Source organism: Pelodiscus sinensis, chromosome 2 (assembly GCF_049634645.1).
Source record: "Pelodiscus sinensis isolate JC-2024 chromosome 2, ASM4963464v1, whole genome shotgun sequence".
In the NCBI taxonomy this organism is placed as follows: Eukaryota; Metazoa; Chordata; order Testudines; family Trionychidae; genus Pelodiscus; species Pelodiscus sinensis.
The window spans coordinates 66401387-66689744 of NC_134712.1; the positions used below are offsets into that span (position 1 = coordinate 66401387).

General features: G+C 41.3%; 1 protein-coding gene and 1 long non-coding RNA gene across 6 annotated transcripts; one reads left to right on the plus strand and one right to left on the minus strand.

Annotated features, from left to right (window-relative positions):
- Positions 1-62358: 62358 nt before the first annotated feature.
- Positions 62359-72090, minus strand: LOC142827072 (uncharacterized). The gene is made up of 3 exons (XR_012901460.1): positions 71954-72090; positions 64209-64453; positions 62359-62907 (listed from the first exon to the last, which is right to left on the minus strand). It is a non-coding gene; the product is annotated as an uncharacterized LOC142827072 (long non-coding RNA).
- A 119-nt stretch (positions 72091-72209) lies between these two features.
- On the plus strand, positions 72210-236499 carry RB1CC1 (RB1 inducible coiled-coil 1). 5 transcript variants are annotated; one of them, XM_075920708.1, is made up of 24 exons: positions 72210-72350; positions 87820-87939; positions 93107-93236; positions 100941-101067; positions 103618-103788; positions 146142-146344; positions 147540-147975; positions 149323-149493; positions 154639-154823; positions 157342-157528; positions 157618-157699; positions 160054-160115; positions 162635-162738; positions 165685-165811; positions 188690-190590; positions 200476-200635; positions 204193-204301; positions 204429-204669; positions 210824-210878; positions 212316-212363; positions 221599-221657; positions 229040-229176; positions 234758-234828; positions 235525-236499. In XM_075920708.1, the coding sequence occupies exons 3-24, from the start codon at positions 93166-93168 to the stop codon at positions 235600-235602; spliced, it is 4785 nt and encodes a 1594-aa protein (XP_075776823.1). In that variant the 5' UTR covers positions 72210-72350; positions 87820-87939; positions 93107-93165; the 3' UTR covers positions 235603-236499. The 5 variants fall into 5 exon arrangements, with proteins under 5 accessions (XP_075776823.1, XP_075776822.1, XP_075776824.1 ...); XM_075920707.1 differs by having other exon boundaries at positions 72213-72446; XM_075920709.1 differs by having other exon boundaries at positions 72213-72446; positions 229040-229167.
- The last annotated feature ends 51859 nt before the right edge of the window (positions 236500-288358 follow it).

Consider the following 288358-nt stretch of genomic DNA (forward strand, 5'->3'; position numbering starts at 1 on the left):
ACTTTGAAAGAGAAGGCTGTGATGCCTCATGCGAGTTGTAGTTCAACTGCCGCTCTTCTGTGAGCCATGGTTCCCAAACAGACTTAATTTCCAATAATGCGTTGCCTCCCCTCACAGAGAGAGGAGACAGTTATTGAACCAACAAAAGGTGATGCCATTTTAGATTTGGTATCGACCAAAGAGGACATCACAGAAGAACTGTTTGTAGGAGACAACCTTGTTTCAAGTATTCATGAGCTAATTAAGTTTTTTTTTTAAAGGATAAACCAAAAAAATTTCTACTAGGGTTCTTGATTTTGAAAGGGCAAACTTTTATAGAAATAAGGCAATTAATTAGGACAGTGAATTGAACTGAAGAATACAAGGATCTGAATGTGGAGGAGTCTTGGAATTAACTTCTGCAATGTTGATTGAAAGTATCTGAAGCCTGCATCCCAAGCAAGTGGAAACATTCATAGGGAAGGGATGCAGACCAAACTGAATAAGCAAGCATTTCAAACAGGTGATTAGGAGAAAAGTGGATTTTAGATGGAAAAGATTTAACAGTTATTGAGGAATCTACTGAACAGGGAAAATAATTTGTAGTACAAAATACATCCTCAAGAACCAAGTTGTTTCTTTTATGTTAATTCTTCATGTTCACACCTACTCATTGTTTTAGTCCTCATTGGGACAAAGATTGAGGATGTGGAATACACTATGCTAAGACTCCCAGATACATTCCTTTCAAAATGGGTTTGAGGCATTCAGATCAGAAAATGTATAGGACACTAGCATTTCTGCTGTCCATATCGTATCGGAATTCTGGATAGCTGGAGATCTTAAATACTCTCCATCTAGTATTATTCATAAGCATGCAAAAGCACTAGATAAATTAAATTTAAAAAATTTCAATTGTCATATTATATAAAGATTTTTATTCAGGGATTAACATATTCCTTTGAAAGCCGTAAGTGGGGCTTTCTGACATATCTGGAAATGAGAGAATAAATGTACACTTTGTAATTCTGGACAAAGCTTTTGCTTTGTTTCCTGCTGGCTCTCACAGATCTTTTCTTTGTTTTTATTTTTCAGAGAGAAATAATGGTTGCAATTTGATTCATTGTCAGTTCAAGTTAAAAATGATTGTTTGGGTGTTTTTCACTTTAAAAAAATAGACATCACATTAATATTCACTGTAATTTGTTTTTCATTTTCTGTCTGTGGTGCAGAAGAATAATGACATTAATTGCTCTATGGAGTGTGTTGTAATTCTAAAACTCAGCCAGTATATTAAACACCTTGTGAATAAATATTACTTAATGCAAAATAGTGACATTTCTGATATTAAGATAGCATTTTTAATTTATTGTATTTTTGAAAGTTAGAATAATAACCTGGTATGTAACGACCCAGATGCAATTAGGGAACAAAACAAAAGAGCAAATTGCAAATCAATAAAACTGAAAATTTAATAAGGTAACTTAAGTAAATAGAATAAGCAAAGTTTTAATATACCCCATAAGAGATTAATATACTTTAAGGAATACAGGTTATTTAATTGGAAGGGTCCTAGGTTTGTGTGATTAAAAAGGAGAAATAGTGAAAATTTGATAATTTTTATAATATTCTCAATTAATAATTACTTTTCCTAGGACATCCCATACCTAGGACAGGAACAACGGATTGAGGAAGGCTGTAGAAGCAAGTTGTACAGCAGTCAACATGAAGTGCAGTAGACAGACATTACACATATAAAAATAGTTTATTTGTCTCAAAGATATAGCTATATTGGGCCAAATCCTTAGAGCCAGCAGAGACTTAAGCTTGGCACAATACCAGTGGGCAACGGGGGCTTAAGGACAAGTAGAGGCTTGTTTAATCCTTAAGAGCAAGTTAAAGCAGCCTTAGGGTACAATTGGTTGTTATAGAACTGAAATGCTAGCACATGCATGCTTGAAAGTCCCAAAAGTAGAATAACACATCTAACACACTTGGCTATGTCTAGACTACGGGGAAGATTTGAAAGTGAAAGTCTAGATGCTTTTTTTGGCAGCCCCCCCTTTTTCAAAAAGCTGCGTAAACCTCATTTTTTGAGGAAAAGCTCCTTTTTGAAAAAGGGGGAGTTGACCAAAAAAACCCGCATCTTTCCTTTCCTACTTTCACTTTCAAAAGCTTCCCCGTAGTCTAGGTACTATTAATAATTTTCTCTAACCCTGAATTTTTTGACATCCCTTTTTAATTCTCAAAGCTGCTTCCTAGGTGCTAATACTTTTAAATATTTGTATCTTGCCTTCTCAGAGTCATTTTTCCTTGTTTGCACAGCCCTCCAAAAAGTCATGGGGAAGTTGTTAGATGGGGCTGCAAATCCCCAGAGGGAGCACACAAAGCAGAGGGACCTCAGTTTCACCTGACCTTTATGAGGTGGATGAGGTAGATGAGGCTTTCTTCGGACAACTGAGCGAAGCTTCCAGATCGCAGGCCCTAGTTCTCGTGGGGGACTTTAATCACCCTGACTTCTGCTGGGAAACCTATACGGCAGTACACAGGCAACCCAGGAAGTTTTTGGAGAATGTTGGGGATAACTTCTTGACACAGGTGCTGAAGGATCCGACCAGGATCACAAACAGGGAGGAACTAATAGGGGAAGTGGAGGTGGGTGACAACCTGGGAAGCAGTGATCATGAGATGGTAGATTTCAGGATCCTGGCCAAAGGAAGAAAAGAGAGTAGTAAAATACCACCTTGGACTTCAAAAAAGCAGATTTTGACTCTCTCCGAGATCTGATGGACAGAATCCCCTGGGATGTTAACATGAAGGGGAAAGGAGTCCAGGACAGCTGGCAGTATTTTAAAGAAGCTTTATTGAAGGCACAGAAAGAAACCATCCCTTTGCGTAGCAAGAGAGGCAAACATGGTAGGAGACTGGACTGGCTTACAGGGGAAATCCTTGGTGAACTTAAGCACAAAAAGGAAGCTTACAAAGAGTGGAAACTTGGACAAATGACCAGAAAGGAGTTTAAGGGTATAGCTCAAGAATGCCGGGGGGTTATCAGGAAGGTGAAAGCGCAAATGGAATTGCGACTGGCTAAGGATGTGAAGGATAACAAGAAAGGATTCTACAGGCATGTTAACAAGAAGAAGGTGATCAGAGAGGGTGTGTGGCCCCTAATGGATGAAGGAGGTAACCTAGTGACAGATGATGTGTGGAAAGCTGAAGTACTCAATGCTTTCTTTGCCTCTGTATTCACGGACAAGGTCGGCTCCTGGTCTTCTGCGCCAAGTGACGCAAGATGGGATGAAGATGGACAGCCCGTGGTGGGTAAAGAACAGGTTAGGAACTAAATCCATGGGTCCGGAATTAGTGCATCCGCGGGTACTGAAGGAGTTGGCAAATGTCATTGTGGAGCCTTTGGCTATTATCTTTGAAAAGTCGTGGAGATCGGGAGAAATCCCGGATGACTGGAAAAAGGCAAATGTAGTGCCCATCGTCAAAAAAGGGAAGAAGGATGATCCTGGGAACTACAGGCCGATCAGTCTTACCTCGGTTCCTGGAAAAATCATGGAAGGGATCCTTAAGGAATCCATATTGAGGCACTTGTATGAGAGGAAAGTGATTAGGAATAGTCAGCATGGATTCACAAAGGGCAAGTCGTGCCTGACCAATCTGATTAGCTTCTATGATGAGGTAACTGGCTCGGTGGCCATGGGGAAGTCAATGGATGTTATATACCTTGACTTTAGCAAGGCTTTTGATATGGTCTCCCACAATATTCTTGCCAGCAAGTTAAGGGATTGTGGATTGGATAAATGGACGGTAAGATGGATAGAAAGATGGCTAGAAGGACGGGCCCAGTGGGTAGTGATAAATGGCTCGATGTCAGGATGGCAGTCGGTTTCTAGTGGAGTGCCCCAAGGTTCAGTTCTAGGACCAGTTTTGTTCAATATCTTTATTAATGATCTGGATTAGGGGATGGATTGCACCCTCAGCAAGTTTGCGGATGACACTAAGCTGGGGGGAGAGGTAGATACGCTTAAGGGCAGAGATAGGGTACAGAATGACTTAGACAAATTGGAGGATTGGGCCACAAGAAATCTGATGAGGTTCAACAAGGACAAGTGTAGAGTCCTGCACTTGGGACGGAAGAATCCCAAGCATAGTTACAAGCTGGGGACCAACCGGTTAAGTAGTAGTTCTGCAGAAAAGGACCTGGGGGTTACAGTGGATGAGGAGCTAGATATGAGTCAACAGTGTGCCCTTGTAGCCAAGAAGGCTAATGGCATATTAGGTTGCATTAAGAGGAGCATTGCCAGCAGATCCAGAGATGTCATCATTCCCCTTTATTCGGCTTTGGTGAGGCCGCATCTGGAGTATTGTGTCCAGTTCTGGGCCCCCTACTACAAAAAGGATGTGGACGCATTGGAGAGGGTCCAGCGGAGGGCAACCAAAATGATTAGGGGGCTGGAGCATATGACTTATGAGGAGAGGCTGAGGGACTTGGGTCTGTTTAATCTGCAGAAGAGAAGAGTGAGGGGGGATTTGATAGCAGCCTTCAACTTCCTGAAGGGAGGTTCCAAAGAGGATGGAGAGAGGCTGTTCTCAGTAGTGACTGATGGCAGAACAAGGAGCAATGGTCTCAAGTTGTGGTGGGAGAGGTCCACGTTGGATATTAGGAAAAACTATTTCACTAGGAGGGTGGTAAAGCACTGGAATGGGTTACCTAGGGAAGTAGTGGAGTCTCCATCCCTAGAGGTGTTTAAGTCTTGGCTTGACAAAGCCCTGGCCGGGTTGATTTAGTTGGAATTGGTCCTGCCTAGAGCAGGGGGCTGGACTTGATGACCTTCTGAGGTCTCTTCCAGTTCTATGATTCTATGATTTATGCAGGCTGTGCAAGTGGGAAGATAGATATTGCTAGGACTTCTAATATGTGATGGCTTGGATATAAGGATATGTATATTATCTATTCAATAAGACTTGACATATTGTGCAAAATTAAATAGTGGAAGGGTGGGGGAAAGGAGGGAGAGAGAGAAAGAGAGAGAGTTCATCCACAAGTAATCATGACTCAAGTGTAACGAATCACACTTTGTCTAGTCCAAATGAATTTATCTTCATCAACAAAAAGCCTAATGTTAAAAACAAGTTATCATAAGTGACATTATCAAATTAATAACTCATTTGACTGTTGTGAATAAGAAGGGATCTTGGATAGTCCCAAATCTTGCCTCAAAAAGAGAATGATGTGTTGGCATTATCTAGCATTAAATAAATCTTAGCATACTTGAAATCATGTAGGACCAAAAAACTAAGTGTTTCATGATTCAGTCTGTTTTTATCTCTTTCCCCTAATTATTGGTTTACAAATTACAGCTTATTTAGGTGAGTTTCAAAGTCATGTAGAATTGATGTAAGATATGAAGTAAAATGCTTTGAGGAAACTGGATTTGCCAAAATTGAGTCACTTGAAGAAAAAGCCTTAAAAATCTTTTTTTTAAAAAGAAGGTTTTCATGGAACATATAATATTTTGTCCTGCTACCCACAGGAAATGATAGTTCAATTTTGTCATAAGCCCTTGAAGTATTGACAAATGATCGTATTTAAAGTAGCTAAGTAATTAAGTCCCTCAAGGTTACTAAAACATGAAAGTTTACATTTAAATAATGGGTTGTAAAAAACATATTCATAAAAAGCATCCTAGTGCTGAAGAATTAGAAAACTTTCATTTGGCATTGTACACCCACAGTAGGAGCTGATATGTGCTCAGCATGTCTGGAAATTAGATTGCTGGTTTGGAAGGCAGAATATTGTCTTGAGTGTCTATGCATAAGCACCCACTCAAATAAAAACCTCATCCAGAAGAAATAGTGGTATATTATATATTGTATAATCTGTGCAAAACTGCAGGGGTTGAGATTCTGCAGGGTATATAGATATATCTCTCTATATTTTTGAAAGCTTGACGACTCCTTTCTGCCTTACCTTATTTTCTTGATCTTCTCCGAGCACATCTAGACTGTTCCAGTATGAGTCCATCAGCTGCTTGAAATTCAGAAATTTTAAGCCACAGGTGGGCCGTCCTGAAGCCATTCTGTGTGGGCAAAGCATTCTGCAGCCTCAGGGTAAGTGATCAGAGAGAATGAGTTTATTTTTATGGTGGACTGGCTGGTCAGATGAGGTTCTTGAAATGGGAAAATCTCTTAACTGCTGAGAGGCTTGCCTAGCGCATATATGGATAAAGTAACAGGCAGGTGTTTCCAACCAATTACTTCAAGGTTATGGGATTGTATTATACATGAGAGGAATTATTTTTCTTTCTATAACACACAGACCTATTTGACTGTCTTATCTGAAGATCTGATCCTTATTGCCCACTGCATGCAGCCTGGCCACAGGTGCCATTTTTTTATTCTCCCTATCTAGTGCCCTTTAGTCCTTTCTAGCAGAAACCTCTCCAAAGAGGGTGGGAAATGGAGCAGAAGCAGATGGGCCATGATCATGCCCTCCCTCTTACACCTGACTAGCCATGCAGTCTGGCATAGAGCCCACTGCACCTTCTTAAGGAATGATACTGCGAGTGCTGGTCTCAGAACTGTGACATGCAATCCCTTCCACTGCTGAGCATAAGTCAAGGCAGTGCTATAGAACTCCTTCCAAACAACAGTTAGCAACTGCCAAAAGTGAACACTTAAGTTCTTTGTTTTTCTGTCACTCTAAAATGGGAATACTTTCCTTACATTACAGGAATAGTGAGATCTAAACTCACTTTAATGTTGAAAAGTCACTGAAATCTTAGGCACAGCAGCCTATAAAAAGTGCAACAAAATACTATTTCTGCACTATTTCATTGGAGTGGTGACATTGTTTTATGGTAGAACCTAAATACACCAAGTCACGGGGCCCATTGGACTAGGTGCTGTACAGATGCATAATGACTTTACAGTCTAAATGTACAAGACACACAAGTGGTGGCAGGGGAAATGGGAGGCACTGAGGTCAAATCACTTGTTGAACAGTTTTGCAGTCCCAGTTACAGAATGCGGTTCCCTCATGCATTCACACAATGAATCGTACTGCCTCGCCTTTGGCCTATTCTTTGAATGGCCGTGATTTGTAATTTGCACATAACCTTAGACTTGTTACCAGTGGTATATTTCTAATTGCTTTGTCCAGTCTATTTTAAATAGCTCAGATGATTAAACTTTCCTCTTGATGATCAGTTCCAAAGTCTTTTAGCTTTTGCTATTAAATAACTTGTTCTGATATTCAGTCTTAATTGCCTTTTGATTAATTTCATCCCATCACTCCCAGTTATACTCCCTTTTACCAACATAACCAATTTTCTCTATCCTCTGTATTAATAGACTTCATATAGCTGCATATAATCACAGTACCTTCTTTGTCAGTAATTTTCCAGACTATGCTTATTGGGCCAAGTTCATCCCTACTGTAACACAATTCAGTTCATTCCCCAACTGTAATTGAGTATAATGGAGTCAATCCAAAAATGAATTTCTTCAAACTCAGATGAATTACTTAAGAATAAGGCACTATGCACCATAACTAGAATCAATCTGTAATGCTGTTGATTTGGAATAGCTCACAAAATGAAATACTGAAAGCTCCACCATTTGAATCCTTTCACTAGGTAGGACAAGTGACTAGGAAATGTAATGTAGGGAATGATTCTGCAATGGTATTGTGGATGGTGCCATTTTGAGTTACACAGGCAAAATCCATATTTTTGAACAATCCTATTAAGCAGCTTGTACGTGTAGGTTTATTTATTTTGGTACAACGCTTGAAGACTTTGTGTTCTGAAATGTAGGTGAGGGGAGCTTAAAAAACATAATGTTGCGTGTGCAAAATAATTGAATCTTAATCATTCACATTTCAGGAAGGATGATAAACGGGGATGAGGAGATTTTCAGAAGGATATTTGAGAATGTAAGGACCTGTCCTAAAATTTGAAGGATGCGGTTTTGCTTTTCAACAAGCTTCTACACAAGTGGAAAATGCAGAAGTTTCAAGTATAAGAATGTGATTAGAAAACAATAACATAGGGAAGATCCAAGCAAAAAAGTGGAGAAGGAAACTAAGGCATGACCTCATTATGCTACTTTCAGGGTACACAGCAGGAGTGAACACTGCACTGGGATATATTCATAGGTATATTAGAACATGGAAGAAGCTAATGTAATATGGCCTCCTTTTAACAATCACAATGCTTACTGTGCTACAGTAGCTCCTAGGACATATCTACATTGCAGATGGGAGTGAGCACACCAGCATGGAAAGACAGAGCAGCATTAGCAAAGGTTTGGCTAGCATGCTAAAAATAGCAACATGAACTTTGTAGTTCAGGCTATAGCTTTGGCTTTAAACTTCTTCTCCAGCCAGAACATCCACATTTCTATTTTTAGCATGCTAGCTTGAGCCCAGCTAGTATGTGGAGAGACTTACCCAGGCCAGTATAGACACACACCCAGAGGCCCTGCTCAAGGTCCCATGGTTTTAGGTGCTGCGTGAACATATGTAAGACACTAGTCCCTCCTCTATTGAGCTCCAAGTCTACTATAACAGGGCTACACAACAGTTGCAAACAGCCAGGGAAAGGGCAATATGGAATGATTGGAAAATGAAATAACAGTAAAATGAACCCTTACCTCTAAAAAAGCTATGCAATTTGCGCTACACAGATTGAGTAGCTTATTTCAAACTAACGTGCTATTCCAAAATATCCCTTAACCCTCGTGGAAAGAGGCTTACAGGGACACTGGAATAGCATGCCAGTTACTTCAAAATCTATTTCGAAATAACAGGCTGCTTTAAAGATGCAAAATAGCTATTTCAGGATACTTCCAATATCCCAAAATAGGTCCACGGTGTAGATGTTGCCTTAGAGACTAACAGATTCATTAGGGCATTATTAGGAAGTTATTTATCAAGTGTCAGACACATGCTAAATTAAGTCAGGTGGATGTTGCTCAGTCACAGCAGTTGATGAGAAGATATGAATACCAAGAGAGGGGAAATTGCCTCTGTAGTGAAAACCAATTTAAATCCATATATAGTCCTAATTTGATTGTGTCAAATTTGCAAATGAATTGCAGTTCTGCTGTTTCCCTTTGTAATGTGGATTATAAGTTAAAACTTTAAAAGGATGGCTCCTTTATGTATAATAGACTTCAATCCTCAGTGACCACCAGCCAACCTCACTATATGTTATGGAGATAATACTTTGTCCCTGGCCACATATTGTACAGTGGGAAAATGTGACATAAAATAAGAAGGTGAATTGTTGCCATAATTACAGTAGCCAATTCCAATTATCTTAAATAAAATTACCTCAACATTGGCAGTATTCCCTGGAGTAAATATAAGGAATGAAACAAATGATGAAGTAACCTTGTTGAGGTACCTAAGGCAAAGATGACTTGGTTATTAATAATATACCATATACAAGCTAAGATGCTTGAGACCTGCACTTTGCACAGAGGCTGTAAAGCTCTTCTCAACAGGGCTGTGTCTACACTGGCCACTTATTCTGGAAAATCAGCCGCTTTTCTGGAATAACTTGCCAGCTGTCTACACAGGCCCCTTGAATTTCTGGAAAAGCACTGATGATCTACTGTAAGAAATCAGCCGCTTTTCCAGAAATACTATGCTGCTCCCGTTCGGGCAAAAGTCCTTTTTCCAGAAAACTGTTCCGGAAAAGGGCCAGTGTAGACAGCACAGTAGTGTTTTCCGCAAAAAAGCCCCAATTGCGAAAATGACGATCGGGGCTTTTTTGCAGAAAAGCACGTCTAGATTGGCCACGGACGCTTTTCCGGAAAAAGTGCTTTTCCGGAAAAGCATCCTGCCAATGTAGACGCACTTTTTCCGGAAATACTTATAACGGAAAACTGTTCCGTTTTAAGCATTTCCGGAAAAGGGGGCCAGTGTAGACGTAGCCCAGCTGTGTCCAAAATTCACCTCAGCAGAGAAGGTAATCCATAGGGACTGGAATTGCACAGGTACTGATTGCATGGAATGAGAAGCTTCTACAGCCATTGTTTCGTTTTTCCAAGAGTTTTTAAATTCAAACTGTGTTCTGTTTTGTTTGGATACCAAAAACAACATGATGCAGGCAGGAAAGGGAAATGTGACACACCTGGGCTACGTCTAGACTGCAAGCCTCTTTCAAAAGAGGCTTTTTCGAAAGATACTTTTGAAAAAGCCTCTTTCGAAAAAGAGCGTCTAGACTGCAAGCAGTACTTTCGAAAAAGCAAGCTGCTTTTTCAAAAGAGAGCACCCTGGCAGTCTGGATGCTCTCTTTCAAAAAAGCCCTGTTTGCATTCAAGAACACCTTTTTTCGAAAGAGCACTTTCAAAAAAAGGCATTCTTCCTCGTGAAATGAGGAGTAACGCCGTCGAAAGAAAAGCCGTGTTCTTTCAATTTAATTTCGAAAGAACGCGGCTGTAGTCTAGATGCAGGTGAAGTTTTTTCGAAAAAAAGCTACTTTTTAAAAAAAAAAACTGCAGTCTAGACACAGCCCTGTTGAAAAGGACTCCATTGTGGGTTACTGCCTAGCAACCCTCAACAGGAAAGTACTTCGCCAATGTGTTCAGCACTTAGGGGGGAAATGGGGTTCTGCCAAGGAGTGTTCCTTGCATTAGAAAGTGAGAAGAAAAAAGCCTTCTGAAAATGTGTCATTTTTGTTATACAATAATTAAAAAGTAAGGTTTTATTCATCCAAATAGGAACATACTTGGAAACGTGGTGCGTGTACTTCTGAAGGATGGTACAGACCATGGAGGACACATGGTTTTGAATCCTCTTGACTCCGTGTCTTTAATAAATTGGAGCAATATTCACATGACAGTTGGGGAGCATGGAAATGGCGGAAGCCTTTAAATAGTTCAGTGAGAAGAAGGCTTGGGTGGCTAGTGCAGTGAAAAGCATCAACTTTGTTCCCCTAGGGTAAGATCAATTGTTCACCATTGTGCGAGGCATCCTATAGTATCCGTATCTTTTGTAGCTTCAGGGGGTATCATGAGCTTTCATGGGTACAGCGAAAGTTCATGATACCATCTACATGTTTTGTTAGTCTATAAAATGCTACCAGACCATTTGCATGCAGTATCTTTTGTGTCACTCTTTTCTGGGTTGAGACTTTGCTTGACAAAACAGCTGAGAACCTTGTTATACTGCTTGTCTAAATATGTCAGCAGATTTCTCTAGGATGAAACGTTAGGTTTTGGAGTCTTAAGCTGTCCAATTGTTTTGTGAGACTATAAGAAAACATAGAGGCTGTGTCTACACTGGCCACTTATTCCGGAAAATCAGCCGCTTTTCTGGAATAACTTGCTAGCTGTCTACACTGGCCCCTTGAATTTCCGGAGGGTTACAGGAGCTGGAATAAAAAGTCCTCCAGCCTGACAGTATTTTGACACTATTTTGAAATAATTGCCTGCTTTGTGGATGCGGACTAAGTTATTTCAGAATAGCACTAGTTATTTCAAAATAGTGTTGCAGTATAAACATATCCTAAAAGTTAGGTTTAGTTGGCCAAAACTGGATATTTTGTAATGTCACTGGAAGCCTGTAAACAGAAAGAGGCAACTAAAAACAACACTGTAAAGAGCCCAAGGATGGGTTGAATTTGCCAGGTTGTACAGTGGCTGATGGGACCATGTGTTGGGCCTGTGTTTCTCCATCTGTAAGTGTTGTGGGTAAGAGTGAACACCAAAGACATTAGCATCATCTTCTGTTTTTGTTTTCCTCTTGTGTTTGTCTTTTTCATCACCTTAGAAATAGGATCAGACCTTATCAACAATCACTCCAGCCCATCTCAACTAACTTATTACACACAAAAGGACTGTTATTATCTTTAACAGCATCTAAGAGAATCTCAAACAAAGGGGCAAAATGCAGGACAATGTAGCACTTTAAAGACTAACAAGATGGTTTATTAGATGATGAGCTTTCGTGGGCCAGACCCACTTCCTCAGATCAAATAGTGGAAGAAAGTAGTCACAACCATATATACCAAAGGATACAATTAAAAAAATGAACAAATATGAAAAGGACAAATCACATTGCAGAACAGAAGGGGGATGCGGGGGGGTGGGAAGGGGGAGGAAGGAAGGTAAGTGTCTGTGAATTGCTGATATTAAAGGTAGGGAGAGTGGGATGTTTGTGAGTTAATGGTATTACAGGTGATAATTGGGGAAACTGTCTTGGTAATGGGTGAGAAAGTTCAAAGTCTTGTTAAGTCCTTGTTGGCAAGTGTCGAATTTTAACATAAATGACAGTTCAGAGGATTCCCTTTCAAGTGCAGATGTAAAAGGTCTTTGTAGCAGAATGCAGGTGGCTAAGTCATTTAGAGAGTGTCCTTTCTGGTTAAAGTGGCAAGAAACTGTTTTCTCTTTGTGATCTTGTCTGATATCTGTTTTGTGGGCATTAATCCTTTGGCGAAGTGTCTGAGATGTTTGTCCAATGTACATAGCAGACGGACACTTTCGGCACATGATAGCATAGATTATATTTCTGGATGCGCAGGAATATGTGTTCTTGATCTTATAACTCACTTGGTTAGGTCCAATAATGGTATCAGCAGAATGAATATGTGGACAAAGCTGGCAAACAAAGGGGAGGAGAGTGCCTTAGGGCAGTGTTAAAATAAACAAGCAGTGGTAAAATGAATGCCTTACTTAATATGTTATACTTTAACTATTATTCCTGCTTTTCTGTAACTCTAACAAAAGCTGAAAAATGGTGTGTTTGCCATGGTACTAAGCAGGCTGAGGTTTCTGTACACTAGCCCCCAAACCTTGTTGAATGCAGGACAGTGATTGGGTTATGATAAACAGCTTTAGCCCATATAGTCAATCAAAATTAATACAACAGATCCTAAAAGGCACAATCAAGATGCAACCGATTACAATTCTTCTGAGAGAAAAAAAAGATGATATGGCTTAATGAAAGATGTTTCAAAGATTTTGGGTTAAAAAGAAACAAGTATCCTCCCCCCCCCCAAAAAAAAAAAAATCCTGAGCCATAAAGAGAAAAGGAAGGAAGCAACTGAAAAGAATAGAAAGCTAGCTAAGAAAAAGACAAGCACTGTGGGGAGAAATAAGCAGACTGTTAAAGGTAAACAAAGGAATTAAACGAAATAACAAGAGCATTTAAGTCCATAGAAATAAGTTCTAGGGAGAATGGACTATAGACCTATAAGTAAGATACACTGAATTAAATGAAGGACTCAAATAGTTTAGGCAGATCACTTTTAAAAATTGTTCAATAACAACAATAACAAAAGACTGAGCTATTAGATCTTTATTATATCAGTCTCGCTCTCTGTTGATTAAAAAGCAAGTGTGGGAGTACTTGGAAAAACTAAATATGTTCTTGACAAGAACACCAGAAAATATAGACCCCAGGGCACTGGGAAACAAAATTGATGTGATATTATTTTTGAAAAGTCATTGACCATAAGGAAAACCAGATAATCCAGTTTTAGAATTTTAGGAACAGTTAGAAATACTTTGGAAATTTTTCAGCTTGTGCTCTCTTTCATCAAAAAACCAGGCTATCTCCTTGACACATCTCTCCTTCTGAGCCGCTGTACTTTCACTGGAGGAAGAAAAGAAAACATGAGGAAGTAGGACCACAAAATGAAATTCAGTTCTTGCTTCTTAATTACATATTGGAAATTTTCTGTTTTGTGAGCCCTTAAACTGTGCCTCCATCTTAATCTTCTTCCTTCTGCATAATTGAATATTCCCCATCATACTCTTGAGGGTCAGTGATGGATTATTTTTGTTCTCTGGCTGATGTTACATAAACATTCAGGAACAGATCATCCCCTCCCATGTGAAGAGGCACAATTCAGGGTGAACATCCAGGATGAGCCCCTTGCATAGATCTTCTAACATCATTACACAGAAAGCTGAGGTTTCATAGAATCATAGAATACTAGAACTGGAAGAGACCTCGAAAGGTCATCAAGTCCAATCCCCTGCTCCTTCCGCCCCCCCCCCCCCCCCCAAAATGGCAGAGACCATCTCCAAAATCTGGCTGATCTGGTGAATGGGCACAAAGGTCCTGCTTTGGCTTCTTAGCGTGGGGGAGAGGTTGGGAAGATTCCATCCGACTTCCCTGACAGCAACTTTCCTGACATCCTTTGGCAGTACCTGGCAGGAAATGCAATATAGCTTTGGACTGTTTTATCTTGCTTATCAATCTGTGTGGCCAGGAGGTGATATACAGGTCATAGGCTCATAGTAACAGTTTCTGCTAGTTTACTCAGCTTTCCATCTAATTCATGCAGACACTAGATCCCTGGAGAAGTTTTCACAGGGTCTGGAAGATGGGATATTAGTAATGACACTATCTAGGTATGACAGTAAGACAGTAATGAGGCTGATAAGCAACAGTGTTTAAAATATTATAGGTGCTCCTATGTAAAAACATTGATGTGTCTATGAACATTGATGTGTCCTCTTGCTATTGTGAGAGACCATATAACCCATATTGAGGTAGTGAAATGTTTATAATCTACCAGCATGTTTGACTTCAGTACAGGCTGTGGGAAGAATAAACAGGGAAGTGACACAGTGACCCCCAAAGAAGAACAGATAGGTAGGTACACACTTGAAAGACAACTGCAGTGTCAAAGCTGAATGGAGACTAGAATCCGCATCAGAGGTGCTGGGATAAGAAAGTGTACTGAGTACAGCTGTCCAGAAATGTATTAAAAATTCAATAAAAAAGGAACAAGTTTTTTCCAAAAAGGAATGTCAGCATTAGCAGGTATACAAAAGGAGCAGCACGTTATTGCACAGGTAAGTATCAACAGTCTTTCCTCTGTATTTGGGAACTATTGTACACTGTGAACAGCATGGCCAATAGCCACCCCAGGACAAGGAGGGGGCTGGCTCTGTGCCCTCAGAAGGGAGAGGACCAAGGGCAGTCAGTTCTTAGCACCCTCCAGCCTGAGGTGTGCCCCCCAATTGCCAGCGGAGCCACACCAAGTGGCACTCTAGTGGCAATTCAAAGGGGCCCAAGGCTCCAGCCGCTGTTGCTGCAGTAGCAGCGGTGGCATCTGGGAGCTCTGAGCCCTTTTGAATCTCTGGGACTGGGGAAATTGCCCCCATTTGCCCTTCTGTGTTGACTATGAAGGTAGGATATTGAGAGTATTAACCCTTAATCAGCAGAATCAAGTATCTGTATGGAGCCCTTCACTTTGGCAACTTAGTTTTGAAGAATAAATTTCTGTGATTCCAGCTGTGATGATTCCATAGGCCTGGGATTTGTTTAGCTTGAATCTGTCTGAATAGTATTTGGCTAGTCTTGAGGGGATGCTGAGCATTTCTAGCAGGTGGTTAAGATGATTACGTAGTCTCATTGCCCCTTTGAATTTGTTCCAAAATGTGTAAATTTTCTGGAAAAATGCAGATTTTAGTTTTTTAAAACACATAAAAATAAAATGGAGTATGTTCAACGACAAGTGTTAAATTGTATGTACGTTTGATCTGTTGGCTGATTTGAGCTATACAGGTAGTCCCCGAGTTACACGGATCCGACTTATGTCGGATCCGCAGTTACGAACGGGGATTTTCTTGCCCCGGAGGACTCGAGCGGCGGGACACCTGGTCCCGCCGCCCACCTCCTCCGGGGCAAGAAAAGCTGCTCCCCGTCTCCCTGGTCTGCTGCGGGAGCCAGCAGACCAGGGAGACGGGGAGCAAAGCGGCGGAGGACCCGGGGCCGGACCCGCGGCCGCTTCCAGGTCAGCTGGAAGCGCCGCGGGTCGGGCCGGGTCCTGCGCGGCTTTGCTCAGCGTTTCCCTGGTCTGCAGACCTGGTCTGATCTGGAAGCGGCCGCGGGTCCGGCCCCAGGTCCTGCGCCGCTTTGCTCAGCGTCTCCCTGGTCTGCAGACCAGGGAGATGCTGAGCAAAGCCGCGGAGGACCCGGGCCGGACCGCGGCGCTGATCTGGAAGCGCCGCGGTCCGGCCCGGGTCCTCCACCGCTTTACTCCCCGTCTCCCTGGTCTGCTGGGGGGGACGCAGCTAGTGCCCCCCCCAGCAGACCAGGGAGATGTGGAGCAAAGCCCGGGGCCTGTGGTAGAGCAGGTGGGGCGCTGCCGGTTGGTCCCGTAGCACCGCTCCTTGGCGCTACTGGACCAACCCAGCAGCACCCCAGCTGCTCAGCCCCAGGCGTCCTGATTCAGCCACTGCTGATCAGTTTGAGCAGTGGCTGAATCAGGACGCCTGGGGCAGAGCAGCTGGGGTGCTGCTGGGTTGGTCCAGTAGCGCCGAGGAGCGGCCGCGCTACTGGACCAACCCAGCAGCACCCGAGCTGCTCTACCCCAGGCGTTCCCAAGGTAGCCGTTGCTGAAACTGAGTAGCGGCTGATTCCAGGAAGCCCGAGGCAGAGTTGCTCTGCCCCAGGCTTTCTGGAATCAGCTGCTGATCAGTTTCAGCAGCAGCTGACTTGGGGACCCCTGGGGTTCTTAAGTTGAATCTGTATGTAAGTCAGAACTTGTGTCCAGATTCAGCAGCTGAATCTGGATGCCAGTTCCGACTTACATACAGATTCAACATAAGAACAAACCTACAGTCCCTATCTTGTACGTAACCCGGGGACTGCCTGTATAGTGTTTAGTATGGTTTTTATTAAAAAGAAAGTCCCAAACTGTCAAGATTTCCCTGGAGGTAATAACCTAAATGCACATAGCAGACAAATAGTGCATTGTTTCCATTTACCTTAAAGCATATACTGCCAGATAGGTTACATCTCACAAGAAGCTGAAATGAAGCTACTTATTCACCCAACCCAAACAAAGAACACATTCTGATAGTCACACGTATGTGTATTTCACTCACCATGAACAGAATAACCTGACAAAGGGGAGTGACACAAAATAACACATTTATTTTATGAGGTTGAACTCTCTTGAACTGAGCATTTTAATATGAGCTGATCAAATGCTGGGGAAAACATTAGTTGAACAAATAATTAAACAAATAGCAGTATGTGCTAAATATTTCACTGATTTATATTCAAACAGCCTCAATTATCTTGCCTTAAAATTTCATTTTGTAAATTAACTCTATTAAATTTAACACCTAGCTTTTACATGGTCTACTTCATCCATACATCTTAAAACATGTTATAATTAACTAGCAGGTGAGGCCCATCATTGACTGGGGAAAGTTATTTTGTGTATATTACACTTATAGGAAAGATCAAGAAATGAAATATATGTAATAGAATTTTGTATTAATGTGCTTGCAAAAGGAAAGTAAAAGAACAGTTTCAAATATGTAGGATTTCAACTTTAAACATTATTCATTTTATTGAATAATTACAATACGTAGTACATTTGAATCAGAAACTCATAAAGCTTCCATTACTCTTTCTGTAACTAATTTCAATTATTTCATGATTTGTAACGGTAAACATTTTCATTGAACTAAAATAACAGTTGAATAGGGGACCTGATTTTAATTTTGTTAGCAAATATTTTTTATGAACTCTAATCATACTAGTCGTGACTTTTTTCTGATGAAAAATGAACTTTCCTATGTTGGATAATATGATTGTTTTCAAACCATTACTATCTTAATTGATCCAGAAATATTATAAACTATTGTGGAATTTGGTACAGCCACACAGTTTATCTATATATTTTATTGCACAAGAGAGAAAATACTCATTAAATCTTATTTTATTCATCCTGAATAGTCATAGACAATTTATTTAACTGATTTATTGCATACAGGACTATGTACACTTCAAAGTTCCCAGTCTTGCACACTGAATAACTTTGCCTAATTCTTATAGGGTTTTCAGTTGAAAATAGAAAATAAACATCCAGAGAAAATAAATTCTGGTAGGCATACTATTTAGAAAATTCATGATTCTATATAGAAAATATTTTACATTATTATTGCCAAAGAAAAGTGATGAAAATCAATGGGATAGAAAGAATTGGCTTTTGTTTGCCCTCCCACACACAAATCAAGCCCCTTTGTATTTCAGTAGTTCACGTTCTGTCTAATCCAGGGGTGGGCAAGTTGCGGCCTAGAGGTCAGATCTCACAGATTGCATCTGGCAGCTTTCTATTTATATCCTGCTGCCCATGCCACTGAACTTCCAGGCAGTAGCTTAGGCAGCAGGTTCCTATTTAAATAGTTCCCAGTTGCAGTGTTACCCTGGGAGCAGGGAGCAATTTATATAGCGGCAGCAACCCATGCCCCTGCCAAGCAACACAGTAGCAGTGGGGCCAGGAGCCTTGAGCCCTTTGTTCTTACTTTACATCAGAGCCTCTGGCCCCAGACATCTCTGAAGGGAGTCTTGTCTCCATTCCTGCCCCTTCCACACCAGGCTCCACCGCTTCTGTGGGGGAGAAGAGGAGGAGAGAGATGGCCTATGACCAGGACCAAAATTCATTAACAGTCCCCCCCTCCCTGTAAAAATTATTGTCCACCCCTGGTCTAATCTATCTTCTTGATGCTTTAATACCTAATACATTATTAAGAGTATGACTTGTTAGCCAAATTAGCAATTTTCAGGACAATTATTTTCAGTTTTCAGAGTTGAGTAATTTGGTAGACTTGCAGACTGGCTTGACAGTTATCAAATGATATTTTGAAGAAATTTTTTTTCCAGGAAAGCATTAGCAAAATGATCTTTTCATTTAAGGATAAGCTCTCTCGTCAAATGTGTTCTATCCTGAGGCTGCAACCTCATGCTCTGGCTAAGCCTCTGATGGATGGATGCTGGGGCAGGATGATAGCAAATGGATTGCTTAATAATTGCCCTGTTCTGTTCATTTCCTTTGATGCATCTGGAGTTGGAAGACAGGATACTGGGCTCGACGGACCCAGTATGGACATTCTTATATTCATAATCACAGTGTAATTACATAAATATCACCATTCTGTCTTCAGTTCTCAATTGTATCCCAAGAGAGAATGTACATATAGCTTGTTTCTCCTCCACTCCTTTTCTATCCTACATAAAGAGTAGGCATATGCATGTGTCTCCATTTCTATACTATCATTCCAGCTGCCAAATATCTTTGAATAACTTTTGAAAATCATGCCATGATCCTCCAGACTGTTCCTATCTTAAGCCTCCCAGCATATATTAGCTGTAACATTTTCTGAATATGTATGAATGTATCCCATTAACCAGAAGGAGACTCTGGCTGACAGATGTCTTTCCATAAAGAAAGCAAGCAAGCCAGCCAGAAGCTTCTATTAACTCTTCTCATTATTTGTGATGCATTTAATATTATATTGGTATATGTTGCTCACATTAAAAAACAAGAAACAAAAAAGAAAAAAAGTTTAGATAGAAAACATTTGTAAAAGGGCATTGCAGCACTGATGAAGAATCCCATAATGGAAATGCTACATTTGTATCAGAGTATAACATACCAATGTTTGTTGTTCTTTCCCCTAGAGGTGTCTACTGCAACAGAGAAAGAAAACACTACATCTTTCTTATATTCTTTCATACTTTTCCCTTGAGTATGCCATTTGCTGATGTGATGCATATTTAGTTCTTCAGCTGTGGATAATATTGAAGATTATACTGTGAAACTGTATATCAATCTGATCTGCAGTTCTACTTAAGGTCTTTAAAAGTCTTAGAAGTTGTCTAGGTTTCATTGAAACTGTGGCAGGACTCCTCTTTGACTTCAAAAAGCACTGCACCACAACTAAATTCTGCTGGCTCCTCTGTGGCCTAGGATACACTCAGGATAGGAGGCAGGTGTGTGTCTTTGTTTTTTTGCAGAGAGATGGTGTGAAAAGAACAGAGCCTGAGAAAAGTCGAGTTGAATTCTAGAAATAGTCAAACTTGGGAAGGAAGTTTAGGCTGAGGTTTATGTTCTGTCCATTATATGGACTTATCAGGAAAGCAAAACCTAGGGAAGGAGTTGATTAAGACACTGATTCAGGTTTGGTGTGCTCTGTTGTGTGGTTAGAACTCTTCCTATTTAATATGTTCCTAGAGTCGGTCAGAATAAAAAATTTCTTTCCTAATGGAAATTCTGACATTTCAACATTTTCCTGTGTCCTAAAACAGAACTGACAGTTGACATTTTAAAAGAACAGAAATTCCAAAATATTTCAATGTGGAAATATTGAAATGACTTTATCAAAATATTTTGATAATGTTGAAAGTTTATCAGTTATAATATTTTTAAAAAATTAAAAGCTGGAATAAAATGAGAAAATCAAATCACAATACTCCATTTTGATTCAAACTGTTTCAAAAAAGATATCAAATTTCACCAAATCAATCACCATGGAACACTTTGATTTTGAGGATGCAGCATTTTTCAATAGAAAATTGTTTCCTAAATATTTTATGACCAGCTCTGTGTTTCTTATGTGGTCTATATTGTGTTTTCTGTATTTGCTTTGCCCACTCTTTGATTCTAGGATTCTGATTTTACTTAGCTTACAACAAGATGGGATGTCTCTCCCTCATGTTGTTTAATCTTCTTATTTGGCATATACAGGTGTACAACCCATAAAACAACAAAAAAGATTTCTGAAATAAGATATTCTTGTTGGAAGTCTGAAAATAATTTAAAAAACTGATGGTGTGTGTAACAAATAAAAGGAGAAGTTTTCTTTAAAATATAAAATGGTTGTTAAAATTGTACTAAGGCTGCTTTGGACTCTGGATATTTCAATTTTGCTGTATTTGGGTTTCTTCTCAGTATATATTTATTCAATCCCCCAAAATGAAAAGCTTCTTTTCTTGAACTGGACATATTTATATTGGCTATAAACTACATGTTTTACAAAGCCTTTGTTTCTTGTATGAGCTATCAGGCTTACTAGTGTGATACTTCTGAGAGGGGTCTGTGTATTGTGCTATCTTGAACCTGGCACATTACTGATTAATATAGAACAGTGAAGGTAAGCTGATTTCTCAGATGTCTTTTAATAGTAGTAGAGCTGATAAAATGGCCAAGATAGAAAAAAAACACCCCAAAACTTGGCTATTGTTTATTCTGAGTAATGCAAGTTGCTCTGCAATGTTTATTTCCAGCCTTTTTCAATGTCCACTAGAGTGTCAGGATTCACATTCTCTGATTATTATCTTACTTCAAATGTGGCATTTACACTAGCATTAGTCCATCCCAGGAATGTGTTAGTATTCCAGGAACTAGAATGTTCATTGTCTTTTGACTTTGCTTATACTGCATTAAAATAAAAAGTTATTTAAAAATGTTGATTCTATTAAATTGCACAACATCCAAAATAATTGCTTCCTTTTACATCTTGTTTGAGCCTGTGAGTAGCTTACTATGCACCAATGATTATGCTCGGCCAAGTAAAAAGTAAAACATTTAAAAAAAATCAATAACCTTCTCTTGCCAAAGGCATTCTGAGCAGAGGTAGAAAGCATTTCAAGTTGTCCAATTTCAGATAGCTCAATCCCATTTTAAATCTTGGAAGCAGCAGTTCACACCAAAGTAAAACAACTTGATTGACTACTAGGGATGGGTAAACCAACAGATATAAAATATTATGCTGGGGTGGGCACAGTCTTATTTAAGCTGGTGAGCATAACAGCTGCCTTTTATTCAAGATAAATGTAAGAGGCAATTAAGCTTCTTTTGAAGTAAGATGGCTGAAACAATGGAAGCCACTACCCAAAACACAGATCACATGCAAGGCTGGGCAGAAACTGAGCAATGCGAGCAGAGAGTTTTCACTCAGGGCTGAATGCATAGAGAGGCAAATTGCTGAGTGTGTGAGAGACAAAAGGCATAAAATCATCACAAAAGCATGTAGTCAGAACCCAGGTCAGCCAGGTCCTTTGGCACCATCTTTAACTCCTGTGCTAGGAACTGGTGCTGAGGACCAACAGACTTGTTGTTAAAAGCTCTAGGACCTTAGCAGCCACACCCTAGGCATGGGATTGGATAGCCAGGAAGCATTCTCATTGGTTACTTAGACACTAGAAAGACCTCAACAGGAAGCAGAAGTTGCCTGTGGCAATGGTCTTTGGCTCAAACTGCCTTGCCTGATTCTTCCTTACCTGAGTCTGCCTGCTGCTTTACTTGACTTTGCATTCCTGATCCTCTGGATTGGCACGTCTGGCTACTGCTCCTTCACATAAGTGCCCTGGACTGCTAGTGGTAAGGACTGAACACCTGCATAACACTTGACTATTGATCTGGGTTGCCCCTGAGCCCCCCTCAGCCACTGGGCATTACACAATGATAGCCAAAGAAGCAATTGTAACATGACCATGAGAGGGAGGGGGTAGACTGTTACCTGGAAAAAAGAGGCTTGGAATACTAAGCAAGGAAACCATCTCCTGTTTGATTCCTACTGTTTTCAGGGAAATACAAAGAATGTACACAAAGGGGACTCTATAGCCAAAAACCAAACCCTGGCCTTCAACTTCTCCTTGTGCATTAAACAACCTGCAAGACCTTGAATATTGGCTAACAGAAAGGATTAAAAATGGTAATATACAAGCTAATCTTTAAACTTGAATTCAAAACTTAAACCAAACTACAAACTAATTTTCTATTTAATCAGAAAGTCTGGATAGTTGTCTCACACGTGACTTTAATTATTTATGAGCATCTGCACTCTACATTTGATAATGAACAAGTCTCAGGAGGCTTTTCTGTAAAATATCTATCCTGAAAAGGAGCAGGAAGCACTGGAAATCTCATGAGACAGTACAGTCTTGCAACATTTTCAATCCACTTTAGAAAATCCCAATAATGTGGGTAGCCAGAACTTTGATTGTTTATCCAAACAAAATCTCTGACTCCCTTTGAAGTTCGTCCCCAGCTACAAAGTTAATAGATTTTTAAGGCCAGAAGGATCATGTAGTTGGACCTCCTGCATAACACAGGCCAAAGAATCTTGACTAGTAATCCTCCATCAAGTCCTATCTTTTGTGTGAGTTATAAGAACTTGTTTGTAGGAGATCTACAGGTTGGACCTCTGTAGTCCAGCATTCTTGAGTCTGAACCAGAGGATGCTGGACCATAGGAGGTCAATATTATCTAGCAGCATTACCAACACTTCTACTGCTTACTGGGCTCTTAGAAGACATTTGGGGTAAATTAAAGCTAAATGACACAGAACACTGAAAACCACAACTGGTAACTGTAAAAAAAAAAACTTCATAGGACCTTGGGAAACTTGGTCACACCCATAATAAGGCGACATCTGGCTAACTAAAATCATGCCAGACGATAGATGTTGCCAGACTAGAGAAGTTCAACTATAATAGTATTGATTTAAAGTTTGCAAGTATTGGAGAAGGCACCCTGGTTAAGTTGTTCCAGCAGTTTCTTCTCATTGTTAAATTCCAAGAACTGGATGTGATGCTGTTTTCTGCTAGATTAGGGAACTATCCTCCCAGCATGATCAAATTAGGAAGCTTGGGCCAGAGCAGAGGTTTGAAACCAGGTTCCCAGAGTTCGCGGCTAGTGTCCGCACTACTGGACCAGTCTTCCCCCTACAATTTGTTTTCCCACCACAAGAAAAAGTCAGTTCTCTAATCACTTCCCCTCACTTCCTTATCCTCCTCGGGACTGAGTGTAACAGATCCCACAGCAAATATTATTTTGCAACTCTCCTTTTCCCATGCTACTCCAGTAGGATGCAAAAGCCTATATATATAACTGGAAGATTTATCCAGTGTTGCCTGGGTCCTGCCTGCGGCGGGGTGTGTGTGTGTGTGTGATGCAGGCTTCCCACCGGTAGGAGGGAGGAGGTCTGTGATGGTGGAGCTAGTGGGACTTCCACCTCCCACCCCCAGTTTAGTATTGGGACTGAGGGCTGGGAGGTAGGGGATTCGGGTAGATGGGCCATTTACTTGCATCTGTAGCAGGCAAGATGGTGAGCCCCATCCCCATCTGGCCACTCCCTTGGTGGTGCAGCTGCCTGCGGTGTCACTCTGCAGTACAGTGGTACCCTAAGCTCAACCCCCTCCCTTACTATGTTATGGAAAACAATCTAATTCCAGGCATATCCCAACACAACCAAACCCTGACCTTGCTTTAAGTTAGGAGAAGAGGAAGCTGCATACCAAATTTGGTGGTCCTATCTCTTACCTTTTAGGAGGAGTTCTTGTACAAATGGATTTTCAGACAGACTCACAGACAGATGCACAAATCTCTAAAATACATATATAAATCAAGTATCTGTATCAGCTTTGTAGCTTCACATATTATTCAGCAGTTAAGTTACCTCTCTCTTTTGTTTCCTGTCCCAGGAAATGGAAGTGCATCTGCATGTTAAGGTCTGTATTTTGCGGCTCTTGCTCAGGCTAGGTAATACTTTACTATCCAGGTAGTACCTTTGATGTCAATGGGATGACTTTCATTGTAAATTTATAGTCCAAGTGAGGAATAGTGAGACCATCAAAGCAATACATTTTATACAGACTTTATGGGAACCAAACGTTGGTTTCTCTTTACCACAGTGAAGTTCTACAGACCTTTCAGTTTGGCTATTTATAATCTGTATGGCACGATGAATTGAATTACCTTACCCATGCCTTGAGCTCTAAAAGAGTCATCCATTTTAAAAATAAATGGGAACAAGAGACAACAATTACATGAAAAAATCCAATCTCCAAATATCCATTCTTATATGTGCTTAGTAACTAATGTATATTTATGTCCTGGATTTGTTTCAAAGAACCAGTAAGTTAAACTAATCAACTTACGTATTATGTGTACACCTAAACTCCTATATTATTCCTATGGATTTTAAAAGAAACACATGATGAAATCTCATGAAATTGTGCATTGGCTCTTCTCATTGGAAAAGTATTATAAATATCATAAGCATTAGATTTAAAATCAGCCCTTTTCTTACCACTAGTCACTCTTGTTGGAAGCCAATGCCTCTACCGCACTTCCAATAGCTGTATTTTCACAACATTGCACTTCTGGTAATTTCAGAAGGCCTTTGGGCCTGATTGTTTAATAAAAAAACTGTACAGTCCTTTGTCACATACCAGAAGAGAAAAAAAGCATTAAAGTAGCAATAACTGAATTTAGAGAAATACAAACCACTGAAAAATAAGAACTACAAAAAAGAAATGTGCAACCTACCTGTCTTCACAATTTTTTTTTTCAAAATTCTAGTATATGCTTTCCCCAGAAAACAGGAACTGCAGTTGATTGCAGTCATTTAATCTCCAAGTTCTCTGATGACAGAAAAGTGTAATTACAGTGAAGCAAAGCTTCCAACAAGTCAAATTTTCCTCAGTACATAATTTCTCTTTCCACCCCCACACAATTAAGCTGCATGCTACAAGGGCCTCTAATACTGACTGCTCCAACATATAGACAGTCTTACACCACTGAAGTTGGTTCTATATTTTACAAAGCTGCTCCAGTAAAGCTAAACTACCTAGAATGCTTTAATCAAAGCAGAGCAGTTTCTCAATAAATAGTGCTTTGCCATTCTTAGTTATGACACCAGTTTATTTGTGTGACTCAGGCAAGCAGCTGTTGCCTCTTAGCCTAGTGGCTTCTTATTTGTAACTTAAGAAAACAGATTTCCCTGCTTCTGAAAAAGTTCAGTGCCTCTCTGCACACTGCTAAATTATTTCTGCCAGTGATGACAAACTAATGCAAACAAACCCAGAGAGGAATTATTTTGCCTGTAGAAGTAACCAGACTGCACTAAAGCTCAGATCCTCAAAGAAATGTAGATGAGCCTTGGTGTTTTTAAAACATTTCTTGGTCAAAAATAGTTAAAGTAACTTAGAAGCCTCCTGGAAAAGCTCCATTATATGGGGCTCCAGGCCCCAAGATTTAGCAGCCAATTCTCTGATTTTCTTCATTGCCATCATTATGCTCTGAGGAGATAAAGGTACCAAATAGTGTGCAGAAATGCTCCAATGTAGAGGACTCCATGCCTAGCACAGACACAGTGGAGTATCTCTATACAATCCCCTCCCATGTCCATGTAACTTGCCTTGTGCTGTGACTAGGAAGGGATGCCCTTCCTGAGTGGGAAATTCCCTATGGGCTCTGCTCTGACCCTGTTACAGCAATGTGAACTCTACAACCCTTGTGCCTTGGAGATGAAGCAAAATGTGTGCTTGCAGTTTTATCTTTGGGAGAGTGTTTAATTGGATGATTACTTAAGGAAAAGTATATAGAAAGCAGGGATCACTATGGAGTTATAACTAACTTTTGTATGTCTTCTATTATGTATTTGTATGTAGTTTTCATATGTATTTTTGCTATGTTCAAGCCAGTTATACCCTTTAAAAAGCTTTGGATTTGATTCAGCAATTTTGATTCAAGTCAGTCCAGAGTTATTTCTTAATTTCTATGCCAGTCATTAATTTCAGTAAGTTGCAATAGCCCTCGGATAATTTTGTTTTTAGCTTTCTGCCTACATTACTGCCCACTCTACATGTGCATGCCATGTTCTTGCGCATCATTCTTAGACAATACAACAGAAATGTTGATTCCCTGCTGCTGTTAAGCTTGTGGCTGGAGATCTGGTAGCATCTTATTAACACTTGCTAATCTACAGTTCTCACAAAATCCACAGAACATGTGAAGCCTCTTGAGTACAAGCTCACCTGGGAACCTATGTACATGCGCAGGCAGCTAGCTCCATGCTGCTACACCTACACTGCTTTAATAGATAGCTCAATCAAAGCCAGTTTGGTTATGCTTTGTGCTGCAATCATAACTTCTGTTTGCAGTGTAGGCATACCTGGTTTTGTCCAGCTTCTCAAGTGGACATTTCATAGGAGATACTATAGTGAGCTTACAAATCCCTAAACATTATTACAAAATATACTACAGTACAATTATTATATTACCAAGAGTAAATAATTGAAAAATAAATTATACTTATCAAATGAATGAGCTAAGTATGATACAGTTTATCTTGGGATACATTAGCCTAGTTCTTTGGGAAAATTACATTTTATTTGCGTGCCCTCCGTTATTGTCAAGAGTAATGTGCTCTATTTCACAGATATAAGTGTGAGTTAAGTTCTATGAGCTTTGCTTTGTGGACTGATGTCCCAGCACATCCATGATTAAGCTAGTGTTGAAATATTGATGGGGAACACTTAGTGCTACAAATCCACACATTTCTAATCTAGCCTTGACACTTCTTTGCACCCATGACTTAATCATGTGGTTTAGCCAGTTTGTATTTGTAGCATCATCTGACCACACAGCAGTCAGAGTTTTCAGCCAAACAGACCATACATAAGAATCAAATTCACATGAGAAGTCAAGCAAGATATTGCTCATAGTTTACCTAAGGGCCTATTCCAAAACTCATTGAAATCAAAGTAAAGAAAATTGACTTCAGAGACCATAAGTTCAGGCTTTAAATCATTTACCAAATAGCTCTCAATGTCCTATGGTGCATTTATTTTGTCTTTCTGAAAGCTTTCATTGTACCTTTTGCTTTGTTTAAAATACATCTCTTCCCCATGCTTCCTCACAAGAAATCTCCAAAATTTGAAAGTGGAAGGAAGCGTGAGTAAAACTGATAATGAAATCACACAGTTCATGATTTTAAGGAATGGTAGAAGGGAGAACAGCACAATGAAAACAATGGAATTCAGAAAGGCAGATTTTAGTAAACTCAGAGAGCTGGTAGGTAAGGTCCCATGGGAAGCAAGACTAAGGAAAAACAACTGAAGAGAGTTGAGTATCAGAGGAGTAGCTGTGTTAGTCTGAATCTGCAAAAGTGATGAGGAGTCCTGTGGCACGTTATAGACTAACAGACTTATTGGAGCATAAGCTTTCGTGGGCAAAGACCCACTTCATCAGATGCATGTAGTGGAAATTCCAGACTTTAGTAAAGAATTTGACATGGTCTCGCATGACCTTTGTATCAATATACTAGGGAAATACAACCTAGATGGGGCTACTATAAGATCTGGAATTTCCACTACATGCATCTGACGAGGTGGATCTTTGCCCACAAAAGCTTATGCTCCAATAAATCTGTTAGTCTATAAGGTGCCACAGGACTCCTCGTCACTTTTGAATAGAGTTGGCAGTTTTTCAAAGGAACCTTATTAAGGGTCCAAAAGCAAACTATTCCACTGTGTAGGAAAGGTAGAAAGTATGGCAAGATCTTGGCTTAACCAGAAGATCTTACATGATCTAAAAATCAAAAAGAAGTCATATAAAAAGTAGAAAGAAGGTCAAATTACAAAGGATGAATAGAAGCAAATAAAGCAAGCGTGCAGGGGCAGAATTAAACAGGCAAAGGCTCAAAATGAACCCAATCTAGCTAGAGACATAAAGGGTAACAAGAAAACATTCTACAAACATATTAGAAGCTAGAAGACCAAGGACAGGGCTTGCCCATTGCTCAGTGAAGAAGGAGAAACAATAACAGGAAACTTGGAAATAGCAGAGGTGCTTAACGATTTCTTTGTTTCGGTTTTCACTAAGATTGATGATGACAGGATACCGAACATAGTGAATGCTAGTGGAAATAGGGTAGATTTAGAAGTTAAAATTAAAAAAAGAACAAGTTAAAAATTACTTAAAAAAATTAGATGTCTTCATGTCACCAAGGCCTGATGAAATGCATCCTAGAATACTCAAAGAGCTGATAGAGGAGATATCTGAGCCTTTAGCTATCATCTTTGAAATATGTTGGAAGTCAAGAGAGATTCTAGAAGACTGGAAAAGGGCAAAATATAGTGCTCATCTATAAAGAGGGAAATAAGAACAACCCAGGAAACTACAGCCCAGTCAGCTTGACTTCTGTGTCAGGGAAGATAATGGAGCAAATAATTAAGGAATTCATCTGCAAACACCTGGAAGATAATAAGGTGATAGGTAACAGCCAGCATGGATTTGTAAAGAACAAATCATGTCAAACCAATTTTTTTCATAGGATAACAAGTTTTGTGGATATGAGAGAAGTGGTAGATGTGGTATACCTAGACTTTAGTAAAGAATTTTATATGGTCTCGCATGACCTTTGTATCAATATACTAGGGAAATACAACCTAGATGGGGCTACTATAAGGGGATTGCATAACTGGCTGGATAACAGTTCTTAGAGATTAATTATTAATGGTTCACAGTCATGCTGAAAAGGCATAACAAGGGGGATTCTGCAGGGGTCTATTTTGTGACTGGCTCTGTCCAATATTATCATCAATGATTTAGATAATAGCATAGAGAATATGTTTATTAAGTTTTCAGATGATACCAAGCTGGGAGGGTTGCAAATGCTTTGGAGGATAGGGTCATAATTCAACATGAAAAATGGTCTCAGGTAAATAGGATGAAATTTAATAAGGACAAATGCAAAGTACTCCACTTAGGAAGAAACAATCAGTTTCACACATACAGAATGGGAAGCGACTGTCTAGGAAGGAGTACTGCAAAAAGGCTTCTAGTGTTTTTAGTAGACCTCAAGCAAAATATAAGTCAACAGTGTAACACTATTGCAAAAAAAGCAAGCATGATTCTTGAGTGCATTAACAGAAGTGTAGTGAGCAAGACACGAGAAGTCATTCTTCCGCTCTACTCTGTACTGATTAGACCTCAGTTGGAGTACTGTCGAGTTCTAGGCACCACATTTCAAGAAAGATGTGGAGAAATTGGAAAAGGTCCAGAGAAAAGCAACAAGAATTATTAAAGGCTTAGAGAACATGACCTATGAAGGACGACTGAAAGAACTGGGCTTGTTTAAAAAAGAGAAAACCGAGACAGGACATGATAGCTGTTTTCAATTATCTAGAAGGGTGTTGCAAGGAAGAGGGGGAAAATTGTTCCCCCTTGGCCTCTGGTGGTGGAACAAGAAGCAATGGGCTTAAATTGCAGCAAGGGAGGTTTAGGTTGCACATTAGAAAAAAAACCACTTCCTGTCAGAGTGGTTAAACACTGGAATAAATTGCCTAGGGAGGCTATGGAATCACTATCATTGGAGATATTTAAGAGCAGGTTGGATAGACATCTATTGGGAATGATCTAGATTATGCTTGGTCCTGCTGTGAGGGCAGGAGTATGTACTTGATGACCTCTTTGAAGTCCCTTCCAATTCTAGTGTTCTATAATTCTATGAAAAATTGCTGTAAAGTAGCAGATCCAAATAAGCTTGAGATTGTATTAACCATTCTCCGGAGGTATGTACATATATTACACCAAATAACTCAGCATTACACTCTTTGAAATTCTTAGAGATTTATGTAACAGTTTTTCTCTGTATCCCAGTAGCATGTTCTATAATCCAGGCAGTCCCCGGGTTACGTACAAGATAGGGACTGTAGGTTTGTTCTTAAGTTGAATGTGTATGTAAGTCGGAACTGGCGTCCAGATTCAGCCGCTGCTGAAACTGATCAGTTTCAACAGCGGCTGAATCTGGACGCCAGTTCCGACTGACATACAGATTCAACTTAAGAACCCCAGGCATCCCAAAGTCAGCTGCTGCTGAAACTGATCAGCAGCTGATTCCAGGAAGCCCCGGGGCAGGGGCTTCCTGTAGTCAGCCACTGGTCAGTTTCAGCAGCGGCTGACTTGGGGACGCCTGGGGCAGAGCAGCTGGGGTGCTGCTGGGTTGGTCCAGTAGCGCTGCCGCTCCTCGGCGCTACTGGACCAACCCAGCAGCACCCCAGCTGCTCTGCCCCAGGTGTCCTGATTCAGCCGTTGCTGAAACTGATCAGCAGCGGCTGAATCAGGACTCCTGGGGCAGAGCAGCTGGGGTGCTGCTGGGTTGGTCCAGTAGCGCCAAGGAGCGGTGCTGCGGGACCAACCGGCAGCACCCCACCTGCTCTACCACAGGCCCGGGGCTTTGCTCCACGTCTCCCTGGTCTGCTGTGGGGGGGGGGCGGCCACTAGCTGCGCCCCCTCCCCCGCCCAGCAGACCAGGGAGACCCCAGCAAAGCCGCCCAGGCGGCGGGACTCCCGCCGCCTGGGTGGCTTTGCTCCTGTCCCGCTGGTATGCTGGGGGGGGGGGGTCCAGCAAAGCCGCTGGACCCCCCCCCCCCCCAGCAGACCAGGGACACCCGAGCAAAGCTGCCACCTGGGCGGCTTTGGTCGTTTGCCCAGGAGCAAAGCAGCCCAGGCAGCGGGACCCTCGCCGCCTGGGCGGCTTTTCTCCTGTCCCCCTGGTCTGCTGGGGGGGTCCAGCAGCTTTGCTGGACCCCCCCCCAGCAGACCAGGGGGACAGGAGCAAAGCTGCCCAGGCGGTGGGAGTCCCGCTGCCTGGGCGGCTTTGCTCCGGGGCAAACGAGCAAAGCCGCCCAGGCGGAGGCTTTGCTCGGGTGTCCCTGGCCTGCTGGGGGGGTCCAGTGGCTTTGCTGGACCCCCCATCAGACCAGGGAGACCGGGAGAAGCTTTTCTCGCCCCGAAGGACACGGGTGGCGACCCGCCGCCCGTGAGCTCCGGGGCGAGAAAAGCCCCGTTCGTAAGTGCAGATCCGACATAAGTTGGATCCGCGTAAGTCGGGGACTGCCTGTACTCAATAACTAGTCTAAAAAGTACATGTCCAGGAAAGAAGCAGCCTATCTACTCTTTTATATAATATAGATCCCTTAATTAAAGAAGAAACTTCAAAAATAAATAGGAGCTGGTTATGGCTGTTTACTTCAGACTCACACTCTCCTTTGCCATTTACTGTAAATGAGTTTGTTGTGCTGATCTATATAAAATGATCATACAACTCGGACTAAAATTGGGGTTGGAGGAACCAAGGCACATTCTTAAAAAATAAACAATGTCAGTTTCTACCCTGTAGAATAGAAGCTATGGTTATATTTCCTCATTTTGTTGCCCACTGTTGCACAGATCAGTATGTACTGAAACTTAATTTAAAATATACACAAGACAATCATGGCAACAAAGGAAGATGTATGCACATCAGAAATGAAAGTGTGTATGTGCTGTCACATACAATGCAGTGTTCTTTAAAAGCAGATTCAGTACTGTAGTATCATAGATAATGCACTTCTTTACTGCTTGAAGAATGTAAAAGCAAAAAATGTTGTGGGTCTATCTTTTGATGGATTTATCTATTTGAGTAGATTATATGCCATACATAATAAATCAGCCATGCGGTATTGTACCTTATGCACCATTGTTTGCTAAATTACTGTCTTGTCTACTTCGCATTCATTTACTCAAATGAACACCTCATTTTTCAAATAAACCTGCTAATGTATTTCACATTTTTGTGGTAAACAACTCCCCCCTACACAATCATCTCTATAATCATTTGCCTAATGTTTTTCCAAAAGAAGGTACACCAAGTAATGTGCACATCTTTCTGATTTTGATTTATTTTTCCACTTCCTTCTTCTCCCCTCCATATTGTAAATATATAGCTAATTTTAATATGAGAAGAACATAGACTAGTGTAAAAGGTATTGGACCGGGTGTACAAGAGACCTGATTTTATCTCTGGCTCTTCCAGTGACTTCTCTGCCCCTCTTTCTCCTTCCACCTTATATCTGCCTTGTACACTTAGGCTACATCTACACTGCAGGGCTACGTCTACACTGGCATGATTTTCCGGAAATGCTTTTAACGGAAAAGGTTTTCTGTTAAAAGTATTTCCGGAAAAGCATCCTGCTTATCTAGACGCGCTTTTCCGGAAAAGCACTTTTTCTGGAAAAGCATCCGTGGCCAATCTACATGCGCTTTTCCACAAAAAAGCCCCGATCATCATTTTCGCGATCGGGGCTTTTTTGCGGAAAACAGTACTGTGCTGTCTACACTGGCCCTTTTCCAGAACAGTTTTCCGGAAAAAGTCTTTTGCCTGAACGGGAGCAGCATAGTTTTTCCGGAAAAGCACTGATGATTTTACATTAGATCGTCAGTGCTCTTCCGGAAATTCAAGCGGCTAGTGTAGACAGCTGGCAAGTTTTTCCAGAAAAGCGGCTGATTTTCCGGAATAACTTGCCAGTGTAGACACAGCCCAGGTGTTTTGAGGAAAAGCAAACGGAGAGCTCATTTGCATATCTTCTTCCAATGCTTTTTACGGAAGAGGTTTTTGCGATAAAAAGCCCTATGTAGACGGGGCCATTTGTTGGGGGGAAAAAAAAAAGCCTTTTGCACAAGATCCCTTATTCCTCAAAAAATGAGGTTTACAGGCTCTTGCGCAAAAGGTTTTTTTTTTTCCCCCTGACACATGGCCCCATCTACACAGGGCTTTTTATTGCAAAAAACCTCTTCCGCAAAAAGGATTGGAAGAAGATATGCAAATGAGTGTGAGGTATGCAAATGAGCATTCCATTTGCATTTCCTCTTCTGCAAAACACCCACAGTGTAGACATTCCCTTAGATTGTGAACAGGAAAGGGCCTGCCCCTTAAAACACATAAAAGAATGGGCCTCTCTCTCAGTTAGGGCTTGTTCTACTTCAGTAGAAATACTAGCAATATCGTACTTAGAACAGACAGTTTTGCAAGATGCTCCAGAGACTGGTTACACACTGTACTGGTGGGGTGGGGTGGGGAGTGTTGCTGTCCTGCAAACACTTGAACCAAATGTAGTGCATATCACCTGGAAGTTTTATTGATGGCTGTGATAGTGTACATGCCTCCCACTAAGTAGGCAGGGAAGGGGTTAACTGCCTAGAAGGAGACCCATATGGAGAGTCTTTATTTAGTCAGCCTGGTGAAATCAGAAAGAAGGGGCATATGGTAGACTTGGTGTGAGTAGTTACCAAAGGACCTCTTCCACAACCCTGGGCTGAAGCAAATGTTGTGGTTTGGCATTTTACTTTTGTTCTTGTTTTTTGCCTTTTGTTGCTCAGTCTATAATCTGAATTAAAGGGGATTAATCATGGCTGAACACAACAAGATCGCTAATACATGTTTCCAAGCTTTGGCTCTTAATTGTTGTAACTGTTTTGCTTGTCCTTTCAAATACAGTAAAGTGTATATTCTGATAATTTCAAAATATCACTGAATCAACCAGCTACCTACTGCTGTCTTGGCTACCTACGCACACTATCTAAGTTTTCCCTTACAATACAAAGCAGCAAGAGCACATGAAAGCGTTTTGTTACTGATTTATTATAAAACAAAGTGACATGGGGATTACATTATTAATCCCACTTTTCATTTTCATATTTAATTTAATAACAATCAATTAAAAATTCATTTGAAGTATCTGTAAAATGTCTGCCAGAAATCCAGAAAGTGTTTCAGAATTTAGATCTATCTTGGTGCATAAAACATGGTGCCTTGTGTAACCTCTCCAAAAAGCCTGAGCAAATTTCTTATGAACAGAGGCTCGTAAATTGGCAAACTGAACAGTTAACAACTTTGACACCATGACTGAAAAATACTTAAATGCCATCAGCTGTTTATGTAAAAAATCAAGGCACTCTCTGTTGTTGTCTTTAATTATATTAAGAACATAAGAAGGGCCATACTGGATCAGATCAAAGGTCTGTTTAGCCCAGTAGCCTGTCTTCCAGCAGTGGCCAATACCAGGTACCCCAGAGGGAATGAACAGAACTGGCAATTCTCAAGTGATCCATGTCCTCTTGCCCATTCCCAGCTCTGGCAAACAAAGGCTAAGGACACTATTCCTGATCATCCTGGCTAACAGCCATCGATGGACCAATGCTCCTTAAACCTACTAGATCTTTTTTTAACCCAATTAATAGTCTTGGCCTTCAAAATAACATGTCTTAGAGACTGAAATGTAAATTGCTGACATTCAACATCTGGTCTGCATTATTATTAACCAGCTGGCTAAAGGCCAACTGTGTCAATGAGAAAACTAAATAACTGATCATGAGTATCATACTTGTACATCTTTAAAAATCAGTCAATTCTAAGATATTGTTTCACCCATTTGACCCAAGTAGCTAGCCAGTGTTTCAGGTCTTGTAGGTTGTTACTATTTGGAGGAGAAACTGATGATTAAGTCAGATATTCATTTTATGCAATCCTATTTACAACGTTTGGATATCAAGTCCTGATTCTGTGAATACAGTTGGAATCAAACAGTGAGAAATGGAACTGTGAGTAAAGAAATTAAGCCTCTTTCTGGCTAGCATTTTACCCAAAAGCTTTTAGGGTTTGTTTATCTTTCTCTCTTCCCATTGCTACAATGTTTCTGTGGTTGTCTCTTGGATTTCCTTGCTGCCTTGTTTGTCTGCCTACTTGGGTGATGTTTCTGCCACTTCTCTCCCCAACTCCAGAGACACAACTGTAATCAAATCTCTTCGCTTTATTGTTATCAGACCTCTGAGTCAGCCCTTGGATTGGATGGCCCAGTCATTGCACAGGCCTGGGTGGTGGTTTACTTCTTTTTTTGATTGTCACTCATCAAAAGAGCATTTATCTGGTCAATCACTTACTCTGAATGGAACTGTTATTGCCCTCAACAGTTTCAACAAGTGGTGTGATTGCCCAATCCCCAGGATAGCACTATTTTCATAGTGAATAGCAGTTTAAATTATCATGGTGTATCTGTCAGGTCATTCAGCATATTTACAACGGAAGTGTTGGCAACCAGTTGAGGTCAGCTCTCTTCTAGTGGCCATATGGCTTGTAGGAGAGTTGATTTTCCTCTCCCCCATCCTCAAACCAGAAATGTTAATAGTCCTGCTGGCTTCAAATAGAGACGTCCCTATCTATATGCAAAACATGCAGCAGCCAGGAGCACCATGAAATCTGGGACACCAAATTGTTTGTGCTACCCTATGCAGCTACATGCTTCCTATGGACTCGGGCAGCACCTATCCCCACCCCTGCAATCTCAGTGCTGGGGCTCTAGCAGCCCCCCACTCTCAGGGGCTCCAGTGGACCCCCAGGCATGCCCCCTAGTTCAGCACCACTCCAGCAACCCCATCTTGTCCCCATCCCTCAGGTGCCCCCTCAGGGCTCAGCACCTAGCCCCTGCTCACCAAATGATGGTGAACGGGGCTGGAGAAGTCCGATGGAGTAGGGGGCAATTGTGTAATGAGTGGCTGGAGAGACATGGTGCTTTCCACTTAAAAGTGCTGCTTCTCTCCAGCTGGCTGCATGACCACATGCTGCTCCTTTGACCCACACTTCCCTCCCAGACTTACTCCAGTGTTGCTAACTCTTCCGAATCGGACACCTTTGCAGTAAATGGCATCTGGTCCATTAGATTAGATTAGATTAGATTAGATTAGATTGATGTAATCAGTTTGCCAAGAGTCTAATCACACAAACACCCTTACCCTGTTCCCCACCCCTAATTGCTTAATCCCCCCTGCTCTCTATCACTCACGCTCCTCCACCCTCACGCACTTTAACTGATTTGGGGGAGGGTGCTGGGGGGGTAGGAGGGGGTGCAAACTATGGGCTGGGGCATGGTGCTGAGGGGGTTGGAGTTGGCAAGGCTTAGAACAGAGGATTGAGGGTGCCGAAGTGGCTCTGGGATATGGGCTCTGGGAGGGAGTTTGTGTGCAGGAGGGTGCTTAGGGGTAGGGTAGGGCATAGAGGTGCAGGCAGGCGTGAAGGCTTTCACTGTGTACCTCAAGTGGCTCCCAGAAGCTGTAGCATGTCCCTCTAGCTCCTAGACTCAGGGGCAGCCAGACTGCTCTTTGCGCTACCCCTGCCTGACTGCCACTGTTCCCTGTCAATGGGAGCTGCAGAGTCAACCCTCAGGGCAGGGGCAGTGCAAAGAAGCCCCTTGGCTACTTCTATGCCTAAGAGACGGACATACTGGCTGCTTCCAGAGCTGCATGGCGATAGGGCAGGCAGGGAGCCTGACTTTGCCCTGATGCACAGCCAGCTGCACCTTTAGCAGCCTATTAAAATCTCCCAAATTGCTTTTGAAAGCAACCGTGAGATTGATTCTGATTCCAGGAGACTCCTAAGCAACCCTAGTATGTAGTGAGGACAAAAACAAGTCAAACACTGGGGAGTTTTATTCCTTTTGGGGGGAAAGTGGTAAATGACAACATCCAGTCACTCGCTGATAAGGTAATTGAGAACAGATGCTTATTAGTACTCTGCTGAAAGAGAATTAAATGCAGCCATCAGTTGTTAACGCATCATCTGAGCTATCATACTCAGAGGCCTCTTTTCTGTTTGGTGGTGATGATGCTCTTAGGCTACAGCAATTTATTAGACAAATTTATCACCCACAAGACAGAGTGCTGCTGTGATACTTGCCAAAAGCTCCGTTGGGATCCCTTCAGATTTACAATATCTCTCTCTTAATAATGTGTCATGATTCAAATCCTATGTTTAAAATTAGTCTGAATCTTTTTAGTATGGTGCCCCTTTCAACCTGACCTGGATTCTTTCCATCAGGAGGAAAAAATAATAAGTGTTTTTTTGTTGTTGTTGTTGTTGTTGTTGCTGAATTCCTTTTTAGTTACAAAGAATGTACTCCAAAGGCTAGATCCACTATGGGAGTTTAGGTACTTAAATCCAAAATATAGATTATCAATGAGATTCTTGGATGTCAGTTCACGTAGTAGGTGCCTAGTAAAGTCCCCTAACTTTCTCCTGGTGAACATGTAGACAGTCATTGAATCCTGCTGCTTGGCACCTAGCGCATATCTAAGACCTGGCAGGATTCACAAACTCAGTGTTCTTTCACTGGCAGGGCCTGATCCATTTAACATGTTCAGCAGTTACCTTACTGTCTACCAGACTGGGCTCTGCACAAAACAGAACTGGAGAAGAATGCAATGTGCTTCCTTCTCCCACTCCCGATAGCTCAGCGAGTTTTTGGAGAAACCCACATTTGAATATCAGCAGAGACAATGGGTAGTTTTCAAAAGTCCCTGTGTTCAGCACTTAGGAGCCTAAGGGCCAGCTCTACACTACTCATATACATCTGAATAACTAAGGGTATGTCTAAACTACAATGTCCAGGTTGTTTTTGAGACTCTGGATGGCATGGTGTTCAGCGCGGCTAAGATTGTGTGTCGCTTGTTGTCGTTTGCGAATAATGTCAGTCTGTGCGTTGTTGCGGAAGCTGTGTATATAGAAATCCAGATTGTAATTCCGACCGTCAGGGGGAGTCCATATAGAATTATTTTTCACCACTGAACATCAATCTGACCTACCAGATCCCCCCTATCAACACCAAAGGAAAAATTGTAATCAAACCAGCTGACAAAGGGGGTGCTGTGGTCATTATGAATAAGGCCGACTATAACCAGGAGGCAACCAGACAACTCTCGAACACCACATTTTACAAACCTCTCCGCTCTGATCCCACCTTGGAATACCAAAAGAAACTACACTGTCTCCTTAAAAGCCTCCCCACAGCTACTCGGGAACAAATCAACACAGAATCACCTTCTGACCCCCGACCAGGATTGTTCTATCTACTTCCCAAGATCCATAAACCTGGGCACCCCGGACGTCCCATCATCTCTGGTATTGGCACGCTCACTACTGGTCTATCCAGCTATGTAGACACTCTTCTCAAACCCTTCGTAACCAATACCCCCAGCTATCTCCGAGACACTACTGACTTCCTAAGGAAACTACAAAACATCGATAACCTCCCCAGTAATACCATCCTTGCCACCATGGATGTAGAAGCTCTATATACCAACATCCCACATGAAGACGGATTACAAGCAATTAGAAACACTATCCCAGAGGACAACACTGCCAACCTGATAGCAGACCTATGTAACTTTGTTCTCACCCACAATTATTTCCAGTTTGAGAACAACTTATACCTCCAGATCAGCGGCACAGCCATGGGTACACGCATGGCCCCACAGTATGCTAACATCTTTATGGCTGACCTAGAACAACGTTTCCTCAACTCCGGTCCCCTTTCACCCCTCCTCTACCTACGGTACATCGATGACATCTTTATGATCTGGACACATGGCCAAGAAACACTGGAGATATTCCACAGAGATTTCAACAACCTACACCCCACCATCAACCTCAGCCTGGACCATTCTACACGAGAGATCCACTTCCTGGACACCACCGTACAAATCAACAATGGAAAATTAGACACCACTCTCTACAGAAAACCCACCGACTCATACAGTTACCTACATGCTTCCAGCTCCCATCCAGAACACACCACACGATCCATCGTCTATAGCCAAGCCCTTCGATACAACCGCATCTGCTCTAATCCCACTGACAGAGACCAGAAGCTTCAGGATCTCTACCAAGCATTTATAAACCTCAACTACCCACCCAGAGAAATAAAAAAGCAAATTGAAAGAGCCAGACGAATACCTAGAAACCATCTACTTCAAGACAGACCCAAGAAAACCAACAATAGAACACCACTTGTCATCACCTACAACCCCCAACTTAAACCTGTCCAACACATTATCAATAAACTACAGCCTATATTAGAACAGGATACCATACTCAAAGAGGCTCTGGGAGACAGACCCATAGTCTCCTATAGACAACCACCTAACCTCAAAATGATTCTTACCAACCACCACAGGACATACCACACTAATACCAACCCTGGTACCTTCCCTTGCAACAAACCCCGTTGCCAGCTTTGTCCACATATTCATTCTGCTGATACCATTATTGGACCTAACAAAGTGAGTTATAAGATCAAGAACACATATTCCTGCGCATCCAGAAATATAATCTATGATATCATGTGCCGAAAGTGCTATGTACATTGGACAAACATCTCAGACACTTCGCCAAAGGATTAATGCCCACAAAACAGATATCAGACAAGATCACAAAGAGAAAACAGTTTCTTGCCATTTTAACCAGAAAGGACACTCTCTCAGGGTATGTCTACACTACCCCGCTAGTTCGAACTAGCGGGGTAATGTATGCATACCGCACTTGCTAATGAAGCCCGGGATTTGAATTTCCCGGGCTTCATTAGCATAAGCGGGGAGCCGCCATTTTTAAATCCCCGCTGCTTCGAACCCCGTGTAGCGCGGCTACACGGGGCTCGAACTAGGTAGTTCGGACTAGGGTGCCTATTCCGAACTACCGTTACTCCGTTTCACGAGGAGTAACGGTAGTTCGGAATAGGACCCTAGTCCGAACTACCTAGTTCGAGCCCCGTGTAGCCGCGCTACACGGGGTTCGAAGCAGCGGGGATTTAAAAATGGCGGCTCCCCGCTTATGCTAATGAAGCCCGGGAAATTCAAATCCCGGGCTTCATTAGCAAGTGCGGTATGCATACATTACCCTCCTAGTTCGAACTAGGAGGGTAGTGTAGACATACCCTCTATGACTTAACCACCTGCATTCTGCTTCAAAGACCTTTTACATCTGCACTTGAAAGGGAATCCTCTGAACTGTCATTCATGTTAAAATTCAACACTTTCCAAAAAGGACTCAACAAACATTTGAACTATCTCACCCATTACCAAGATAGTTTCCCCAATTATCACCTCTAATACCATTAACTCACAAACATCCCACTCTCCCTACCTCTAATATCATCAATTCACAGACACTTACCTTCCTTCCTCCCCCCCCCCCCCCGCATCCCCCTCCTGTTCTGCAATGTGATTTGTCCTTTTCATATTTGTTCATTTTTTTTAATTGTATCCTTTGGTATATATGGTTGTGACTACTTTCTTCCACTATTTGATCTGAGGAAGTGGGTCTGGCCCACGAAAGCTCATCATCTAATAAACCATCTTGTTAGTCTTTAAAGTGCTACTTTGTCCTGCATTTTGCTTCAGCTACCCCAGACTAACATGGCTACATCTCTATGGCAGTTTTTAGACCCTTTCTGCTATATATTTTTGAAAAGGGGAGGATCCCAATTAGTTCAGCATCTTTTTTTTATAGTGGCATTAATTATAACAGTCTCTGTGTTTCCTATTTAATTCTTTATGGATCTTGACATTTTGTTAGCTTTTTTATTTACTGCCACATATTGAGCAGATTTTTTTTATTAAGCTATTCACATTGACTCCCCAGAGCTTTTTCCTGAGGGTCTTGACTTAATTTACAATCAAGAAATGTGTATGAGTAGTTGAAATTTTTCTTCCTCTTGTTCATTACCTTGTGTTTGTTAATGTGCATGCATTAATAAGATACCACAACACCCGGAGGGAAATGACAGAGAGGGTCATTTTTACATTAACCTGTTACAAGAGCTAGTTTTGACATTTCCAAAATGTTTTCATTATACATTGGAACAAAAAAAAAAGAAGAAAGAAACTTCAGAAGCACTTTCCGGAGGAAATTTTGAAGTGTTCATTCTAAAACAAAAAAACCCTTAAACATACATTTAATTTTTTTCTAAAACAAAGCAGAAATGCTGTTGACTCCTGTGGACTCCCTGAGGAGTTTCCCAGACTCAAGGGAGTCCAGCACTAGGGAGCCAAGGAGCTTAGAAAACCTGGGAGTCCTCGCTGGAGCAAGCTGCTCTCGATGCATCTACACTGCAGTGAAACTGGATGTGTTGGCCTTGCACCTCCAGACTTATTCTTTCTAAGCTTGTGCTTGATATCCACACTGCATTGCCACTCAAGCCTCAGACCTAACCTGATGCAGTTGCACTGATTGCACTGTGCAGGCATGAACCAGATGTTGTTTCTAGAGATGTATCCCAAGATTCTTAGTAGCCGTACTAGATGTAGCTGCTCGAGGGCTTGGTTCATAGTGTACAGTGAGACAAATTATCAAAATTGCATTAGTTGACCAGAAGTGCTCCTAGCCTACCATTCATCCAGTCAAGCAACTTTTGAATCTGAGGTCTTCCTGAAACCAGAGTCATCAACATGGACCTAGCTCTGGTAGAAGAACTTTTCCTACTCAGTTTCCTTCCTATTTCGGGAATCAAGCACTAGTATTTAACATTTCAGATGCACTATTTTTTCTTTTGAAGATGCTTCTCCTGAGGAGAGAGGGGTGACAAAGATGTGAAAGCTCTTTATGCCTGTTACCCTAACTATATATTCTCCATGGCTATGTCTAGACTGGCATGATTTTCCACAAATGTTTTTAACAGAAAAGTTTTTCCGTTAAAAGCATTTGCGGAAAAGAGCGTCTAGATTGGCATGGACGCTTTTCCGCAAAAGCACTTTTTGCGGAAAAGCGTCCGTGCCAATCTAGACGCGGTTTTGCGCAAGAAAGCCCCTATCGCCGTTTTTGCCATTGGGGCTTTTTTGCACAAAACAGTTTTCAGCTGTCTACACTGGCCCTTTTGTGCAAAAGCATTTCCAGAAAAGGGCTTTTGCCCGAACGGGAGCACCATAGTATTTGCGGAAGAACACTGACAATCTTACATTAGATCGTCGGTGTTCTTGCACAAATTCAAGCGGCCAGTATAGACAGCTGGCAAGTTTTTCTGCAAAATCAACTGCTTTTGCGGAAAAACTTGCCAGTCTAGACGCAGCCCATATGTAGACTGAGTTTTTGGAACAGGTCTGTGAGCAAAGAAGCTTGGTGTTGTGATGAGGCCTTGGGATGACCAGCAATAACTCCAGAACTTTTGTATAAAAAAAGCAGTATTCTTGCCTCTAAGAACACATTCATGAAGGAGGCCATGCTGGTCCTGAAGTGAGTCACAATAGCCACCTGGAAGCTAGCTACTCCAGACTGCTGTTGTTCTTAATCCTGAAAGATGTCCTGACCAGAATGGAAGAGGCAGCCAATATTGCTACCTACTCCAGCTTCAGATAAAGCCTAAATATTCTTTTGGCTTGACTCAATTACAGTCACAATAGCAGCACAGCTACAGTATTGGTGCTCTGCTACTATAGCACCATAGTGTAGACAGTTGCCATAGTGACAGAAGGGATTTTTTCAATTTTGTAGTTAATCTCTTCCCTCCTCAAAAGGTATTAGCTGGGCTGACTAAAGAATTCTTACATTGAAATACCAGGCTTTAGAATGATTTAACTATAGCTCTCAGAAGTATGAACTTTTCAAATCCCTCATCTATGTAGCTAGCTATATGTAGATGTAGATTGCAGCAAAGAACAGAACTACAAGACACAGAGATGAACATACTTTTGTTGGAGAAAAGTCAACAAGGCTTTTATGAAGGGAAGTTATGCCTCACCAATCTATTAGCATTATTTGAGAGGGTAAAACAAAGGTGGGTAACAATGATCCAGTGTATTACCACTCATTCTCTAATCTCCCCTTTTTGGGGAAGACAATTTATAAACCTCTGCTTAACTGAAACCCATCTACTATCTCCAAGTTTGTTAATTCCTAAGCAGTCAAAGTTAAAACCAGAACATGATACAGAGTGTTAGTCTATATGGGCTTTGATCTCCTCAGAAAAATGGACGGAGATCAGACATCTGTCCTGACACACTTATTTCTGTTTGTGGCCTGCAGAACAATTGTTCACAAGCTACTGTTAAGTCAACTACAAAACCTGGCCTTGTAGCAAACTCATTTTAAAATGGCTACAATCATTCAGATCTGGCCAGAAAATAATTTCCATTTTGTTAACATGTTATATATAGGTTCATAGAAATGTCAGGCTGGAAGGAACCTCAAGAAATCATCTTGTCCAGGCCCCTTCACTGAGACAGGACCAAATGTACCAGACAGGTGTTTAAACCTTCCAGTAACTGAAATTCCACAGCTCCCCCTTAGAAATGTATAACACAGCTTAACTATCCTTGTAGTTCGAAAGATTTCCCCTAACATGTCTTTTGTTTCATTTCATGACAGAACAAAATGAAAACACTGCACATTTCTGATGAAAGAAAACACTTTATTTTGGTGTCCACCTGCCAGTTGGCCAAGGAGTCATGGAGCCTGGTAACAAGCCAAAAGTTTGGCAACCAGAAGCAAGCCTGTGTGGAAGCCTGGAAGTTAAATATCCTGTCTCTTCATCAGCCTTTCTTCAAAATAACAAACAGAGCGTCCATACTACCAAGCCTGTTATTTTGAAATAAGGGGCTAGTTATTTTGAAATAATAACTCCTGCTTTCCAAGAAGATTAATGCTTGTTTTGAAATAGTTATTTTGAAATAGTGGCAGTATAAACACACCCCTGCTGCTATTTAGAAATAACTACTCCCCAGAGTTATTCAAAGTGATTACTCCCCAGTGCTTCCTGGGGCTCTAAGTCGAGGTTGTGCATCCACATTAAGGAAGCCTGTGCCTGACTAATTTCGAGGCTTCACTGCAGTGTGGACATTCTATTTCGAAATAGGAGTTATTTCAAAATAATTTCCTAGTCTAGACATGCCCTAATATAGTCCCACAAAATGTTTCTGGTTCCATTGAATGATCATTTTCTAATGGAAAACTATTCCATTGCAAATTTTTCAATCCACGCTCCAAGCATTCTTTTCAAAGAGATCCCAAAAGACTGTGATTGACAACTGCCATCACCAAAAGCTGTCATTTGCATTGACTGGCAGGTAGATGGATTTTAAGGGCCTGGTGAATTTATGAGTCTTTGATTATACAAACAATCTCTTACAGATAATCCAAAGCCGCTGATTTTAAATCCACAAAATGAAGTTAAAAGACATACTAAAGGGAGAACATTAAAGGCAGCAACTCTCTGAAAACTAACATTATGGACATTACTTTGAAGAAATTCTGTTTATAGCCATTTGAATGTATTTAGTGCACCCTCCCCCCCCCCCCCCCCCCCCCAAAAAAAAAAAGCAAAACCAATTGCACTTTTTGGGAACTGTCATCCCTGCAAACAGTTTGGGATTTGAAAGTCAAGTTGTATTCTTTTGGTCCATTAATAATGAAGCATTATCCATTTAAAATCTGGCCTCAAACATACCTGTGAAAACTCCACTGTCTTCACTGGGTTGCAAAATTGCAGCTAATGGCAGAGTTAGGCCCAAAATTAGACTTTGTTAATTTAATTATATATCATGCTCTCTTTTGGGTAGCAATAGTACCTCTAAATTTCAAATAGAAGGAATACATTTGTTACCCTTAAACAACTCATACAACTCAAACTCTGAGTACAAACAAGATGTACATTTGTTGAGTAAAATGGTACTATTTTGTACAGTCATTTTTCCAGAATAGAACTTCCTTTTACGCTTGAAAGACCACTAAAGCAGGGGTAGAAAACCTAAGGGGGCCATATGCAGCCCCTGACTTTGCCTGGAGCAGCCCCCGAGGTTCAAGGCTCTCCTCCCCCTCCCCCCCCAGCATTGAGGAACCTATATTGGTGCTCTAGTCCTCCTCCACTATCCCACTGCAGGGCTGGAGCACACAAAATCTACTGGTCTGGGGCTGCATTTCCATAGGTTCTGGTGTGGGGAATGTTTTTCTGCTTCTCAGGCAGGGGTCATATCAGTGAGGGTTTGGTTTTGTTTGTTTGTTTGTGGGCTTGGGGTGTATGTGTTTTTTTGCAGCTCCTGACAGATTTTTCTGTGGATCAGCAGCCCCTGGCCCAAAAATGGTTCCCCACCTCTGCACTAAAGGAAACCAGAGTTCTCAATCTAGATAACTTATCTTAATATACCAGTGGAGGATTTGCTCCTGTATTTAGTTCAATGCTAACAGGTTTAGTCTTTATGTTCTTTATGCGTTTTTTCACATACTTACAATTGAATCTTAAAAACACACATTGAATAGTGCTGTTGAAATAAATAGAATTGTCTCTTGTATACAGTATTCTTCTGTAAGGCTCAGTTCAAATATTTAGGCCTCCTCTGGTGTTGGGGGAGACATTGGCAATGCAGCAGAATGCCTAGGCCACAGCACTACTGGAATGTCAATTATTATGCCTATTGCCAAGAGCATGCGTAAGGTCTTTGTAGCAGATTTACCATAACTAGGCAGGCTGAAAGAGAAGGGGAATGACAACAAGAACTAGGATTGCCAGGTGACTGATATTCAACCGGACTGTCCAGTTTTTGGGCCCTCTGTCCAGTAAAAAAATTCAGAAAATATCGGACATGTGCAATATCCGGTATGTTCTGGAAGCCTGGTGGGGGCAGAAGGACTGGCTGGGAGGCGGGGCGTGATCGGGCTGGGAGCCTCTGGTTGCATCTGATGTAGGAGTGATGCTCTGGGGAGGAGGAGAAGCCCTGTCCATGCTCCTGAGTACTGTTCAAGTGCATTGTGAAGCCATAGCCGGATTTAGCTCATGCTTTGCCGGGACTGTGCGTGGGACAGGCAGCGCCCTGGGATCTGCATGTGCCCGGGTCAGTCCTGCTCCCTGCTGGCCGATTCTCTCTCCCTCGCTCCTCCTAGCCCCTCCTGCCCAGCCCTGCTTCCTGCTGGCCAGTTTTCCTCCTCCTGATCTCCTCCGGCCAGCTCCGCTTCCCCCAACCCCCTCCCCCCTCCCATCCCTGCTTCCCGCTGGCCACCCGCCAATCTCCCCAAGCCATCCCTGCTGCCCCCGACCCCTCCCCCGGCCAGCCCTGCTCCCCTCCTAGACGGTCCTCTCCCTCCCTCCTCCCCCCCCCGAATCAAGTGTGTCCGGTATTTTTTCTGAAGCTACCTGATAACTCTAACAAGAACTAAGCATGATCCTGATCTGCAGCATCCTGTTTTACTTCTTTAAACTGCTGAGGTATGCAGTTTTGGAAAGACAGAAAGTCTATCTATATTTGACTTCTGGCATGCGTGTATTGGGGCCCTTCAGACCACAGGCTTTGCAAAACATATTCAGTATAGCTAATGGCTTGAAACTTTTTACTTGTTGAACTGCCTGCTCAGTGGTTATTGTTGATTGACAAGCTATGAGACAATTTGAGCATAAAACGGAGAGAAGTCTGAGGCCAGGTCTATACTACAGATAAGATTAAAACAGCTGCAGTTGATCTTTCTAGTGAAGACACACTAATTCAAACTGAGAGAGTGCTCCAGTCGATGCTGGTAGTCCTGCTTCTACGAGGGGTAAGGTAAGTCAAAGGGAGAGTGTGCTCCTTTCAACTTCCTGCACGGTATGAACGGCACCAAAATTTGAGTTAAGATACTTCGACTTAAGCTGCGCAATTAAGTAGCTGAATTACGTATCTTAATTCGAATATATCCCCTAGTGTAGACCAGAGGCGAGTGATTTGGATTGGACTTTTTGGACAGCTCTTGAAATCCCCAGTGAGAAGTGGATAGCTGGCCACTTTAACCTTGTGATTTGAGCAGTCAAGACCTCTCCAGACCATGGATAACTATTGTTTGGGGTACTTTAACCTTTCTGCATATTTGTGTGTGCTTGAGAGCTAATAAAATAGTAAGTTTGGATTTGATTTGTGCCAATCTTTAATCAGACAGATGTGCAGTGTCTCCCTTTGATTTGTTCCTGGGACCACCTCACAAAGAGCACAGTTACTCTGAGCTTTGGGCTGGCAGCATCTTGGGTAACTGGTATATACTATTTATGGAGGTATGTCAAGGGAATCTTCACTTACCCCATTCTTACCTTAGAAGATGTTGTTGTTCGAGTCTGAGAAACATTGCCCTACATAAATGATCTTTAATAAGCAAAGTATTTAAATACAGTGGCAAGCAAAATACTATGTATCCCTTTTCATTGTATATATTTTCTGTTCGGATACTGGAACATTCTGACATTTATGTTGTATTAGTCAGATTCATAAGAAATTGTTTCTTTCCAGCTGTTGGTGCTCAGAAGAAAAACAAACCAAAGGTAATTTGCTCGTGTTGCTAATTTTTGCAGTTTAGTCTATAGATACTTAAATATTTTGTTTGACTATTAGCAAGTTTAAACTTCACAAGCGTTTAGTAACATTATTAGTGTATTACAATGCAAAAAGCTTGAGACAAATTATCTATGGAAAATGTGAGAATTTCATAAAACATTAATGTACAGAGCTTACACTAAGACTTGACAAGAACATTACATTGAGCAGGTGAGAGTAATCAGATTAAAATGTCTGCCCTACCTGCCCTAAAACATAATACTTGCAAGGCTTTGTTTCTATTATATAATGTGAAGAAAATGAAAACTGTAATTCGGGGCTACTCAACTTTGGAACCCCTGGGGCCACAATGATTCTCACAGCACATGCCAATGGCCGTTGTTTAAGTGTAGTTGCATATATATATGCAAATAGCTTCTTTCACACTGACGGGCATGAATACAAAGCACTTCCCACAATGCCCCAGCGCTCCCGCACCACCTCCCTTGGGGCTAGGAACGCCAACACCCCTGTACCTGTCTGTTCCAGCCAGCCCATCTGCTTGAACTTTTAAATATTCACCCTGCCTGAGGCTATGTCTACACTACAGAGATTTTCTGCAAAAACTTAATGCGCGTCCATACTTCAAGCGCATTTTTGTGCAAAAAAATCAAAAGAGAAGAGGGGTTTTTGTGCAATAGGTATTCCTCTTTCTACAAGGAATAATTCTGTAGAAATTATTATGTGGACAGGGAACAGGGGTTTTGTGCACAAAAAGGCAATCAAAAAAAGCACAGTTGCCCTGATAGCCATTCTGTAAATAGCAATCAGAGTTTCCTTTTGAGAGAGTGTCTATGTAATCTGGATGCTCTCTTTTGCTTTTTCGATGCGCTTTTGCAGTGTGGACACGCTCTTCTGCAAAAACTTCTTGCACAAGAATTCTGCAGTCTTGACATAGCCTTGGAGATGCCTTGCCGTTGTGGAGCATGTTCCCAGTGGAGGCCATGTTCAAAGGATCCCACCCATGTTGAGCCCTGCGTAAATCCAAACCACACCGCGGGCTGCAAACAAATGGGCCATGGGCCACATGAGGCCCACAGACAGCGTGTTGAATTCATAGTCACTCTTTGAAACATGCCACCTGAGCCCTGGTCTACACTAGAGCTTTATTTCAGAATAACCCCCCTAAGGTTGAATTTATAAGTGGAGCATCCACACTACCATGCCCATTATTTTAAAATTTAAAATTCTAAAATTTTAAAAGAATGAGGAACTTATTTCAAAATCTGTACTCCTGCTTTTCCCGTGGGATAATGCTAATTTCAAAATAGTAATTTTGAAATAGTAATAGTGAGGACGTGCTGGTGCCACTATTTGGAAATAATTGGCCTCTGGATGCCTATTGCTGCCACGGAAGTGACTACTCTGGCCACACCTGGAGTCTCCACTTCTCTCCTTCTCTTGCAGTGCTTAAAAGTTCTGGCAGCAGGAGACAGGCTTCTTGCATGTGGTACAAGCTGGGGATCACCCTGCTAATCCTTGTCCTTGTCTTGCGGGAGCAACATGCAGGCAGTTTGGAAGTATTGTGCCATGAGGCACAGCACGAGGCCCATGATCCTAGCACTGCTTTCCAGCAGCTCTGGCCCCATGATTTGAGCGTTGTGGCATCCACAAAGGCAATCAGAGCACACTGCGACCACCGAGGGAAAAGCAGTGGAGGAGTGGCGTGTGAGACGCGGCTGTAGAGAGACCGTTTAAAAAAGTCATGAACAGTGGGTGTGCCCTCAGGGTCGCTATTTCTCCTATGTGCCAATTAGAAATGCTGTCTTCATGGACTGGTGTATGAGAGAGAGCAAGTTGCTGTAGACTCAAAAGAAGTCCCAGTCAAAGCCCTGAGAATTAGATTAATATCCTAGGCTGAACTAGGATATGTCACATGCAGGAAGAGATTCCCAATGCCTTTAAGGAATCTATGCATCAGAAGGTGAGCAAACAGTGAGTATCTATCTACTTGTCAGTGGAAAGCTGTTTTTTACCACAAGCTATACCTTAAGGGAGCTAAGCACGAGTTATGATCTCTTGAGAGCTATACAGTAGTGTTAAATCAGGGGGAGAAAGATGAGCTTGGGTCTTTGTGTTTAGAATACAGGTTGAACCTCTCAAGTCTGGCACTCTCTGGTCTGGCAACATCTGTGGTCTGGAATGATTTTCGTTAGCTGACATCACCTTATCATGGGTGGGGCCAAGTTTCCTGCAGTCCCATAAAGTTTGTTTGCAGCCACCAATCCTGGCTTTCAATGTTCTGTGCTGTTATTTAGCTCTAATTTATCCCTAAATGTCTTTTAAGAGCCCAGTAAGCAGATAAAATGTTGGTAATGTTGCTAGACCATATTGACCTCCCGTGGTCCGGCATATTCTCTGATTCAGCATCAGTCAGGTCCCAGGAGTGCTGGACTAGAGAGGTTCAACGTGTAGTAGTTAAAGATAAAATAGTCCAAAATTATTTATTCTCTGCTCAATCCTTCCCAAACTTACAATATATTCCAAGTTAAAAATTATGTTAAGGTGAATACTAAGAATTTTAAAATAAAACATTAAAGCGAAGTTGTAATGATCCTAAAATCAAGTGTGACAAACTCAAGAAATTCTGTATTAAGGTTGCACATAATAGAAATATTTTAAAGTAGCGAAATACCTAGTTAAGTCATACAACCTTATATTTGTCCTAAAGTGACATTGTGTCATAACAATATAATTATGACTAGAGAATTTTAGTTATATTTAATCATTATATTCAGATTAAATATATTTTTAAAGACACAGCAATTACTTTCATATCTTCCAAAGATTGTTTGGTGCAATCACTACTATGCATTCCCATTCCTTAGAATTATTTTAAGTGGCACAAATTCTATGGATCCAGGTTATATACATTTTACTAAATCTGTCTTAATCCTGCATGGAAATGTGCTGTTCTTAATTCTTCATTCTGACACTTTTATTTTGCATTATATCATATTATAATTAGAGCTGGTTGGAAATTTCCAATAAAATTTTTTTGCTGGAAAATGCTGACTTGCTGAATTCAAAATGTTTCATGTGAGCAGCTCTTGTTCAATGAATGTTGAGGGAATCTAAGCAAATCCATGGGAAATCTACCATCTCATTGGGCTGATGGGGAACCTGGTCTTCCAAGGTTTGCAGCCATGCTGGGACAGCCCAGCCATGCTGACTGCTAGACTTCCCAAGACACCTGACATCCAAGACCCACAGATCCAGGGTGTTCCAGCAGCTGCTGAATGAAAGGGACATTTTGTCATGTTCAGTCAAAAGCTACCAGGTTTTCAAGAAGCAGATTTGGTTTTAGAAACAGGTTTGGTTTTTTTTAAGGATTTTTGATTTATGGGAAATTTTGAAAAATGTGGATATGATCTGATTCAGAGCAAAAGCAAGTTTTGAAAACATACATTTTTCCATAATATGAAAATCCTGTGATTTGTCAGCTTTAATTAGAACAATATTTTTAACAGTCAGAATGTACTGTTTGTGAAAATGTTATATAATTATTTTATGAAATAACATTTCCACCTTCTGCCCAGTTCTGGCCAGAACTCTAGTTCCCCACATATCATATTTTTCCAAACCTCTAAATTCGTTCTCCCCACATTTGGAAAATTATCAATATACAGTGAAAAAAGGAGTGCTGCTTTGTACAGAACCTATTTATGAAGGGGGAAGAGCAAGAGAAAGAGCAAAAAAGAGAGAGCAAACATTTTCATGATCCATAACTGTAAAAGTAATTTGAAATGTAAAACCCATGACAAAGCACAGTGGGGACCATATAGAGGGATCTCTGGGCATCACTGTAATATAAATAAATGTGAAAAATGTATAAAGTCCTAACCATACAAAAAATGTCAGTTCTATATAGTAAATCAGGATTTTTTTTAATAAAAATGCTAGTATGATAAATTCACCCTAACTCAAAACATCAGGAAAACAAATAGAAGAACTGGTCTAGAGAGTATAAGTAACAGATTGAAGAAAAGGTGTGAAATATAGGTTCTGTAGAACCCTTATAGTGTATTCAGTCCTTACATGAACATTGCAGAACATTTTTATCTGCTTGACATTTTTTTCATTTTGACATTCCATATCTGAGACTTCTTTTTCTCTTAAGCCAAACACATACCCACAATAGATAAACAGATCCTAGAGTTTTTAGTTTTCATGAAAGGATACTGCAGTTTTCCTGAGTAGCCTCGGAACAAATATAAAACTGGAAAGGTATTTGAAGTTCAACATTCAAATTGTAGGTTTATATTGACCTCTAGTGTTGGCTTAAAAGAATTGTAATGCACAATTGATAAACCACAAAGACCAGTTATAAAATGGTAATATCTATAGCACACTTCCTAGCCATTTATTTGGCATATTTTAAAAGATGACACTGTCTAAGAAGGATGTATTTTTTAGGCATTTATAGAATAACAGACAGACACACAGTATGGGTATGTCTACACTACAATATAGTTCGAACTAGGGTGGTTACTGTAGTCAATCGAAGTTGCAAATGAAGCCCGGGATTTAAATATCCCGGGCTTCATTTGCATCTTGCCGGGCGCCGGCATTTTTAAATCCCCGGTAGTTCGGACTCCGTGCCCACGGCTACACGCGGCACGGAGTAGGTAGTTCGAATTAGGCTTTCTAATTCGAACTACCGTTATTCCTCGTGGAACGAGGTGTACCAGTAGTTCGAATTAGAAAGCCTAATTCGAACTACCTACTCCGTGCCGTGCGTAGCCGCGGGCACGGAGTCCGAACTACCGGGGATTTAAAAATGGCGGCGCCCGGCAAGACGCAAATGAAGCCCGGGATATTTAAATCCCGGGCTTCATTTGCAACTTCGATTGACTACATTAACCACCCTAGTTCGAACTAGGGTGGTAGTATAGACATACCCTATGTGATTTCTACTTTTAACTTTAGCAATACTAACTCTATTTCTTTAACTTTTAACTTTATTTCTTTAGTAGAAATAAATAGTGTTATCAAAACTCTTATATACAAAGTAGTTCGGATGATGTACCTGTCTGTTCTTGAGACAGGAACAAGGATTGTAGAAGAGTGTTCAAGGTTTCTCTAAGCCACCTTTGCCCTCTTCATATTCCTGGAGCTGCTGGGGAGCTTTTACACTCACAGCAGAAGTCATAGAACCATAGAGCTGGAAGAGACCTCAGAAGGTCATCAAGTCCAGCCCCCTGCTCTAGGCAGGACCAATCCCAACTAAATCAACCCGGCCAGGGTTTGTCAAACCGAGACTTAAACACCTCTAGGGATGGAGACTCCACTACTTCCCTAGATAACCCATTCCAGTGCTTAACTACACTCCTAGTGAAATAGTTTTTCCCAATATCCAACCTGGACCTCTCCCACCACAACTTGAGACCATTGCTCCTTGTTCTGCCATCCATCACTACTGAGAACAGCCTTTCTCCATCCTCTTTGGAACCTTCCTTCAGGAAGTTGAAGGCTGCTATCAAATCCCCCCTCACTCTTCGCTTCTGTAGACTAAACAGACCCAACTCCCTCAGCCTCTCCTCATAGGTCATATGCTTTAGCCCCCTAATCATTTTGGTTGCCCTCCTCTCCAATGCGTCCACATCCTTTTTGTAGTGGGGGGCCCAGAACTGGACACAATATTCCAGATGTGGCCTCACCAGAGCCAAATAAAGGGGAATAATGACATCTCTGGATCTGCTGGCAATGCTCCTCTTAATGCAACCTAATATGCCATTAGCCTTCCTGGCTACAAGGGAACACTATTGACTCGTATCCAGCTTCTCATCCACTGTGACCCCCAGGTCCTTTTCTGCAGAACTAATACTTAGCTGGTTGGTCTCCAGCCTGTAACAATGTTTGGGATTCTTCCATCCCAAGTGCAGGACTCTGTACTTGTCCTTGTTGAACCTCATCAGATATCTTGTGGCCCAATCCTCCAATTTGTCTAAGTAACTCTGGACCCTATCTCTGCACTCAAGTGTATCTACTTCTCCCCTTAGCTTAGTATCATTTGCAGACTTGCTGAGGATGCAATCCATCCCCTCATCAATAAAGATATTGAACAAAACCGGTCCTAGAACCGAACCTTGGGGCACTCCGCTAGAAACCAACCGCCATCCTGACATCGAGCCGTTGATCATTGCCTGCTGGGCCCGGCCTTCTAGCCATCTTTCTATCTATCTTACTGTCCATTTATCCAATCCACATTCCCTTAACTTGCTGGCAAGAATATTGTGGGAGACCGTATCAAAAGCCTTACTAAAGTCAAGGTATATCACATCCACTGACTTTCCCATGTCCACAGAGCCAGTTACCTCATCATAGAAGCTAATCAGATTGGTCAGGCATGACTTTCCCTTTGTGAATCCATGCTGACTATTCCTAATCACTTTCCTCTCTTCCAAGTGCCTCAAAATAGATTCCTTAAGGATCCCTTCCATGATTTTTCCAGGAACCAAGGTAAGACTGACAGGACTATAGTTCCCTGGATCATCCTTCTTCCCTTTTTTGAAGATGGGCACTACATTTGTCTTTTTCCATTCATCCGGGATTTCTCCCGACCTCCACAACTTTTCAAAGATAATGACTTTTCAAAACATTCTCTGGGCTGTTTTTTTATTATCCTCTGGATGTAACAGCCCACTATAGCCCATCTACCTAGCAAACTACAACAGTACTCTCTAGCCTACCGTCTATTGTGGAGGCTATTTCAGCAGTCTTTACAGCCCACAGTCTCTATGCCATTCATTAGTGACCTTATCAGTAATGATCTGAAGCAGTATTCAGGCCATGTATATGGATCCAGACAGAATACAGAGTACAGGTTGAACCTCTCTAGTCTGGCACCTTTGGGACCTGACCAGTATCTAACCAGAGAATTTGCCAGACTACAAGAGGTCAATATTGTCTAGCTGATTAACCAACACTTCCGCTGCTTACTGGGCTCCTAGAGGATATTTAGGGGTAAATTAGAGCTAAATAACAGCACAGAACTCTGACAGCCAGGACTGGTATCTGTAAACAAACATTACAGGACTGAGAGAAAGTTGGCCACACCCATGATAAGAAGATATCCAGATAATTACAATCATGTTAGACCACAGATATTGCTGGACCAGAGTGATGGACTAAAGAGATTCAACCTGTATTAGTATTGAATCCCTTTGCATCAGTGTGCATGGAGATTTTTGTTGCATGTTTGAGAATATATATTCTGGCAATAAACATTAAGGCTATGACTACAGTAGCACTTTTATTGCTCAAGGATATGAAAAAAGACACCCCTGGCTTATATAAGTTTTATAGACAGAATGCCAGTATGGACAGTGCTATGCGAGCAGGAGATAGTTACACACTAGGCGTGTAGAGAGAGGTTACCTAGCAGACTGTACAGGAGCAGTGCAGCTGTTTTGCTGTAAAGTCTCTAGAGTAGACATACTCTACGGGTACAGCTACATTGCAAGCTTATTTTGGAAAAAGCTATTCCAGAAGGTATCTTCCGGAATAGCTTATTTCAATATAGAAAATCCACACTACAGGAAAGCCTCAAAATTAGTTGGAGGCAGGCTCCCCTAATGTGGATGAGCTATCTCGTTTTAGAGCCCCAGGAGGCATTGGGGAGGAATAACTTGGAATGGCCCTGGTGAGGAGCTATTTTGGCATAGCAGCAGTAGAGCATCCACACACCCTCTTCTGAAAGAGCTTTTTCAGAAGAGGTATTATTCCTTGTGGAATGAGAGTTACAAACATTGGAAAAGGCCCTCCATTCTTTCGATTTCCTTTCAAAATAACGCAATTGCTGTGTGGACTCTAGTATTGTTTTTCCGGAATAACAGTTGCTATTCTGGAAAAATGGTGCAGTGTAGATGCACCTTAAATGAAGATTTAAGTTATATATACAATTCAAGTAAAAGTAAAGCTTTGTTGATACAGAAAAAATATAAATGTTGCATTATAGGACCATTGATTATTTTTTCTACATTAACAAAAGTCTACTTTTATAGGAACTACTATTATGGGAAATAAAATGGACATCTGCTCATAGAGTAATTTAAAACACTCATGCTAAAGTTTCAGCAGTTTTTGATATAATTGCAAAGTTATGTTTGTTCAAGGATATAAGTTGTCACAACTTGACACTTTAAACAGTCATGCATAAAGCTACAGTAATACTTTATTAAACTTCCTCTGAGGATCTCAAACTGCTTTATAAATATAACTGCACTAAGCCATACGATCATTCTGTAAGAGACCTTATCTATATTAATATTTCTTCTTTAAAATGTCATACCATTGCTACACCAGTTCAGCTCCATTGGCAGCAGCAATGGATTTAAGTGTATTTAAGATGCTGACAGCTACCAATATTATAATCACTATATGATCTCAGCCTGTTCTGATTTTGTTGATTAAAATGCCATATCATCATGACAAGGTAATTGAAATGCTGTCCACCTATTCTATTTTGTTTACATGCTAGCACTATTGCTGTTGCTCCCACTGATAGTTGAGCTGCTAGCAGCAACAGTGCAAAATTAAGGCTTTGTCTAAATGGTACTACCAAAATGTATTAAATAAGGGTGATTTGTAATGCACTTTAATATGTAGCATTCTAACTGACCTTGTTGGTAGATTCTGAAAGGCACCTAGTTGCATTAGCATAGTCCAATTTGAAACATACAGTAAACTATGTTAACATAGTTCAAAGGACTCAGTTAATATGAGCTACCTTTTAGAGAAGACTCTAATAGGGGCTATTTAGGGCACTTAAAACACAACACAGGAGTGTTTTACAAATCACATAAATCTAATATGGTTTGCTGGCATCATGTAGACATGGTCTTAGTTTCCAGTTCTCCTTATGGATAGTCCAATTTTGAACGGCCTATAGTACAGCTGGAAGCTTATAGTATGATTAGAAAGAATGACTCCTATGACAAGTGCAAAAGGCACAAGAAATACTAAGGAACAAGTCAGACTTGAAATTCAAGATCCTGTCTTGTAATTGTGGCCCCAAAAATATTTTTTAAATTAAAACCAGGTTGGTACTAAGCTGTAGTGAACTAGTGCATAGCGGCAGAAAAGGCAAAATTGTCCTTTGATGTTTAAAAATGGCTCATTTGGTTTCAGTTGGCTTTCATGTGTGCAGGACTTGTACTTTACATTAATTAACACTTATTTCCTGTTGGAGTCAGAAGTTTACTTAGAAGTTTACAATGTAACACTTATAACTTTATACCATGGGCTACAGATGTTATAAGTGAGATCAGGACATTCAGCACCCTACAAGCATTTCATCATGTCTAAACACATTCTTATCCAGTTAACATCTATTTTAACAATGCTAACACACTTGTTTCCAGCTATGCATTTTCATTGTTCAGAGAGGCCCATGGGTCTGCCAGAGTCACAAATATATCAATTGCCATTTTAATAACATTTTGTAAGAGAAAGTATGCAGTCTTTTAAAAACTATTTTAATCGAAAGGTACGGATGACATTTGAATACTTCCAGAAGCTGTGACCTCAGAGAGCAATAATTTGTGCAAATACCTACCTGTCTGACTAAACAGAACATGTCCTTATTTAATGCTCTGACCTCTGAGTCATGGAAAATGTCTCTACTATTGATGTGTATAATCTTTACACACAAGGAGTAGTAACAGGGATTAAGCTCCAACAATATAGCCTCCTAGTAGAAAATATGCTCTCTATTTTAATATAGGGCACATGAGCTTTATTTGGAAAAAATAATCAGGCTTCTTAGGACTGTAAGTACATGCTGAAACTCTGAAGGTCAGGGTTTTTTAGGACTTACTACCGCTTAAAAGTTTTATGTTATGTATATTCAACAAACAAAGTTTACTTTTTGTTAAACATTTTTCATTATTAATCTGATATCAATTTGTAGTTTCTTAATTAGGAAACAAATATAACATTGAGAAATATAAACAGACTTTTACTGTATTAATCTCAAGCCACAGCACAGAGATGTAGGCATATTCTCCGTGTCAGTTAGACATCATTTTCCCACTAGTAACAGGGAATCCATTGTCTGCGTTCAGATTTGTTTACTCCATGAGTGGAGGACTGACTGCCAGGCTGCACTGTCTTCGTGCAAGTAGTAGACTGATTTAAGCAACCATGACCACATTGTACGCAATTTGCACGCTACTGGTTTTCATAGCTGTTTTTGTCTTCCCTAGCAATTATTTGGAATGATAGGACTAGAAGGGACATTGAGAAATCACTCCTGGAAGGACAAAAATTATCTAGACCATCATTGACACATTTGTCTAATCTGCTTTTAAAAATCTCCAGAGATGGAGATTATGCAATTTCCTTAGGCACTTATTCCAGTGCCACCCGGACATTAGGAACTTTTTTCCTAATGTCGAACCTAAACTGCCCTGCTGCAATTTAAGCCGGTTGCTTTTTTTTCATACCCCAAAAGGTCAAGGAAAACAATTTTTCTCCCTTTCCTTGTTACCACCTTTTAAGGTACAGGCAGTCCCCGGGTTACGTACAAGATAGGGACTGTAGGTTTGTTCTTAAGTTGAATCTGTATGTAAGTCGGAACTGGCGTCCAGATTCAGCCGCTGCTGAAACTGACCGCCAGTTCTGACTTACATACAGATTCAACTTAAGAACCCCAAGCTTCCCCAAGTCAGCTGCTGCTGAAACTGATCAGCGCTGATTCCAGGAAGCCTGGGGCAGAGCAACTCTGCCTCGGGCTTCCTGTAGTCAGCGCTGGTCAGTTTCAGCAGCGGCTGACTTGGGGACGCCTGGGGCAGAGCAGCTGGGGTGCTGCTGGGTTGCTCCAGTAGCACCGCTCCTCGGCGCTACTGGACCAACCCAGCAGCACCCCAGCTGCTCTGCCCCAGGCATCCTGATTCAGCCACTGTTGAAACTGACCAGCAGCGGCTGAATCAGGACCTGGGGCAGAGCAGCTGGGGTGCTGCCGGGTTGGTCCAGTAGTGCCCAGAGCGGCGCTGCAGGACCAATCGGCAGCGCCCCAGATGCTCTGCTCCAGGGTCCAAAACAAAAGCCTGGTCTGCTGGGGGGGGGGCACACTAGCCGCGCCCCCCCCCCCCTTCAGCAGACCAAGGACACGGGGAGCAGAGCCGCAGCTGCAGCTGCAGCGGGGTGCTGCGCCTCTGAGGCTTTGCTCTGGCAAAGTCTCAGAGGCGCGGGACCCCCCCCGCGGCTGCGGCTTCAGTCCCGGTGCCTGTGGTCCGCTGGGGACGGTCCCCAGCAGACCACAGGCACCCGGACTGAAGCGGCAGCAGCGGCGGGGTCCCGCACTTCTGAGGCTTTGCTCTGGCAAAGCCTCAGAAGTGCGGGAACCCGCCCGGTGCCCCTGGTCTGCTGGAGACGGTCTCCAGCAGACCAGGGGCACCAGAGCAGCTTACGAACGGGGCTTTCTCGCCCCGGAGCTCGCAGGTAGCAATCCGCTACCTCGACCTCCGGGGCGAGAAAGCCCCGTTCGTAAGTGCGGATCCGACATAAGTCGGATCCGTGTAAGTCGGTGACTGCCTGTACTTGAAAACTGTTATCATGTCTCCTCTCAGTAGTCTCTTTTCCAGATTAAACAAACCCAATTTTCTCAATCTTCCTTCATAGGTCATGTTTTCTAGATTTTTCTAGATTCTTGCTCTTCTCTGTACTTTCTCCAATTTGTCCACATCTTTCCTGGAATGTGACATTCAGAACAGGAAACAGTAGTTTAATTGAGGTCTAATCAGCGCAGAATAGAGCAGAAGTTTTCTTGTGTCATGCTTACAACACTCCTGCTATTCCATTCTAGTAGTTTTTTTTTTTAACAACAGTGCTATACTTTTTGCTCATATTTAGCTTGTGCTAATGCAAACATATTTGGTCAGATTCATTGCAATTTTATATTAGTATAAATAATATCACAAAGTGTTCTACATATTCTATACAATATCACAGTCCTTATTTCCCTTTTTTAAAAGATGGCTACTATATTTGTGCTTTTCCAGTCCTCAGGAACAAGTTTTATCACAAAGAAGACAGGTATTAGATACCACTTGCCACTATCTTGGATGTATCTATATTGACTATATCAGTGGTGTGCAAAGTGAGGTCACGCTTCCCTGGGGAGGTGCAAGAAGTTCTCTGGAAGTGTGTGAAGAAACTCTGCAGGATCCTTCTGAATCCACTGCCATAATAGCAGATGTGACACTGCATGGAATTTGGGGGACACACTAGGTATTATGAATATAAATAATGTAGAATGGCAATGAGTTATGCCAGATATGCCGTATAAAATATCTTCAGAAATGCTATAATCTGCTAAATATGATAAACTCATGTATATGTATCACCTTTGCATTTGGGGTTATGGATATGTATAATATCTGTGTTACAAAACTTGTGCTATGCTTCTGTGCATTACCACATCCAGTTTGGTAATGTACTACCTAGCCTGCTTGAAGACCCATCAAGGACCATCAACTATTCAAATGACCCATTGAGGGAAGGCAAGGAATACACCTTATGACTCAGCAAGGCATGTAGGGGCATGCCTATGGACAGAGCTCTAAGGATTCCAGGACATGTGCTGGGTAGGTTTTATGTGGATAGATTTTATTTCAATTTTTATTTGGGATAAAAAAAGTAGATGTCACATGGCAAAAGGAATATAAAAGGCATCTGCATCTTCTCCATCTCATCATCATTCCTGTTTCTTACCTAACCTTTCTACAATGTACTCCAGAGGGACCTTCAAACCAACTAACTCACCAGTACTGCTAGGAACGTAAGGGATTTTGAAGACTTCATGGCTACGTCTACTCTGCACGCTTCTTGCACAAGAACTGTTTTGAGCAAGAGTTCTTGCACAAAAGTACTTGCGCAAGAGAACAGCCACACTGGTCACAGTGCATCATAAAAGCCATGCACAAAAACTTCAGCCCAGAACTACTTTTCAGAGGGCAAAAAGGCACCAGGACTTTCTGGAGGCGGGGGCTGGAGCTCCTTTGAGACGTGTGCTTAAAGGGATCTCCCTGGATAGCCGTTTCTCTCCTGCTGCATGCTTTGGGAACTCCTGTAGGGACTGACAGCCATTGCAGTTCTAGTTATGGTTGCCCTCATCCTCTTTGAACACCACAGCTTCTGTCCTAGTGCCTTTTGTGCCTTTGGTGCCTTTGGTATTCTCACTGCTGTGCCATGGAGCCAGGGATGGCCCTGTGCCTGCTCTGGCCCCACATGGCCATTTTGGAGTGCCTGCAGCTGCTGCTCCATGCTGCTGCGCTACTACTGCAGGAGCTTGTGACCAAGCTCGCTTTGGACTACCTCTCCATGGACGCGGTGGTGTCCCTGTGGCATCACCACCCGACCGTAGAGAGGTATTATTGGACACTGGACACCAGTACTGACTGGTGGGACCGGCTGGTCCTGGAGCAATGGAATGACCAGCAGTGGCTCTGGAACTTCAGAATGCGAAAGCAGACGTTACTGGAGCTGTGTGTCTGTCTCTCCCCTGCGCTCCGGAGACATACCACCCGGCTGTGGCCTGCCATTCTGGTCAACAAGAGGATCGCCATCGCCCTCTGGAAGCTGGCCTCCTCAGACAGCTACTGCTCAGGGGACACCAGTTTAGGGTGGGCAGGTCCACAGTTGGTGCTGTTGTGATTCAGATAAGTCCTGGGGGGGAGAGGGGGTGCTGCATTCCCTGCCCGGGGAAGGGAAGACTGCAGGATGGGGGGGTGGGGAGAGTGGGGGAAGACCCATCACCCAGGGGTTTGTGCCATCCCTCCCTCACACAGGCCTGCTGGTGGGAGGGGGGGGCTGTGGGGCAAGGGGACTCTTAGTGTGTTTGGGGACAGAGGGCATCACAGAGAGGCAGGCACCCCCCAAGGGCTCATGAACCTACCCTGCCTCATTCGGTGCGTTCTCTGTGTTTCTTTGTGCCCTACTGCAGGTTGTCCATACCATCAATGACATCCTGCTCCAGAGAGTCATCTGCCATCGGGACGTGGACGGAACAGTGTCTGGCTTCGCTGCTCTGGGGTTCCCCAACTGCGGGGGAGCCACAGATGCGACCCACATCCCCATCTGTGCCCTGGAACATCGAGCGGCCCATTTTATTAACCAGAAGGGGTAATTCTCCATCGTGCTGCAGGCCCTCGTGGACCACGATGGCTGCTTCACAGACATTTATGTGGAGTGGTCCGGCAGGGCACATGATGCCCATGTCCTTCGTAACTCCAGCCTGCATCACAGGATGGAGACAGGCACTTTCTTCCACCAGTGGGAATTTACAGTTGGGGACGTCCACATGCCTCTCTGTGTTGTGGGGGACGTGGCCTACCCCCTCATGCCCTGGTTAATGCGGCCCTACACAGGACGGATGGATCCCGGCTGGGCATGTTTCAATGACCACCTGAACTGGGCCTGCAACCAGGTCGAGTATGCCATTGGCCGGTTGAAGGCGCGCTTCTGTTGTCTGCTCACTTGTCTCGAGATGGGTAAGCAGAACATTCCTGAAGTTGTGGCCATGTGTTGTGTGCTCCATAACATCATGGAGCGGAAGGGGGAGGCCTTCCTCCCGGCATGGATGGCAGCCCAGGGCCGGGCATTTGAACAGCCAGCCCCACACAGCCGCCATCCACCAGGTGCACCATGATGGGGTGTGCATCTGGGAGGCCCTGAAGGACATGTTCTCCCAGGCCCCATAGTAGGGTCGCTTCTGTCTCCTATCTGCATCTCCCTCCAATCCACAACCCTTCCCTTCCCCGCCTCCCCTCACCTCCCAATAAACAAAACCATTATTTTCTTCAAAAACCAGAAAACGTTTATTTTTATTTACAATAGGGAAGACGGGTGGGCAGCGGGAGGGGCCTCTCAACTGGGAGGGGGAGGAGGAAGGGGCTCTCAACTGGGAGGGGGAGCTATGGCTGGGAGGGGCGGTTCCTGCCAGTGCCTCCGCGGGTGCAGAGGCCTCGCTGTCCTTCTGGCAGGACGGGGATGTGGGCAGAATGGGGTGCAGCAGGTGGTGTCATGGTAGCGGCTAGAGGGGCGGCTACAGGGGCAGTAGGAGGGGAGGCTAGAGGGGGCATGGGCATGGCAGGGAGGGCAGGAGGATACAGCAAGGTCATGCCATAGTGTACGGCATGAACGATGTGTGACGTCAGTGTGGTAATGACGTCACACATGCGGTCAAACCTCTGCAGAAACTGCTCTCGTGCTGCCTGCTGCTGCCACTCCAGGTCAGCCTCGATCTTTCGGCTGACTGCTGCCTCAATTCTTTCGACAACCTGTACGTGCCGCCGTAAGAGCTGACCCTGCTGCCTGGCCCGCTGGACTGGTGCCTGGGTAGTGGGTGGAGCTGCCGCCATAGGGCTAGAGCATCCCTCGCTCCTGGGTGGTCCTGCTGCAGAGAACAGAGAAAATGATGAGGCAGTCAGGCAGCCCTGCCCACTTGTCCCTGCACCCCATGCCCTCCCCCCTGAGCCCAGGTGACACCACACTACTGTGGCTTGGGCCTAATGGGTCCCCTGTGTGTATGGTTTCATACAGGACTCCCCTGGGGAGCAAAGTGATCCTCCATGGATTGTAACCCTTGGAAGACATCACTGTGAATGAAGACCCCTTGTCTGTGTCCTGGCCACTTGGCATGTGGTGTGTCAACCAATGGAACTCCTTGCCAGGGGAGGCTGTGAAGGCTTAGGACTAGAACAGAGTTTAAAGAGGAGCTAGATAAATTCATGGAGGTGAGGTCCATAACAGGCTAGTAGATAGGGGATAAGGAATAGTGTCCCTGGCCCGTTTGTGAAAGGCCAGAGATAGATGGCAGGACACAAATCACTTGATCACTGTCTTCAGTCCACCCCCTCTGGGGCACCTGGCACTGGCCCCTGTTGGCAGAGAGGATACTGGGCTAGATGGACCTTGGGTGTGACTCAGTCTGGCCATTCTTACATTCTTGTGTTCTTATGTGTGTCTGTATCGCATTGTGCACACTCCCTCCCCAAGGTAGAGCACATGGCTTCGACTGTTGTCAGGCTGTAGTTATGCTTGAGTACACATCCCCACATTGCATGGGAGCAAGTATGGCAGACGAGGTCTGGGTTCTCCGACCCCTGTCAATTGATGTCCTCGGAGATGGAGCCAGGGTGACTGGGAAGCGTACCGTCCTTGCAGCGAAACTCAAGCGGCCATAGGGCTAGGCCAACTGCTTCTCTGCTCCCCCTCTCGCTAGCCCTCACACAAGTAGCCCAGGGAAGTGCGTGGCCGCAGTGTGGGGCTTCCCTCGGGGGCAGCCTCTGGGCCAGAAGCAGCCGAGGAGCTCCATGGGGGCCATGCTCACAGGGCTGGCTTGCTGCGGTTTTCCCAGGAGCAGCTGCTGTGTTGCACGGGCAGGCTTGGCTGCATGCTGTCTGTGTGTGGCACCCTTTGGTAGGTGTGGGGTCTGGCCTGAGCTCTTGGAGCTTTGGCTGCTTCCAGCTGGCATCCCCCCTCCCGCCTAGGCAGGATGTATGCAAGCAGCAGGGTCCCAGGTGTGCCCTGGAGCTGCCTGCCACGTCCACATGCCACACAGTCAGGCTGCACGAGGTTGCACGTGCTGTGTACTGTTACACAACGTGCAGCTCGAACTGCCTGTATGATCTCCCTCCCCCTCCCCCCGGGCACCCGGCACCCTCCGCCCTTGTGAATGAGAAGCGCAACACTCACTGAAGGATCCTTCACCGGCCTCGGATGAAGCCCAGGAGATATCCTGGCTGCTCACCACTGGCTCCAGGTGGAGGGTGACGGTGCTGGTGTGGTCACCCTTGTCCTCCTCCGACCCGCATCCAGTGGGCAGGTCACCCTCCTGCTCTGGCTCTGCTGGCTTGGTGACTGGGGGACGGGGGCACAGGCTGGTGTCCACAGGCACTGAGGGTCCTTCCATTGGCGTCTCCCCCAGGATGGTGTGGAAGCTGTCATAGTGGGGGTAGGTGTCGGCTCCTGCCCCCTGGCTCTTAAAGGCCCAGACATAGCCCAGGCGCAGCTCCTTCACCTTAGCCCGCACCTGATCAAGGGTCTGGGCTGGATGTCCCTGCTGGGAGAGCGCCTGGGCCATGCGGCTAAAAATGTCCACATTCCAGTGACAGGTATGGGGGCTGTGGAGAACTTATTCCTCAGCCCACAAGTCAAGAAAGGCCTTGACCTCTGCCTCGGACCAGCAAGGGGCATGCTGCTTTGTGCCCCTCCAGGACTGCTGGGAGCCCTAGGTGGCTGCTGGGAGGAGGGTGCAGGCTCTCGGTGTCCCCCTGGAGCAGACATTTCTGTGGGGCTTGTGGGTGCAGCAGGGCAAAGCTGCATGGTGGAGCTGCAGGCTCTGCTCCCGTGCAGACTGCAGGCTGCGTGTGGCTTTAAGGAGGGGTCCGGCAACCAGGAAGTAAGGAGCTGTAAGTGCGGGTACGGAGCGTACAAGCGGCCACTTGGCTTTTTTACTGGGAGGCCAGTTCTTGCACAAAAACTCTTGGCTGCCTGTCTACACTGGCCTCTTGAGTTTCATCTTGATACGGAGCATCTGAGCTCTCGCACAAGAAGCCCTGTTTTCTGATGCTATACTGTAAATTTACTTGTGCAAGAATGCGTGTGCAGTGTAGCCAGCTGCCAAGTTTTTGCTCAAGAACAGCCATTCGTGCGCAAGAAGCGTGCAGTTTCGACACAGCCCATATGTATGTGATTGCTTTACCACTTAACACTGGTTCTTTCTTTTTTACATGATAATAAGCCTTTAGACACTAAAGGATTGACTGGCAGCATGGCATTTTGGATTATGTCTAAATCTATACTGATTTATTAATGTGGCTTCTCTTTGGGGTCAGAAAAACATGTTGCATATTGTGGGAGCAGAGTTTTTAAGATAACTTCTCACTGTACCTGACATAGGTGCTGACTGGCAGCTGGAGCGCTGGAATTCAATAAAGCAGGCTGATTTCTTTTTTGGCTTCTCAATAACCAGTATGGGGAATCAGAAGCACAGTTTGTGATTGGTTGGGGAGTCTAACTCCTAACATGGGTGAGTAAGTATTTGCTCTTCATTTTGCAAACTGCCCTGACCTTGGCATTTCCAGTGAGGTCTGCCCAAAAGCACACCTGCTCACAGCAGAATAAATATAGACTGGGTATTGCAGAATGAGACTGAAGCAGGATCAAGGACAATTCTAGGGAGACCAGTGGAGACTCTAGTCACCCCAAAATTTGCCACATATCACTTTAGCTACCCTTTCTAGCACAAAGGTCAAGCATTACACAGAAGTAAAAGTGGCATGATATGATATTGCCACCCTTACCACTGTGCTGCTGGTAGTGGCATTGTCTTCATAGATGGGCACCCAGGCAGCTGTTGCCACTCTCCAGGTTCCCAATTGAGGGCAGTGCTATTGCCACCATAGTGAAGAAGAGTGATTGTTATTGGTTCTATAGAGTTTTAATGACTATTATTATGTATTAGTATAAAGAAGTGGAAATGGAATGTTAAATATGTTACATATTATTTTGTTAATTGATGATGTTTTTGTATATAACATGATGCTGGTAAATGTTGTTAATATGGGATCTGGATATGTTGGTGTGAAATTCTGGCTCTGCCAAAATTTTAGCAAGGGGGTGTTAACCCCTTATCAAGCACAGGGAAAGGATGGGGCATGAAAATAACAGAGGGAGCATGCAGGAAGAGAGATGGGGAGAAGAGTACATAAGACAGCGGGATCACAGATGGGGGAAGAGGAGCATCACAGGAAGGGGATCAATAATGGGAAAAGGCAAGCATACATCAGAGAGGATCACAAATAGGGGGAGAATATAGAAGGGAGAGGAGCTACTGTTGAAAGAGGGAACCAAAAAAGGTGAATTCTCATGGGCACTCTAAGAAGAATGCTTTGCTGAGTAGAGTACTGGTTCAAGTTGAGAGGCAAAGTCACTTCCTGGATATCACTGGGCAGACTGGAAATGTTAAAGTGGGCAGAAGATAGAGGACAGTTATCCTCCCTGGAGAGAAAAGATCCATGATTAACACTGCTAGGTACCAAGAAAAATCAATGGCTATTGAGTGCTTGTAGAGCCTACACTTGGGACAAGACTACCTAATGGTTTCTTGCCAGCCAATGTACTGACTAATGACGTCAAAGGAAATATACCAGTGAGGCTTCTAAACTCAAGTATGAAAACGATGGAGCTGCATTCTCAAAACAGAACTGCAGCGGTACACCAACCTAAGGGAGTGGTCCCTCAGATGAAGGAAACATTTGAATAGAAAGGAAATAAGTTGTCAATGACAATGAGGGGGAAAGAAGAAAAATGTGGTCTACAGTGGGAAACACATGGCCCACTTTGAGAAACACTGCTCTAGAGCAAGAAAAATAGGAGGGCCCCTTCCACTGTATTGACTTACCTAGGCTTTCAATTACATCAGTAGTGGGCAATAACTGGCCTGTGAACTGAAAGCAGTTTGTCAGGATTAGTCCTTTGTGAGCTGTCTCCACAGGCACAACCACTTGATGCTCTCATTGACACGTATCACCGTTCTCGGCCAATGGGAGCTGTGGGAAGTGGTGTCCTAGTCTGTGCTGTTTCCCACAGCTCCCACTGGGCAACAATGGCAATCTGCAGCCAACAAGAGCTTCAAGAAGCCATACTTGCAGTGACCAGTTTCCCTCTAAGTTGCCCATGCTCACAGGTGATTAATTAGCCCCACGCTGTCAGAGACTTAGAGCTCTGTGCAGGATGATGACTGATTGGGTGGGGCTGATTAATCACCTGTGAAGCTGTACTGTCATGCAGTTTAGAGGGAATATTGGTGGTAGCGCAGGTAAATATAGTGCCAGCAGCCCATCCGGGGCTAACCCAGGTGCATCTCCTCAGTTTTACTGCCCACTTTGAATTAGAGCATTGGAGAACTAAAGGAGCTTTACCCACCATTTCAGAGGACTAAGCTAATAGGAATGTAAGCGACTAATTGACTATCTGATAAGCAAAAAGTTATTGGATAGTTGACACACTAGTCCAGGGGTGGCCAACCCATTACAGACGAAAAGCCAAAATAGTGGTAGATACAGCGCAAAAGACCAGAGGGGAAAAAAGTTATTGAGAAAAAAAAAAAGCCCCAACCGCTGCGTTTGGTTGAGCAAAAAAACAAAAATCCACGCTCTCCCTTTAAGAGCTGAGAGTGCGGGAGCCACAATTTTTCAAGCTGCAGGTTGGACACCCTTTCACTAGTTGACTGGTTGCTTCCCTCCCCCTGCCTTGCTGCCTCGATCAGAAAAAGGCAGCAAGGGGTGAGAAAGAGGACGGCATGCTGGGGGGAAATGCACAAGAGCACCTCTGGGGCTCTTGTACATTTCAAAGTGGAAGCACCGCATGGAGCCTGGGGCCAGCGAGGTACTCTCTGAGGGCAACTTCCCAGACTTCACATAGTGTTTCAATCTTTGAAATGCACAAGACCCCCTGCTGTACATTCAAAGGCAGAATGGTGCGCAGCCGGGTGGGCTCTTGCTACATTTCAAAGCAGAAGCGCCCTTATCGACTAATTGAATAGTCTATTGAAATTCCATCAACTATTTGATTAGTTGATTGATCTAATTTTAATACCCCTACATGCTAATGCCAGGTTCTGTTTGATTGCTATCCAAAACAGTGTGGAATGATACATGTTCACTTTCATTATCTGAATCAGATGCTACCAACAGAAAGCTGATTTTCTTTTTTGGTGGTTCAGGTTTATACTTTATGCACTGGAATGTTGCTCTTTTAAGACTTATAACAACATGTTTCATACCTCATCACAGTCGGATTTTGGAAGGCATTTCAGATTTTTAAATCTTGGGTCAATGTTTGCAGCTATTTTTAGAAATCTCATATTGATACTTTCTTGGCCTTTTGTCAAATCCTCAATGAAAGTATTCTTAAACAACATATGCTAGGTCACCATCCAAGAAGACTATAACATGAAATATATAGCAGAATGTGGGTAAAAACATGCATGGAGCAGGAGACATACAGTTCTCCCCACAAGGAGTTCGAGTCACAAATGTAATTAACTAAAGTTTTAGATTGTTTTATTTGTGTGGAGTTATGTAAACAAAATTCTACATTGTAAAGCTGCATTTTCATGATAAAGAGATTGCACTAGCGTACTTGTGTGAGGAGAATTGAAAAATATTATTTTTCCCTGTGGAAAAATTTTCCATAAAAATAATATAAAGTGATCACTGTACATTTTGTATTCTGTGTTGTAACTGAAATCAAGATATTTGAAAATGTAGGAAAAGATTTTAAGTATTTTTTATTTAAATTGGTGCTATAGTATTGTTCAACAATGTGATTCAAATGTGATTTACTGCAATTGAGTTTTTAAATTTAGTTAATTTGTTTTGAGTTAATTGCTTAAGCTAACTACTATTGACAGCCCTAAGTTTTATTTCACATTTTATAAGCAAATAGTTTTTCAATGATGTGTAACTTGGATATATGCAAGGAAAATAAGACTCCTGAAAGTCTGGAAAGGATTAGAGCCACTGATTTAGTCAATGGTAAAGTTAACATTAATATAGCATTACAAGCTTTTCCCATAGCTGTAGGTATCCTCTACCACTAATGGTTGATTCCTGTTTCACAAATATGCTAGTATAAATTAAATACCATTAAGCTTACTTTTAATACAAACAAATGTTACAAATTGGACTTTCAGACAGGATCTTAAATGTTTAATTAGATACTTCCATGTCAACCAGCAATGAACCACCACATTCTGAGCAAGATGAAGAAATGGCCAAAGAATAAAGATCAACCTACTTTGCTTTCAGTTCTTCATCGTGGACTTTTTACATAAGTATGTTTGTTCTATGCTTTCTTTAGAATCTTATGATGCTGTTATCACAAGTTCCCACATATACAATACATCCTTGATTAAATATTATCTACTACATTACAATTGTATCAATGCCTCTTTTTACCATCTTGACACACAACACTACTGGCAAGATAGGAATTTTCTAACTGAACTAGATTTTAATTTGTAAGAACAAAGACATTAATGCGATCTTCACTTTCATTTTTTGTAACCGTCAGCATTTGTTGTGGTTAAAGTTCTATATTGCCAAGAGAAAATCAGTGCTTACTATTTACTAAGAGCCAAATGCTACACTGTTTCCCTTGGTACAGATGAGAAGAATTCAGAGGAAATATGAAAAAAGTGGCAGGGAAGCAGTTACCATAGCATGTTTCCCCATGAGTGTGTGTTAGTAGTTTCCCATATGTGCTTTTGTGAGAGGGAAAGAATGATATGCTTTTCAAAACTGAAAAACTGGTATTTAACCATTTCTTGCAGAAGTACCATATAGCTAGAATATCTGAGTTTCCAAAATATACTCAAGTTTATGTATTCATCCAATATATTAAAAAATTAAGAGAACTAGTTAGTATTTACAGAGTTTTCTGGTACAACTGATTCAGGATCACTGAGCACAGGATAAAACACTGAGGAAGATATACATCCATAGTAGGTGCAAATTTAGAAAATGTGTAACTGAGAAAGTATTATATTACTGGCTTGCTGTCTGGCATTATGTGTTGATGTAATACAGCAAAGATTAGTATACTCACTGAAAAAAAGTGAAACACAGATATGACACTACAGAAGGCCCAAACCTTGCAAGTAGTTCTAGGTAGGTGTAGTCCAGTGAGCAAGTGAAGTCCTATTGACCTTATGTGTGGGATAGTTTACAGGATCAGGGCCAAAAGCATGTATATTAGTAAGTAAAAATATTAATTAGAAGCAGGAAATGAAAATGTGATGGGAGTGGAAAGATGACCTTTATAATTTGTTTTGTTTAGGTTGTTAAGCTTGACCCAATTATTGCTGATAGTCAATTCAAGGGTGAAGTTTTTTCATTAGCTAGATGTTAAGTGTACTGTAACTTACCTGATTTGGTATTCTACCAGTAGCCAATGTAATGCTGCCATAGCCTAAAATTGACTGTATTATATTTACAAATTAATTTATGAATCTGATCCCAAATCCAGAAGCTACTTGTATGGATACCTATCTATGTGGTAATACATACACCTGGACTGGCTTGAGAGTACCAGGAGGCATGCAGGCACTAATAACTGTGCTTTCCAGAAGCCATCACTGCTTCCTGCAGTGCCCTCTTACAAGCAGCTATTTAATAGTGGCAACCACTGCACTAGAAATAGCTCAACTGTGGAAAAGAAAGGAAGTCTTCAGACAAGTAGCAGTAACTAGCCAGCCATGAAACTCTTAAAGCTACTGTTCACCCAACCATGTTGTTCTTTAAGCCAGGCATAACCTAGTCTGTGGGAGAGGGTACAAAATCCATATATGATAACACAGTTAGGCTATGTCTACATTCACGGCTTCTTGCGCGAGTTATATGCAAATGAGGCTAAGCGTGGAATATTGCCGAGCCTCATTTGCATACCTAATGAGCCACCATTTTTTTCAGAAGAGGCTCTTGTGCAAGGAGCATCTACACTGCCCCTTCTTGCGCAAGAAAAACCCACTTGCGCAATGCCATTTACACCTATTACTTTGCAGGAAGAACAGCGATATTCCACGCTTAGCCTCATTTGCATATTACTCACACAAGAAGCTGCAAGTGTAGACATAGCCTTAATGAGGTAAAGAATAACTACAAGATACAGAAGAAAATGACTAGATATACAGGATGGAGGCTTTGGAAAAGAGTGCTAGCAAGGAAGCAGCCAAAGGTTGGGGAGAAGATGACACTATGCCCTAGTTACTATTGTATATTGATGCAGTACTGGGTTACTTCAGTAAAACAGTGTAGCTTTTATAAAGCAAAAGAAATATAGGAAGTGGAAAAAAGAGGCAGAGCAGCGCCACAGCAGAGAAGCAAAGGACGAAGAGTAAAACCTTGAATACAGAAGGATGGGCTCTTGTTGAGTTGGGAGGGTCTTGCTGAGGTGGGTCTAAGGCTGTATTGTGGATCTGGGGATGCAAATTCCCAGCTTCTGTAGTCTAGGTAGAGAAAGGCCAATGCTGAGAGGCAGGTTGGGTTAGCCGCCCTGACCACCTACCCACTAACATCAGGCAGATTACCTGCCGTGCCTGTGAGGCCACTAGCTGCTGTCTGTGCCAGCCTGGGACTGCTGTGATTTAAGCTTAAGCATCACACGCCCAGCTGCAGCCCTACCACCTAGCCCCAATCAGGCAAAGGCCAGCAGAAACGGGACTAGCGTCACGCTAGGCAAAGGACACTGAAGAAGTGTTCTGGGCTGCGTGGGCCTCAGACCAGACTCTCCTCTTCCCTGCACCTCGCTCACCTCCCAGCCGGCCCCTGGGCACGGGCCTTAATCCCAGTCCCAGCAGCCCCCCCTCCAGGGCCCAAACAGAAAGTTTCGGGCCCAGCGCACCCTTGTAAGACGCGCCCCGACCCCACACGAACCCCGATCTGCAGCCTGGCCGGGCCCGCGGGGACAGTGACTGTTGGGGGCCTGAGGCCTTGTCCCCCTCGCTGGGCCTCAGTCACGCAGCCAGCCTCTTGACCCCGCTCGCGCACCCGCCTGCCCCTGCGCGTGGCGCTCCGATGCTGTTCAGCTGCCTCCTTCCGCCTCCGCCCTGCCCCGCGCCCGCCTCCTCTCCATGGTTCCCCTCCCGGCTTTCCCTTACCCAGCGTGCACCGCGCCGGAAGAGAGTGACGACAATAACAAACAGCGGCAGCGGCTGCGCCAGGAGGACGGTGGCGGGGTTCAGAGTCCCCCAGCCCCGCCTGTTCCCACTCGGGTCCGGCGCCCTCAGGGAGCTCCCCCCACCCCCATCGAGGCAGAGGCCGCGTCTGTGGGGTGAGTCCGGAGCCCGCCGGCGGGTCTCAGCCGCAGTGAGGAGCCGCTGCCGCCGGGCACCGCAGGATGGTGCGCGGGGCCGCCTGGCCGCTGTGGGTGAGTGTCCCTCAGGGGAGGGGGACCGCGGAGCCCGCTTCCCACCGCTGCGGGTGGGCGAGCCAGGCAGGGGCGAGTGGGGGGAAGCTGGCGGGGCCCTGCCCAGGGGGGTCGCCCCTCCCAGCAGGCTGGTGGGGCGCGGGGTGAGTGGTTCACCGGGCAGCGCGGGCCCGTCCCAGCTGTGAGCTCGGCGGCCGGCTGGTCCCCGCGGGGCGCGATGGGGAAAGAGCGAGCGGGGAGGGAGGTGGGGTCCCTCTCCTGCGCCGGTGATCGGGGTCACTGTGAACAGGTTGCGAGGCGCTGCCCTCGGAGTGGCCACACAGTAGCGTCTCACTGGGGAGGGCTGGGATCGTCCTGCTGCTTGACAGCGGCTGTTTGTAAACAGCTCCAGGGAGCGGGTCTGGCAGGGCAGACGGGCGAGGGGGTGCCTTCGGTTCCCTTCCCACCACTGTCGGGAAGGGGATTCGCCCTGAAGTTACTACGAGGAATGACTCAGCCTGTCCACGCTTCTGTGCCAGCCTTTGACAACAGTCAAACCTTGTAAGAAGCATTAGGTCTGTAAGGGTGCTAGTGCGGATTTGTCTCCACCTTCAGTTTTGTTCCAATTTCTAGGAATCACAGGTTGTCTGGTGCTCTTTCACGTTGGGATTATTCTTGTCATTACTACTTAAGAATACTTTCAAAACGTGAAGCATAACACAGTCCCATGTTGAGTTTTCTTTTTACCTTGTCTAGAGTTCACCTGCTTTACTTTTTTGTAACTGCTTGTTGGGACTCGGAACAGATTTTACAGAGGGCACAGAATTTACTTGGTAGTGAGTAGCAGAGCACACTTAAAAAGGAGTAGTAGGTCATATGTATTCTTGTACAGTGATTATAGCACAGATTTATGATATTTCAAAATATGTTAACATCTTACATTTTGTAAGCCACATCTTCACATTAGACTTCCAAATAGCATCCCACTGTGAACTTCTTGCAGAAATATAGGATATTTATCCTATACATTGCTTTTTGCCAGGAAAGGCCCTCATAAGTGTTCACATTATTTAACACTAAACTTTACTAATCTAAGTAGTGGCCTCATACTATATGATCTGGATGGTACTTGGTCCTGCCATGAGGGGACTGGACTTGATGACCTCTCGAGGTCCCTTCCAGTTCTACTATTCTATGTTTCTAGTAAAAATTAAACATATACTTAAGTAATTGCATTATTAGTATAGACGGGACAGACTAATTTTTACATGAGTGATCTGTTCCTTTTGAATGTAGTACTGTTGTTTGTATATTGGAATTTCACATACTGAAGTCTGACCTGAAAGCAGCTATCAAACCAAGTACCTTATAAATCTCACCTTTCATAGGTAAAATGTAGTTAACTAATATGATTAAATTTTAATAACAGGTGACAATTTTTGAGAAACTTTTAATGGGAGAGTTGACCGAACTATGGATGTGTGACCCTCATGGAAGTTAATGCATTTACAACAAGGATAATTGACTTCTATATATTATTTGCAAGTCTGGTTGTCTGTAACTGGTTTAAAATTTTCCTTGAGTAGTATGTGTGCCTAACTATGCTATTTATGCAGCATGTAAGCATTTGTTTAAAAATCTGCTTACAATTTTTGTTGTTAATCTTCCAAATATGAATCGATTACAAACCGCAATGTTATTTTTATTCGTGTGTAGACAGACTGTGCTAGTGCATCTCCTACTTTTCATGTGACTTCTTGGGAGAAGTAGAGCAGCACCCAGAACTGCAGTTTTTAATAAAGGAGATGGAAGGCCTATAATAGACAGCTGAGAGGAGGAGAGTAACAGAGACTATTTTCTACCACTATCCTTACATGCACACAGTGCAGCCAGGAAACTTTAAGAGGAGGGGGCAGTAAGGAGGCTGGACGGGTTAAAAATCCATTTCTTCCTTTCATTAGCTAGAAGTATGTGGGGGGAGCATCACACTTATCTGACAGATACCAGCTAGAAGCTGGTTTAAAAAAACATAAAGGATTACATACTGGTAGAAATGCCACTTTTCTTTTCTTTCCCAGCATCACAGGGGTAGCAGATGGGCTATGCTTCTCACCAGTTTATTACCCTAGATTTTCTGATAACCCATCTGCATGCACTTTAAAGAAAGTAATCTGAAGATCAATTAAGAACATATAATAAATAGAGCTCCTTTCTTCCTATCTCACAATACATACTTTGCTTTTCTGTGTACATCTAGTAAGCAGTACTGTGGCATGTTAGGGCACATCTACTCAGCAGGGATAAAGCTGAAATAAGCTATGCAACTCCAGCTATGTCAATTGCGTAGCTTAAGTGAAAATAGCTTATTTCGGCTTTTGGTGCTGTCTATACAGCAGCAAATCTGAGTTAGAGCACTCTTCCTCCGACTTCCCTTACTTCTCGTACAGTGAGGGTGACAGGTGTCAGAGTAAGTAGTCCTCCAACTCAACGTTATTTTGACATTGTCGAAATAACTGCTTGCTGTGTAGAGGTGGGCTATGTTATTTTGGAATAATGCTGCTGTGTAGACAGCCTTAGAGACTTAACATATATATTTACTATCATGAGCTTTCATGGGTGCAAGCCACTTTATCACAAAAACTCATGATATAATATGTTTTAGTCTCTAGTTTGTCTACTGCAATTGTCATTAAATGGGCAACGGAAATGTGGACACTGAAATTAAATGAGGGAGTAGTGTGTGCTCCTGTAAGTCTCCAACAGCCTTCATATACTTGTGGTTCCAACCATGTGATATTCAGACCTGTGATCTATTAATAGAACTCAGCTGTTCCAATGAATTTGAAAATGGACAGGTTGAAATCAGTCTTCTTGAAAATGTGTACATTTTTGTTATACCAGTTTGGTTTTCACCTTAGATGCTATAATGAAGAATTTTCAAAGTTACACATATTTAAAACTTTTTTTGGTACATGTTAGGCGCATTTTTTTTTCTTCTGCCTTATGAGTAAACTGGAATTGGAAACAGATACTATTTTCTAGTGAAGTAATGCTGTGGGATAGAAATGGAGATTCTTTCCAATGTTGTTAGGTATTGTTCTTATTTAATTGATTAGATAATTGATATGTTTTCAATTATTGAGGAAAAATGTGAGTTTTTCCCCACAGTTAAGGTAGTTAGTTTTGATAAAATATCAGATGTTTGGAACACTTTTTTGCAAGTCCCCACCAATGTTTCCTCTTTTTTTTCCATTTATGTGCAGAATAATTTTTGTTATATGCACTGAGGCAAATATGAATGTGCACCTCCAGTAGAAACACATGCTGCTAGTTGTGGGCACTCTGCTAATCAGTTGTGCAGTGTTTGAATCTCTCCTGGGCGAAAACCGGAGCACTCAGCGTACAGGGAACACTGGTCCCCTCTGTTGTCAAAGGCTTGTCATCTATTTGTTAGTGGTAATTACATATGCTAAAAAAAGAACATGCATTAATGAAACAGGAAGGGATTAAGACATTTAGAGGGAGGACAACATAGTTTTTCATTCAGTCACCCAACTGGGCATAAATTTAAGATAGTTATGTTTATGCTTAGTGTTCTATCTGTAGCTCTCAAAGAATATGTCTACACTACAGTGTTATTTTGAGATATCTTATTTCAAAATAACGTGTCTACACACACAATGCATTTTGAAATAGCGCGTCACACTGAGTGGATATTGAGTGAACCAGCATTTAAGGCTGGCTGGAACCAGTTCCTGCAAGGCACCAGGTCAGGACTTACTGTGTGGGGCTGCTGCCTGAGGCTATCTGAGGTCTGTGCTTAAAGGCCCCCCCCCCCCCCCCCCCCCCCCGGACAGCCAGATCTCAGGTTTCTCTGCTTGCTTGTCCACCTCAGTGAGGGACAGCAAAGCATTTTGTCTCTGGGTGCTCTGGTTGCCCTCACTTGGGACACCACAACACCCTGCAACATGGAGCCAGAGCTGCCCCTGGGCACTCTGGTGCTTCTTGTGGACGTGTTGCTGCGAGCCTGGCTGCACTTTCTTCAGGCTGCCATCCAGGAGGTCCATCGGGGGCTGTCAGTATCCAGGAAGCCCTACGAGAGAGCTTCTACCCTAGGAGTACTAAGAGCCTCTCTGGTCTGCTCCACTAGGGGCTTGTGCCTCATTCCTCCCTCACATCCTTCCACTTACCCCTCCCTAACTCCCCTTCCTGATGTAAAATAAAATACATGTATTTTCATGAACACAAACTCTCTTTATTTAACAAAACTGGCAGGAGGAGGAGGGGATGAAACTCTGCTGAGACTGGGGAAAGGAGACAGGAGAGGGGAGAAGAGAGGGTGGGAGAGGGGATGGGGAAACCTGGGAGGAGGGAGCTGGAATGGGGAAGAAGGGGAAGGGGAAGCTCAGGGTTGGAGGTGTCGCTGGACCAACTTGATTGTCATGTACACCTGCCTCTAGGTTCACATGTGGCCTTTGGTGGCCAGGCTGGCAGCTATCCTGCCATCGACGATCGCATTCCTCCATCTAGTGCGGAGATCATGGATGTTGGGGGCATCCCCCCCCAACTTGAATAAGGTCCATGATCTCCACTCTGGATCAGGAAGGCGCCCGCCTTCTCTGGGCCCTGGCAGGCTCCTGGGAGCTGGCAGACTGGTCCTGGGGAGCGGTAGAGGGCTGGCTGCCAGTGGCTTACTGGCTCATGTTTTGGGGCCGCTGTGTGAGGGGCAGTGACTGCTGGCTCTGGGGTGGCAGGCTTGGAGCTGGCACAGGCACTGTGGCCAGAGTCTACCCCTTTAAGGGCTCCAGTGAGGCGAGGAGAGAGAGGAGTGTTCTTGGTTGAGGCTGAAGTGGCCACCAGGGCACCCTGGGAATGCCGGAGGCCCCCTATTTTGAAATAAGTGTCTACACAGCACTTATTTTGAAATAGCTATTTCGAATTTGGCGTTATTCCTCGTAGAATGAGATTTACCAAATTCGAAATAAGCACTCCGCTATTTTGAATTTATTTTGAAATAGCAGTTTGGCTGTGTAGACACTAGGAAAGTTATTTTGAAATAAGGGCTGTTACTTCGAAATAACTTTGCTGTGTAGACATACCCAAACTTACCATGCTAGCATCAGGCATGATGAAGTTATGGCGTAGGGGAATTAAGTGATTTGTCTTGAAGAACATAGGAAGCCACTGTTAAAACGAGGATTAGGATGCATTATCTACTACTGTTTGAAGCACATTACAGGTGTACAACTCATGTAGATGCATACTTGTTAGCTCATGGTTATCACATCATTAACATATTGCACTTGTCTGACTCTGTGATGACTACCTGTTGAATTGTAATGGAGTGTGGATTAATACTAGTGACTTAATAAAGTTCTAAATGCATGAAACATACTTACTCAACTAGACCTCTTTGCTAATTAAAAAAGCGGGGAGGGCGGGGGAGAAGGAGGAGTATGTGTTAGGGTAACATTTTCTGATGACTTACTGGATATATTTGAAGTTTATTAGTGGTGGATATGGCCCCCAACCCCAATTCGCTGCCTCTGCTTACTTCAAGCCAGCTCCTGCTCTCCCTCCTTCCCTCCCCACTGCCTCTGATAGAGGCAGCAATGGGGGGATTCAAGTAGTCGACTAGATAAACCTAGGCTTATTAGTTAATCAGTTAATTGTCTAGTCAACTCCTCATTGACCTCCCTAAAAGTGATAGTACTCAGTGATGTTTTTGTCAGCCTAGCTTTGAGGTTGAGCACAGCTCTCTGTCAGGCTGGGTCTTACTCTGATGATCTAGCCTTGAAATCTGTGACACAAGCATATCTAGAGCTCTCTGACTAATCACATAGTCATTGGTTTGGAAGTCTGTGTGCAACCGTAGATGAAATGATTCCTAGGTACTATGGATGTTAAAAGTTTGGTAAACTTGTACTTGCTGAAATTTTCATTGGGAGCCAGTGCTCATGGGGAGACAGCTTTTAAGATAGCTCTCTGCATGTACTGGTTCCCCTACTAAGTTTAGATGCTGTTGTGTCAGGTCAGGGACGAAACCCCACTGTGGCTCTGCAATTTAAAATGCAGTAGGAACTGGGGAGCAGGCTGCCCGACTCCTACTGCCTTTTAAATTGCAGAGCCGCAGCAGGGTTTGGTCCAGGCGTGAGTCAGGACTAAGTGGAGCTGCCTTGCCCTATCAAATAATTGAGTAGTGAGTAAATTTAACATCCCTAGCAGAGAGCCATCTTTCAAGCCAGCTACCTGCATGTGCCTGCTCCACAGACCCACCTATCTTGCTGCCTCCTACAAGAACAGAGGCTGCTTTGTGGTAGCCTCCCCTGCCCCTTCCTCTTCTCCTCCCCCCCCCCCCCCGCTTCTGCCTCTGTCCATGGGGAGCTCAGACCTCACACACATGGTCTGCTGCCACCCCTTGCTGTTGCCTCTGTATCTGCGCAGGGTGCTGGTTTTTAAACTGGCTCCCCTCGTGGCTCAGCTACTGCCTGGCACCCTGTGCTGCTGCCTCTGATACAGAGGCAGTAGTGTGGGGTGGAGTGAGGCTGGGAGTGCACTGGCTGCTGGCCCCATCCCTGGGAATTATTGAATAGTAGTGTAACTGCTAAGTTTTCATGCCAGAGCTCTAGCAGTGGCAGAGTGTTCAGAGCCCTGCTAGCTCAGTTGTTGAAGAGAGCACATCAGCTTTCCACGGAACTATAGCTATTCCCATGTTACTCTTACCATGTGCCTGAGAGTTGGCATCGCTGGGTTCTCTGGAAGTCTCAGCCAGTGTGGTTTCTAGTGCCTCTGGTCCTTCTTGGGCATCCATGTACACTCAGGCATCTGTCTGGGTCTCAATGCCTTTGGCTTCTGCAGTCAGGAGTTCCAGGTATTTCCAGGCTGGAACCAGCAAGAAGCATCCTTGTCCTCAGCAGTTAGCCCAGACTGGCCTGGTCTACTCTTTTTCTATATTAGCGCTGCACCTTGAGCACGCCTATTCGAGGTGTGTGTGGGGGGGAGAGGGGGAGGTGTGGCTTGCTTAACCCCAGCAATGAGTTAACTTAATCCTCAAGTGTAGGGTAAATTCATGCCGTAACATGAACTAACGCAAATGTGGTGATTTGTTTAGGGGTTTCTGCAAAGCCTTGTGTCTTGGTTAGTTTACAGAAGGGCACAGGGTAAAGTTTTGACAATGGCTGATGCTGGACCAAAGGTACTGTTTCACTCTTTAAACTTCTTCTGCCTTTTTTTACATAGCTAGTATGCTCGGATGAAACGTAATATTATGAGGAAGGATTTTTTGTAATTGTCTATATAGTATAGCTGAAATATAGGCTGAACCTCTCTGGTCCAGCAACATCTGTGGTCTAACATGATTTTAATTAACTCAGGTGTCCATTTATCATGGTTGTGGCCAAGTTTCCTGCCGTCCTAAAAAGTTTGTTTACATCCACCAGTCCTGGCTCTCAGTGTTCTATGCTATTCTTTAACTCTAATCTACCCTTAAATGTCTTCTAAGAGCCCAGGGAACTGGAAATGTTGGTAATGCTGCTAGACAATATCAACCTCCTGTGGTCCTGCAAATTCTTTGGTTCAGGTCTCAAGGGTGCCAGAGTAGAAAGGTTCAGCCTGTGCAAACTTGGCTCAGAAGTAAAAAACGAGTAGTCCTGTAGCACCTTACAGACTAACAAATATATAGTATCATGAGCTTTCGAGAGCAAAACCACTTCCTTAGATGAGCAGAGAGACTCATTGCTATTTAAAATTACAGACTAACACGACTACTCTTCAGAAACTTTTTAGCTCAGAATTGACAGTTCTGTATTCAGATAGCTTATCTCTCCGTCCGGAGTTGAGACAGTTATTCTAGAGTTCAGCGTATTAAATTGTAACTCAGTTCTGTTTGAATTGTTGTACTGTTATTTTCATAAAACAGCTAACACTTTATATGCGCTTATATAGTTGGTTCATGTTATCCAGTGTAAGGTTTCATTTTGTTTTGTCATAAATTATGTATGTATTCTGTAGGAGTTTTCATCTAAATGGGTTTACTTGCTCTTGATATTGTTTGTGAATGGCACTTTGTCAATGGCACTATATTAGGAGGTGGTTCAAGAGGAAGTTTCTCCACATTTTTTTCTCTGAACATGTTGTTACTACTTTCTTAGCTCTTTATACATCTGTTAAATTATCTGGATGCACAGTTGTTGATTTTAGTGTAAGTTAATGACAACCAGAAAAGTAACTTCTGTCTATACATTAGATAAGCATCAATCTCTCGGGGATGAGTGTGGGTAGGATGTGGTGTGTTACTGTTAGGATTACCTGCACTTCCCCTTCTCTCCACCCTCACCATGAACCTGAGTTTTAAGCAACACTTTCTGTTTCCTTAGCTGCTTTGCTTCTAGTAAGACAGGATCACAGAAATGTTATAGTGCTGTGAAACTGAGTAGAATTTTTTGTCATTTTTGACAATTCACTCTTCTGTGTAATTTCATAGTTCCTGATACTGTTACTGTCACTGTTCTGTTGTTTTGTGCAGTCCAAAGATACTTGTTGATTATGCCATGGATAAATACTCAAGTTGTGAACACTGTATACCATTTTAAACTGCCATCCCTAATTATTTTGGAGAAAGAGAAGTATTTAATCAGTTTTTCTTTTTCTTTTTTTGTAATGGCAACTATTTGGGATTAATGGTGTTATTAATTTTAATGTACATTTTTAAAATAGATTTTTGATTAACTAAACTTTCTTTAGGTCTTTAACACATTATATTTGTATATTTCCCTTTTATTGTGAGCTGGTATCAGTCCTGAGATGCTGTGAAAATGAGTGGAAATATCTTCATAAAAACTTGGCCTTAGTGTCCTCCATGTAAGAGTGAGGCATTTAAGTGGAATTAAATGCCTTGCTCTTAGATGGAGAGCACTAAGGCCAAGTTTGTGATCTAGGGTTTCTCCCACTATTTTAATTTCCCCACTGTACTGACCTAATGACTCTACCATCACAAGAGGTGTAGTGCATAGGACAGTATAATTAGGGCAATTCAGTGTCTGTGTAAACACTGCATTGCTTGTATTGCCTGTCATCATTGTGTGGCGTTTACAGCTGTGAGCCTGGCTGTTGAGAGCTGGGCAGTCCTGGTGAGGACTTGCACCACCAGAGGAAGGAGAGTAGTGTGGACTCGAAAAACTGGCTGTCAGTCATACTAACACAGCTCAACTTAATTGTATACTGTAAGCAAGGCCTAAAAGTCATAATTCCTTGTTATGCCTAATGCTTTACAAAAATGAGAGTTGCATGTGTCCCTCAGCTTCTTTATTTTCATGTTATTCCAAAAATATTGCCACATTTAATAAAATGGAGTACTGTTTGCTATTGTGTACAGAAGAGACAGTTTCAGTTTAGTTTACATTTGTTTCTTTAATTTGTGTTAATTTTTATAATGTCACAATCTAATATTGCGTATTTCTCCTACACTTGGTAAGATTAATTGTCAGTCTAATCACTGTTCTGCTTGTAAGCACTGATGGGTTGGATTATTGCAGTAGATAGTTGGGTTGGGCACTTCAGAGGTGACATGTTCTTATTTAAGGGGATTTGTTAATATAGGGAGTTGTGGCCAAAACAGGGTCATTTCAGCTAAAAATTCTCATTCCAGTCTAACTTTTTACATTTCAAAAGGAGAAGTGCTGCAGGGAGTACAGGGCGAGCAGGGACTCAAGCAGTCCCCGCTCGCCCCATGCTCTCTGCGGCACCTTCCTCCTCCTCCTCTTCCCCCCCCCCCCCAATAGAGGCAGCAAGGGAGGATGGGAGCTGGTGCTGGGGGGAGCCAGCTTAAAAGATGGCTCCCCCCAGCACTGTCTCTAGAGTGCCACCTGCCCCTCCGCCTCTCCCCCGCCCCTCTCAAAGGCAGCAGGGGATGGATAAGGGATGCTGCTTCAAAGCAGCCCCTGTTTGCAGGGGTCCCAGCGAGGAGCTGGGTCCCCTCGCAGACAGGGGCTGTTGCTGCCAAGCAACCCCTGTTTGTGGTGGCCAGACCTGACTGCCATGAACTTGGGGTGCTGCAGCACCAATCCCTGTTAGCGGCAGACAGAACCTTCCACTGTTCCAGTGGTCCCGGTTTGCTCTGATTGCTGTGCCTCTGCATTTTAAATGTAGTAAGAGCATTTAAAATGCAGAGCCAAAGCCTGGGTGGCTGTGGTGCTGTCAAGAGCCATGACTGCTCAGTCCCAGCTTGAGTTGGCTCCTCTGGAGCTACACCCACTTCAGCTCTGCAGAGGTGCTTTTTGACTAATTAGCCAGATCATTGCATTTTAACATCCTTATTCCCTTTAATTTATGAATATGTTGAACTGCTCTGGATTCAGTACAGATCAGTGGAGGACACTGCCACTCTTTAGATCTCTCCATTCTGAAAACTGATCATTCATTCCTACCCTTTGTTTCCTGTCTCTTAACCAATTACTGACCCATTCCATTTATCCCATGATTGCTTTCTTTGCTGAGGTACCTTGTCAAAGATTTTTCTGAAAGTTCAAGAATGCCATATCCATCTGGTCACTCCTGCTGCAAGTTTGTTGATCATTTCCAAGAATTCTAGTATGTTGATGAGGCATGTTTTCTTTTTACAGAAGCCATGTAGACTTTTTCCCCAAGAAATCATGTTAATATATGTGTCTGATAATTCTGTTCTTTTGTTCTTTACAATAGTTTCAATGACTTTACCTGAGACTGAAGTTAGGCAAATTGCTTCAGGTAGTTGCTAGGGCAGGACTATTCAACTCTGGAAGCCCCAGGGCCACAGTGATACTCACAGCAGGTGTCGAGGGCCGCCACTTGAGTGTGGTTGCATATACATGCAAATATATATGCAAATAGCTTCTTTCACACTGATGGGCATGAATATAAAGATTAAGGCAAGACTACACAACACACAGGTCCCATTTAAGTCAGTTCTGCTGATTATTAACAACATGCAATATTTACCTGATTTCCACCCATATGACAGCACTTTTAATGAGCAATGACAGTCCAAGATTTAACTACTAAAATTAATATCAACAGAAGTATTATATTGAATACTTTTTTGTTTTATCTCGCACCTGTGGGCCGTGTGTTGAGCCTCATGTAAACCCAAACTTTACCATGTGCCACAAACAAACTGGCTGCAGGCCACATGCGGGCTACGGGCTCTGTATTGAGTAGCACTGAGCTAGGGTGTGTCACATTAGCTATCCTCCAGTCATCTGCTACAGAAGCTTGTTAAAGGAGTAGGTTACATACCACAGTTAGTAGTTCTGCAGTTTCATACTTGTGTTCCTTTTAGAACTCTTGGGCATTTCACTATTGTGACTGTTGGTTTAATTTCTGTTTAACTAGTCTCATTTTTATGTATCTCCCTTTGCTGAAGTTCATTGGTACTGTGATGAGCTGCTTTGGTGCCTCTTCTCTGGGTCCCCTAAGACAGTGACATGAATTATGGTATGGTTGCTATTAGAGATGTGAAAGGTTATCCTTACTGGTTACAATGTGTTAACCAGTGGGGGCTAGCAGCCCCTCATGCACAGCAGGCAGGGGGTGCTTCAGCCCCGTGGGGCCCACCATGGGTGGGTTTGCTCCAGCTCTTGTCCATGGTGGCCCTGCCCACGTCCATTGCAGGTAGGGACTCTCCAGCCCAGCCAAAGCAGTCCACAGTGGCAGGGAGGGCCCCTTCTTCCCTGCTGGAGCGGCTTCCCTTGCCTCCTGTCTTTTAATCGTTATAGTGTTTAAACAGTTAACTAAATGAGATTTTACATCCCTACTTGCTATTAGCAACTGGTTCAGCTATTGTCCACATCTTGAGCCAGTTTGTGTTCCTTTAAAACTTGGCAGCAAATGTATATTGCTTAATATTTTATTAAATTGTTGGAAATTTTTTAATAGATTATAGTAAATTTAGTCAGTAACGTAAGTTGTCATAGTTTGATATTACTTTTAAATAGGCTTATTTTAAAAACACTGTTTTTAGTTTATTTTTTAATTTAAGTTGATCTCTTTTTTTTAAATCAATTTTTATCTAACCAGAAATGCACAAGCATGAAAATGGAGTTGAAGTTGCAATGGCAGCATCTAACTTTAAATTTGATAGTCTCAGAAGGGTAACTGTGTTAGTCTGTAACTGAAAAAAAAACTTAAAACAACGAATGGTCCTGCAGCACCTTAAGAGACTAACAAAAAATGTAGATGGTATCATGAACTTTCGTGGGCACAACACACTTCTTCAGATGAATAGAGTTAAGGGATCCAGGGTACAAATAAATATCAGAGAAAGAGAGGGAATGGGGAGAGGAAGAGAAGGAAAACAATAGGAGAAAAGAAAGAATCTTGTTAATTAGCCTTATTTAGCAGGGACACTCTAAGAGTGGGCAGTAAGTGCTGGGTACTTAGCTTCTCCATCATTAAAGTATGGAATGTAGTGGCCCATCCAGTTGAGGCCTTTGTTCAAACCTTGAGTACAGGTGTCAAATTTGCACACTTTTTTGTTAGTCTCTAAGGTGCTGCAGGGCCATTTGTTTTTTTTTTCACTTGTAAATTAAAATCTCCGCCTTAAAGGAGCCCTGACAACTTGAGTTTTAGCGTAAAATATATATTTTTAAAGCTCTGAAATAACCTAGAATCAGTAAAAATCCTATTTAAATAGATGTAGTATGCTTACTCCCTACAGAATTTGACACTCAAAGTTTGGTGTACTAAGAGCATCTAACTTACATAACTGAGTAAACAAAGCACAAAGCGACACATTAGATTTCAGTAAACTAAGGGATTAGCACTATAAATTCATTAGTTTACATTTAATTTTTAATCTTACAATGTCATTTAAACTGATTATACTCATTGTCCTTTACTGTTAGTACATTAGCAGAGGAGTGGGAAGGAAGGACGTATCTAAGTATGAGCATGTTTTGTTTATCAATAGGGTGTTCCCAGCTGTTCAGCTGGGAAAGTTGGCAACCTTATCATTCACCTTTTACTTTCTGTTAAAGACCCATATGTGAATCAACAGAGGATCAGAAACAATATTTAGATTTTAAGAAGAAAATTTGTACAGTACATGGTTTTTAAAATATTGTGCTATAAGAAACTTGAATTATTTGAATCCTAGCAACTAAAAGAAAAAAAATCCATGCCCCTTTAAAACTGAACTGTGGAAGTTTATATTTGGTCCTGTCCCAAATCCAGAAGTTCAGTAATCCAGTTTCAACTCCTGAGTATGGGCATTAGGAATGTTAGATAGCGTGTAATTGAATAGTCATGTAATCGCATCAAATTTTAGTGGTCACAATGACTATTCAATAGTTCCCAGAGGTGGGGCCAGCAGCCAGTGTGCTCCTGGTTCCACTCCTGGGGAGCCCCATGCCACCCTGTGCTGCTGCCTCTGATACAGAGGCAACAGTGTGGGATGGCAGAAGCCCCTGATCCCGTGTGTTCTAAGCTCCCTGCTGACAAGACGCTACTCTCCGTTAGCCTCCCCTGCCCCATCTCCTACTCTACTGATGTTAGAGGCAGCAGAGTGGGGGAGAAGCGGGAACGGCATCTGCTCCTGCCTGCCTCTCGCACCCGCTTCTGTAGGAGACGGCAAGAGGGGGGCAGGTGGGTTTGTGGAGCTGGCACACATCAAAAGCCAGTTCAAAAGCTGATTCTCCATGTATATCGGGTCCCACTGGCCCCACAACCCTTCACACTGATGCCTCTCTATCAGAGGCAGAAGTGCGTAGGTGGGAGGGCAGGGATCCGGAGTCCCCCGCCACGGGCATCCGCTCTTGCCTCCCCGGTGCCAAAAAGGGGGATGTGTAGTCGACAGGATTAACCCATAAGCCCAGGCTTATCAGTTAATCATGTAGTTGTCTATATGTTGACATCACTACTCACCACACAAAATAATGAAAATGTTGCAGAGGAAATCAAAATATAACATGGTTAAGGTGCGTCTGACTTTTCTGTTAGATATTTACATTTTTTTTTGTTATATTGTTTGCTTCATTTGGGTATGTGTTTCGTTTTATTTTTAATTTTACATTTCTTTCATATTAATGCTTTTTCTATTGTCTGTTGCAACAAGTGTTCTCTTTAGCCATTAAACTGGAATAATTTATAATTGTGTATTGTATTTTGTAACTTGACAGTTTCATGTATAGATTTCCCCTGATTACAAGTTAGGTTATGCTTGTGCTGTACCTTCAGTATCTGATGCAAGCCCCTGTTTTGTTTTTGTCTTTCCACTTTGTGCTTGTCGCTTTCCTTTTTCTGTCTCGCCCATGTCACATTCATAGGAGCACCACTAAAAAGAATAGAATTAAGCAATCAGAAAAAATATGAAAATGTGAATTTGTTTTAAAAAGTGCTGCTTTTATTCCGTGTAGTGATTTATGTTTTTAAAATCTGAGACTACCCATTTAAGTATTTTAAGATAATCTAGTGAAGAAGTACTTTGGGAAGTGTGTGTGAACAAACACTTGCATGTTTTAAACTTAAAGGCTGTTTCTACACTGGGCCACTTATTCCGGAAAATCAGTCGCTTTTCCGGAATAAGCTGCGAGCTGTCTACACTGGCCCTTGAATTTCCGGAAAAGCAACAATGCTCTACTGTACAAAATCAGCCGCTCTTCCGAAAAAACTATTCTGCTCCCGCTTGGGCATAAGTCCTTATTCCGGAACACTGTTCCGGAAAAGGGCCAGTGTAGACAGCCCTGTAGTCTTTTCCGGAAAAGCGCGTCTACATTGGCCACAGACGCTTTTCCGGAAAAAGAGCTTTTCCGGAAAAGCAGCCTGCCAATGTAGACGCTCCTTTTCCGGAAAAACTGAAAACGGAATAGTATTCCGTTTTAAGCAGTTCCGGAAATTCATGCCAGTGTAGACGTAGCCATAATGTAACTACTGGTTCTCAGTTTCTTTGAATACTGTATTTCTCATTTCCTTACTTGTGGAAGAATCTCGTTGATATTGAGTTCTCTGATTCTTATATATCTAAGCTATAATTTGGTGGAAGTTTTTGTCTCAAGTTAAAGTGAGTAGATCTAGCATATGTAACTAAATTTTTGTTACAAATAAATAGCAATTGACTTATTTTAAGGTAGTCTGACTCTTTGTAGTTACTAAAAAAGTTTGTTGAAAATGTAATGCTTAAAACAAATACTAAGCAAAAATAAATATTTCTTCAAAAGCAAAAACTCAGAAACCAAACCTTTCAATGTGACAGGTTGTTGAACGAATGGAAATATAATGGAATAGATAACGATTGCTTTGTGATATAACAATATTATGTCACAAAATTAGAGTAATTAAATATTCCTTATAATATTGATACATTAGTGTGTTCCTGTGAAGTGGAGTGCTGGCAATAAAAAACTTCTGTATCTTTTGTTTGCAGGTCTCTTACAGTCGTTTTGAACAGTCATGCCATTCTGTTGCCAAAATCAACTGAAGCAAATGTGCACCCTATTATCCTACTGTATTTAAAGAAGGCGGTAGCTCTGGATAGCTCCTGAAGGTATTCCTTTTTTCCTCCTTAAAATTGGTTAAAGTCTACTACATAGTGATGTATGACAGCTATCCTATAGATAGCTAAGACCAAGTTGGAACTGTGTCAATTATTGGGGGGGGGGGGTGTAAAAAAAAAAAAAAAGGCTGTACTAGCTTTGTTGTTGATGATTATGAAAGAATTCTAAGGATGAAATTAAACCCTGAGTTTAGGGTAGCACAGAGCTTTTGGCCCCCTTGCCCAGTGAGTACCACTTTAGGTAAATAGGACTCATTTTACACAAGAGTTAAAGAAGTTTTGTACTTGCCCTCTGCATTGGGATGAATTTTAATTTGGGAGAATAGATGGTGTTTAGTACCAGTAGCTCTTTCCATACTGAAACATCAGAGGAGGTCAGATCAAACTTAATTTCTGCTGGGCATTGTTTGGATGTTTTGTCTAATAAATTTGTGTTTGAGTGTGATTTATAGAAACAATTTTACATTCTTTATCATTGAGATTAAAATATGATCATGAAAACCACTTACTGTAACTGATTTATAATTAAATTGTGTTTTTAAGATTTGGAATTATAGCAATGATTGCTAGCCCGTTCTTCAGATTCCACCAGTTTGTTCCGCAGGCTAAATTTTGTTAAGATTGTCCTTCTCACCGGTGTAAATTAGCACTAAATTCTGTGATTTAACTGGGATTAAATTAGTGTGCAGAATGGGGAATACTTTATGTAACACTTTTTTTCTACTTAAAACCATGTTTTAATCTTTGAAAGCCAGGGGTGAAAATAGATGTTTTGACTAGTTTGTTTATTTCCTATCATTTGTTTGAAAAGATGGGGAGAGAATTTAGAGGGGAAATTTTTTCTGGAATTCTCAGGAGCTAGCTTTTTTAGTGGCAGCTATTTTCTTTGTTCCATTTATCTTCCTCACCCTCCATTTAAATGTCTATTTATTCTGGTTCTTTCCTAAACTTCCATTTTTGTTTGGCTATTTCTGCCCCTTGTATTTTGTTTTTAGTGTTCATATGTAAAGTGAAGAGAGTTTTAGAATAGCCTGAAGTTTGATTTTACATCAGTATAATTATACTACTATATCCCTCTATATAGACTCACTTAATCCAGTATAATAGTGGGGTTTTTTAGGTTTAACTTGTATCACTTGGAAAGGAATTTAAGCTAAACATATTGGCTGTGTCTACATTGGCATCCCTTTTCAGAAAAGGGATGCTAATGAGACACTTCGGAATTGCAAATCCGCGGGGGATTTAAATATCCCCCGCGGCATTTGCATTTACATGGCTGCCGCTTTTTTCCGGCTCGGGGTTTTTGCCGGAGAAAACGCCAGTGTAGACGCGATTTTCCGGAAAATAAGCCCTTTTCCGGAAGATCCCTTGAAAGTAGGAATAAAGGATCCTCCGGAAAGGGGCTTATTTTCCGGAAAATCGCGTCTACACTGGCGGTTTTCTCCGGCAAAAACCCAGAGCCGGAAAGAAGCGGCAGCCATGTAAATGCAAATGCCGCGGGGGATATTTAAATCCCCTGTGGATTTGCAATTCCGAAGTGTCTCATTAGCATCTCTTTTCCGGAAAGGGATGCCAATGTAGACACAGCCATTATGCTTGAATAAGTGTGCCCAAATGGGGTTTTATACTTTTATAACTAGTAAAATTCTTCCAAGTAGACACAACCTAACTTTCCAGAAGTCCTCCAGCAACAGAGCTTCAGTATGTTTGAAGCAAATGGTGAATTACTCCTACAATTACGATTTACTGACTCAAAGTTGATACTGGTTTGGAAGAAGTTTGCTCACAAGCTTTTAGTTTTGTTAAGCTTCGCTTCTCTAGAGCCAAATACAAACGTGCAAATGAAGGCAGGAGAAGAAAGAGGGAAAGAATACTCATTTTTGTTCAGATAATGGAGTAGTAGTTATTGTTCTTAGCTCTGGCAAAATGCGTAGGTTTTTGTAATTGTTGAGTCTATGGAAAGACCTAGGATTTAATAGCAATTGCTTCTAGTAGATGTCATTCTCTCAGACGCTCTTAGTTTATAAACACAAAAACCTTGAGATAACATTTAGGAAGATGATAAATCCAGCTTTCAAAAAATAAGAGTTCCCAGTTTGTATTTGTTCCTATTTAGTATTATTTTGGTAGGGTGTTTAATCCTTTTTCCTCAGCATTAAAGCGGAAGGATTTAATTGTTCATAGGCTTTAAATGCATGACTCTTTTCTATAGGTAGGTCAGATCATATTACCACGTTGTGCCAACCAAAGGCACTGTCCTCTTAAAGACCTGGAGGCACCTTTTGACTTGCATGAGATAGACATTGAAGGATGCGAGAAACTACTGTTTGGAACAAAACAAACCTCTATAAACTTCAGGTTTGCTGAAGCTTAGGGCCAGTACATGTGATGATATGTTGGATTATGTGTCTGACTTAGTTTACCTGCTGTGTAAAAAGACTGGAGTGATTGCAGTTAGTCACTGATTTAGTATTTGGAATTGATGCTGTGGATCGAAATGGTTTCATTAGGTTGAATGTTCTTGTACAAAGCAGAGAAAAAGAAATGGTGTGGAGGCTCAAGTAGCATAAATCCCTTCCATTCAGTATCTACTAGGGAGCTGCATCCCCTGCTTGCTATGCAAACCAGTTTCCCTCCCTCCCGCCCCCCTCCCCAGGCTGCTACACTCACCAACCCTCTCCCTGTCTGGCTGCTACGCTTGCCAACCTCCTTCTAACACTCCGAAAAACCCCAATGCTCGCTGAAGTGGCCCCCAACTGATGTGATGCTCCAGTCTCAGGCCAGATTAACTCTTCTGGGGTTCCAGGGTAGTGGATTTTGTGCCCCCCTCCCCCGGCTCTGGGGTGAGGTAAAAAATGAGGGGTTAAGTGTGCAGGACAGGGCTGCCAGTGAGTGGGATAGGGATGGAGGTTTAGGATCTGGGTGGGAAGTAGGGTGTAGGAGGGGGTGAGGGTCCAGAGTTTGGCCAGGACGGAGGTGCAGGAGAAGGCTGGAAGTGTGGGGTCTAGGTGGAGGGTATGTGTGAGTGGGGTACAGGTGCAGGATCTCAGCTTGGGGGCGGTATGAGTGAGCGGTATGAGGGTGCGGGGTCTCAGGGCAGTGAGTGAGGAGGCTGGGGTTATGGGGTCTCAGTAGGGTAGTGCAGGAGCAGGGTGCAGGCCTGGGGTCTCGGCAGGGTGGTGAGTGAGGGGGCTGGAGGTATGGGGTCTGGGCATGAGTAGAGGGGGTCAATTTACTTGCTTTCATGTGGTTCCCAGCACCATGCCCCAGGCACTGCCTCTTGCTGCTCCTATTGGCTGGTTTGTCTTCTCTTACTGCTATGCCAGTGACTCTCTAACCCTGTGTCTTTCCATAGACTCAATCCAGGCTTCCCACATTAGATTCTCTGGCACCTAATAGCAGTAGACATATTATCATTTTAAGCAGCATTCTGCTTTCTGTGGATAGAAAAGTCAGAATTAGACCTACCGTAGTTGCAAAGATTTAAAACTCTCAAAAACCCCTAAAAACATGTGGACAATGGACATGAATGAGGTGGGGTCATTATAAAGGATAGAAGGTGGCAGCTATAAATATGCCCACACAGCAGAAATTGTGCATGGGCTAACCTACCCTTGTGCTAAATAGAATCTTGCTATTATCACAACAGTAGTAGTGAAGACCAGTGCAGCGTGGACTTCAGGTTAGACTAATGAGGTTAGTACAAACTCAGGGTGTGTGCAAGATTTGTATTATTCACTCATACTTCATTACTGTTACAGCTGTTATAGGCAGATTCAAGCTAGCTCAGATAGGCAAGCCCATACACAGCTTTTGCTGTGTAGGCATACCCTTTCTCGGGGTATGTTGCTGGGGAGGGAACTTGGAGATGCCAGTCAACCAATCCACTGTAAGGTGAATACTGGCAAAAGTAAGTGTGGGAACTGCTGCCCTAAACTTTCTGTTCATATATTTAAAATGAATTTTATACCAAACAAATTCTTCCTGACAGAAATTGACAAGCTAATGCCCTTTAAAAGGTTAATAGTCCAAATATGTTAAGGATTTTGTTTGGTGAAAGAGGACTTTGAGTAAAACATATTTTAGATGATAAACTACAAATATGCATACTCGAGATGTAAGCAAATATTAGTTTGTGTGATATACAATTAATGTACAATGAACATAAAAAGCATTAGCGGCGAGGAGTCCTGTGGCACCTTATAGACTAACTGAAGTGTTGGAGCATAAGCTTTTGTGGGCAAAGACCCACTTCGTCAGATGCATTCGACATGCATCTGACGAAGTGGGTCTTTGTCTACGAAAGCTTATGCTCCAACACTTCGGTTAGTCTATAAGGTGCCACAGGACTCCTCACTCCTTTTGCAGATTCAGACTAACACAGCTACTCCTCTGATACTTGATTAATTGTATAGTTTTTATCTCATGGGCACGAAATAGTCATACCTAATAAATGGTAGTACCTGACAGTGCCTCACCATCTACAGCAGTTGATTTGGGTGTAACTACTTCAGTTCTTCCACAGTATAGATGTACTAACTGGAATAACCAACCATGAGTGTTGTTAGTTGGAAGCTCTAATAGGGATGTTAAAATTTGATTAATAGGCTAATCGAATAGTCAATGCAAGTTGCATTGACTATTCAATTAGTTAAGGGTGCCTGTGCCTTTGAAGTGTAGCAACAGCCTCAAGGCTGTTGCTACACTTCAAAGCCGAAAGTGCTGCAGGGGGCATGGGGCCAGAGGAGGATGACTTCAGTCCCCCACTGGCCCTGTGTGCTCCCTGCGGCATTTCAAAGTGGCAGTGCTGCATGAAGCCTGGGATTAGCGGGGGAGTCCTCATCTGACCCTCAGGACTCCCAGCTGGCCCCAGGCTGCACGCGGCATTTCAAAGCGGCAGATCCCAGGCTCCACGTGTGCTGCCGCATTGAAACACCCCGCCCTCCCTTACTGCCTCTTTCTGATAGAGGCAGCAAGTGGGGGAAGTGACTAGTGTGTCAACTGTCTGATAAGCAAATGCTTATCGGATAGTTGACTTGTCATTCACATCCCTAAGCCCTAATTTTGTATGTGTGTGTGGTTGAGCTATCTTCCTAGTGTTTTCTTTAAAAAAGTGAGTTAACTGTAAGTGATGTGCTGTGTTTGGGTTTCTTTGCAGTTTCTAAATGATACTACCAAAGTGGAAGGTATAAACTTGAGGAACGTAAAGAAATCATCATGAAGTTATATGTATTTCTGGTCAACACTGGAACTACCCTCACTTTTGACACAGAACTTGCGGTACAGAAGTAAGAAAATGAGTGAATTATTATGTTTTGTTTAAAATAAAGCCTGTGTGTATGTGTATGCTAGACAGAATACTGAAATTTATCCAACGTGTGTGAGCAGCAGCAGTACAATTTTTGCAATTGGATGTTTCAACCCAATTAACACTTACTTTAATTATCCACTACTACAGGTTGAAACTCTCTAGTCTAGCACCATCGGTACCTGACCCATGCTGAACTAAAGATGTTTCCAAACCAGGAGAGGTCAATGCAGATGCCAGCAGGTTTCCATAGGCATGAGAAGTAGGATTTGTGTTGAGTGGGGAGAACACTGCTAGGTGTAAAGGTTGTGAATCTCCTGAGCCATCTAGACAGACTTACATGCAGTGCTGGGGTGAAGCCAGAGGAGCTAGTAGGTTAGATGTAGGTACCAGTGACATATGGAAAGAGATACGAGTGACCTTAGGCACCAAATTTATCTTGCTAGATAGGAAATTAAAAGTTCAGGATGTCTGTGGTAACATTCTCTGAAATGCTTCCAGTTCTATACTCTGTCAGATACAGGCAGAACTATAAGATCTCAATCCATTGATGGTGTATGAAGGACTGTGTTATGTTCATTAGGAAAAAAAGGAGCCAGTACAGGAAGGATGGGTTGTACCTAAACTAAAGTGGAACCAGATTGCTGGTGTGTAAAATTAAAACTCTTGTAGAGGAGTTTTTAAACTAAGGGCTGGAAGAAAGCCAACAGTTGTGGAGGAACTCGCAGTTATGTCAGACACATCCTTTTGTGGGAGATCTGTTAATGGGGATTCTCTATAGTGTAGTAAACATATGAGGATATAATTTGATCAAGTACATGTAGGAGCTGAAGAGAAACAGTCAAATGAATAGTCACATTCATTTATTCTATGATAAGTCCCAAAAGTATCTATAAATATATTATATGTCTGTCCGAGAGAGCAGAGCACTAATAATATGAAGGAAAACAAATAATGTTGACTTTTGTAAATGCTTATAAATAAATTTATAAAAGGCATGTCTACACAGCAGTGTTATTTCAGAATAACTGGCGTTATTCCAAAGTAACATAGTCCATGTCTACACTACAAGCAGTTATTTCTACATAATGTCAAAATAACATTGAGCTGGAGGGCTTCTTCCCCCGACTCCTATAACCCTTATTTTACGAGTTATAAGGGAAGTTGGAGGAAGAATGCTCTTCCTCGGACTTCCTGCTGTGTGGACAACACCAAAAGTCAAAATAAGTTATTTCGACGTAAGCGACACAATTTACATAGCTGAAGTTGCATAACTTATTTTGGCTTTAGCCCTGCTACGTAGACGTGCCCAAAGTCTAAATACTAAGGCCATGTCTACACTACAAGACAAGGCTGAACCTTTTATGTTTGATATCTGGTTACCCGATTTTGCAAAGTTGAAGGTCCACTCACTGCAGAGAAGAATCCAATGTAATCCAAAGTAGCATGTCTCCATGGGGAGCTTTCTTTGTGCATTGACTTAGAGAGTGATGCACTGTGGGTAGCTTTGTATTGTGGACTATGCTCCCAATGCCCTCTGGGACCAAAACTGCTGTGGGTGAGTGTGGGTTCACGTCATCAGCATTCCAAATGCACTCGACTAGTCCCTTTCCCCTTGCTTGATCAACGGGAAGCAGTCTTTTTGTGCCCTTTTTTTGTCCTGGTTGCCTGAGCAGATGCCATAGTGCAAGAATGGTTCCTGTTTTGCAGTAAACCATTATGATGCTGTTGTTTGCCATGGTGTGCCTAATGTCGCGGTACTTTGCATGTCGCTCCACCAGGAAGTGGATGAAGGCAAATCTCAAGTTGGCATGGAGTCACTGTTCATTCAAGTTCTGGCAGTGATGCAAGTGCAGCCACCAATCAGTTCTATAGATGCAGTGGAATGCCGGTTCTGGTGCCGTGAGACAAGCACAGACTGGTGGGACCGCATTGTGATGCGGAGATAGGATGATCAGCAGTGGATGTAAAACTTCCAAATGTGCAACACCATTTTCTTTGAACTTGACAAATGGCTTTCCCCTGCCTGGAAGCACCAGAATACACAAATGAGACCAACTCGGACTATGAAGAAGAGTGTGGCATTGGTCATTCAGGAATCCGTTTGGAGTGGGGAAATCTACAGTGGAGGCAGTTACTATACGAGTAATCAACATGATCAGTACTATTTTGCTATGGAGGGTTGTGACTGTCAGAAATGTGAGTACCATAGCAGATGGCTTTGCTGTGATGGGGGTTCCCTAATTGCGGTGAGCCATAGATGGAATGCACATCCTGATCTTGGCTCCCGACCACTTTCCCAAGGAGTACATAAATCACAAGGGGTTGTTCGCCATGGTGCTGCAGGCGCTGGTGGATCACGAGGGCTGTTTCATTGACATCAACGTGGGATGATCGGGAAAGGTTTATGTCGCACGCATCTGTAGGAACTCCTGCCTCTTCAGAAAGATGCACATGGGAACTTTTTTCTCAGAAGGGGAAAATCAGAATCTGAGACGTGGAAATGCCTATTGTGATTCTTGGCAACCTAGCCTACCCGTTGCTCCCCTGGCTCATGAAGCCGTACACGCAGAGTCTGGATCCCAGCAAGGAGCAGTTTAACTACAGGCTGAGCAAGTGCAGGATCATGGTTGGATGTACTTTTGCATGTTTAGAGGGTCAGTTTTAAGAGTCTGTTGACTAGATTGGACCTAAGTGAAGGTAACATTCCATTTGTGGTGTCACCTGTTGTGTGCTGCATAATTTTTGCTAGAGTAAGGGAAAAAGTTATCTGACAGGCTGGGGTGCTGAGGCAGGGTGCCTAGCCAGAGGCTTTGAACTGCTGGCCATGAGAGCGATAAGGAGAGCACAGGACAGAGCAACAAATCAGGCTTTTTGGTCTGGTTTTTATGAATAGTCAGTTCTCATGTATGTTGCTTTCAACAAGTTGCCTCTCAATTCCTGTGTTTGCCTTTAATGCCTCTCCCCACTCCTGCAGTACAAGCAATAAAGAGACCTGTTGTTCAGAAAACATGCATTTTTATTTAGGGAAAACAACAGGAAAATAAAAGAAGTGGGAACCCAAAGGATGGAGGGGGGCTCATCGCAAAAAGGAGAGCCTTTTGCCTCTTGAGGTCTTGGAGGGGGGGAAAGGTTGCTCTTGAGGTCCCTCCTCCCCCATGTCTGGGACCCCAACAGACCCTGGATGTGGAAGCAACTGAGCTGGGGGAGGAGGAATAGGTATTTTGATCAGGGCTGATAGGACTCTGGGAGTAGGCCTTCTCCAGGCATACAACCAGATGCTCCATTACTGTTGTCAAAAAGGCAGTGATGCTCTCTTGTTGCCTTGCCTGCAGTTCCCGCATACTATCCTTTCCTGGCATTCTACAATCCAGTCCTGGTGCTCTGCCCACATCCCCTCCACTAGCATGTTCATGCACTCCATTTGCTCCCATATCCTCCCTTGTCCATTTTCTTCTGTGGATCTGTACCAGACGGGCAGATGCTGGAGCCACTGGGACTATGCAGCGTGCTGGCTGCTGTTCCCACTCTAATTCAAAGTTACAAAAGCACACGTTACAGGAGATAAGTAGTGTTAAACCTAACCCTAATCTGTTAGTGTAGAGCAAGGATCTCTAAAGACAATGAAGATGTGTCTTGTGCAAGGCCAAACTTTTGCTTTAAATTGGTCACTTTACAACAGATACACAGAATTCTCAGGAGAACATCTGGACTCATACAGCCTCTAGGTAGGCAGGCACGATAAGGGGCCTGACAGGGCAGGAGACTGGAGGCAGGGGAATAGGGAAGGGACAGGGCTGCTTTCCTGTGTCCAGCACACACTGGGTCTGGAAAACGTGGCTTCCCAGGACAGGGCTGCTTTCCCAGCCTGCAGGAGCCTGCAGACGGGAGAGGGAGTGGGACCTGCATCTGGCACATGCAGTTTTCTGCAATAGTGTTATTTTCTGAGACCATAAGAGCCTGCATGCTGCAGGTGAAAGTGGGGAGACAGGACAGGGCAGTGTCCCTGTGTTTCCAGTGCACACTAGGTCTGGCATAGGCAGTTTCCTGGAAGAGTGCTAATAGCGTCCCCTCCTCCTTTATCCAGATTGCCATTGAGAGATATTACGGTGCTCTGAATCACTCGGGAGTGATTGCTGACAGAATGTGGCCATAAACTTGGGCCTTATGCTGCAATGCTTTGTGGCATTACGCCAGGCCATTTATTGGTGGCTTGGCATGGGAAGGTGTCCTACTGTGGAGGATGGAATAAGACTGGCCTCCCCAGAAACCTTGTGAGAAGGATAAAAGAATTCCTAACCAAGATCTTTATGGACATGTGTAGGCAAGATTCCTGCTTCATCTGCAGACACATTAACAAGCTGTTCTGGGCCCTCCTTCTCCTCTCCCGCCTCGCTCCCCGCGCTAAGGATGTTAAGAGTTGGGTAACTGACTAATCATGTAGTCAATACAAATTGTATCGACTACATGATTAGTCGATAAGGAAAGGTGCTCTGTCCTGGCTAATGCATACCCCCATGCAGCTCTGCAGTTTAAATGTAGTGGGAGCTGGATGCACAGGCAGCTCATCTCCTACTGTATTGAAAAGGAAGAGCCGCAGCAGAGGTAGGAGCTGGGGGAGATCTGGGACCACTGCAGCTCTGCATTTCAAATATAGTAGAGCTGGGCAGCTCTTACAATATTTTAAATGCAGAACTGCAGCGATCCCAGACTGGTGGGAACTAGGACTGCTCAGTCCTGGCTTGTACCTGGTCCAGCAGCCCTTGTTCGCTGCAGCCTGGGTTGGCCGCAGACAGGGGTTGCTGCTGAGCACAGCTCCACGCATCAGGGGTTCCTGTCGGAGCAGCTTCCCCTCCCCTTCCCTCGCCTCTCATACAGAGTACTTGACTTGACTACTCGCTTACATCCCTACTCCGTACTGTATAGGCAGAGAGCATACTGCATGTCACACCCAATTGCCTTAACCCACTTTCTTTGTGGAGTCACCAGAAGTGCCCTCCTTGGGGTCGGTGCTTGACTGGGAGACATCCAACTTGATGAAAAGATCATGGCTCTCAGAAATAACTGGCTAGTAATTCTTTCTCCTTCTCTTCCACCATCCCACCAAGTGTGTCTTGGCCAGATTCCACTGTCAGTCTTGAGAAACTGTTTGGGTCCCCCCTGAGAATCGCAGCTAACTGCTCGTAGAATTGGCATTTGTATGGTGCTGCACCAGATTGTTGTTTCACCTCCTTTGTCTTGATAGGACTGCCTCAGCTCGTTAATTTTGACTCTGCGCTGCTGGGCGTTCCTGGAATATCCTTTGGCCACCAGGCAGATTGTGCTCTTTGAGTAAATGTCTGCATTGCATTTGTTGGTATGGAACTCAGAATGGATTCCTCTCCCCATACTTTGATGAGGTCCAAGATCTCCCTGACCCTCCACCTTGGCGCTCTTTTGCATTCCTGTGACCTGGAGCCCAAGGGATTAGTAATATTTTAAATCTTTGAAGTATTTGGACTGTTAGTTGTTATGGCCACTTTGCCACGATGTGCTGGTCGCTCTGAGATGTGCTTGCAATGCTGGACACACAGGAAATGCAATTCAAATTTTCTCAAGGCTTTTCCTGTTCACCTTGAACAGTGAAAGCACAAATTCTGGTCAGAGTGGGGCACTGTGGGATGCCTCCTAGAGTCAATAACCTTGACTTTCGCTAACTCTACGTCAACACTACTATAAATTCAACTAGGTCAAGGTCAGGAATAGTGTTACTCCTCGTGAAATCAGGAGTAACTGACATCAACATCAATGGCTCTTAAGGTCAATGTGATAGGATTGGTCGCGTGAACGCATCGTTTATAAAATCAACCTTGTGTGGCTAAATTCGATCTAAACTCCTAGTGTAGACCAGGCCTAAGACTGATGAACTTGAGTGCCTAGTATTAAATGAAGATATTGATATAAATAACCATCACAGAAACTTGGTGGAACTGTGATAATCAATAAGGACATAGTAACACAGGTTACAAAATGTATAGGAATGACAAGGTAGATTGTGATGGTGAGAGGACGGCACTGTATGTGAAAGAAAACATAGAATCAATAGTCTGATCTAATATGGTTAGTCTTATGTTTTATTAACTTCTAATAGAATAAGTATTTGAACTGTGAAAGATGAGAATTAAACTACGTCAGTAGTTGGCTGCATGTTCAGACAGTTTTATATAACCTTAGCGGTAACTGCCAGAAATGCATATTAATCTGGGACTCCAGTATTAAACTTGTAGGTATACTTTTTGAAGAGGTAGCTAAGATGTATCATTTTGTAAACCAATTTGACTGACTTAGTTTGCTTTTAATTTATGAATTGTGTAGTCAGAACACAAAGGATTACATTACGCATGGGGTGAGTTAGTCTCCAAGTAACCCCTGTGATATATCACTCTGTGCTGATCATACCACTGAGCTTGCTTGCCTGCCCTCTGAGGTGCTCCGCCACCCTATCCTGCTGGGCCAGAAGCTCTGGTCTTCCCCAGGAAAGGCACAGAATTGGGGTAACAATCCCCTAGCAAAATAACACAAATGCTAATAACAGCACAACTCTGGAAGGGCTCAACTATAGGGACTAGACAGCACCCAGGAACACAGCCCCCAAAAGGCCCAGAATTCCAAATAAATCCATGTTACTCTGTATTAAAGATGTACACTGAGAGAGAGCTCATACATTTTATCAGTGAAAGAGATGCACGCAGCTGTTGCTCTCTGCCTCTCCCCTCCTGGTAATATTTTTTTACATTGGGTTTGATAATAAAGAAGTGTTTTTTTTTTTTATCAAGTATAAAAAGTGGGATTTAAGTGATTGCAAGTGAGAACAGACAGATTAAAGCAAGTTACTAAGCAAAAAACGAACACAATATACCAGCTAAACCTAATGCACTAAGAAAGATTGTTGCAAAACACAGTTCTTCACCCTAGTTCTTATTTCAGGTAAAATCCTTCAAGTCAGAGCTGATCTCTTCCTCCGGCTGAAGTCTAACAGCTTCTTCTCTTATTAGAGATTCTTTGTTTTCTAGTCTTTTTATGTGTATCCTTTTAGGGCACAGAGGCAAAGCCATCTGAAGGGAATCTTTAATTGCTTCCTATCCCTTAAATCCCAGGGCAGAAACCCCTTTGTTCAATCTGTTGCCCCATCCTTGAAAGAGTGCAAAATTCAAGATGGATTCCTGCACCAGATGGCATAGTCATGTGTCTTTGTAGGGCCAGCAGGAAAACCAAATCTATTTACAGATAATGGTCTTGAGCATTGGGCTATTAAATACTTTAAGTACCATGAATGGCTTTCACTAGAAGATCTAGAACTAATAAAGAGGCTTACAATTCATATTTTTAACATCTCATACAAGAATGATACACACATATAAATGGAATATACACATTTAGGGGATCACAAGGAACCAATCTTGAATGATAGGTTACTTACCTTGTTTTGCCTAAATTATATTTGTTATGTATATTCATATTCAAAAGAATATCTTCATAAAATATGATGGCAAAGAATTGTTGTCCTTATTCACAATTATATTTTTTTCTTTACAACTGCTAGAGTTAAACATTACTTTGAATATTACAGGAATATTTTGTTTGCGAGAAGATCTGTTGTTTAAATAGGAAATTTAGTATTTAGGTCTTGTTTTTTCCCTTTTAGCGTCTCTGATCTTAAACATGCAATCCAAACCAAGTATAAGATTGCCATTCAGCACCAGGTACTGGTTGTCAATGGAGGGGAATGTATGGCAGCAGATAGAAGAGTCTGTAGTTACAGTGCTGGAACAGTAAGTGCATGCATGCTATTTTCTCTTTGACCCTGTAACAAGGCTGAAGTGGACCCCTCTGGTTTCTGCCACTCCTGCATCCACAAATCAGCCAGAGACTTCTCCTGTGTTGTAATCACTGTGCTATTTTTTGAATGTTGTTGTTCCCACCGCTATACAGGCAGTCCCCGAGTTACGCGGATCCGACTTATGTCGGATCCGCAGTTACGAACGGGGCTTTTCTCGCCCCGGAGGACGGGAGCGGCAGGACACCCAGATGCGTCGCGGTCCGCCGCCCCCGTCCTCCAGGGCGAGAAAAGCTGCTCCCCGTCTCCCTGGTCTGCAGGGAGATGGGGAGCAAAGCCTTGGAGCATGCCCGCAGCGGGATAGCCCGGGCGCGCTTGAGCTGTCCTCCTGTGGGCGTGCTCCGCGGCTGTGCTCCCCGTCTCCCGACCAGCAGACCAGGAAGATGGGGAGCAAAGCCTCAGAGTATGCCTGCAGCGGGACAGCCGCGGCGCTCCTGGGCTGTCCCGCTGCGGGTGTGCTCCGCGGCTTTGCTCCCCGTCTCCCTGGTCTGGCCAGCCGCAGCGCGCCTGGACTGTCCCGCTGCCCGCGTGCTCTGCTGCTTTGCTCTGCGTCTCCCAGGTCAGCAGACCAGGGAGATGGAGCAAAGCCATGGAGGACTTGGGCGGTCCTGCCACCCCCATCCCTCTGGTCTGCTGGGGGGGGTGCAGCTAGTGCCGCCCCTCCCCCAGCAGACCAGGCTTTTCTTGCCTACCCCTGGCGTAGAGCAGCTGGGGGCTGCCAGGTTGGTCCCGCAGCGCCGCTCCGGACCAACCCGGCAGCACCCCAGCTGCTCTGCCCCAGGCGTCCTGATTCAGCCACTGCTGGTCAGTTTCAGCAGCGGCTGAATCAGGACGCCTGGGGCAGAGCAGCTGGGGTGCTGCTGGGTTGCTCCAGTAGCGCCGAGGAGCCGCGCTACTGGAGCAACCCAGCAGCACCCCAGCTGCTCTGCCCCAGGCGTCCCCAAGTCAGCCGCTGCTGAAACTGACCAGCGGCTGACTACAGGAAGCCCGAGGCAGAGTTGATCTGCCCCAGGCTTCTTGGAATCAGCCGCTGATCAGTTTCAGCAGCAGCTGACTTGGGGACGCCTGGGTTTCTTAAGTTGAATCTGTATGTAAGTCAGAACTGGCGTCCAGATTCAGCCGCGGTTGAAACTGATCAGTTTCAGCAGCGGCTGACGCCAGTTCCGACTTACATACAGATTCAACTTAAGAACAAACCTACAGTCCCTATCTTGTACGTAACCTGGGGACTGGCTGTACATAGAGCTTCCAACCTGTAACATCAGGGAGTACTAGCTTTTTGCAGCTAGCAGGGGAGCACATCCCAGGACTCCATGGCTCCTCCCTTTCCTCTCTCCCCCTACTTCCTTTCTGCCAGCCTTATTTAGCACCCTGGCTAATGAGGCCAGCAGCTGCTTCCCATTACCAGTCAAGGGTCCAGCTGTCTTATTCTTAATTGGAGCTGGTGTGAGAGGTTCAGGGTTTTCCTCGCTAGCAGCCTGTCATAGTCCCCTTATAAATAGAACCCTATGGAATTCACGTCCATGAAAAAGTTGTCACAATCTGGTCTTTTGTGTGCTTTCATGAGGGAGATCAGACTTTTTCAAATTGGGGTTCCTCAAAAGGGAGTTGCAAGATTTTTTTTTTTTTTTTTTTTGTGGGAGGAGGTACCATTACTTCTCTGTTGCCTTCAGAGCTGGACAGTCAGAATTCAGCAGCTGTAGGCTAGGTGCCCAGCTCTGAAGGCAGCACCCCACCAGCGGCAGTATAGAAAGGTAATAGTGCCATACCATGCCCCCCTATTTTTGTAATGCTGCCTTCAGAGCTGTACAGCTGGTGAGAGGCAGCTATTTACGAAGGGGCCAATTCTACAATTAGCAGCACAGAAGCAAAGGTGGCAATACCTTACCATGCCATCATTACTTCTGTGCTGCTTCTGACAACAGCTCTACTTTCAGAGCTGGGGTACTAGCCAGCAGCCACCATTCTCCACCTGAAGCATGGAGTAGTGCTACTATCTGCAGCAGCACAGAGTTAAGGATAGCAGTACTATAGCCTTCCCACACAAATAACCTTTCAGTCCTCCCCTCAATCCCTTTTTGTGGCCAGGTCTCCTAGAATTACAACCCCATGAAATTTCATATTTAAATAGCTGAAATAATTTACTATTTTAAAAATCCTATGACCATGAAATTGACAAAAATGAATGATGGGTTTAGTAGAGACTACTTATTAAAGGGTTGAGGAGAAACGAGAGTTACAGTTGCATAGTAGTGTGTGAGGTTTTTTTTTGAAGTGGCGGGAGTGAGGATTGTGCTCCCTCCCCCCCCCCCGAGACTTTTTTTTTGTTCGTTCTTATTTTTTTATATCAGAAAATTAGTGATTTTGCATATAATTTTCATGGATGCATTATTTATATAAGTAATTCATAAACATACTAGTGTAGCTACTTAATTGCATTGTAGGCATATTTTACTTAAAACTCAAAATTTTTATTTTAATATAGGACACAAACCCAATTTTCCTGTTTAACAAAGAGATGATCTTATGTGAACGTCCACCAGCTATTCCCAAAACCACATTTTCAGCGGAGAATGAGATGGAATTAAAAGTTGAAGAATCTCTCATGATGCCTGCTGTTTTTCACACGGTAGCTTCACGGACACAACTTGCTGTGGTAAGTTATATTTGAATCCTTCAGAATTTGATAGATTTAAAACAAATTAGAATAACTCTGTCTCATCAGTAATAACTCCAAGCTAGTAGTCAATATAAGTTGATTCAAAAAGTGGTAAAAGCGTCATATCAGTTTTGGTAGCTGATGAATCTTGATGAATCTTCAACTCATCTCAACATAAATTATAATTGTGATGGCTTCCCTAGGGTGGAACTGAGATTCCTTCGTATTCCCTTAACTCTTCTGCCTGGACTCTTTCTCATAGTGCTTTGCTAGTAACAAGCAGCGAACCTCTTCAGGAACCGCTGTCACTTGGCATGTGAAGCCCCACACTCAGCTTGATTACATGAATGCTCTCAAAACTACTAATGAATTATACAGGAAAAAAAGACCAGCTAGTTCCCCCCCAGGTCTTTAGTCTTGTGCTCCTGGACAGAAGCCTGACTAGTGTAAATTTATTTCCATGTTTGCCCCTCTCCTTTACTGTGGAGAGAACATGCACCAATCTTTGTAACTTAGCTGAGATTTCTCATGCACTTCAATCAAATTACAATGTTTTAGATAAAATATAAAAACAGATTTATTAACTGTGAAAAGATAGATTTTCAGTGTTAATTAACCCTGACCTACCACTTTGGCCTTCCACTTATCAGAGAAAGTAAAAGATAAGCACCCAATCTAAATCTTAAACTATATTACTCTAGATCAAGCAGTTTTCTCCCCACACTGAATGTTGCAGTTCTTACTACAGACGCCTCCCTCTAGCCTGAACCTGTTTCCTTAGTTGAAATTTTTGTATTTTCGCTGTTCTCGTTATTTCTAAGTGTAGGTCAGGGAGCAGAAGGCCAAGAAAAGATGTCACTGTCTCTCATATTCTCAGTCCATGTGCCTAGAAGACACTTGCTCACACATGTCCAGGTAGGCTTTGCTGAATCAAGGGTTGAGCAAGCCTCTTTCTGTGGTCTCGGTCAACAGAGTTGAGCATCCCACTTTTTGTGTGATGATTGAGCAATTGTCATTGAATTATAAATCCCTTGATTGCAGCTCTTTTGCTAATTAATGGTTATTAATGGTTCCCCTCCTGTGTGGGGAACTTTTATAAGTTCTTAGCATGTTTGAGTAACAACCATACAATAAAATCACATAACTGGATTCACACTAAATGATATACATATTGCACAGAACAATAATTTTCAGCAGACCTTTCATATGATATTGTACATGGCATGTTTTCTATAAAATATCACAACCATATATGAATGATGAAATGGAATTACAGGGTGCCATTTTGAGCTTCCAGGAAACATTGTTATGGATTCATGCTATTTGCTAAGTGTATTATGTGCTGTGGTATAGACACTGTAACTTGTTCTCTGAGCCTTAATGCCTTTTGTTTTATTTCCATTAATTTTGTCAGTCTATGTTTAGTCTCTCAGCTTGAAGACAGGATAATTTACCGGTTGCTTTGCAAGTATTATGAAACCAAATAAAATTTTGGTGGATTCGTTTTTTTAAAAATTGTACCTTTCTAATCTCCTGTCAAAGTTTTGGAGGGGTTGATAAAACTGAGCCTTATTTCCCAAAAGTTTGCGTAGATCTTGGTTCTTCAGTTTCTTGTCTACTTTTGTACTTACATAGCAAAACACAGAGATCTAATTATGAATATCTCTAAATTAGTGTATTATTAATATAGATAGGAAAGGAATGTTTCCTACAATAAAGGCATCTACAGATGAAGTACATGGAATTGACAACTGTGTAGTTTATGTTCAGGAATGTGGTACTCTACATTGAATATCTAGACTGATTGCTTCTCTTCAGACTAGTAGAGATTAAGTGAAGGCAATATAGAAGTGCAGTAAATGATAAAAAATGTTAATCATCTTCATTGTATCCAGGTAACTTTTATTACATGTAATAGGGAAGTGCAGCTTGATACATAATGGTAATCCAAATCCTTCCTTTCAATAGGATTTTAATAGGCTTTCTGTCTTGGTACTAAAATGTTCTCTTAATTCTAGGGACTGTTACACTCAAATAAAATGTGTGAACCATTTTTGGAATAAAAATGCTAAATATAGCACAACAGTATTCATAGGAATTGTGCTGTTGATATGCTGAGCTTCATTCACTCCCTGGTATGGAGGGCAGTTTCTTTCCTTAACTTCTTTAAATCCTGACTTTGATGTGTCTTTAGAGGGCATGAGCAAATTTTTGGCCTACCGAGACCAAATTTACCTTCAGTAGCTTGGGGGTGGAGGAGAGGATGAAGCCTTTTTGCCTACACATGCACATTCCTCTCCAAAAATCAGTGAGTGAATGTAGAGGTGATTTTCCTATCTCCCTGGGAGGGGGGGGGGGGGGGGGGGGGGACTTGGTTTAATTCAATGGTACTTCAATGGTTTTTAAGCCCAGCACCCACTTGTAAACCTTGATGGGCTGTCAAAACCTAGAGATCCTCTAAGAGAGGCCTTCAGATCCAATACCCTCCCCTCCCCCTCCCCGTGGTGATCAACTAGAGTAGGAAGGACTCAAAACTAAGAGGTCTTCTCTATTCAGAGAATCTGTATAGCTATGGAATGCTGCACTGGCGACACACAATCTTAGCCGCGCTGAACACCATGCCATCCAGAGTCTCAAAAACAACCTGGACATTATAATCAAACCAGCTGACAAAGGGGGTGCTGTGGTCATTATGAATAAGGCCGACTATAACCAGGAGGCAACCAGACAACTCTCGAACACCACATTTTACAAACTTCTCCCCTCTGATCCCACCTTGGAATACCAAAAGAAACTACACTGTCTCCTTAAAAGCCTCCCCACAGCTGCTCGGGAACAAATCCACACAGAAACACCTTCTGACCCCCGACCAGGATTGTTCTATCTACTTCCCAAGATCCATAAACCTGGGCACCCCGGACGTCCCATCATCTCTGGTATTGGCACGCTCACTACTGGTCTATCCAGCTATGTAGACTCTCTTCTCAAACCCTTCGTAACCAATACCCCCAGCTATCTCCGAGACACTACTGACTTCCTAAGGAAACTACAAAACATCGATAACCTCCCCAATAATACCATCCTTGCCACCATGGATGTAGAAGCTCTATACACCAACATCCCACATGAAGACGGATTACAAGCAATTAGAAACACTATCCCAGAGGACAACACTGCCAACCTGATAGCAGACCTATGTAACTTTGTTCTCACCCACTATTATTTCCAGTTTGAGAACAACTTATACCTCCAGATCAGCGGCACAGCCATGGGTACACACATGACCCCACAGTATGCTAACATCTTTATGGCTGACCTAGAACAAAGTTTCCTCAACTCCGGTCCCCTTTCACCCCTCCTCTACCTACGGTACATCGATGACATCTTTATGATCTGGACGCATGGCCAAGAAACACTGGAGATATTCCACAGAGATTTCAACAACCTACACCCCACCGTCAACCTCAGCCTGGACCATTCTACACGAGAGATCCACTTCCTGGACACCACAGTACAAATCAACAATGGAAAATTAGACACCACTCTCTACAGAAAACCCACCGACTCATACAGTTACCTAGATGCTTCCAGCTCCCATCCAGAACACACCATACGATCCATCATCTATAGCCAAGCCCTTCGATACAACCGCATCTGCTCTAATCCCACTGACAGAGACCAGAAGCTTCAGGATCTCTACCAAGCATTTATAAACCTCAACTACCCACCCGGAGAAATAAAAAAGCAAATTGAAAGAGCCAGACGAATACCTAGAAACCATCTACTTCAAGACAGACCCAAGAAAACCAACAATAGAACACCACTTGTCATCACCTACAACCCCCAACTTAAACCTGTCCAACACATTATCAATAAACTACAGCCTATACTGGAACAGGATACCATACTCCAAGAGGCTCTGGGAGACAGACCCATAGTCTCCTATAGACAACCACCTAACCTCAAGATGATTCTTACCAACCACCACAGGACATACCACACTAATACCAACCCTGGTACCTTCCCTTGCAACAAACCCCGTTGCCAGCTTTGTCCACATATTCATTCTGCTGATACCATTATTGGACCTAACCAAGTGAGTTATAAGATCAAGAACACATATTCCTGCGCATCCAGAAATATAATTTATGCTATCATGTGCCGAAAGTGTCCGTCTGCTATGTACATTGGACAAACATCTCAGAGACTTCGCCAAAAGATTAATGCCCACAAAACAGATATCAGACAAGATCACAAAGAAAAAACAGTTTCTTGCCATTTCAACCAGAAAGGACACTCTCTCAATGACTTAACCATCTGCATTCTGCTACAAAGACCTTTTACATCTGCACTTGAAAGGGAATCCTCTGAATTGTCATTCATGTTAAAATTCGACACTCTCCGAGAAGGAATGAACAAAGACTCTAATTATCTTACCCATTACCAAGATAGCTTCTCCAATTATCACCTCTAATAACTTTAGCTCACAGACATCTAACTCTCCCCACCTCTAATATAATTAATTCACAGACACTTACCTTCCTTCCTCCCCCCCCCCCTGCATCCGCCTCCTGTTCTAAAATGTGATTTGTCCTTTTCATATGTGTTCATTTTTTTTAATTGTATCCTTTGGTATATATGGTTGTGAGTATTTTCTTCCACTACTTGATCTGAGGAAGTGGGTCTGGCCCACGAAAGCTCATCATCTAATAAACCATCTTGTTAGTCTTTAAAGTGCTACATAGTCCTGTATTTTCCTTCAGCTACTCCAGACTAACTCGGCTACATTTCTATTACTATTCTGCACTGGCGAGGGTGAGCCATGATAAAAAACCCCAATGTGCTCCCCCTACAGCCCATGGGGCCAGAGTGGGAGGGGTGGGTCTTGGGTTATAATCAGTGATTCAAATCATCTTGATATAAAATAAAGCCACCATGATTTTAATCACCAGGAAAAAAAAATTGATTTAAATCAAGTTTCCCACTGATACTGCTTCAGATTTGCACCGCTGTTTAAGAAGTATGTGGTTACTAAAAATGTGAATTTACAACTCTTTTAGAGCATCTAGAAGGGTATACTTAGTGTAATTTTTTTAGATAATTTGATTTTTATTAATTTAGGAAATAGTACTTAATATTCATTACCTTTGTCAAGCTTGAAGATACAGCAGCAGTAAATTAGAAATGGTAAGAACTGAATCACCCACACAAACACAATAGCACTTATGTTTTATTAAACTAAAATGTTACATACATGTTTCATATTTGCAGATAAAGCCATTTCCTGATTTGCTGCTGACATCAGTCCTTAAACTTTTCTTTTTTTAAATTGCTAATTTTTTTAACTCTAGTAGACAAGTCCTCAGAAATCCAAAGATATGGTGTCCTTATAACTTCTACAACTTGATCTCCTTTTCTCCAATCCCACTGTCATTTTGATTTATAGATTAAAACAGAAATATGAGTTTTCCTTCTTTCAGTCCATATCTTAGATTTGTGTGAATAGTACCAAACAATGTAAATATTCTCTCTATGCCTTCAGAGGAATTTACTACTGTGAAAAGTTGGCTTAGTAACTGAAGGACCTCTATTTCAAGGTACTTGGCTAATGATTCCCACTAATTCAAGGGAGTGACTTCACTGGTAGTGTTTTGAATGAACATGTTCTGATTATATGATTCCACTCCATCACTGACATTTATTATGATTGGTATAACTCAGGAGTAATTTTGAGATGCCCATGCCATGGCAGCAGTATTGTCCTCAGAAGTTAGGTATCTGCGTCACAAGAAAAGGAGGTAAAATTAGTGTCGGATTCATTTGCTTCTTTATTGCCTGTAGTTTAACTTTCTGGTGAGGTATTCTTTTGTCAAAGTCTCTCAACGTACCTTTCAAACTTCAACAGTACCAGCAATGCAGCAGCAATTTCTGGTAAGTTTGTTTAAGGCTGTGGATAATAGGTGTCAGTATTCTGATCATATAGTCTACATTCCTCTTTAATCCAATGTTAGATATTTTGGATGAAATTCATCTATTTAATCCATTTTCTTAACAAAGTTTTATTAGAATAGGCCAATTAACAAATTGGAATTTTGTGGCTGATTGTTTTAAACAAAGAAGATTTTGAAGGAGACCTAGTTGTATATCCCTGCTCTCTTCAGTAAAGGTAAAGCAAAATCATTGTCATGGAAGCATTTTGTTACTTCAACAACATTGTCTTTTATTCCTGGAGAAGTTTTTGGCTAAACCATGCATTAAACGGGCACCACAGCCATATGTTGTTAAAGAGCATACATCTGTTTCTTCCAAGTACTTTCTCATCTTTGTGATGTTTGCAGCATTGTCTGTGACAAAATTGCGCACACAACAGTTGAATTTTTGTTCTGTTTATTACAGTTTTTACTGCCACTTCTTTTAAATATTCTGTTGTGTGGGCATTTCCCGTTGTATCTATTGTTTCTGAAAGCTATGCAACCCAATCTTCTTTTGTCACGCGGGCACATACTATTGGATCAATGTGTACAGTGCTCCACTCATCAAGACTTTAAAGAGGCAAATTTTTGCTCAGTATTTTTTTGGACACTGTTCAAGCTCCTTCTCATACACTGTATTTAGCAGTCTTCCACTGGTGTCTGCTCTACCAGGTGGTGTGTAGCCTGGCTGTAAGGACTCGACCATGTCAATGAAGATGTTTTTAATAAACAATGCAAAAAGGAGAATTTCTGGCATAAATGAACCAAGCAATCTTTTAATCTTTGGTGTCTGATTGGTATTTGCTGGTCCTTTCTAGAAACCTATCCATGATGGTGGTTTTACTGGATGATTGAAATATTTTGCTTGTTATTGATACTTTGTCATCTGAAATATGTTTAGTTGCAGCACTGCTGCTAAAAGTACTAATGGATGGCTCAAAGTTGTTGCAGGTAGACTAAGTTTCTTACTCTTAAAGGGACCATGAAACAAAATTAAAAAATGATTTTGAATAGTTCTTCTTACTCTATTATTTAATCATTTACATTTATTTCATCAGGGATGCATATCCGATTCCAAATTCTCATAAAAGCTAGGACTTCATTTAGAGTAAGGCCCATGGAACTCGCTGGCAATTCAGGTTTTTAAGAAAACAGGTTTAGGATGGGGTTCCCTTGGAAAAGCTGAACTATGCTGAAGTAAAATAGGAAATAGACTTATGGCATTACCTTATAGTCTGTGGCCATGATGTTCCCAAATACAGGGTATGGCATTATATTCTGCAATATGAGATGTTACCCAACGTTGTCCGGGACCAACCTGGGTGGGAAGAGGAATTAGTGGCCTGGTTGGCACCTGCTGTCTGGGAACAGTGGGAGGCACATGACATGGTCGCTCAGGGCAGCAGAGGCTGAACGGCAGCTAGCAGCTGTTGCTTGGGGCTGAGGTGCTTGCTGACCCTTCCTATGGTCATTTGTGAGTAAAAATGTCTCCTTTGCTTTCTGCCTGTCAGTCAGTCTGGAGTGTAACTGTCCGTGCTATCACAACCCTTCCTTTCTGTTTGATGAAAAACAATAACATTCCACGCGCATCCCATTTTCCTGTCCTGGGCTTGCTTTAAGACTTAGCAGATGCATTGCTCAAGTTTTTAACTGAAGTAATTATTTTGTTCTTTTGTAAAATAAATGAAAAATGTACATGCTATATTTCTATAATTGTATTTATTTAAAAATGAAGTAAGATGAAGACTGGAGGGAAGACTCGGGTAAGTGTTATGCCAATAAAAGCAAGCAGGATCTTATGAGGGGGATAAGGCAAAAACCACATTTATTGTAAAAATAATAATAAAGAATAAAGAAAAGATAGAAGCAAACAACGTTGTTTAACTACTTAACCCTTATACATATAAACATTCATTCATCCATTCATTCAGGTTCTGTGCATTTGTTATAGTTACCAGCCTGGAAGTTGCTTGTGACAGAATACTGTCCAGGTATTCTGTACACAAGTGATGGTAGTGGGGAACGAAGTCCTGATCAGATGCGCATCTGAAGCTCCTGGTGGGCTGGCAGCAGAACCTTGGACTCTGATTCCATAGTTTTTTAGTCCAGTTCTTATAGGAATTTTTTCCTATGCCAGTCTGTGGAAATTGCTGCATCATGCTGATGTCTCCAGGGTGGCTGCCAGGTGCTCGTCAGTGATCTCATCGGGTGAACCTCCAGTACTTGGTTTTCTCCACTTGACACCTTTTGGTTGCACTGGCACCTGACACCTACTTCAGCCCTTTCTTGCTGTATTCTCAGGCTGGCACCTCTCAGAACCATTCATTCATCATCCAAGCACTCTCTCTCTTACATACATTCCTTAATTAATATTTCCCATACAATATTTTTGTATAATAATAACTTTACATATCTCAGAGTTGTAGTTACAAAAAGTTTCTGGGTGGTATTGCTTAAAACATTCTCTGAGTGCTGAATAAAGTTACAATGTTTTAAAGAGAACAGGCGTCAATTAAGTAACAATGCCCTTAGTCAATTACAGGGCTTGGCTCCCATAGCAGAGTTAGTGGCTTGACAATGCATTGTTACAATGTATCTCTGCAATGTCAATTTCAAGCAACCCCTTGCACAAGCTTGAGCATGCTCTGGAGCACAGAGGAGGGGCTGTTTCTGGCTACATAGGATTATATTCTTAACAGTTCTAAGTTACATGACCTAATACATTATATTCTAAAGGGGCAATAATAATAATAAATCTAAACATTTAACAATCTTAACAAATAATAATAATAATAAGAAGAAGAATTAATAATAAATCTAAACACTTTAAGTTGTGGGGAACAAATTATGGGGAGTCACTTCCATTTGGGGGAATCACACTTTTAATACATTGATATGTTATCCCTACATAAGGAGATGCTTAGAGTAGGGGATTGTGAGCCATGGGGGCCTCAGAGCAAGGGGAAGGAGGTGGGCATGCAGAAATCAAGGCAGGTGTGAGGTGAAGAACTCAGGGTAGGGGGCTCAGGACAGGAAGCTGGGAGGTAGGGGAGGGACCTTACTGGGGTTTCCTGTGGGTGGCGAGTGTGGTGCTGCTCTGGTGGTGCTGCTCTGGTGGTGGCTCTTCCCAGGTGGCCAAGGCAGTGTTGCTCGGCCAGTGGCTCTTCTCAAGATGGACTAACTCTAAAATCTGTCTAGAGAGGTGTGTGTATACAGGCAGTCCCCGAGTTATGCGGATCCGACTTATGTCGGATCCACAGTTACGAACGGGGTTTGCTGCCCGTCTCCCTGGTCTGCTGGTCTCCAGCAGACTAGGGAGACGGGAAGCAAAGCCTCTGAGGACGCCGGCAGCGGGACAGCCGCGGCGCGTCTGGGCTGTCCGCTGCCCGTGTGCTCCGCGGCTGTGCTCCACGTCTCCCCAGACCAGGGAGACGGGGAGCACGCGGGCAGCGGACAGCCTGGACGTGCCGCGGCTGTCCCGCTTCCGGCGTCCTCAGAGGCGTTGCTCCCCGTCTCCCTGGTCTGCTGGTCTCCAGCAGACCAGGGAGACGCGGAGCAAAGCCACGGAGGACCTGGGCGGCGGGACCGCGGTGCGTCTCGGTCCCCCGCCCGTGTCTCCCTGGTCTGCTGAGGGGGGTGGGGGGGCGCAACTAGTACGCCTCCCCCCCCCCCCCCCCCAGCAGTCCAGGCTTTTCTCCGGACGCCTGTGGTAGAGCAGCTGGGGCGCTGCCAGTTGGTCCCACAGCGCCGCTCTGGGCGCTACTGGACCAACCCGGCAGCACCCCAGCTGCTCTGCCCCAGGCATCCCCAAGTCAGCCGCTGCTGAAACTGACCAGCGGCTGACTACAAGAAGCCCGAGGCAGAGTTGCTCTGCCCCAGGCTTCCTGGAATCAGCCGCTGATCAGTTTCAGCAGTAGCTGACTTGGGGACTCCTGGGGTTCTTAAGTTGAATCTGTATGTAAGTCGGAACTGGCGTCCAGATTCAGCCTGTTGAAACTGATCAGAGGCTGATTCCAGGAAGACCGGGGCAGTGCAACTCTGCCTCGGGCTTCCTGTAGTCAGCCGCTGGTCAGTTTCAGCAGCGGCTGAATCTGGACGCCAGTTCCGACTTACATACAGATTCAACTTAAGAACAAACCTACAGTCCCTATCTTGTACGTAACCCGGGGACTGCCTGTATATAGAGATAGATAAGAGGAATCTGTATACCAAATGTAGTGGTCCCAGCTCTTACTCTTTAGGAGGAGTCATGGATTGATGGATGCACAGACACACTAACTCTCTAAAAGATATTTATATATAAGTTTTAGAGTGTTTCTGCCTGTGTGTCTATTTGTCCATTGGTTCAGGAACTCTTTCTAAACCATGGGTTCCCAAAATGGGAGGGCGTGCCTCCCTGGAGGTGTGTGAAGAAATTCCGGGGGCGGGGGGAAGGCACAAGACGACCCAGCCCCCCCCCCCATCAACCTCCCCCAAGTTCTGCTGCTAATTTTGTTTTTCGGCCCCGGTCCGTTCCTTTTTTTATCCTCAACAAATTTTGATGATATTTGGGGGAGGATGGAGGAGGGGGGGAGGTTCTCAAAAATCAAAAAGGGGGCATGAAGCTGAAAATTTTGGGAACCACTGTTCTAAACCATAAGAGCGAGGACCATCAAATGTGGTATGCAGCTTCCTTTATCCCTAACTTTAAACCATGGTCATTGTATGGTTGTGCCTGGAAAACAGGAAGTGTTGAAATGGGATTATTTCTCAGAACATGGAAAGGGCGGGGGCAGATGAGACAGATATGATACTGAGAGTGGCCACTGGAGGAAGCTGTAGAACCAAAAGAGTGGCCAGCAGGGCTGAGATTCCGCCATTTGACTTGCCAGCACACCGGTAAGGAGGCGCCCCCCTCCCCTCCAAATCTGAATCCTAATGAAGCGCCTGTGGGCTGGGGTGGCGGGGGGGGGGGGGGGGGGGAGGGAGTGGAAAGGGCACTGGAGGCTGGGTGGCAGCCCCCAGAGCTTTTCCCCATCCCCAGGCAGCCTGCAGGCCATGGGGCAGGATTGCAGGAAGGGTTGGTAGCCTCTGGAGCTTGGTCTGCCCCTCCCCCCCCCCCCCCCCCCCCCCCGGCAGCCTGAAGGCCATGGAGGAGAGGGCAGTTGGGGTGAGGACCCACTTGTCAGGAAGCTGTACCCTGGCCCCATTGGAGGAGTTGCTGTTGGAGCAGCACCACCCTTATCACCATAGGCTGCCCCCATAAAGCATTCCCACCTTACTGCCCCTGTTCTGAGCCATTCCACACTTCCCAACCCAAGCCACCTAGCCCCTGCCCCTCCTCACCCCTAAACTCCCAAACTAACCTTCATTTTCCTTCACTTTTGAAAAATACAATCATTCAAATAACTCATGTGTATGTTTCATTTTTTTTTAAACCCCATTCCTTCAGTTACAGACCCATGCAACACTGGTTACATCTGCCAGTAGTATATAAAACTAGGGGGCTGTGCCTGCTGCTTGCTATGCTCACTAACCTGTCAGTTGCAGCCAGATCATGGCCTTTTCTCCTACCCATGCTGCAGCAGCAGGAGAGCTGCTACAAGCCCTACCTGCAGTCAGATAGGGGCTGGGCCATTTGGCCTCTCCCAGGATTGGGGACAGAGACAGGACACTGTGTCCAGATGGGGACTGGACCCAATTGGACAGGGTATCCGGCTGGGGGGGGGGGGGGTGTCTGGCCTGGGGTGAGGGACAGGAGTGGGCTGGGAGTGGTGTGGCAGGCTGGGTTGAGGAGGGGGCAGGAGCAGGCTCGGCGCAGGGTGCCTAGCCTGGGAGTGAAGCAGGGGAGGAAGTGCATGAGGTGCTGGGGTTGCAGTGTCTGGGCATGAGGAGCTGGGGGGCACTTAGTTCTTTTCATGCCATGCACCGCTCCAGGCACTGTAGGCTTTCCCTACTGTTCCAAAGTCTGGTTCTGCTTCTACTCCGACGCTCTATGACCCAGCCGGGAATTGCTGCTGCCTGCCTCACCTCCCTGGTGCTCCAACCTTGTGTTTTCCTCTCCCTTGCAAGATTAGAGTGCCAGCACTGGATTTCTGGGGGTGCGGAGAGAGAGCGTTGAGATTCCGCGCTGAATCCGGCTTGTGGAACACGTGTGCTACCAGGCTTTCCTCCCACCATCTTCAGGAAGCTGGTGCTCTAATCTTATGAGGGTGGGGCCATGAGACTGAAGTACCAGGTAAGCAGTGGCCTGAGTGCCTGGTTCCCCACTAGGTCACAGAGTATCAGGGCCCCTGACCTGGAAGCAGCAGCGGGGCTGGAGGCGACTGGATGAGAAGCAGCAAGGCTGGGGGAATAGCAGAGCTTGCTGAGTATCCTGTAGCTGTTCCCCACCAAGCCACGGTTGGCTGCAGGCACGAGCAGGGAGCTGAAGCCGCTTCCTACCAGTAGGGTTGCCAGATGGTTTCAACAAAAATACTGGACACACTTGACATTATATTACAATCTATATTACATCTTATTTAGAAAATACCGGACATTTATATTTGCTCATTTATATTTTCTCAATTTGTTTCCTGAATAGAAAGTTCAAATACTGCACTGTCCAGTTCAAACCGGACACCTGGCAATCCTACCTGCCAGGGCTCCAGAGCACAGTGAGGAACCGCCACTGTCTCCTGGCCCTCCTGCTGGGGGCTAGCAGGGAGCCCGGAGAGCCCAGGACGTCCCTGGAAGAGGGGCAGGGAGAGCCCCGAGCCATGGCTGCCGCTTCCCCTGCTGACTCTGTTGAGGCTGGTGGGGGGAGGGGAGCGACACAGAGTGATGTGATGACATCTCTCTGTAATCCTGAAGGGGGAAAAACATTATATAATAGGGGGAGGGGAGTCAACTGGCATCTGCAGCTTTCTTTACCGTATACTTGGATAATAGATTCTAAACATGGGTAACTAATTAAACAAGCCATAAGAATTAACTAAGATAAATGTTTTTCTAGCAAGATCCCAACATAGCAAACAGCTTGGGAATTTACTTGTTAAATCATACTTCTACTAAATGGCATGGAGAGAGTCTTGAAAAATGATGCATTGCAAAGTGAATTATTTAAGTTATTAACCTAACCAGTTGATTCACATTGTTCTTCAGACATCCACATTATTTTCTCCCAATAAGCAGTTGTTTCCTTCTTGCAGCCAGGCCTCACATCTCCTTCTTCTATTGCTTACACTTGACAGGTTTTCCTTTTTTTTCCCCCCCCCCCAGGGAATGAATTTCTTCAAAATTTTGCCAGATAGGGTCTGTCTTAGGCCCAAAAACCATAAGAACATAAGAATGTCTGTACTGGGTCAGATCAAAGGTCCATCTAGCACAGTATCCTGTCTGCCGACAGTGGCCAGCACCAGGTGCCTCGGAGGGGGTGGACCAAAGACAATGATCAAGCAAATTTGTCTCGTGCCATCCATCTCCAGCCTCTGGCAAATAGAGGCCAGGGATACCATTCCTACCCTCGGGCTAATAGCTTTTTATGGACCTAACCTCCATGAATTTACCTAGCTTCTCTTTAAACTCTGTTATAGTTCTAGCCTTCACAGCCTCCTCTGTCAAGGAGTTCCACAGATTGACTACGCGCTGTGTGAAGAACTTCTTTCGCTTATTAGTTTTAAACCTGCTACCCATTAATTTCATTTGGTGTCCTCTAGTCCTTATATTATCGGAACTAATGAATAACTTTTCTTTATTCACCCTCGCCACACCACTCATGATTTTATATACCTCTATCATATCCCTCCCCCCCGTCTCCCTCAGTCTCCTCTTTTCCAAACTGAAAAGTCCTAGTCGCTTTAGCCTCTCCTCATATGGGACCTGTTCCAAACTCCTGATCATTTTAGTTGCCCTTTTCTGAACCCTTTCCAAGACCTCTTTTTTGAGGTGAGGAGACCACATCTGTATACAGTACTCAAGATGTGGGCGTACCATAGTTTTATACAGGGTCAGTAAGATATTCTGGGTCTTATTTTCTATCTCTTTCTTAATAATTCCTAACATTCTATTTGCTTTTTTTGACCCCCGCAGCACACTGTGTGGACTTTTCAGAGAACTATCCAAGATAACTTCATTTGTCATTTTGTTGCCCAGTCACTCAGTTTGGTGAGATCTTTTTGAAGTTTTTCACAGTCTGCTTCTGTCTTGACCATCTTAAACAGTTTAGTATCATCCGCAGACTTTACTACCTTTACTACTGCTTGCCCCTTTCTCTAGATCATTTATGAATAAGTTGAATAGGATTGGTCCTAGAACTGACCCTTGGGGGACACCACTAGTCACCCCTCTCCATTCTGAAAATTTACCATTTATTCCTATCCTTTGTTTCCTGTATTTTAACCAGTTCTATATCCATGAAAGGACCTTCCATTTTATCCCATGACAATGTAATTTACACAAGAGCCTTTGGTGAGGGACTTTGTCAAAGGCTTTCTGATAATCTAAGTATACTATATCTATGGGATCCCCCTTGTCCGCATGTTTATTAACCCCTTCAAAGAACTCTAATAGATTAGTAAGACGTGGTTTCCCTTTACAGAAACTATGTTGACTTTTGCCCAGCAAATTATGTTCTTCTACATGCCTAACAATTTTATTCTTAAGTATTGTTTCGACTAATTCGTCCGGTACCGACATTAGACTTACTGGTCTGTAATTGCCGGGATCACCTCTAGAGCTCTTTTTAAATATTGGTGTCACGTTAGCTATCTTCCAGTCAGTAGGTACGGAAGCAGATTTAAGGGATAGATTACATACCACAGTTTACAGTTCTGTAATTCCCATATGAGTTGTTTGAGAACCTTTGGGTGAATGCCATCCAGTCCTGGTGATTTGCTCACGTTAAGTTTTTCTGTTTGTTCCAAAACCTCCTCTAATGACACTTCAATCCAGGAGAGTTCCTCAGATTCATCTCCCACAAAGAATGGTGCAGGTTTGGGAATCTCCCCAACATCCTCAGCTGTGAAGACTGATGCAAAGAAATCATTTAGCTTCTCTGCAATGGCTTTATTGTCCTTGATTGCTCCTTTTGTATCTCGATTGTCTAGGGGACCCACTGGTTTTTTAGCAGGCTTCTTGCTTCTAATGTACTTAAAAACATTTTGCTATTGTTTTTTGAGTTTTTGACTAGCTCAAAAAACTATGTTAATGTTTGCCATGTTAATGTTTCTGTAGCAAAAGTTTGGGGTAATATAGGAGTGAGAGTGAGAGTGAGAGTGAGAGTGAGAAAAAAAAAAAAAAGGTCATCCCTTTTTCTTTCCAGTGTACTCCAGTGCACTTGCTATGCTGCCTGCATCCTTTCCTATATATTACTGGTCTTTAAGACAATGTTTTATTTAACTCCTTTGCTGCGGTTGGCCCAGGCCCATTACCACATAAGCACATACCAAAAACAATTCTATCTAGTCTTAATTCATTTGCATAATTCTTATTGAGTTCAGAGTTGGTTCCTTTTGTCATTTTTAATTACTTAAACATTTTATTTTATTTCAGAGTCAGATTCATTTATTTATTTTAGTGGCATACCTTGACGTATAGGAGAGAGAGGATACATTTTTGGTAAATTTTACACGGATTGCCCCATGAGTACGTTCACATTAATAACCATAATTAATAATTTGATATTTTAATTAGTTTACTGAACTAAACCTTGATAGAATTATTTATTCCTTCTCACATGAACTTTCTCCCAAACATCAATTTTAATAATTGTTTTCTCTTTGTAATGTTACTTTTGTAGCCAGTAGGGCTAACTTGTTCCTTGCCTATAACTATATAGATTTATTATTTCCTTATGGTTTTGATTAATGTTTATTATAATAAAAGTTATACTAGGTTTATATTGGCAGTTTGGCTGTAATAATGTAAGGGACTTAAATCTCACATGGTGTATGTTGAGGTAAAGCAAAGCTAGCAAGCCATTTCACTTAAACAACAAAGTCAATGTGCATATATTCTGGGGCTTTCACCTAGATAAAGCAAATTTTAATGGCACAGGGCCTTCCAAGAGTACCCTCAGACATAACAGGTGTGCCTCAATACTTAGAAAAACCCAAAATAACTGGTTAAGAGAAGATTGAATAACCATGTAGGACAGAGAAATAACAAATGTCCTACATAACCACAACACCCATGGTAACAAACTGGTGTATTTGATGATACGTTGAGATCAATGATATATTGTTGACCTTTAATAAAAAGACACTTTACCATTAGTACGTTAAGAAAATCCAAATAAGGAGAAAAGAAGACATACGGAATATGTATCAAACAGAATGTCAGTATAGCATATTATAAAAATGGCATCCCAGCCTAAGGGCAGTAGGAGAAGGAGGTGCCAGAATCCTTGCCAATGGTGATGGGGAAGATGATGGCTAACACTTCAGATTGTTCTAGAAGGAACGGTATAAGGAAATATAGATTTACATTCTTTATCTGTCTTGTGAAGTTGGGGTGTTTGTGACTGTGTTAAATGTATTAATAAACTATATTTGTAAGTATACAAAAGTTCTTATATTGTGAGTTGCAACTATGCACATCAGGGTTCCCAATCACAGAATAATGAAATATTGGGCCTCATCCTTGGACAAAGGACCTGTCAACCCTAAAGGCAATAATTGAAAATTCATAAGTAACCTAATATCAGGCAGCACTGAAAATTATCTGGGTGTCTAACCCCTGGCAACCCCATAATGCCAATGAATTTGTTTTAGAGATTTTGATATGGATTTCAGGGTTATACTCCGGTGGCAGGCAGCTCCCCGGGAACTGGTGCACACAAAGGGAGCCCTTAACCCATGAGCCCAGGAACATTGGTTAACCATGTTATATGGATACACTTTAACATCCCTTGATCACACTCAAGTCTGTTGCAGTATCCTGTTACCAACAGAGGTCAGAATGAGATACTGTTGAGAAACTGCAGGATTTTCTTGCACCTTAGTTTTGGGTAAACTATGAGAAGTTTTATCCTAAGTGCTAGAAGAGATTGTGTGTTGTCCAGGGTAATGAGGAATTTATTTCTCTTCTAAACCTTATTTAATTTTTTAAAGTATTTACTGTTAACTCTGGCTACTCCTTTTTATCCTTTTATAAATCTCAAAAATTTGAATCCTCCTAATAACTAGTTTTACTAATCATGGAAGTAAATCCACATTGTACTTATAAATTCTAGGAAAAAGTCTAAATGCCTTGTATCAAATAATTTCCCCACTTTTTAAAACATTAACTCTCCTATTTATATTTTAGTTCATGGCACTAATTTTTGGTATCTTTTTTTTCTTCCAGCTTATTAAGCTTAGTACATGAGTCCTTATGGCTCAAATATAATTAACGCTTGAACCGTTTGCAGCATGTTATTTTTATAAATATCCTTTTTCTGAACTGGAGCCCAGTAGTAAATCTACTAGAATATTTTTATTCTTGTAATTTGTATCTATATGAATTCAACTGTCAGAAATTCTAAGCAGAGAAGAACAATTTCAGTACATTTTGTGAAATTTTTAAGTCTTCACCTAACACTGCATTTCTACCCCTTTTAATCCATTTCTCTTCGGCTGCGTCTAGACTGACAAGTTTTTCCGCAAAAGCAGTTGCTTTTGCGGAAAAACTTGCCAGCTGTCTACACTGGCCACTTGAATTTCCGCAAGAACACTGACTTCCTACTGTCTGAAATCAGTGCTTCTTGCGGGCAAAAGTCCTTTTGCATAAACCTTTTGGGCAAAAGGGCCAGTATAGACAGCTCAGATTTGTTTTGCGCAAAAAAGCCCCGATTGCAAAAACAGATTGCTTTTCTGTTAAAAGCATTTGCGGAAAATCATGCCAATCTAGACGTAGCCTTCGTGTATTGTTTATAAGCACATGTTCAGTATCCTTATTTTTTTGTGTGATTACATTATGTTCATTAGTGCCTGTAATTTTGAGGTTCTGTTTTATTGCTGAACTTTCATTTATTTTAAGCTTTTTAAGGTTTTTTTAAGCTTCTTTGACTTGTACATATATTCTTTTTTTTGGACCATGGGCCTCATAAAATCATAGCGTTTGCAGGATTTGTTGCATCTAAGCCATCCTGTCTTGTTAAACTCCTTAACTTAATTTGCTGGTTTATCAGAAATGGCTTCCGTGGTCTTAACTTGTCCCTGTAACACTTAAACTGTAATTTCTATCATGTCTCTTACTAGGTACAGAGATAGTTTTGTATTATATTTCTAGCAGCTATTTTGTCCAACTTAGTGTTCTATGACATGTATTGCTTCTCCAACTCTTCAGTCTAAGCTAGAGCTGTCATTATGTAAATTATTACATGATTAACCAATAAGCCTGAGTTAATCCTGTTGACTACACATATTCCCTCCCCACCCCCATGCTGCTGCCTCTGATACAGAGGCAGTAGTGTGGAGGGGGAGAGGTAGGAGCTGCCTGCCCCCCCTTGCTGTCTCCTACAGAGGCAGTGGAGGAGCCGGGGGAGGGAGGGAGACCGACAGTCGATCTTGACACAGTCAGTGTTCCCAGCGCTCCCCTGCTCTCCCTCCACGCGCAACAAAGGTGCCCATCCTGGTGCTACAGCCTCTCACCTCTTGCAAAAATTGTAGCCAGCACTGGCTTCCTGCTTGGGGGTGGGGGCCAAGCGGCATCCTGAGGCTCCATGCCATATCAGGCTTGTTAGGAAGCATGTGCACGCTTGGGGGATGACAGGGATAACATGGCAGCAGAGGATCCGGACTTTGAGCAGCTAGATTTCTTTAAAATGGCACATGTGCTCTTACATCGCTGCTTGCAGATCCTGCCCCAGTGATACTCGTCCCTGGAGATCCCCAGGTACTGGCTGAGCTGCTCCTGTCCCCTCTCCACTGTCCATATGCTCACCAGTACCCTGCTCCTGCCCCCTGGCCAGACACCTGCGTGCTTCTGCCCCCTGTTCCCTTGTCAGGCACTCGCCAGTGCCCTGCTCCTGGCCAGACACCTGCCAGCACCCTGCTCCCACACCTTCCCTCTTGGCCAGACACCTAACCACAGCTTGCTCCTGCACCCTACTTCCCTCCTAGAATCTGCAGTCCTATCCCTGTCCCACTCACTAGCAGCTCTGTCCCGCACACTGGATCTGTCATTTTTGGCCCCACCCTAGAGGCTATGACGGCCCACAAAATCCACTAACCCTGGATTCCCAGAAGAGTTAGTCTGGCCTGAGGCTTTGAACCTCAGTCCTACCTACCCTCCCCCCTCACCATGGGACTGCAGTGCCAAGGGAGTGAGGTGTCTCAGTTGGGACCACGTCAGTGAGGCTGGGGGAGGGGAGGGTTTGGAGTGTGTTGTTGGTGGTGGTTTTTTTTGTATCTCACTTGTGTAATCCCTGACTGATTTTTCTGTCGATCAGTGGCCCCCGACCCAAAAAATGTTCCGTGCCCCTCCCATAAGTAAAGACAATGTTGAAACCTTTTGTTTTGGACCTAATATTTTATTTTAAAATAAAGTCTGGCCAACAAGCCACCAACTGGGGCTAAGCATCCATCTAGCTGCAGCATCATAATACTCCTGCATCCTCCCCCCTCCCCCAACCCTGAGCCCATCATACACCTGAAACCTCTGCCCTGAGCCCTTCACATTCCCAAACTCCTGTACCCCCCACAGTCCCAGTCTTCTGCCACAACACTCCTGTACCACCCACCTATCGCAAACCTGAGCCCATCATACCCCCCTACCCTGAGCCCTTTATGCACTCCAACCCAAACTCTTGCACCCCACATCCACAACCCTGTGGCTTGCTCAGCACCCCTACACTCTGCAGCCTGGAGCCCTTTCCCCAAGCCAGGGTCCCCTTCTCCACCTCATCCTGTACCCATATTCCCTCCTAGAGCTTGCACCTTACCCCTTCCCACACCCAAATTTTTCATTCTCACCCTAGAGCCTGCACCTCCTGTCTCAACCCAGTGTGAGGGAGTAAGGACTGGGGACAGCAAGTGATGGAGAAGGCAAGAAGGGGTAGTCTCGGGGAAGGGATGTGATGGACCTTGGCTTAGCCTGACATTTAAAAAGTGATCTTGGGTGTAAAAATATTGGAGACCACTAAATTACATGCTATCTAACATCCTGGCCTAAATGTCTTTCAGGGTATGTCTGCATAGCATATTTATTTCAAAATAAGCTATTTTGGATTTCCCCCCCAAAATAGCTTATTTCAGAATAGCACATCTACGCTACAGGGAAGCCTCAAAATTAGTACAAGGCAGGCTTCCCTAATGTGGATTGCTACCCCGATTTTGAGCCCCAGAAGGTTCTGGGGAGTAATTACTTTGAATAGCCCTGGTAGGTGGTGGGGGGAGCTATTTTAGGATGGCAGCAGTGGAGCGTCCACGCTACTGCTATTCCTAAATAGCTATTTCAGAATAAGTGTTATTCCTTGTGGAATGAGGTTTACAGATTTCAATATAAGCCATCCATTATTTCTAAAGTATTTTGAAATAACCGAATTGCTGTGTAGACACTCCCATTGATATTTCACAATAATGGACATTATTTCAAAATAACTGTGCTGTATGGACACACACTAAAACCTTTTATGCCGAAAGTCAGATTCCCCTTGAATTAAATTTCTGCAATGGGCTCCCCCTACAATGACCCAGTTTGCCCACTCTGCAAACAATTCTCTCTTTGCTCCAATTCAGCAACTCTGGTTTGAAGTTTGTGAGGGACATATTCTGCTGGGACCAGTTGCATCCATATGCTTCTTGATAAGGCAAGCAGTCATACACTGAACAGTCAATAAAATATTGACTGACCTGGACTAATCTGCTACTGGTCTTCTACTTCCATATGTTTAACTAGGTTTTCTCTCTCTGATAACAAGCTATGCTACGCATAGTCTTTAAAGCTTTTAGTGGTTGAATTAATTTATTTTAAAGATGAGGTTAGTTTACTAAAACTAATTAAGGGGTCTACTTCCAGTCAGTCTAAACTCACCTATACTATTTCTACTCACCATTCATTTGGGGGCTATTCTTTGAATTTGGAAATTGCAAATGCTTTTGTAGAGATTAGAGGTAAGGCAGAACTCTAAGTTAGATTTCCCTATATGAGTTGAACAGGTGTGCCACAAATCACAATCCATTACCAAGATTATTGTTTTTACTCTAGTGGAAAAAAGAATAATAAAATCTGGATGTGAGGATCTACTTTTGAAAGAACCATAAACGTCTTCTACTTTCACACTAGTAGTACTCCTTAGATACTGAAAATGATCACGTTTATTCTTTGAAGGACCACCAGAAGACTCATATTACTACTCTGGACTGCCCTTATTAGCAGATTTGCCTTTTGTACCTCAAGATATTACCACTATAGCTGAAAGAAACAAGCAATCAATTCAGAACAACTTCCTTTTCTGAGAGAGAGAAATTGGATATTTCATTTGTTCTCCTAACGTTTGGATGACCGTACTCATATAGTTTACTCTTTTGGCTCTGCTATGAAGGCTCTCTAATGTTAAGATGATATACAAGTCTTTGGTTTCTAAAGTTGACATAATAATCACTCCTCTGGAAACCCTATCTTTCCAGTCACCAGAAAGCCACTCTTATAGATCCTCTTGAAAAGACTATTAAAAAAAAAAAAGAAAAAAAAGACGGTCTTAAAATCATATGAATATTTGGCTGACCAATTTGCCATTACCACTCATTGTCTTTGTGGCTGAATTATTGGTTAAATCACTGGGTGAGTTCTTAAACTTTTCTAAGTTAATTGGGTCTGGGCACTTCCATAAATTGATGTTTATGCTTTGGGACTAGATCTGGGGCCTGATCTATGGTATGACTACTTTCAAGAGGAGAACTCTTTCATTCAGTTCAATCTGATGCTCCTCCTTTGTAGCCTGGAAGATATTTTGTGGAACCATTAGACCAACCATTAAAAGATTTCACTGAAATGACATTGTATCTGTCCCATGTATCCCATGATAATTGTGAAATAACTTGTAGTTGATTATATGAAATTTTGTATACTACATATCCAGTTGTAACCCACACACGTAGTATGGGTTTGCTATGCCATGTAGTTGCACCTAGACCACAGCAACAGATAAGAACTAGAGACCCCTACAGTAGGGGCTGAGAGCCAGCAGGCTTTTAGCTCCAGGTAGAGGTTCCTATACTTATCTCCAGAGATCCCAGGTTCAAATCCACCTGGTGGAGGTTACACAGTGTTAGGATTTTTTCAGTTGATGACTTCCTGCTTGGCATTCCCTCCCCTTGACAGTCCATCAGAGCCAGATGCAAGGGTCATTGAATTTTATTGCTCAGTTCTGTGTTTCTCTAAACATCAGCTGACATGGTATGTGCTAGATACCCCCTGTTCTTACATGATGCACAAATAGTATTAGCAAGGTTCACTATTCACACTATGATGTTCTCCTCAGCTGTGTAGCCTACAAAGCAGAACCAAACTTGCCAGTCACTAAAATAAGACTTGGTTCTTCATATCTTACAAATCAGTACTTCCAAACCTGTAGCATGAAAATGTATTCAGTAAGTTGCAAGCATATACTAATGGCCCTCTTCTGCATAGAGAAAACATCCTACAGAATATAGTCACCCAAAATAATATTAGTGGAGAAAAATGAATGTAACTATTCAAAAGAACAGAAATTGCCAGATAAATTGAATTTTTTCATAGTTGTTTAGATTTCACTGCTGTTTCTAAACCAAACCATAAATATAGTAAAGTAGTGATCAACAGAACTATTTAACTACTGACATTTTTAGATTGAGTTGTGTGAATTAGGGATGCTACTTTGTGCAGTCTGCTGAAAGCAACATATATAGTAGCCTCTGTCCAATTTGCTGTAACATTTGGACTGAAGACAAAGTAGACACTGTACATATGTACGACTTCAAACACTGGGTGAAGACAGACCTGGTTTGGTGGACTGAGATGAATTTAGGATGTTGAAACCTTTGAAGTCCTTTATACAGAGTTTCAGCCACCTGGCAATAGAGGACTTTGATTACTTGTTTCCTTTTACCGCAGGATGGTAGAGGACGAAAAGAGCCCTGGGTTTCCTGAAAACTTTTGTTCTTTTGAGGTAAGTTTGAAGAGCGCTGTACACAAACAATGTGTAATATACTTTTTTCCTTCAGGTTAATTGGATTATTAAGGGCAATAGGATAGCCAACCCATTGAAAATTATGGAAATCAATTAGTTTTAGCAGTGAATTCCAGTTCAAGATAATACAGTAGCTTATGATGTAAGGGGCACCATTGGCAATGTTTGAGGCTCAGATTTATTGAACTGAGGTGATCACAGTTAGGAAAGTCTGAGTGAGGTAATTTTAAATAGGCTCTGTTAAAGCATCTAGCACTAGGTGTGTTTCTGGAGAGCATCTCTGAATTTCTGATGGAATTAAGTGGATGATGTTTCAATAATTATTCAGCATGCAGAAGATCAGTCCTACTGGGCAAGAAATAGCAGATGTATTATTGTACATAGTGTTCTTTTAAATACAGTAGGAGGTTAGTTCTGTTGTAGGAAGTTGGCAATTCAAGAGATATTGGTATATTCTGAATTTAATGTACTTAGGTTCAGTTTATGTTGCAGAACTTTCAAATATCTTATTATTTACCTTTACAGATTTATTTTTGCTTCCAGATAGGGCACCAAAACTATTTTTTTCCAGACACTCAAATCACGACACAGTGGATTTTTCTTAATCTTAGTTGACTAATCTACTCTGTGCCATCTTTATTGAATCTTTTAATCTCCATTGCAGTACAAGCTATTGGATAAGAAAAAGGTACTCTACTAGTATCCCTTTGGCCTCATAAGTAGTTACAACGTTCTTGTAACCTCTCTTGCTGCTTCTGCTTAGCTATCAGTCCCAAGACATGGAAACTTTTGCTTATTCTGCTGTTCAATTTTTGTGAAAATATTAGACTTCAGGATACTAACTTCTGGTTCTGAATTCCCGGGCATGAAAGAGAGGAGTATTCCAAACGCTTTACGATTTTGTGGCCCAAAGCAGTGTCAGAACTAGTGGAAGCATGAGCCACTCCTGCTATGCGATGTTTTTCCTGCTATTATTGGAATGTCCCAGTCGGTTCCTGCCTTTATCAGGATGCAAAGGCTCCACAGTAACCAATCTTTAAGTGTGTGTGTGTGTGTGTGTGTGTGTGTGTGTGTGTGTGTGTGTGTGTGTGTGTGTGTGTGTGTGTGTTTGGGGTTTTTTTAAGAAAAAGGGGAAAATACCTTAAATTGGAACAAAGGAAACATTAAAAGTGGAAGATAAAGCACTGCACCAAAGCAGTCTTCCCCCACTTCTGAAGGGAGTGAATAGCTAAGAAAGAATGCTGCATGTATGTTCAGGGAAGGCATTGCAAGATAAGTAACATTACCTATTCTGAAGGTATTACCTGCACAGGATTGTCATTCCTGTAAATTCACTTGAAAATGTCAGAAAAAGAAGCTGATTGTAGCAACTGCAAAAGGCAGAACAATGTGAGGTTGTATTTTAATAGTAAAAGAGATGAGGTAAGGTAACTCCCTATATGCTGCACATCAATTTTAACTCCTCAAGAGCCTGTAGAATATATTGAAAATAAATTTTAAAAAACCCTTTACTTGGACTAGTCTAAGTAAGGAGCGTTCTAAAGGAATCAGAAATACAGGCTCCCCTCTTTTGAAAACAGAAGTTGCAGATCTAAGCCCAAACAAGATTTTTTGCTAGATGTTTCATTCAAGCAATAGCACTTTGTTTCCATCTCTGACATAAGCCAGGGAGAGGCATGGTCCTTACATCATGTGTTTACAACCTGGGGGAATACAAAAGAAGTCAATCTGTCATGGACTGAATTTTAATTATACTCTCCAAGCTTCAAGACAGTCAGATCATAGAAATATAAAATATCAGCAGAATAGACATAATCTTTCTATTGACACCATTACTTAAGGAACTGGTGTCAAATTAAATACAAAGTTGAAAGTCACTTTTTATGTTTTAGTGTGGTTTAAATTGCATTTCAAAGATCTTTGAACATTGAGTGTAAAGGAGAGAGGACTGTAGAGGTGGAAAGAGAGTGGGGTTGGGGGGAATGTTTGGAGAACAATAGTCTCATTTTAAGGCAGTATTCCATTATACTATCTTGAATAGGAATTTGAAGAGTTGTGGCATCACTTTATTCTGGTACAACTTGAGTGATTATTACAGCTTTCAGTTAACTAATTCTGAACTATAATTGCTGTATGTAGGAAAACAATCTTCCATGCAAGCAGTGTGATCTCTGAGGCTACACTGCAGGCTTCTTGCGCAAGAAGCTTTTTGCAGAAGAGATCGTCTGCAAAAACTTCTTGCGCAAGAGCGCATCCACACTGAAAAAGTGCATCCGAAAAGTGATGCGCTTTTGCGCAAGAGAGCGTCCAGACTGCATGGACGCTTTCTCACAGGAAAGCTCTGATTGCCATTAACAGAACGGCCATCAGGGCACCTGTGCTTGTTTTGGTGACGAGGAGTCCTGTGGCACCTTATAGACTAACTGAAGTGTAGGAGCATAAACTTTCGTGGGCAAAGACCCACTTCGTCAGATGCATGTAGTGGAAATTTCCAGAGGCAGGTATAAATATGCAGGTCAGGATCAGGCTGGAGATGACGAGGTGGATCCAATCAAGGAGGATGAGGCCCACTTCTAGTAGCTGATCTGGAGGTGTGAATTCCAAGAGAGGAGAAGCTGCTTTTGTAGTTCGCAAGCCATTCGCAGTCTTTGTTGAATCCAGAGTTGATTGTGTCAAACTTGAAGATGAACTGTAGCTCAGCAGTTTCTCTTTGCAGTCCGGTCCTGAAGTTTTTTTTTGCTGCAGGATGGCTACCTTTAGATCTGCAATTGACTACCTTTAGATGTGCAATTAGTTTGACACAATCAACTCTGGATTAAATAAAGACTGTGAATGGCTTGCTAACTACAAAAGCAGCTTCTCCTCTCTTGGAATTCACATCTCCAGATCAGCTACTAGAAGTGGGCCTCATCCTCCCTGATTGGATCCACCTTGTCTTCTCCAGCCTGATCCTGGCCTGCATATTTATACCTGCCTCTCTGGAAATTTCCACTACATGCATCTGACGAAGCGGGTCTTTGCCCACGAAAGCTTATGCTCCTACACTTCAGTTAGTCTATAAGGTACCACAGGACTCCTCGCCGCTTTTGCAGATTCAGACTAACATGGCTACCCCTCTGTGCTTGTTTTGATAAGCTGTTTTTGCGCAAAAACCTCCTGCTGTCCGTCCACACGCGCCTTTTCACACAATAACTCTTGCGCAAAAAGAAGTTATTCCTTGTAGAAAAAGGAATACCTGTACCACAAAAACACCTCTGTTCTGCCGATACACTGTAAATTTTCTTGTGCAAAAACACGCTTGTGTGGATGTTCCACGGTTTTTGTGCAAAAATGGCTGCTGTTGTGCAAAAACTCTGCAGTGTAGACATAGCCAGAGTTACCAAGTTGCTCATAAGGATTTTTCATTGCATATGGTAGGATCATGCGTATGATCCATATCATGAAATAATTTTATTGGAGACTTTTTTTAAAATTAAGTCTCACATGAACCTGACAAAAAGGAGCTTCCAGTAACCCTGGTCTGCCTTTAGATCAGGCTACTCAACATTGGAAGCCCAGGGGGTCACGATACTCACAGTATGTGCAGAGGGTTGCAACTTAAGTGTGGCTGCATATATATATACAAATATATGCAAATAGATTATTTTACACTGATGAGCATGAATCCAAAAATTAAGGTAAGACTATACAAAACACAGGCCTCATTTAAGTCAGTTCTGCTGATATTAATAAAATACAATATTTACCCAATTTCCACCCATATGACAGCACTTTTAAATTCCTGGACTGTAATTGCTCATTAACTACTAAAATGTGTATAAGCAGACGACCATTATATTGACTACTTTTTTGTTTTGGTTCCTACATGTGGGCTGTGTGTTGAGCCCTGCATAAACCCAAACCACACCACGGGCTGCAAACAAATGGGCTGTGGGCCACAGGTGGCCCATGGGCTGTGTATTGAGTAGCCCTGCTTTAGATAGTGTAGTCTAGGCCAAAACTCCCTCTATGCTGCAGGGCAGCATAGCTCAACAGCTGCTGAATCAGCCCTGCTCAGTTAGGCAGCTCTGTGCCAATTGCAGTAGGAGAACTAAGAACAAATGTTAACCAGGGCATTCAAATTGCCTAGATATCATATTATCAAACCTATTGCCTTGGTTTTATGATGGTCTTCTGCTACCAGAAGTACTAGTAGAAATGGATTCTAGGATTCTTTCTCCCTAGGAGAATGAAGACATGGCTTTTTTGCTTGCATGGTCTCTCCGCATGGTCCCAAGTAAATATCCTGACATGACTGCAAGAAAATTTGAATTACTTGATCCCTTGACCACTTGTAATAACATACTACATTTACTTGTTGTTTGTGCGGACATCCTGTTTTCTTCCAAAGCTTGCAGTGACCAGAAATGCTTAGTTTTTTCTTATCTGTTTGCATTTTTCTATATTTGGAAAAAATGATCTGAGTAATATCACTTCTTTCCAAATCCATTGGGAATATTTACAATAATAACACTAACTACTTTATATAAAAAAGGGTTTTAATAATGTTGGTTTTATAACTTGCCATTTTTCTTGCTCATTTAGCAAATAAAATTAAGGGGTAAGCTAGACTTTGTAGAGAACCCTAAAGTATAGGATTGGTTGTGAGGTGCAAAAGGAATATTTAAATCCATAATTCATGGCAGCCCATTTACCATTGATATTTAAAAAAAAAAAATTAATGGAGATTGTCTATCTCCTGGAACTGGAAGGGACCTTGAATGGTCATCGAGTCCAGTCCCCTGCCTTCACAGCAGGACCAAGTACCATCCCTAACAAATTTTTGCCCCAAATCCCTAAATGGCCTCCACAAGGATTGGACTCACAACCCTGGGTTTAGCAGGCCAATACTCAAACCACTGAGCTATTCCTCCCCCCCCCCCCCCTTTGCTTTCCAAATGAAGCTTTTTCTTTTGTTATTTCCCGTGTATGTGGCATTAGTGAGTCCATTGCTAGGATACCATGTCCATTTCTGAAAATCACATTTAAAAAAGGATGTTGACAATGTGGAAATCTTTCAGGCAAGAGCTACGAGAATTGTTTGATATCAGGAAAAATTGCCTGAGAGAATACATGGGACTTCTTTAGCCATTTAGTTTATACAAGAGATGGTTAAGAGCTAATTTGAACACATTCTAACAAGAACATATGCAGGGAAGAGTGGAAGTAGTAGATGGTTCTTTAACATTGATAAAAAGGGAATATAGTCAATGTTTTTTAAATAAAAATAATACACATTTAAATTATACAGAAGAAACAATTTTAAATCTACTTAATAACTGGAACAATTTCCCTGGGACTGTGTTGGATTCTCAATTTACTTTTAGCAATTAAATCAGTACTAGATATCTTTGTGGAAAATGTTCTGTAGTTCAAACAGAACTTAAGGGCTTTGTGGCGAAATTATTGGATGCTTGCTCCTCTTTAGTCTGTATTCTTCAGCGGTCAGGTTAGATGATCACATTCCCTTTTGACTTTTCAATCTGTTCATTTTCCCCAATACTAAGGAGGGGCCCAAGGCAGTGCAGTGTGATTGTCAGCTGCTTTGCTTTTGCCTTCAGGAAGTTCTCCCTGGCACATGGTAAGTAATCAAGATTTTTCTGTGCCTCCTGGTTGTATTAGGAGCCCTAGATGCTGCAAGCATCTGCGTTCAACATAGTAGCTCTTACTATATTATGAGTGGCAAAGGCCACCCACCCATAACACTGGCTAAGGCTGTGCATTTGTGCACCATGATTTTATTGTTGGCTGTAGGGAGAGGACTTGATTATGAGAGAGAGATTGTTTCAAAGCTGTTTTGGCTCTGAAGACCTTTGCTCAACCTTTGTCCTAAATGGTTTTAAATGGCTTAAGGTGTTCCTTAAATAGTTGGACTTTCTCAAACTTTGATTCCTCAGTTATCAGGAGAGTTCTTTTTTTGGTAACCAGCCTGACTTCAGGAAAAACAATAGAACCTCATGTATGAGGGCTGAATGAATGAAAATGTTACTTGATTTTTCTGCGATCTGGAGAAATGGTTATGGGGAATAATGGAGCAAATATGTATGGTCTCCATCTTCAGTTTTGAATAATTTGTAAGTCTTTTAATATTTAAAATTGCTGTGATGTCTCTCTAAAGTATTTTAATATCAAAAATAGGATAGACTAATCTCCCTTGCATTTTTCCTTTTGAACTGTTCTTGACCCAATTTGTAGAGGATTCTAAACTAAAGCATTATAGAAAACCTCAAGATAAATGTTGATTCTTTTTCATTGAGGAATATGTGGGTATATTGAATAAGATGGCAGACCTGTGTTAGGTGGCATCTAAAAGCAAAAGGAGTTTAAAAACAAAAATTAAGGCCCAGAAAGGACACAAGGAAGATAATGTGCTTGGTCCTGCCATGAGTAAAGAGGACTGGACTGGATGACTTCCCAAGATTCTTTCCATGAATCTCTATAGCAGTGGTCACCAAGCAGTAGACCAGGAGTTATTAGTACATCGTGGAGCCTCTGACAGGTGATCCTAACTGGTTTGGCCAAGGTGTTATCAAGTGCCAGTACTTCAGCTGCCCCTCCCCACACTGCTGCGCATCTCCTGCCCTTTGCCTTGGAGCTGTCCCCCCACATCCCTGGGAAATGTCTTGCTTGCTGTGCAGAGCAGGGAAGGGAGAGGAGGGTGCGGATATCAAGGGGCTCCCTCCCACTCTGCATCCTATCTCCACAGAACAGAGAGGGCACAACAATACTTGGGATGGAGTTTGCTGGCTGCTTTTGGGAGTGGTGCAGGACCAGGGCAGGGATGAGCCTGCCTTATCTCCACTGCACCACGACCCAGAAGCCACCAGACGTAAACGATGCCCTGCTGCAGCCCACATCCAAATCTCCTACCTCAGTCATGAACCCCCTCCACCCAAGACCCTGCCCTAGCCCTGAGCACCCCTGAATGCAAACATCACCTCACAGCCTGCACCTAGAACCTCCTCCTGCACCCAACTGCCTACCCCAAGCTAATCTCAGAACCCCTCTCCCACTGCAAATTAAGGATGTTAAGTATTGGGTATTTCACTAATCGAATAGTCGATGCATTTTTGCATCGACTATTCGATTAGTTGATAGGGGGGTCCTGCCCCTTTGAAGTGGTGCCACAGTGGGATCAGTTGGGGACCCAAGCTCCACGTGACACTGCCACTTTGAAACGCCACTGCGGTGTTTCAAAGGGGCAGCACTGCACAGCTGATCCCGGGCTTAACACTGCATGGAGCGTAGCGTCAGCTGGGGACTCCAGCTGACCCCAGGCTTCCTGCGGCATTGCCCCTTGGATACGCTGCTGCGGCTTTTCAAAGGGGCAGCACTGCACAGCTGATCCCAGGCTCCGTGCTGCGCTTCCGCTTTGAAGTACCCCCCTCTTTCTGCCCCCTTACTGCCTCTATCTGATAGAGACAGCAGAGGGGGCGGGGAGCAACTGGTCGACTACCCTGTCAACTAGTCCTTAACATCTCTACCGCAAATCCCTTAATCCAAGACCAAAGCCTGCTCTCCAACCCTCTGCCCCAGTCTAGTGAAATTGAGGGAGATTGGGGGAGGGAGGGAGGATGGAGTGAGCAGGGGCGGGGCCTCGGATAAGGGGCACAAATGAGGCGGCAAGCGTATTTTGGTTTGTGGTAGATCTTGGATTGAGAAGATTGGAGATCACTGCTCTATAGAATAGTTAAGTTGTCAGGCAATTAGAAGATCTGACTGCAAACTATATCTGCAGACAAATAAATATGACTGGGGATCATCTGAGTTCTTGGAGTAAGAAAAAAAAAAACCTCACTGGGTTCTCAGATGAGAGGAAACCCTGTTGTATCCTAGTTACTGATTGGAGGGTCTTGCCTCTAAGTCTGCACAATAGAGGGCAATCCCTAGAATGAATAGTGGACTTAGTAATGAGAGAGGAAATGGTAAGTATATAAAGTTTATAATGTTTTATTGTCAGAAGCATAAGCTATCTCATTCTTTCCATGCCAGCACACAATTTAATTATTACTTATTTTAGTAAGACCTGGAGAGAATCTTTAAGATTTTTCTCCTTATTTGAGATTCTCTGAGACAATTTTATCCAGTCATGAGATGGAGTTAGTATTTCTGTCTTGTATATCATCTCACATGTTACAGAGACAGTTGCTTACTGTCACTTGAGAAGTTTCTATCTCCAGCAGGTGGCAGAGCTTGCTCATAAATGACAGATGTAGGAGACTTACTAAGGCTGCGTCTACACAGCAGCGTTATTTCAGAATAATGGCCATTAATCCGAAATAATAATGCGAGCATCTGCACAGCAATTCTGTTACAGTATTTCAAATTAAATTCGAAATAATGCATGGCTTATTATGACTTCTGTGAACTTTGTTCCACGAGGAATAACACGTATTCCAAAATGGCTATTTTGGAATAGCAGTAGTGTGGACGCTCCACTTCTACTATTTTGAAATAGCTTCTCCCCAGGGCCATTCAAAGTGATTACACCCTGGTGCCTCCTGGTGCTTTAAATCGAAATAACACATCCACTTTAGGGAAGCCTGCCTCGGACTCATTTTCAGAATTCTCTGTAGTGCAGATGTGCTATTTCAAAATAAGCTATTTTAGAGTATGTCTTCTGGAATAGCTTATTTCAAAACCAGCGTGCAGTGTAGACATACCCTGACTGATTATGACACAACATAGGCAGCATGATATATTTATGTCAGGTGATTGTGCTGTCAGACTAGCACATAGCATATTTTACTAGGACTTTTCTCTCTCTTTTTCCAGCCAGTCAGTTGGTTAAAACTAGATCAAGTCTAGGGCCCTTTGTAGAAACCCTGCAGAAATGAAACTGCATTGCTCCTGGAATGTAGAGGATATTCATTCTCTGACTTTCTTGGAACTCTCACTAGTTACTAATGAAACTTAAAAAACAATGAATAGTTGAGTTAGTCTGTAACTAGAAAAAATTAAACAATGACTAGTATAGAAACACCTTAAAGACTAACAAAATATGTAAATGATATCATGAGCTTTCGTGGGCGTAACCCACTTCTTCAGATGACTGGAGTATTAAAAGTCCAGATCCAAGAATAATAAGGAAAGGTGTGTGTGTGGGGGGGGGGGGGGGGGGGGGACAGGGGAGGAAAAGAAGAAGAAAAAAAGACAGTGAATACATTGTTCAAGTAGTCACAAGAGGCTGATAAGAACATTAGCACCTCCATTATTTGTTTGGTTAAGTCATTAGGATGTGGAAGGTAGTGTGCGAGTCAGCCGATAGCTCTGTTCATTCCATTTTGATAACTTCATTTACAAGTTTAATTCTTAAGTTCCAACCCTTCCCTGTGTATTTGGCTCGTGGAATTGGCCTGAAACAACACAGTTGTAACCAGAGTCTTGACTGCTACATCAATTGCTTCTGCAAATGTGCACGGGCTGACATTGTCCGCAAACAACGTCATATAACATAGAACCTCAGTCTTGCAGAAAGCAAAGCTATACATAGCCTCAAAAACAATTCTAACATCCCCCAGTCCCTGACCAGGAGTTTTCTATCTGCTACCCATGATACGCAAACCTGGAAATCCCGACTGACCCATTATAGCAAGCATTGGCACGCTAACAGGATTATCCAGCTATCTCGATTCTCTTCTCAGACCCTATGTGACCAGCATTAGTCAGCATTGTCCCCAGCCACAATAATATCATGTCTTCAGGTGCATGCTTCTGACTCCCCCCTGTCCAGCTGGGTGTTGCACAGCTTATGACAGCTGGCACTGCTGGCTGACAACATCAACAGGTGCCTTCTTCCCCCTGCCTTGAGCTTCTGGTAACCTGGATCTATTGGTAGGGGACGGGGTCGGAGCAATAAGCGTTGTTATCTAGCACATTCAATTAACCGGCAATCTCCATTCCCCATGAGTGCCAGATAACAAAGCTTTCACTGTACATACTCTTATGTGTCTTCCATTATATAATTTCAAAGAACATTAGTGCAACATATTTATGGTCCTCCTGGTGAGACATAGTAATATAGGTTGGACGTCCTTGGTCCTGCACCCTGGGGACCTGATGGGTTCCAGATGAGGTATTTCTTGGTCCACCCAGCCATGGCCTTGCTGTCAGCCTCCCAGCCATCTTATCCCTGGTGCCGACCTCTCCACACAGAGGGCTTCTGGCCCCACCTTGGCAACCCTGCTGCTAATACTCACAGCCCCACTGCTGGATTCCCACCTTTGCGGGGCAGCCCCCCTGCTGGGGTCCTGTTGTGCCACCGTGTTAGCCCAGCTTAGGCTTCAGCCTCACCGGGCAGTTCTGCAGTTGGCAGCGGGACTGCTGGGCTCTTTGCTGTGCCGCTGGGCAAAAGCCTTACTCCTGGGTTCCTGACCCTGCTGCCAGAGAGCCCTCTGGGTCAGGCTCCCAGCTCCACAGGGCAGCTGCACTAGCTGAGCTACTCGGCAGTAGTGGGGCTGGTGAGGCCACTGGTTGTACTGCTGTGTGGTCCGCTACCTCCCAGTCTTGCCAGGCAGTTTCGCTGCTGTGCTCCTGCCTTGCTGCCTGTCCTGGACCCTTCCACTTTCCGCAGTGTTGGCACTGGGCAGTAGCCCTACTGCTGGGCTCCCAGTTTCACTGCCACGGGACAGCCCTGCTACTGGGCTCTAACCCCTCTGCAGGGTCCCTAGAGACTAGCCCTCCACTGGCAACATCCCTGGTCTGGCAGGACCACGAATGTCCGAAGACCAGAAAGTCCCAGTTAAGAAAGGTTCAACTTGTACAAGGCATGCTTTTTACCTTTTCAAAACCTGTTCAGTGATATCTTTCCATTCTGTTGTGGGTCGGTTTTTTTAATTGTTTCTCTTTATTTTCCCACACTTGTACTTGAATCAAGAATCTCAACCTTTTGTAAATAATCGCTTATGGAATTTGAGCCTGGAACAGTTGTCAACAGATATATAGATGGGAAATGGTGAGGTGAGATAATTTATTGACCACTTTGTATTCATCTCACCATCCAGACATGTAAACCACGTTCCCCGATCTGAATGTCTTACAGTTTCTAAGACACACTACATAGATTTTTTTAAAGGAGGGTATAAGACTCTGGAGACACGTAAATTGAGTTGTTCCAATTGGTTAGATTTCTTGTCAATTCTGGACGTTGTGATTTTTAATTTTGGTTTTTCTTTACTCACCTGTTCTCTGTTTTGCATAGATTGTAAGAACGGCCATACTGGTTCAGATCAATGGGCTATCTAGTTCAGTATCATGTATTCTGACAGTAGCTGAGGCCAGGAGTCCCAGAATTTTTCCTTTTTTCCAGGTGTCTTTTTCCTTTTTTTCTTTCCAGCCCACTCAACTCCATTGTTCCTTTCTACTCTGCCTCCATCTTTTCCTATATATTGTGTCTCTGTGTTTAAGATAATGTCTTTACTAACTCCTCTGTGTTTCTTGGTACAGCTCCGCTAACACATGAGTACAGAACAACAATAATGCTATGCATCCTGTTTAATTCCAGTTTATTCCAAAATCTCCTCTAATAATTCCTCAATCTGGGACAATCCCTCAGATTTGTCACCTAAAAAGAATGACTGAGGTTTGGGAATTTCCCTCACATCCTCAGCCATGAAGACTCATGCAAAGAATTTAATTAGTTTCTTCTCAATGCTCTTTCTGTTCTTGAGTGCTTCTTTAGCATCCCCAGTGGCCCGCCACTAGTTGTTTAGTAGACTTCCCGCTTCTGATGTTTGTAAACAAATGAGTCTTCAACTAGCTGTTTTTCATTAAGTTTTTGGCATACCAAATTATATTTTTACACTTCATTTGCCAGAGTTTATGCTCCTTTTTATTTTCCTCACTAGGATTTAACTAACCATTTTTAAAGGGTTCTTTTTTGTCTCCCACTGCTCCTGTTACTTTTATAGTTTAGCTAAGGTGTCATTTTAAAAAATTTGGTTCACTTCCTACTTTCTTTTAATTTGGGGTATATGTTTAAGTGTGCCTACGTGACAATATATTTTAAAAGTTTCCTGATAGCTTGCAAGAATTTCACTTTTGGCAATGTACCTTTTTTCATTTCTGTTTAACTCCCTCACTTTTGTATAGTCCCCCTTTTAGAAATTAAATTCTGCTGTGGTGCTTTCCCTAGCATAGATGTTACATTTAATTATATTTTGATCACTATTACCAGGTGGTCCACTTCTTAAGACCACATTCTGTGCCTCACTTAGGCCTAAATCAAGAATTGCCTGTCGTCTTGTGGATTCCAGGACTAGCTGTTTAGGAAGCAGTCATTTACAGTGTCAGAAAACTTTATTTTTTACATCCTGTCCTGAAGTGAAATCTACCCTGTCAATATTGGGATAACTAAAATCCACTGTTGTTATTGAGGATTTTAAAAAAATTATAGCCTTTCTGATCTCTTTGAGTCTTTCATAGTCACTATCACCATCCAAATCAGATACTCTGAAATGTATTCCCATGCTTTATTCTTATCATTAGAGCAGCAGTGGCCAACCCGAGGCTCGTGAGCCGCATGCGGCTCGCGAAAAAAAATGTCGCGGCTCTTGACGGAACCGGGACAGAGCTGAGCCGCATGCATGCTCACGGCCCGAACCATTCCACTCAAGGCCCCCAGCGCATTGTGTCATGTCCTGCACATGCAGGCCAAGTCGTACACAGTGGCCCAGCCTACATATGCTGTCAGCGGGCCGCTGAGCGCAGGCGCGGCTTTGGCAGTGGCTCTGGGACCTGGGCATGAGGTTGGGGTGGGGGAGGGGCAGCGCTCATGGTGTCCCGGATGCGGCACAGTAGCTCTAGCTCTGGGACCTGAATATAAGTTTGTGGGGAAAGGGGGGATTGGGTTACAGCAGGGAGGGGAAGTGTCTGGCTCTGGGAAGGGAAAGAGGGGGGAGGGGGATTGGGTTGTGCACGGCATCCCGGCCAGCTCGTGCTCAAAGCACGTGGGCCAGTTCCTGGAGGGAAACGCGCAGCTGTAGTGGCAGCTTTGCGACCCGAGAATTAGGTTAGAGCGGGTGCGGGCGGGTGCCTGGCTTTGGAGAAAGGGAGGAGAGGGGGATTGTGTTGGTGGTGTGTGTATCTGGCTTTGGGGAGGGGGAGGAGAGAGGAATTGGGTTGGGTGGTGTGTGTACCTGGCTTTGTGTGAGGGGAGGTGAGGGGGATTGGGGTAGAGTGTTGGAGGGAGATGGAGAGGGGAGGGAGACTGGGTTAGATCAGGCTTCCCTTCTCCTCCCCTCCCCTAAACAACTGGCACACTTCCTGAAATGCCAGGTCTGTCACACCACCGTGGACTTTTCCACGCAAGGCGTGACGGGGTGGGGAGGGAGTAGGAATCCTGGGACTGCATGCCAGCTCCAACTTCTCAGGAAGCACGTGGCTGTCGTGGGGAGAAGAGGCAGAGCGCGAGCTTCCTGGCATGCAGTCCTGGGACTCTCTCTCTCCCCCTTACACTCACACTCATTTCCCCTTCTCCCCCCAAGGCAGGCAGCAGGGGGAAAAGTCCCCAGCAAAGCGACAGACTGGGCATTTCAGGAAGTGCACCAGTGTTTAGGGGAGGGGAAGAGCAGCTTGCACACTTCCTGAGACCCGGGATCCCCAGGTATTGGCCCCAGCTGCCTCTGTCCCCTCCCTCTGGGTAGCCTCCCCACCCCACGAGTACCCTCCCCCAGCACCCTGCCCCAGCATCCTCTCCACTGCCCACACCAGCACAGTTGGAGCCACATTTGTGAGGCTTGGGGAGTTTTGGGGGGGGGGGGGGTTTGCATCTCACTTGTGTGGCCCCCACTGACTTTTCTGTGGGTCAGTGACCCCTGACTCAAAACAGGTTCCCCACCCTTCTCATAAATAAAGGTAATACTGAAACATTTTGTTTGACATAGTATTTTATTTAAAAATGAAGCCTGGCCAACAAGCCCTCAATTGGGGCCAAGCCCGCATCTGGCTGCAACATCATAACACTTCTGCACCCCCCAGATCCTAAACCTGAGTCTATCCTACACTGGAACCCACTGTGACCTCTCACATCCCCAAATTCTCGCACATCCCCAGTCTTCTGCCACAGCACTCCTGTACCATCCACACACTGCAAATCTGTGTCCTGAGCCCATAATACTCCCAGCCTCCCTGCCCTGAGCCCCTCACATATCCAGCCCAAACTCCTGCACCCTCACAGTCACAAGCCTGTGGCTTGCTCAGCACCCCAACCCTCCACCTGACCCTAACACTCTCCAGCCTGGAGCCCCCTCCCTGAGCCAGCATCTTCTCTACTTCCTCCTGCACCCAAATTCCCTTTCAGAGTTTGTACCTCTCACCCCTTCCCAGTGCTTTTTTTTTTGTGAGCCACGATAGCAGTGGAGACAGTGTGAAGAGCCAGGGGAACGTTGTTGACCCCCCGCCCCCTCCAAAAAAAAAAAGGAGGGGGCAGGGCTGCGGAGACCTGGGAAAAAGTTATTAACCCCCTTCCCCCCCCCACACACAAAAAAGCAGCCATGCCCTGCAACGGTGTACCAGCACCTATTTGTGTGTGTGTGTGTGTTGTGTGTGGGGGGTGTGTGTGTGTGTGTGTGTGGTTTTTCTCTCTACAAATTTGCCCTGGCTCTTCACGCTGTCTCCACTGCTATTGTGGCTCTTCGTCTGGAACAGGTTGGCCACCCCTGCATTAGAGCATGGAATCACTATCCATAGTGTTTCTATGCTACAGTTTGATTGAATTATGATTTGTGCTTCATTTTAATCTATGCTTTCACATATGCCACTCTCCTAGCAGCATGATCTGTTCTAGCCTAATATATTTGGTGTCCTAGTATTACTGTATCTCATTGATTACCCTAATTCAAGCAAGTTTCTGTGGTGCTGATTATATTAGTATCCTAATTTAATATGAAGCACTTTGGTTCACTCGTCTTATTATTTAAACTCTAGTGTTTGCATACATTCATTTTAAAAATGTGTCCCTTTCTTGCTGTCTGCCATTAAATGATATAATTGAATGGGATTATTTTTTCATTTGACTGTTTTTTTTATCAGATCCTACTTGTCTTTTATCGTCTTTTGTTCTTTTCTCCTTACTTGGGCATAGAGAATCTCTATTAACAGACCCATCCCTAAGGGAGGTCTTGGACTGAACCACTTGCTCCTCCAAATCTATTGGTTTTCCCCAATCTTTAGTTTAAAAACTGTCCCACAACCTTTTTAATTTTAAGTGCCAGCAATCTGGTTCCATTTTGGTTTAGGTGGAGTCCATCCTTCATGTATAGGTTCCCCCTTTCTCAAAAGTTACCCTAGTTCCTAATAAATCTAAACTCCTTCTTCCTTATACCATCATCTCATCCACACATTGAGACACTGTAGTTCTATCTGTGTATGTGGAACTGGAAGAATTTCAGTGAAAGCTTCCATAGAGGTCCTGGCCTTTAATTTCTTACCTAGCCATCTAAATTTGGCCTCCAGGATCTCTCCTATCCTTCCCTATGTCATTGGTGCTTCCATATGTCGTGACTACCAGCTCCTCCCCAACACATAAGTCTGTCTAGATATTTTGACGGATCCATGACTTCTGCATCCGGCAGCCAAGTCACCATATGGTTCTTCACTTCGTCACAAATCCAGCTGTTTCTAATGATTGAATCGCCCATGACTGTTACCTCTTCACTGGAAGAGACTCCAGTTATTAAAAGCAGATATCATCAGTGGGGAAGGATACCACATCATCATCTGGAAGGAGGTTCCCAACTATGGGATTATTTCCCTCTGTTGCGTTGGATGTTTTCTCCTGAGACTTTTATCCTCAACAAGATAGAGGCTGTTGCGAGGAAGAAGGAGGGCTTGTATGGTAGAATTGTGAAGATGAGGACATACATTTTCAATAGTGGAGGAAAGATGGGGGAAAAAAAGCAGAGTTGGATGGTGAGTAGGGGGTGTAATAAAGTAGGAGTTGTAGGGGACTACTCAACTACCTGATAAGCATAAATTGGATGGTGAGTAGGGATGTAAGCAAGTATTTGACTACTTGCTTACACTCCCCCCTTGCTGCCTCTGCATGAGACAGCTTGGCGGGGACAGAGTCCGGGGGGTGGGGGGGGGGAGGGAATAGGAGCTGGTGTTGGGGGGTGGGGAGAGAGCCAGCTTAAAAGCCAGTTCCCCCCAGCACCATCTCCATGGTGCGGCCTGGCCTTTCTCCCACCCGGCTGCCTCTATCAACAGTAGCTGGGGGAGAGGGCGAGATAGAGGAGTCTGCTACAAAGCAGCCTCTGCCCGTGGTGGGCAGATGCTGCTCTGGCAGAAGCCGCTGTTCATGGCCAGCCCAGGACACCGCAAACAGGGGTTGCTGGACCCGGCGCGAGCCCAACTTCACAGTCCTGGAGCCCGCCAGTCCAGGACCACTGCATCTCTGCATTTTAAATGTGGTAAGAGCAAGGTGTATTGACTACATGATTAGCCAAAAAATGCTCTTTAACATCCTTAATGGTGAGTGAGGTACAAGGAGGCACAGTCAATAGGAAAGTTCAGATCTTGAAGCAAAACATACTGAGCAGATGAAGTGGGGATTGAATCAGTTCATTTTCTGTTTACAAAGCTTAGCATATGGTAATCCACTACAGGGAAAGGAAGGCTTTCACAAAGAGGAAAGGACTGTAATGCATTCTGTTCGTGGACTCTAGAGAATGTTAATACAAGCTGAGGAAGAAAATGTCAGAAACTGTCTCAGGGCATAGCCCCAACGTGTGACATCAGCAGATATTCGTTCCAATAGATAACCCCTTTTGACAGTCCAACAGTGCTAGAATAGTCTTTGATTTCTAGTGATCACTCATGGGCCAAAATAACTATCCACTACAGTTTATAAACATGAGTATCCAAAGTATTGGAGTATAAGAAACATCAAGTCTTTTTTCCTGAATAGGGAGACGTCGTCTTGCTCAGATGGTCATCAGGTTGATAGGGGAAACCCCATTACTGGGCAAATTGACCGATTTTAGACTTCTCAACATCTTGTGTGTGCCATCCTATTGTGTTCAATCGATGGAACTGCTCTATAAATTTGTTTGTGATTGTGAATGTCATATACTCGTTTTTGCAGTCATTGAGGCATCCTGCAATCTTGGGGATCTTTGTGTATACTTTCCCTTTTTTTATTAAACATCTTGATGACACATTTTTATGATGAAAAGCAGAATACAAATGGGTGGTGTTGAATGGTAAATGTTTTCTTTACACAAAGAAAACATTCTTTCTTTCTTTATTTCTTTATTCATTATAGAGTACAGCAGGGTACTTTGTTATTTTGGTAGCTTGTTTATAATCCTGTTATAGTCTTTCATATATACGATATGGGGTGAGCTATTCCCTCTTCCAGTGGCGTGGTATGACAGCTGAATAGCAGCAATTCCAGTCTTCTGCCAGTCAGTTTAGAATTTGTCCAATATTCTGGTGTACCGAAAAAAACTTAAGAATGTATCTCAAAATACGTTTGGTATATCTGGCGAAGTGTTTTTTTTTTTCAGTGCTTGCAAGACATTACTGTGAAGTTTTCCTGAAGACTGTATAAATACACAGATACTATTCAAGAACCCATTTTGCAGATAGTATGGAAGATACCAATGTTTAAAAGGTTAAGTTATATTTTGTAGCATATTGTTATGTTGCTAGAGATTTGAAGCAGGGTCTGAAAAGTTGTTAGTAACTTTTGAATGAGTTATATGATGTTTTAAAGTCGATTAACACTTTTTTGAGGCCTACATTTTTAAAAGCATTGAGGTGTTGTTGCTTTCAGTTTTTGCAACATCTCACTGATTTAGGGACCTGCCTCATTTTGAAATGAATTTAGGCAATTAGGAGCTAAAATCTGATTGACCATTACCAAGAGTCAGGCTCCTCTTTGAAAATATTAGGCTTCCAAAGCAGGTGTTAAAACACTGAGTGCAGAAATTCCTAAATAACTTGAAAAATCTGGGTGAAAAAGTTACACAATTTATTCCAGATAGATAAATCTACTGTTGTTTAGTTCTCATATCTTATATACATACTCAATAGCAAATGTCTTCTGCAGAATGCCTATGTGTTTGTGTTTTAATATTCATTTCACCATATTTTAATAACTTAAGAAAGGAAAATCAATCTTATTCTAGCTTCCACACACAAAACTGTACATGTGTACAGTTGACTGTGGATGATGTGCAGTCACAGCTTAGTTAAGTGTGGAATCTACAATAAGTATCACTTTTTCCCTTTCTTTTTTCTTAGGTAGAGAGGTTGATATTAAAACCAAACACATAAGAAATGTCCTCCTGATTATACTTAACAGAATATGCAACTTCAAAGGTAGGTAAACATTGGGGTGTAAACCAAAAGACTTCCCTTTAATGTTGCTATCTTCTCTAAATATAAATAACTTTTTCCCTACATGATTACCTGTAAATTAGTACATTTCTTATATTTTTTTCGTTACCAATAGGAACATTTGCAGTCTTTGAACTCGAAAAACAAAACTAGTTGTAAGGGGACAGCATAAACTCAGTATATAGTTAATAGGTTGTGAAACTTTTAATCTCTACAGTTGAATCAAATGTATCTTAAATTGATGCTAACAAAACTCTTGACAGCTGTTAAATTACATGTGCAGTAAATTTATGGTTGTGTCCAATTGTATTGTGGGCATTTTTCATTGCTACTCATGTTGCATCTACTCAGTTAAGAATTAATTTAAATCTTCCTTTGATTAATTTTCTTACCTTCTACCTTTTTCCCTTTCTCTTTGTTTTCCAAGCTGCCTTTTTATACTTATGTCCATCTACCCATTCTGAGACAAATAATCACTTTTTATCAAAATATTTTTTTCCTCAAGTTTGCCTCCTTTGACTAATTTATGTTGGCTTATTGGCGCCAGGACTGTCTTGCTTTTTTTGGGATTAGAATTTCATTCAATAAACAGTCTAAGTAAATTGAATTTCTGTCATCTAATGCATTTTTGTTACAAACTTTTTTACATTTGGTTATTTTTTTTTATTACTTTCAGTAAATGTTTTTACTGACTGACGAGGGCCAAACAAATGTTGATATTTATACACTTCCTTTTAGATTTTCAGTGTTTAATTTTCTGTTAGGTGACACGGTCCACATTTTTCTGAAGTGTGATAAAAATTTGAGTATTGCATGAAAATTTGGATTCATAACTTAATTCTATGAATTTACTTCTTTCTTTTTTTCTTTTTTCTCCTTTGGCATAGGAAATGTATGAGGTTGCCAAGAAGCTTTGCTCCTTTTGTGAAGGTCTGGTCCATGACGAACATCTTCAGCACCAAGGCTGGGCTGCCATAATGGCCAATTTGGAAGATTGCACATATTCTTATCAAAAGCTGCTTTTCAAGTTTGAAAATGCATATTCAAATTATCTGCAGTCCATAGATGATATTAAGCTGAAACTCACACAGTAGGTTTGCTGTTAGATTTATCAAAAAGAAAGTGCCCTACACAATCATTGTATTTAGAAATAAGTTTTTATGATTTTGTATTTCCATAATTAATTCTTAGTAACCCAACAGAAGTTCTGAGTTCTGTACATTTTTACTACTTTGGTTGTATTTGGCAGGTAACTTAATACATTAGAACATTCACTCTTTATAATTTTTTTCTTGCAAGTATGAATAAACTTTCTGAGCTAGGCAAAATTTTGTCCACTAGAATCATTACACTTGGGCTATGTCTATACTGCCGGCTTCTCGCGCAAAAACTTCTTGTGCAAGAGCACGTCCACACCTCAAAGCACATTGCAAAAGTGATGTGCTTTTGCGCAAGAGAGCGTCCACACTGCATAGACACTCTTGCTCAAGAAGGCTCTGATGGCCATTCTCTGAATGGCCATCAGGGCACCTGTGCTTTTTCCCATAGGAGCATCCACAAGGAGCATCCCAAGGAACCTGTGCTTTTTTCCAAAGAGCATCCACACTTGCCTTTTTACGCAATAGCTGTAGCGCAAAAGGGAGTTATGCCTTGTAGAATGAGGTTTACCTTCTGCCGTTTTACTGGGGATTTACTTGTGCAAAAGTACATTTGAGGTGTGGCTGCTCCACAGGTTTTTGTGTAAAAATGGCCATTTTTGCGCAAGAAGCCTGCAATATAGACATAGCCTTACTTTGTCATGCAGACATTTTAAACAATTTATAGTTGAAATTCTGATTTTAGACCAGGACTGTAATATTTTCAGCTGTGTTGAAAACAAAAGTAGGAAAGTCAACATTTTCCAAATGGAAAAAGGCAAATTACAAACAAATGTTGCCATCATAGCTGAATGTATAATATTACTGAAGACGCTTAATATTTTCAGCTGTGTTGAAAACAAAAGTAGGAAAGTCAACATTTTCCAAATGGAAAAAGGCAAATTACAAACAAATGTTGCCATAGCTGAATGTATAATATTACTGAAAACGCTTCATAACAAGTATGTAACTATATAAACAGTCTCTCAGTCTCTTCAGGGAAACATATTGAGGAAAATAGATTACTTTTGCAAAAATGTCTGAGAAAATATCACTAGTGATTTTCATCATTGCTAATCTAACAAACGTATTTTACATAAGATTAGTTTCTTGATAGATATATTGTTTGTCCTTTTTTTTTTATTTAAGCTTGGGGACAGCTGTTTCTATTATGGCCAAGATCCCACTGTTGGAGTGCCTGACCAGACATAGTTACAGAGAGTGTTTAGAAAGACTGGATTCTTCTGTTGAGCATGAAGGGGCAGAAAATGAAGAAACTGAAGATGAGAAGTCTGCTGAACTGGTGCTTTTTTGTGATAAATCTAGAATGAACAGTAAATCACTTTTAGCCTCATTTTGCAAGTCTGTGGAACATTCATCCCTGGATAGTACAGATCCTGGAAATGTTAAAGAGAATAGGGAATCCAGTCAAAACACTACAATTGACGACAGTAAAATATCAGAGGAACTTAACGAGAGTGATCTACCTTCCTTCAATGTTTCTCTTTTGGACTGGATAAATGTTCAAGATAGACCTAATGATGTGGAATCATTAGTCAGAAAATGTTTTGATTCTATGAGCAGAGTAAGTTGACACTTAAAATAATATGTTAATGAACTAATAGGCATTACCCATTTAATCTGTTTAGTTTCCAGAGACCAGTGTTCTTAAAATGCTTATTTAAAAAAAAATGTTTCTGCATCAACTTTCTGCATTTGGAACAAAAAAAGGAAAAACTAGAGGGCTGCTTAATTTTAAAATTTGACCATTCTTAGAATTGTTATAATTTCATGAGAAATAGTTCTTCAAAACATTTTTAAAGCATTTATTTTTGTGGCTAGTATGATAATATATATCTTTGTTTTCTTTGCCAACTTTGTGGTATTACCCAGCAAAATATACCCAAACCTGTGGGGTAATCAAGGATATTCATAGTCCCATGGATGTAGAACACAGTTTCTGTTAAATATAAAACATTAAATCCTCTATCATGTTAAAAACGGGGAAAAAACTGAACTCATTAAATGGGCTGATGTTTTCTACGACCAGCTGGATATACACATATTTACAGATTAACTTGTAGATCTCTGGATGTTCCATTTCTGTTTCCAATAGAGAAACACCTGTCTCTTAGTAGTGTAACAGGGCTTGTAAGGGTAGATGTGTCAAACTTTTCATACAGAAAAACATTGTGATTAGTTTAAGTTTAGTCAGAGTTTAAACTCAGAAGTGGTACAGCTCTTTAACACCATTCAATTGTTTGTTTGTGAGTAGATTTGCCTAACTTTTGAGGAGCTGACACTTTTGTTTTCCTTTTTAAAAAATTAATGTCTGTTCCATCAGAAAGGATCTGGATTATAGTCTAATAGATTCCAATCTATTTCTCGTTTTATGCCACAATTAATTACAAAAACTAAATTGTAAAAATAGCAATTTATAGAAAAATGTGGTTTACAGAAAAAACTGCCCATGAAAAACCAAATTAGAAGTTAAGAAACTCTAGATACACCTGGAAAACGAGCAGCAGCCTGTAATAGCGAGTCTCAGAGCCTGGATCTACAAACTTGGGCTTCTGCTATGGCAATAAAAATAGCTGTGTAGTTGTTGGAGCTTGTGCTGGAGCTTGGGCTTTGAAGCTCACCTCCTCTCTATGCCTCAGTATAAACATTCTGTAAGAGATCAAAATAATTTGCACTAATTTTGATATTTCTCTGTAACACATTCATTTTGTTTTTCTGTGTGGGTTCAATAGTACTGTTGTTGTAATCTCTTTATGAATAAGTTGCCACCTGTTGTGTACAGTGTGAAATATTTTTTTAAAAGTATAAGTGTGTGTGTGTGTGTGTGTGTGTGTGTGTGTGTGTGTGTGTGTGTGTGTGTGTGTGTGTGTGTGTGTGATAAAATTAGTCTTTCTTTTCTTCCATCTTTTAGCTTGATCCAAGGCTCATTCAGCCCTTTTTGGTAGAATGTCGACAAACTATTGCCAAATTAGATAATCAGAACATGAAGGCGATTAAAGGTCTTGAGGACAGGCTTTATGCATTGGACCAGATGATAGCCAGTTGCAGCAGACTGGTAAATGAACAAAAAGACCTTGCTCAGGTAACCTTTTTTTTTGTCGTGGGGGAGATGGATTAATGTATCACAGTGATGAATAACCTAGGCTAATGAGTGAGCCGGATGCGTGGTCCTCCTTCATCTAACACGGCCATCTCACAGTTTCCATAACCAAGATGGTCTCCCAGGATAGGGTAATTTTTTTTAACTGCACTTTGTGTATCTAGAATTTGTGGGGTGTGAACAGGAAACCAGAATGGTAGCAACCCTGCATGTGGTTAATGGTGAACAAAATAACTGTGGTAGGCTGCAGGTTGTTCACCACTGATGTAGCACAGTACTGTAATAAAACAATTAAACATCTCTCAGTCTTTGAAACAATATCCAACATATTTAACATTATTAATCAAGAGCACTACAAAATCATGAAAGCTGTGTTTTTATTAGGGTAAAAGGTGCATTTTTCTTACACATTTTTTATTACTTCACACATTCTAGAAATTAACCTTTCGGCTGAAATTTCTTCTGATTAAATGATTAAAGGTTTAGAAGACATGTTATAGTGAGATATTAAAAGTGTAACGGTATAACTGAAAAATCCTAATGGTTACACTTGTTGCAGGCTCTGCAGTATAAAGATTATATATTATTCCAATAGTTACTCTTATCCTTAAAAATATATACTTCTGTTTAGGGATGTAAGCATTTGCTTATCGGATAGTTGACTAGTTGCTTATCAGATAGCTGAGTAGTGATTCAACTAGCCCCCTCCCCCGCCACTGCCTCTATGATAAAAAGCAGCTGTCCACTGTAAACAGGGTCTGATGGACTTAGTGCAAGCCACACAGTCCCAGCTTGCGCTGATTGCTGCGCCTTTGCATTTTAAATGTAGTAAGAATGTAACTATGATAGAACCACCGAAGTCTCCTCTGTAGCACTTAAAATCCACACTGATGCAGTATGTGCATATAGGGAGTACAATCTCATCCCTAAAGTAAAACCAGGATACAAAAATTAACCAATACCAGGTTAATAAAAAAGAAAACTTTTATTATCACCACAATACTCCTGTTACAAGCATAATGACTAGATGGAAAAGTAACCAATTAATATACTCATGGGGGACTCTCATGGGCCAAAAACTTAGTTACAAAGGAGAGGAAAACCCATTTTTAAATGCAGACATCAGATTCCCATTCCCAAACCATAAAACAATAAAACCTAAAGGATTTATCTAAACTTTACCCTACTTACAGATAGTGAAGAGTCTTTTCTTGGAGAGAGACATGTTGTCTATCCCCCTCAATATCTGGAAGGAGACTGACACAGACACTAAGGAGGGAAAACCCAAAAATTCCTTTGTCTCAGTTTGCAATCCCTATCTGCATTTCTATTGGCTGACTGCTACCTGGCTAGGTACAGTTAACCCCTTAGTCCCCTGGCTGCTGGCTCACCTGCATGGTCATGACAATATCATATTTCACATGTTGGTGGTTTTCAAGAAATATTTGAAGCTAGCAAGAGTTGTGATATCAACAGGTTCCCTCTGATTTGGTTTGGGCAGGATATCTTGCAGGATTAGAATAGCAAAGGCAATGGTACAGTGGTAGATTCAGTTTTCTGCAGACATGGAGGGTACCAGCTTGCTTTCCTATTCTGCTGGTCCAGCATGCTTTTTAGTAATCTGTAGATAAATAATGTCCAAAAAGGGGAAGGTGAAGTAATTACATTAAAAATCATTATTTTGTGGCTCTTGAATGTTAATATTTATTTTCATTTCTCTATTTTTTCATGCCAACATGTAACTGTACTCAGAGACTTTAAATTCTCTTATTTACATCTTTTTTTTTTCTTTTTACTTAGAAATACTGGTACAAATGGAATTGTGTGCCTCCAAATTTTGCCTACTTTTCATAAACAATTCTAATGTAACTGAGTTGCATAAAATAGGATTCACCTCTGCACAGTGATATGAAGCCTGGGAAACTTCTTCAAGAATCGACAATTCCTATTAATAAAACTATTGCTGACTGTAAATGAGTTCTGCTCAGAAAACAGTATAAAATACCAGATATAGCAGGTGGATTTGACCAACAAGGAGATTGAGTTCTTGGATATTGGGGAGAATATTGGTTAACAGTAGTAAGGGCAATTATTAGTGAGTCAGAATCAGTAATTACTAGGAATGCTGAAATGTTTGTAATTAACTGTGTAACCACTGAAAATTTCATTGGTTACATTGTCACACAGAGGGTTGGGGCAACAGCCAGCTCCCAGGAGCTGGTGCACACTGGGAACCAGTTATCAACTCTTGTTCTTCCATTACTTTGAAAAGCCGGCTCCCAGCATGCACTACCTCCCCGCGGCCACCCCACTCCTGGGAAACCAGCTGCTGCCCCATGCTGCTGCCTCTGATATAGAGGCAGCAGCATAGGGGTAGTAGGTGGCTCCCCAAAAGCTGGTGTGTACAGCGAGCCAGCTTTTAAAAGCCATGGGAGAACAAGAGTTGAAAGTACGAGAGATTTTCTGTGGGCTTTTCAGCATAAGTATAGAAGGAATAATAAGAACTATGACTCAAAAGCATAACTTGTCTCAGAAGCAAGTAATAAAGGATTCTGTGGCAATGTGCAGGTTCACAGGCAGGATCTGGTTTTGGTTTCTGCATGGAAATCAGGATTTGAGACCCTGACAACAGTCCATTTGGGATTTGCAGGAGGGAACTGCTAAGGAATGTGTTTTTGGGTTTGTTACTGGTTATGATGGTGTTGAGGACAAAATGTAGAATGTGTGTACTAAAGCTAATTAATATCATGAAGTGAAAGAACATTATTTATTAAGGATAAGTTTCAAAACACGAAAAAATGGCTTTATTAATATACAAGCACTTTTAACTACTCTATGAAATATTACTTTGAGAGCTGATTCTGATCAGCTTTACACCTAAATGGGAAAAAAAATCCCTTGCCTTTTACTTTTAGATTTCTAAATTGCTGAAATTAATTTTTTTTTTTTTTGCCAGTTTAGTTGCAGAAATACATTAGAGCTTGGGTTCAAAATGCCAGAAAGGGAATGATTAAAATCTAAAAGATCTTTTATTGAAATTTCTGAATTCTATTAATATTAAATAATTGGAAAACATTTTTTTCACAAATTGTTTATCACACAGTAGTTAAAGAGGAAGAACATGTAGTCCCATTACAGTTGCCGATTGCTTTTGCATACTTCCAGGAGCAGTGAACAACTGTGTTAAAATACCAGGACAATTGTACAAGTCTTTAACATTTGCAGACTATCTATTCTTAGCACATTTGTGTTTTTAAGATGTTACAAAACTGATGAAAAAGTACTTACTTGGAGCAATTGTAAAAACTTATAGGACACTTCAGGAATAGGTTTATTGTTGTCACCTTCCAAGAAAGTAACTTTTTAGCCATTTTGATGGACATTTTCAAAGAGCCAAATGTCAGGTAACACTTTGGTGAATGTTAGACACTGTTAAAGTCAGTGTCTGCTTGTCATTTGTGTCTTTGAAAATCTCCACATTTTGTTCTGATCCTCCTGTGTTCTTTCCTTCTCCAACACAGTTTTGGAAATGGTAGGAACAATGACACTAAAAGGTGTGTGTTTTTTACATCATCTGCCTTTGAGTTTAAATGATTGACTGATTTGCAGTTGCCTGGTTTGCGTTTGTGGTGTAAACCTCAGGAAGTATTACATCAATTCTCTGCAGAGAATTGATGTGCTCTCTTTTTTTATTTGGGTGCAAGTCAGTGTATTAACTTTGATTCTGTATAAAAACTAAAACTATATTTGTGAATTAAATGGCCAGATGGCTTAGAAAAAAATACAGGTAATAAATTAAATGAATCCAAAATGTTGGTTGTAGTATTTGACAGTCACTTGACTTGTCTGCACTTTGATTCTCAGGTGGAAAATATTTTACTTATTTTCCATGTAGGAGTCAGGTAATACAAGTATTCAAGCCCAAGACAAAAGAAAACATTACTCTCTAGGTTAATATAACTTTAAAGAGCATTTTCTAGCTATGAAAGCTGGGAATTATCTTTGTATTTATAATTATGGTCAATAGGTGGCATTACATAATAAGAATATAAGAGTGCTTTTACAGAAATATCAACCTGCCCCCTCTCCCCAGTTAGGCAGCATAATTGAAATAAATCTATGTTTTGCTGTTTTATTTTTCATTTATTGTTTTGTAAAACAAACTAAACATTATTATTTTTATTTTTTTTACTATTTAAATTTTTTAGATATGCATTATTGGGAGTATATTTTAAAAATATTTCTACATAGGTAAGGAGGTGGTCCATGTTGTTGAGAATAGGAGATATGGCCCATAAAATACTATATTAGTTTGCAAGTGACAGTAAGAAAAATTCGTGAAATTACAGCAACTATACAAGGCGCCACACAGAGCCTGGCATCAGCTGTGCAACACTTACCCTTTGAAACGTTGCCGCAGCGTTTCAAAGCGGCAGCTTGCGTGGAGCCCGGGGTCAGCTGGGGACTCCCTAGCTGACCCCGGGCTTCCTGCAGAATTTCCACAGAACCCAGAGTCAGCTGGGGAGTCCCCAGCTGATCTTGGGTCCGTGCTGCACTGCCGCTTTGAAATGCTGCGCAGAGCTGGGGTCAGCTCAAGACTCCCCAGCTGATCCTGGGCTTTGCACGCATTTTTGCCAAGCTCAGGGTCAGTTGGGGGGTCCCCAGCTGATCCCCAGTTCCTTGAAAATACTGCACAGAGCCCGTGATCATCTGGGGAAAGTCCCGCTGACTCAGGGCTCCACGAGGGCGCTTCTGCTTTGAAATGCACAAGAACCCAATTATAGTCCTAGGAACAAATTAAACTGCCCTGTATATTGCCTTTCTTGCTGTGGGATGTTAAATTAGCCCATTTACAAAATAACACCAGTATTTGTTAATATTTAAATATACTTTTTTGGTTCTTTTTTCTTTATTTGTTAATGGTGATTAATAGGATTATGTTTAAGGGTTGGAATAATACCACTTGTTCAGTGCTTACATCATATCTCAGAGTGATAACTGGTAAACTTATAGTGAAATGTGCTATGTAAATGAGTAAAGAGTGATACTGATGTGGAACCAAGTAAGGGAGGAACATTCTTTATTCTGGTACACAGATCCACTTAACAAGTATTTCTCTTGTTATAGGGATTTTTGGCTAATCAGAAGAGAGCTGAAAACTTGAAAGATCCTTCTGTGCTGCCTGATTTGTGTTTGAGTCATGCAAATCAGCTGATGATTATGTTAACTAATCACAGAAAACTGTTGGATATTAAGCAGAAATGTACCACTGCCAAACAAGAGCTTGCAAATAATCTACAAGTCAGACTAAAGTAAGTGATGTCAGGTTTTTTTAAATATGTCATTGGAGTTTATCATTTGTCATATGAAAAGTCTTAAGTCCAGTATTTACAGATATTTTTCTGGATAATACATTTAGGTTTTTTCAGGGAGGAAATCGATGAAGATTACACATATCATATGATGTCTTTGATGTGAATCAGGCACAGTAATATGGATTAATACATGTTTTTGTACAATAGTTAACACTATTTTACTTAATATAAGTTGGTGAAAACATTTCAAGGAATGGTCAAAAAATGCACAAAATGTCTCATGTGACTTATGTTAAACAATTATGTTGATTTTGGTGCTTTAAATGTGGAGTAGTTCTTTCAGAATACATGTCTTAAACAGAATATTTTTCAGTAGTTTGTGATAAAATAAATTAAACAGGTTAATTCGTATTTTATTTATAGTATGTTAATATAAAAATTTCATGCAATGATAGCCTAGAAAAATGAAAACATTGTCTAACATTTGTACTATGAGACACGTGCTATCCAGAACTAAATGGTGATTACTATAAATATATTCAGCTTTGTTCACTGGAAAATAAAGAATCTTGCTCCCTCTGCAGTTTTCTTGTATGTTTCAGGGCATTATCATGATGAAAAATATAAATGAAAACCAGGGCTGTCGATTACTGCAGTTATCTCAAGTGATTAACTCAAAAAATTAATTGCAATTAATCACATTGTTAAACAATAGATTACCAATTAAAATGTATTAAAGTACTTCGGATGTTTTTCTGCCTTTTCAAATATATTGATTTCTGTTACAACACAGAATACGAAGCATACAGTGCTCACTATGTAGTATTTTTTAATTACATTTATTTGCACTGTAAAAACAGTAAACAAGAGAAATAGTATTGTTCAGCTAATCTAATATAGGTACTGTAGAACAATCTATTCATCCTGGAAGCATATAATTTACAAATAGGTGTAATTTTTGTTATATAACACATAATACCAAAACAATGTAAAATGTACACATGCACTCAGTCCTATTTCTAATTCAGCTAATTGCTAAGACAAACAAGTTTGATTACAATTTGCAGGAGATTATACCTCCCACTTCCTGTTTATTGTGTCACTTGAAAGAGAGGACAGTCATTTGCATGCCATTTCTGTAGTTGGTGTTGCAAGGTATTTTTTTGTCACATATGCTAAACATTAGTATGCCCTTTCATGCTTCATTCACCATTCCAGAGGACGTGCTTCCATGCTGCTGCTGCTTGTTGTTGTGTTTAAGTGTTGTTTAAATTTGTGACTGAACTCCTTGAGGGAGAATTGTCTATCTCTTGTTCTGTTTTACCCACATTTTGTCATATGTTTAATGTTGTAACATTTTCAGATGATGACCCAGCACATGTTCATTTTAAGAACACTTTCACAGAACATTTGATTAAAGTGCAAAGAAAGTGTGAGATTCCAAAAAAAAATAGCTGCAGAACAAAATCTAAGATTTAAGTATCTGAAATGCTGTTCAGAATCTGAGAAGGGTGTGATGTGGAGCATGCTTTTAAAAATCTTAAAAAAGTAAGACTCTGATGTAGAAATTACAGTACCTGAACCACCCCCCCTCCCCCCCCCCCCCCCAAAAAAAATCAGCCTTCTTCTGGTGCCATTTGACTCATGGTGATAAAAATGAACATGTGTCAGTATGCTCTGCTTTGGATTATTATCAAGCAGAATCTATCATCAGCACGTCCTCTGGAATTGTCGTTGAAGCATGAAGGGGCATATGAATCTTTAGCGCGTCTGTCGTGTAAATATCTTCTGACATGAGCTATAGTAGTGCCATTTGAACACCTGTTCTCTCTTTCTAGTAAAATTGTAAACAAGAAACAGGCAGCATTATCTCCTGCAATTTGTAACCACGCTTGTTTGTCTGAGTGATTGTCTGAACAAGAAGTAGGACTGAGTGGACTTCAGGTTCTAAAGTTTTACATTATTTTATACTTGAAGTAATTTATTTTTTGTATGTAATTGTACATGTGTAAGTTCAACTTTCATGATAGAGATTGCTTTTTAGTACTTGTATTATATGAATTGAAAAATATGGTTTTTTACAGTTTAGGTATTTGTAAACAAAATAAATACTGTACGTTTAAGCAATGTATATTTAGTATTTTGTGTTGTAATTGAAATCAATATATTTGAAAACGTAAACATCCAAAAATATTTAAATACATTTAACAATACAATTAATTATGCAATTAGTCATGATTTTTTTAAATCACTTGACAACCCTGACAAAAACCATGTTTGGGAAGGAGTGTTAGCTTCTTTTGAGCAAATGGATATATTGTTTGAAGTGCAAATAAATAAACAGGTGACTGATCAACAGCTATGTTTTAAAAGCAACACGAAGACACCAGGGAAAAAATAATCCAGTGTACAAACTTAATTGTGATCAATATGCATCATTATAACATCCTTGTAACCTTGTTTTCCTTTTAAAACTCTGATTATCTTGCAGCTAGTGGTATGCTTTATTTTGTAGGTGGTGTTGCTTTGTGATGCTTCATGCGGACCAAGATGGAGAGAAACTACAAGCCTTGTTTCGCCTTGTAACAGAGCTGCTAGAACGAGTCAAGATCGTAGAGGCTCTCAGTAGCGTTCCTCAAATGTACTGTTTGGCTGTTGTTGAGGTTGTAAGGAGAAAAATGTTTATAAAACACTACAGGGAGGTAAAAACGTTAAATAAATTCAGCGTTCTACCTTTGTGTGATCATAGGAACTGAGTTACCATGCTAACTGTATGTTTTTCCTATTGTAGTGGGCTGGTGCTTTAATAAAAGATGGAAAACATCTATATGAAGCTGAAAAGGCAAAAAGGGAATCTTTTGGGAAATTGTTTAGTAAGTCTTTTCTTCTTTTGTAACTTGAGTAACTTTTGTTAGTCCGAGGTGCCACAGGACTACTTGTTGTTTTTAAAGTTACAGACTAACCTGGCTACCCCCTGAGACTTTTTAACCTGCTGTTGTAGTTATTTTCTATTGTTTTCAAATACCCCAACTATACAGTATTCGTTATCTTCACAGCATAGTTTGAGATTAAAAGAGCACCCAGAATAATATATGCTATAACTGATGTTCATGTAAATAAAATAACTTTAAATTGGATATGAACAAATACATTAAAAATTGAGCTACCTTTCTATTAAAATAGTGTGCCAATAAATTAGTTATCCTTGCTATATATCATATACAAAATACTGTTAGAAATTCAATTAATTTAATATTTTTGTGTTTAAAAAATCTTAAGTGATTTAACTTTGTTTATATTTTAATGCAACAGCTACTTTAAACTAATTTATATACAGGCAGTCCCCAGGTTATGTACAAGATAAGGACTGTAGGTTTGTTCTTAAGTTGAATTTATATGTAAGTCGGAACTGGTGTCCAGATTCAGCCACTGTTGAAACTGACCAGCAGCGGCTGAATCGGACACATCTCGGGCAGAGCAGCTGGGGTGCTGCTGGGTTGGTCCCGCAGCGCCGCTCCTCGGCGCTACTGGACCAACCCGGCAGAACCCCAGCTGCTCTGCCCCAGGTGTTCCCAAGTCAGCCGCTGCTGAAACTGACCAGCGGCTGATTCCAGGAAGCCCGAGGCAGAGCTGCTCTGCCCCGGGCTTCCTGTAGTCAGCAGCTGATCAGTTTCAGCAGTGGCTGACTTGGGGACGCCTGGGGCAGAGCAGCTGGGGTGCTGCTGGGTTGGTCCAGTAGCGCCGCACCTCGGTGCTGTGGGACCAACCCGGCAGCCCCCCAGCTGCTCTACCCCAGGCGTCGGTGATAAAAGCCTGGTCTGCTGGGGGGGGGGGGGCACTAGCTGCGCCGCCCCCCCCAGCAGACCAGGGAGACGCGGAGCGGCTTTTCTCGCCGTGGAGGACGCGGGACCGCCCAGACGCACTGCGGTCCCGCCGCCCGCATCCTCCGCGACTTTGCTCCACGTCTCCCTGGTCCGCTGGGGTCCCCCCCCCAAGCAGACCAGGGAAACGGGGAGTGGCTTTTCTCGCTGCGGAGGACGCGGGCGGCGGGACCGCCGTGGCGCGTCTCGGCGGTCTGCTGGGGGGAGGGCGCAGCTAGTTCGGGGTTCCCTCACCCCATTCGTAAGTTGGGATCCGACATAAGTCGGATCCACGTAACCCGGGGACTGCCTGTAAACTTTTAATCTTACTTTTTTGATGTTGCTTCTTAATACTCACTGGCAGAACTTGTGCTGTGCTTTACAGAAACAACAACAAAAAGTTTTTACTTGAAGAGCATTTGGGCAAACACTTGAAATAATAGGCAACAGAAGAAAAGAAAGGAAGGACAAAGTTACCCCCCCCCCCCAATAAAAAAGTGATCTTTTTTTTTTTTTTTTTTTTTTTTCCTCTTAAGCAGGGACAGCCTTACTATGGGCAGTATGGGTGACCATCTAGGCTGCCACAGTCAGGGTGGCCCTGTGGTCAAAAAGCAAGGAGGGGGTGGGTCTGAACTTCAAGGTCACGGAAGGGAGTATGGGACAGTGGCAGGGAAGCAGGATCTGGGGGTCGGTGGAGAGCTTGGAGAGTCAGCAGGGCTTTTGGGGTGATCAGTGGGAAGTCTGAGGAAACAGCAGGAGCAATGTGGAGATGGATGGGGAACCCAGGAAGGCATCAGGGCCCAGAGAATAGGTAGGGAGGCAAGAGAGGCAGCAGAAGTAATTGGGTGTTGGGGGTGTGTCTGAGGAGGCAACCAGAACAATGTGGGCAACGAGTGGGAACCCTGAGTAGACAGAAGTGCCAAAATACAAGTTTGACCAGGTCTCCTCTTTCTCTAACGTTGACCCACTGTGCAGCTGCTTATTGATTTATTTTGCCCCATTTTAATAAATTCAAAGCAAACAAAGTAGTAGACTAAGGAGGGATTTTGGAGGAAAACTTGAAAGAGAAAACACTTTGAAATCTAAAAGAGGATGATTTATTGGGTAAGAGGGCAACCATGAAAAAAAGTTTCGAGTTGGGGAAGGAATTCTGGCATGCTTTTTGCTCTGGAATCCTGCAGTTACTTGACACTATTATCTGTCAAAGAATGCAAATGTGTACTTGACTTCCAGAATGCAAAGGTGTTCTTAGCTTAACTTTAGTGTAACACTTATATTTATAATAGATAGGTGTGTACCATCTTTGTGGTGGGCTTGCTTGTTGTGTGCATAATTACTGAATAACCAAAGTTTGTTTCTTTGCACAGGGAAGTCTTTTTTAAGGAATCGTTTGTTTAGGGGACTTGACTCTTGGCCTCCATCATTTTGTGTATGTATTCTGTGCTATACCTTCTGCTACATTCTGTGCTATACCTTCTACTAGAGTTCTTTGAGGTGGTCAATAAACATGTGAACAAGGGGGAACCATTGGATATAGTATACATAGATTTTTAGAAAGCATTTGACAAGGTCCCTCCCCAAAGGCTGTTAAGTAAAGTAAGTTGTCATAGGATAAGAGGGGAGGGAAGGTCCTTTCGTGGATTGACAACTGGTTAAAAGACAGGAAATAAAGGGTACGAATAAATGGTAAGTTTTAAGAGTGGAGAGAGGTAATTAGTGGGGTCCCCTAAGGGTCTGTCCTGGGACTAATCTGATTCAACTTATTGATAAATGATCTACAGAAACGGGTAAAAAGTGAAGTGGCAAAATTTGCATATGATACCAAACTGCTCAATATAGTTAAGACCAAAGCAGAGTGTGAAGAGCTTAAAAATGATCTCACCAAACTAAGTGATTGGGCAACAAAATGGCAAATAAAACTTAATGTTAATAAATATGAAGTAATGCACACTGGAAAAAATAATCCCAACTATACATACAATATGATGGGGACTAATTTGTCTGCAGCTACTCGAGAGAGAGATCTTGGAGTCATTGTGGATATTTTTTTGAACACGTCTACTCAGTGTGCAACGGCAGTCAAAAAGCAAATAGAATGTTAGGAATCCTTAAAAAAGAGATGGAGAATAAGAGAGAAAATATCTTATTGTCTCTATATAAAACCATTGTATGCCCACATCTTGAATACTGCATACAGATGTGATCACTTCATCTCAAAATATATATTGGCATTGGAAAATGTTCAGAAAAGGGCAACAAAAATGATTAAGTGTTTGGAACAGGTCTCATATGAAGAGAGATTAAAAAGACTTGGACTTTTCAGCTTAGAAAAGAGGAGACTATGGGGGGATATGATAAAGGTCTATAAAATAATGACTGGTGTGGAAAAAGTGAAGAAGAAAAAGTTATTTACTACTTCTCACAATATTAGAACTAGGGGTCACCAAATGAAATTAATAGGCAGCTGGTTTAAAACAAAAGGAAGTTTGTCTTCACTCAGTACACAGTTACCCTGTGGAACTTCTTTCCAGAGTATGTGGTAAAGGATAGGACTTTAATACAGTTAAAAAAAGAGCTAGATTGATTCATGGAGGTTAGGTCCATCAATGGCTATTAGCCAGGTTGGGTAGGGATGGTGTCCTTAGCCTCTGTTTTTCTGGAAATGGGTGACGGGAAGGATCTTGTGATGATTACCTGTTGTGTTCCTTCCCTCTGGGGCATCTGGTATTGGCCAGTGTCAGCAGATAGGATACTAGGCTAGATGGACTGTTAGACCCAGCATGGCCATTTTTATGTTCTTATATTAATAAATTTGGGACTTTTTAATGAATTTTTATAATTGTAATTTCTGTAGGAAAATAGCTATCTTGTGAAAATTCAGATATTTAAGGTAAAGTTATTTTGCAAATCTATCAGTTAATTGGCTTCCTGGATTGGACAACTTTTTTTGCAAAATGAAACAAAACAAAAATCAGTTTTCGGATATTTAAACTAAAATAATACCAATTGAGGGAGGTTTGTTGATAGCACTTTTGAATTTTGGTATTGAGTAGCACATTTTAAGCCAGCTTGCACAGAGCCTTGAGTTCAGAATACCTGTATTGTCTCTTTGTATAGAGAATATAAAAAAAATTAAGGATGTAAACCATGTAATGGAACTTTTTATTCAGAAATGTCCATGGCCGGCAATGTGATAGCGGGGGAAGAGGCAACTTGGTACTCATCTTTTTAAAGTGAAATTAAAACTTTGTCATTTATAAATACAGATATTTTCAATAAGAAAAAATATTAAGATAATTGAAGCCAGGAGAGATCAGTATGATGATCTACTCATACTTGCATAACAGCGATTTTATTAGGTGATAAAAACAAGCAGATGGTTCCTATATTTTTCACATATTCACTGGATGGTGGAATGATACACATTTACTGTACTAAATTGTCTGAGTGGTTAGCAAATGTAATATGATTGTGAGTTGAACAGGTTTCTGCTTTGATTCAACTTGTCTGACTCTAATGATAGCATGTCTCCATGTTTCTGATCATTATGAAATGTTATATTTCTGGCTTTCTGTCCCATAAAGTGGGTATTTTTATAATAGTATCATACATAATCAAAAAGAATACCCTCTATTTTAGTATTGTAACACCTCAGGTTAATATTTAGCTGGTTATTTAACAGCACACTAAGTTTGAAGACTCTTGTCTCCCTTCCCTTCTCTTCAATTTTATATATGATATTTATAATTAAAAATGTTTAAAAAAACTGCTACTCACAATATCATAGAAAATGTTAATGAATATAATCTTAATGCTAATATACTGGAAAAGAATAAAATCTTTTAAGATAAAAAATCATTGCTGTATTAATTCACTATCGTTCCTCAGTCTTTGCCATCTTGACTACATTCATCATTTCTTGACTGTGTAAATTTTCTCTTTATATAGACACGAAAGCCTCGCAGGTTTGATAGTGAACTTCCAGATATCTCATTAACAGACTTGCAGTTTCTGCAATCTTTTTGTCCTTCAGAAGTGCAACCATTACTCAGGTAAGTGTCTTAGGCCAGGTCTACACTACGAGGTGAGGTCAAATCTATTATGGTCAATTTCTGGTCACCCCATGCAGCATTGTTGCCAAAAGGCATTTTTCCTTGATAAAATGTGCTAGTGTAAACAAAGTCTTAGTCTCAAACACTTGCGCACATCCACAGTAGGTTAGTGAAACACCCTCAACAATTATCAAAGTTGTGTGTGGCTCTTGGGTCACACAGCGGCAGTCTTCTAATGGCCAATTTTCCATCTAGGAGGGCAACCAAAGTATGTGTCCAGAAGAAGAGTTCCTGAAGAATCTAACCTCCCCAAAGTTTTCTTTCCTGTTTATTCATTGGTATTACAGACTAATTCGGCTATCCCTTTGAAGTTATTGTAACAGGAAAAACTTTAAAAACAACAAATAGTCTAGTAGCACCTTAAAGACTAACAAAATATGTAGATGGTATCCATGAGCTTTCATGGGCAAAACCCACTTCTTACAATAATACTTATTACAATAATGTTACTCAAAGAAAACTTGTTGAGCAAGCAATTTTAAAGATTAGGCAAGAGTTAACCAGATCATCTGATAATCAGTTAATCAGATTTTGTTTCCAGAGTTTGCATCCCATGGGGACCTAATGGACACATCTCTAAGGGCACATAGATAAGCTCCCCATTTTCTAAATGCATATCTCAACAATTTCAACAGAGATCTAATAATTAGGAAGAACATAAGGTCAAGCTGTAGTGCCCTGTATCCCCATCTGTATCTGTAGAAATGAGCCACTGTGGATGCAGATACACTCAGGTATCTATGCAATTACAGGGTTCTGTCAAGCTGCTCTTTCTGTGATATCCAAATGCCCTCTCCTCTTGACTTGGTCATGCTACAGCTGCTACAAAGGCCCATTTCCAGCTTGCTAACTTGGCTACTTTTAGCAATAAGCAGTAGTGGTTCAGTCAAATTTCATGGTTTGACAAAAACTCTCCACACAACAGGAACACTTTACATTTATTTTCCAACAGTTCCCATCAAAACGTTGGTCAATATTTTTTCTTTCAGATCACCATTTGTTGTTGCAGTAAGTTACTTGTATAAGAGTGCCAGACAACAAGATGTGGCATTGTTAAATTAATATGTATTGTGAATCTGTAGTGGTGAAATATATTTTGCACACACAAGCCTTGTTTAAGGCTTTAGCAGTTGTATCTTGTTTAATGCTTTATCTGTTTTTTAGTACAAACCTTGCTCCTGTATCCAACCAGATTCTGCACCCCCCCATCCCTATCCCACTCACTGGCAGCCCTGTCCCACACACTCATTTTTGGCCCCACCTCAGAGTGTTGAGAGGCCCACAAATTCCACTAACTCTGGAACCCCAGAAGAGTTAATCCAGCCTGAGGCCTCGAACCTCAGTCCCACCTACCCTCTCCCCCATGGGGCTGGAGTGCCAGGGGAGTGAGGTGTCTCAGTTGGGGCCACATCAGTGATGCTTTGGGAGGGTGGTTTTTTTGGTTTTTTTTTTTTTTGTTTTATTTGCATCTCACTTGTGTGGTCCCCGACTGATTTTTCCAGTGGGTCAATGACCTCTGACCCAAAACAGGTTCCCTTCTTTCTCATAAATAAAGACAACACTGAAACGTGTTTTTGACATAATATTTTATTTAACAATGATGCCTGGATAACAAGCCCCCAGTTGGTGCCAAGCCCCCATCTGGCCAGAGCATCGTAACACTCTTGCACCCCAGCAGGCCCCAACCCTGAGCTTATCATACCCCAGAACCCCCTGTTCTGAACCTCTCCTCTCCAAACTCCTGCACCCCTAAATCTCCAGTCTTCTGTCACAACACTCCTGCACCATCCACACACAGCAAATTTGTGTCCTTTTCATACTCCCAATCATCCTGCCCTGAGCCCCTCCTACACTCCAACCCAGACTCCAGCACTCTCACATCCACAAGCCTGTGGCTTTCTCAGCATCCCAACCCTCCACCTGACCCAAATGCTCTCCAGCCTGGAGCCCCTTCCCTTAGCCAACATCCCCTTCTCTACCTTCTCCTGCACCCAAATCCCCTCCCAAAGCATGTACTTCTCACCCCTTCCCACACCCAAATCCCTCATTTCTGTCCCAGAACCCACATCTCCAGTCTCAACCCAGTGAGAGTAAGTAAGGGCTGAGGACAGCCAATGATGGAGAGGACGGGAACAGAGAGAGCGGGGCCTCAAGAAAGGGGTGGGGTCTCGTGGAAGGGATGGGTTAGATCTTGGCTTGCCCTGACATCTAAAAAGTGAACTTGGGTATAAAAAGGTTGGAGACTGCTAGTATAGAGGCTTGGCACAAGACATTTGCATCATGATCACAACAAATGCATCCTCCTGTCATTTTATTTACACAACATCAAGATTTGAGCTCTTAAAAATTAATATCTTTTCCCACAGCCTTATCGGCATATTTCAGGGAAAAATGTTTGTGGTGTAATAATGTTGTGTTAAATTCTGTCAGCTTTGATAGTGTACTGTAATACATAGTAAACCTTTCCAATTCATTTCTTATTATAAACTGCTGAGAAATCAGTTGTAATTCAATCTCCCTCACTTATAATGTTCATCACGTCTTAGAGTTATTGTAACGATATGTATTACTCATAAACATCTCTTGGGGAAGGGAAGGTAGCGGTAGAACATAACTTGGAATTAACCTAAAACTCCTTAGAAATATTACTTCAAATCTAAATTATTTCTTTTGTCATTTAAAAGAACATTACCCCTACTTAGTTGCTAGTGTAAAGAACCTTAAAAAAAAGTTGTTGCCTTAGTTTATTCCCTGTAAAGCTGGTAAAATAAAGAAAATCAGTCAGATAGGTTTAGATTGTTTATTGTTTCTATAAATTTAAAATCTAATTTGTGATACTGTAGAATTGAATAAATTAACATTTTAAAATACGTTCTGTTTTTGAAGGGTTCCCATACTTTGTGACTTTGAACCTCTTCACCAGCATGTACTTGCTCTACATAACCTGGTAAAAGCTGCACAAAGTTTGGATGAAATGTCACAGACTATTACAGACCTGCTGAATGAGCAAAAGGTATTTTGTTTTTACTTTAGCAAGGTTTTAAGACAAAAGAATATTTTTATAACATTTTTTAGTAGGTTGCTCATTAAATAATAATATTTTCTCCAATATCCGAAGATTAATGTGTTGGTCATGCATGTTTTTTACATAGGCCTTTAGAGAAAATTGGATCATGTGCTGCCAAATATTTTTGTATGCTAAGCTCTTCAGTGAGAGCAAAATGGTGGCATTTTGAAAAAATACGGAGGCATAACACTTCATAATTTGTTAGGATCATTCTGATCACACATCCTAATTTTTGGCCAAATTATCAAATGTCTATGTGTGCAGTGTTGCTTTTTGCCTTTTAGTTCATATTTCGATAACTGAATAGCAGAAATTTAATTTAAAAGTAGTTTACTTTTTTATTTTAAATACCTTTATTTTCTTCTGAAACAAAAGACAGTACTATGTAGCACTTTAAAGATTAACAAGATGGTTTATTAGGTGATGAGCTTTCGTGGGCCATGCCCACTTCCTCAATATAGTCTGGCCCACGAAAGCTCATCACCTAATAAACCATCTTGTTAGTCTTTAAAGTGCCACATAGTTCTGTCTTTTGTTTCAGCTACACCAGACTAACACAACTGCATCTCTGTCTTTATTTTCTTCTGTTATTTTTTATTCTTTCCTTTTCGGCCTGAGTTGATAGCAATTATTTGGGTCTTTGATGGGTTGTTTCCATTAGGATAAATTAATTGCACAAATCCGGTATTTCTTTGGTGCAGCCCAGATCATTCACAAAGAATGTACACAAAGACTTGTTTCTCTTAATTGCTAGAAACAAGCACCAAGAGTGCCTTTTCAGTGAGTCCAAAGAGCTCTGTCCTTCTGCTCTCCCCTCAAAGCACCATCACAACTTTTCTCTCCTTCTACATCTATTGCACACTTCGTTAAGCAATCTTTAGTTCTTTTGCCTGCATCTAATTTCAGAGAAACACCTCAGACATACTAGTTTTGCCCTGCTGAGGCATGGCCATCATCCCAATGCAGTTTAAGACTTTCAGTCCCTAACAGACTTATCCCAAACAGAAAGAAAATAAATGCTTTTAACACATTTAAAAAATAAAGGAGTTTAACTGTTTGCTTATTTATATAGTATTTTCTATTAGTACATTTTCACATTACCAACCAAAATGAATTTTACTACCATTCAAATCTTCTTGGAGTTTCCTTTTCTGACCTGGTTTCCTTTCAGCCAAATAGGAAGTAGTTGCTTTCAGCAGGGTTCTTGAACATAGTCTTATCATTTCTATGGATTCTGCTGACTGAGGCACTTGCTTCTGTTCTAATTGGAATCTGTGATTATTGCAATTCTTCCAACCTCAGCTCCCACAGCTATGTTTTCAGGGTCAAGCTGAGGTTCTAACTCCCTGTTAATGTCTCATACACTCCTTATAATGACTTTGGATTTGTTTGTATGCTTTTATGCACCATTTCATGTATATGTCTCAGAATGTGTGCCTACCATGGTTTATCAACTGTTCTTACCCTCTCTTTTCCTAGGGCTGTGAAAAGAGACCAGGCCCCCTTGTTAAGTTTCACCATTTAATTTATGATGTAAAGTCTTTTCATTTTATCAAATGCTCCCCTGATAAAATGAGCAGGGCATGAGCTTTTCCCAATATTAGATTGTAGGGTTTCTACATCTCTTTGTTCCTCTTCAGGAACAACACCGTACAAGAGGTTTGCTGGGTTCCTTAACTTATACCAAAACATGAAGAGTGCTAACATAAACTGAAATTCTGCAAACTGTCAAAAAGAAGGGACTGTTCTGGTCCTAATCCTTTGGGGTGCTGTTTTATAGAGGTTTAATGGAACATTTTACACCATCCCATCAAATTTGTGGTGGTATTGCCATTTTTGTAGTGTCCTTCAGCAAGTGAGACACTACAAAAATTTATTTTCTCCCTTGGTCTGTTTGTATCTCCCTGTTACCAAATCTGGTGAAGAATTCTTTTATCAGACCCTCTACTACCATCATGATCTCTTGGTTTCTTATTAGGTAAATTTCATGCCACTTTGTAAAGTATTCCAGGGTTTCCATCAAATATTGAATATCAGCCTTTGTCACAGGCAAAGGGCCGAACCTCATCAAAAGCACTTCATTGATAAACCCATGAGATAATGCTGCTGGGGGAGGGGCGGGGGCTCTCCCTATCTTAGTTGGATCTTTCCCAGCACTACAGTTCCTGCACCAGTCTACATTCCCCAACAGAAATTATTTTAGTTTGGCAAAGGGTTTTTTTTAAATGCAAAATAAGCAGTAGTCTTAGAATGACATCACAACCTCAGTACCTCATTTTTCAAGGTATCTGGTATAACTAGTTGACCATTTTTCCTGTCTCCAGTACAATATTTAATCTTTAAATTCCAAGTTCTCTCATGGTGACCAGAAACCTTTTACTGTGGCATTCTGAGGAGATGATACATTCCAAGGTGTCTTCATTTGCCATTTGGTTTTTCCAGTTTCTCACCATTTTTACATTATGATCCTTTCTTTCAGAGACCCTTACCCAATAGTCCATTCTCTTACCCAAATTCCATTATTTCAGTGAATGTACCAGTAATTCCATCATTTTATTAGCACAGTCATTCATTTGAGCAGCCAATTCCTTGCTCTCTTGTTTATGGTATTATTCTTCCAACAAGGCCATCTGTACAAGGTATCATAGTTGCCATGTTTGTTCCCAGACTTATGAAATCATTACACCTCAGTTTTTCCAAACCCTTAAGCTGTTCCTCCTCATTCCTGAATCTCAAAAAACAAAAAAACTCCACAGAAACAAAAGTTTTCCTGTTCTGTCTTGGAGTCAAACATTTTTTTCCTCATACAGATCGTGCCAAAAGTATTCTATAGATTAATCATTGCAAGGTGTTATTTTTGACTTTGTCATTTCTCTGGAGAGAAATTACAATTTTTGCTCTAGTAAGTCAACGCCAGTTTGAGCAATTCATATTCTTATATCACTACTGCGTTTAGTTGACCAACGTCTGTCCAGTTTGAAATACAAGTAGAGTAATACATGAGTATTTTCAACTCTAAAAATGCTAAATTACACACTTTTGGCCACTTGATGGTTTGGCATGTTGGCAATTCCACAAATAACCCTCCTATAATAGGAGCAGTGCCCTACAGATGTGTAAGTGTGGGAGTCTCCTGGGGAGTTGCAAGTTTTGCACAGCCACAGTATTTTATTTTTTGGGGGGGGGGGGGGGGGGTTGGGAAATTCCATGAGAGGCTGCCTTGTTTTGGAACAGTTCGTATTTCTTTGGGTTTAGTTTTAGATCGGTTGTGATGACCTTAAAATCGCCACTTGAAATGTATCCATTAGTTTTTAAAGTTTTAGTGTTCAGTAGGATAGAGTTTAGATATAATAAAGAGACTGAAAGAGGTATGCCACACATCTGCTCTCTAAGCCTCCCAAAGGTGGCTATACAGTACATGGCTTGGAAGTCATTAGTTTAAATTGCCACAGTCATTGTCCTGCTCTCAAAGTAGGCTTTTTCTAATCTATTGGAGCCGCTACTGCTTCTTTTAAGATCCAGTGTGGAAAATCAGAATGAACTTCCTTCACCATTGCATTTTATAAGAAAATCCTTTAAAATTTAATTTTATTATCTGTAGTACACACACAATCTAGAGCTGTCATCTTTTTTTAACTGGAGCTGTGGATGAAATCTAAGGGTTAGTTGAGGCTTCCCGATACTATCAGTTATGCCTTCTCAAGACAACATCTCAGTGACCTGTAAAGGTTCTTTCTTCTTGGCACCTGCTACTGGCGAGGTGGCTGTTCAATGGGATGATTTCTCAGTCTCGTTTAGGATTATTGCAGTGCAACCTTTATCTTTTTTGAATTGTGAGAAGTCTTAGTCCATCTTGATCTCATTTAAATGTAGAGCACTACAGTGGGACAAATCCAGTGGAAACTCTGGGAATTCACTTTTATTCAGTTCTCCCTTCCTGATTTCATCTATACCACAATTTTTTTGTATCCAGTGGTTAACATTTTGCTACTTGGGGCCCTTTATTATTTGTCAGAAATATTCAGTAAACGAACACAAATTTGTTCCTGTTTCAGAACCACAAGACACTTAGTAACTAAAATTCACTGAGCCCTCACATCTTAAAGCAGTTCTCGACCACTCCCTATGCTTTCCCTGGTGGAAAAGTACTAGAGCACGGTTTCTGCTTCTGGAGGAAAGACAATTTGTATACTGCAAACTGATTGCCCACCGATATTTTTTCACATGCCAACACCTTTTAAAGAAACCACAGACTGAATTTGTAGCACATCTTTCCTGCATTTATTATTATTATTAATCATAATGAAACTAAGAACAATTATCTCATCTGCCATATTGCCTATCCAGACTTGGTTGAATTCCAGAGGTCCAATTTTGAAACCTAGTTTTCCTCACTTTGGGAATCATTAGTTAGGCGATTCAGTTTTGGAACTCCACTCTAATGTTAGAAATGTCTGGTCAACTTCTGTTCAAATCAGTCCTGTACTTTTAACAAGATTCTATTACATATTTAACAGTCAGACTCCCATTTTTGGAGCTAATTCTTGTACTTCTCAGTAGAGCCCTTTAGACTTGGTGGGCTCTTATTTTCCAAAGTGGATGAGAGACTTTCAGTGAGCTCTTGTGATACTCTGTTTAGTTTTAGCTCTTTTGGGGACTGCTGCAACAATTCAAATTTCTTTCAAATGACTTATTTTTCTGATCTTAATGTGTTAGTCTAGCTGTCTCTTTATAAACTAGTCCATTGTCTATTTATCTTAGAAGTCCTCAGTAGCATCTGGGTAAGACAGGAACACAAGTCTCAGGAGTTCTCCAATTCAGGATGTGTGTCTACCTTTCTGTCTCCTTTTAGCATTTATCTTTTTCCTGGGTGTATAAGAGTAGTTGCTGGCTGTGAATCACATATCAAGGGTTTGCATTGGATCTGAATTACCTGATATCATTTTTGAAGTAAATTCTGCAGTACCATTAGAACTGGACCACTCAAGCTGACTTCTAGAAATCCCTTTCTGTTCATCTCTCCAGCCATTCATTTGGGCTGTGATGTTGAATTGAGTGAAATAAGCCTCAGAGGAAGTTTTTTCCTCAAAGACAGTGGGCTTTTGTATTGTGCTCTAAAAATATAGTCTCTTCCCCTGGACTTCTGTGGATTGACATGGGGTAGAAATATGTTGTAAATATCCTGTCTTAATCAAGTTTTCTGGCTGGTATAATTCCTCATTAAAATGCATAACTTTGACTGTGATTTACTACTCTTTCAGTTCCCTTTCAAGCTGATTTATTTTTTAGCTGTCCAAGATTTTACTGCAGCTATTATCTGTTAACAAGTTTCAAGTTATCCAATGTTTTCTTTGTCTTCCCTATTTCCTGGAAAACCTTTTGGTTCATGACAGTGAGATTGCCAGTCATCAAAGTATGGTTCCTTTCAAGGATTGGTGTTTTCTAGATGTCCTTCAAAATTTGACCAGATGCTTTGTGAGCTGCTGCTCGAAGAAAGATTTAACTTTCACTACGTGTCCTATCACAGTTCTTTCTGGGAAACCTTTAGATGTTGCTTTAATTCCTTTTATGAAGTCTCCAGTTCTTCAGGTGTTTTCTGCATATCCCCACTCTTGCAATGTGTTGCTCAAGTCCAATAGGATGATGGAATCTTGGAGTCCAATGCTCTGTCTAATGTTTTCCATCAGCACAGATTTTTTTTTTCTATCCCTCTGTGGAATAGATTTTTATGTGTACTGAGGCATGTGCAAATGTACACCACCAGTAGAAACACAAAACCTAACGTGGGCGCTCTGCTAATTATCTGGGTGGCATTTGAATCTCTCCTGAGTGGTCACACAAGTACACATCTTTCAGGGGACACTGCTTATAGCAGCAGTATCTTTGAGGAGCGCCTTGTCCTTTCCCATTTCTTCCCACTGCAATTGAGCACACTCAGATTGCATGGCCATATAAAAGAGGCTTTGGCTCCATTGCTGCTTCAGTTCTTTCCAACTGCTGCAGTCTTAGGATGGGAAACATTTATTCTTCTTTGAATAGTGTCCCCCGGGTGCCTCACGTTAAATGCAAATGTTTTCCTGTACCTTTGATTAAAGATTTTTTTGTAGTAGTGTATGGTCAGCACCTGCACATGGCCTACTGTCCTAGTACCCCACACCTAGAGGTACAAGGTTGCTGTGTGGGCAAACCAGCCTGAGTTGCTTCTCAGTAGCCTTTGGCCACAAACAGTCTGTCATGTTCTTGCTTGTTGTGTGACTATTCCCTCTTATATTAGTGTGTTAAGCTTTATAGATAACTCTCAGTAGTACTAGTTTAGTACTTCACAGTTATTGTAATTTATGTTCCCCCTTTTTATTTTTCTTTAAAAAAAATTCCCTCCCTTTTAGTTGAGGGGCTGGAACAAATGCTGTCAGAGATAATGAGTTCCCCAGGCTTTAAAAGATGCCTCTCTTGTGGAGATGCCAAACCTGTTAGTGATGAGCACTAATCATTCATTGTTTGGGACTATCACGTTCCCAATAAGTAGAAGATCTTCTCTTCTTTTAAAAGGCAATCGGAGAAGAACAGAGAAATAAAATGTAGATTTCTAACAAAGGAGCATGCCTTGAAACCAGCTTCTGATCAAATGACAGAGAATTGCCCCTTACAGGTCCCCTTCACTTTTGTCAGTGACATCAGTCACTGAGAGCTTCCAAGGGGAAGATGGAATTAAAATATCCATCTCCAGTAGTTTCCCTTACTGATGTACTGATAGCCAAACCACTGGTACTGAGAGCTTCCCAGTCAAAATATAAGGAAGGGGATAAGAGGAGCAAAACAAAGAGTTACTTATCAAAGAAGATGATCTGGTCACCAGAGACATCAGCCTAGAATGCTAGCGAAGCTCCAAATACTTTAGGACCCATACCCATGAAATGTGCTAAGACTTCATAGCTCAGTAGTAAAGGGTATACTACTGATGACTACTACTGCTACCATATCACTAGCTTCAATCAAATCCTTGACCCACTTGGTAGCAACATCAGTGCCTCACACAACATCTTTTGCAACATCTTTGGTGCTTGTACCAAGTCCACTACCACAGGAATTCCAGTATCCAATAAGGCTCTTAAATTGCATTTAATCAGCTAATTGAGTAGTTGATGGAATTTCCATCAACTAGTTGATAAGGGGGGAAACTGCTGAGCCTCAGTGGGGTTACCTTTTAAGAGGCAGAGCATGGGACCCTGCTGCAGTTCTGCTTTTTTAAATTTAGTAAGGCAGAGACACAGTGGGGAACCCCGGCATGGGCTAGGACTCAACTGTCCTGGCTCGTGCTCCATCCCACAAGCTGTGCCTCTGCTCTTAAATGTAGTAAGAGCCGGGTGACTCTTACTACATTTAAAAGGCAAAGCTACAGAGGGTTCCCATAACATAAGCACTAGAGGTCACCACATGAAATTAGTATGTAGCAGGTTTAAAACAAAACAAAGTTTGGTGACAGGATGCCTAATATAGTGACAGCTAGTGGAAATGGGGTAAGTTTAGAAGTTAAAATAAAAAATGAACAAATTAAAAATTACTCAGAAAACTTAGATGTCTTCAAGTCACTAGGACTGATGAAATGCATCCTAGAATACTCAAGGAGCTGATAGAAGAGGTAGCCTTTAGCTGTCATGTTTAAAAAGTCATGGAAGTTAGGAGAGATTCCAGAAGACTGGAAAAGGGCAAAGAATAGTGCCCATCTATAAAAAGGGAAATAAGAACAAGATAATATTTTTGTATTTAAGAGAGAAACAGGGAAGGTGCTATACCTAGAATTTAGTAAAGCATTTGATACAGTCTCACATGATCTTCTTATCAATAAACTAGGGAAATCAACCTAGATGGGGCTACTATGAGGCGCATACATAATTGGCTTGACAACCATTCTCAGAGAGTAGTTATTAATGGTTTACAGTCATGCTGGAAGGGTTTAACAAGTGAGGTTCCTCTGAGGTCAGTTTTGGTACTGGTTCTGTTCAATATTTATATATTGGCATAGAGAGTATGCTTATTAAATTTGCTGATAATACCGAGCCTGGGAGGGGTTGCAAGTACTTTGGAGGATAGGATCATAACTTAAAATGATCTGGACAAACTGGAGAAATAGTCTGAGGTAAACAGGATGAAGCATAATAAGGAAAAATGCAAAGTATTCCACTTAAGAAGGAACAATCAGTTTCACACATACAGACTGGGAAGTGATTGTCTAGGAAGGAGTACTTCAGAAAGGGATCTACGGGTCATAGTGGACCACAAATTAAACATGAGCCAACATGTGACAGTGTTGCAAAAAAAGCAAACCTGATTCTGAGATGCATTAACAGGAGTGTTGTGAGCAAGACAGAAGAAGTAATTCTTCTACTGTACTCTGCACTGATTAGGCCTTAGAGTATTGTGTCCAGTTCTGGGCACCCCATTTTAAGAAATATGTGGAGAAATTGGAAAAAGTCCAGAGAAAAGCAACAAAAATGATTAAACATGAGCTATGAGGGAAAACTGAAAGACTTGGGTTTGTGTACTTTAGGAAAGAGAAGACTGACAGGGACATGATAGCAGTTTTCAAGTACCTTAAAAGGGTGTCACAAAGAGGAGAGAGACAAATTGTTCTCCTTGACCTGTGAGGATAGGACAAGAAGCAATGGGCTTAAATTGTGGCAAGGGAGACTTAGGTTGGACATTAGGAAAAACTTCCTGTCAGGGTGGTTAAACACTGGAAAAAGTTGCTTTGGCGGGGGTTGGGGGGTCGTGGAATCTCCATCACTGGTGATATTTAAGAGCAGGTTAGACAGACACTTGTCAGGGATGGTCTAGATGGTGCTTGGTCCTGCCGTGAGGGCACAGGACTGCACTTGATGACCTCTTGAGGTCCCTTCCGGTTCCAGAATTTTTTGATTCTAAGAAATGCATATTAACTGTTACTTATCATCTTTCTGGGTCCAGAAATTAAGTTTTCTAAATTTGGATAAAATGTTTCAACAAATATTCCAAATAGTCTTAATCAAGGTGCTCAAATGCAATGTTTTCCATCTACTTACCTTCTTTTGGTATCAGTTGTTGACTTGTTTTCCCTTTTACCCCATTCTGTTTAGCAGAAACTGACAGCTAGTAATTTTGATCTTGCTTCCAAAAACCTGCTTTTAAATTAACCTGCTAATACACGATGGCTGCATATGCATGTAATATGGTTGCAATTAGCTCAATCAGTTTGTGTTGTATGCCAGTCCTCTTAATCCAGGGTACACAGTGAATCTGAAATCTAAAGACTCAAGATGGATTCAAGAATACAGATCTGAAGATGAGACCTTCAGATCCATTAAGGCAAAAGCAACATGCAGTAGAGGATACATCTCAAATTTGTTCACATTTTCACTCTTCTTTGGGTCCAGTCAGATTGCATTTTCTGCCCCACAAAAACTAAGGTGAAAAGTACCGAGCGAGATCCTTGAAGTCATTACTACTACCACCACTTCAAACCTCTACAATGCCTCTAGTGAAGAACTTTTCTCCGCCTTCTGGGTATAGCATCTCTCCATTGTGGATCTTATTGTTGGCTTTGGATCCACAATCAGAGACTGATTCACATCCCAGGATTTTGCCAAAGAGACAGCCTTTTCCCAAGCAAAGTGTTCATGCTCAGGATAATGTCGGATTGCAGGTATATTCTTTGGGCATATGATACCAGATTGGAGAAACTGGCAGGAATGGCCTATTCCTCCCTGGATGGCCTGACTATACGAGTCCTTCTCTCTTCTCTTACCAGCTTAGAAGGTCAAACTTGTGGGTGCCAGACCATCTTCACTGCAATCTATGGATTTGAAAGATTAAAGCCCGCAGAGTATTGATCAGAGAGTTATAGAATTTCCCTTGCCCTCATTTAAAATAGGAGATCTTCCCCGAAGAGGATTATCAATAGGGAACTTTACAGGTTGGCTTTCTACATGACAATGCAGAGAGACACAGTAGCATCTCTCTAGACGATAATATAGGGACAGCAACAGTATCATCAGCCTTAGAATGCAATTCAATTTTATGAATTTGTTGATAGGATTGCATTGACTTTAAAATTGTCATCGGTAGCTTTTGTAGATTTCATTTCCAGTGTATGATATTCTGGTATCTACTGCCAAGGCAAAAAGTCTCCTTGCTTATATGGAAGGTCTGTGGCAACTGGCAGAGTCTCTTTGGTCCAAACCAACAATCAGCCTTTTAAAAAGCCAACAAATTATATCAAATCGAGTAGGAGGGATTTTCTTGTTTTTGTCTGCACACTCTGCCATTTCAGTTATAACTGCAACAATGCAAGGTATAGATCAAGTTTTCAGCCATAGATAAAAGTGTGGGCGGTGGGGTGGGGTGGGATGGGATGGGATGGGGGAGGGAATTTGATTTCCTGGTCAGAAATTTAGACTTCCTCCATTGCAACTTGAGACTATTGCTCCTCATTCTATCATCTGTTACCACAGAAAACAGCCTCTCTCCGTCCTCTTTAGAATCTCCCTTCAAGTAGTTGAAGGCTGCTATTAAATCCCCCCTCACTCTTCTCTTCAATAGACTCAGTAAGCCCAAGTCCCTCACCCTCCTCATAAGTCATGTGCTCCAGCCCCCGATCACTTTTGTTGCCCTCTGCTAAACTTTCTCCAATGCAGCCACATCCTTTCTGCGATGGGGGACTCAGAACTGGACACACTATTCTGGACCTCACCAGTGCAGAATAATAGGGAATAATCGCTTATCTAGATCTGCTGGCATTGCTTCTACTAATGCACTCCAATATGCAGTTAGCCTTCTTGGCTACAAGGGCACACTGTTGACTCTTCCACATCACATGGCCCAAATGTGCACATAGCTAGCTACCAGGTGGTTATGGCTAGATTTCAGATATGAGAGATGTCTGATCTCCCTTTTAGGAGTTTTATAGCTATAAAAACTTCATGGCCCACCTGTGCCACAACTGATTTTGAATATAAAAGCAAGCGCGGTATTGGTGGGTAGCTAGCAAACAGGAGAATTACCTGGAGACCCATACTACAGGGGCCTGTGCAAAGTTAGTCCATTTATCTTCAACCCAATGGGGCAGGGTTTTGGCTTTCTGCCTTGTCCCAGCTTTCTAACTTTGGCCCTGTTTGATGGACCTCCTCAAGACTACTCAGGACCCTCAAGGAGACTTGAGACCCCTGCCTGAGAATCACTGGTCTATTTAATGCAAAAATAGGTGAATTACTGGAAAAACTAAGAGACTCAGTCCACAGAAGGTAGCTAGGACTTGCATCTCTTTACAGAAACAGGATGTCTATCTGCTTTCAGATATCACAGGCAATAGATTTCACATTCTTCTTGCAGTAGAAACCAGAGGAGGCAGCCTTACTACTAGTAGTGCCCTCAACAGTAATCATCTTTTGCAGACATGAGAGGAAAAATTGTAAGAACCTCATATAAAGAGAAAACGCCTTGGTCACATCTTTCTTATCAAATGCCAGGCCTTAGGTTTGATGTCTTAATCGAGAAGTATCCTAATCTATGGCTGTAGAAATCTTCTTTCCAAATTTTATGATGCATAGACAACTATTGCCTTGGACAGATGGGTTTGGGGTACGATCAAGAAAAATCAATCCAATATATAACGCCTTCATGCCAGCCCCTCCACTTCCTCCTTTTTTTTTTAAGGAATCCTTCCCACAAAGGGCTATTTAAAATAATAATAATAATAATAATAAAAGTACAGGCTCTACTGAGTACAGATGTTCTAGAAAGAGTACTTCTGAACTCTTGAAATGAAATTTTGCTTCTATTCCTCAAGACACATCAGGAAACTTGAACGGTCTTCTAATCATTCTCTCTCTGTCAACTTTAGATTGGCTCATTGCTCTAGACTGTGTGACTAGACTACAGGGTTTTTGGTTTTTTTAAGTATCCTTTTTTTTTTTTTCAAAAAAACTTCACCTGCTTCTAGACTGCAGCCGCGTTCTTTCGAAAGTAAATCGAAAGAACGCGGCATTGTTTTCGATCACGGTAAACCTCATTTTACGAGGAATAACGCCTTTTTTCGAAAGTACTTTTGAAAAAAGGCGCTATTGAATGCAAAGTGTGCTTTTTCGAAAGAGCATCTAGACTCTCTTTCGAAAAAGCGGCTCGCATTTTAAAAAAATCTGCTTGTAGTCTAGACACTCTTTTTTTGAAAGAAGCTTGTAGTCTAGACGTACCCAAACTGAGAGGTGAATTTCAATATTCCTATAAAGATATTCCACCACAAGTATCTTCTGAGTTCAGACCAGATATTTATTATTTTTCAGTCTTTTTACTGCTACCAAGGTTTTTACCAGGTTCCAATCCTGTGATTTTGTGTGTGTGTGTGTGTGTGTGTGTGTGTGTGTGTGTGTGTGTGTGGTCAGCAGTCCATCTATACTCAATGAATTATAGGATCAGAGACAAAACTGATGAGACAAATTGTAGAAAAAAGGAAAGGGGCTCATCTATACTGAGACTATAAAAATAGCTTTAAATACTATTCCAAGTGCACTAGATAAATGTCCGGGTAGAATGTCTGTTTTATTCTTTTAACATAATTTAAGTAGCGTAACATTGGCATGATGTACAAATTTAAATAACCCTGAAATTATCTACAGTATTTACAGTATCATAGGTTATCCTATTCATTGTACAGTAGAACTTCAGAATTAGGAACATGTTGGGAAGGGAAGTTGTTCATAACTCTGAACAAAGCCTTCTAGTTATTTCAAAAGTTTACAATTGAAATTGACTTTTTAAAAACTTTCCCTTAATTTTCCTTTTTTAAATCTCTGCTGCTGCCTGATTGCATACTTCCAGGTCCAAATGAGGTGTGTGGTTGACTGATCAGTTTTTAATATATAATGTGTATTTTCCATTCTGTCTGAAAATCAGTAGCTAAGTGTGTGTGTGTTTATGCTTTAATATCTAAATAAAGCTTTTTAAAATGCCATAACTAACATGAAGCACACCAATTAACCTGGTAACCTTATTGTATACTCTTTTTTTTTTCTCCTTCCCTTCCTCCTTCTGTTTTTCCCAGTGCCTCTGGGTTTTTTGTTTGTTTGTTTTTCAATTTAGAAAAGAGACCACGTGTCTCTTCATCATGCATGCCTGGGATGTACCATACAAATTTGGAATAATAATTACTTGCCTTTGAATTGAACTAATTTTTGAGATGCTTTGTCTTACCTAAAATATGGTGTTAAGATAACTACATTCTTTTAAATTTTAGATTTCTGAAATCACTTGGACCTCATAACCTTAGATGTCTTTGAAGTGATATTTACTGTGCTCACTCTGACATCAATACCGGCTCATGTTCATTAAAACATGTTTCTGGTTTGGCCAATATTAAACATATTTAAGTGTTGCTGATATATATTTCTTAAAGCATCTGTTGTGAATCCTAATACTTGTCACTGCAGCAGGGGTTCTGTAACATTTTTTATAGGTTTTACTGAATGAAATGACATACATTGCCATTTAACTCCAAAGGAAAAGATGTTTGATAATAGTGTCAAATATGGGACAATTCCTTTAAGAACAGTGGTGTTTCTTCTTGGAGTCTTTTTCCCCTTTTTTAAATATGTAAATCACCTCATTTGTTCATTGCTGAAAAGACCATATTGAATGGGAATAAAGGAATTGCCTCCTGGAACACACAAGTATAGCATACTACTTCAGACAATGGCCAAATGCAGAAGAGATTCATGAAAATTCTTTAATATACCTAATTGTATTATTCTTTTAATTTCCACTTGGAATTGTGCCACGTTGCTTGAAGACTTGACAACCTGGTAATTTTATGTTTGGTGCTAGTGAATCTACAGATGATATCGCTGTTGTCAATATAAGTCAAGGCTCTCCTATGCCCAGCCTATGTTTAATAATTACAAGTGCTTGTATCATAACAAGTTTCTGCAGAGTGCTAGGTTTCCATTTAGTTTCTAGCATTTATAGTTGAAGATAATCTTCTGAAAATGAACCAGTGGAGGGCAGAAAATAGCAGCAGAGGAATTTTAACTGTCCTACTATATTTTTCTACTGAACACATCCCTGCAGGCAGTGGTAACTTTACTAGATCCCTAATCCCACAGAGATCTCTATGTAGGCATAAGTATCCATCTTCATGAAATTTTTTGCAACATGGAGACCTAAAAAATATCAGTTATAAGGGCAACAGTCTCTGAAAAATGTCTGCTTTTTTAAAGGGATGCTTGTTATACATTAAAGGTATAAAGTGCAATGTATAATAAGTTATTTGAAAAGAAGTTTGACCTAGGATGAAGAATTTTTTTAATAATACTTAAAACATAAGAGTGGCCATACTGTGTCAGACCAAAGATCCATCTAGCCTAGTAGCCTGTCTTTCAACGGTGGCAAATGCCCGGTGCCCCAGAGGAAATGAACAGAACAAGTAATCATCAAGTGATCCCTCTCCAGTCATCCATTTCTAGCCTCTGACAAACAGAGGCTAGGGACATCATTCTTACCCATCCTGGCTAATAGCCATTGATGAACCTAACCTCCATGAATGTATCTATTTCTTTTTTGAACCCTGTTAAAGTCCTGGTCTTCACAACAGCCTCTGGCAAGGAGTTCCACAGGTTGACTGTGCACTGCATGGAGAAAAACTTCCTTTTGTTTGTTTTAAACCTGCTACCTATCAATTTCATTTGGTGACCCCTTAGTTTTTATGGTACGGGAACAAGTATATAACTTTTTCTTCACTTTTTCCACACCAATCATGATTTTATAGACCTCTATCATGTCCCCCTTGGTCTCCTTTTCTAAGCTGAAAAGTTCTGTACACAGTATTCAAGAAATGGGCATATCATGGATTTATATAGAGGCAATACAATATTTGCTGTATTATTATCTATCCCTTTTTCAATTATTCCTGGCATTCTGTTTGCTTTTTTGACTGCACATTGAATGGATATTTTCAGAGAACTATCCACACTGACTCCAAGATCTCTCTCTTGAGGGGTTATATCTAAATTAGTCTCCATCATTGTCTATGTGTAGTTGGGATTATTTTTTAAAATTTGTATTTCCTTACATTTATCAACATTAACTTTCATTTGCCATTTTGTTGCCCAATCACTTAGTTTTGTGACATCCCTTTGAAGCTCTTGACACTCTGCTTTGGTCTTAACTATCTTGAGCAGTTTAATAGCATCTGCAAATTTTGCCTCCTCACTTTTTACCCCTTTCTCCAGATCACTTATAAATCAGTTGAATAGGATTGGTCCCAGTATGCATCCTTGGGGGACACCACTAGTTTACCTCTCTCCATTCGGAAAACTTTCCATTTATTCGTACCCTTTGTTCCCTGTCTTTTAACTAGTTATCAGTCCATGAGAGGATCTTCCCTTTTATCCGATGACAGCTTATTTTACTTAAGAGCCTTTGGAGAGGGACTTTGTACAAGGCTTTCTGGAAATTGAAGTACACTATATCTACTGGATCCCCTTGTCCACATGCGTATAGACATTCACATGCTTATGGACTCCCCCCCCCCCCCCCCCAAAGAACTCTGGTAGATTAGTAAAGTATGATTTCCCTTATCAGAAACCATATTGACTTTCCCCCAACAAATTCTGTTCATCTATGTCTGACAATTTTTTTCTTTACTATAGTTTCAACTGATTTGCCTGGTACTGACATTAGACTTACCTGTCTGTAGTTGCCAAGATCACCTCTAGAGACCTTTTAAATATTGGTGTTATATTAGCTATCTTCCAGTCAGTAGGTATAGAAGCTGATTTAAGATAGGTTACAAGCACAGTTAATAGTTCCGCATTTCCACATTTGAGGTCTTTCAGAACTCTTGAGTGAATTCCATCTGGTCCCAGGGACTTGTTACTGTTAAGTTTATCAATTTGTTCCAGAACCTCCTCTAATGATCATAATGGTCCCTTCTGACCTTAAAGTCTGTGAGTCTATAATGACACCTCAATCTGGGATAATTCCTTAGATTTGTCACCTAAAAAAAATGGCTTGGGTTTAGGAATCTCCCTAATATCCTGAGCTGTGAAGGCCAAAGTAAAGAATTCATTTCCTTTTTTCCACAGTGACCTTATCATCTTTGAGTGCTTCTTTAGCATCTCAATTGTCCAGTGGCCCCACTGGTTGTTTAGCAGGATTCCTGCTTCTGATGTACTTAAACATTTTGCTATTACTTTTTGAGTTTTTGACTGACTGCTCTTCAAACTCCTTTTTGGCTTTTCTTATTATACTAGCTAATAACATGTCATACAACAGGGTTTTTCAGGACTCTCCTCCATGTCTGTCTCTCTCTCCCTCCTCCTGCCTCCTCCCCCCAGCTCTCCTCCACCTCCTGCCTCTTTCTCCGTCTCTCTTTCTCTTCTCCCCCTCCTCTGTCTCACTCTTCCTTTCTCTTCTCCTCCCCCTCCTGTCTCTCATTCGGGGGACTGCGGAGCCCAAACGGCTGTTTGGGCTCCGCGCTCCCCGTGCGGGGGCAAGCAGCACAAGCGGGTGTTTGAGCTACACACTCCTCATGCAGCGCGGGGAGCGCAGAGCCTAAACAGCTGCTTGTGCCACTTGTTCCCTGCCCAGCAGCCTGGCGAAGCGGTGTAGAACTCAGCTGAGTGCCATGGCGCGAGGCAGCAGCACCCCCTAGAGGTGAATCTGTAATGCTACAGCGTTACAGAGTCACAGACATTGGGCTACTATATATATGATTTTTACACTTAATTTGACAGTTTTTGCTCCTTTCTATTTTCCTCACTAGGATTTAACTTCCACTTCTTAAACGAGCCTTTGTATCTCCCAAAACTTCTTTTGTTAAGCCACTGAGAGACTTTTTTTTTTCTCTTACTGTGTTTTTTAATTTGGGGTATACATTTAAATTGGGCCTTTATTATGGTATCTTTGACGTTTCCTTACAGATTGCAGGGATTTTACTTTTGGTCACTGTACCTTTAATTTTTGTTTAACCTCCTCATTGTTGTGTAGTTCCCCTTTTGAAAACAAAATGCCACAGTGCTTGGGTGCTGAGGTGTTTTTCCATCTACAGGGATATTATTACGTTATGATCACTATTTCTAAACAATCCTAATACCTGCGGTAGTGGTACAGAATTTATACTTTTTTATAAAATATTTTGTTCTTTTTTTCAATTTTTTAAATTTATCTCTTTAAATTTGAAATGCCTTGCTCTTAACATAGAATCATAGAATACTAGGACTGGAAGGGACCTTGAGAGGTCATCGAGTCCAGTCCCCTGCCTTCATGGCAGGACCAAATACTGTCTAGACCATCCCTGATAGACATTTATCTAACCTACTCTTAAATATCTCCAGAGATAGAGATTCTACAACCACCCTGACAGTTAGGAACTTTTTTTTAATGTCCAACCTAAACCTCCCTTGCCACCTAAACCACAGACCCCTGCGGAACTCCACTTGATATACCTTTCCAGCAGGAATCAGCCGCTGGTCAGGATACCTTCCTGGAATCATCCACTGGTCAGTTTCAGCAGTGGCTGACTTGGGGACGCCTGGGACAGAGCAGCTGGGGTGCTGCCGAGTTGGTCTTGCAGCACCAAGGGGTGGCGCTACCAGACCGACCCGGCAGCACCCCAGGTGTCCCCAAGAGCAGCTAGGGTGCTGCATGGTTGGTCCTGTAGCACTGCTCCTCAGCACTGCAGGACCCACCCAGCAGCACCCCCAGCTGCTCTGTCCCAGGCGTCCCCAAGAGCAGGTGGGGTGCTGCCAGGTTGGTCTCGCAGCGCTAAGGGGCAGCGCTACTGGACCAACCTGGCAGCACCGCAGCTACTCTGCCCCAGGTGTCCCCAATTCAGCCGCTGCTGAAACTGACCAGCAGCGGCTGAATCGGGGACGCCAGGGGCAGAGCCGGACTATCGGAAGGGGGCGCTATGAGGGCTCTGGGGTGGCATCCTCCCCCACCCCACTCCAGACCTCTCATAGCCACCCCTTCCAGTAGTCTGGCATTTCTGATAATCCAGTACCCCCTGGGTCCTAAAGGTGCCGGATTATCGGAAGTTTACTGTATATAGTACAACAAAAGCAGCCCTTAGAATGACAGCACTGGAAAACCTCTGAATAATCCAGTAAATCATGAGGGTGAATTGAGTGATTGATAGCTGCTAGTCCTGGAGAATAAAGTATTTTAGGTATCCACAGAAGAAAAGGCATAGGCCCTAATTTTGTGGCTCAACTTTGACCTGTGTTAAGGGAGGGGAGCCTTTTTTGGGGAGGTGGCCACTGACTCACAGCAAAATTAATTGGAGGCCGCACACTAGTGAGAAGTTTAAAAACAAACAAAAACAAAATCCCTCACTGATCTGGCTCCCATCTGAGAAGGAGGAAGAGACTGCCCACATTCCCCTCCCACACTAAAGCTTATGGCCATGGTCACCAAACCTGTCAATTGTGATCAACTGGTCCATCAGAGGAGCTCAACCAGTCGATTGTGAGGCATTCGGGCCTTCCCCGTTTCCCCCCACCTCCAAGAAGCCGCCCCTTCTGATACTACCTCCAGCGACAATGGAAGTAGCTCTGGTTTCCTGCGGAGTGGGAGAGGAAGTCCTGCAGCTGCGTGCTACATCTGGGGTTCAGGAAGTGCGTGGGCTGCTCTTCCCCTGCCCAAATTAGCTGGCGTACAGCTGGAAAGGATGGGTCTGTCGTGCACCGGGGACTTCCTTCTCCCTGCTGCCTTCCTGGGCGGGGGAGGAGTAGGAGTCCCAGGACTGCCAGCTCCAATTGCTCAGGAAGCCGGTGCTGCCATGGGGAGCAGAAGAGCAGAGCACACATGCTTCCTGAGCAGTTGGTGCTGGCACAGTCCTGGGACTCCTACTCTTCCTACCTCCGCCCTGTGCAGGAAGGCAGCAGGGGAGAGAAGTTGCCAGCGCACGACAGACACGTCTATTCAAGAAACATGCCGGCTGTTTGGGGAGGAGGGAGCAGCACACGTGCTTCCTGAGACCTGGACCTGGCGCCCAGCTGCAGGATCCCCAGGTACTGGCCTTAGCTGTACCTGTCTCCTCCACCTGGATCACCAGCACCCACCAGTCCCCTGCCCCAGCACCCTTTCCCCTACACCAGCAATCCACAGTGCCCTGCCCCAGCACCCTGCCCCCACCAGCACCCTCCCATCTGCCCCTCCACCCTGTCCCGTATCGCACCAGCACAGCTGGGGCCACGGTAGTGAGGCTTGGGGGAGGGGGGGCGGGATTGAGAGGGGTTTGGTTTTGTTTTGGTTTGGTTTTGCATCTCACTTGTGTGGCCCCGACTGACTTTTATGTGGGTCAGTGACCCCTGACTCAAAACAGGTTCTCCGCCCCTTTCATAAATAAAGACAATGTCAAAAACAAAAGGTTTCAGCAAAGTTTTATTTAAAAATGAAGCCTGGCTAACAAGCTCCCAATTGGGCCCAAGCATCACGACATCATAACACTCTGGCCACGACATCATAACACTCCTGCACACACACACACACACACACCAGACCCCAAATCTGAGCCTATCCTACACTGGAACCCCCTGTCCTGAGCCCCTCTCATTGCCAAACTCCTGCACCCCCACCCCCATCCTCAGTTTTCTACCACAACACTCCTGCTCTAGACACACAAGGCACATCTGGGTCCTGAGCTTGTCATACTCCCAACCTCCCTGCCCTGAGCCCCTCACACATCCCAGCCCAAATTCCTGCACCCTCACATCCACAAGCCTGTGACTTGCTCAGCACCCCAACTCTCCACCTGACCCCAACACTCTCCAGCCTGGAGCCCCCTCCCTGAGCCAGCATCCCTTTCTCTACCTCCTCCTGCATCCAAATTCCGTCCTTGTACCTTTCACCCCTTTCCACACCCAAATCCCTTATTCCCACCCCAGAGCCTGCACCACCTGTCTCAATCCAGTGAGAGTGTATAAGGGCTAGGGATAGCAAGTGATGGAGAGAAGAGGAACAGAGGGCATCTCAAGGAAGGGGTGGAGTCTTGGGGAAGGCATGGGGTAGATCTTCACTTGCCCTGACATTTAAAGAGTGATTTTGGGTGTAAAAAGGTTGGAGACCCCTGGCCTAGGAGGATCCAACCTAGTAGATTTTGTATGTTCCAGCCTTGCACTGGGACAGTGAGAGGACTGGAATGCCAGCACAGGCTCCCCAATGCTGCGTAGAGGCCCCTGAACCTTTTTTGGGGGAGGGGGGCTGAACCAGACCTCAAGTTAATGTAGTCTCTGCTTATTCAATCCTTGCCTCCTTTGCTGAGATTGACAAAAGCTTGTGAGTTGTAGCTAATTGTAGTGATTTCAGACAGGCAAAATGTTTCAAACGAATAGCTTCTCTGAAAAATACATTTTTGGTCTGCCCAAACTTCTTCATAACTTAGACATGAATCTGCCGAATAATTTTGACCAAAAAACCAAAGCAAAACACCTCAACTTTTCTGGCTTTTAATGGTGGAGGGAGGAGGAGGAAGCCTTCCTTCTAACTTTAAGCCCATGGTTACAGCACTCACTTGACCATGTGAGAGGTCCAGGTTTGATTTCCCTTTCTGCTTGATGTGGAGAAAGGATTTGAATTTGGTAATCCACTTTGCATGAGTTAGCCCTAGCCAGTGGGCTTTGGGGTATTCTAATCTTTGTCTCAGTTTGTTCCATTGTGAATAAATAATTATTCATTGGATCAGGGATTTGAAGCTGGGTTCCCCCATCCTATAAGGATACCATAACTACCAAGGTATAGTGTCATTCTCATATTCTCTCTCTGGCCCTATATATTTTTTACAAATTTTTTGGAAGTATTCATTCATCTCTAGAACAGGTTGAACCTCCCATATCTGGGACACTCTGGTTCAGCAACATCCATGGTTCATGGACTAAAGAGCCCCAGAGGCAAGAGCAGAAGCCAGCTGAAAAAAAAATGGGGAACTGGGGAGTCTTGGCTGGGCTAGATGGAAGATGGGGAAGCACCGCCCTGGCTGGGGAACCTCCAGCATCAGCTGGGCCAGGCACTGTCTGGGGAGTTCTTGCCCCCACCAGGCGTCAGCTGGGCCAGGCAGCCAGAGTGTCCTGGCCGTAGCTGGAAAACCGGCGGCTGTGGCAGACAACCTGGCCAGGGAAGCCCGGGAAACCTCCTTTGGCAGCAGAGCTGGTGTAATCTGGTAGCCCTGGCCCAGGGAATCATTCCCTTACTCCCCTCCCCCGCTGAAGCGGGACTGGCGGAGGCAAGTGGCTATGGTCAATGAACCCAGCAGCGGCCAGGTGATCCCAGCCAGGGGACTCTGAGTCAGTGCGCAAGCAGCGAGGAGGAGAGTCTGTGCTGAACCAGTGTTTGTGGGGCCAGCAGCAGGGCAGGGAGCCTCAGGGAGAAGATCCCCAGAGGAGAGCAGCCAGCAGGGGAACACTGACCTCCTCTAGTCGGGCAAACACCCTGGTTCAGGACAGCTCCGGTCCCAAAGTTGCCAGGAGCCCAACTTGTAGTGATGGGGATTTTGTGATTCAGATGCTGAAAATCTGTATTGAGACATGCAAAATCATTTATGTTAGCCTCAGAAATGATGTTCCATTACCTAACCTAGATATTCTTAGCCCTTGAACCCAAGGGATAAAACAAGGGTTTTACCAAGTAAAGAGATTCAAGTCTGGGTGACTTATCCTACCCCATTAGAATAAGATTCACTTTCTCATTCGAGAATTTGTCTTCTTCCTCGCTGGAGACTCAAAGTGCAGTTCTCTAGATTACATGAAAATTTTGCCAAGTCTGCTTGGTTCAGTCCACTTCAAAAGGGAAAGTACCAGGAAATTAGATGAGCCAGCTTTGTCTGCATTGTACCTTTCTGGCAGCAGAAAATGGATATAATGGGTAGGTCAGTGTGGTCCTTGGTGTTTTAATTAAAGGGGTATGGTTCTGGGGCTCCATATCAAAGTCTGAACTTTCTCCAATATGTATAAGAAAAGAGGGGAGCCAAAAAGGTGAAAGTCAGTCTGAGAGAGAGAATAATGAGATAGGCGATTTTTCATTCTGGTGTGCCCGTCTCTGTACTATCGAAGACCCCTATTATTGCATCTTTCTCAGCCTCTGAAAAAGAGGAGAAACCTGCTTTGCTTTAGGTGTCTGTATTATTATGGATGGATTTTACTATGTCAAGAAGTTTTTATAAACATTTTGGGAAATCTAATATAGTAGAAATATTAAAAATGTATTTGATTATAAAATGCTTTAACAGTACATTAAAAGGAATTGTGTGCACAGAGAAGTCTTCATTAGGCATATTTTTCTCTTCATCTGCATTTTAATTTTTCATCCTTCATATTATGGTGTAAACCATAAGTCAACTTTTTCTTTAATACATTTCAGAAAGCAAGTTCAAACATTACTAGAAAACAAAGCACAATAGCAAATAATTAATTTTCATATAAAATATTCAATGGTTTTCTTTAATTTCTTGGCTTCTAGTATTTTTTGGCAATTGCTAGCACTTTCATGTGTTTCTACAATATATAAAATTACACCATAATACTTACACTACATATTCGACACAATCACATTAATTATAGTACATTTTTATATGCATATAGTTAATATTACACACAGCACATGCTAACTAGAGATTCTAGGAAAGAAGCTATACATTTCTTTAACTTTTTAGTGTCAGTTCTTGAATAGTTGTATATGATTGACACATTCTACTGCTTTCACATTACTTTATTTTAGTATAGCTAAGTTTTAGCTAAATCTAAAAGAGTTAAATATATTTATTATTCAGTTTGTAAAGTTTTGGTTTAAATTTTATACCTACAGGTCTCCAATAGTCAAGCATCACCACAATCTGCTACTACACCAAGGATGGAAAGTGCTAAAGGAACCACAATTGCTACCTCTTCTAGAACTCCTCCATCACTCAGTCTTCAGGGTCCCTTGTGTCCTCCTGTGTGTCCCCCAGCTCCATTAGATGAATTGTCTCCGGACAGCATTGACGCTCATACATTTGATTTCGAAACAATCGCTCATCCAAACTTAGAGCACGCCCTTAAGCAAGGGTCTTTAGACTTGGATTCACTAGCAGAAAGTCCAGAGTCTGACTTTATGTCAGCAGTAAATGAGTTTGTAATAGAGGAAAATCCATCATCTCCTAATATAGTAAGTGATCCACAAAGTCCAGAAATGATGGTGGAGTCTCTCTATTCTTCAGTTATCAATGCAATAGACAGTAGACGTATGCAAGACACAAATATTTGTGTAAAGGAAGATTCTCTAAATTCTCGCATGGAGAAATGTAGAGTTGTTGCACAGGAATCACAGTTTAACTTAAGAAACATAAAAGAAGACCTTTGCCACTTTAGAACATTTGTAAAAAAAGAACAGTGTGACTTTTCAAATTCTTTAAAATATACATCAGTAGAAATAAGGAATATTATACAAAAAGTAAAACTTTCACTTGAAAAAACACTAAAAGATGAACATGAAAAAGAATTGCAATCTTTCAAAAGTGAGTATGAAACTAGAATTAGTACGTTACTGGAAGATGTTGAGGAAAACAAAAAAAAGATTAAAAAGTTAAAGGGAGACTTAATAGGTCTTGAAGAAGTTTTGCAAAACAAAGATAATGAATTTGCAATGGTGAAAAATGAAAAAGAAGCTGTTGTTTGTCTGCAGAATGAGAAAGATCAGAAATTACTTGCATTGGAAGGGCAAATGAAGGATCAGAATTGCGAAATTAAAGAACTACGGCAGTCACGTGAGATGATATTGGAAAATTTGAAAAAGCTTCATGTTGAAAATGATGAAAAAATTAAACTTTTGAGAGCAGAACTTCAGAGTTTGGAACATGCTCATCTTAAAGAATTGGAAAACAATCTACAAATCAGGCATACACAGGAATTTGAGAAATTAATAGCCGAGCACAAGGATTGTTTAGATCAGTTAAAAAAAGAAAACTACCAGAGATTTGAAGAAATGCAGGAATCTCATGCAGCAATTGTCCAAGAGAAGGACCAACAGATAGAGGAGTTAAAACTCAAAGTTTCTGATCTCTTTGACTTGAGGTGCAAATTAGAAGTTGAACTTGCACTAAAGGAAGCAGAAACAGATGAAATGAAGATGATGTTGGAAGAAAGCCGAACTCAGCAACAGGAGCTCGTAAAGTCCTTTATTGATAAGGAAACAGAAAATTTAAGAAAGGAGTTAGATAAATTAAACCATAAGATACAAGTTAACAACGATGACTATGAAGTGGGCCTAGCAGAGCTAAGAACTTTAATGACAATTGAGAAAGACCAGTGCATTTCAGAATTAGTGAACAGATGTGAAGAAGAAACAAATTTGCTTAAAACTGAATTAAACAAAATAACCTCTTTACACCAAAAAGCTTTAGAAGTAGAAAAAAGTCTGAAAGAACAAATAATAGAACTACAGAGTCAGATAAAAGTGGAAGCAAATGCCCTAGAAAAGCAAAAGGAGGAAAAATTGGCTTTGTGTGAACAGAAGGACAAATTTGAAGTTATTATCCATAATCTCAAGGAGGAAAAAGAACTTCTAATAACTAACCAAGAACAGGAAAAAAAACTATTTGTTCAAAAGCTCAGTAGTGAAAAAGAGGAAGCCATACGAATATCCCTTAAGGAGTCTGAATTAAAGAGGGAAGCTGTTGAAAAAGAACTCTTGGAAAAAATACAACTACTTGAGATGCAAGTAAATCAGAGGTACTGTAAGAATTAAGTTGTACTTTAAGTGATCTAAAAATAAGATTATTCACCAATTCTTATGGTTTACTGCATTTTCAAGGTAATCTTCAATACAAAACCTCAGTTTCTACCCATTTATGATTCAGTTTAACTGTTTTTGTATTCGTTTCAAATTAAGACTCATACATGGTAACTTTTTTTTGTATCATTGGACTCTAAATTAATAAATTAACTCAAGATATTTTGTAGCGATAAGTTATATTATTGTTCCTTAACATTCTGAATAGTGTATTTAAAACCATATTTAATTCAAGCCCTTTTTTAAAAAGTCAGTGTATTGTAGTTAATCTTAAGGTTTGAAACTTTTTAAAATGTTTTTAATAGGTCTTTTGGATTTCAAATTTGTAAACTACACATGTCGCAGAGATCCTAAGCACAGGCAGAGTTTGGTAGAATCATTGTAATATCACACCTTTGTATCCTTTCATTTAGCATATGAAAAATTACTGTCTTGCCATCTTATCCAAGAAAAGGACACAAATATGGTACATTAAAGCTGTTATAAGAAAACATATTCCTTTTTTTGGCAGTCAACCACTCATTTAATGGCAGCAGATAAACCTGACACTTGCCAGCTGTTCCATAACTTATGACATACAACCTCTTATGCTTCTGAAAGGGAGTGTTAGTATGGCAACCTGAAGTTCTTTAGCTTTACAGAGCTAAGAGATCAATATTTTTAAATACCGTGCAAACTTCATTTACTCTCATAGTCACATAAATATAACAGAGGGTAGTATTTTCTTATTTATATGATTGTATTTATATTAACACATAGTAACCGCAAGAAAAGATCTCAGTCCCTAGGGTATAGTACACATGGGTAGGAGAAGGCAGTGTTTGTGAGTTTTTCAGTCCAGGTTTGATGATGTGGTAGGTTGACAAAACAGGTAAATTGGTTTGGGAAGTAAGTTGAGAATATGAAATACAGAAAAATTGAGCTCATCAGAGAAACATTGTGGCCCATGATTTATATACAAATTTAAATAAGATCTTTCTTAGCTTTTTAAATGTGACAGTTCTAAAATTGCTGTTTCTCTAAAGGCATTATACATTTTCTTATACCACATATACATATGATTTCTAAATTTTGTACTGCAAATGTAAAAGGTGAAAATTGATTTAAATACTCGTATTATCAACATCATTTGATTTTGACACAATATCATTTCAATAGCGAAATCTTTGTCAAAAATTACATTCAGAGGTTGTTTATGAAGTCAAGTACTTAATTCCAGGCAACGTTAATTCGGCCCCTTCATGCACTATGATAGTCTTTAATTAAATGATCATATACTATTTTTTCCATAGCACCCCTACCTCATCAGACTGCAGAATGGGTGATACTCACTGAAGGGGTTACAATCCCATGCTATGGTGATTCTCAAACAGAGATAAGCATACTCCTGAAGGTATGCAGAGAGGCCTTCCAGGAGGCTTAATGAATTCATCTAGATATTTGCATAGTTTTGCAACAGTCTACATAAAAAGCACTAGCGAAGTCCATACAAACTTATATTTTACTCAGTAACTTGTTGGTATTGTTCTATTCTATACTCTAAAATATGAGTGCAATATTTATATTCCAGTTGATTGGTTTTATTTTATATGGTAAAAATGAGAAAGTAAGTAAGTGTCTTCACTTAGTGTGCGATGACACTTTTGTATTTTTACTTCTGATTGTGTAAACAAGTACTCTTTTTTTAAGTGAGGTGTAACTTGATCGTTTATGAGACAAATCAGACTCCTGAAAGCGATACAGTGGCTGGAAAGGTAGAGAGCCACTGCTCTAGTGAGCATTAAGTGACCATCAGTTTTTCAGGGGCTTATGACATTGCCAAATTTGGGGGCCTTTTCACAAGGGTGGCATCTTGCCAAATACCATATTCTTAATATTAGTATGACACATCCTTGATATTAGTATGACACCATACCAAATACCAAGACAAGGATGTGGTAGAGCTTTTCAGTGAAATAGTTGTAGGAATTAATATAAGCAAAAGAATATCATCCCTAATTTTGCTTGGACATGACTGAACTATGAGATCTGAAGCTTTCAAAAAATATTCAACCTGAGGCACATACTCAATATAGAAAAATTCAGCGCACACACATTTTTTTGTGCAAAGTGATAATCAACTAAGAACAGGATCTTTCTAATATGAATTGTTTAGCAATCTTTACTGTAAGTTGCCTGTATTAGACAAGTGTCCTTTAAAACAGGACTTGAGAGAGCAAGTAACTCATGGTAAGCTTCTTATTTGCCATGACAGTTGTGGATAATCTGTACACCTGCTCATATCACCAATAAAACTGCAAGTATAGGAGATTTCCCAGAAGGGCTTGTCTACATGGAGAAGTTAGTGAGCATCAAGATAAGGCTCTCTTATTGTGTACTAATAGTGTCCTTACATGCTATAGCTTAATACTCTTTAAAGTATACTAAGCAAAACTGTCAGAGGCACTTTATAGTGTATAGATTGTCAGTATAGATACTTAAGACTACCAATTATGTAATGCATTCACAACCTGGTTCTCTGTGCACTATTTCTTTGTACAGATAAGCCTTTAATGTTGTCAGAAACACAGACATGAGCTCTTCTGTGCGATGCTTCAGGAGATAAATAGGACAGAGAATTTCATTACAAGATCACTAGTTCATTTCTGGACTATAGACTAATGATAAATAGAAGCAACTGATATCTGGATAGTACCCATATGTAAAATAATTATTTCCCATTCCAGTTCTTATTTGCAAAAGGGTTTTTCTCCACATAAGAAAAATTACCCTCTAAAATTTAAATCTAATTGTCACGCTTGTTGATGGCAGTCTTAGAAAGGTGAAAGAGTAACTTCAGAGATCACCAATAGACATTTGTATAACAGCATTGAGGCACATTATCAGGACAGCCATGGTAAAGCTTTCCTTTCTGTATTTTTTAGTTTGTGAATAAAAAAAAGAAAACAGTGTAGAAAATGCTGCAAAAATGTGAAAGATGGTGAAAGTTTTGTGAATAGAGCAGTTCCCCAATGAATTATAATGGAATCTTCTGTGTTCATGTAAAACAGACAGGTCCTTGTTTGTAAGATCTCAACCCCAATATGCCCACACTGTAAACTGCACTTGAATAAGTAAATTCCCTTCCTAAATTAAGAGTTGAGTTGATTATTGCATGATTTAAACTAGTTCAGGGTAGCGTAGATATTTCAAATCAGGTTTCTAGTCTAGATATTTCAAATCCTGTTCCTAGCTCATTAATCCATTCATTCTGAATTGCATAGTTCTGAGAGGGGAAAAAAAGAAAGGAAAGCAACATTTATTCAAGCTTCTGCATATACACAAGCATCTGTATATACATAATGTATGCAATATTTCCTATATTATACATGCATTGTTTTGTGCAGGGCCTAAAGTGCTATTTTTAATAATCTAGCTCTGCAAATAATGTTTAAATGTTATTGTTTTTTAAAGAACCATGAATAACTATTAAAGGTATTTTACTTCGTAGGTAAACGGAGTTGTGTGCTTTCACACATAACTGTTTTAAGACTTTGTGCCCAGTTTCACTCCCATTAAAGTCAATGGTAAAACTGAGATAAGTCATGGTGGCTTGTTTCATCTTTCAGACACAGAAATGTATTCACTGGGTAAACAGGTTTTTTATGCTATTTTTATTGGAAAGCTCTTTCTTTTAGCATGAATAAAATACAAAAACAAAAGTGGCAGAACAAATATATTTACAAGTTAATATGCTGTAAAATTTGAAAAAATATTTCTAGTACAAAAGTTACAATGATTTTAAATGCATAATAAAATGCATATTCTCTCTTTTACATAAAGCAGTTGGAATTTTGATAATTTAAATATAATCAAATCTAGGGTTTTCCCCCAAACTATATGAATTTTAGAGATGGTGTTACTCTTTTAGAGACTCAGGTTTATTTCAACTACCATTATAGTTGATAACAAATTAGGTCAAACAGGTCCATAAGGAAGGAAGGAGAAAGGGGGGAAATGAGTTAGATGGTTTTTGTTGCTTAGAGAAAATCCTCTCGTTGATTCCAGCATTAGAAACTGAGAAATGCAACTAATCAGTTTCTTCTGCTCACAGGCAGCTATGACTTTGATTACAAAGAAAATAACACAAGGTATAGTTTGAGAACGAGAAGGAATTTGCATAGCATATGCTAGGCACAGAGATGGAAATGGAAGAAGTAACCTCAGAGATGTATAGAAACTGAATATTATAACTACCATGTCAGGATACGTAATAGGAGACAAGATTTTAGTAATTACCCTCCTTGATGCAGGAAGATTTTTAAAGGTCAAGAGGTGTGGGGAGAATGTCTCCAGATTGTGAACATTGGCAATAGAGGGTAGAGTTGTCAGTAGTATTAAAGAATGAAGGAAGTGAAGAGTGTTTAGGAAGAGCGCTGACATTTGGAAGTGCACAGAGATAATGGTTCTGTTCAATATTTTCATCAATGATTTAAATAAAGGCATAAACAGTGCTATTATTAAGTTTGCAGATGATACCAAGCTGGGAGGTGTTGCAAGTGCTTCAGAGGATAGGGTCAACATTCAAAATGATCTGGATAAACTAGTGAAATGGTCCAAAGTAAACAGAATGAAGTTTAGTAGGGACATATGCAAAGTACTCCATTTAGGAAGAAACCATCAGTTTCACACATACAGAATGGGAAGTGATTGTCTAGAAGGAGTACTACAGAAAGGAATCTACGGGTCATAGTGGACCCCAAGTTAAAGATGACTCAACATGTGACACTTTCAAAAAAAGCAAACCTGATTCTGAGATGCATTAACAGGAGTGTTGTGAGCAAGACACAAGAGGTATTTCTTGCGCTGTACTCTGCACTGATTAGGCCTCGATTGGAGTATTGGGTCCAGTTCTGGGCACCTCATTTTAAGAAATATGTGGAGAAATTGGAAAAGGTCCAGAGAAAAGCAACAAAAAATGATTAAGCATGAGCTATGAGGGAAAATTGAAAGACGGGTTTGTTAAGTTTAAAAAAGAGAAGACGGAGAGAGGATATGATAGCAGTTTTCAAGTATCTAAAAGGGTATTACAAGGAGGAGGGAGAAAAATTGTTCTCCTTGACCTCTGATGATAGGTCAGGAAGCAATGGACTTAAATTACAGTAAGGGAGGTTTAAGTTGCACATTAGGGGAAAACTTCCTAACTGTCACGGTGGTTAAACACTGGAATAAATTGTGTAGGGAGGTTGTGGAATCTCCGTCACTGGAGATATTTTAAGAGGAGATTAGATAGACATCTATCAGAGCTGATCTAGACAGTGCTTGGTCCTGCCATGTGAAGGCAGGGGACTGGCACAGAATTTCCCAAGGACTATGATTACAGTTTAAACTACATCAGATTGGCAAACGTCCTTTTTTAAATGAATTTAGTACATACTACTATGTATGTTGGTATAATTAAAATGTTTTGATTATATTGTAGCATCACCACTTTGTCCTTCACTTTCTCTGATTGTTCACAGAAAAACAGTAGTAAATCAATCGAAACACTATTAATTATGGCTTACAAAAGATTCGAGGGATGATGTATGTAATATTTCACAAAATCAGCACAGGGAGGAAAGCCGGGTCAAATAGTATGAATAAATCCAGACATGTTCAGATAGGACCCAAATAAGAGAAGAGTCAGTAATTGGACAAGAAACTTTGGCAAGCTGAGCATGGCCGTAACATGTAACACTTTTCCACATGCCTCGATATGCTACTACTGAGTTAGAGCAGAAAAAAGGAAAAGCTAAAGGTCAGATAATGGTATTGAAGAATTTGGACACAAGACAAGTAACGTGATGCTGGCTGGATCCACTACAAAAATACTGCCTGGAGCCAGAACACCAAACCTAACAAAAGCAAGAAAAAAGACAGTCTGTGGCTATAAAATGTCGTATTGTAATTGTTATGTAACAACAAGGTGGATGGAAGATAGTGTGTGAGTACCCTTGTACCTTGAGTTTAAATTAAGGCTTAGGGTCTTATTTTACTTTTATCAAGTGTGTGTGTGTGTGTGTGTGTGTGTGTGTGTGTGTGTGTGAGAGAGAGACACACAGAGACAGACAGACGTGACTTAGACCTAGAAATTGGCATGCTGCCAGGAAATCTGCAGCGCTGCAAGACCTGGGGTTTTTCAGGAAATAATAATCTAATTATGGAAAGTCGCTAGACAGAAGATCTTTGATAAAGGTTTAGGGAGAGAAATCTAAGACCACCACAGAACAAGAAGCAAATATGGGTTTTTAAAAAGTAAATCATAGAGGAATTATGGGACTGTGAAAATAGGATCAGGAAACTGGATGCTTTTGGCTGCAGGGAACATATAGACTATATATTGCAAAGAGTAGGAAAAAATATCTTTTTACACAAGAAATATTCATTCGGTCAAATACATTTAAGCAAAATATATATTTGTTTAAACTCAGAAGGAAATGTGAAAGGCTTCTGAGAAACTAAGGATGTATATATTGTGTATATATGTTTTAAGGGATGTTTAAAAGCAGTCTCACCAACTTTTTTAAAAATTGGACTTGTACCCCCTTTTTTTGCTTCTTTCTGACTTTTTAAAAATAATAGTTACTTTTGGGGAAGATTTTCTAACATAGCTGTGAAAAGAAATAAGGAAAATGTACCAAATTCTCTCTTGCCACTGTTTCCTGTTGCTTTAGCCATTTATCAGATGGTAGAAGTGAAAATTGATGATGGAAATTGATGGATGGGTGTGACAAGAAAAAAGTCCAAACTATGTAATCCAATTATGATTTTGGAGGATCACTTTTCACATTTAAATAATATTTTGGAACACTTGTGTGCATGTAGGGATACATAGATATGTTGGACAAAGCCGGTCCTCGCTTTTTTTGGCCAGGTGTTCTATTAATTTTGGTATATAAAGTACATAGGAAATTAAGAAAGTATTGTTACCTCCAACCTTAAGATGTACGTCAAATGCCATTTTAATCATAGAGCATGTATTGGCTAGAGGTAGTTTTAGCTTTCAGCATTATTAGATAGTTGCTTGTCTTTTGGTTCCCTAATAACCCCAACTTGTGTGTTTAATTGCAGTTCATAAGTTGTTTTAACGGCCTCTGTTAATTGCTTTTTAGCAGTTTTTTTTTATGGTGATGTAAAACAGATCATGAACAGCATCTCATCTGTTGCCCAGCTAAATGTTTTCTCAACAGGAAAAATAATCAGCATTATGGAGGCAGTAGTAGTGACTCCATAGTGAAGTTTAAATTGAATTTTGCAGTGGAAGCAAGAATTCAAACTTAGTTACATACAAAACATAAAAATATCTTTCCCAAAATTACAGCAGTTAGAAAATATTTTTGTTGAGAATTTATAGGAATACTTATTTTAGGATCAATGCTTCTTCATAATTGAATGTTTTCTCCTTCAGTAGTCACTGTAACTATAGTGGCATCATACAAGAAACCCATTCATCCAAGCATATTAGTGTTTGTAGGCCCACACTGATAAAACTGATATTTAATGTCACATTATAGTATATGTTATTACTTTTTGCACCTCAATACAAGTAATGGCCGCTTCCACTGTGGATTGTAGCAATTTGTTCATACTTGCCAGCCCTTCTTCCTCAGAAAATATGCCAGTTGCAGTTTTTCAAGAGTGGAAATAAATTTAAAAGGTCCTGAATACAAAGAAGGTGCAAGTTTAAATAACATCTTTAAATTTTCAGATGTGTGGTTTTTTGGGGTCTTTTCCTTATTATATATAGAAAAAGCACCAAGAATAACTTAAGACCAGATCTAGACTACAGATTTATATTCGTATAGCTACTTAACTTAGGGATGTGAGAAAATTCACTACCCAGAGAGACACTTACACCAGTCTAACTCCCTGTGGTGACAGTGCTATGTCAATGCCAGAACGTCTCCTGTTGACATAGCTACCAGCTCAGAGGGAGGTGAATTAACTATGCTAATAGGTAACTATGCCTGTGTTTTCCCCTCTGTGGTCTCCTGAGGGCACTCACTTAAGGGTTTCTAATTCCCAGCCATCACCATTCTTGGGCAGAGACCTTCATCTTTCTCATTTGTGACTGAGAGTTTTAAGGTTGGACAACTCCTTGGCTTTATACTGTGGAGTCTCTAGCAAATCAGATTGCCCAAACAGGCAAGTTCCTGCATTTTATTTTCTCTCCGAAGGCTCTATGACCAGAATGTTACCTGCAGTTATAAACTAGTACACAGCTTCTTCTAAGCAAACAGATTTATTCTTAAGATAAAAGCATTACAGACAAAATGTAAAAGAACCGTCACATATTTTAAGGTCTTGCCAATGGTCACTTTCCATCTTATGGGGATCTAGAGAGTCAAGACTTTCTAATCATTAAGGATTTTCTCTGTTCCCTCCCAGTAACCTTGGTCAGAAAGCATGGATAAGAAGGAAGGACCTGAGACAGTTTAAACTTAGGCTTTATTTTATTTTGTCTTTTGGTCTCTGGAGAATCTAATTTGAATTAGTCCAGGGGTCGGCAAGCTACCGCATGCATGTAAGAAGTGATACACGAGCCGACTTTCAGCGGCATGCGAGGTGGGAGCTTAGCTCCACCCCTCCTGCCCCACGCAGCCACTGGAGAGCCTGTCTTAAGAGACTGCCTTAGTCTCCCTTTTTTTGAAAAATTTCATCTTCTTTTTTGTTAGACTATGTTCACCAAACAATCATTTTTGTTGGTTCTTTCAAATAGCTTTTTAAGACAGATGTCTGTATAATGCAAGTTAGATTTTTTTTTTAAAGGTATGTTCTCTGATTGCAGTGGGAAAGGCATGTTTTTGAGGTATTGTCACACATCAGCCTGTGACATGCTCAGTTATGACAAATTATGTAGCCACATGACAGTCTAAATATATGAAATAAGTGAAATTGCATGAGGATAAGATGTGATAAGGCTCAAAATTAAACTGCTCTTTGATATAGAATGGACAACATTAATTTGACTGATATCTCTATCTGGATATAAGTTCAAAAACATGTTTTTTTTAAGCTTTCAAAGAATGTTAAAAAGAGAGAATGTAGGAATATAACTAATAGAATATTCAAAGAAATTCAATATTCTAAATAGAAAAATGAATATTATGTTAAAAAAAAGTGCAAAACTTTATAGGCAAAATATGAGCTACTTCCTTCTCTAAAGATACAGTCCACCAGGATTCTGACGCCTGAATTTCAGTTTCTTAGGACTAATTTCAGTTCTGAAGTTTTTTTCACCCCTATGGTTAGCAATGATCACATGGAATGAAAACCAGACTTGCCCACAATCCTCAAAGCTAAATTCCACCCTTGGAATCTGCTCATTAATTCCTATTGAGCACCATCAGTGAACTCTATTTGGGTGCTGTCTCTTTTTTTGCCTGTCTTCCAGCCAGTCTACTTATTAATAAATAACAGCTCATTTCAGCACTTTAAGTACTTTCAGTGGCTATCCTGTCTCTTGAGACTTATTTCTCAAAGCCCTGCTGCTTGTTTTGACACCTACTTCCTTTATGTCAAAGTTTGCTTTGCATTTTAGTACCTATTTTTAACACTTTCATGCTTGCAGACTTAAAACACTTGTCTTTGTTGTCCATGTTTCAGTATTATTGCTTCATATTTCATATCTTAAAGCCATGTCCTTGTAGCTGAATAATGTAATGGACCGGTATATCCACTGCTCTATTTTTGTAGAAAAGAGGGAACAAGGACTCATCAGGTTTGTCTTTGCTTGTTTTCATTAATTCTTGGACTATATTCCTATAATGCATATTTAAATTCTAAAACATTTTCTTTTAAAGTCCCCCCATTGAATTATCTGCTGCATCAAGCTTGGTTGCTGAGCTTCAAGAAAAACTTGAGGAAGAGAAAATGAAATTTTTGGAGCAACTCGAAGAGCAAGAGAAAAGAAAGAATGAAGAGATGCAAAATTTTAGAATGTCTCTAACTGCAGAACAGCAGGTAAAGGAGTCATCACATTTGATATGTTCTTTATGGGATTTTAAAGATTTTTTTTTTTTATTTCTTCCACTTTTTATTTTGATTTTTCTGGTGGTACTTAATGTCACATTGTCATTTTACAATGTATTATATTAAATTACACATATGAGGAATGTACTGGACTTTTATAAGTGAAAGGAGTGCACTTTAGGGGAAGTGTTACTTTGTCATAGTTTTTTCTGTAAGCTTCTGTTTCCATAAATATTCTTCAGCCAAGAGGGTGAAATCTGAGCTCTTAGGTGAACTTCATTGACCATGACTTCTTATTGATGGCAAAGTATCTCTAAGCAATGCTAAACTCACTCTTTCCAACACCAAGCAGTTCTATGTTGTAGAGACTGTGTTTTAGAATCAAACTGAACCTCCAACTTGTATTTCAGTGTAGATTCACTGTAAATGAATCTTATTCTGTGAGTAGTAAATTAAAATTCAAAAGCAACAAAAAAAATTGTTCTCATAAAAATATTCACAACTCATACTATCTGCAAAAGTATTTTAAAACAATTGATTTTGTAGCATGCTTAGAAAGTAAACAAATGTAAGCTCTGGTAGAATCAGGGTGAAAATAAGGGTAACATACAATTCTTTGTGGAAACTGCCCTACCTTCCAGATTTGTCTCATTAATGGATTGACAAGGGAGCTCTACTTTAGCACCTCCTCTTTTTTTAGCTGTATCAGTATTGCACAAGGACTGAGCCGTGTCACTGTTTCCAGTCATTTGAGCTATCCAACTTTTTTGGACTATAGCCATCAATTGCTATGGGCAGAGAGCAAGAGAGAGAGAGAGACTGGAGATGTGGATAGAATCTTCATTGGCAAATGAAATTTTTTCTGAAAATATGGGTTTTCAAATACATTGAAACCAGAGCAGGACTTATACAGAAAATAATCTGAGTAACAAATGATATAAAAGTGTTTGACGTCCACACATTCAGTTTTAATATTGTAGGCTATAAATGGAGTGCAGAATGCAGCTGCCCATCTATGCATTCTTTGTACAGGATTTTAAGCTTTCATGGCATAGAACAGATGATAATTAATAATGTTTTATACCATGTGTTTGCTTTTCTATGATTTCTGTCACCTTAATTGTCAATATATAGAATGCCATTTTCCCCTATCAGAAGAAGAGCATTTGAGGAAAGATCTCCCTTTTGTCATTTTATTAAAATCTTCACTCCCTAGTTGTGTCACGACAGTTTGTTTTTCATGTGCTGCAAATCTCAACAAAATATGGCCTCATTGCACTGATTTAAAAAGTATTGTAACAATAAAATCCTGAAAGCATATGGGACTACTATACCAATCGTTAGATATTTAGGCAGTTATCTCTGTTCATTATCTTACAAAATTAATTATTTTAGTTTTTAGGGAACTGTATAAAGTTTGTTTTATTGTACCTATAGTAGCACTCCAAATATGCTATGTACAGTACAGACACAGAGAAAAGACATTCCTGGGCCCAAAGAGCTTACATAAGGCATTGAACTAGATAACTGAGGGAAAGGGACACAGCTTGCTAAAGATGTCAAGGTGATGACTGGCACACGTCTGTCTAGTTTTACGTCTTAATTTGTTTCATTATGTAATTACTACCTCTAGCTGCCCCTCTACTAGGTTATTAGTGGGTTTGATCAACATATTGTAGCAAAATTAGGTCTTCACAAAGGTTTTGAATTGGAAGGTGTAGACAGGAAACTTGATGCAATGCAGAAAGGGAAAGCCAGTGAAGTGATTCATGGAGAAGGAAGACACGGGCAAATAATTGCATCAGACTGACGAACAGCTGTTTTTGTTTGTATTAATTTTTGCTAATTAGTCTATACAGGCAGTCCCCGAGTTACGCGGATCCGACTTATGTTACGAACGGGGTTTGCTCCGCGTCTCCCTGGTCTGCTGGAAACCAGCAGACCAGGGTGACGGGGAGCAAGGCCTCTGAGGACACCAGCAGCGGGACAGCCATGGCGCTTCTGGGCTGTCCGCTGCCCCCGTGCTCCCTGGCTTTGCTCCCCTTCTCTCTGGTCTGCTGGTCTCAAGCAGACCAGGGAGACGCAGAGCAAAGCCGCGGAGGACCCGGGCGGTGGGACCGCGGTGCATCTCGGTCCACCGCCCACGTCTCCCTGGTCTGCTGGGGGAGGGGCGGGGGTGGCGCAGCTAGTACATCCCCCACCGCCGCCAGCAGACCAGGCTTTTCTCCGGACGCCTGTGGTAGAGCAGCTGGGGCGCTGCCAGTTGGTCCCGCAGCGCTGCTCTGGGCGCTACTGGACCAACCCGCCAGCACCCCAGCTGCTCTGCCCCAGGCGTCCTGATTCAGCCGCTGCTGGTCAGTTTCAGCAGCGGCTGAATCAGGACGCCCAGGGCAGAGCAGCTGGAGTGCTGCTGGGTTGGTCCAGTAGCGCTGAGGAGTTGCTCTGCCCCGGGCTTCCTGGAATCAGCTGCTGATCAGTTTCAGCAGCAGCTGATTTGGGGATGTCTGGGGTTCTTTAGTTGAATCTGTATGGAACTGGCGTCCAGATTCAGCCTGTTGAAACTGATCAGAGGCTGATTCCAGGAAGCCCGGGGCAGAGCAACTCTGCCTCGGGCTTCCTGTAGTCAGCCGCTGGTCAGTTTCAGCAGCGGCTGAATCTGGACGCCAGTTCCGACTTACATACAGATTCAACTTAAGAACAAACCTACAGTCCCTATCTTGTACGTAACCCGGCAACTGCCTGTATACCTGCTTGGCATTGGGGAAAAACTGCCTTTCAAAGCTTCATGCAGTGCTCTAAAATCCATTTTCATTTCATTCTAAGTATTAATATTTCAAGGTGGTAATATGAATGCAACGTTATTTATTTCTAATTGTAAATAACTTGGTTTAGTACAAGATTCCCTACAACATCCACTATAGCTGTAAAGAATTACTGATTCTGAGAACAGGTTATTACTGGATTTGTCAAGAACCAGAAATGTACAGATTCAATGTTTTAATTCAATTATATCCGTGAATACAAAAAGCCTTTTTCACAGCTAGTATATTTTTTGTTGTTATTAGCAGGGCTTGACAAACCCTAGCGAGAGCCACTCGCCAGCCCTGCACTGCGCATGCTCCAGACCGGCACTGCGCATGCACGAAGCGCTGGTGAATGGGGCGCTCGGAGTGACCGGCTGAAATCTACACGCTATGGGCGAGTAGATTCAGCGGTATATCGAGCCCTGTTTATTAGTATAGGGCTACAGATGTATATCATGCCTCAGAAAACAAAATGAGAAGCAGTCCTTACTCAAAAGCCCTTTTTCACAACTCAACTTTTTCACTTACCCAAAAGTCCATTTAAGACAAACAGGAAAACACTTCTAGTATTGTATACGTAATTCTTTATCAAAAACGTGCTTTTAAAAATGTATTTCCTTGCCTTTCAGTTTAGTTTGGGGAAGTGCAAATGGCAATACTATAGGTTCTTCCTTTTTACTCTTAGATTTTTTGCTTTCATTTACACTGTACTACTTCTACTTGATGCTATTTCTGACTTTTCAGACCAATTTTAATACCGTGCTGATAAGAGAAAAAATGAAAAAAGAAAATATAATAAACGATCTTAGTGACAAATTAAAAACAATCACCCAACAGCAAGAAAGAGATAAGGGTAAGCAAATATTCTATCTGTCTGGACAGATTTTGCATTAATCTACATTCAGTTTAAATTCAAATAATTGTTATACTATCCTCAGCTGTTGTTTATAAGACTCTTTATGTATATCTGTTATCAACAGATTTGATTGAAACGCTTTCTGAAGATCGTGCTCGATTACTCGAAGAGAAGAAGAAACTTGAAGAGGAACTGAACAAAATGAGAACCAGTAATTTTATTCCATCAGCATATTTATCTGCACCTTTAGAATCTTGTGGAGCCTGTGCACCTGATCTCTCAGCTGAAACAGAGAGAGTGGCTTCAGAGATTTCTGATGAAGGAAGGCTCGATCCAGCAATGGAAACTAGCATGATGGCTGTGCAGTGAGTATATGAGGCATTACAGTAAAGTATGTAGAAAATATTTTGATCATTACACCAGTGTAGAGTGTACTAATTCCATCATATAAAGGTTAAGCTGTTGTGGAAAAGCAGTTGACTTGGGATATGTCTAGACTACCCGGCATAGGAAAATGAAGTGGCGATTTAAATAATCGCCGCTTCATTTAAATGTACATGGCTGCCGCGCTGAACTGATCAGCTGTTTTGTCGGCTCAGCGCGCTAGTCTGGACGTTCCGCGGTCGACATCAAAGGCATTTGTCGACCTCCCAGGTATGCCTCCTGGGATGATCGGCTCAGCGCAGCAGACATGTAAATTTAAATGAAGCGGCGATTATTTAAATTGCCGCTTCATTTTCCTATGCCGGGTAGTCTAATCTACATGTCTCTGTCGCCAGAGGCATGTAGTCTAGACGTATCCTTGGAGTTGTCTTTTCTTGCTGTAACAGATATAAGTTTCTCCATGTTCTTTACAGAGCACCTTTCCTATGGGTATGTCTACACTTGCCCCCTCTTTTGATAAAGGGATGCTGCAATGAAGACATTCAAAATTGCAAATGAAGCCAAGATTTAAATATCCCGCACTTCATTTGCATAATCGCGTTATGGTGCTATTTCGAAATAGCGCTACTTCGAAATAAAACACGCAGTGTACATGCATTATTTCGAGAGAAAACCCTTCTCTCAAAATAACTGTTAAACCTCATTTTATGAGGAATAAGGGTTATTTTGAGAGAAGGGTTTTCTCTCGAAATAACGCGTCTGCATAGCGTGTTTTATTTCGAAATACCTCTGTTTCGAAATAGCGCCGTAATGCAATTATGCAAATGAAGTGCGGGATATTTATATATCAGCTTCATTTAAAATTTCGAATGTCTTCATTTGCATCCCTCTATCGAAAGAGGGTGCAAGTGTAGACGTAGCCTTAGAGTGTGTCTAGATTACATGGTTTTGTCGACAAAAGTGGCCTTTTGTCAACAAAACTATACCTGCGTCTAAACTACTGCCGAGTTCTGTCGACATAACATCAACAGAACTCTGCAGTTTTGTCGACGGCGGTAAATCTCATTCTATGAGGAATAACGCCTTTTGTCGACAGAGTTCTGTTGACAGAAGGTGTTATTGCATCTACACTGTCCTTTGCGTCTACACTGTCGTGTCGACAAAGCGGTTTGCTTTGTCAACAGAACTGGATGTAGTCTAGACGCTCTTTGTTGACAGAAGCTTTGTCAACAGTATGGGTATGTCTAGACTACAGGCTTTTGTCAACAGACTACATCCAGTTCTGTCGACAAAGCAAGCCGCTTTTTCGACAGAGAGTCAAGACCAGAGGTTCCCAACCTGGGGTACGAGTACCCGCAGGGGGGAAGAGAAGCTTATCAAGGGCACATGGGGAATATTTGGTAAATAACTAGATTATCCTAATTGAAATATTCAGAAAGTAGTAGTGTTAGTGAAAAAAGTTGTGGATTCTAGAGTCCAGAATTTATTTCCTTTCATAGTGAATAGGGGGTACGGGAAAGTTTACTAAAAGCCAAGGGGTTACGGGGACCGAAAAAGTTTGCGAACGCCTGGTCTAGATGCTAACTTGTGAAAAAGCACAGTGTGGATATAGTAGCGCCTTTTGTCGACAGAGTTCTGTCGACAAAAGGCATTATTCCTCGTAGAATGAGGTTTACCTCCGTCGACAAAACTGCCGCGTTCTGTCAACTTATTGTCGACAGAACTCGGCGGTAGTTTAGACGCAGGTATAGTTTTGTTGACAAAAGTCCACTTTTGTCGACAAAACCCTGTAGTCTAGACACACCCTGTCTGTCGACAAAACCTCTGTTGACGAAAGACTGTAGTCTAGACGTAGCCTAAGAGTGCATCTATGTTGGACCTCTAATCTCTAGCTCAGATAGACAGACCCATTCTAAGTCTGATTGAACTAGCACACTAAAAATAACAGTGTAGCAGCTAGAAATATCCACTACTTATATCTGAAATTATAGGTACATATTTAGGGATGCTTGTACCTCCTGCCCACGCGAAATGCAGTTGTGCTTGGTGGAAGGCAGTGCAAGTATGTCATAGATGAAAATTATACCTCCAACTCCAGTGTAGATATAGTCTTAAGTCACTTATAGTTCTGGGTTATCAGGGAACATGTACCCCTTATGGAGCAAATGTCTGAACTAGACACCTGTCACCTATTAGGCTGTAACATCTTGAGTCTTACATTCTAACTTAGCCTCTTAGGTCCCTGAACTGTTCTGAGGAAGGTAACAATCATGGTCCATACCAGTAACTCTGGCAGTGAAGGAAAAATTTCTTTTTGATACAAAATAATGCCTTCCTGATGCAAAAAATAAACAAACAAACCAAACCAAACAACGTAGGGCAGTGCTCATAATAAACCAAAAAACCCATGGTCCTACCTTAATCTCGGGAGTAGAAAATACTAAACTATATGCAGGAAGGAGCTCCAGCCAGAGGAAAAGGACTCATATACCCTTCTCCAGGTGCAGCAGGGCCAATGGCTTTCTTGAGCCCTACCAATTCAGGTGTTTTTCCCCCCATCTCTTAGCCCTGAGTGAGGGGCAAGACCACTAAAGTAGCCATTACCTCCTTTTTCCTGCCAGTCTAGACAAAAAAAAAAAAAGTTGCAGTAGATACATTCTAGTCAGCTTTAGCAAACTGGCTGAGTATACGATGTTGACTCCATGTTTACAAGTGCTAAATAATATTATAAGAAACCACAAATATGTACATGCTACTTTTCCATGTGAAGAATTGCTATAGTTGTTATAGGGATGTTAGTGAATCACCATGGTAAGTGAGATGGTCATACATGTTTGGTGTATTGGGGAGAGATGATTAAGCCAGACAGTAGCCCCCCACTATAGAAAGGGTAAGAACATAAGAACGGCCATACTGGGTCAGACCAAAGGTCCATCCAGCCCAGTACCCTGTCTGCTGAAAGTGGCCAATGCCAGGTGTCCCAGAGAAAGTGAACTGAACAGGTACTGATCACGTGATCTCTCTCCTGCCATCCATCTCCACCCTCTGACAAACAGAAGCTAGGGACATCATTCCTTACCCATACTGGCTAATAGCCATTTATGGACTTAACCTCCATGAATTTATCTAGTTCTCTTTTAAACCCTGTTATAGTCCTAGCCTTCACAACCTCCTTGGGGCCAGGAGTTCCACAGATTGACTATGCACTGTGTGAAGAAAAACTTCCTTTTATTTGCTTTAAACCTACTGCTCATTAGTTTCATTTGATGGCCCTTAGTTCTTGTATTATGGGAACAAATAAATAACTTTTCCTTATTCACTTTCTCCACAACATTCATGATTTTATAGACCTCTATCATATCCCCCCCTTAGTTTCCTCGTTTCCAATCTGAAAAGTCCCAGTCTCTTTAATCTCTCCTCATATGGGACCTGTTCCAAACCCCTAATCATTTTAGTTGCCTTTATCTGAACCTTTTCTAATGCCAGTATATCTTTTTTGAGATGAGGAGACCACATCTGTATGCAGTATTCAAGATGTGGGCGTACCGTGGATTTATATAAGGGCAATAAGATATTCTCCATCTTATTCTCTGTCCCTTTTTTAATGATTCCTAACATCCTGTTTGCTTATTTGACTGCCGCTACACACTGCGTGGTCGTCTTCAGAGAACTATCCACGATGACTTCAAGATCTCTTTCCTGATTAGTTGTAGCTAAATTAGCCCTCATCATATTATATGTATAGTTGGGGTTATTTTTTTCCAGTGTACATTACTTTACATTTATCCACATTAAATTTTATTTGCCATTTTGTTGCCCAATCACTTAGTTTTGTGAGATCTTTTTGAAATTCTTCACTGTCTGCTTTGGTTTTAACTACCTTGAGCAGTTTGATATCATCTGCTAACTTTGCCACCTCACTGTTTACCCCTTTCTCCAGATCATTTATGAATAAGTTGAATAGGATTGATCCTAGGACTGACCTCTTACCCCTTGATAACTTAATTTACGTAAGGGATTCTGTCCCATAGGCATAAGGGGTCACATTGGGAGCCCCACAGAAATGTGGGGTCTTGATATTTCTGCCCTCTGTGTGTGTGTGTGTGGGGGGGGGGGACGGTATCTAAGGGTGCCAAAGCTTCAGTCCAGCAGTGCTTCCGCTGGGTTTTGCGGTGGGGTTCAGGGCTCTGAGCTTTGGTCCTTAGGCATCCAAGCTCAGACTGGCCTTGCTTGATGGAACCCCGACATGGCTTGCATACCCCAAATTGACCACAAACTCCTGGTTGATCATTGCTATTCATAAGCATGTTATGGATTTGTCATATGGCAAATTATTATACATATGCTTTATGGCTCTTTACATGTAGACTATACAACTATTGTGCTTATGGTACGCAAATAGTTCTTTTCTTCTGTCTGTCCACTTACATTTCTCTTGAAAATACTGAATCCATTTGGTAAAATGATATTAGTAGAAAGTAAATAATTTTTTTTATCATAACACCTACTAAGCAGCTGCTTTTTAAGCACAATACTTCTATGATATTTAAAACACCAGTCAATGTTTAATTAACTTCAAAGCCTGGCAAAAAAATTTCAAAAGTATAAAGATCTCAGTACAAAAGTCACTTACCATTTGCAACTTTACACTTATATTCTCATTACACCATTATATCGTTATGTGTGATTGGATTTCTTAACTAAACCTTTATTTCTGGATCATATCATCTTGCCTAATCCACGGCTCACGGTCTGCCAAAGTGCTCTGAGTCTCAGTTCCTTATGGCTTCTAACCCTTCAAATTAATCTTTGGAGTGTCATTTGGGTTTTTTTAAGGTGGTAGAAACAGTTCCTGGAGGTCTTCATGTCCCATATGTTAAGCTGTAGAAAGAGAATCCCCATTGCCCAAGCAAATTTCCCAGGACAATGAAGGACACAAGGTTCTCTTTTTGTTTTGCAAATAATTCAGTCAAGAATCCTAGGTCAACAGGCTGAAAAAGAAAATAGAACATCCAAGATAACATAGATCATCTTTACCTGACTCCCATCTAGCCATGAACAGTCATAAAAGAAAATTAGGAAACGTTTTGTTCTTCTTGACCGGTTTGAGACTACATTACAATGGAACAGTCACAACTAATGGAGTTAAAAAAGGAGGAAACAGTGAAAATATCAACTGCTTTAAATAATTCCTTTCAAAATGTAAATGAGACAGGGTCCTTCACTAAAGGATGCTATTGAAGAGAAGCGGAATATCCCTCCTAAGAATGGGAAACTGTTAGCAAAAGGATGATAACATTTTTACAAAGCTAGATAACCCAACATTGGTATGATGGTAGCTACTTTTGCAAGAGAGACGGTGATCCTAATCAAGTGGGGTTGGCTTCCAAAAGACTGGAGCACAAATTTAGTAGGTGTCCATAAGACATCCAGTCCTGAGTGAGGCTCTTTGTAATTGGTTTTATAATTATAATTGGTTTTATTTCTTGCTAATTGGCCATATTCTTGTTAACAGTGTTAAGAGGAGAATATTTCACTAATTTTGTAGTCGATAATATTTTTATCTAGCAGCTCCTGTCTGCGGTGGGTCCACTTAAGACACCCTGCAGACGGGCTGCGGCCGGAGGCCAGCCCAGGCCATCGCAGAAGGAGGCTGCTTTGCGGCAGTAGCCCCTGTCTGCAGGGAGTCCCAGCTCTCCGTTGGGACCCTTACAGTCAGGGACTGCTGCCAGAGCAACCTCTGCCAATGGTGAGCCTGAGCCTGCCAACGCCCCTGTGATGCTACTTCTGCTAAAGGCAATATCACGGAGAGCACTGGCTCCTGCTTCTCTCTGCCCTGCTACCTCTGATATAAAGCCAGCAAGGGAAGGGGGCAGGGAAACAGTAGTCAACTCGACTAAATGGACTACTCCCATCCCTAATTCTTGCATCATAAGGACAGCAGCATATGTTATTTGCCATTAAATATGGGCATTTTTGCTTTCAAATATGCTTGAGTATTTCAAATAATAACCTCAAATAATTATTTATTTTAAATAGCATAAATATAACAGGAGCTACATCCTTAAACCCTTAATTTCCAATAGATAAACATTTTGGAACGAAGAGAACTGCATTTTTTCTTTTTTTTCTTAGTGAAAATATCCATATGTTATCTGAAGAAAAGCAGAGGATAATGTTGTTAGAAAGAGTGAGTAGAAGATTCTTTTTTATTATATTCATTCAGTATGTAAAATGTTTTAAAGATGACAAGTACATATGTGAAGTTATGATGGAGAAAGTGCTTTGTAAATTCTGGTGCACAGTATTTGTAAAGGAAAATGCCTTATCCAAAGAATAATGGAATTGATTTTCATTTACATTAAGACCAGTTCACACCATTCTCATAGTTTATAATATCTGAAAGTGAGACTGTGTATAATTTACTCCCACTTTAAGAACCACTTACACTTTATGATATGTACACTTTGTATGAATGAGAATCAGAGCGAGTATTTCCATTTTAAGTAGTTGAAACACATTCTTAGATTGTTTTATGTTTTGTTTGATGTTTTTATAGCAGAAAACTAACCAAGGAGAGGTTACAGAGGAAAATATCTGGGTTTCCTAGAGAGTAGTGGATGCTTACAGTAATATTAAAGTAAATAATCAAGTGATCAGAGTTTAAATACATTCCATGCAAGTGACTGCAGGCCAATTTTTCTTTGCACATATTAATCCAAGTTGTGTTTGCTTTTTTCAAAACAAGGCAATTAAAACACTGAGTATAAGAAATTCTTGAAACTAATTTCTGAAGAAATAGAGCAAAAGGATTCCATCCATCTCCCAAGCACTGTGTGAATTAATTTCATATTAATTAAAAGTTTAATATACTATAAGCCTGATGTGACAGTTCTTTAAAAAAAAAAAAAACTGGCTTTAGAACAGTAAGTGTTTCTTATAATGAAGTCCAACTATTTTGTGTGGGGGTTTTTAAATGCAGTGTTGTAGCCTAGAATTTCAGTTCATTAATCAGGAAATTAGATTATGATTTTTCTTCTGTAAATCGTTCTTTTCTGTTGTGTTTTTGAGTATTGCTTTGGACAGAGTCTCTGCTTGATTGGAAGTGGTTGGGAACATCATCAAAAATATCTGCTGTTATTAACTGATTCGACTTTTTTTTTTTAAGTATAAATCTGAAAGGCTTAACAACTCACTTCGTTTCCTTTTTTTTTTAAACTTCCAGTCCCTTTCTAGCTGCCTTCCTTTTATCTTCAGAGTTATGCTTAGTTTTTACTTCACTTAAAATTCTATTTTGCACTGCATACCAGCTCCTAGTTCAGTAGAATCAGATTATTTCTGTGTTCTAGTAGGAGCAGGGCAATGCCATTTCCCCCAGCAGCTCAGCAATAGGCACAGCAGCACAATGGTGATTTTTTTTCCTAACTTTAAATACCTGTACCTTTTTGCTTATAAGATTATTAAATATTTTCTTAACATTCTGAAACCTGCAACAAAAAGTAGTGTTGTACATGGAGAGTACAGTGTTCATCAGTTCAGAACTACCTGCTATTTATTACAGGTTTATGCTGTATAAAGAATATAATCTAAAATGAATAACCAATTTAATATTTATTGTCTCTGACAGACACTACAACTTAAAGAAGAGGAAAATAAGCGATTAAATCAAAGATTGGTAAGGATATGATTTGTGTGCACTAATCTGTTCATAAAATAATTGTTCCAAAAATAAACAAGAATTTAAAAAATGGAAACTCCTAATAAGTCTCTGTACATCTTAAAAATTTTGCATGCAGAATAGAACAAAGAAAGGAAAAGAACAAGTGGCAATCAGGAGTAATATAATTTCATATAAGATTTTGTGATTGTTGTTGGGAACAGGACAGTTCTCCATAGAAAACAACTTGGAGGCAAGTGGATGGGTGGGATGAAAGCAAAGGGAAACTTTAATTCGCACAAAGCATATAAACCAGATCAGTGATTTGAAAAGACAAGCAAAAAGCGTTAACTGTAAGGGTCATGTTTTTAATAAGGTAATCATTCAAAATGCATACACTTTTGCACATCAGGCATTTGTGCAATTAATGGCCATTTATTGAAATAAATGTCCATAATTTTGAAAAAAAAATCATATGCTTTATTGATTAACTGTTTAAAAAATAAAAAAATGTTGCTAAAAAGGAGAAGACATAGCAACTTACATCTTATAATTCAAATGGAGTGTGTGTGTAAGTCAGACTGCAATTCATATGCTGGTGACCAGATAGCCCTGATAAAAGGTGAAAAAATCAAGATACTGGATGGAGGGGGCATTATAGACACATATACAATCTGAAATAATGTGATTATCCCTATAAAATGGGAACACCCGGTCATTGTAATGCAATTCAAACTGCTCAGATTTCGTCCTAGGATAGTAGGTAGGGAAAAAGTGCTGAAGTTGGTGTAAGTGCTTCCAGAAGATGGAAGGCTGATCTTAGGTTCTTGACCAGGTTTGAGAATAGTGCCTCAGGAAGCAAGATGGATTGTAAGTATGTGATTTCTCATGGACGAAGATCGTGTCTTTCTGAATTTTCTGGATACTTTCTGGCAACAAAACAAAGTGCAAATTTAAAACAAATCTTCTTAATTTTGAAGATTGTTGAATATATATTAAAATCTGCTTCGTGTCAAGCATTCAGAGTTCAGTGTGTAACTCCTCTTCCCAAGCAGAATGAGGATTTGCCTGTACTTACATTTTTTGTTTCCTGGATACCAGAGAGAGAAAGACAGCTTCCATAGGCGAATGCTCAGATGCCCATCGCAAAGCTGAACCTTAAATTGAAGTTTCTTTAATTATTTTAGTTGGAAGGGGGAGAAAAGATCATGTGGTTTGAAAACTTCATTTCTTTAATTTAAATTTAAATTAAAAATTTTTGAAAAGTCTGGTGAGTTGAGTCAAGTTCATGAGTTTTTTAACAACAAAGTCTCAGTCTGTACTTGATTACATGTGTTTTGTTTCTACTATGACATATATGTAGCCATACAAGAGAAATCTAATTTTTTTTGTTGTTGTTGCAAGGTGTTGCATGACACATCTCATTCTTTTCCTTGCAAGTTCAGTTGATATTAATTATAACACATGACAAGAACTAGAAATAGCATATAAGAAAAACATCTAAATTTGGAAATACAGCTGCACTACAATGTTATTGTAATAAAATATGCAGAATATTGCAAAATTTTAAAAGATTATGCACAGAATTTTTAATTTTTTGCACAGAATTCCCCAAGGAGTAATAGGTGTGCCAGATAGGGTGACGGTAGAATTGTGACTGAATAGTGGAGCCATTGCTCTTTGCTAATGCCATTAGTGGAACTAGCTTTCTTAGCAGGAGAAAGAATTGCTGAGTGAGATCACAGCTGGCTGGGCTAGAAAGAAGAACATGCTGCGTTTGTTTGAAAGGATAGTTATGCTGTTGCTCTACTGTAGCACAGTCTCCCTCCCTCCAGTGTATTGATGTGCTTTAAAGACACAATTAACCATCAAGACTCGGAATGTCTTCACAAATTATGTTTGAACTGAAATGCTTTACTGTGGATTTGTGAAGTACTGTGCATCCTTTGGGTTCTGATGTAACCAATTGTTAGTCATTATGGTATACTTCAAATATCTAAATTACTCTCATGATGTAGATATTTTTATCTAATTTTGCACTTTTTAAAATAAAATCTTGATTATATGTCCTAATGCATATTACCTATTGTATTACCGGAACACTATAATTGACTTATTAGGGTAGCAATGATGGTTCCTCGGGGGCCTCTGTACATTCTCATAGTACATTAATGGAATTACATATGTTTGGAGCTTTCTGCAGAACTGTATAGAAAAGCAGTACAGGTTGAACCTATCTTAACTGGGACTCTGTGGTCTGCCAACATCCCTAGTCCAGCAAGACCCCAGATGTCTCAAGACTAGAGAGTCCCGTGGAGGGCTGTTGGCGTGGAGTCCTGAAGCAAGGCTAAAGTGGGGCTGCCCTGTGGCAGCAAAACCAGGAGCCCAGCACTAGGGCTGCCACCCAGTGCCGACACTGTGTGTGTCGCTGGAGCCAAGCAGCGAAACTGCCCCACGAGACCGGGAGGCAGCAGGGCTGCCTGGCAGCACAACCAGGGCCTGGCAGTCTTGCTGCCACCTAGTGGTTCAGCTGCCTAACAGGATTGGGAGGCAGTGTGGCTGCCGTGCGAGGCCGAGAGTCTGACCACAGGGCTGCCTGGTGGGAGAGCCAGAAACTGGGGAGTGGGGATGCCCGGTGGAGCAGAAGAAAGCCTCGCAGCTCCACTGCTGCGTGGTGGAGCTGTCTCGTGAGGCTCGGAGGCGCCCAGTGAGGACAAAGCCCAAGGGGAGCTTGTCACCTCACGGCACAACTGGACCCCAGCATGGGGGCTGCCCCAAAGCGATGGATCCCAGCATGCCGGTGGTGGGGCCAGTGGCAGGGTAAGCTGGCTGAGAAGCTGGCAGTGAGGCCATGGCTAGGGTTGGGGGGGTTGGTGACTGGAATAGGCCCAGAAATGACCTTTCCTGGTCTGGAAAAATCCCTCATCTGGGACCGGTCAGGTCCCTGGGTTGCCAGACCAAGGAGATCTAACCTGTAGCTGCTGGGAGATTCAGAAGCTCTCTAAGCAAATACTAGCCTATATTTAAAGGAAGCAATGGGTTTTTCATAGACTCAAGAATCCAGGGAGAATGGCTCCTTTTCCTGCTTCCTCCTCAGGATTATGGGCTTCTCTTGAGGTGTTTGCCCCTCCTGGCCAAACAGGAAATGCAAGGACAGGACCCTTATTGCATCATGAGGATGCATTGGGAAATCAGAGTTCATATCCTTGAACTCCCAAGATGACAGAAAGGAGCAATGAACTAGCAGTACATTCAGTTCTTGAGAAGTGAGAATACATCTCACTACCATTCCTCTTCAAGAGCATTAAGTTCATGTAGGTACAGGAGTGCTTTGAGTAATGGGGTGAGACCTCATGCTGTCTCCCTCCCCACTCCCCTGAGTTGCTACCACTGTTTCTTGTCTTTAGTACTTTGAGAACTGAACATTCTTAACACTTTAGTAACAGTCTGGTAAAGACTGGATTTAAAAATTATGCCTACTTGTGTAACAATTAAATTACCATTTCCATATGAGTAGTTTGTTTGAATTAATGCCAGGAACATTCTGGTAAATAAAACCTCAAAATAGTCTTCTCATCTGCTAATGTTCATTTTGGCATAAAATAAATAGCAGATGTACGTCTTTTCACAAGTGCAGCGATTCTGAGCCAAGAAAGAGAGAGCTTGCTGTGAAATACACAGTTAATACAATTTTGGTATGACTTAACTAATGTAGAACGTGTGTGTATGTGTTGGGGGCGGGGGCATGTTTTTAAAAAAGTCCCCATTATAAACTTTTGCATAGGTGAATCTCTTCAAGTTATTACTTTTCGTATCATTTCTTTACAAACATTGGAGGTTTTTTAAAATCCATAATTAGATGATAAAATTTGTTTGAGAGCAGATCCTCATTTGTCAGTCACTCTGTTAGGAAAGACCAAAAGCCCCTGTTTAACCAGGGATACTGACTAATGTGATAGGGCCACTGATTAGGCAAATATTAGTCATGCTATAATGTCACACCAAGTGGTAATTCATTCATTCTTGTTAGAACCGTACATAGGGTCAAGTCTTGGTTCCTGACCCATTGGTCCTAAGCTTGCTTCTCCACAAATTGTTCTTAGCAGCATGCTTCAACGTTGAACTACCGAAGTTCCTCTGAACATGAGAAGGGGTAATCTTCTTCATGACTTATTCGTATCTTGGACTCACTATTGAGATTTCTGAACTGGCACAAAGATTGGCAGCTTTTTATGTGGGCATTAGTTTTCTAGGAATTAATGACACTACAGTGGAACCTCAGAGTTACAATCACTTGGGGAATGGAGGTTGTTCGTAACTATGAACAAAACATTGTGGCTGCTTTCAAAAAATTTGAAATTTGAGTATGCAGAAATAAATCTGCTTTCAACTATCTTCATTTAAATGAACTAAGCATAGAAGCAGTTTCCTTACCTTGCCAAATCTATTTTATACTTTTCCTTTGTTTTTTGGGAGCTTTTTTAGTAGTTTACCTTAAATATAGGTCTTTTTCTTTCTTTCTTTGGGTGTGGGTGTGGGGTTGGTTCCAAATGCGGTGTATGATTTACTGGTCAGTTCATGACTTCAGTGTTTGTAACTCTCAGGTTTATTATGTTAGTTATATTTCATATGTATCACTGAACAGCCATCAGAGGGGTGATAATTTTTGGTAACTACTAAGTTGAAGCAGATTTGGAACAGCCTAGTGAAAGGCTTTATATCCTATTACAGATCCCTTAAGTGAATCCATAGACCGTTGAATTTATTCCTGTTACTTGTAGCTTAGAACTCAAAGAGTTAGTTGATAAAATTATTACACAAGGGTCTGAATCACCTGCATTAATCTAGTTTTACACCAGTGCATCAATAAAGTTAAAAATATCTGTCTGGGATTTGGGAAGGGTGACCAAACACTTGGAGCTAACAGTTTTATTGAAAAAAAAATCTATTTGGCTTAAGGAACCGGTAGCAGAGTAAGATAGTTGCAAGACAGGTGCTGGAAGGGCTAACATCTGTTAGTTAAATAGGAATCTGTTGTTGCATTTAAGCTACTTTTCTAGGTAAATAAAACTTGCGTATTTACCTGGCCTTTCTAACTGGATTGTTGTAATTTGAGGTATGCTTATGAAGCAGGCAAGTCCAGAGTTACTTGCTTGTTTAGGTACATCTGTGGATATAAATACATTTAAATGAATGAAAGTTTATTTTAGGAGAACATGTCATAAACAGTGACTAGAGAGCCCCAAGTTTTATTTATCTAGAAAAGTAGCTTAAATGCAACAACAGATTCCTATTTTTAACTAACAGATGTTTGCTGAGAAATCATGTCATTTATGGAAGTCTCCATTTCACATTATAAACTGTATGTGATATAAGTGTAGATGCTTCTTGCATTAATGAAAGGCACTACAGGTTGAACCTCTCTGGTCCAGCTGGACCATGGATGTTGCTGGACAAGAGAGTCCCTCAACCAGAGAGCTCCAGCATCTGGGAGCAGAGGCCAGCTGGGAGTCCAGCAGTGGAGGGGCCAGTGATAGAGGGCCTGGCCAGAAGTGGAGTGGTGGAACCAGTGGCTGGGAGCCTTGCCAGGGGGCCAGGAGTAAAGCTAGTCTAGTGGCTGGGGGACCAGCAGAGCTGGAGCCTAGCCAGTCCCATGGCTACAGGGCCAGTGGCCCAGAACCTGGCCAGGGGATTAGCAGCAGAACCAGGCTGGGAGGTCAGGGGCCCCAACCAATGCCAGTGGTGGAGCCCAGTAGCTGTGAGAGGAACGTTGGTGGCCCAAGGGGAGAACCTGAAGGCCAGCAGCAGAGGAGTTGGAATTGATAGAGCCTGGTCCAGCAAACACCCAGGTCAGGACCATTTAGGTCCTGAGAGTGCTGTCCCAGGGAGGTCCAACCTATACTAATATAAATCAAATTGTGTAGCTTAGATAGACTTTTCTATGTCGTGTAGATCTGCCCAAAGTCTATTACAGCCTTAGGTAAACATAGACTAGATGCTAATGCACTCACCTTTAGTGGTCCCAAGTTCAGTCCCATCTACTAAAGACTAGGATCTGTTGGCATTGCACTATGTTAAGTAGTTCTAAAACAAAAATTAAATGACTGAAAACTGTTAAAATGTGAAAATAAAATGTAAAATTTAATCTGGAACAAAATGTTATTCACATAAAAGATCAAGAAATGTAGGGATTTTGGCTTTACAAATCTGAACATAGTTAGATATCTTTCTCAAGTACGGCAGCTTGTGCAAGATACTTCATTTGGCAAACCTGGAAGAACAATTTAAACTACTTTTACGCATTTGACAGGTTCCAAATTAGTTCTGAACTTCCAGGGCAAAAAAGACTTACCAGTACTTTGTGGATGATTCAAAGGTGACATTGTCTCCCATGTGTAGCAGTGCTCAAAGATAATCTGGTTTTAGACTGTAAAAGAGAATAATACCGGAAATGTCATTATTTAAAGTTCATTGCTTCCTTGCCAATTTTGTACTACTTTCAGCTTTAGTCTTTTCATCATGAATAGAAATAGAAAGTTTGGAGAAGGGTAATGTGAAAAATTAGTCATGAAGGGGTGCCCATATTTGCAAAGAGTACTGATACTTTTTATAAGAGGAAGCTGTCGATAGGATACATCATACCTCTATACTGACTAAGGGTTATGTTCCTTTAATGCGAATACTTACACAACGTATGAGTAGTACTTTTAACACAGTGGGACTGCCTGCATGTATTTGCAGGATAGAAGTAATTTAGAGAAACTTTAAACACTCCACTGTATCTTTAACTGGGCCACCTAGTTAAATTAAAAGACTAATTTTAAATAATAAATAAAACATTAAAATAATTTTACACAACTATATAAGCAGGATCATATTTACTCTGGCAAACTGGATTCTAATTTTGCTGGAAATTGTCTAATTCTAGTTACTGCAGTTACCTGGAAATTCTGTGACTACTTTGAATGCATTAAAAAAGCGATAAAAACAGAATTAAATATACAACTCTCTAATGCAATAAGTACTGTGTTTTTTTAATTATTTTATTCAGTCACCAAATTTTCAACATGCTATTTGCATTAGAATATATAATTGCATTGTAAAAGTGATTATGGGAACTGTAACATTTAAGGGTATAGGGAGCATTTCTGAGTGCCATCCAGAAAGATGGTTGAACACTAGGGGAAAGAACATCAGTGATGAATTTAAGTAATAAAGTATAACACAATGGCAGTTTTGCTAAGTTTATTTTACATGGACATTCCCTATGAAATACCTGAGATCTATTCCAACCTTCATTAGAAAAGACTTAGATTCAGGTATCTCATCTGAAAAATGTAGATGCTGAGGTTATGTCTAGACTGCAGAGCTTTTCCGGGATACCAGAAGTATCCTGGAAAAGCTCTGCTACATCTAAGGAATGCATCTGCTTTTCCAAAAAAAAAAATGTCGGAAAAGAGGATGCGTTTTGTCAGCATCCCTGTAAACCTCATTTTACGAGAAAGAAGGGATGTTCCAAAAGAGGGTTTTTTCCCTAAATTTGGCCCTGTGTAGATGGGCTAATTTTCAGAAAAGCCTCTTTCAGAAGTAAATAGAAAAAAGAGATGTAATTTGTATAGTGCAAATTGCATTTCTTTTTCTGATTTAACTTTGTAGTGTAGAAATAGCCTAACACTATGTTCCAGCCTAAGATAGAGAAATAAGGCTTTGTTCAGAAAATGTTAAAGAAGAGCACAGAAATGTCAATCAGTGGAAGAATTTTGCTATCAGCTGATGTACTTTCAAGGCCAAAAGGCTGTTTTATGCTTTCCACTTTCACTGCTGCATCACTTCCCTCTCTGCTGAAACTTTCATCATTGTCTGCAGCTCCTTTCAGTCTGGTCTCCACAAGTCTTAGTCCATCCTACACTGACAGAGAAAATTAATGCAAGATACGCAACTCGATCTACATAAACTGCATAAGTGGAGTTGATGTACCTTGCATCTATTTTCTGAGGCAGCCCCCCAGTGGGAGGTCAACAAGAGAAACTCTTCTTTTGACTTCCCTTACTCCTCATGATTGCAAGGAGTTCCAAGGTTGACGGGGACACTCTCAGTGTTTAGTTTAACAGGTCCTTACCAGACCTGCTAAATCAAATGCCAGAAGTTTGACATCCTGAACACTGATCTTTCCAGAAATGTAGTTGTGATTTTATCTTACTAACATCAGCATGTGCTAAATGCCTTCCTCCAGTTTCTCACAAACATAGGTACATTGATTTATAGTATGCCCAATCATTGAAGACATTCATTTGATCTCTAATTATTGCAGATTCTACTCGAGAATTGTCCTAATTTGTTTTTAGAATCTTCCATAAAGTTTATTCTCTTTCTTGCTCCTTTCTCTTGTCTAGCTTTGTCAAGTTCTCTGACCTTTAATGCCATCCCGCCCTGGTTAGTAAGAAAGTAACTGTTCAGTTGCCTGCCATTTGCAGCATCTTTTTTATACCTCAGTAATGCTCTGCATTATCTCATAGAAAAATGTCTTCTTTTTGTATCTCTTAAATTTTCCACTCTGATATTAACTCTTTAAAACATTTTGGATTATAGTTTGAGAATGCATACAAAAATAAAATTTCGTGAATTGTAATGATTATTCTTAGTAAAAGTTTTATATTACGAAAGAACATGAAATTTCCAGTGTTTCAATCCTTGTCTCAAAAAACTTACATTTTAAAATGACCAAAGCAAAACATAAGAGGGGACCGGAAAGTGTACACGCGAGCAAAATGGTTAAGATACAGTAAACTTCCGATAATCCGGCACCTTTAGGACCCAGAGGGTACCAGATTATCAGCTGCTCTGTCTCAGGCGTCCCCAAGAGCAGCTGGGGTGCTGCCAGGTTGGTCCCGCAGCCCCGAGGGGCAGCGCTACAGGACCAACCCAGCAGCAGCCAGCTGGTCTGCCCCCACATACATTGATTCAGCTGCTGGTCAATTTCAGCAGCAGCTGAATTGGGGAAGCCGGGTGCAGAGCAGCTCCAATTGTCCGGCTGCCCGGAGCAATTCCGGGTTCCCGATGGTACCAGACCTTCAGGAGTGCCGGAGCATTGGATGCCGGACAAATGGAGTTTTGCTGTAGTAATAAAAACATGTTGTGTTATTTTCAATATTTCTGTCATAGTTCATATATAAATCAAAACAATCTTAATTGCCACTTATCTACAATGTTGGCCAATATTTTATAGTTGTTTGCTTTTTTGTTGCTTTTCCAGATGTCCCAAAGCATGTCTTCAGTGTCTTCAAGACATTCTGAAAAAATAGCTATCAGAGAGTAAGTATATTTGTAGTGAGTATATTTTTATGCTCAAGTTTTGTTCTTCATATGGCTCAGTACATTTTAGGTCTTCAATGACAAATGTACAGGTAAAATATGGACAACCTCAAATTCATATCTGAGACTACAATGAATTTCCTTAATAATAAATCTTTATTAAATGTATAGTTCTTTATATTCTTTTACAATCAAGCTTTCCTTAAATGGTCCATGAGGCTAAATATGTATTTCTAAATTATTTGTGTAACTTCCATCACCATAATTGGGATTTATTCTCATTTCATGGCTTTTTTGTAATGATCAGTCTAGTTGGAGATTTCAGCTATAATTTTACGTTCAAAAATAATTACTTTATTCAGAATAACTGCAGTGCAAAAATATGACTACAAATAATTTTACTTTTGAAGATGCCTTTTTTCAAATAGATGTGTATCATGGGAACTGGTTAGGTGCTATTAAAAATTGAGGGCAAATCCTGGACCCACAATCGGCTTTTTGCTGTTAACCAGATTTCACTGTGGTGTATACCACAAGATCATACTTTAAAGAAAAGTATCTTATTATATGGGTTAATACCCACCTCTGATCATCTGAATTCATATTGTTGCTTATTATGAGATAGGAAGAGGTGTTTGAAGTTGAGTGCCAAGTAATTTTATAGTGATTAAGAATAAGCAAGATAATAGTCATAATTAATTGCAGTTATTAAGCAAAGGCAAGCCTGAGAAATGTTGGATCTGAACTGGCAGGTTGCTTCTTGATGTAGTTCTGTGGCTGTTATTTTTTATTATTATTATCTATCTAGCTTAGAATCATCGAGCAAGAGATGAGAAGCTGCATTGAGAGTATTACATGAAGTTGAAAGGGAGAAGGGATTGCTGGTAGTTAGCTTCCTTAATTCAGAGAAGCTTTATCCCACTCTTTCCTCTTATTCCTTGGAAGTAGGAAAATACTTCTTTAAACTTCCTGTAATAATCTGGATCTAACTCCAAAACAACAGTTATAAATAATATATATCTAATTGATTAAATTAGAATGAACACACCTTTATTTAATAACTTAAAGCAACAGAGTTTAACAGACTAAAAGTGAATAAAATCAATTAACAAAATACACAGTAATAAAGGAAACTTATCTAACTGGCACTTACTCTGCCACCATTTATCGCACCCCAGAGTGTGCACGCCTCTGAATTCGCTTGCTCGCAAGGGCGTGCTTGAAGTTCTGCAGCTGGAATGGAGACAGCAATGTGCAGTTTGTGTATGTGTCAGTCCTAAGGTTGCCAGGTATCCGGTATTGTACTGGACACTCTGGTTTTGCGCAGCTGGCGAGCGGGGTTCACCGCGGTTCGGCGAGCCCTGAGGATTGGCATTATATGTAAAACAAAGCAGAGTCAAATACAGTAAAAATCGTAAATGACTAATACAGGACCATTGAATACCTATGGATAGAAATCCTTGAAAAATAAAGAGTATAGCCGCAGGGACATATTAGTGACCACCTAACTGGGATAATTATTGTGACTATGAAATGCTCAGTGATTAGAAAGACTATAAAAATAGAAAGCTAATATCACCCATTATTATTGGTTATCTCAGAATTCATTAGATTCAGGTCCTCTCAAGACCAAATACAGAGATAAAATTTCTAGACACCATTAATGACTTCCTTGAACAAGCTAGTTATGGAACCAACAAAGGAAGAAGCAATTCTTGATTTAGTCCTAAGGTGTGCATAGTATCTGGTCCAAGAGGAGACCATAACTAAGCATCTTGATAATAACAACCATAACATAATAAAATGTAACATGCTCATAGGGTAAAAGATACCAAAGAAACCCCCCACAGTAGCATTTAACTTCAAAAAGGGGAACTACACAAAAATGAGTATATTAGTTAAATGGAAATTAAAAGGAATGGTCGGATTTTTTTTTAGGAAACACCATAATACATGCATAATGCAAATTTTTAAAAAGTGAAAGCACCAAAAAATGCTATCATCATTAAGAGACAGAAACAAAAAGACATCCTTTAAATTTGTAAATCAAAGCCTACCGAAGAAGATAGAAAAGAGTATAAAGTCTGGCAAGTCAAGTGTAAAAGTGTAATTACACAGGCTAAAAAAGGAATTTGAGGAGTAGGTAGTGAAAGACCCAAATTAACAGCAAATATTTAAGTACATCAGAAGCAGGAAGCCTACCAACTAATCGGTGGATCTATTGGACAATTGTACTAAAGAAGCAGTCAAGGAAAATAAGGCTATTGTGGAAAGGCTAAATAAAATACAATGGATCAGACTTCACTGCAAAGGATGTGAAAGATTCCCACACCTAAGCTGTTCTGTTTAGTTGAAAAATCTGAAGAACTGTTTGAGATCGAGGTGTCAGTAGAGGTGGTTTTGGAACAAATTGATAATTAAACAATACTAATTCCACAAACCAGATGGTATTCTCCCAAGAGCTCTGAAGTAATTCAAATATGAAATTGCAGAGCTGTGGTATATAACCTGTTGCTTAGGATCTACCTCTGTACTAGATGACTGGCTATATAATGCCAGTTTTTTTAAAAGGCTCCATAGGCAATCCTGATAATTACAGTACTGTAAGCCTAAATTCAGTTTCAGGCAAAGTGGTTGAAACTGTACTAAAGAACAGAATTATCAGATGAACACAGTATGTTAGGGAAGAGTCAGCATAACTTGTCTAAAGGAAAATCGTCCCTGACCAAGGTAACAAAATTCTTTGAGGTGTTAACAAGTATGTAGCAAGGGCAATCCTGTGGTTATAGTCCACTTTGACTTTCAGAAAGCTTTGATAAGGTCCCTCACCAAAGGTTCTTAAGCAAAAGGAGGAGTTGTGAGATAACAGGGAAGATCCCCTCACAGAGCAGTATCTTATTACAAGAAAACAATGAATGAAATAAATAGTAAGTTTTCACAGAAGAAAAAATAAATATTGGAGGTCCCCAAGGGTCTGTATTAGGACCAGTATTGCTCAGCATATTCATAAATCATCTGGAAATTGGAATAAATAGTGAAATGGCAGAGTATGCAGATAATAGAAAATTACTCATGATAGTTGAATCCAAATCAGACTGCAAAGAGTTACAAAGGGATCCTTAACAAATGATGTGAATTCAGTGTTGATAAATGCAATGTAATGCACACTGGAAAACATAATCCCAACTACACATACAAAATGACAGGGTCTAAATTAGCTGTTACTGCTCAGAGATCTTGGATTGAGTATGACTAGTACTCTGAGAACATCTGTTCAAAATACAGCAGCTATCAAAAAAAACAAAACCCTAATACAATGTTAGGAACCATTAAAAAGAGAGAGAGAAAGTTCATAATGCCTCTGTATAAATTCAAGGTGTATGTTCACCTTGAATACAGTGTGGATTTCTAGTCACCCCTATTTTTGAAAAGATAGATTAGAATTGACAAATTTGAGAGGAGGACAACAAAAATTAAGGATATGGAACTGCTTCCATATGAGGTGAGATTAAAAAAACAGGGACTGCTCAGATTAGGAAAAAATCTGTGGAGGGGTATGATGAAAGTCTATATAATCATGAATGTTGTGGAGAAAGTGAATAAGGAAATGTTAATTTATTTCTTCACATAACACACAAGCCAATGGCACTTAATGAAATTAATAGGCATCAGGTTTAAAACAAGCAAAAGGAAGGACTTCACATATTGTCTCCGGAACTCATTGCTAATATATTGTGAAGATCAAAAGCATACCTGGGTTCAAAAATAGTTAAATAATTTCTTGGCTATTAGCCAAGGTTGTCAGGGACACCATCCCAAATTTTCAATTTAGCTAAACATTCAACTGTCAGAAGCTGGGACTGGGTGACGGGATGAATCAATCAATAAATTACCTGTTTCTCTTCGCTTCCTTGAAGCGTCTGGCACTAGCCATTGCTGGAAGACCGGATACTAGCCTAATTAGGTCATTGATATGACCTGTTATGGCCATTCTTACGTTCTTAAACTGATGAATAATATAAGGAAAACAGGTGTGTGAGTGCAACATGAACACTTGCCTCTACAATGTAGGTAGGGTCAGGTGTGAAAGCACTCAAATACAGTACCTGACAACTGGACCAAATCTAGTATTCTAAGAGTACTTCAAAAAATAACCAAGAATCTGGAACGGTTGGCCCAAATTCTTAGTTTGTTGTTGTATCCTGGTATGAGAACAAAAAAGCAATCCTGGATGACTCTTTTAAATAAATTATTCTTACCTCCTTATCAAATGTCCCTGGTTTAACTTGTATGGTTGCAGTTTTCTCTGTTCAAAAGATAAACTTTTTGCATAAGATTGTTGCGGAATTGCTTTGCTATATTACAACTACTATAAAAAACAGAATACATAGTTAAGATATAATGCTCATAGCAGAAACATCATTTCAGAGGAAATAAAGTGGAAAATTTTCTCTGTTAAAATTTATTAACTGACATAGGATGAATTTCACGTTTCACACGCTATTTCTAGAAAAATGTCAGATTTCAAAAAAGATTTGGAAGTAAGAATAAATATAGTTAGATTAGTAGTAGTCATTTTATTGAATGTAATGAAGATTAATCTTTCAGAAATGATGCTGAATATGGCATCTCATACATCCTTTGTTATGAACAATGTAAATCCATATAATTTCATTAATAAAAGAAGTGGTAAAGTTATTAAAATAGATCTAAATGTGTCCAGATAGATGTATAATCAACAGCTTTTGCTGTTTCAATGATTTCTGAAGGCCAGCTTTTTTGAATTATAGCTTCAGAAATTAATTGGGCGACAAATAATTTTAAAATCTGTTTTTAATCTCTGTTCATACATTTTATGTGCATGAAGTAGAAATAAGTTTGTAAAAATAAATTTAGATTTAAGGTGTTTTTCTGTGGTAGTTGAATTTCACAGGCTCCAGATATTTTGCTTCTAAAAAATATTTTTCCAGTCCAATTAATTACATATATGTTTGTGTAAGAGTCCCTCTGCTGTCTCCCTATGAATCATGCACCATTATGTAAAGACGAGTGTAACACAACAAAATATAGCTACGAAGGTGTGAACTCCACAAGTCTATTTATACTTTTACCAAATAACTAGAAAAGACCCTGTCTTGCCTTTTTAAAATTGCAAAGACTTTGTTAATTTAGAATAATTGAAATGTAGAGATAGAAAGAGTCTTCAAAATCAACAAGCCCATTTTGTGATGGGACCAGTTATAGCAAGTGTTTGTCCAGACTGTTTTTAAAAATCTTCAACGATGGGAATTTCACGGTCTTTTTTAGAAGACTAAGAAGTTGGTGACTTCCTAGTGTAGAAGTGGCCTAACCGACACAAATAAACTGGCCTAGCCACCATTGTGCAAATCTCCTGTCAATTTAGCTTGTACTTCTCAGAAAGGTGAGAAGTACCTGTGCTGATAAGAGAATCCCTCCCATTACCGCAGGGAGCGTCTTCAGTAGCGCAGCTTCATTTTAGGTGTTGACAAGTGCTGAATCAGCTACTAATGAAGAGCTGCTGGAGACTGCACAAATAACCCACAGGAAAAGGCAAAGAGCAGGAAAATGTAACACACTGTTCTCAGGTGACAATCAAAGATCTGGTCTGATATATCTGATGTGGCAGAGATGCATCCTATCATCCTTCAGTTTATGAAGACAAGTTGCTGGCAGATTTGATCTTATGAAAGGGGAACTTCAGTCATCCTAGTTGAAAAAAGCTGGGAAAAGGGCTTTTAGGTAAGCTATCTTATAGGCCTTGTGAGTTAAATTAGGTTATAGAAAGCAAGTTACAATTTTGTTTTATATGTACTCGTTTTTTCCAGTATCCTTTCTTACTAACATTTGAGCATAAACTAAAGTCTTGCCTTCGTATAATCTAGCTAAATGTTGTGTGTTAAGCAGAGTGATGATCCTGTGTTGAATCATGTATGCTGGTTTGTTATTACTTTGTGAGTAGACAATGACCTGAGAGTTCAGTACATGTTCAGTGGAACAGGGATGATCTCTCCAGAGGGATGGTCAGGGTTGCTAACCTGTAGAGAGTGAGACCTGTGGAGGTTTGTAAGGTAGTGCTTGTGTTGCCAGTGGTTAGTGGAATTAAGGAGGTAATCCACAGCAGGCAGAGACAAGACTCCCTCATCCTTGATAACAAGGTGCTTCACCACCCTGGGTAACACTGGGTGCTGGGAAATATCGCAGTTGCTTACACATATGTATTTATTATTTTATTTATTTAAAATATTTTTACCCGCCTCTCTATGTAAAATATTTGAGGTGGCTTACATTTTTTAAAACACAATATAAATATATATAAAATATTAAAATACAAGACCCCAGGGGGACATAAAGCCTGCTAAGATATCTCGAGAGGAGGGACACACACACAGGCTCAAACACCAATAAAAGCACGAGTAAAAAGGGTGGCTTTAGCCTGACACCGAAACAATGCTAATGTTGGCACCATGCGAATATCCTGGGGAAGAGAATTCCACAGCCTGGAAACAAAAGCTGAGAAGGCCCTGTTCTGCATAGATGTTAATCTTATCTCCATAAGTGGGAGAACACTGAGCTGAGCCTCCCCAGCTGACTTAAATCCGTGAGCAGGTTCATATGGGAGAAGATGGTCCTTCAGAGACACCAGACCAAACCTCTTTAGGGATTTATAGGTCATAACCAAGACCTTAAATTGTGCCCAGAAACATACTGGAAGCCAATGCAGCTACCGGAGCACTGGCATAATGTGCTCCGTATAAGGAATATTAATTAAAACTCAAGCAGCCGCATTCTGGACCAGTTGAAGTTTCCGAAGGCTCTTTAGAGGTAGCCCCACACAAAGTGCATTACAGTAATCTAGTCAGGATGTAACAAGATCATGGATCACTGTGGCCAAGTCATGCTTGTTCAGGAAGGGGCATAGCTGGCAGATCAGATGAATCTGTCCAAAAGCACTCCTGGCCACTGAAGAAATTTGGTTCTCAAATGTTAAAAAGGGTCCAGGAGGATTCCCAAGTTGTGTACCTGTTCTTTCGGGGGGGGGGGGGAATAATCTCCTCTAGAACAGGTATCATGCCTGTTCTAGACATATATAACTTGGTATAGAAAATTTTGTTTGAAGCACATTCTTAGAAGAAAGAAGAGGTGCCAAAACATTTACACCTATAGGATAGCTTACCTAAAGCCCTTTTCCCGGTTTTTTTCAACCAGGATGACTAAAACCATGAGGCATTGACACGGTCCTCAGGAAACCTACAATTCAAGTAACCGGCATTCCAAAATGTATAGATATTCATAAATGCTAAACAGTGCTAAGTATGTCTGTATTTTTATATTTTGCTGTTAAGTACTATTATTTTATCCAGTTTTCAGGTTGGAGATTTAGTTCTCATTATATTGGACGAGCGCCATGACAACTATGTATTATTTACTGTCAGTCCAACATTGTATTTCTTACATTCAGAGTCTCTTTCTGCGCTGGATCTCAAACCAGGTGAGTGTGGTAAGTGTCAGATAACTCTATGGAGCATAACTTTCTAAGGCACTTAACATGTTCTTATAATCTTATTTTCCTAACAGCTGTTTAATAATTACATAAATAGGTGTATGTTTTAGCTATAGACATAATGCATATGTGTAGCAAAAGTTGTAATTAGTCTTTCATTGAGGTTTCTGTTATAGCCTCATTCAGCAATTATCTGAAAAGTTTGTGCTAGAAGTTAATATTTTGGATGGTAAGAGCAAAATGCATTTATCTTTTTTATTTATGCTGTAAAACAAATTTAAGGCTATATTTATGCATACATACGTGCACATCTGATCCATATATCATATGAAATTACCATGAGGCTTGGTACTAAAATAAGTACAGAGTTTTTATGATGACTGTGAAGGTTTGTCGTTGTGCTGCTACTTGCTGTGTATGTCCTTAATTACATACGTTGACTCCAGTATAAGTACATGAAGTCACTGGAGAGGTTAAGATTTTGTTTGCTTTGTTTGTTTAAACAAGATTTAATAATAATTTAAACTCTACTTGTGCTGCACATGCTATTCTGTGTATTTTTCTTAATATAACTGCATGCAATATAATGTAATGCATGTTAATAGCCTATTAGAGGTATTTTTAGATGAGGAATTGCATAGCTATATCTGGAGACAAAATTGGGGTCTCAGCCCATTGTAGAGGTTTGAACTTTCACCTGTGCTCTAGAAGGAATTGACCTTAAAAAGCCAAACACTCTGTTTTATTTAAAATTATTTTCCCTCCAGTCAAAGAAATCTTCTGCGGCATGGATGGCATGTTATTCATCTGTATGTTCAGAGTGAGAGAATTAGGGGATAACCATAACTTTTTTCCCCTGATTTTTAAATGCCTACATTTGCTGCAGTTTCTCAATCCTACATAAAGGAATCATAGGACTGCAAAGGACCTTGAGAGATTGTGAAATTCACTATACTCAAGGCAGGACCAAGCACTGTCTCAACCATCCATTCTAGTTTAACCTGCTTTTAAATATCTCCAGTGATGGAGATTCCACAGCCTCCCTAGGCAATTTATTCCAGTGCTTATCCACCCTGGCAGGAATTTTTTCCTACTGGGCAACTTAAACGTCACTTGCTACAATATAAGCCGATTTCTGCTTATATTATCAGAGGCTAAGGAGAATAATCTGTTTCCCTCTTCTTCTAACATCGTTTTATGTCCTTGAAAATAGTTCTCATGTCCTTTCTCAATCTTCTCTTTTTTAGACTAAATAAACTAAATTATTTGATTTTTCCCTCATCATTAATCATTTTTGTTGCTCATTTGAAAGCCTGCTGGCATTGTTTGTACAAGAAGTTGTACCTGGCAAAAATAACATTCCTATAGTTATTCCCACATGCTGTACCCTCCATAATATTTGTGAAGGAAAGGGTAAAAGCTTCACTCAGGGCTGGACGACTGATCCAGCTCAGCACCTAGAAACCAAGTTTGAACAACCCAAGACCAGGGCTATTTGAGGAACACAGAATGGGGACATGATCAGGGATGCCGTGAGCAACAATTTGATGCTGAAAGTCAATAAAACTTGTTGCCATGCATGCAGCAGCAGTGGCTGCATTGCTAGGGGGTTACTCTGATTGGTCTGTATGCTGTACTGAGTGCTACAGTTGCTGTAGCTTTGCTAGGGTTGGCTTGCTTGTTTGCTTTTATGTAAGGGAATAAAGATTGCTTTGAAATGCATGCATTTTACTTATTAAAGACAGTAAACATAGGACACATGTGAAGCATGAAACTCGCGGAGCGGGGGAGTGCACTTGAGTCCACCACCCTGTGCTCAAGATGCTGATGCTGTATCCTAGGACACTCAAGAACCCACCCCATCTTCAGAGGGTCCCTTATATGGCTTTCAAAATGCAGGAGACAGCTCCATCCCTGGGGCAGCCCTGTGTTGGCTATCCAGCTGTTCCCAGGGTGGGAGGGACTCAAGCCCCAACCTTGCACTCCCCAGGCAAATGCTGTATCCCTAGTTCCCAGGTGAAGCATGAAACTTGGTGGGAGATGGCAGTAGGGGGGAGAGGCAGGAGGTGAGGCATGCCCTGTGAGTTTAATAGATTTTCATGAATTTTCCAAGATAATAGTTAACGGCTCAGATATATCCTCAGTCAGCTCCTTGCATTTCATCCGGCCCTGGTGACTTGAAGACATCTAACTTGTCTAATATCAGAGGGGTAGCCGTGTTAGTCTGAATCTGCATAAACAATGAGAAATCGTGTTCTACCTTGTAGACCAACAAATTTATTGGAGCATAAGCTTTCATGGACAAAGACCCACTTTGTCAGATGCATAACTTGTCTAAGTAATTGTTAGTTCTTTCCCTGTTTTAGCTTCTGATCCTAGTCCATTTTCACTGGCATTCACTCTTAAACATCCATTTTCCACCAACTTTCTTGCTGAACACTGAAACAAAGAAGTCTGTAAGCACCTCTGACATTTCCACATTTTCTGTTACTGTTTTTCTCTCTTCATTGATTAATGGCCCTGCACTGTCATTGGTCTTCCTCTTGTTTCCAATATATTTGTACAATGTTTTTCTTGTTGCCCTTTTGTCTCTAGCAAGTTTGATCTTGTTTTGTGCCTTGGCCTGTCTAGTTTTGCCCCTACATGCTTGTAGTGTTTGCTTATATTTATATGGCCTTTCAAAATCTGTCCCTTGTGCCCCCAGTTTTAAATGTAAAGAACATTATTTAGGGCATATATCAAAAGGTAGTTTTGCATTCATCTCCTAATATGTTCATATAGGTTTCCACAGGTATGCCAGCATTGAACTTTTTTTCCATTAGCAAACCAGGGCATAGTTATGGTGAATAGTACTAGTAACTTTTTGTTAGTTAGCAAAATAATCACATAGTTCCTAAAAACCCACCAAACACTTAAAAAGTACTGAGACTGTGCTGAAAACCTGGGACTGATACAAGATGTATCCTTTATAAAACAGGTTGAACTTCTACGTCAAATACAAAACAGAATGCATACTTAATGATGACAGAGTGGTATGGCCATAATTACGAAATAAGACTAGTGGAACTGACGTATCCAAACCAACATGGGTTTTTTTTTTCCCCAATTCATTTTGATACCCAATGTCTTACACATAAAAGGTTACATAAACATCCTCAGCAAAGATAATATTAAGGAGTATATAATTATAAACACAGACTGATAATTGATATTTTTTGAATCTGAATATATTATATTTGTGTAAATATAAGGTATGTACAAGTTTCCCACCCCCAATAACATTACTTGTTTAAACTGTGGAGAGATGGTACTTTCCCTTCATAATTAAGGTTGCCACTTACTTTCCATACAAAGGACCATATTCAGCCAATCAGACTTCTGCCGTATTTTTGTAAAACACGTATTTGGTGTTTCCCACCATGGGGAGCGGTCCCCCTGGAATGTATGGGAGTTGTCTAATATGACTAGGGCAGGAGAAAGGAGTATTGGGGCATGGGAAGCTGCATGAGCCTGGATGTGTGTACACAGCCGACGGACAGTGGCATGCAGTTTCTTCAACACTGCCCATCTTCCCTGCCTATTCCCTCACATTTTCCAAGCATCTGACCAAAGTTGTATCTTACATATATGGGACAATAAACTCAAGCAGCAGTACTAACTTCACTAAAAGTTGTTTTTCTTTTTTTTCTGAAAAGCAAACCAAAAAAAGTTGGAAACAGGAAAGGAAAGTGTGGGAAAGAATGAATGGAAAAGAGGAAAGGAGGTGAACTGCCCATTCTCAGTTAATCACGAGGAGGGCTCTAAAAATATAAATTTGATACACACTCACAAATACCCTTTAACTTCTCAGTTTGAAATTTGTTATGGTTCTTCTCTGGTCAGAAATAATTTTAAGGTTTAGAAGAACCACACAATGTAAAGGATATTAAGACTTTGTTAAGGGAAATTTGGGAAATTTGTTCTCTCCCTGTTTTCTGTGGGAATCTGACAAAGATTGCAAGATAAAAATAGTGGAGAGGAGGATGTGCATACAATCACATTTTTAGAGTTTAGTTTTAAGTTATTAGTCATAAATTTAATAACTACTGGGAATGCTATGAAGGTGGGTGACAGGCACAATAATAGACATAAAGCCTCTCACAAAGAAAATAAATGCAGTATGGTTCTTGCAGATATTACTGATTTAGAGGCACACTGCAACTGTTTCACATTAATGGTAACCTCTGAAAATTATTGCTATATTCTTTGCACACATTTTAACATTAACCAGTTAAGACAGTCCCTTGAAATTTAAGATTACCATTCCATTGCCTCCTTTCTATTCCTAAAGCAACTTCATTTTCTCCACCTCTTCCTATTTACGCACCTGTAATGCCTGGGTATTGGGGCCCCTACATTTGGAAGAACTGGAAATGTACAGTAGAATGTCAGCATTCTGTTTCCTAAATATTTCCAGTAGGGATGTTAAAATGCATTTATTTTTGTAAATGTGTAACCATTGAAAATTTCAGTGTTTACATGTTGGGGAGAGCAAGTGGAAGCCAGTGCTCTCAGAGAGTCAGCTTTTAAGCTGGCTCCCTTGAATCACTGGCTCCTGCCAGCCCCCACCTTGCACTGCTACTTCTATGGGAGGTATCAGTGAAGGGCGGAGGGGCAGCTCTGCCTCCCTTCCCTTATCTGCTCCCCGCTGCTTCTGATGCAGAGGGTACATGTTCACATCCCTAGTTTCCAGCATGTTTCTTTACAAAAGTTATATTTGGGAACATAAACTAGGTGAAAGAAATGTGGACTAGGGTCGAAGAAACAAGCATTGAGCTCCATTCATGCTGCAGAAACCTGGCGGAGTTCTGAGATCACTAGAATTATTTAATACAAATTACTAAAGACATGCAATTTCATAGTCTTCCTGTATGCTGTGGGTTTACTGATGAATGGGAGAGGGTCCTGTGTTCTAGTTTTACCCCAACAGGGCAAATCCAAAGCTAAGAATTGATACAGGTCCCATCTATGCACTTCTTATACCAGTGGCAGAGAGGAATAATATCCTTTGGTATATATGGTTGTGACAGTTTTCTTCCCCTATTTGATCTGAGGAAGTGGGTCTGGCCCACGAAAGTTCATCATCGAATAAACCATCTTGTTAGTCTTTAAAGTGCTACATAGTCCTGTTTTTTGTTATAACTAACACTTAGTATTTTTTATGAGTGCAAGATGAGCATGCATTTCCTAGCTGCTGTAGTAATATAGATGTACTTAATTCGTCTTCATGAAGAGTTTTGTTACCAATTGGCACTATTCTAATTTCTAGGTGTCCTGTTGTTCCTAAAGCGCTTAACGTTTTTCTTTTAATGTTTGTGTAAGTTCATCATTTCAGCTTTTTAAAAATTACTTTATACAATCTAAGGTACTTCAGTGTGAAATGTAGATCATAGCCACAGTTTTCAAATATATCACTTCATAGTCCTTGTGAAAATCAGACCAGTTTATTTAGAAGGTTAGCTTTGTAGCACCCATGTTTGAAAATGGGAGAACAGTAATACATCATACGTTATTAAATAAATGCTTTGATTCTGTTTAGCTTCAGGTGCATCTAGAAGACCATGGGTGCTAGGAAAAGTAATGGAAAAAGAATATTGCCAGGCAAAAAAGGTAAGGAAATATCACTAATAAACATGTAATTATTTATAATCAGTATGCAAAAAATGGATCCAGATTCCTTTAATCTTACTCTTGTTCATTACTATATTTCTCTCAAGTATCACCAGTGAAAATGAATGAGACTGCTTGTGGAGTAAGTTTGACTCAGCTTGAGTAAAAATATGGCAGAATCTAACCAGTAGTTACCAGTGACTAGAAATAGTCACATTGATTGATAGGTTCATGAGGGTGATTATACTTGCTTTTATCAATTAATTGGAAATGCCTTATGCATATCAAAAAGTAGCTTATTTGTAATTTTGCAGTCCTACCTGGTACACTAGCCACTGCTTTTTATGAGCTGTTTTGGAGATACCGCATAATACAGGTGGAAAATACTCATTTCTAAATGGCTTTGATTTCTGATCTGTTGCTGCATCACAGGGTCAGAGGACTAACTCCTGTAGCAGCACAGAGCAGCCATTAGCCAATCAGCGCATCTCCCTATTAATGATGAGCCATCAGTGACTGGTTTCAGCTGTCAGTTCAGACAAATAGGGTTGCCTAGTCTGCCTCCATGTACCAATTTTAAAAGTGCGGAGAGTGCAAATAAATTTCTGCTCTGAAACATCTTAGTGAAAGCAGAACAAAGTAGAAGGTTTTTGGTATACAGATTGAAGTAATTGTATGTTTTTGTTTCTCCTTTAGGCACAAAACAGATTTAAAGTCCCGTTAGGTACAAAATTCTACAGAGTGAAAGCAGTGCTGTGGAACAAAAAAGTATAACACAATATTCATTCGGTCTCGTTATTTTCTGGCTTGTCCTTCAATGATCATTCATCACTCTAAGTACCAGGCCATCTTTTTATACCAAGGTCATGTGACAATATGCTTCACGGATATACTTTTACTTTTTAATGGGCTTACATTTTAGAAACAAGAATTTCATCAAAATCCCCAGCCCTGTAACTTCCAGTTTTTTTATCAAGATAATTTTAGGAGTGTGGACCAAAGGAGTTCATTTTCTCAAAGGGCAAACCTTGTGCATCATGGCTTATTATTAGCCATGTTAATTGCCTGTTAAATATACATTAGCTTGAATTTAGATGTTAAATGTTAGTTACCATTATTACCAGCATATGTCCTTTTGTGAAATCATTTAAGTACTTGCACTCTTTAACAGATTCTTTATAATATGTATAAATTCATCAACTATTTAAAGAGGAGTGTTCATTGCATGCCAATAATTATAATTTTTCTTCAACATGGGTTTGCCTCAGCAGATGAATAAAGATAACTACTGCATCTTCTTTCATTACATTAAAATGCCCTTTAATGTTTAAAAAAACAACCTTGTAGTTTGATGGGCTGATCTGAGAATCAGTCACAGGTAAATCTTCAATCTTCAAAAGCACTTTTGATGGATTGATCACATAGATTCTGAAGGGAAGAATTCCTGTGCTGTTAGATTTAAAGTGAAGCACATGAACCTTCCCAACAACACAGAAGTCTTGTATTAATCTATTTAGAAAAATCATATTGATGAAAATTGTATTTCATGGTTGAGTTTCAGGAAAAAACCTCATTGTACATTAACCATACAAGAGTCATTTGAGTAACAGAAATTATTGTAATTGTAAAAGACATGTAGAATTTTAAAACAATAAAGATTTGAACCCTAAATGTCTGAATAGCATGTGCCTTTTTAAATGTATGCTTCATATAGAATATGGTAAGTACTGACATGATGTTACAACTTCTCAATTATAAATTGCTCATGCTCATTAGAAATGCCTGTATTTCCCCAAAGGAAACACTGTTCTTCTCTGAGTGCTTGTATGTCAATTCCATTCTAAGTGTACATTCACCTATGTGTGCAGTTGCTAGAGATTTTTGCTTCAGCAGTATCTATAATGTCAGTAGTTGCACTCCCTTGAGTGCTGTACAAGTGCATAGGTATATCATGCGCAGCTGACCCAATAGCGCCTCAGTTCCTTTTGACAGCCCATCGTAGTTAGTGTCTTTCCTTGTAAATCAAGAGCTAATGGTTTTGTCTCTTCTGACATAGAGCCTTAGGGCCTTTAAATAGTTTGTTTATAGTTAAGTGTAGTTATCCGCAAACTCACTAGACATGGAACCTCAGCAAGGTTCCATACCCAGAGAACTTTTGCATTTCTGGAAGGGAAAGGAACCCCAACAGAAGCAAAGCTGGAGCTACTCTACTAGTCTCATCCAGATATGCAATCAGATTTATCCACCTCCTTTGCTTTATAACCCAGGTGGAATGCAGACAAGTATAAGTTCCCCCAGTGATTCTTCTTGAAGAAGAAGGAACTTTGTGACTGGGAGCTCAGTTAAGGACAGGGCAAGACAATCAAGTGAGAGACAGGGGCACACTGACATTGCTGAAAGCCCTCATTGACTCAAAAACACCTGTTACTCCGGCTAATTGGTAGTGGAAGGGGTAGAACACCTCATGAGACTACCTTCTTCTTCTGTGTTGACCAAGCAACATATCTGGATGTTTTTAAGCCCCTTGAATAGCTTCTCCTTCTATCTCTTCCATACAGGTTACTTCATAGGGATTACTACAGCGTCCAAAGCTTCTCCCATTTGGTGCTCATAAAACTCAGCTGCTAAGTGGCTTGCTCAGATACCTACAACCAGTTATGTCAGATCAGTATCAGTCAAGTCAGTGTAGCACTCCCCTGTGTAAGAACAAGACATTTGTCTGTTCCTTTTAATCTTCTGTTTTTAACTAAGCAATGAGTCTCTTAACTATGAACATTCCCACAGGTTTGATTAAACATTCCCACTCAATAGTTTCATTAAAATCTTCTAAAACCTAGTCATCTTCCATGTGGACAGAGATGGAGGCACCGAGAATATGTGATGTTATAAAAGTAGCCTTTTCATTTCTTTGATTTAGCTTCTTTGTATTTACCAGATATAAATCATGTCTCTTTTCTTCCTACTCAAGGCACATGCTGGTAATTGAACGGTAAAAAGCAATAGCTATCGCACCTGTAATAATTCTTCAAGCTTGGAACTAGAAGTCATTTAGAGTGTGAAAAGTAAATATATAAATCACCTAAAGAAATAAAACACTGTAATTATTAATCATAAATGCAGACTGTGAAAAGGAAAAGTCCTTCTTTGCTTACGTTCACTGTTAAAAAGAATGTCAGGATGTGGACTATTATTGTTACATGAAGTCATACTTCTAGAATATAAACAACCAGCAATAGCCTGATTTTTTTAGGAATATTTGTCATGTGTTTCATTTTATAATCTTTATGTATATTTAAAATGGAAATTCTGTCAAACAAAACCATAACATGTTCAGTAATGATTCTGAGCAGTCATTTAAAAAATATTTGGTTTACATACTTTTTAGATGGTGCAGCCTTACTAATTCCTGGAACTATGAATGTTATGCACCCCTTTGTTTCATCGTGCCCCTCAATAATAAAATCGTGTACATATCTTTATATTTTGCATAAGCTATTTTTGCCAAGGGTAGAGGAGGGACTAGATTTTCTAATATGTACTTTACATTGCTGATTTTTGTGATTCTATATATACTTACCTGATTGCAAGACACTGATTTTTTTTCTGCAGGCAAAATATTATGCTGCTAATTGGACACATTTTAATCCATCAGTATGGCCTTTGAACAGTGGTGAGGGGTTGGGTTTTTGTTGTTGTTGTTGTTTTTTAAATGAGTGGCAAACTAAAAAGAAATGAGTTACAATACTCAAAAATAGCTGAAAGAAAGTTTTAATCCTGTATACTTTCACACATTGGAGCTATTTTTAAGATCTTTTCTGTGTTTTTGGAGTGATTATCTCCAGAAGAAGTTTTATATGCTATTAATCAAGGTTAAGTTACTTGTTTCTAGCCTAATAAGAGTTTAGCAAACAAAATAATCTAAAGGATTTTGGAGTTAGTAACACATTGTTTTAAGCCAGTTTTATGCCTTTCCCCCAATTTAACTAAAGTGATAGGAACCATTTCAAGGAGATTTACAGTGGCTTTAATGCTTGCCCTCTTGAGCCGTTATGTTAAGGGTGAAACACCTACACCAGATCAGCCAGGATAAAATGATTACAAGAACCATCTGTTTAGCTTATGACAGTAATGGAATTTTCCATGCAGAAAGAATTGTCAACTGCCTATTTAGAGCAAGTTACGGTTCTTTGCACCACTTTGGTTCAACCGGTGTAGCAGAAGGCAGTATACAGCAGTACTTAAGGTTCAGCAATGGGTCCTATGCTTGTAAGATGGCATGGGGGTGGAACCACTTGAGCAGAAAAGTATAGTAATTTGTGAGAGCAGAATACGGGGACTTCATATATGTGGCCCATGCAGTTAGTTTTCCCCTCAAACCCAGACATCCTTGTGTACATGGATAGGAAGCAGGACCAAGGATCTATCCTCATTTCACTCAGCAATACCCCTTCTGTGACTGCCCCTTGTCTCCTTGTACTCTTCAGAATGTGTTTGTGCCTGGCACTGAGTGCCTTTAGGAATAGTAACTGCTTCATGTGTCCCCCTTCCTATGCCGGTGGAGTCATTGTTTAAAATGGAAGAGAGTGGTTAAATATAGGACTATTGGCTACAATAGAATAATCATTCGGAGCCAGCAAATACCCTGTAATGTTCATCCAGATGCCTGCATTTTCAAGTAAGTGCTAAAAAGAGACATTTTAATTATTCTGAGCTTTTATGTTGAAATGTTTAATTTTGGTAACAAGGGAGTTTATCACATACATAGTTCTTGTTTCATTATTAAACTCCAGTGACATTTCTGTATGCGATAGCTAGCATTAATTGAAGTTGTTACATGCTTCTCCAAGCAGTCGGCAGTACCAGTGTGATAATGATAAATTACAGTACAGGCAGTCCCCGGGTTACATACAAGATAGGGACTGTAGGTTTGTTCTTAAGTTGCATTTGTATGTAAGTTGGAACTGGCGTCCAGATTCAGCCGCTGTTAAAACTGACCAGCGGCTGACTACAGGAAGCCCGAGGCAGAGCAGACTTGGGGACGCCTGAGGCAGAGCAGCTGGGGCACTGCCGGGTTGGTCCAGTAGCGCCGAGGAGCGGCGCTGCGGGACCAACCCAGCAGTGCCCCAGCTGCTCTACCCCAGGCGTTGTCGAGAAAAGCCTGGTTTGCTGGGGGGGGGTGCACTATCTGCGCTCCCCCCCCCCCCCCAGCAGACCAGGGAGACGCGGGAGCAGCTTTTCTCGCCGCGGAGGACGCGGGCGGCGGGACCACGGCGCTTCTGGGCAGTCCCGCCACCCGTGTCCTCCGCAGCGAGAAAAGCCCCGTTCGTATGTAGGGATCTGACGTAAGTCGGATCCACGTAACCCGGGGACTGCCTGTAAGTGGCAAATGATTATGAATTAATGTCTTTTAATTGAATTGGTTAGAATTTTTGACAAAATACAGATTGGACCTCCCTGGCCCAGCACCCTCAGGACCTGAGCTGTCCCAGACCAGGAGAGGTCAGTGCTTCTCTGCTGGCTGCCCTGCTCCTGGGCTCCTCAGGGCTCCCTGCCCTGCCACTGGCCCTACTAAAGCTTCCTGGAACGAACTCCACACCTTGCTGCCTTCCTGCTGCCCCAGGGTGTCTCGGGTTTTCCCAGCAGGGACCACTTGGATGCTGCTGGTCCTGCTGCCATAGGTCGTCCTCTGGAGTTCCCAGGTCGGGCCACCCAGCCGCCATCAGCCCGGCTGCCAATGAGGGTTTCCTGGCCAGGACTGATCTGGCCACCCCATCCTGCTGCTACAGCCACCCTGCTGCCGGTGGGGATACGGTGGGTTCCCCAAGTCGGGCCGCCCACTTCAGCCAGATGTTTGCTGGCAGAGGCTGCCCGGTCACCCCAACTCTGCTTCCGCCTCCCTGATGCAGCCAAGGGTTTTCCAACTGGGCCGGAATTCCCTGGCCATGTGGCCCTACTAATGCTGGGCATTCACCAGCTGCCACCTAGCCCTGCTGATGCTGGGGGCTCTCTAGCCACCGCCTTGATCCATTGATGCTGGGGAGTCCTGGCCAGGCTGGGGGCTCCCCAGTTCCTACATTGCTCCAGCAGTCTTCCATGGCTCTGCCGGACCATACATGTTGCCGGACCATTGTGTCCTGGATTTGAGAAGTTCAACCTGTATTTTTTGTCAGGAAATGCTAATTTGTCCAAACCAAATCATTTCCTGCAAGGTTATTGGTTTTGACAGGAAAGGCCAATTGTTGCCAATTCTGTAATATATCACATCTGACAGGTGGGTCTTCTAGATCATTAAACAGGGGTACGCTATTTCCTTTCACACGCCCTTCCTATTCCCCATCCCAGTCCCTCCTCAGGGACCATTCTCACGAGACAACACTACTTCAGGAGGTCCAACCCCTTCTACACCTAGTCGCCATCGAGCCAGTCCCGGAGCACATCAGGGGAAGGGGCTTTTACTCCCAATATTTTTTAACCCAGAAACCATCGGGGGATGGATACCCATCTTGGACCTGCATGCTTTAAATAAATTTGTCAGGAAGCAAAAATTTAAGATGGTGACTCTCTGGCAACCATCATACCTATGCTGGAAAGGGGAAAATGGATCTTGTCCCTCGACTTACAGGACGCGTATTTTCACGTCACTATTTACCCCGCTCACAGATGGTTTTGCCACTTTATTGCAGGCTCTTCTCACTACCAATACAGAGTTCTTCCTTTTGGCCTTTCCACCGCCCCGTGTCTTCTCCAAGGTCCTCGAAGTTGCTGTGTCCGCCCTCAGAAAGCAAGATGTTGCAATTTTCCCCTACTTAGATGATTGCCTCTTGGTAGCGCATTCAGAGACAGAGGCTTCCCAGGCTTCCCATCTAACTTGACATCTTTTCCACCAACTAGGCTTTCTGATCAATGAATCAAAGTCCTCCCTCATTCCTGCCCAAAGGATCCAGTTTATAGGCACCATACTGGACTCCACCCACACCAAAGCATCACTTCCTCATGAAAGCCTGCAGAATCTCAAGGACCTAGTCCACTCCTTACAGACCATGCCCAAGAATGTCTGCAATTATGAGGGCAAATGTCACATGCACTTTTGTGGTGCCCAACTCACAATTACACATGTGATGCATGCAGGGGTGGCTTCAACAAGTCTACAGGCCCAACATACATCCCCTTTCCAAGTCCATCCAGCTACCATCACAGGTGAGAACCTCTCTCCTATGGTGATCAGTTCCCCACAGTTTACTCATGAGAACCCCCTTCTGTGCCCCAGAGCTTACAATCTCCATGACCACAGATGCCTCCTTGTCAGGATTGGGAGCCCACATAGGCAAACACACCGCTCAAGGCCTGTGGTCTCAAACAGAAGAACTCCTTCACATAAATGTCTTGGAGCTCAGGGCTGTCCAATATGCATGCAAAGAATTCCTGACCCTTCTAGCCAGCCACAAGATCTGACTATACACCAACAATATAGCCACGATGTTCTACATCCATCGACAAGGAGGCGCACGATCTCACGCACTTTGCACGGAGGCTGTCACATTATGGAACTGGTGCATAAGGCACAATATCAATATAACAGCAGTCCACCTCCGAGGCATACTTAACACTACTGCTGATGCCTTGAGCCAAGCTCTTCCTCTGGAACATGAATACCAACTAAACCCCAGCATTCTGGGACTCCAAGCACTTTATCCAGATGTAGCCCCATCTATGCAACTATGGGACTTCCATCTGATACTAAACGTGCTTACAACGGATCCCTTCAAACCCATGGCTTCATGCTCCTTGCTGCACTTGTCCATGAAGACAGCTTCCTCGTGGCCATTACCTCGGCTAGAAGAGTGGGAGAAATTGCAGCCCTCATGGCCGCCCCTCTCTATACCATTTTCTTCAAGAACAAGGTCACATTACGCACCCATCCAGATTCCTCCCAAAGATATATATTCCTCATTTTACCTCAACCAGATCATCCATTTACCTACCTTTTTTCTGAAGCCCCACGCAAATGACTTTGAAACCAGGATGCATGCTCTTGATCTCCATAGAGTGTGTTTCAATATACAACACACAAAGCCCTTCCAATCCTCTCCTAGACTCCTTGTCTCCGTACGAACCACAATAAGGGCAGCACAATATTTTCCCAGAGACTGTCACATTGGATCATGGACTGTATCAAGCTCTGCTATGAGCAAGCATGAGTGGCTCCTCCAGACAGAATAACAACACATTCCACGAGGTCAGTTTCTACTTCTATTGCCTTCCTCAGGAAGGTTCCACTAGCAGACATATGCTCAGCCGCTACGTGGTTTTCGGACCACACATTTGACAAACACTATGACTCTTACATGGTCCTCTATCGAACCTCAGATTCTCAAAATCTGTTTTATCCACTGCCCTCCTTCCTGGCCCGAAGTCCTTACCTCCTTGAGGAGACATGGCTTTGTAGTCACCTAATGTGGAACATCCATGGAGACATCTCTCAAAGAAGAAAAGGAGGTTACTTACCCTACAGTAACTGACTTTCTTTGAGATGAGTGTCCCCGTGGATACTCCAGTACCCTCGCTTCCTCCCCTCTACTTCGGGGTTACGCTTATATGGCAGCAGACTCCGGAGTAGAGCAGGAACTGAGAGCGGGAGGGCTCGCATATGCACAGTGTAGACAGTTAGTGGGCACGTGGCACTCTCGACTGGTGCATGCGCGACCCAGGGATATAGCTGTCAAAATCTCCTTCATTGGACTCACAGGACACTCATTTCGAAGAATATCAGTTACTGTAGAGGTAGGTAACCTTTTTTCTAGGCATATTAATGACATCTACATGTAACCATTTATGAACTCTATTGTACTTTAGTGTAAATAAATGTATATTCTGAGCATTTAAATGCAGGATGAACTTGCTTAATAGTTCCAAAATACTAGTATGTTAGCATGCTTAACAAAATGTCATCCTTGGTATTGTAAAATGTAAGTAATTCTGTTACAAATGGTTGAATTTTGCAGCAATTTGACTTCTGATTATATAAACTTCATGCTTCTTCCCTTGAACAGTAGGGTAAAAGTGGTGGGTACAGAAAGTTTATGATTTGCAAATGTTTCCCGAAACCAAATAATTGTCTTTGATTAAGGTTTGATATTAGCATGTTTTCATCATGAAATGGCTTTTGAACGTCAAATACAATGAATCATTATAATTAGCTGCCGGAGGAGATATCATTACCATATTTATTCCCAGAAAACACAGAGAGTTTATTTTTGTTATTTGTACAAACTGACAAATTTCATTTCATAGTCACACCAGAACCCTCCGGCATTGCATTTATGGAAGATTATTGTGCTGCTTAGTGGTTGGTTACTCATTTTTGTCTTGTGACTTATGACACTTTCAGCAAGGCTGCCTTGGTTATTCCTCAGCAGCTGCATGTCTCATTGCTTAGGTTACCTTTTATCTATTTATTTATCTCAAAATGCTTTTTTCTCAGTAAATGTCACTCCCTCTGTGTCAAATTTAATCTGGATTTGCCCCAAAATTATTGCTTAAGAAAGCCAAAATACATCTTCTCTTGTTAAATTCTTCTGAAAAAGGCTTGGCTGTGTGTGCACAAACTCATGCATGCAATAATTGGTAGCTCCACACAAGGGATTGCAAGGTTTTTCATATCTAGATCTTGTTTCCAAAGCAGACTGCTTTTCTTGTCACTTAATCCTCCAATTCTTACCATGTCTCTAAGGGTGACAATTTACTCCCTTTTATAATGCTTTCTGATAGCTGTGAATATAAAGTTGTGTATGTTTAGAGCAGAGGCTGTTTACACTGTGCAGCATCTAGCACAAAAGGGGTCCTAACATGTTTGGCCTTTAGACACTGCTGAAATACAAGTTAGTTCATATTAGATTTCATTCATACAATTCTTTTAAAATTTTGATTATTTGTTTAATTGTTAAGCTCCTTTTGAGGAATTACAGAAGTAAGGTGTTCATGCTGATTTTATAAACCCTTTCATTGCCTTTGAGGTTGTTGGCACATCTATGGGATCTGGTGGAACCAGATTAATCTTGGATTAATTTATAGTCTCTGTTCATTAATTTTGGAGAAAACCCTTGTGTCAGTTCTTCCTCCACACTGAATATTCAGATTTGGCTCAGTAGTTGGGTAGGCATTTGTCAACGAGGACAAAGTGGGAATGTTTTGAAGCTATTTTTTAAACTCGACATTAATTGCTTTGATTTTTCATACATTTTCCCAAGGCATGTCATGAGTAAAGTTAAACAAATTAAAATAACACTACCTACAATAAATTGTGCTCTGTTTGAAACCCATAGATAACAGAGCCATGGTATGCAAAAATGTTTGTGACTCGAGTTAACCAAAACAATCCATGAAATCAGGTTGTTTTCATTGAATTGTTTTGGTAGGGAGGAAAAGTTCTAAAGTGTCTAGGTGGCTTGTTTTGGTATTTTTGAAATGAAACGTTTTGACTTTTCATTTTGGAAAGAGGTTTCATTTTAAAATTTACCTCACATATATAGGGTAAAAAATACCCTTGTTTTTTCAAGTCTTGAAAACTGAGCACAGTATTTTTCATTTTGCCAATGATTTTTTTCATTTTGCTAAATTAAAATAGTTTTGGTTTGACCCAGTTCAGTGTCTTTAGCAGGCAAAATAACAGCTCTGGCAGAAGAGTGTGACCTTCAGAACTGAGAGGTATGAGCTTATAACTAACATGAACAGATTCTGTGGACAGTACTGAAGTATTTTATTATGGTCTCCATATGGAAGGAGTGACACTCTTTTCAAGATCTATGGATCCTATCCATGCCTATCACAGCATGTGATATACCTTCTCTAATTCATTAAATACCCCAATAACAACTATGGATGACACCAGTCAACAGCTATGCTCTGAAATGAACTTGCACAGGAAAATAAGATAAAAACACCCTATCACCTGTGAGTGAAAACTTTTAACAAAGCAATCACTCTGTCTGACCTATCAGTCCTCATCCTGAAAGGAACCCTGTACAACACTTTCAAAAGACAAGCCTAGGAGGCGCTAGGACAATATGAGTATGAAAATAAACACAGCCATTTCCCTGAACTGGAAATCACCTGTTGAACCAAAATACACAATTGCTGTAACTGAAGTATTCCTGTGCCTAGCATAACTTGATTGAGCTCTCCAATATTTACTGCATCAAAAACCTCAAAGAAGTAAGAAACAATTGCTTTAAAAAGTGTTTATAGGTCTGTAGCATTTACATTTCTCATAAAAATGGAAGATCAGGGCTTCCTAACTACAAAGGACAGTTCGCATTAAATGGAAGTGAATAATCTATTCAGAAGTGTGGCTGACCGAAATACAAAATTTTATTTTTACAAAAATAACTGAAGTTTTGGAATTTGTTTTCATTTCATATTAGAAGGAGATCTTCTGGATTTTTTTAAACTTTATTTTTGAGTGAAAAGAGTGAGAATAGCCAGTCATCTTGTGTTTGGAGCACTCATCTGGGAAACCCAGCTTCCAAACGTCTATTAAATTCAAAGTAGGGACTTGGAACTCCCTCTTCCCATGAGAGTTCCCTAATAACTGAGGAGTTGGCTATTCTGGACATTCTTGACCAGAAATTCCATTCTGAATGAGACCTTCTTGATAAATTGGCATTTTCTGTTTTAAAAATATTTTGTCAAAAATAGAGTTTAGTTATGCCAAACATATGCAGACTACTGTAATATTCTTTGAATACCACATCTCTTCCGCATGGACAAAATTTATGTTCAGAACATAAGTGGAATTTATTCCCATTATAAGTTTGTTTTCTGTCAAATATCACAAGAAAAACTTCTCAATACTGTTTTAGAAAACTGATAATGTATCCATTTGGGGTTTGGGTTTTTTCACCAAAAATTCAAGAGGAGGTTTATCTTGTTTCTATTGCATATGTAGTCTACTTTAAACTTGAAAGACAATAAAATATTGATGTAAATCAGAAAAAACTCAATTGAAAGTCAGAAAAAAATTAAAAAATAACAAGCCAGACGAATACCCAAATATCAGCTTCTTCAAGATAGGCCCAACTTGTCATCCACCTACAGCCTCCAACTTAACTCCTCCAACACATTATCAATGATCTACAACCTATCCTAGGAAAGGCGCTCTCACTCTCACAAACCTTGGGGAACAGACCAATCCTTGCTTACAGACAACCCTCTAACCTCAAACAATTTTTTTCCAGTAACCACACAGCACACCTCCATCATACTCATCCAGGAACCCACCCCTGCAATCAACTCCAGTGCCAACTCTGTCCACACATCTATTCAAGTGGCATCCTCACAGAACCTAACCACATAAATCACCACATCAGAGACTCATGCAACTGCATGTAATCTATGCCACAAGTGCCAGCAGTGCCAATCATAGGCTCATGCAACTGCTTATCCACCAATGTGATCTATGCCATCAAGTGCCAGCAGTGCCCATCTGCCATGTATATTGGCCAAACTGGACAGTCTCTACAAGAAAGGATTAACAGACACAAATCAGATATTTGAAAAGGCAACACACAGAAACCTCTTGGAGAACAATTTAACTTGCCCAGACACTTATTAATGGATCTCAAAGTTACCATATTATTGCAAGCCAATTTTAAAAAACAGCTTGAAAAGGAAGGCTATAGAACTTAAATTTCATTTACAAATTTGATACCTGCAACAGAGGTCTAAACAAAGATGTTGTGTGGATGGCCCACTCCAATCCACATCCTAATGACATAAAAAACAAGCACAAGGTACTTAAGAGCACTTAGTTCCACTGTATCAGCCTCATTTAGCCTGTGCACTCTAATTGACAAACCCCCTCCCCCATTTTTAACTTCTCTTCCTCCCCATCCCCACTATTTATTTGGAAACTGGACCCCTTAATTCCATGCATCTGAAGAAGTGGATTGTGCTCATGAAAGCTTATGATACCATCTACATTTTTGTTTAGTCTGTCCGGGTATGTCTACACAGCAATATTATTTCAAAATAACTAGCGTTATTTTGAGTTACTTCACGTCTACACAGCAGGCAGTTATTTCAAAATAATGTTGAAATACTTCTTGCTCTGACTTCTGTGACCCTCATTATGCAAGGAGTAAGGGAAGTCAGAGGAAGAGAGTGCTCTATCTCAAAATAAGCCGCTCCCAATTTTGAAATAAGCTACGCATTTGACATAGCTCAATTTGTGTAGCTTATTTCAAGTTAAGCCCTGCTGTGTAGACTAAGGTACTGCAAAACTATTTGTTAATTTTAAAGTTTTTTCAATTAACAGGCTAACAAAGCTACCCCTCAGAATCAGTTCTGTCTACTTCAGTGAGATTCCATGTATATGTTAGCCTTTTCTATTTTTATGTGGCTTAGTTGATTAGTTATTGCCCAACTTCCTTTATACAGAGTGAATTAGAGCTTATGAATAAGAACATTATACCCTGTAAAGACAATCAATCAACATAATGCTTACGCACTAAAATACTTGTTTAATGTCAGTTCTTAAAATTTTCATTGTATTACTAATTCTTATGTTTACTGTTATCTCTGAGGAACCTTTTTTTTTCCACTGAGTTTTGACAAATGATAGGCCGGCAAACTTATAAAGCTTTCCAAATTAAGTAAAAATGCATATAGTACATTTAAATAATGACTTTAATGTAGAAGAACTGCCAGGCCCTTTACAAACTAGAAACAGTAGTTCGGTGGGTGTATATTAGAATTAAAGTTATATACTAATTAATTATATATGAGAAACATACTACAAATGCTACAGTGTTAGACAATCACAATGAAATTATCTTTAATGCACTTTTAAAAGAGGCTTGGAACAGATTGGTCATCTAGACACTGAGGGACAGCCTCTAGAAGGCAAGCTGTCTGCAAATGCTGGATCACCCACCTGGCTGGCAAATATGCCGGGAAACCGGTCAAAAACAATATATAACTTGGATTAGAAACATGATTTTAGCTACTATGGAAGTGTAAAGCTTGAGATTGTGTATTTACGTTTCTTTTCTGTGTGACTTGCATGTGTTGACTCTCTGTTGCTATTTCATCTTTGGATCTGTGACTTTTCTATTTAATAATTTGTTAGATTATTTTCATCCTAAGCAGGTGTGTGTTGTGCAAACTGTGTGTGCCAAAGTAAGCTGTTCTGGTGGAATTTATGCCTTCAGGGCATGATGTACCACAGGGAATTGATTTGTGTGTCTTGTTTAGAACTTGCAGAAGATGTCTTTGGGGAGCTTTGGGACTGGAAGTGTGTTGTCATCCTGCAAGGAGTAACTAGGCTGGTGAGAGCCAGGATGAGACTTGATGCTTGTGGGCAGGCTACTCATGTCTGTCTGAACCACAGTTGTACAGCACCAAGGCATCCAAGTTTAGAGGGAAGGCAGTCACAAAGCCCATTTCTAGTCTGGGTGGTCCCCAACATGTCAGTCACTTAATCATGGTTTTAAAGTAACTACATGAGAAGATTTCTGATAAATCTCTCATCTGGCAGACAAAGGATAAGATTAAATGGCTAGAAGGTGATGCTTAACAAATTCAGACTGGAAATAAAGTTCAAATGTTTAACAGTGAGGAAGGATACTGATGTTTTCAGTAGTTTGAAACTTTTCCCTATTGACTCATTTTGTATTTTTCCATCTAGCAAAAACTAACTTTTTTTTCACATGAAGATGAAATGAACAGGGCTGTTTTTGTTAAATAACTGATATCACATTTTATTCTAAATAAACATCTTGGGGTGTCACCATCTAATGTCAGCATAGCTCTAGGAGATGGTTATTGTTACTTTACTGCTGATAGCTAAATAGGCCTGCAGGGAACAGAAAATATTATTTTTATAGTCACAAGTATGTTTGTAGGACAATCCCTATTAAATTGCATTTTTAGGGCCCATTCTAGCAAATCTCAGGCATGCTCTCGACTCCATTTGCTGGTACAGAAGGTTAAATTTTTATATCTTAAACCTATAGACATAAATATTCATTTAGGGTATGTCTACACTACAGAGTAATGTCTACACTGCAATCACGTTCTTTTAAAAGTAAATCGAAAGAACAGAGGGTTTTTTCCGGCATTGGCAATCGTCTTTCTACAAGGAAGAAGCCTTTTTCTGAAAGAGCTCTTTTGGAAAAAGGCATGTGTGGACGGGGAAGAGGGAGTTCTTTCACAAGAAGAGGAAAGAGGAAAAAGCACAGGTACACAGGTGCTCAGAATAATCACAGCTTAGATGTGAGATCAGATCGCTTTTTCGATGCCCTTGCTCAGTGTCGACACTGTCTTTCGGAAGATCTCTTCTGGAAAAAGCTTCTTCCAAAAGAAGCCTACAGTCTAGACATAGCCTTACAGCTTTGAAGTTTCAGTTAAACAATATGTAGCTGGATAATGAACATATCCAGAGTTAAATTACTTAAGACTATTTTTTTAATGAAAAAATGTTTTGAGAGAGAAACTATTGTGTTTTAAGGAATAAGAAGTAATTCATTAAGATAGGAGAAACTCTCCACTATGGCCAAGCTGTTCCACAATTGTCCATTTGGGGTTCTTGCATTTTCCTTGGAAGACGTGCATTACTGGTCACTATAAGCAACATCCAATCTGTTTTGTTAGCTGTGTCCTTATGAGTCTGATTACGTTGACCAGCATAATAGAAAGCCCTTTATTGCTCTGGGATCTGATGTGACACTTGCCATTTTGGTCAACACAAAGGACTGAACTGAAGATCCAGAACTAAAAGCATGAGTCTTTATAGTTTATGCTAAAGAGTTGGACTTGCTTTTTGAAAGCTAATAATCTCATCCTTTGAGGATCTGGCAGACAAGGGACACAACACATAGGCTGTGTCTAGACTGCATCTCTTTTCCATAAAAGGGATGCAAATTAGTCAGATCGCAATTGCAAATGAAGCGGGGATTTAAATCCCCCCCGCTTCATTAGCATAAAAATGGCTGCCGCTTTTTTCCGGCTTGGAGCTTTTAAATGAGGGATAAGGGATCTTTTGGAAAAGGCTTTATTTTCTGAAAGATCTGTGTCTAGACTGGCACTTTTTTCCGGCAAAGCGAGCCGGAAAAAAGCGGCAGCCATTTTTATGCTAATGAAGTGGGGGGGATTTAAATCCCCGCTTCATTTGCAATTGCGATCTGTCTAATTTGCATCCCTTTTACGGAAAAGGGATGCAGTCTAGACACAGCCATATTGATCTGTGAGTTAGAGTAGTAAAACAGAATTTTAAAAACATTCTTAGCACTGCATTACTGGGCAATAGAATGGAGATATGTATTAGAAAGAGACATTTGTTTGCTCTTCTGATTTTCACAGCAACTCTCTGTGTTCGTATTAAATACTGTAAAAGTTTTGTTTTTCATGCTATTTACACATGAGATGCCCAGAATTTGTCAAAATGAGAGAATAGCATTTGTGAGTAGCTTACATTATTTAGCTGGTTATTGCAAAATGCAAAGCATACAATTATCTTTTGGGCTTGATCTCCTTTCTGCTGATTTGGATGGCAAAGTTCCATTACACTTCAATAGCAAAATTGAATCTTGCCAGCACATCGCTGAAATTTACTTGTGTCAAAATCAGCTGGCAGCATTTTTCAACTAGAGACCAAAAACGTTAGTTTTGGCCTGAATTGTACCAGAAATGCTAGCATAATAATCACAATTTTCTTTCTGCTCCAGATTGGGCTATAGAATGTTCTTTGAGTGTCCATGTTTCTATGTTTTGTCAGTGGCAAACATTCCCATAATAGCAATTCACACGAGCATTTTATGTCCAGAGTTCTGTTGCTTTGGTCATTCGTTTGATAAGTTTTGACTGCTGATAATTCGTAGCACATTGACTTTTTCAGTTACACACTAAAATAATTATCTACCCAAGAACATCATTCCCCAGGTAGTCCTTCACTAGTGAGTTCAGTTCCCCAAGAATTCAGTTTCTCGGTGTGCTGTGGGTACTATTAATTGGATGATTTTTAGAGTTTCAGTTATACAGTGAAAAGGAGTGTGATGAAATGCAGTTAGGCTATGTCTCTGCTAGAGGTCTGAATATGTGGTTAAGCAACATCTGGGGCCATAGTGATATAAGTACTTCGGATGTAGTTTTGCTTCATGTCCATGTTTGCACTAATATCCCTGTTGCACTAATATCTGGGTGACTATCACACAGTTCCTGGCACAGCTCTTAGAAGCAGTGGATTGTGGGATTTTTAGAAAGTCCTTCTGGGAGCTCCCATAACCTCTGGATGCCCCCAGGAAGAGGGCTCTTTCCAAATCCTTTCTCTAACCAGGTTGAATGCTCCAGTTTTTCTGCCTTGCTCACTACAATGGTATTATGCTCTTCTTGAACAATGCTAGAGATAGCGAATATGTTGCTGCAATCGTGGGGCACCTGAATTAAGATCCATGCATTCCCTGAGAATGGTGTCTCCCAGACAAGGAACACCTTTAGGAAACACCTATGTTGCATAGGAAACACCCAGCAATCACAGACAGAAATTAATGTGATATGCAAATATATATGCACACACAAAAACACACAGATGTAAATCTAACCTATTATTCCATCACTTCTCACTGTTCTCTCAATTTCCCAAGCAATTCAGACTTCATATGTGTAACTCTGATCTTTAACACAATCAGTAAATTACGATCTCCTCCCAAATTATAGTCTTCCATTGTATTGTTAACTAATATTATTTATTATTTTAAACAAGTTACTAGTGTCAGCCGCAATCACCACATACTAATCTTGGGTTACTAATGTGAAACCATTTAACTAAATCCCCAACAGCAGCTAGCTAACAAGTTGGAAAGCAATAGCAGTACATTTGTTCTTGCATGTTTAATTGTATATGTTACAGAAAAGTCTTGTCATCTTTTGCGGGGGGGAAGTTGTTTGGGGGAGGAGGTTAGTTGACATTTGGTTTTATATCCATATTTGCTTATAATCAGACTCAAATATACATGAAAATAATGTGCTCGAATTCTGATCTAAGGGAGGGTTATTTCTTGAGTTGCAAAGGAACTATATAAATCATGTAGCTGTTTATAAGCTGCTCCCTGAGAAGCATAACAGCAGAAAAATGTAAAGAGACTGGAAGGAATCTTCTAACATCACAAAGGAATTTCTTTACTTATTTTACTGGAAAGAACAAAACTGATGTATCAAACACATACATATTTTTTTCTTATACGCAACATGTATCACTGTGTTTAATGTTTTATTTTGTAATGGACCGGGACTTCCTTCTCCTAGATATTTGCTGTATAATTATAGAGCAAGTCCTATTAGAAGCCAATTGCTTTAAGTGTTTTTTCACATCTGATGACAACTCTTGTGTGGGATTATTGGACTACCGAGGAATTATGCAAATAGAGATGTAAATTTTAGAAAAATGGACAAACAAAACTCTAGCAGCTAAACCCCACAATAAGTCGTCAGAATCTATTGCCAAATTATACTCAGCAATTGAATTATAGTAGCTGACAGGTGGAAAACCTGCAGAAGTACTAGAAAATATACTTTTAGTAGTATGGCACAAGGCATATAGGTTATGGTATGGGAATCACTAGCCAAATCAGACAGTATAACATTAATATGGAAATAACAACAGTGGTATTTCTGAGCATGTCTAATGACTTAATCTGATGTGAGTACTCCTGCAATTAACGAGTGTCATGAGCCTGAGGTTGCACCATGGCTTTTGTTTAAAGTCCTTACTAAGTTCACTAAACTAGACATACTTAGAGACTGTTGAAATTTGGTTTGCCTTAGTAGAGTACATGGTAGGGCTTTTGATGCAAATTGTGGGTTACCTTAGCATGGGGTTGCAGTGATACAAGATCTGAGTTCTAGGACTTAAGAGATCAAACTCTTGATGTGATGTGGATCAAAATGATCTCAATCTGTCATGTTTCATCTAAAGCAGTACATGGACCCACTATATCTTTACAGAACCCAAAGTGATAGTTCAGTAAATCTACATTTTAGGTCATTTCCTTACCATCATTTCATAAGATTTTAAAGCTTGACTCTTTTAACTCTTCTAAAATCCCATAACTTGAATTGTTTTAAAATGTGATATGCTTCATGGGGGCCACAGGGTCGATGTAGTCATCAAATATCAAATTCAGGGTCATTTACCAAGGGGTTCCTAAGTCCCAGGTTCTACCTCCCCCCTAAAAAAAACAAAACATTTTCCATCCACTACCTTGTTCTGTTAACGTAAGGATATGTCTACACAGCAACTAGACCTCCACATCTAGCTCATGCCAGTTGACTGGACTTGCAGGGCTCTAGCTGCAGGGTGGCTTCATCGCTGAGTAAAATTCCAGGCTCAGATGGGAACCTGGACTTGGGCCCTGCAGAGTGGGAGAGTCTCAGAGTTCGGGTTCCAACCCAAACTCAGCAGTCTATACAGCAATGAAACAATCTTGTAGCCTGAGCCCTGCCAGTACCAGTTGGCTGCCATGGGCCAGTCATGGGTTTTTCTGCGCTATGTTGACATACTCTGAGGGACACTAGTGACGAATGAATCTCAGAGCTCATTGAGATTGATGGCTGTGAGTTTGCCTGTGAATTAATGTACCTAAGGATAAGTTAATCACAAATGCCCATCTAAGGCAAAAAGGAGTTTTGGACTGAGTGCCTAGAGGTATCTACAACTTGAGGGTGTGTCTAGACTACAGGGTTTTGTCAATAAAAGTGGACTTTTGTTGACAAAACTATACCCGAGTCTACACTGCCGCTGAGTTCTGTTGACATAACGTAACAAAACTCAGCATTTTGTCGATTGCTGTAAACCTCATTCTACGAGGAATAACGCCTTTTGTCGACAGAGTTCTGTCAACAGAAGGTGTTATTGCATTTACACTGTCGTTTGCATCTACACTGTCATGTCAACAAAGCGGCTTGCTTTGTCAACAGAACTGCATGTAGTCTAGACACTCTTTGTCGACAGAAGCCTGTAGCTTAGAGGTACCCTGAGAGTCCTGGGTGGCAGTTTTATAAGTGACAAATGTGGGGAACTGTCCCAGGCTGACATTTGTTAGAGGAGATTTTGGAACAAATTGATAAACTAATCAGTAATAAATCACCAGGACCAGATTGTATTCACACAGTTTCTTAAACTCAATGGCTACGTCTACACTGGCCCCTCTTCCGGAAGGGGCATGTAAATTTCACTAGTCGTCGTAGGGAAATCCGCGGGGGATTTAAATATCCCCCGCGGCATTTAAATAAAAATGTCCGCCGCTTTTTTCCGGCTTTTAAAAAAGCCGGAAAAGAGCGTCTAGACTGGCCCCGATCCTCCGGAAAAAGTGCCCTTTTCCGGAGGCTCTTATTCTTACTTCAAAGTAAGAATAAGAGCCTCCGGAAAAGGGCACTTTTTCCGGAGGATCGGGGCCAGTCTAGACGCTCTTTTCCGGCTTTTCTAAAAGCCGGAAAAAAGCGGCGGACATTTTTATTTAAATGCCGCGGGGGATATTTAAATCCCCCGCGGATTTCCCTACGACGACTAGTGAAATTTACATGCCCCTTCCGGAAGAGGGGCCAGTGTAGACGTAGCCAATGTGAAATGTTATCACTATTAACTGTGATTTGCAAGCTATACTTTAAATCAGTGGTCCCCAATGTGGTGCCCGTGGGCGCCATGGCACCCGCTGGGACATTGGTGTGTGCCTGCCTAGTGACCAGGGCCGGCCCGAGCCATTCTTGCACCCCGGGTGCCTGGCGCATGCACAGCTCCGGCCCCTGGGCACCTGACAGCCCCAAAAGGTTGGGGACCACTGCTTTAAATCATCTTCACTACGAAATGTCTCGAGGATAGCGAATGTGATGCCATTTTTAAAAGGACACTAGAGGTGATCCTGGTAATTACAGGCTAGTAAGTCTAACTTCAGTACTGAGCAAAATGATGGAAGCAATAGTAAAGAACAAAATTGTCAGACACATAGATTAACATAATTTGTTGGGAAAAAGTCAACACGGTTTCTGTAAAGGGAAATCATGGCTCATCAATCTACTAGAATTCTTTGAGGGTGTAAACAAGTATGTGGACAACAGGGATCCAGTGGATATAGTGTGCAGGTTGAACTTCCCTTAACTGGGACTCCGTGGTCTGGCAACATCTGTGGTCAATGTTGTGTTATGACTATAGTCAATGTTGTGTACAAATTCTGTTTAAATGCTAAGTGTTCTAAGTTATCTAAAATCTACATGCTTAGTCTGATCCATTTGAAATTTGGTGACCCTTGGGAAGGGATAGAATAAGGTTACCAATCCTTATTTGGGGTAATTTGAGCTAGAGGTTGTGGAAATATAACCATCTTTTAATAGTGTCCCCATGGGTTTGCCGCTCTGAGTGCTGGTCCCTGTACCAGCGACCGGACATTTTTCTAGCAGCATCCGCCATGCTGCGCATGCGCTGTGGCATCCCCTCATGCTGCTAGAGTCTATTGGGCACGCACACAGCACGGCTCCCTCTGTTCCTTCTTTGCTGTCCTCAGCAGCAGACGGAACTTCTTCTCTTCCTTCCCCTCTGTTTCTACAAAAATAACAAAAAAAGGTTTATTCCCCTTAGTTTCCTCAGATTTCCAAGTTTTCAGATCTTCTACTCACCAAATCCTATAACGGAAAAAAAATTCCATAGTCAGCAGCCTGCCGTTTCTCGTCATGCCTAATGCCAGGATCTCCCGGCTTTAAGAGGTGTGAGTTGTGCTGGGATGCTATGCCCGTCTCAGACGGGCATTCTGCATGCATAAAGTGCCTCGGAGAAGCTCACCAGACACAAAATTGTCCTCACTGCTCCAACTTAACAGCCAGCACATGCCGTGACCATGCTAATAGATTAAAAACCTTCTTGTACGAAAGGTCACTCCAGTCACCTTCTAAGGACACATCATCTGCCTCAAAGTCAACATCGTAGCTGAAAAGTATGGCCAAAACACATCCCTCTACCTCTTCTGTCTCAAAAAACAGACTTCTGTCCCCAGCCAGATCCCTACCCTCGGCACTGACTGCCATGAGTTTCACCACTGCGGACAGGCCCAGCACCTTGGGCATAGCCCCATTCAAGATGTCGGCACCACATAAGAGGGTGCATTCTCACTGATTTCTCATCTAAACAGAAACAACCCTGGAAGGCCCAACATTTTGGCTATCTGCACTGTCTCGAGGGGCAAGAACACCCTGGAAATGGTTCTCAGTATGCCTCATTCTTAAAGAGTGCATGGTTGTGATCGGGCTGGAAATGCCTAATACATGGTAGGATGCTAAAACACTGAACATGAAAAATGAGAGAACAGATATATTGCAGTCAATATTTTGGAAAGAAAAAGAAACCAATAGTGGCTAGAGCACCTACAGAGTAAAGGGGAAGTATTCTTTCTTTTTCAAGAAACCAGGATACTAGGGAAAAGCGTAAAGGATAGCCAGGTTAACTATGAACATTTCCACACTGTAATCTTGAAAGTAGATCTACAAGCACCTTTCCTTAAAACAGAAAGACCTATGACAGAAGACACAATCCAAAATAAGCAACTTTAATGAGTTAACATTTGGCTCTTCTAATAACGATTTTTAAAAAGTCCTTATTTCAGTATGAATGGTTTCTGCTAATATCTTGTTCAGGTGAACCTTTGACTCCCCCAACATCTGCTATGTTGTGAACAAGCCATCAGTTAGCTCACAATGAGTAAGTTGCCAATATTTTTTCAGTGGCTAGACAGGAATGGGAGATGTTACATTTTTTGTGGCCTTGCAACAGAAATATCATTATTTCTTTAAAAATGCCATATACCCTAAGAATAGTACAGAGAAATATACTGAATGTCAAAATACAATGATACATGAGGAGCAGCCCATCTTCAGATATTTTATTTTAGAGACATCATTTTGATGGACAAGTATTCATTCATATGGAATGCAAATGGAATGCATGGAATTCCAAAGAGTCCAATGAAAATAAACAGAAGGATTGCTTTTCTTATCTATCCTTTGTAAACAAAATCCCTCAATAATTGATCCCTGCAACTGTGTGGCTTGATTTCTAAAAGGAAAGGAAATCTAATTTAAATGCAATATAATTCTTCAATAAATAGAATCATGCCAAGCATTTCGTTAAAATTAGCTGACATCTGGGATATCTATAGAAACCTGCTTTTGTTCCATATAAATTCCCTAGGTGGAATTTTTAAAAAAATTAAAAACTAAAAACAAATCAGAAATTGGCTTTATTTTACTGAAGGGAGAGTTCATTATTTACCTTTGGGGCCAAAAGTTATTGTACTCTGAGGCCACGCACACGCATGCACACAAACACACACACACTAGTTAAAGGTGGCTGAATCCTCAATCTTGCTCAAGCACAATGAGTACTGAAGCCAGTCAGTGTTTTGATGGCAGAACCTGGTCCTTTGCAAAAGTGTTCTGATACAAGTTTAGCTCTCGGCAGAAATGTTCAAGGCCCCCAAGAGCTCTGAATTTAAAAAACCAAGTGCATTATTACTGGAATTCATGTGATGCAAAAAGACTACTCTTAATCTCCATTGAGACATGATGGCTACATCTAGACTGGCATGATTTTCTGGAAATGCTTTTAATGGAAAAGTTTTCCGTTAAAAGCATTTTCGGAAAAGAGCGTCTAGATTGGCATGGACGCTTTTCCAGAAAAACACTTTTTGCGGAAAAGTGTCCGTGCCAATCTAGTCGCGCTTTTCCGCAAAAAAGCCCCGATCGCCATTTTTGTGATCGGGGCTTTTTTGCGGAAAACAAAGCTGAGCTGTCTACACTGGCCGTTTTGCGCAAAAGTTTTGTGCAAAAGGTCTTTTGCCTGAATGGGAGCAGCATAGTATTTCCACAGAAACACTGACAATCTTACATGAGATTGTCAGTGCTTTTGCGGAAATTCAAGCGGCCAGAGTAGACAGCTGGCAAGTTTTTCCAGAAAAGCGGGTGATTTTCCGGAAAAATTGGCCAGTCTAGATACAGCCGATGTGTTTCACATAACTCAGTGAATATCTTATATTGCAATATACAGTGATTAAGCTTTTGTTGATTTAGGACATAGTAACAGTTTTACAATAAGTAAACATACAGCTCATGTAAGCTGTTTTTCAATCTGCTACTCAAGCTGGGGTCTCATTTGGTATAGGGCAGGAAAGCTGGTCTCTGCCTATCACCCCCAACACCAATTTGCTTCCCCTCCCTGCCTTATTCATACGTCTGTCTTCCACCTTTTGTCTCCATCCCCAATGTATAATGTAACCATATATAATGTTCAGTATGCAGGCACAACTTTGCCGCCACCTCCTTACCCTTGAATTTTTCTGAAATTTATGCCCTTGTACCCAAGTGAACACTCATTTTTCTCCCTGCTTTTATTTCTTCATAGAATTTAAGACCAGAAGGGAAAATTAGATGATCTACCCTGACCTGTGTTTTCTAGGGCAGTAAGTTTCACCTGGTTAGCCCTATATTGAACCCAATAACTAGTCTTTTGGCTAAACCAAAAAGGCATCCAGCCTTGATATGACAACATCGATGGTGGAGAATCCACCACTTCCCTTATTAATTTGGTCACTTTTTCCAGATTTTTCAAGATTATCAAGCTATTTCAAGATTACAGTATGGAAATGTTCATAGTTTACCTGGCTATCCTTTACACTTTTCCCTAGTATCTTGATTTCAATCACTTTTTGAATCACTCTCAATATTGAAATAAAAAGTGCCTAATTTCTAATTTGAATTTCTTTGGCTTTAGCTTCCAGCCTTTGGTTCTTGTTACACCTTTCTCCCCTACTTTACAGAGTACTGTCTATATCTATGATTTTCTCCCTCTGAAGGTACTTTCACATTGCAATCAAGCCAGCTTTCAATCCTCTTTGGGATAAATTCAACACTTTGATATCCTTAGAGTATTTTCTTCATCCCTTCCTTGAATCATTTCTGTGGATCTTCTTTCCATCTTCCCCCAACATCCTTTAAAAATGTGGACACCAGACCTGGTATGTAGTATATCCAAGGTTAAAGGGGTGGGCTAGTGGAAAAACCAATTGCCCGTACAGTCAGTTATTGATATATCTAGAGTTGTTCAAGATTAGAAAACAGTTAATTTATAAAGTTGGAATTATCACTGCCCCATCAAACCAGAACACTTAGTACCTTTGTTCCTCTGCTGGCAGACTTTTTATTCTCAGGTGCACATTTATCCCCTTTTTGGGCTTTTTCAGACACAATCACATTTTTAATGTATTTATTTACTATCAGATTTACCCAATGTTCCCTAGATCCTTCAGGGCAGGGGGCTGATGATGTGGGGAATGCAGGAGTAGGGGCAAGGCCTTAGAGTTGTGGGAGAGGGGGTCAGTATAGGAGGCTGGGAGCAGGGTGGGTACAAAATCCAAATATCTCATTCTGATGATGTCAAAACAATATCTCAACACTTGAGTTTTTTATTTTTTGTTTTGCCTGAAATAATTTGCAGAGATTGACATACATTCATTAAATTTTCATTGAATTTGCATTTTTCTAAGAGGAAAAAATGAAGTCCAAAAAAAATTTCACCTAGCTCTAGGCTCAAACACTAACACTAGCTTAGCTATTTATTTTGGATTATTAATTATGGTGCTACTCTTCATGTACATGAAGCACAATAAAAAAATTGTTTTCATAACTTCATCTTGGTCCAAAATATGGACCAGATTTTTACCAAAGAGTGGACAATTTCTATGAACTGAATGTATAAATCTGTGCTAAAGTACAATTGTGATATACACTTGAGGGGAATTTTATGCAAAAACTGCACATTCTTAAACTGTAAGATTTCTTGACATATGGCTTGTGTTTAAATTAGGTCTGTCAATAACAATTCAAGATATTAATCATGGTTAAAAAAATAATCTCAATCACAGTTTTAATAGCATTGTTAAACAATAAAATACATTTAAAATATATTAAATACCACCAAGTGAGGCCCATTGGTGACCAGGCAAAGTAATTTTGCATAGATTACACTTATAGGAAAGTTCAAGAAATGAAATATATATATATAATAGAATTTTATATTAATGTGCTTGCAAAAGGGAAGTAAAATAACGGTTTTAAATTTGAAGATTTCAACTTCAAATATTATTCATTTTATTAAATAATTACCATACATAGCACATTTGAATAAAAAATTCCATTACTCTTTCCATAACTAATTTGAATTATTTAGTGATTTGTAACAGTAAAAATTTTCTTTGCACTAAAGTGTCAGTTGAATTTTAATTTTGTTAGCAAATAATTTTATGAACGCTAATCATAATAGTCATGACTTTTTCCTGATAAAAACAAAAATAATTATTTAAACCTTTAGCCCAGCATATTCCGGTATTAAAAAGTAATGCATTTAGCTCATTTAAGTGGCAGGATTGTTTATGCAAAATTTGGTATCTGTAGGTAATTGCAAATAAGTCTTTATTTTGCACAAACAAATCCACAAACAAACTCTCCAAAATATATACTAGATTTTGGGTATTTTTCTACATTTTCAAACATATTGATCAATTACAACACAGAATGCAAAGTGTACACTGCTCCTGTTACATGATTTTTTTTATTTCAAATATTTTGCACTATAAAAAATTATAAGAGGAAAAAAATTCAGTTCACCTCATACAAGCTCTGTCATGCAATCTCATTATTATGAAAGTGCAATTTACAAAATGTAGGGGTTTTGTTACCTAACAACATTGAGAAACATATCAATGCAAAACTTCAGAGCCTCACATAGGCTCCACTCAGACCTACCTCTCATTTAGACAGTCAGTAAGACATTACATTTTCCTGAAATAATGCTGACCGCTTCTTTTTTTTTACAGTGTCACCTGATGGTGAAAACAGACATTTGCATGGGGCTTTTGTAGTTGGCATTGCAAGGTATTTGTGCTAGATATGCCCCTTCTTGCTTCTGCCTCCAATCCAGAAGACCTACTTCTATGCTGATGATGCTTGTAAAGAAAATTGCATTAATTAAATTAGTGCTTGAATTCATTGGGGAACAATTACATGTCTCCTGTTTTATTTTTACCCTCATTCAGCCATATATTTCACATTTATAGTCTTGGATGATGACTCAGCACATTGTTTTTAAGAATAGTTTTGCTGCAGATTTGACAAAACACAAAGGAGCTACCAATGTAAGATTTCTAAAGATAGCTACAGCATTCAACTCAAGGTCTGAGAATCTGAAGAGCCTTCCAAAATTAGGGATGTGAAGCATGCATTCAGAAGTCTTACAAGAACTCGGAGGCAGAAACTGCAGAATCCAAACCACCGAAAAGGAAAGTCAGTCTTCTGATGGTGGCATCTGATGGTGAAAATGAACATGTTGATCCATACTGTTTTGGATTGTTATCAAGCAGAACCTGTCATTAGCATGGACACATGTCCTCAGGAATGGTGATTGAAGCATGAAGGGACATATGAATCTTTACTGCATCTGGCATCTAAATATCTTGTGCCATCAGCTACAATAGTGCCATGAAAATGCCATCTTTGGGTGACTTTATGAACAAGATACTAACAGAATTATCTCCTGCAAATGAAAACAAACTTGTTTGTGTGAACAACGGGCTTGTTTGTCTAAAGGAGAAATAAGACCGCATGAACTTGAAGCTTCTAAAGTTTTCCATTGTTTTCTTTTTGAATGCAGTTATTTTTGTACATAATTCTACATTTGTAAGTTCAACTTTCATGATAAAGGGTACCATCTGCACAGCAACATTATTTTGAATTATTATTATCATTACAGGCAGTCCCCGGGTTACGTACAAGATAGGGACTGTAGGTTTGTTCTTAAGTTGAATCTGTATGTAAGTCGGAACTGGCATCCAGATTCAGCCACTGCTGAAACTGATCAGTTTCAACAGCGGCTGAATCTGGACGCCAGTTCCGACTTACATACAGATTCAACTTAAGAACCCTAGGTGTCCCCAAGTCAGCTGCTGCTGAAACTGATCAGCAGCTGATTCCAGGAAGCCCGGGGCAGAGCAACTCTGCCTCGGGCTTCCTGTAGTCAGCCGCTGGTCAGTTTCAGCAGCGGCTGACTTGGGGACGCCTGGGGCACAGCAGCTGGGGTGCTGCTGGGTTGGTCCAGTAGCGCGGCCGCTCCTCGGTGCTACTGGACCAACCCAGCAGCACCCCAGCTGCTCTGCCCCAGGCATCCTGATTCAGCCGCTGCTGAAACTGATCAGCAGCGGCTGAATCAGGACTCCTGGGGCAGAGCAGCTGGGGTGCTGCCGGGTTGGTCCAGTAGCGCCAAGGAGCGGTGCTGCGGGACCAACCGGCAGCGCCCCACCTGCTCTACCACAGGCCCCGGGCTTGGCTCCACGTCTCCCTGGTCTGCTGGGGGGGGGGGGCACTAGCTGCGTCCCCCCCCCAGTAGACCAGGGAGACGTGGAGCAAAGCGGCGGAGGACGCGGGCCGGACCGCGGCGCTTCCAGATCAGTGCTGGGGTCTGGCTCGGGTCCTCCGCCACTTTGCTCCGCGTCTCCCTGGTCCGCTGGCTCCCCCAGCAGACCAGGGAGTCGGATCTGCGTAACTCGGGGACTGCCTGTATTTCAAAATAATATAGTCCACATCTGCACAGCAGGCAATTATTTCAAAATAATAATTATTTCAAAATAATGTCGAAATACTGTCAAGCTGAAGGACTTCTCACTCTGACTCCTGTAACCCTCATTGTACAAAGAGTAAGGGAAGTCGGAGGAAAAGTGCTTTATTTCAAAATAAGTGCTGTATGGATGCTCCCAATTTCTCAATAAACTATTTCAAAATAAGCTATGCAATTGACATAGCTCAATTTGCGTAGCTTATTTTGAGTTAAGCCCTGCTGTGTAGACGCAGCCGAAGAGATTGCACTACTGAAGTTGTATTATGTGAATTGAAAAATACTATTTCTTTTGGTTCTTACATTGCAAATATTTGTAGACATAACTAAAGTGAGCGTTTTATCACTGAAATCAATGTATTTGAAAAAGTGGAACACATCCACAAATATTTAAACTAGTGTTCTGCCATTGTTTAATAATGCAATTCATTGCAATTAATTTTTAATTGCTTGACAGCCCTAACTTCAATAATCATGTTTGCAATTTCTGTTTGTTCCTTTTGAAAATAGCTTAATGAAATAAACAATGCATTATATTACAGCAGAATTCTGGTTCCCATCCCTCACTTGCATTTACAAGCAAATCTATGCAATAGGAATGAGTGCAAAACAGCTGCTCTCATTAAGTGAAAATCCGAGCTGCAGCCATGGAGATCAATGGTCAGAATCTGCTTTAGAAGACCAAGGTCTGCACTGCAAGGAGCTGCAGACAACACTCCATTTTAAAATAAAATAAAGTACGCTCCAGTATCTTGATAGAGACCAATGCACGAGGAAACGAAATTAAAAGTTAAAGGTAAAGACAATGCAATTGGGGTGCTTGTTTGTGCTCATTAAAAATATATTTTGAATATTATGGTGTTTTATTAATGGTGTCTCAGCCAACCAAAATGTCTTTCACATTGTCCTGGCAGAGCTTGTCAAACATGATTTAGAGTGAACTCTTTCCAAACTGGTAATATTACGTCTTCTTGAACTGTAGTGACCTGTATGTTTCAAATATGTCAGATCGAAGAGGTGGTGGGGAGAGAATCACTTTTAACCTTTTTTTTCAATGTCTGCCCTGTGATTGTGAATAGTCCAGTGAGCAAGAGGTTTGCTGGGAAACACACATCAAACTATGGAGGTTATTTCAGGTGCAAATGATACCCTTTGCTAACCAAAGGTGAAAACCTGGCCCTACTGAAATCAATGGCAGAGCTCCCACTAAATTTAATAGGATCAAGATTGCATCATAAGCATTTTGCTAAGACAAGATGAAAGACCAACAACTGGGATGATATCATTATGTAGACTCCACTGTACTAGTTTTTCATGTGGCAGCAGCGCCAATTAAACAATCAAATCCCAGATGTGTATGCAGTTTAAGGTTACATCCTCTTAGAAGCAAGCGCTGTGGTAGGTGTTACATCTCCAATGTAGTTTTGCTTTACAGGTTAATCTCCAAATGTCCCCTGGGGTATATAAAAGCTAATAAACGTGAGTGGTAAAAAAAGACCAGAGACACTAATCTATTGGGAGGACATTGCACTCCAGGTGGAATCAGCCTTATTTAGCAAAGTATAAACTTCCTTTTTTTCCACTAAACTTCCAGACATTATGGAATTTGCAGCTGAGACAGATGAGGACCCATAGCTAACACAAACTGTTTGGAAAAACTGCATTATGGATGTATGGGGTAATAACTACTAAAAAGGTAGGACAAAACATTACCTCAAGATACCCTGTGTGTGTGCATGTGAGTGTGACCGGGGGGGAAGAAGGGGGAGGGGAAGAGAGGGATGAATTAAACCTGTGAAAAATCATTTCCACTTGATAAAGGCATAATGGTACAATGGGTAGTAATCAATAATATCTACTGCCTAACACCTTGTCTTTCTGCCAGAACTCACCCTTACAAACTGAATAGCTCATGAGCAAATCTAACAAAGTTACACGTGTATAAAAACACCTGGACGAAAGATCGTGCAGCTTAAATAAGTATTCTTTCTCCTCCCCCATTCCACTGTAATTCCAATCACAGCATCTCAACAAAGCTACCCCATTATAAATTTTCTGAAATTCTAGTGTGTGACTAATACCAGGGTAAAAATTAACTCTAACATCATCAGCTGTCATGGCAGTCTGAATACCTATTATGGCATGATACTGCAATGATGTAATACCCTTCTATGGTAACTGTAAGGTTTATACAGGGACATTTGGAGGTATCCTCTCTAGTAAGAAGATCTGAACCACTCTCACTGACATTATCTGGCCAAGTCACAGGAAGGACAGGAGACAATGGAAGTGGTTCAATTAGGCCAAAGCTTTATTCACTTAAAATATCTGAGCATACCAGGCAACTAGTTGGACAGTCCTAGTCATCATATGTCCGTTAATAATTTCCAAATAATCCCCAACCAGGTCCCAGCTGCCTTGGGGTGGGCATCCCACCAATCTCCCTTGCAAGGGAGGGGAGATTAGCCCCCAATTGTTCCAGATATTGGAGCCCTAACCCCATTTCCTTAACTCCCTTGAAGATAGATAGGAAAAAGAGGACCCTGGGCTCCAAGCAGTAGAAAACATAGGACCCCTTCTTGCCTCACAGCTCCCTTAAGGTTGCTTTTTTTAAAGCCTGTTCTACTCTATTGTGTCCAATAACTGTATACAGAGTGCATGCACAATACACTCCAAAAAGAGCTCTTAAAGGGACAATGCTGGTTTTCTTTTAGGATGAGTCTATACTGAACCTATAGTTCAAAATTAGTTATGCAATTTGAATTATGCAAATGGTGTAGTTTATTTCAAGTCAATTTTGAAATGGTTAATTTTTGAAATATGGTGCTGTCTACACAGCACTTATTTTGAAATAAATTGCTATTCTGAAACATCCCTTACTCCTCATGGAATGAGGTTTACAGGGATGTCGGAATAGGGAGCCCATTACTGTATATTTCAAAACGGGTGAACTCAAAAGATGCGGAATAGCTATTCTGGGATACCTCCGGAATCCCAAAATAGTGCTGCAGTGTAGATGTAGCTGAAGGAAGTTGGACAAAATGCCCCGGTATGTGAAGGTTTTGGTGTGTACATTGTTTTAGTAATGCAAAATATAAAACCAAATGTGGAAGTGTTAAAGAGCTTCAGTGAGTGACAACAACCAATCACCTTGGAAAGCTATATATATCACTGCCAACTCCTGTTAACCAATAGATGGGCTATATAGATTTGGCAAGATAGTTACATCCAGTAAAAGGTATGCATGTGTGATGTACTCAGATTTACTGCTATTATACCAACGTAGATTTACTTTGTCATCCTTATCTATCTATCTATCTATCTATCTATCTATCTATCTATCTATCTATCTATCTATCTATCTATCTATCTATCTATCTATCTATCTATCTATCTATATTAGGGTGACAAAGTGATAAATACATGCAGTAGCAACCATTTATTGGCTTACAGGAAAAAAAGCATGCCTGTTGGTGATTTCAGTGTATCTAATTTATCGCACCCTCTAATGTTCCTCTGAATAATATTTGTCCTAAACTAATAACATTAATTGGGGGGAAATCAGAAAATAAGTTCTGCAGGCAAAACAATTCTAATATTGAGTGATAAAAATGGAAAGCCTAAATTTTCATAGCTTGGGTAAGGATATCTAACTTGAGTATTTGTTAGTGTGACAGTGTGTACTTCTAGGCTATGTCTACACTACAAGGTTTTTGTGCAAAAATGGCCGTTTTTGCGCAAAAACCGGCAGAGCGTCCACACTTCACATGCATTTTTGTGCAAGTAAATTGGCAGAACAGAGGGCTTTTGCCAGTAGAATTATTCCTCTCCCCACAAAGGAATAACTCCTTTTTGCGCTAGAGCTCTTGTGCAAAAATGCAGGTGTGGCAGGTTTTTTATTTTTTGCGCAAAAAAAACCCCGGAGGAGTTTTTGGCAAAAGAAACCCCTATCAGAAAAAGCACAGGTGCTCTGATGGCCATTCTTTGAATGGCCATCAGAGCTTTCTTGCGCAAGAGTGCCCATGCCATGTGGATGCTCTCTTGTGCAAAAGCACATTCATGAGTAGCCAGCAATAGTACTCAGACAGTATAGCTGAGAGTGATTTACATGCTAGAGGCTGTGTCTCATCAGACCATGTGTCACCAGACTATGAGTGGTCATTCTCATATCAAACCTGGGTAATAGATGCCTCAGATTGGAGAATTGAGAGAATACACCTATCCATCAGTCAGTCTAGAGCAGGAGTGGACAATGGGTGGCCTGCAGACCAGATGCAATTTGACAGGCTTAGCACCTCATGTGCCACCAGGTGTTTTATCTACCTGCACATCCACAGGCATAGCTGCTTGCAGCTCCTGTTGGCCGTGGATCATCCGGTGTCTTGGTCCACACTGCTTGCTGCAGCCCCTTTTGTCAGGATCTGCAAGTGGCCATACGTGCAGATGCACCAGCAAATAAAGCATCTAGCAGCTTGCCCAGGGCTAACCCTGGTGAACCACATCTGGCCTATGGGCCATTTATGGCCCACCCAGGTCTAGAGTGTAACCTGGGTAATGTCACAGTTCCGTTCAAATCAGCCTGGAACCTAAAAGAAGCTCTGATTAAAGTCAGACTGTACAAATGTTGTAAGCCTGAAAAATGTTAGCCCCATGGTTAAAAAGTTATAAGCTCTTAACAGTTGCTCCAGATAATAGAACCTGATGAGGTGCAATTCAATATTTACATAGAATTGAATATGCATGTGCCACTAGTTCTGTGAAAGGCATAAAGGAAAATGTGACTAACCCTCACCAAAGATTATTTTACTTGTGAGTTCATGATCAAGATATAGATGGAATTTCCATCCATAAAAACAGCACGACAAAGAGTACATGAATATTTTTACCAGTAGCTAATGTTTCCATTCACAGAGGAGAGCTCTAAACCTACAAACAAAGTGCTGTCATGCTTTAGATTCAGGAAAATGTCAGTGTGCATATGTCACAAAATATAAACGCTGTCTTAAAAAAAACCCTTTCACGTTCGATACTTTCGTCATGTGAGAGACAACTGAGTAACTGCGGTGAGTTCATACTCCTATTAAACAGGCTTAGTGTGAGCATTGCATCTGATACTGTGACCTTTATACTGCACTCAAGTCAGGCTCGTAACTTCCACTGACGTCAGTGGATGTTAGCTGTGTGCATTTGGGGGCAATATTTTGCATTGAAAATTTAACTGTGATTAGAAGTGCAACATTACACCCCTTTGACGTCACATACTTTGGGGCATATTTTTGAAGTACTACCCAGTAAATTAGGCATGAAGCTACTGTGAGACTGGTAGGTCTAGCACTTTTCACAGGGGAATGTGGGAATGACTTTGTATGAGGCCTGATCCTGCACCCAGTGGAGTCAAAGGCAAAACACCCTGATTTCAGTGAAACAAAGTCAGACTGTATTACTTGCACTTCTCCTAACACTCCTACTGCAAAGCTCTCCCTTCTGAAACACCTTCTTGGCCATTTACAATTCCTTCCTTTCCTCCATACCATGCAGCTGTGGGTCGTAGATGTGCTGTTAAACGCTAGCCATCTATTTGCTGGCTCTGTGACTAAACAAGTTTTTCTGCTGTCAGAGCAAGGCTCACTATCCGGTGGCTCCTGGATCTCAATGAGAAAACTGTTCTGGTTTCATCTACCCCCTTGTAACTTTTCTGTCTTAGGGAACCCTAATGCATGATGACAATGCTGCTGTTCCCAATGTCTTCCCCTCCGGTTCACTTTTATTATTTCCTTCTCCTCGTCTCTGGACTTTATTGAGCTCATTCAGGCTCAGAAGAAAACCACTTCTTATCTGGATCTGATTTTCTCCCCTGCAATCAGATCCATTCTCTTCACTGGGTGCCCTGTAAAGATAGGCATCAAGTTGGGAGGAATGACTATGCCAGAGTTGAACATCTGTGCATGGCCAATGCAGTCTGTCCACTACTTTTTTCATCTCCCTTCCCCTTGAACCTTCTTTCTGACAAAAGAACTGTGCCTGAGAACACTTATATATGTATATGTCTGTGTCTGTGCAGCTATGAGTCCATTTATTCAAGAACTCCTACATTGTAAGAGCTAGGACCACCACATTTGGTAGGCAGCTTCCTCTTACCTTAACTTAAACCCAGGCCAGGGTTTGGTTGTGCCTGGAAAATGAGAGTAGCTGGAAATAGGGGTAGAGAGGAGGGATGTGATACTGAGAGTGGCCACTGGAGGGCAGCTGCAGCACCAAGAAAGTGGCCAGCAGGGCTGGCGTTCCACCATCTAGCCTGCCTCCAAACCAGGTAAGTAGCCCCCAAACCTGGAGCCTACCTCCCAGCCCCTCCCTGTGGATAGGCTGCAGGAAGGGGCACTGGAGGCCAGGGATAGCCCCTGGAGCCTCACCCTCTACCTCACAAGCAGCCTGTAGGTTGCAGGGAGGAGGGGTGCTGAATCGGGGGCAGCCCACAGCCTCACCCCCCTGATAGCCTGCAGGCTCGGGGGGGAGGGGGCGGCTACTGGAGCGGTCAGCATCCTCCAGAGCCTGGTCCACCCTACACAGCCTGCAGGCTGGGGGGAGGAGGGCCTGGAGGGAGCTCACTGGTAGCTGCCTGGACCCCTGGAGGAGTTGCTGCTGGAGCATCGCCACCCTTCCCACCACTGGCAGCCCTGGTAAGCTCCTCCCCCATCTGCTAGCCCCCAGTCCTGTACCTCCCACCTGGCCTGTGCCCTCCCACCGCCTGCCTTGAGCTCCCCACACCTTCCAACCCTCTACCCTGAGCCACCCACCTTCTGCTCCTCCTCAGCCCTGAACTCTCTCACCTGAGCCTTCAATCACTGAAATAAAGCACATACATTTCTCTTTTTTTTAATTACTTCCATCACAGACCCAAGCAATACAGGCCACATCTGCTAGTAACTCAGGCCGTGTCCAGACTCAGGGGTTTTTTCGGGAAAAGTAGCCTTTTCCCGAAAAAACTTCCCCTGCGTCCAGACTCAAGCCGCGTTCTTTCGAAATTATTTCGAAAGAACGCGGCTTTTCTTTCTATGGCGGTAAACCTCGTTTCACGAGGAAGAACGCCTTCCTTCGAAAGTTCCTCTTTCGAAGGAAGGCGTTCTTCAATGTAAAGAGGCCGTCTTCGAAAGAGAGCATCCAGACTCGCTGGGTGCTCTCTTTCGAAAAAGCGGATTTCTCTTTCAAAAGATCCGCTTACAGTCTAGACGTGATCTTTCGAAAGATGCTCTTTCGAAAGATGCTCTTTCGAAAGAAGCCTGCAGTCTAGACATAGCCTCAGGGTATGTCTAGACTACAAGCCTCTTTCGAAAGAGGCTTTTTCCAAAGAATCTTTCGAAAAAGCCTTTTTCGAAAGAGAGCGTCTAGACTGCAACCTCTTCTTTTGAAAAAGTGAGCCGCTTTTTCGAAAGAGAGCACCCAGGCATTCAAGAACGCCTTTTTTCGAAAGAGCACTTTCGAAAAAAGGCGTTCTTCCTCGTGAAATGAGTACCTCAGTCGAAAGAAAAGCTGCGTTCTTTCGATTTAATTTCGAAAGAACGTGGCTGTAGTCTAGATGCAGGTGAAGTTTTTTCAAAAAAGGGCTACTTTTTTCAAAAAAAACCCTGCAGTCTAGACACAGCCTTACATTTTATTATTCACATCATTTGATCAGTTATGGATTGGTTACCTTACCAGTAGAATTCCTTCTGGAAGGAAGGTCCAGTGCTTAGGGGGGCAATGTAGGACCTGGAAGACTTGGTGTTAATCTCTGCTCTGCCACAGACTTCCTGTGTGACCTTGGACAAGTCATTTAGCCATTTTTTAATCTCACTTTCCCATTTGTGAAATGAGGTGATCAGAACTTCCCTGCTGAGAGGCTAAATACATGGAGGATTGTGATGTCCTCAGACCCTACAGTAGGGGGGTCAAGATAGACAGTTTTCCAACTTCTTCTCAAAGCACACTTACATCATAGTACATCTGTTATTTTGCCAAACAGTATTGCAGTATTATAGCTGCTAGAACACTTCAGATACATTTCTGCAGCTATTCACTTTTCCTGTTGCTTCCTTGTGGCCATTTTTCATGACTAACCTAGGAGATTACAGTCAGGAATATTTGCCAAATGTAAAGTGAATATTTGAAGAAAGTGAATTTTGTAATAGGTATGTCTCTCTCTCTCTCTCTCTCTCTCCACAAACAAATAAACCCTGAGCCATATTTCTCTAGTATGGTAAAAAAACCAACCCATAATTACTTTACATGTGTAATGAAAACCACTCATGACCATGCTACAGCCTAAATTATTGAATGTATATTTGTAAACAATGAATACAATCTGTTCATGGGCCATTTGCACACCAACAAGAAAACAAATCAATTAAGTTACTAGCCGCACTAATTGTCTATATTATACTGTATTGTCAGTGTATGTGTGTAATTTTAATATGATTTGCAATGAAAAAGACATTGAAATTGTTTAACAGCTATTAAAACAAGTTATGGTTTAAATTACTCACTTTCATAGAATATATATATGAACATCTGTAATTTTGTAAAATGCAATGTAGTTTTATGGCATTATATAAACAATCCTTATCCAAAACCTGCATTAAAAATGTTAAGACTGCAAACTAAAGCAGCCAAAACCCAATTGGGTTATGCTAGAATTTAGCTTGCAAGTTTATTCACCAAAATTCAATCTCTGCATGCCTTCTCTTGTGTATGGGGAAGTATGTGTTGTTCTTCTATGAGTGCTGGCTCAGGTTGATTCCATGAAAGGGTATGTGTGTGCCCCATAGGGTCACCTCTGGCTCCCACTGGAGCACAGCACTCATGTGCCAGTAGAGGGGTACCATCAGCAGCCTAACCTGCCAGTTTCTTCTTGCCACCTATGACAGTTGCGGGAATGCTCCTTATGACTGCAAGTTCCATAGCGGTTCTCCTATGTTTCTTGGACTCTTTTAGACTTTCTTTTGTAAATAGTTAAAACAGTTGTTTAGTTACAGTCCCATCTGGGAGGGACCATGTGCCAGCATTTTAAGCTGTGTGTGCCTGTCACAAAACTATGCCTGTGAGTGTCCTACACACAAGCTGCCTAGATGCCTTGGGAAGGTTTATGCAAAAGAAAAATGCAGGATCTGCAAGGGCTTCAGACCATGCACATGTCAAGGACATACATTCGGCCGAAAGCCCTGTTGAAGATAGCTGCCTATGTACAGAGTGTTTCACCAGCACCCTGCCTTCTTGGCACTTGTCTTCATCTGTATCCAAATATGAGGCACAAGAAGTTATCGACTGCCAGGGGATGCTCTCCAGTTCTTCCGTCAGCCACACAGGAGTCTCCAAATGAGCCAATACCCATGGCAGGCCACTTGTCCTTCCCAGAATTTGTCCATGGTGACACCACTGAGGGGGATGTCAGGCTTGGAGTCTGAGAGCGAACCCAGTTCTCCTCTGAGATAATACTGACAACAATTGTATGGGCCCAGTTTCACTGCATGCCCATCATCAGGGCTGTGGCTCACTGGCTGACCTAGTGAAGACATTGGAACCCCTGGGGGTTCCCTCCCATACTGGCACCATATTCCCAGTAGGTGTCCTTGGTAATTTCTGAAGGTTGGGCCCTGGCTTTGACACCATTGGCACTGGAGACCAACTCAGAACCAGACCCTAGTACCGAACCCCTACCTGTTCCAGCACAATGAGTACCAGCAGTGGAGGAAGAGCCAGCTGCACCAGCAGTGACAGCCTTCTCTCATCTCCCCCCAACAAGGCAGTTGTGGGACATGCCAACTCGCTACCACCACAACCTTTTAAGGTGCACCCAGGAACTTGCCTTGAAGTCAGGGTTGGAGGTGGAGGAGCTCAGGAGCCTACCAACAGCCTCTTTGACTTTCTGTCTGCAGCAGCTCCCTCCAAGGAGGTCCTACTGGTGCATGACATGGTTCTGCAACTTGACAAAGAATTGTCGCAAACCCCATCTTCTCTGCCCCCAACATCCAAAAGGGCAGAAAAAGGACTACATCCCTGTCCAGGGCTTCAATATATGTACTCTTACCCACCCCCAGGGTCACTGTTGAGCTCAGCCACCATTTTACAGGACAGACAGGAAATCTAGTGCAACTCTAAAAATAATGATGCTAAAAAACTCAGTCCTTTCGGTAGGAAGGAGTATTCCACTACCAGCATACCACTGTTTATCACCAATCAACAATCATTCCAAGAGTAATGTGTTTACGATACATGGAACTTGATGGCTAAGTTCAAGACTCACTGAGTCGAGGCAGCAATTCTTGCCTACTATGGAAGAGGAGCAAAGCAATGGTTAGGGCCTCTCTTCAGGCAGCATTGGATGCAACCATTCTGCTGTATGGTCAATAGCATTGGCTCTTTCCATGAGGAACAGTATGTGGGCTGCAGTCCTTACAGCTCTCTCACAAGATTCAGCAATCCACCCAAAACATTCCATCTGAGGGCAACACTCTTCTATTGGAGCAGACAGGCACCAGGTCTGAAGAACATCAGGGTCACCCTATGATCCCTTGGGCTATATATACACCACCAACCTCAAGAAGACACTTCCAGGCATCACCACCACTCAGATTTTTGGGTCCAGCTCAGCAGAGATCCTGTAGGAGAAAGGCAAGAAGCTTTAAAGGCTCAGCTTTACTCCTTAATTTGGTAGATAGACTATGATTGGTCTTGGCAAGGGTTCCCTTCCTGGCTCCATTCCCATCAGTGACGTTGGTCTCCAGTGCCCTGGATCTGGTGTGGGGACTCCATATTGGCAACCTCAGTATGCTGTGACTCTGGGCCCAAGAGAATCACTCCCTCCATATAACTGTCAGGGGATCAAAGAGATATGGCTTGTCAGGTCTTCCTTCCCTACCTAAAGGGCAGAATGGTGCAGATCTTAATGGACAATAGTGCTGCAATGTTCTACATCTCCAGAAGCAAGATGGAATCCGATCATCTGTCCTATGTCAATGCTATGCTTATTAAGAAGCAAACAGGATCTTTTTAGGGGAAAAGGCAATACGCTACATTTATTAATAATAGAATAGTAAGGCAATTAGCCTACACTTCCCTGCCATTTGGTGTTATAGTTATCAGTCCAGGATCCAGATTGATCTCATGGCCAGCCAGATTACTCACCAATAGGGAGGAGCTGGGTTCTGTCTTTCACAACACGATGCTCAGAAATCTTGACAGGATGAACTCGAAGAACCACGCAAGACCATGCCTCTTTTATAGGAATCCTTTCCCATGCAAATCTATGGATTTTTCTGCATCATGTTGTAATCAGTCACTCTGCAACATAACTTCATTTGGAGATTGTTTTTTATTGTTGTTTAATATTAGCCTGCTGACCTGTTGCCCCACCCAGGTTTTGATGGGATTTGTTTCCTTCACAAGATATTGCAGATAATTATATGTATCTCATGTCTGATCCTCTGTCAGATCTTGTTTTAGGCTGGCTAATTTACTAGAGCTTAAGAACTCTCCTTTTCAGCCCAATAATATCTAACCTGTGTCCGAGGGGCACAGGCCACTAAATGTGCTAAATGAAAAAGAAAAAGGTTGGAGTACATTGGCTTCCCGGAAGAGAAACACGGCCATTTAACATACTGTGTTTATATAAAAGCAGCCAGGTAAATTAAATCTCTTGAAAGACAAGAAAAGATTGCACCAATTAAACTTACACATCATACCCACCACACATGCATGTGTGTGCACATACGCACTGCATTACTCTTTTGGTCTACTGGTGGTCTCCAATGCACCTATGGAGCTGCCATTGTCCAGTAACATTCCTGTTCAATAGAAAGAATGCTAGGCCATATGTGTTACATTCACATGTGGAAGCATAGCAGGTGTGCGCTCTCCAAATACATCTGCTGGTTACAGCGCTAACTTGTTTAAATAACCCATCTCTGTTTTCTCTTTGAAATACATTGTCATGAAATTGTGGAACATATTAGTGAGCAACCAGATTCAAATTAGAAACAAACAGGACATAAACGAGTGTACCAAGTACAGCCATATGATGTGTATTAATGGCTTGTCTCACACCCAGGCACAGGGGTTTCTAAGTCTCAGCCAGGCATCTGGGTAAAGGTAAAAAGATCACTGGGAATCCTAAACTAAAGTCCATTGTGTGTACCGCCCAAAAGGATGCTTCGCCTTTCTTCTTTAGCCAGTATTTACAATCCAGATCCACACCGTGCATCCTGCTTCACGACCCAAAAGAATATACATTGTGACCACAGAAAGTAATACATAATTTAAACATTTATTGACAAAAGGAACAACCCTCTAGTGAATGTTCACCACCTTTTATCATTTTTCCAAACAGATCTTCTGGTTGGGAGCCATGAGCCCACTGTTTTAGTTAAACAGCAGCAGCTGGGCCCCACTATCTCTCTGGAAAAGTGGAGGTGTGGGGTCCCCTAGCAGTCAGAAAGTCACATAAATGCAGAATGGTTAGACTTCAGCAGCAAGTAAGGTAGTAGGGAGAATGGAAGGAGCCTTTTCCTCCTGTCTTCCTGGAGTGATCCTTGGGAATTGCCTCCAGTCTCTTAGGGTCATGTATCTGACCCCCGACTTCTCTTTCCAAGTGCCAAGAATATTGTAGACTGGTATGAACAAGTCTGTTACAGGCAAAACAAAGGAGCCTGGCTTTTCCGGACATGTGTTTTCATGAACAGTCTTTTAAAAACTGGTCACACTTAATATTATCCCCAGGGAAAGGGCAATGGAGCAATTCAGTACCTCTTCTGTACTGACGAGATTGACCCTGGAGTGTGCAAGAGAACTGGCATTAGGTTGAGGACCTGATTAGACACTGAAGCTGGAACAATTTGCCACTTTCAGTACAATAAGAACGCCCCAGGAAACTGGAACAGTCCTAAAAAACCCCAAACTTTTGGTTCTCTTACCCATTTACTAGAGGTTGATACAATACGTGTCTGCAGGCCAGGTTAAAAGGAAAGAAGGCAGAGCATACAGGTTTTTATTATTCGGCACAATAAAAGTAACATTTATACAAGGAGAAAAGAAAATGCCCTGGGAATCCGTTCATGACTTGCAAACCTAGGGTACTTCAGTTTATTTGCATGCATCCTTTATAATGGAGCCGGTGATGTTTTCAAACTTCTGCATGCTTATCCAAATTGAGGCTCTTAAGCTTGTCATGGGGCAGGGTGCTAGTTTGGTTGAAGACTATAGGTTTGGAGTGCAATTCTTGGTCCTGTTATAACAGCACAGGATGAAATTCTGGTCTCACTGGTATCAATGAGGTCAGGTTTTACCCTGGGTCTTGATCTTGATATTGTTTGAGCAGTAAAAAAACAGAATAAAGAACAAAAATAGGCATTTCTGGGTGATTAGATGGTGCCATTGTTGCAAATTCCTTTCATTTTATTGCAAATCTCATGCTCTGAGATTATAGACTGATGAATTTTATAATAGTGAAAATCATATGAAAAATCCAAACTCTTGTATCTGCAGAACTTGTCTAGAAATCTTAGAAAGTGCAACATTTCTAGCATGTTTGTGTACTTTCACTCTTAGACCCACATAGAAATGGGAAAAGAAGAATTCAGAAACCATGTTAAAAGGGGAGATGAAGCAGTTCATTTTTGAATTCCTAAAAAAGTTTGGTTTAATTTTAATATTTTTCCTGCACCAGCTTGTTCATTCCTTAGTCCTTGTCAGCATTTTAGAAAATGGGGAACTTTAGCTAGAGTTTTTTAATTTGAGAAGTGCTCAGTTTCTGACACTGTGATGAAGGACTATTTGTGTAATATGACCATAGATGTAAATGATGTACAAATTAAGACCGATTCAGGGAGAGAATGGAGAACCTTTGTGTGCCACAGGTCCACAGCTGGTGGGTGTTCTGTTCAAAATATGATGCTGGCAGCACATACCCATTGCTTTATTTATGGTGAGCTGGAAATGAACCCCACAGGCTGCAGGTAGAACAGGACAGGAACATAATCATTGTCATGCGGGATGAGACCCAAGGTCTATTATCCTGTTTCTGAGATTGGCCAATATCAGATGGTTCAGAGGAAAGTATGAGTCTCTCCAAACAGGCAGCTATGATGTAATTTGCTTCAAATATTAGGTGTCATCTTGATCTCTAGTTATTAGACATTGGTTTAAACTAGTGCTGTCAAGTGACTTTGAAAAATCAAGATTAATCACAGTTCTAATCACACTGTAAAACAGTAATAGAGTATGCTTTATTTCAATATTTTGGATGCTTGATGTATTTTCAAATATATTGGTTTCAATTACAATACAATACAAAGTATGCAGTGCTCAATTCATATAATTATTTTTTATTACAAATATTTGCACTGTAAACCAGCCAATCTCTGGATGGTGGCCAAACTATGAAGGGCATGTGAATGTTCAGCACATTTGGCATGTAAATGCTTTGCAATCCCAGCTACAAAAATGCCACATGAATATCTTTTCTCACTTTCAGGAGATAAAAGCAGATAAAAGCAGGCAGCAATATTTCCCATAAAGATAAATAAACTTGTTTGTGTAGCAAATTGGCTGAACAACAAGTAGGACTGAGTGGACATGTAGGCTTAAAAGATTTATATTGTTTTATTTTTTGAGTATAGTTGTGTAAAAAATGTAATTTTGCATTTATAAGATGAACTTTCATGAGTGATTGCACAACAGTACTTGCATGACAGAGGTGGGCAATAAATGGCCCACAGGCTGGACATGGTTCACAAGGGTTAGCATGTGGTAGACTTCAGGCATTATATTTACCTGCACATCTCCAGGTACAGCTACTTGCGGCTCCTGTTGGCTGCAGGTCTCTGTTCCTAGTAGGGATGTTAAATTGTGTTTAATCAGCAAATAGTGGAGTCGATGGAATTTCCATCGACTACTCCATCAGTTGATAAGGGGGAAAACTGCAGAGCCATAGTGGAGTTAGCTCCTAGTCTTGGGAGCTAGCCCCACTATGGCTCTGCCATTTAAATGTATTAAGATTGCCTGGCGGAGGTGCATCTGATGGGAATGGGCATAAGCTGGGAATCAGCCAGTTCCCGGCTTGCACTGGGTCCCAGACATTGCATTCTGTTTTTAAATGTATTAAGAGGCTCCAGGCTCTTAATACATTTAAAAGCCAGAGGCACAGCCAGGGCGAAAAGGTGCAAACCAGGACAGCTGATTCCTGGCTCTTACCCAGTCCCTCTGCTAGCCTCTGCCTCCTCTGCCCCCCATGGAGGTGGTGCTGCTGGGGAAATGGCTTTTAAGCCAGCTCCCCCAAACACTGTCTCCTGTTCCCCCCCCCCTTACTGTCTCTCTCTGATAAAGGCAGCAAGTGGGGGAAGCAACTAGTCAAGTCACTACTCAACTAGTCACTTACATCCCTATTTCCTAGCCAATGGGAGCTGCAGGAAGCAGCACAACCAAGACACCACTTCCCACTACTCCCATTGGCTGGGAACACCGATGAGCCACCAATGGAAGCTGCAACCAGTTGTACCTGTGGATACTTAGGTAAATATAGCACCAGCAGCCAATCAGGGATAACCATGGTGAACTGTGTCCAGTCAATGAGCTGCTTATTGCATACTCCTGGTGTTATGAGGTAAATTGAAAAATACTGTTTCTTCTTTTTATACAGTGAAAATTTTTGTAATATTTTTATAATATTTTGTAAAAATAATATGAGAATTGTACACTTTGAATTCTGTTTTAATTGAAATCGATATATTAGAAAATGTATAACACTAGACAAAATATTTATAACTTTAAACTGTATTTTATTAAAAAGTGCTATTAAAGTGGTGATTAATCACGATTAATTTTTTAAATCAACTTAATTTTTGTGTTAATTGCAGTTAATTGACAGCCCTAATTTAAACCCTATGGCAGGTGAATTTTTTTTTTCTTTTCGGTTCAGGTCCAAATTTTCTTTGTCAAGGTATGGACCAGGCTGTAGAGCAAAAAATAATAATAAAACATTTCAAAGTATGGTCCAAAGCATCTAGTACAGGTTGGATCTCTTTGGTCCAGCACCCTTGGGACCTGACTGGTTCTGAACAAGGGAATTTGCAGGACCAGGGGAAGTCCCCTGCCAGCGGCCCCCTGGCTCACCGCCCCTCTTCACTGCTGGCCTCAGCTGGCTCCCCTGTTGGGCTACCACAACCCACCTCTCTTGCCATGCTGCTGTGGTCCTGGCAGCCCAGGCTGCCATGTCGCTGTCCCCGGCCCCCTGCAGCCAGCTGCCCTCAGATCCCAGTTGCCAGCCCTCTTGCCTCTGGGCTCCCAGCCAGGACTCCCTCATCCAGGAACATCCATGGTTCTGCTGGACCAAAGAATCCCAGTTTTGGGAGGTCCAACCTGTAGTCCATATTTGGCCGGCAATGTACATATTGACTGTCTACACAGCATGAGATTTAATATTACTTCTGCTAAATTTACCCTTCATTGTGAGAACTCTGGGTAGTCTTGCTATCCATATAAAAGCCCCATCCTTTTTAGAATCTTGTTAATATCTTGTCTTTAGTGACCTCCTGTAGCAATGAGTTTTCCACATTTAATCACACATTGGGTGAAGTATATTCCCTCCTATCAGTTTTGAATCCCCACCTTTTATTTCCATAGAAGCATTCCATGTGCTGATGTTACAAGACAGTTGGCAAAGATGTTACTGACATTTTTGTCACATCCTCTCTTGTTCATCTCCTTTCTAATATAAACAAACCCAATTTTTGCAGGAGGAATAACAGGTAGTTCCATTTAGGGCTTTAATTCGAAATACCGGGTCCCTGTTGCGTGTAGACATGGGCAGTTCGTCCCGACTTGTAAATTTCAAAAATGGTGACCGGCCGGGAAGATGCAAATCAAGCACGGGATATTTAAATCCTGGGCTTGATTTGCAGCTTCGAATGCCTACATTAGCCTCCCTAGTTCGAACTAGGGGGCTAGTGTAGACATACCCTTAGTCTTTTAGGTGCCTCAAAAACACGGGATGGAAGGGTTCAAACAAGTCTTACTGATCATAGGGCTTACGTGTGATTCTCAGCATGCAAATATCAGAATGTTGACTGTTATATTTATCAATGTTGTTACTTTCCACCCAGATTTCCAGGAATTTCAAAGCATGAAACAACATATTTCTAAAAATGGACATGAGATGTGCAGTGTTAGAAAACAACTGAACTGCTACATTAAAATCAGTTGTAAGCAAATTATTAGCCAAGCACAACATGGGCTTCACAAATCTGAACATTAGTAAAGCATAATTTGATTAGAAACAGGCAGCATAGTGATACGAGTGCGAGATCAGACTTACTTAAGTTGCTGAAATATTTTGAAGCCATCCCTCTAATGAAATCATACACAGACAAAATACATTTGGAGAGTTGGGCGGCAATTTAAGTTTAATCTCAGATACCATCGTCATTGACTAGGGTACTGAATAGAGTATGAAAGAGCTTGTTGGATGAAACAACTGCCTTAAACAGTAAGTAAATGAAAGCATCAAGAGGTCAAGAGTGTCTGGAACATCACAAGGAACAGTCCTGGGGTTGTTTGGGTTCCTAGGACCACAATGTCTTAAATTTCAGCTGCAAATGTAGAATATATATATATAAACCTAAAAAGCACAAGGTCATAGCTGCTGGGGGTAGGGATTTTTCATCTGAAGAACAATATGATGTGTATATTCACACATTTCAGTTTTAGGTTGGTTTTGTTGTTGGATTGTACACCAGTATGCTCTTGTCACTTTCAAGTCCCACAAAATCATCAATAATAAAATGCTATAATCTGCCCAATACCACTAGCATTTGTTGGTAACAAAATGATCACTGCCACCACACACTTCTCCTTTGTTTCATCTATCACCTTTAATAATTTTAGAATGGGACAAAAACAGGAGTACATATATTGGACCTCTGATCAGGGATCTGAATTAATGTTTCATTCTCATTACCTGTTTGGGTTTATATGTCAACCTTACTAGAATGCATACGTGTTTGTTTCTTGAAATCCTAGATTATATCTACCAGTATTTTGTGCTGAATGGTTGATCTCATTGAGTCATGCTTGTGGGATAAAATCGGAAAGACTATCCACGTGGTTACTGAAAGAAAAACATATCCCTTTGAACGAGAAAGCAGCAGCACCTTTGATAAATCATCTGTGGTTACCACGGAGTTTACAGTCTGAGCATTTTAAAATGATAGAGAAAGCAGTTAAGATAAATGGTTATTAATATTCTTATTTATTTTTTCTCGGGCACCCAGTCATGTGGTAGGACCTTCTTAGGAACAAATACCATATAGAGCACATCAAAGATTGAAATGATTTTTTTCTTTATTCTTTTTTTAAAGCAACATCAAACTAAATTTCTTTAAACTAACTCTGTTCCCAACATTTAACTTATTTGGAGCTGCTGCTATTTGAGGTTTTCAGATTATCTTAGTGTGAGATCTACTGCTTCTGTGGGACACTTGCGTAAGTTGTTGCCATATATTACACTCAACAGGCAGTCTTCGGGAAATCTGAGCATTAGTAGAACATATGGCACAATGCTGAAGATTTCACACTGGATTTGTGATCCTGCAAGATACTGAATGCTTCTGGGGAGGACTGAGCTCCCCTGTGCTCCCACTGATGTTGGTGGAAGTTGAGAGTTCTCAGAACTTTGATGGATGGAGCCATGAATTTCTGTAGCACATGACCATTCCACCAGAATCTTCAAAGAGAACTGATAGTTCTTGACTTCCTGTAACTGAGGAAACTGCCCCAAAGGCACAGTTGCACAAGGAAATGTAATGATATATCAAAAGAACTGCATGTAGCAGGCAAAGCATCTTACTGAGGTAGGGCTCTGTTATAACATGAAAACGCTTTGAAATCATTCTCGTGTATCTCAGTCAAGACTCTGATCCTTGTTATACAAAGTCTCACAGGGGTAGCCATGTTAGTCTGTAACTTTAAAACCAATGCATAGTCCTGTAGCACCATAGAGACAAAGATATATATCTAATATCACAAAAGCTCATAAGACTATATATATATTTGTTAGTCTCTAAGGTGGTACAGGGCTACTTGTTATACAAAGTTGCCTTTTAAATGCCTTAGAAAGACCTACATTACAAATTCACTATACTGAGGTATTACTCTTTACAAATATATATTCTAACAAACATAGCCCTTTTCCTGTCTGTGACTCACTTGATAATATTGTTCGGATTTCTGTGAATGTATTCTGTGAATACAGATTATTTAAACAGAATTTTAGATTCTGGGATAATTCCAAAGTGCACATTTCAGCTATGTAATGTATACTATTAGTAATTCACCACTCACTTCCTGATTCAGAATGATACATAGGAGGGATTATTTTTGGCTGTGAAGACATTGAGCTAAGGAGAAGCTATTCTACATGGTATTTCCTCTTCATACCTAGGAGGTATTTTTGCCTGAAAAGCCAAAGAGAGTTAATGTTGAGAGAAACAGCATTAAGTTGGGTTCAGTGACAGAAGCTTCCCTTAGGGCACATCTACACAGCACCCAAAACTCGAAATAACATATGCAATTTGTGCTATGCAAACTGTGTATCTTATTTCAAATCTATTGCAAAATAGCTTATTTTGAAATTTGGTGCATCTACACACTGCCAAATTTTGACATAACGGGCTATTTCCAGCCGTCCCTTAACCCTTGTGCAATGAGGTTTACCGGGATGGTGAAATAGCACGCGTGTTATTTCAAAATTTAGAAATAACAGGTGGCTTGTGTAGATGCAGGAAAAGTTATGGCACAGATGTCACTGGAGGAACTGACTACAGCCTTGCACCTGAAGGAAGTAAGTTGTTGGGAGGAAAGGCAGAGTAGGCACCAGCTTCAAAGTGCAAATCTAGCTGTGGCTATGTCTACACTCGCAGCTTCTTGTGTGAGAAATATGCAAATGAGGCTAAGCATGGAATATCGCCGAGCCTCATTTGCATACCTAATGAGCCGTCATTTTTGCAGAAGAGGCTTTTGCGCCAGAAGGAGCTATCAACACTGCCCCTTCTTGAGCAAGAAAACCACTCTTGTACAATACCATTATTCCTGAAAATAATCGGCATAGCGGCATTGCACAAGTGGGGTTTTTTTGCGCAAGAAGAGGCAGTGTACACAGCTCCTTCTGGTGCAAGAGACTCTTCTGCAAAATGGTGGCTCATTAGGTATGCAAATGAGGCTTGGCAATATTCCATGCTTAGCCTCATTTGCATATTTCTCAGACGAAGCCGTGAGTGTAGACATAGCCTAAGTGTTTTCAGGGTCAGAGTTCATTTTTACTCCCTGTTCTTGAGTTCAGAAGGCCTCTTGTTAGTCTGTGTGGGTATGTCTACACTACAAAGTTAGTTCGAACTAACGTTAGTTCGAACTAACTTTCATAGGTGCTACACTAGCGCTCTGTTAGTTCGAATTTAATTCGAACTAACGGAGCGCTTAGTTCGAACTAGGTAATCCTCATTCCACGAGGATTAAGCCTAGTTCGAACTAGCTAGTTCGAATTAAGGGGTGTGTAGCCCCTTAATTCAAACTAGTGGGAGGCTAGCCCTTCCCAGGTTTCCCTGGTGGCCACTATGGCCAACACCAGGGAAACTCTACTGCCCCCCTCCTGGCCCCAGACCCCTTAAAGGGGCACAGGCTGGCTATGGTGCCCATGCCAGATGCAAGCCTGCCAGCACCCAGCCAGCAGACCCTGCACGTGGCATGGATCGAGCCACCCACCCGATGCCCCCCAGCCCTCCCCCACTTCCCGGGACCAGGCTGGCGGCTCCTGGGAGCTTGCCCGGGACCGCAAGAGGTGGGCACCCACCTGGGCTAGTGCGGACATCGTGGACCTCGTCCACGATCTCCGCACTAGGCATAGGAAAGTGGCCGGCTTGGGCAGGAGAGCTGCCAGCCTGGTCACCCAGGAGCAGGTGTGCAAGAGAATCAAGGGGGTCCACTGAGACCCCCGACCCTGAGCCCTGAGCTTAAAATGGCTGTCCTGGGTTAGACCAAAGGTCCATCTTGCCCAGTAGCCTGTCTGCCGACAGCGGCCAACCCTAGGGACCCTGGAAGGGATGGACCGAAGACGGTGACCAAGCCATTTGTCTTGTGCCATCCCTCTCCAGCCTTCCACAAACCTTGGGCAGGGACACCACTCCTACCCCCTGGCTAATACCACTCCATGGACCCAACCTCTATGACTTGATCTCACTTCCCTTTAAACTCTGTTCCAGTTCTAGCCTTCACAGCCTCCTGCAGCAAGCAGTTCCACAGGTTGACTCTTTGCTTTGTGAAGAACAACTTTCTGTTACTAGTTTGAAGCCTGCTACCCATTCCTTTCCTTTGGTGTCCTCTAGTCCTTCTTTATGGGAACTAATGAAGAACTTTTCTGTATGCACCGTCACCATCCAACTCCTGCTTTTAGAGACCTCTATCCTGTCCCCCCCTCCGTCTCCTCTTTTCTAAGCTGAAAAGTCCCAGTCTCTTTAGCCTCTCTTCATATGGGACCTGTTCCCAACCCCTGATCATTTTAGTTGCCCTCCCCTCTCCCAGCCTCTCTCTTCACCTCTCCCACCTCCTTTTCCCAGTCTCCCCCAGTTTTGTTCAATAAAGACAGATTCCATTTTGGAAGACACATTATCTTTATTTTGTACATCAAAAAGAGGGGCTAGGGAAGGGTAAGTGGAAGGAGGTGAGGGAGGAATGGGGCACGAGCCCCCGATGGGGAGGACTGGGCTGGCTCTGCGGGCTTCTGGGGGTGGAAGCTCTCCTGCAGCCCCCCAATTGCCCCCTCTCCCCAGATGGCAGCCTGCGGCAAGTGCAGCCGGGCTGATGGCCGAGTGGTGTGATGTGCCCAGTGTGGGTTGTCCGGGCACTCCAAGCCAGGACTGGTTTTCAAGCGGGGCACCCCTGAGAACTGTCTGTCCGGGGTGGGGGTCGGGACCCTTTAAGCACAGCCCTCGGCTAGCCTGAGACAGCATCTCCACGCTCTAAGTCCTCCTCTGATGCCCTGCCGGCACTGCTTCCGGCCATCCTTAACCCCGCTTCAGGGTCCACTTAATGTGGACGCACTAGTTCGAATTAGCAAAATGCTAGTTCGAACTAGTTTTTAGTTCTAGATGCGTTAGTTCGAATTAGCTTAGTTCGAATTAACTAATTCGAACTAAGTTAGTTCGAATTAGCGCTGTAGTGTAGACATAACCTGGGAGACTAACATGAATGAAACTTCTGGCAAAGGGCGAAACCCATGCAAGAAAATTCTAATGAAGTTTTAAGAGTTCTTTTTCACTTCTGCGGGCTTTATTTGACCCATAGTATTTTAAAACCGAAATCTTTGAATCGAAATTCCTCTTCTGTGTGTGTCAAGACTAACCATCATGTCTAAGTCATGGGACAAATTAATTAACAAACACTAAACTGAACTTAGTGATTTCTTTTTTGTTGCTAATATTAACATTCCCATTTGGTTTAACTTGGGTCCTCCTTATAGGTGTCTAGATGGGCTGGGGGCCAACAGGAACAATCTAGTCTTTTAACTCTTAAATGGAGATGTTTCTCAACCCTATGGGTTAACATTTCAGCTAAAATGTTGCTCACCCTATTCAGTAGGCCCGCAGGCCTGTAAATTGCAAAATCACTTGGGGTCTGGTTAGTAAAATAATACTGTAATTTTAGCTTCAGGCATTTAGATAGGACATAAGCTTTACGTTAGTGTTATGTTAGTTACGGTTTTGTGAAATTTTGTAGAGACTCCATATAGACCCAGCAATAAATGAGAGAGATTCATTTTAAAGTGATTTTTCATTTCTCCAATAGGGATACATTTTGTATATTCACTGTCTAGATTCTGCAGGCTCATTAATACACAATATAAGAGCAAGGGGATTGTTTGCAGATTGGAGGTCATCAATGCCTTGAAAGCTGTATAGATTTTATAGAAATTCCCAGTTGCTTATGTTATGGTCAGGGTATTGCAAACCTTTTACCTGGAGCCAATTTTTAAAACGATGAATAAGCTTCAATATAATCGCCTGCTTTCCTGCCGCCTTCTGCAGAAAACAAAGTGTATAATTATTCCTGACCCATGATGCATTCTATTTTGGTAGTTAATTAGGTGTTTCATTTCCATTGATCATTTATTGGTTTCCTATATACAACTAGTTATGTTGTGTTTTGTGGGAGTCTGTATAAGCTGTTTCATTTCATTTGGTAGGTTCTATTCGTTGGGCCTCATTTTTTACAAGTATACTAAAGAAAGAGCAATTAGATGCCTTTAATTACTATTGTAAGAGCTTCCCAGTTGCTATTTAGGAACCTTTCTGGCGTATCATTCAACTTTGTATAGACAATGATTTTAAATATATATGCATACACGTGGTAAATTATATGGCTAGACTAAAACTATATTCCTATTTACTAATTCAATTTTTTTAGTTTTAGAGTTACCGGGTTAAAATTCAATTGTGCTTTTCTCATTGTTGCCAATAAATACTTGGTAGTCAAGAAAAATTGTTAGTACAGGTTGAACCTCTCTAGAGTCTTTCTAGTCTGCAACATCTGTGGTCCAGCATGATTTTAATTAGCTGGATATCCACTTATCATGGGTGTGGCCAACTTTCCCAGTCCTGTAAAGTTTGTTTACAGGCACCAGTCCTGGCTCACATTGTTCTGTGCTGTTGTTTAGCTCTAATTTCCCCCTAAATGACTTCTAAGAACCTAGTGAGCAGCAGCAGTGTTGGTAATGCTTCTAGAAAATATTGGCCTCTCATGATTCAGCAAATTCTCTGATTTGGTGCCAGTTCAAGGTCCCAAGGGTGCCGGACTAGAGAGGTTCAACCTGTATACATTTTATAAGGGAATGATTAAAATTGTATGCCATCACAGACATTAAATTAAATGATATCCAGATATAAAAATCCTGGATCTTATTTGTTTTATCTATTTTGTTTGTTTGCTTCATTAATATAGTCTGATTTTGAGTCTAATCTTACTGATCTTAAACTTGATCAGTCTTTTCCCACATTTTAAAATAATGCTAACATTTTCACTTTTATGTTGTTATATGTTTGGTATCATATATATAGTAGCCCAGTGTCTGAGAGTCTGTAATGCTGAAATGCTGGCTGTTCCCTCTGGGTGGCCCGTGCTGCATGGGGAGTGCGGGGCCTAAACGACCGCTTGTGGCGCTTGCTCCCCTGCGGTGGCCTGGCTGAGTGGTGCAGAAGTTAGCTGAGCACAACGGCGGGAGTTAAAGGGGGGGGGGGGTGACGTGAGGCATGACAGTGGCTCCAGGCCCTGCCCCTTGGCTGTGAATGTCATCACCCCACCCCTCTTCACCTCCCACCGTGGCACTCAGCTGATTTCTGTGCTGCTCAGCCAGGCCGCCGCATGGGAGCAAGTGGTGCAAGAGACCGTTTGGGCTCCATGTCCCTCATGCCACACAGGGATTGCGGTGCCCAAACAGCCATTTGGGCTCCGCGGTCTCCAAGTGAGAGGCAGGACGGGGAGGAGAAGAGAAAGAGAGAGGCAGGAGGTAGAGGAGAGCTGGGGTGGGTGGGGGGGCAGGAGGAGGAGAGAGAGAGAGAGAGAGAGACGGAGCGAGAGACTGGAGGCTCAGGAGAGAAGACCAACGTGTAGGAGAGACCTGAAAATCCCATCTTATGATGGGCTAATTGGCTAGTTTAAAATAATTTTGAGAACAGAGATTCATGTCTTAAAAGAACTCCATTCAACTGACCAACATTATGCAATGCTAAATTAAAGCTGATAAAAATCTACACATCTCTAAAAGCAACA

Bases quoted from the DNA above. Each gene is read 5' to 3' on its own strand.
- RB1CC1 (XM_075920708.1), top strand. From the start codon at position 93,166: ATGAAGTTATATGTATTTCTGGTCAACACTGGAACTACCCTCACTTTT. The intron at 204,302-204,428 runs GTAAGCAAATAT...TGTTATCAACAG, and splicing joins ACAGCAAGAAAGAGATAAGG to ATTTGATTGAAACGCTTTCT. The intron at 229,177-234,757 runs GTAAGTGTCAGA...GATTCTGTTTAG, and splicing joins TCTCAAACCAGGTGAGTGTG to CTTCAGGTGCATCTAGAAGA.